A 245,238-nucleotide genomic window follows, 5' to 3' on the forward strand; every position below is an offset into this window, starting at 1 on the left:
TGTAAAAGGCAAACTCTGTAACTCACCTTTCTCATTTGTAAAATGGAGTAACACAGCTTACCTCACAAGTTATAATAAGGCCAGATAATTTGTAAAAATGACTGGTCCATAGTAAGCAATTAAAACATATCACTTCCTTCCTTTCCACCCCCTACTTACTTTTTTTTTATATTTATGTTCGCATTTACCTTAGTCCCAATGCCAGAACTCTTAAGTTTGCTTTGTTTCTGTGTAGGTTTTGCAAATGTGTAGAAGCAGGATGGCTATCTCGACAAGTTCCAATGAATTATTAGTTTTATCAAATGGCAGACTTTCTGGTCTCTTGCCCGGGAACAGTTATGGCACTTCCCCAGTACATTTTGTCATATTCTGAGTACCGAGTTAATCCATCTTGCTGTGCTCACTTGTTGCCTAATGGCTGGTCCTGCTGACATTACCTTATCAACCTTATCTGCATCCAGAGCAGCCAAGTAGCTCCTTCACCAGTTATACATTTAATTGTTTTCCTAGTTGCATGCATTTCTCTGTTACATTGCGATTTGTATCATTCTTAGTGGAATTTTGGGCAGAAAAGCTACCATCTTTTCTTCTCTTTGCTTGTCATTATTGGTTTGTATGAGTCAGTACAAAGCACTCTGGAGAAAACACAGGTTGGGTCTCAGGAACTCTGTGTTCTGGTAGCAGAAGGTCTGACATGAGTTGTATGCCATTAGGCAAGTCACCTGATTCCTGGGTGGTTATCTCTTTTGTAAATCAGCTTTTGCCCTGCTTATCTCTCTGAGTTGTCATGAGATAATAGACATGAGGACTTTCATTATACAAATGTAATGTGATTGAAAAATAGAGTTATCATTTTAGACTTTGAAGGAATAGAGCAGAGGTTCTCAAACTTTGCTGTACATTATAATCACCTGGGGAGCCTTAAAAACTCCCCATACTCAAACACAGCTGTTAAGTAGTCATTAAATCAGACCCTCGGGATGGCACCAGGTATTGATATATTTTTTAAACTCCCCAGGTAATCCAGTGTGCAGCTAAATTTGAGAATTAGTGCTTTAGCATCTTGTTCTTAGAGTGTGGTCCCTGCACCAACAGTTACCAACAGCACTGAGCCTGCGCATCCGGAGCCTGTGCTCCACGATGAGAGAGGCCACGGCAGTGGGAGGCCCACGTACAGCAAAAGAAAAGAAAAAACGGAACTTCTTTCATATATCAGAATATTTAATAAAAATATATAGAAAAACAGGATATTAGTACAGTAATTGACAAATTAATGTAATAGAATGGATAGTCATTAAATATTTTCTGATGAGGAGGAAAACTTACTATATGTTAAAGAAAGCATTCCAAACCAACCAGATACCATTTAGAAACATTTCTAATACTATCTGGCAGGCAGTATTAGAAAATTGGCCCAGCTCACAGAAGTTATGCCAAATCCTCACCTTTCCCTGGTGACAAAAATAAGAGTGAGAAGGGACTTTCTGGGTTGTCTAATATTTAACTATAACATTAAATCTCTTTTCCCCAGTAGCCAATAAAATGAACAACAGAAACAAGAAAAAAAATTGAAAATATCTAAAACTCTTCAAGGGCAACCCAACAAAGACAAGGGTCATTGAATGTAATAAATTTCAAAAACTTTTGAAAGGAAAGAAACAGATTCTGGATCAGAGAAGGATTAGTATGACTTGGTTTCTAACCCACCCCAACATCCCCAGAATTTATGCTGTCAATAAAATGCTGAGACTTTTCAGCAATCCTCCGATTATGAAGAAAAGCAAAATAAAATTATGTATAATGACCATATAAATTATAAGTCGATGACTTTTCCTTGAAAATATAAAAGGAAGATTGAAAAAAATTAAACATTAATAGTAGATAATTGGAGGTGTTAAGAATACATATAATTATGTTTTTTGTACATTTTTAGTTTCCAAACAACAATATCCAATAACATCCAAGAATAATATATTCCAAAAAATAATAAATATTTAAGTGTGGAAAGAATACAAACATGTATTCCACAGAAGAATAGAGGCAACTAATCAATAAACAAATGTTCTAATAAATGTTCAACTTTGCAGCAAAGCAAAATGATGATGTATAACTCAAATCTATCAAAGAAGGAAATTTTAGTTTTTTTAAATTTCATTGTATATATTTTTTTATATAGCAGGTTCTTATTAGTTATCTGTTTTATACATATTAGTGTATATATGTCAATCCCAATCTCCCAGTTCATCCCACCACCCCCACCCCCACCCCACCACCCCCGCTTTCTCCCCTTGGTGTCCATATGTTTGTTTTCTATATCTGTGTCTCTATTTCTGCTCTGCAAACTGGTTCATCTGTACCATTTTTCTAGATTCCACATGTATGTGTTAATATACGATATTTGTTTTTCTCTTTCTGGCTTATTTCACTCTGTATGACAGACTCTAGGTCCATCCACGTCTCTACAAATGACCCAATTAAAGAAGCAAATATTTTTATTTAAAGTTATAATAGTGCTCAAAGCTAGCAAAATGAGGTTAGATTACATTTTCATATTCTGTTGGGATGCATATTGTTACCTCTCTATAGAAAGCTATTTTGCAGTATTTATGTCCCTGCCCTTTGATCCAATAATTCCACCTCTAAGATTCTATCCTAAAATTTTCATCATATTACACATAATAGCAAACATTTAGTAATTATACAAATATCTGTTAGTGAAATTGCACATTCGTTTTAGGGAACCATTAAAAATTACTTTCACTACTATGAGGTACCACCTCACACCAATCAGAATGGCCATCATTAAAAAGTCTACAAATAACAAATGTTCGAGAGTGTGTGGAGAAAAGGGAACCATCTTTACTGTTAGTGGGAATGTAAACTGATACAGCCACTATGAAAAACAGTATGGAAGTTCCTCAAAAAACTAAAAATAGAGTTGCCCTATGATCCAGCAATCCCACTCCTGGGCATATATCCAGGCAAAACTACAATTTGAAAAGATACATGCACCCCTATGTTCATAGCAGCACTAGCTATGAACACAATAGCCAAGACATGGAAACAACCTAAATGTCCATCGACAGATGTATAGATAAAGAAGATGTGATATATATTATACAGTGGAATATTACTCAGCAATAAAAAAGACTGAAATAATGTCATTTGCAGCAACATGGATGGACCTAGAGATTATCATACTAAGCAAAGTAAGTCAGAAAGAGAAAGACAAATACCGTATGATACCACTTATATGTGAATTCTAAAATACAACAAAAATGAACATACCTATGAAACAGAAACAGACACACAGACATAGAGAACAGACCTGTGGGTGCCAAGGCGGGTGGGGAGAAAAGGATTGGGAGTTTGGGATTAGCAGACGCAAGTTAGTATATACATGATGGATAAACAACAAGGTCCTACTGTATAGCACAGGAGACTGTATTCAATATCTTGTGATAAACCATAATGGAAAAGAATATGAAAAAGAATGTATATATATGTATATATACATATATATGTATATGTATATATATATGTATAACTGAGTCACTTTGCTATACAGAATTTATACAGAAGTTAACACAACATTGTAAATCAATTATAATTCAATAAAATTGTTTGAAAAAAGAAAGTATCATCAAGGAAGACTTACCTTAAAAAAAAAAATGAGGGCTTCCCTGGTGGCGTAGTGGTTGAGAATCTGCCTGCCGATGGAGGGGACACTGGTTCGAGCCCTGGTCTGGGAAGATCCCACATGCCGTGGAGCAACTAAGCCTGTGTGCCACATCTACTGAGCCTGCGCTCTAGAGCCCGCGAGCCACAACTACTGAAGCCTGCGTGCCTAGAGCCCGTGCTCTGCAACAGGAGAAGCCACTGCAATGAGAAGCCTGTGCACCACAACGAAGAGTAGCCCCCGCTCTCCGCAACTAGAGAAAAGCCCACACGCAGCAGCAAGGACCCAACACAGCCAAAAATAAATAAATATTTTTTTTAAAAAAAAGTGATGTTTTCAAAAGATATTTAATGGATTGAGAATACTCTGTGTACTTAATGAAAATAAATGCCACAAAACTATCCTTGTGATTATGGTTTTGTTTTAAAAAACTTTTTTCCACACATAGAATAAAGACTGAAAGGAAATATATAAGAGTACACAGTGCTTATCACTTGGTAGTAAAATTAAGGACAATTTTAATTTTCTTTGATTCTATATGTCCTAAATTTTTTTAAAAATCCTTATTTTTTAAAAAATAAGCATGGTACTTAAAAATCCTTATGGATTTAAGAGTCAATTTTCAACAAATAGATAACAAGTAAAATAAAATATGGATATAATAATCTGAGATCTAGACAGAAAAGAACTGTGCTCTCTTAAAGAAAATGAATGAAATTTCTTTGCTCCAAAAACCACTATGCCTTCAACAGGACTTGAACAGAAAATCTACAATTGAAGAAATGCAAATGGCAAACATATTTAAAGATAAAACCAAATAACCAAAGACAAGAATAATAAAGCAATCTTGCAAAAGAAAAAACTTCTTTTCCCTGTCAAATAAATGTTCACTTTGTCCCTGTGCCTCAACTCCCCACCTCACCTCAAAGAACAGGGGCTGGCAAGGGTATGATGAAGAGACATTCCCTTCCACTGTTGATGGAGTACACATTAGTCCAATCCTTAAGAACATTTGGAAATGTAAATCAAGATTTAAAGTGTTTTTTTTTCATGTAGTTAGACCCAGAAATCCCACTTTGGAGAATCTAGCCTAAATAGTCATTAAAGGGGAGATGGAAATCTCCGTGTAAAAAGATGTATCATTGGGGCAGCATTTGCTTCAAAATATTAGAAACATCCTAACTGTTCAAAGCTTATGCTAACGGCAAGTTTTTAATAAAGCAGGAAAATATTTGCTAAAATTTTAAAGAGAAAAAAAGGTACAACTATTCAAAAAATTAACCTATGCATTAGAAACAATTAGAAGCAAATATATCCAGATAGTAAAACTTTTAAAAAAGAAGAAAAAATACACTGGAAATTTTCTGAACCACAGCATTGGTATTAATATTCCAAAGTGAATGAAGGTGAAGTTTGAAACTGTGGCAACAGGGACCATTTTGGAATTCCCTGCCAAGACTTCATTTCTCATTTTATCTTTCCATTTAATGTTGACTTATGTCAAAATCGTTCAAGGGCTAGGATCCAAAAGACTTGAGATAATGCAGAGAAACCACAACCTGTTGCCAACTTATATAAGAAATGTTGGCCTCCTTAATTTACCTGTATACTTTGCCAATCAGAATTGGATTTGATGAGGTTTTTATTGGCCAGCTCCAGCCTTTCGTTATCATAGGGGCCACACTACTTGTTTTTTTTTTTTTTTTTTTTTTTTTTTGCGGTACGTGGGCCTCTCACCACTGTGGTCTCTCTCATTGCGGAGCACAGGCTCCGGATGCGCAGGCTCAGTGGCCACGGCTCACGGGCCCAGCCGCTCCGCGGCATGTGGGATCTTCCCAGACCGGGGCACGAACCCGCGTCCCGGCATCGGCAGGCGGATTCTAAACCACTGCGCCACCAGGGAAGCCCCTTGGTGTGTTTTTCTACCAAATAAGTTATTACACAATTCACAGGCTGTTGACGTTGGGAGGATTCATGGTGTTTCCCCGAATTATTTCCTGCATTGTGCCAGATCCTGAAGGTGTAAAAAGTATTCTTTCTTTAAAAGCTGGTTAAGGAGACAAGGTTATCATTACAGAAATATTAGGGAACAGTATGTGCCACAGGCATTCAGAGAGGGGGACAATCAATGTAGGCTGGAATAAAATAATTAAAGTAGCATTTATTGAGCACATACTAAATACTAGTCACTAAGGGTCTTATATACATTATCTTTTAAAATTTTCACAACAGCTCTCCACGATAATCATTATGACACACATTTTATAAATAACTTGGGCTCAGAAAATATATAACTTTCCCAAATTCACATAACTAATAAACAGGCCTATATGAGTCCCACCTTTTCCCCCCTACTACTCAAAAAAGGCTTCAAAAAGAAGTAAGAATTTGAGGGGGGAAATGAGTACTATATCAATAGGTAAAAGGACAGGTAATCTGTAAACAAATTATAATGTATCCAATACTTCCTCCTCATAACAAGTTGGCCAATTACTTTCATCAGTTTAGTAGAATATTTTTTCTGCTTATAAAGTAGAACGTCTAAGGCATCCAAATAACCAGAGGATCAAGCAAATATCTAGAGTCTCTCAGTTACTCTTTCCATAAACATAAACTGATTTTTATGCTTCATGATTTATAAAATAATAAGGAAAAGAGTTGATCAAAGTGAGGATGTTTCAAACAGATTCTTGAGAATACATCAGACTTCCAGTTCGCATTGGGGTCATCATACACCATATTTTTAACACATCATCACATCCAATGTACTATTCAATTAGACTTTCCCAGGCTGATGGCGTTGGGAAATTTTATTTTTAAAAAAACAAAAAGTTGAAGAGAAGGCAGTAGCCTTTCTCCAGAGTGAGTGACCAAGAGAAAAATTCTGTTTGTCCAGGGGTTGTTTATGCACAGAGCCTACACCTTGGTTTTCACACTGGGTAAAACTCACCAGACTCCTTTGGAACAAAGGAGAAGCAGACTCAAGTAAGACGCAGACTTAAATTAGAGGAATAAAAATCTGCCACACAGCGAATCATTTCACCTCACAAATATGGAAGAAGCCCACACTGCTGTTCATGAAACTTCTTTCTAGATGGTTTCTATAGTTGTAGGAGCAGCAGCAGCTGCCCTGAGAGACCAGACATGGATCTTTGATGCCACCTTATTTGAGGATTCCACATGCTCTCGCTTGATGAGCCTTCAGGTTACAGAAGTCAAACCTCATCAGGCCCTTAGGAATCCTGTAAGTCTGGAGTACCTTCCTGCAGGTGCCATCTGCTACTGGTCATCTTACTGTAGTGGGTGGAATTTCTCCCCTGAATTGTGAGAGAATGACAGTTACTGAAAATACAGCTATTTGACGATCTTTCCAGAACAATGGGGGGAAAGCATGGCATCAACTCTTTCAGCCCAAGACAGTGGAAATCAAATCACGATGGGAAAGTCTCTAGTTTTTTGTGATTAGCTTTGAAGTTCTGACCAAGAGGAGAGAGGGAAAATGTTTTCAAGATGTTTCCTTGAGTTGTGCTATAACACAAAGAACACTATGCTTGAGACTGGAAGGTCTAGCTTCTATAACGTACTTTGTCACTTAGCAGGTCACTTAATGTCTCTGGGCCTCAGTTTACTCAACTGACAAATATGGATAATGCCTACCTCAATGAATGCTTGATGAAAACACCAAATAATTAAATACAAATACAACAACAGAATGTACTCTGTAAGCTAATAGGTGATATATAAATGTTAAGGTACATGTAAATGAGAAATTTATCGTTACTTACCTGCTCCCAGGCTTTTCAACTAAAGCTTTAATGGCTTTGTCTGTCATATGGCATACATTAATGGAGAGTCCTTGAAGGCTGAAAGTCTACTAAAAAAAGAAATATCTCAATAACATCTTTATTTAAAAACAAGGATTTAATACCAAAAGCTCACAGTTTATTCGTTATTCAAATAACCACAAAATTATCTAAAGAGGATTTTGTTTTGGTAAACAATGCACTTTAATTACATCAACTTTGGAGGGCTCAATAAGTCAGGCACAGATATATATATCTTTGTTTCTTCGATTTCTTTTCTGTTGCTTTGATTTTGTCTTTGTAGAAAACATATTTTTATTTCAAATTATTTTATCAAGGCTTTGATTGTGAGCAAAGAATATGGTTGTGTAAGGGATATGGAATGCTCCTTAAGTGGCGTGGTCACTTAAAGTATAGTTTCCATCATCACCACCATGTTATTCGGCCAAGAATAGTTTTCTAGGGAGATAAATTAAGGAAAACATACAGTGACATCATGATCATTATACGGACTCACTTTGCTTACCACCAGGCCAAGCTTCAGTCAGAAATTGACAAAGAAATGAAATATAGTGAGTCCTACATAGCATTTGCTTTTAGATGTATCACCAAATATGATGGGACGTAAAAGTGACAGTGCTTTTATATGATATACTTCTTCCCACTCTATGCACAAAATCAGAAAAGCTGAAAGAGAATCTTACCTGACACTCACAAATTTACACCACCAGTATGTATTCTTTGTGAACACGAGGCTCAACTCTAAAAAGTTGGCACTTTACTAAAACATGGAGTTGATTTAACATAAAGTCTTTATCTTAAAACATCCTACAAGGAAGCTTTTTACATTGAGAAGAATGATCAGAGGACCCTTGATAAAGTTTTACATCATAGAAATGGTTATCCTACATTAAGGCTTGGAGCAAAGGAAGGAAACTGAAGCTATAGCCCTGGAGATGAAGACTTCCCCTCCCCATCAGGCATGCCATCTGCCATTTTGAAGCAGGCCGTGGAGAGCCAGCAGTTTCACCATTCTCATTACACAGGTAGTTGGAGAAAATTATTGCTATCACTCAGTGCAGCCATTTCCTGGTTTTCATCTCTTATTTACATGTCAACACCCTCAACAATGAACTTCTGTTTTGCTTTCACCTTTTAGGAAACTGGTAAAGACACTGATATCTTTAAAATGATACTGTATTTTCCAAACAGTTCTTATGGACCCTGTGTGCAGAAAGTATATTTGTGATGCTTGACAGCACATCTGATTTTGCTGCTCTGGATGCAAAGCCATAATGACTCATTGCCTTCTGCATCTGATATATATTGACATCAAAGTTTCTGTTAAAATATCTGAAGAAGGCCTTGCTTCCTTCCAGAATAGTTATCATCAAATTCATCAGAACTACAGATTAGTTGATTAGAGAGGCAGGTGGAAAACTAAAACTACCTTGGCCACAACTCTACTCTAAGCGATTGTGATATCAGGATGGCTGTTCACAAATGTCTGGTTTTCTCTTTCCTTCCAGGAATGTGGTAGGATTCCAATTCCCCATTCCACGGAGCTCGCTGCTCTGACTATGAAATGTAATCAGTTGCTTTAGGATGCAGTGCATGTTTCACCACGTCCTCTTTCCCTTCTTCCATGACAGTTGCCAGTACTCCAGCCAGTGCCTACTCTCCGAGCCCAGGCCCTGGACCGAGCACGACGAAGCTGTGGAGTAGAGCCTCCATCCCATCCAAGACGGGCAGGAGCAAAACCTTTATTGTTTTAAGCTACTGAGATCTGAAGGTTGTTTGTTACCACAACATAATCTAGCTTTTCCGCACTGATACAAGGCCTACGCCGGCATTCTATCACTAAAGGGAATGCTTCTGCAAGTAGAACCCTGCAGATCATCAAAAAAACTGCAGAACTCTTTTACTAGGTTCTTCAACTTAGGTGACCCTTAAAATTGAAATGTAGGGCTTCCCTGGTGGCACAGTGGTTGAGAGTCCGCCTGCCGATGCAGGGGACACGGGTTTGTGCCCCGGTCCGGGAAGATCCCACATGCCGCAGAGCGGCTGGGTCCTTGAGCCATGGCCCCTGAGCTTGCACGTCCGGAGCCTGTGCTCTGCAATGGAAGAAGCCACAACAGTGAGAGGCCCGCGTACCGAAAAAAAAAAACATTGAAATGTAGATCTGTAATCCTTGTCTTGCTGACATAATCACCACCAGTGATGCAAATCTGATGAAATATCTAACCTTGGCTACTTCATTAGGATAAATTTCTGCATGGGGGATGATGCGCCCTTATTACAAATTATCGTATTACCTCCAAAAGATAAACAATTTATAGAGCCACTACAAGGAATGTGTACCAATTCTACTACAACACTGCTGATACTGTATAATTTTTTAAACTATTTTAGCTGGCATATTTTAGTTGTCCAGAGTTGTTTATTTCACATGGTTATTCTTGCAGTAATAAGGTTTTAGAAGTTGGCTTTTATTTCATTTATTATCATTTATTTATTCAATATTTATTACATACCTATTATGTGTGAAGTACAAGGAAATGTCCCTGTCCTCTCAGAGCTTACAGTCTAGTGAAATGCACTGATATCCTCTTTTTCATTTATCCTTCCAAGTTTGAATGTCTTCTTTATAAACATGAATTTTTTAAAACATTGTATATATCAGCCCCTTTGGGGTTTTTTAATGGTATAGAAATTTTATATACATATATTCTTGAAGCTATCAATCATCCATTTACAATTTTTTAAATTTCTTCAAAAATGAAGACGTTATCCTCCTTCTATATATTGAATAAAGATTTAATCTTTGTCAATTTTTATTATAATTTGATTCAATGTTTATATTTTTATTCCATATAGATTGACTTTGAAACATGATAAAGCAGGGATTCACCTTAAATTACTGAAATGCTATCCTGTTTCTGTAATACATAACAATGATTTGGAGGATGTTGTGTTAGTCAGCTCTTGCTGTGATAATGCTTTGGAACAAATCACACCAAACTCAGTTACATAAACAAGAATTTATTTTCTTGGACCTATGGGCTAGCTGCAGTGGCTCTCTTTTAGACCTCTAGATGGCTAGTTTTGCTCCGTGTTTTGGGTCAGTTTGAGGTCTGTCACACACCTCTTCGTCTGGAGCCCAACTGTGAGGCCGCAGCTCCCAGGCCCTGTCTTCTCTAAAAGTTCACTGAAACGTAAGAGGTGAGCCCAACCGCACAAGCCCATTTAGGGCCTCTTCTCCTCATTTAAGACCATCATGTCTGCTCATACTTCAGTGGCCAAAACATGTCACAGATCTAAGCTGTATTTAGAATATGTGTATTTGTTTAAAGTTGGGTGCTCTCACAGAAGAATATTGCATTTTGGACAGTGTTAGCTTCGCATTTCCATTGGCATTTGCAAATGTGAGAAACGTCGTGTGCACTTTTTCACCTTTGAGAACTTTTTGAAATTGTGGGACAATTTCTATGGGAAAAGAGGAAGGTACATTTTAGAACTCAACTCTAGTTATGGCAGTGTGGGGAGAAGAATTAATGAGATAAGGTCAATACAAATGAAAGATTTGGGATTCACATATTCATAATTAACATTAGCATTCTACAGAACATTCCTGGAGAATTGTGATGCTTGCTTTACGTGATTTCTATCATAAATCATTATAATCTGACCAAGCCACTTCAGTAAAACATACATCCTACAGTACATCACATTTTAGTTTTTCCTACCACTGCACAACTTATCATCAGGCACAAAAGGCTACATATGGTATGGTTCCATTTATACGAAATGTCCAGCAGTGGCACATCCATACACACGGCAAATATTATACATTAGTGGTTGCCAGGGGTTTGGAACAGAGGGAAATAGGGAATGACTCCTTAAAATGGGTGTAGGTTTCCTCTTGGGGGGATGAAAATGTTTTGCAGCTGGACGGTGGTGATAGTTGCACGACATTGTGACAGTACTAAATTCCACTGAATTGTAAAATGATCAAAATGGTGAATTTTGTGTTCTGTTCATTTTACTACACTAAAAAGGAGACAGAATTAGGGAAAGACTTAGAGTTTGGGAAAGTAAGGTGAACTGGTCAAGAAAAAGACAGCTCTACTGTTCAGTTTTCTCTCAGCTCTCCCAGTGCATTAATCCTCAGCAAAAAGTAGGCTGAACTTGTAGATGATAGTCATTCAACACAGTCCAGGGAAAAGCAAATAAAATAGAAGCCAACTCTTCTTCTTTAGCACATCTATGAAAGGTTAACTTCCTGCTCAGCCACATGGACATTCATGAAGACGTTTCACTTTAGGTGTCCTCTACTTCAGTACTTTACTCACAGCTCATTCACACATGTAGGCAACAGCATTCCTTAATTCGATGGACTCTGCAGTGCTGGTTGTGATCAGTCTCATGAAAAGAAAAGGGAAGGAGGAAAAAGCCTCCACATTGACTTGGTGGTCTTGACGAAATGGATGCAGAAGACAGCTTGAGTGTCAAACTGGAAACTTTTATTTTCCTTTTCCTTTTCTTTTTATCTTTCCTATCAGGTCTTCTGCCTACTTCCCACCCCCTTCTTTCAAACAGGAGAGACACTCATTAGCTGCTTTTTTTGGTTTGTGCTAAAACAACTATTGTTTTGGGTTTCTTGTTGTTCGGTGAACATTATTGTTTTTACTGCCAAATGAGCTTTGGTGGTTGATGTAGGGGGTCTCTTGGGAACATAACTTTTTCCAGTTTAAGTGGAAAAGCTTTTTTGTTTGAATGGGCTTTTACTGGATGCTTCAAGGTTTGCTCTTGGCTCTTTGATGGGGGACTGGATAGCACTGTGTTTCCTTTGAGGTTCCAATAAATAAAGGATCCTATGTCCTCCTGGGCACTTTTTGTTGATTTTGCTGTGTGTCCTCTCTAATAGCCAGATGCAGATTCCAGGAAAATGACATATAAATGAATATAAGTAATCTAATATTTTTAGAATTTGCTTTGGCCATACTCCTGGTCTTATTCTACTTGTAGCAGATGGCTTTAAAGAGTATTAGCTATGTATATATTAAATATAATATAAATATACCAATATTAAATATTATATTGATATATAAATGTAATATACTAATATTTATATTAATGTATAACAATTATGTATTATATTAATATATATTTTTGCCTAGCATATATTATATACAAAATGTATGAGTAATGAAATGTATTTATATGGTTAATATGTTCATAATATTAATATGATAAATCCTGTAATATTGATTATAAAACAATTATAATATATAAATTATATATATATATATTTATATATATATATATATTATAAATATATAATTATTATTATCTGATATAATACACTATAGTTAACATATTCTATATAACACAATATATCATGTATTAGTATAAGACAATTATATTATGTAATATAAATATAATACATCTATACAACTATATATATTTTAATTATACATTATACATACAAGTATGTATAGCTATTTATAATTTTATTTACATAGGAATCTGTTCATCATAACAATTGATGTAAAAATATGCAATATTTTCAATCAAATGGGCCTTAACCTCACTACCTACACATAACTACTTTTACAGTCGTGAACCCTGTCTAACTCATGCTTGCATATCTCTCAACCTGCTTTTCTACACATGCACATAGACACACATTTATACACGATATATATGTATACTACCAGTTTTCAGTTCAATGTATATAACTATATAATATATATAATTATATTCCTGTGCATGTATACAAATATAAATCAAAGGTATGTGTTTAGGTATGTATTTCATATGCTTATAGAACTATATCATACAAATAATGTATGTGTATATAAATACATGACTATATACATACATACACAGAAATATACTTATTTAAACAAAAGGGACCTAAATAAACATAGTTCTCTAAGAATAAAACTAGTTATGTCTCACTGTTTCAATAACAGTTTAGAGTTTTCTACTGTATGTGCTTCTATAATTGTTATGAACAATTCCCATTTGTTGAATGTTAAGTTGTTTTAATGTTTTGCCATTATTAATGAAGCTCTAAAGAATACGGTGGGCAAGATTACTTGAAAAACTCTCCTAAAGGAAAAGGGTTAGGTATGCTAGGTTAAATGTACAGAACTTATTTTTAAGTGCGTGGTTGATTTTTGAAGTATGCAGTAGAAATTTCCCGGACCTGTGAAAGAAGGGTGGTACATGTGTGAGAGTTATAGCTATGTTAGGAGTGGATTGAAGATATTGATAGCTTAGAACAGAAGCTGGAAATCCTGTTTTTATGGAGCTAAGTGACAAATATTTTAGGCTTTGTAGACCAAAGAGGCAAAATTGAGGTTAATATTTATGTACTTAGGTAACCATTTAAAATGTTACCAGTTAAAACGTGAAAATTATTCATAGCTCATAGGCCATAAAAATAGGCATCTGTCTGGATTTGGAACACAGGCCATAGTTTAATGACACACCTGACATAGAGACTTGTTTTTAAGTGGCCATGACCACATGAGAGGCAGGAGGTAAGACTCCATCCCTACTAGATGGGAAGTTAGAACTAAACCTATCTATCCCTAGCTTCACCTTCAATGAAAGGGTGTGCCAGGAGAAAAAATATCTGCTGGCAAAGGGAGACTAAGACCCAATTCTCTTGGCCTCTGCTCTGGGTAGGAAACAGGTAGGAAATCTCGAGAATTCTGAACCCCAGATCCGTGTTCACAGTGTTTGGGTTGCAAGTTTATGTGCGGTCTTGCAAACAGAAGCTAAGAAATTAACTTAAAATGCTCCCAAATCGGTGGTATTCCAAACACAAAACTAAACCCTTTCTGGAGAGGTAGATCTTCAACACAGGCCTATAGCCTTCCCACAGATAAAGTTTAGCTAAACATGAGCTCATGATCTAAATTTACACAATAATGAAGAAATCAGCTAGAAGTGGAGAGAATCAGCAAAAAACAATCAATACCAGAATTAGATTCCCAAGGCCATCCATCAGATGTTGGACTAATCAGGTGCAAGGCAGAAAATATACATAAAACTAGAACTGAAACAAGGAACAAGGATGTTTTAAAAGACTGGGTAGGATCTTTAAAACATTTTTCAAGTACGTCATTGATAAAGCTAAAAACTCAAAGGTCATGTAATACAGCAGATTAATCATGGAGAAGAGTAAATTTATGCTGTTTTTAAAAATATGGCAGATCAGATTTTCTGCCTAATTATATAAGTAGATTTATCTTTAAAAAATACACATTATTTTAAAGACTTATTGGCTGTAAAATAAGTTAAGGGTGTTTCAAAGGGCTTCTCTCCAAAGAAAAGTGAGAAGTAGCAAAACACAGAAAGTCGAGGGGAAAAAATGTCAATATATACATTGCGATAGGGTGAACTTAGCCTTAGGCTAGCAACAATGTGGACGAGCTGACCCTTAGATACTTACAACTAAGCTGGAATCTTCAAAAAGTTCAAGTATTTATAACTAAAAAGATTTCTTAAAATTAATAACCAAGTGTTTTAATTGACATCAGAAGAGTAAAACAATAAACCCTGAGAACATAGAAAAATAGATAATAAATACATGAGCCGAACTTAATAAAACAGAAAAAAGTATAAAATTGAGGAGATTTAGTAAGTCCAAAGAATATTCTTTGAAAAGATTTAAAAAACACACTTTGATTAAGCAAAACAAAAACATAAGTGAATAATATACAGAAAGAATCAGGACAATGTTCTAGCAGAGAATATATGAAATGCCAGTAAATTTGAACATTTCTGTAAAGTGGACAATTTCCTAGCTCCTAAAGTTTACCAAAACTGACACAAGAGGAAATTTATAGCTGGAGTTCTTTCAGCAGTAAAGGAATTATGTCAATAGTTTACAGTCTTTCACCAAGAAAATACCAGACCCAGCCAGATCATTTGGGAGGTGAATTCTATCAAACTTCTATTAAACAGATAACATCAATATTAACTAAGAAAAACTTCTAGAGATAGCGAAGGAAGAATTCTCCTTTATTCATCTTATGAAGTCTATATAATCCTAATACTTAAAATAGATTAGGACTGTAAAGAAAAAGAAATTTACAGGTCAAATTTACTTGTAAATATAAAAGCAAAAATTTTAAACTATGATATTAGCTACCCAAGTTCACTAGAGTAAGAAAAATCATGAGCAAGTTAGGTCATCCAATGAATGAAAAGGTAGTTTAAAGTCAAGAATATATATCAATAGATTGAAATCACCACATTTTATTTCTTTCATCTGTCTCTTTAAAAAATTGATAAGTACTTATAATGATCTCTGTTGTACTAGGCACTGTGCTAAGTCACTTACATATTTACTCCTTTAAACCTTCTATCATCCCTGGGGGAAAGTTCTATTTTGCTTCCATTTCTTAGCTAAGACTCTAACCCCCAGGAAAGTGAAGCAACATTTGTAAGTTTTTGTGGATGGTCAGTGATGGGACCAGTACAGGAACATCCACAGTCTGTGCTTGGAAACAGTGCCGCATGTTGACACTCACATTACAGATGAAAGGAAAGGAACCATGCACTTACCATATAGATTAAATCTCACATTCCAGGTTAAAGGAAAGGAACCATGCACTTACATTATAGATTAATACCCACATAACAGGTTAAAGGAAAAAGAAACATGTGCTTCTCTCAAAAGTTGTAAAGAAATCATATCCATTTCTTGATATATTTCCCAATTTCTTTTGCTTGTTTTCTGACCTTTGTAGTGCATTTTGCCATGAGGCAAATTTTAATTCTTATATAATTAAATGTATCCTTTTTTCTTTGTATCTTAGAAAGGTATTCCTCATGAATACTTTATTTCATGTCTCCCAGGTTTCTGATACTTTTACAGTTTCATTATTTTTTTAACTTTTAACTAGTTGCTGTATCTAGAATTTAGTAATGATAGCCATATTTTCCCACTTTTGTTGAATAATTTTTGCTAGTGATCCAAAATGTGAATTTTATTTTAATCTCAATTCCCCTATGCTCTTGCATCTAATTTTAAGATGCTTCCTATTCCACTGGTTGTTTTGTCTATCTAAAATAAATGCTACCTTAATTATAATGTAATTATAATATAATAAATGCAATTAGTAAACATAATATGACATATAATAAATAGCATATATAAAATAACAAAATATAATTTACCATATAACAAGGTCCAAGGAGAGCAAAACTATACAATCACTTGAAATATCCCCCAAAAGATAGTTTATAAAATTCAATATTCATTTGTAATTTGAAAGAAAGAGTAAAATAGGGATTGATGAATCCTTCCAAAATAAGAAGAAATTATATGTCTACAAGAGAAAGAGGTAAATGATAAACTTTAGTAACACTGGCAATAAATGCAGGACAAGATGAGGATGCCTGATATAATGTTAAAGAAAAAGTATTATGTAACATTGTTTTTGCAGCACTGTTGAGTTCAGTGAAAAGAGAATCTCATAGAAATGAGTATCTCCTTCTTCTTAATGTCTGTACACTTGTCCATTGCATGAACATAATAGCTTATTTAGCCAATATGTTACTGATCTGCATCTGGATTTCTAGGTTTTCATGGAATTTTATTATGCACAATTGTTTCAAACACTAGGACTTCCTCTTATGTTTATATCTTTTGAAAGAAACAATATCTCCACAGATGATTTATCTGTGCTGGCTGCTAGCTGACTTTGGGTACTTCTCAGTTCTTCCCTTTACCTTCCTTGTCATTATGAAAATGGAAGGCAAGAAGGTCTCCTGTTTAGAGACTGTAAAGATAGATCTTGGTGATAAAGTCTTGGTGGTAAAGGCTAAAAGTGTCAACCCAGAACAAACGTTTTTCCAGCTGTAACTATGTGTGAATCCCTTGGCTTGATTCCGTAGAGGATGTAAGACAAGACTGTAGAATCTGCCATCAAAGTGCTTCCAGTAGGATGAGCTAAGTGAAGTATGATGGCATATGAAATTCAAGACAAAATATAATGTCTCCTTTTCTCTCCTAGCAAAACTTGGTGGAGTGAATGTAGAAGTCACTGTATGCTTTGAATTAAAGGAACACAATAAATCTTGTTTTGGAAGGTAAGTATTCTGGTCTCTTTGTCTAGAAGAAGGAAAATGAGGTTAACCAAAGTTAAACTCATAAATAATTGAGCATTAATTAAATATCTGCGGTCTATGTTTGTCTTTGATCATAATTTCTCCCAATTTATAGACCTCTTTGATACTTGATGAATCCTTGTCAAAGATGCACTTAACAATGATTATTACTTGTGTATTAGGTTTTGCCTGGGCCCTGAAGAAACTATCCTAAATTACCAGCTATGATTGTCACTTGATTTCCTCACAGAGAAAAATCAGAACCCCTTGTCTTAAGTGGCTTGGAATGTGAAAGTAGTTAGTCTCTTAGATATTGTTAGAGGACCCTAGAGAGCCCATTGGTGAAAGTTTGGAAAACATTGGGCTTCTTAAAATTGATTCTTGTAGTGCTTTAGGAAAGATCACTGAACCAAAAGGATAACGGTGTTTCTGGTTCTGTTGTTAGCGTTCTCCATGGAAACATTGCTGAAGCTTCTGGACTCAATTTCCTTCCCCATGTGTGAATGTCACTGAAAATATCCAACTCCATTCTATCCCCATATAACTTCAGAAACTAAGCAAAATGAAGACTCAAAATTCATTTCAAATAATGAAATGAATATATAAGGTAGAATGGAACTGGAAAAATACCTGGTTTAAATTCTGGAAGGTACCAACTATACAATTCTGGATAAGTTGCTTACTCTTGCTTAGTCTAATTTAATGCCCATCTCACAGGAGGTTATGATGATTAATTTAATATCTTTGTATAACACACAGTGTTATGTAATTTCTTCTTGTTTTTCTTGAGTAAATTCGTATCCTTAAAGCAACTCACTGTAAACAATAGTTACTTACTTGCTTAAATTACTCTTATCTTCTATTATCACCTGAACTGTGTCCTGCTCAAGTTAGTATGTGGAAGTCTTAACCCCCAATACCTCGTAATATGACTGTATTTGGAGATAAGGCCCTGAAATAGGTAACTGAAGTCAAATGAGGTCAAATGGGTGGGCTCTAATTCAATATGACTGGTGTCCTTATAAAAAGAAAATATTAGGACACAGACATGAACAGAGAGAAGACCATGTGAAGACAAAAGGAAAACATGGCATCTACAAACCAAGAAGAGATACCTCAGAAGAAATCAATCCTGTTGACACCTTATCTCAGATTTCTAGCCTCTACAACTGTGAATGAGTAAATTTCTGTTGTTTAACCTCCCCAGTCTCCGGTACTTTGTCATGGCACCTCTAGGAAACGAATACAACTTTTTATGGCCTCCTTGTCTCAAGTTGAAAGTTCAATATTTGGCATCATAGCTAAGAAACAAAAATATCATCTACATTCGTTGTTGTAGCCTTTCTTCCCCATTCTCATTGCCAGTAATTTCGATATTTGGGTCTGTTTTCTGTATCTTGTAAACAGAGCGTTACACTCATTTCTAGTCTTACTGTTAATATACAATAAATGTGCAGATACCGAATAGATTTTGGAGAAGTGCAACATATAGTTGGTACATGTGTGATATGTGTGTATTCATATAATTTATACTTTTTCTCTATTTTCTTCCTTTGGTGTGAGCTAAGTTTCTCTGCTTTTGTGACTAGCACTCCTGAATACTAATCCCTGAATTTAATTCACCAAAAATTATCAAAAATAATAATAATCTGGGGAAAGAGAGAGTGATAGAGGGAGATGAACAATCAGGCAAGGGCAGTACTATGAATTATTAGGGTCTTATTAATAAGATTATGTTAGTCTAGAGGAAATGACCGTAAGTATCATCAGTGAGCCCAGTTGGTCTTTACTGACTGCTAGACACATCCCTGAGTTCTGTTCTTAGTCTCCAACTGTATGATTACTACTGTCTGGAAGTATTATTTGAACAACTAAAGTCACTTAATGGAAAAGGAATATGTCTTTAGAGAAGCAACAGTCATTTTTCTATCTGATTAAAAAGCAATGTTGACTGTCTGGAAACCTCAGTCATATTTGTAAGCAGGAAAGCATTGGCTATTAAAAGTGGATGATGTAAAGAGATGAGCAGAAACTTTGGTGATAGGTATACCTGGATTTAATTCTCACTTCTACCACTTGGCAGCTGAATAGCCTTAGGCAAATTTCATACCTCCCAGAAATTCACTTAATTCAGTCTGTAAAATGGCATAATAACTTATTATAGCATCCTTTTAGGAATTTTAAATCACTTATTGAAATAAAAGTACACACTATATAGACAAGTATGGATTCCTCAGTAGGTGTTTGACCTTTCATTTCTCCAGTATCCCACCCCCATCAAATAAAGAAACATACTTTTTAAAATTTATGAATATTTAATTGTTCTAAAGTTAAAGCCATAAAAATAAAAATAACCAAATGACCTACTATCATACCATTAGAAGAACAAAATAATAGGTCTTCATGAGAGTTTCAAATTAGAATACAAGTTTTCATTAGGCACCTGTTTATGTATGCTATTCTGCTCTTTACAATAAATAATTAAATTTAAAAGACTTATTTCCTCACTTTTAAGACTTTATTAGTTTACAAATTACATATTGACCTATGCTAAATTTTATACCGACCCATGCTAATGAATTCAGTACAGAAAACAAAAAACACTGCACTCAAGCAAACTACACACACACACATATATATATATATATACACGTATATATATAATATATATATTATATATATATATTATATATATATATATATATATAATATATATATATATAATATATATATATACATTACTTGAATGCATTTATATCCTACCGTGTCTCATAAATCATTGTGGTAACTCATCGGAATACAGACAATCAAATATAATGGTAAAAGCACTTAATATAAACAGGGTCAAGGACACATAGACAGAAGATGAAGAAAAGATGAGGGAAATGTGAACAGGAGGAAGTGTAGTTAATCGAGTTGTATGTTTTGCCCTTAATATTCTCTGTGTGGGGACTTCCCTGGTGGCACAGTGGTTGGGAATCCGCCTGCCAGTGCAGGGGACATGGGTTCGAGCCCTTGTCTGGGAAGATCCCACATGCCGCAGAGCAACTAAGCCAGTGCGCCACAACTACTGAGCCTGTGCTCTAGGGCTCATGAGCCACAACTACTGAAGCCCACGTGCCACAACTACTGAAGCCCCAGCACCTAGAGCCCGTGCTCCACAACAAGAGAAGCCACAGCAATGAGGAGCCCGCACACCACAACGAAGAGTAGTCCCCGCTCGCCCCAACTAGAGACAGCCTGTGTGCAGCAACAAAGACCCAACACAGCCAAAAATAAATAATAAATAACTTTATTTTTCAAAAAAGATTCTCTGTGGATAAAACAACATGTAAATAATTGGTTACAAAGCCACATTATTTTAAGGTGCCAGACTGCACATTAACAGTCTGACACAAAGGGACAGCACAGGAAAACTATTCAAAGATAAAGATTTTTAAATCTTTGCAGTTTGAAACCTTTTAGAGCAAGTATAATGAGCTCGACACACATTTCAACACTCAACATGTTAATCACATGTTCAAAGTATGTCTCAAACTCATTGGAAATAGCTGTTGTCTCTGTCCCTGATATCCAAAACTGATCTGTGATGTGTAAAACTCAGGAGGTATTGATATCCACTTTTTGGCATCTGAACAGGAAACAAAGTTGTTTTGCAGTGATAATAAAGAATGAAGTAAATGCAAAAGGATACAAAAGACAAAGTACTGAGGGAATGTATTAACAAAACGAGTCAAACTAAATTCTGGTGAACTGGGGCCTACGATTGTACACACTCCATGGAAATACCCCAGCCTAAATACTGGCATACGAGGAAGGGTACTGCGAAGCCCATCACAGTATAATCCTTTAAAATGTCCCTTTCAAGGTTGGCTCCACTCAACACTGAGTATAGGTAATCTTCCCATGTGGCAGAAACACTGGCTGCCCAATGATTGACCAAGAAATTAACACACTAATGAATAAATGATGCTAATTTATTTCTATCCCTGACAACGGGAAACAACACACACTCTGTGTCAATGGTATGTCCTCTTTCCCACTTTTCTAAATGGTAAATTATGGTTTTCCCTTCATTGCTTTATATCATGTGTGGCAGGCATGTTGGGAAATGGCTATCAATGGTTCTGTTATTGATTTCTACCTTCATTTCACTGTGGTTAAACAAGATACTTTGTATGATTTCAGTTTCTTAAAAATGTATTGGTACTTGTATTGTGGCCTAACATATGGTCTCTCCTGGAGAATGTTCCATGTGTACTTGAGAAAAATGTGTATTCTGCTGTTGTTGAGTGGAGTGATCTATATATGGCTGTTAGGTTTAGTTGGTTAAATGTGTTATTCAGTCCCCCTACCTCTCTACTGATCTTCTGTCTAGATGTGTTATCCATTATTGAAAGCAAGGTATTGATCTCCAACTATTATTTTAGAACTATCTATTTCTTCCTTCAATTCTGTCAATGTTTGCTTTCCATATTTGGGGGTTGTTTGGTACATATATGTTTATAGTTGTTATATCTTCTTGATAGATTGAACTTGCTATCAACTTATAGTGGCCTCCTTTTCCTCTTGTGATAGTTTTTGATTTAAAGTTTTTTTTGTGTGATATTAACATAGCCATCCCAGATCTATCTTCCTTCCTTCCTTCCTTCCTTCCTTCCTTCCTTCCTTCCTTCCTTCCTTTCTTTTTCTCTCTCTCTTTCTTTTTTGTTACTATTTGCTTGGGATATTTTATGCTATGCTTTAGCTTTCAAGCAACTTGTGTCTTTTGCAATCAAGTGAGTTTTTTGCGGACAGCATATACTTGGATTATGGTTGTTTTTAAAGTCCATTCTGCCAATGCTTATCTTTTTATTGGAGAGCTTAATCCACTTACTTTTTCAAAAATTACTGATGAGGAAGAACTTAATTCTGTCTGTTTCCTGCTTGTTTTCTGTATGTCTTATGCATTTTTTGCCCCTCATTTACTCCATTACTGACTTCTGTGCTTAGCCGATTTTCTTGTGGTGAACCCTTGATTCCCTTTTCATTTCTTTTTGCATATAGTCTATTGATATTTTCTTTGTGGTTCTCAAGAAGATTACATTTACCATTCTAAAGTTAAAACAATATAATTTCAATTGAAACCAACTTCAGTAGCACACAGAAACTCTGTTCCTCTACAGTTCCATTCCTCCTCTTTACATTATTGTTGTCACAAATTACACCTTTATACTTTGTGAGCCCAATAACATGAATTTATGATTATTTTATGCATTTGTTTTTTCAATCATGTAAGAAATAAAAAGTAGAGTTACAAGCCAATAACACAATACTGACTTTAGTATTTGCCCATGTATTTATCTTTACTGGAGATTTCTGTTTCTTTCTACACCTTCGAGTTGCTGTCTAGTGTCCTTTCATTTCAACCTGAAGGTTCAATTTAGCATTTCTCCTAGGGCAGTGGTAGGAAGTTGTAAAACAAACGCCCTCAACCTTTGTTCATCTGGGAATGCGTTAATTTCTCCCTAAGTTTTGAAACCAGTTTGGCCAAATATAGAATTCTTGGTGGACAATGTTTTTCTTTCAGCACTTTAAATATGTCTGGCCTCTTGCTTCCGTGGTTTCATATAGGAAATTAGCTCTAATCTTTTTGAGGATCCCTGCTTTGTAACAAATTTCTTTTTTCTTTCTCCTTTGGGAGAAAAGATTCTTTCTGTCTTTTGGCTTCTGAGAGTTTGATTGTACTGTTTCTTACTGTGGGTTTCTTTTGGTTTCTCTTAGTCCTGAAATCAGCCAAAGATTTATAGCAACCAAACACATACTGAACCAGGGAAGAGGCAATTTGAAAATGGCAGGAAAGCTTTGTGGCATTTTTACTTGCCCTTGCCCCATCCACTGTTAGTGTAGTGATGTTCTTAAAGTGGTGGAGTCTTAATGCAGTGATAGTCTTAAAGTAGCAGCAGACCATTCCTAGTATGGGACCCTCAATCCTGCTTCAGGAGGGAGCAGAAGAGACCGTACTGTCAGATTATTATGTGTATCTGTTCTAACCTGTCTGGGAGCTACCTGAAGGACTGACACAAGATGCTTATCTCTGCCTTAGCTAACTTGGAACACAGTCTGGAAAAGCAGCGGTCATTGCTCAAAAAAAGTGCAAGGTGAGCTAACAAAGCACAGATGGCTGGGGCAGAAGACTGTGCATTGAAATACAGTAGACCACAGAAGATGCAGGAGCCAAAGTTGGGGGAGATTCTTTGGGAAATTAGAACCTACAGAAAGTACACATGTGTCTGGAGAAACTAAGAAAGCCACATGCATACTCAAGATAAGATGCATGTTCTGAAAACACCAGAGGAGTCTCTAAGCTTTGACCATGGGCTGAGCCCTGAACTCAATGCAGGTCAGCTAAATGTTGAAGGAGTGATCCAGCAATCTGCACAATGGGCAGAGGTGTGTGGTTTTGTGTGTGCATGTGGATGTGCTTGTGTATATTTATTTTTGTTTGTTTTAGGTGCAGGAATTCAAGGAAATCTCTGTCAAAACATTAGCTAAACATGAACTAAAGGAACAGAGACTTCAGTGCGTACATACGATAAGGAAAACAGTCATTACAAAGATAGTTTGGAAAGGTCCCTAAACAGACTACTACAGCCTTCAACAATCAAAAGCCCAGGAAACCCTGGGAAAGTGGGAGAATCTGATTTCCATAGATACCACATTATAATATTTGAAAGACAAATTTTCAACCAAAAGAATCACAAGGTATACAAAGACATGGAAAAGTATGGTCCATTTAAGAAAACAAATTAATTGATGAAACCATCCCTAAGGAAGCCCAGACATTTCTCCATTGAATATTCTTGCCTCCTTTGTCATAGATTCATTGACCATAAGTGCATGGGTTTCTTTCTGGGCTCTCTATTCTGTTCCAGTGATCGATGTTTTTGTGCCAGTACCATACTCTTTTGATTACTGTAGGTTTGTAGCACAGTCTGAATCCAGGGAGCATGATTCCTCCAGTTGTGTTCTTCTTTCTCAAGACTGTTTTAACTATTCAGGATCTTTTGTGTTTCCATACAAAGTTTAAAATTATTTGTTCTAGGTCTGTGGAAAATGCCCTTGATATGTTGATACAGACTGCATTGAATCCGTAGATTTCCTTGGGTATGATGGTCATTTTAACAATATTAATTCTTCCAATCCGTGACCATGGTATATCTTTCCAGCTGTTTGTGTCATCTTTAATTTCTTGTATCAGTGTCGTATAGTTCCCTGGGTACAGGTCTTTTACCTCCTTAGGCAGATTTATTCTTCTGTATTTTATTCTTTTTTACGTGATTGTAAATGGGATTGTTTCCTTAATTTCCCTTTCTGATAGTTCACTGTTAGTGTATAGAAATACAATAGATTTCTATATATAAATTTTGTATGCTGCAAATTTACCAAGTTCATTTTTGAGCTCTAATAATTTTTTGATAGTGTCTTTCAGATTTTCTATGTATCCTGCCATCTGCAAACAGTGACAGTTTTATTTTTTCCTTTCCATTTTGGAGTCCTTTTATTTTTTTACTTTTCTTGTCTGATTGCTGTGGCTAGGACTTCCAAAACTACCTTCAATAAAAGTGGTGAGAGTGGGCATCCTTGTCTTGTTCCTGATCTTAGGGGAAATGCTTTCAGCTTTTCACCATTGAGTATGTTAGCTATGAGCTTGTCATATATGGCCTTTATTATGTTGAGGTATGTTCCCTCTATGCCCACTTTCTGGAGAGTTTTTACCATGAATGGATATTGAACTTTTTTCAAAAGCTTTTTCTTCATCTATTGAGATGATCATATGGTCTTTAGTCTTCAATTTGTTACTGTGATGATAAGAGACCTAAGACAGCTACAGAGGCTAAGTGACCTTTCCCTCCCTGAATTGGTAGGTATCCTTGTTCTGCCTTCTAATTGAGTTAGTATCTGAGTAAAGAACTGCCAGGTGTCATTTAGTTCACAATACACTGCTGTGGCAATATAGAAATGAATTTGCCTAAATCATTTGGCTTTTCTAAATTATAGTAAATGAACATACTGAATGAATACTTCAACTTAAGGAAATGTTCTTAAAAATATATTAGTGTAGGCACTTCAGCGGATAATTGTAAACAAAATAAATAATTCAGGTAAAATTAAAGTACACTCAGTTGTATCCAGTTTCCTCTTGTAAATCTCTCTTTTTCATGTGGGTGGACAGTCACTGGAGAATATCTGTCTTGGGGCTAAGGAAATCTAAGCCTTCTTGGCCACACTGTATTCTCTTATGTCGTTTAATAAAGACACCAGTTGGGTTGCTGAAAAAATAGTGGGAAAAATCAATCCCTCACATCCAAAGGGCAGCTCTTGAAAATATGTGGATTGTTGTAGTCATTTTGCTCTTCTGGCCTCAGAAGTTCTAATCTTAACCTTAGCCCCTCATGCAGAGAGACTTTTTAAACCAATTCGCACATTACTCATTATGTGACTGTTGAATAAGAGAAACCCAGCTCTTTTCCTGTGCTTTCAACCAGTTATCTTCTTCAAAAATTTGTTTGGATTGTTATACCTTATTCTTGCCTGGCAAGGGACTTATGGGAAGGTTCTTATTGTTTGAAAGTTTGGTGTCAGTATCTGCAAAGAAAGAAGAAAGTAAAGAAGGAAAGGTGTGTTTATCAAACATCCCAATAGTGAAGGTGTGTGAAAGCAACTTTTGAAAAAGTGAATCTGTCCGAGTTTAGCCGTATTATTACATCTTATTTTATTCATTGAACATAAATAATTATCAGTGAATCCTTTCTAGATTTTCTAGTTTCCCAAAGTTCCCTGTATTCACATTCTAAGCTGAAAAATGGTATTTTAAGTCACTGCTCTCCACCTTATATTATTTATAATCACCCTCATGACCTCTTCCTTCAAAGAAACGTGATCCTGAGAAGTGTCCTTTGTTTGTCTTTGTGGAATAAGTGATGTGGATGCATCCTGGAGACCTGTGAGATGTTTAAATTGTGGCCTAATGAAACTAGGATGGAGAGTTCTGGAAAGATCTGGAAAGATGGCTGGTAGAGTGTGGCCAGATGTGGGAGAAGAGAGACGTACAGAGAGAGGGAGAGGAAATTTTCAGAGGGAGAAAATTAAACAAATAATTCAATAAGTTTTATTGTGTGGTGTGGGATGCAAGCCTTTCTCTCTCCCTTTCCTTCACAATCTCTTTGTTAAAGACTGTGTTTTTCATTAGTTTTACTAAGATAGGATTTGCCGTTTTCTTTGGATACTGAGAATGGGCCCATGGAAACAGTTACATTTGGGTTATCTTTAATGAAGAACAGAAATATTGGCCACTCTATCTATGCACATGCTATCACCATGCCTTTTTTGTTCTCTGTTCATATATCTAAGTCCTCTTCTTTGAGGTCAATCTCAAATCTCATCTGAAATGTACATTTATTGATAGATTCAACCCATAATGAACTGTCCCTTCTTTGTCCTCCTTAGGCTCTGATTATTTATAAAAACTCATTTTTGAACTTAGAAACTGTCCAATATGATATATTAGTTATTTCATCAACATCTTTTATATCCTCAACACAGTTATAAGCTTTTGTGGGGCTGGGATCATACATTCTGTAATTTTTCTCAGTACTTACACTTACTTTGATAGAAAGCGCATTCATTCATCTAAACATCATTTATTGAGTGTTAATTAAATGTCTCAACTCAGTAAATATTGTTGGAATGAATGCATGCATGAATGAGGGAGTATGCAATAGGTAGCCTAATGTACCGCCCGATGTGAAAAAACCAAAAACATAAACACAAAAGCAAGCCAAAAAGTGGCCCAGGACTTTCTGTAAAATATCCTGCTTTTGTTGGATGAGGCCATGAAAATCAAGATGCTCCTGAAAGGTCTTAAGAGCTGACCAAGAATAGTAAACAACTGAAATTCTCTCAGGCTTATTCAACCCTATCACTGGACACATTTATACCTCTCAGGAATGTTATTAAAAGAAGAGATTAATAAAGCTTTTATAGATGAGTTGATAAATCTCTAAATATTTAAATCTTCATTTCCTCCTAGGTGTCTCTATTTTGGGTTTCAAAAGATTTCAAGAAACCACAGGATAATTAAAAAATTAGACATTAGCTTTCTTACCTTCATGTTTTTTGATGGTAAACACATTTTATTTTCTCCATAGTGCTGCCCAATTTCCACCAGTACAGTTCTTAAGTGAATTTTGCTCTGGATGGTGGGATATATAAGATGTAAATGAATTGTTTGTATAGGTTTTAGAATTCTTCAAAAGGGCCTGGCCATGGAAATGCATTGAATATTACTTAAATAAGTAAAGTAACTTCCTCAGAATTATTATTCTATTCTGGTTAGGATACTCTCTGCCCTGGTTTGTTAAAATTTCCCTCTAGAGTGGTTTTAATTTTGTTTCTGATAGGGTCCTAGGATTTATTGCCACACCCATCCTGCATCTGTTTTTCTTTGAATTACTCTCCTTGCATTTTCTGATTCCTACAGGGCCTTACAGGTTAGTGACAACCTGGCCATCACAACTCTGGGAAGGCCTACTTTTCAGAGGTGTTGATGTTTTCTGTACCTGAAGGTTTTCAAGAGATACCAATCTTCCTCACCACCTCCCTTGGCCCTCTTAATGGACTAAGCAGTTCCTCATGAAATTTCTGTAGGATATCTGTACTAACTTCTCAATATTGTTCCATCCTGGGTCTAAATTCCTGGCCTCAAGGTAATGTTAGATTTCTAGCTCCAGCCCCTATTTACATAAGGCCTATACTAAGGAACGGAACCCATAGACATCAGTCTGCTCTTATTTCTCTGGATTTAATTTCTCTGTTACTTTCTGAAACATGCAGGTGTTCCTTTCTTTCTTTTAATCTCAGCTATGTGCTTTTAACTTTTTCAAAATTGACCCAGAATTTACATGTGTCTCCAGTAAGAGTACATTAAATTGAGCTTAGTCTGCTCTTCTACTGGCATATTTGAGATCCAAATAATTTGCTACTTAACTGGATTCAGTTACCTGTATATTTCAGGCACCTAAAACTCACCATGTTCCAAATTTCCCCCTTTATTGTTAGTAATTTTCTTGGGAATCTGGATAACATTAGATGGAATAAAGTTAGTGAGTGGCCCAGGATTGCCTGAAATTTTGTTTGTCAGAGTGACCAGGGAAAGTTAAGCAAAGAAGACAACCAAATGAAAAACAGAATCACATTATTATGGCTGAGACAAGATTCCATGCAGAGCTCTCTGTAGAACTGGGTTGGGTCATAACTTATGCCAGAGCTCTAGGTGGGGTTGACACCATCTCATGCCAAGCTCTCAGTTCTGGGCTAACATCATCTCTGGTCCACTCTATGGAGTGGAGACTTTGGAGGAATGGCCAATGTGTTCTGCGGTGTAGGAAGAGGGAAATTGTGAACGTTACTTTCTAAATTGTGGAGGAACTAACCACTGTAAATGTGCCTTGAACTATGGTTTTTAATTTGACCAGTCAGATCAATGACTTTCCCCTTGAATGAAATGCTGCTACGTATATGAGCAGAAAAACAAAACTGGTATAAGGAATAGATAGCTAGTGGGAAGCAGCCGCAGAGCACAGGGAGATCAGCTGGGTGCTTTGTGACCACCTAGAGGGGTGAGATAGGGAGGGTGGAAGGGAGGGAGATGCAAGAGGGAAGAGATATGGGGACATATGTATATGTATAACTGATTTACTTTGTTATAAAGCAGAAACTAACACACCATTGTAAAGCAATTATACTCCAATAAAGATGTTAAAAAAAAAACTAGTATAAGGAGATGGAGAGACTGGGAGTCTTATTTTCCCAGCAATTCACTTTTCCTCGACCACAACCTTCCCTTGAGTCTCCTAGACCTTGGGGATGATCGCAACCCCTTGGGTTGGGTGATGGCAACCCCATCTTCGCTAGAACCTCTATAGTTAACTTTGATTTTTCCCACTCCATCTATCCATCCCATGTATGCAGTCAGACATTTGATCTTGGACTTTTACTGACAAAATATCCTTGAATATAACCATTTATTTTCACTCCCACTGCTACTGCTTTTGTCACTGCCTTAACTAGGGCTTTATCTTTAAGTCCTTTATATAAATATATAAATAAAATATACAAATAAATAAAAAATAATATTAATTCTGATGATTTTAAAGTCTTTTCTTGATAAAGACTTTTCCTGATAAAGATACACAATATCTTATATAAATATTGTTGTATTATCTGTTCCTTTCTTAGAATTTTAGTCATATGATTCTATCTCTTGGTATGTCTAGAACTTTTTGATTGAATGCTGACTATTTTATTTGGCTTTTTTAATTTTTCTCAGTGGAAATGTTGTTTTGCTTCAAAATATTTTACTCTACCTGGAAATAGCAAATCTTCAAATTACAATTTTTTAAATGCTTTCAAATATCAATACTATAGGTGTCACAAAATCTAGAAAAATGACATTTGAAAATTAACTACTGCCAGATGTGTCTCTATAAGACTTTTTCCCAACTCTTGTAGCTATATATTCTTTAACTGCCTCCTCATATGACAGTTTATGTGTTTTAGAAATAAAATTTTAAGAAATAAACTTTGTAGTTTATAGACATAGATTTAACATGGTTGATTAGAGTTTGCTTTTAGTTATTAATAGTTTAGAAAAGTTTATTTCAGCGTCACAATTTATTATTGATAATGTCACATCAATTTTCATTGTTAACTTTGAGAAAACCTCTATGGATTACTTCCTCATAAATATTTACTATTATAAATGCATTACTGATTTCAGTACTGCTATAGGATTTTGCATTACAGGAATTCTGATAAAATACTCATTCACACCATTCCATTACACACATTATTGATGGGGTATATTCTTTTATTTATTTATTTATTTATTTATTTTTGACTGTGTTGTGTCTTCGTTGCTGTGCGCAGGCTTTCTCTAGTTGCAGCGACTGGGGGATACTCTTTGTTGTGGTGTGCAGGCTTCTTATTGCGGTGGCTTCTCTTGTTGCAGAGCACGGGCTCTAGGCACGCAAGCTTCAGTAGTTGTGGCTCACAGTCTTAGTAGTTGTGGCTCGGGCTCTAGAGAGCAGGCTCCATAGTTGTGGCACACGGTCTTAGTTGCTCCGTGGCACGTGGGATCTTCCCGGACCAGGGCTCAAACCCGTGTCCCCTGCATTGGCAGGTGGCTTCCTAACCACTGTGCCATCCGGGAAGCCCCTGGAGTATATTGGTGTTGTGTTTTTTTTTTTTGCAGTATGCTGGCCTCTCACTGTTGTGGCCTCTCCCCGTTGCGGGGCACAGGCTCCGGACATGCAGGATCAGTGGCCATGGCTCACGGGCCTAGCCACTATGCAGCATTTGGGATCTTCCTGGACCAGGGCACGAACCCGTGTCCCCTGCATTGACAGGCAGACTCTCAACCACTGCACCACCAGGGAAGCCCTGGAGTATATTCTTGACAGAAGGAAATTTCCGTTTTGACTAAGCATTGAAGAAACCTGAATCTTTGACTTATCTTTCACATGCCTGATGATTGAAATAATTTTCCGCAGAATAACTTCTGGTTTTATACTTTTCAGTTCTTTTTTTCTTCTTCAAATGCACATGCTTTGAGAGCTGTGAAGTGCAAGACATGGCTATATTGTAAGGTGGTTTTTGTCCTTACGCTTCTGTGTCTTGTGCTAGTTAAGTCAGTAGTCAGTAAGAGTACTGGAAGTTATTCCTGTAATGGGATATTATATAGTCAATTACATATGGTGGTGTCTGAAAATCACATAATAGCCTCACTTAAAACATCTCCTTAGCCAGATTTCAAAAAAGCCTGTGACCAATCCAATATGATCCAACATAGCGGACTATGATAGAAGAAAAATTGGCAAAGAAATAGACGCTGGCCTTACCTGATGGAAGTTAAAATATCTCACTTTTGGCAATTTTGCAAAAACATATAATTACATGAACTAATTTCTAGGGTTCTTTGTAGGACCTAAAAAGGAACCCATAGAGTTGTGGAACAACAATAGAAGCTACTGTGATGAGAAGCCCCGGCACCACAACAAAGAGTAGCCCCCGCTCGCCGCAACTAGAGAAAGCCTGCACGCAGCACTGAAGACCCAATGCAGCCAAAATAAAAATAAATAAATAAAAATAAATAAATTTATCTTTTAAAAAGTAATACTCAGGTTTGAGTCATGAGAAATTTGATGAGGAGAAATTAGCTAATGTTTTCAGAACTTTTAAAATATCAAACTCAGTCTCTAAGATTTTAGCATTATATACAACATCGGTTACTTATTAGTGGTTTGGGAAGGCCAATTTAAAATTTTCTCATCTTACTGTATTGAAATTCATGGCCCTAATGTTTTCCACGTTGACTATATGAATGATGAAGAAAAGTCAATCATGTACTTCATTTCCAACTGGACAGAAAACAATATTTTAAAAAGTGTTTGGACTACTGACTTTTGATTTCTTCTAAGGCAAATGGATAGGTAATTTTTATTCCCTGATTAGGAGAAAAATGGTGGAAGAGGGCAGGGTTAAGAATTAACATTTCGAGTCGGAGCGCAGGGAGAGGACTGGGGCTGGCGGCAGGAAGAGAGCCTGAAGGGGTTAGTGCACCACGGCTAGCCCGGAGGGAGTCTGGGGAAAGGGTCTGGAGCTGCTCAAGAGGCAAGAGAATTTTTTCCGTTTTGTTTCCTGGTGCGCGAGGAGAGGGCATTAAGAGGGCTGCTTGGGGAAGCGCCGGAGTCAGGGGCGAGCCGCGGGTAAGGCGCGGACCTCGGACACAGGCGTCGGCCGCCGCCGCCGCCGCCGCCGCCCGCCGCCGCCCGCCGCCGCCGCCGCGGGGCCTGTGTGCGAGCGCGGGTCACTGTCCGCCCCACCTTCCAGGGGGCCTGTGCACCCCGCCACTGCCGGGGTCCCGAGACCCGGGGACGGCTTTCCCGGGAAAGCGCAGGGAGCGCCACGGGCTGCTGCAACGTCACGCCGGCCTGTGCCGCCGCAGGCCCGCCCCACACTGCGCGCCCCTCCCTCACCTCTGCCTGAGTGAGCCAGAGCCCCCGAATCAGCGGCTCCTTTAAACCCGTCCTGTCTGAGCGAAGAACGGACGCCCTCCGGCGACCTACGCGCAGAGGCGGGGCCAGGTCCAAGGCTGAGACCCGGGAGCTGTGAGAGCAGAGACAGGGAAATCTCTCTGTGCAGCCTCAGAGGCAGCGGATTAAAGCTCCACGGTCCATTTGATGGGCCCTGCGTCTGTGGAGTGCATGAATGGACAGCGAATCATCCCAAATTGAGGAAGTGGACTTTGAGGACAAGATTTAAGACTTTCCCCCCTTTTCCTCTTTTTACAACGAATTATTCCAAATTAAGGAGGTGGACTTAGAGAGCAAGATTTCAGACTTCTCGCCCTTTTCCTCTTTTTACAACGAATTATCCCAAATTGAGGAGGTGGACTTGGAGAGCAAGATTTTTGATTTTTCCCCCTGCTCTCTTTTTGTGAATGTGTATGTGTATTCTTCTGTGTAAGATTCTCTCTGTATAGCTTTGCTTCCACCATATGTCCCAGGGTTCTATCGGTCCGTTTTTTTGTTTTTTTTCAATAATTACTTTCTAATTTTAATAACGCTACTATATTTCATACTTTATTCTATTTTACTTTACCTGCTCTTTCTTTTTTTCCTACCTTCCCTTCCTCCCTCCCTCCTTCCGCTCCTCCTTTCCTTCTTTCTTTTTCTTTCCTCCCTCCCTCCCTCCCACCCTTCTTCTTTCCACTTTCTTTTTCTTTCCTTCCTCCCTCCCTCCCTCCTGTCTTTCTTCCTTTCCTTCCTCCCTCCCTCCCTCCTTTCTTTCCTTCTTTCTTTCCATCCTTCCTCCCTCCCTCCCTCCTTTCTTTCTTTCTTCCTTCCTTCCTTCCTTTCTTCCCTTCTTCCTTTCTTTCCCTCTCTCTTTCTTTCTTCTACTAATTCTTTCTTTCTACTTTTTCTCCCTGTTATTCTGAGCCGGGTGGATGAAAGGCTCTTGGTGCTGCAGCCAGGAGCCAGCGCTGTGCCTCTGAAGTGGGAGAGCCAACTTCAGGACACGGGTCCACAAGATACCTCCCGGCTCCACATAATATCAAGCAGCGAAAATCTCCCAGAGATCTCCATCCCAACACCAGCACCCAGCTTTAGTCAACGACCAGCAAACTACAGTGCGGGTCACCCTATGCCAAGCAACTAGCAAGGCAGGAACACAACCCCACCCATTAGCAGAGAGGCTACCTAAAAACATAATAAGGCCATAGGCACCCCAAAACACACCACCAGATGTGGACCTGTCCACCAGAAAGACAAGATCAAGCCTCAACCACCAGAGCACAGGCATTAGTCCCCCCCACCAGGAAGCCTACACAACCTACTGAAACAACCTTAGCCACTGGGGTCAGACACCAAAAACAACGGGAACTACGAATCTGCAGCCTGCAAAAAGGAGACCCCAAACACAGTAACATAAGCAAAATGAGAAGACAGAAAAACAGCAGGTGAAGGAGCAAGATAAACACCTACCAGACCTAACAAATGAAGAGGTACTAGGCAGTCTACCTGAAAAAGAATTCAGAATAATGATAGTAAAGCTGATCCAAGATTCTATTTCCAAGATCCATAATCTTGGAAATAGAATAGACAAAATGCAAGAAACAGTTAACAAGGACCTAGAAGAACTAAAGATGAATCAAGCATCGATTAAAAACACAATAAATGAAATGAAAAATACTCTAGATGGGATCAATAGCAGAATAACTGAGGCAGAAGAACGGATAAGTGAGGTGGAAGATAAAATAGTGGAAATAACTGCTGCAGAGCAAAATAAAGAAAAAAGAATGAAAAGAACAGAGGACAGTCTCAGAGACCTCTGGGAAAACATTAAACACACCAACATTCAAATTATAGGGGTTCCAGCAGAAGAAGAGAAAAAGAAAGGGACTGAGAAAATATTTGAAGAGATTATAGTTGAAAACTTCCCCAATATGGGAAAAGAAATAGTTAATCAAGTCCAGGAGGCACAGAGAGTCCCATACAGAATAAATCCAAGGAGAAATACACCAAGACACATATTAATCAAACTGTCAAAAATTAAACACAAAGAAATCATATTAAAAGCAGCAAGGCAAAAACAACAAATAACACACAAGGGAATCCCCATCAGGTTAACAGCTGATCTCTCAGCAGAAACTCTACAAGCCAGAAGGGAGTGGCAGGACATAATTAAAGTGATGAAGGAGAGGAACCTGCAACCAAGATTACTCTACCCAGCAAGGATCTCATTCAGATTTGATGGAGAAATTAAAACGTTTACGGACAAGCAAAAGCTGAGAGAGTTCAGCACCACCAAACCAGCTTTACAACAAATGCTAAAGGAACTTCTCTAGGCAAGAAACACAACAGAAGGAATATACCTACAATAACGAACCCAAAGCAATTAAGGAAATGGGAATAGGAACATACATATCAATAATTACCTTAAATGTAAATGGACTAAATGCTCCCACCAAAAGACACAGAGTGGCTGAATGGATACAAAAACAAGACCCATATATATGCTGTCTACAAGAGACCCACTTCAGACCTAGAGACACATACAGATTGAAAGTAAGGGGATGGAAAAAAGATATTCCATGCAAATGGAAATCAAAAGAAAGCTGGAGTAGCAATTCTTATATCAGACAAAATAGACTTTAAAATAAAGACTATTAGAAGAGACAAAGGACACTACATAACGATAAAGGGATCAATCCAAGAAGAAGATATAACAATTGTAAATATTTATGCACCCAACATAGGAGCACCTCAATACATAAGGCAAATACTAACAGCCATAAAAGGGGAAATCGACAGTAACACAATCATAGTAGAGGACTTTAACACCCCACTTTCACCAATGGACAGATCATCCAAAATGAAAATAAATAAGGAAACACAAGCTTTAAATGATACATTAAACGAGATGGACTTAATTGATATTTATAGGACATTCCATCCAAAAACAACAGAATACACATTTTTCTCAAGTGCTCATGGAACATTCTCCAGGATAGATCATATCTTGGGTCACAAATCAAGCCTTGGTAAATTTAAGAAAATTGAAATTGTATCAAGTATCTTTTCCGACCACAATGCTATGAGACTAGACATCAATTACAGGAAAAGATGTGTAAAAAATACAAACACATGGAGGCTAAACAATACACTACTCAATAACGAAGTGATCACTGAAGAAATCAAAGAGGAAATTAAAAAATACCTAGAAACAAATGACAATGGAGACACGACGACCTAAAACGTATGGGACGCAGCAAAAGCAGTTCTAAGAGGGAAGTTTATAGCAATACAATCCCACCTTAAGAAACAGGAAGCATTTCGAGTAAACAACCTGACCCTGCACCTAAAGCAATTAGAGAAAGAAGAACAAAAAACCCCCAAAGCTAGCAGAAGGAAAGAAATCATAAAGATCAGATCAGAAATAAATGAAAAAGAAATGAAGGAAACGATAGCAAAGATCAACCAAACTAAAAGCTGGTTCTTTGAGAAGATAAACAAAATTGACAAACCATTAGCCAGACTCATCAAGAAAAGAAGGGAGAAGACTCAAATCAATAGAATTAGAAATGAAAAAGGAGAAGTAACAAATGACACTGCAGAAATACAAAAGATCATGAGAGATGACTACAAGCAACTCTATGCCAATAAAATGGACAACCTGGAAGAAATGGACAAATTCTTAGAAATGCACAACCTGCCAAGACTGACTCAGGAAGAAATAGAAAATATGAATAGACCAATCACAAGCACTGAAATTGAAACTGTGATTAAAAATCTTCCAACAAACAAAAGCCCAGGACCAGATGGCTTCACAGGTGAATTCTATCAAACATTTAGAGAAGAACTAACACCTATCCTTCTCAAACTCTTCCAAAATATAGCAGAGGGAGGAACACTCCCAAACTCATTCTACGAGGCCGACATCACCTTGATACCAAAACCAGGCAAGGATGTCACAAAGAAAGAAAACTACAGGCCAATATCACTGATGAACATAGATGCAAAAATCCTCAACAAAATACTAGCAAACAGAATCCAACAGCACATTCAAAGGATCATACACCATGATCAAGTGGGGTTTATTCCAGGAATGCAAGGATTCTTCAATAAACGCAAATCAATCAATGTGATACACCATATTAACAAGTTGAAGGAGAAAAACCATATGATCATCTCAATAGATGCAGAGAAAGCTTTCGACAAAATTCAATATCCATTTATGATAAAAACCCTGCAGAAAGTAGGCATAGAGGGAACTTTCCTCAACATAATAAAGGCCATATATGACAAACCCACAGCCAACATTGTCCTCAATGGTGAAAAACTGAAACCATTTCCACTAAGATCAGGAACAAGACAAGGCTGCCCACTCTCACCACTCTTATTCAACCTAGTTTTGGAAGTTTTAGCCACAGCAATCAGAGAAGAAAAGGAAATAAAAGGAATCCAAATTGGAAAAGAAGAAGTAAAGCTGTCACTGTTTGCAGATGACATGATACTATACATAGAGAATCCTAAAGATGCTACCAAAAAACTACTAGAGCTAATCAATGTATTTGGTAAAGTAGCAGGATACGAAATTAATGTACAGAAATCTCTGGCATTCCTGTACACTAATGATGAAAAATCTGAAAATGAAATCAAGAAAACACTCCCATTTACCATTGCAACAAAAAGAATAAAATATCTAGGAATAAACCTACCTAAGGAGACAAAAGACCTGTATGCAGAAAATTATAAGACACTGATGAAAGAAATTAAAGATGATACAAATAGATGGAGAGATATACCATGCTCCTGGATTGGAAGAATCAATATTGTGAAAATGACTCTACTACCCAAAGCAATCTACAGATTCAATGCAATCCCTATCAAACTACCACTGGCATTTTTCACAGAACTAGAACAAAAAATTTCAAAATTTGTTTGGAAAAACAAAAGGCCCCGAATAGCCAAAGCAATCTTGAGAACGAAAAACGGAGCTGGAGGAATCAGGCTCCCTGACTTCAGACTATACTACAAAGCTACAGTAATTAAGACAGTCTGGTACTGGCATAAAAACAGAAAGACAGATCAGTGGATCAGGATAGAAAGCCCAGAGATAAACCCATGCATATATGGCCAACTTATCTTTGATAAAGGAGGCAGGAATGTACAGTGGAGAAAGGACAGCCTCTTCAATAAGTAGTGCTGGGAAAACTGGACAGGGACATGTAAAAGTATGAGATTAGTTCATTCCCTAGCACCATACACAAAAATAAGCTCAAAATGGATTAAAGACTTAAATGTAAGGCCAGAAACTATCAAACTCTTAGAGGAAAACATAGGTAGAACACTCTATGACATAAATCACAGCAAGATCCTTTTGGACCCACCTCCTAGAGAAATGGAAATAAAAACAAATATAAACAAATGGGACCTAATGAAACTTCAAAGCTTTTGCACAGCAAAGGAAACCATAAACAAGACCAAAAGACAACCCTCAGAATGGGAGAAATTATTTGCAAATGAAGCAACTGACAAAGGATTAATCTCCAAAATTTATAAACAGCTCATGCAGCTCAACATCAAAAAAACAAACAACCCAATCCAAAAATGGGCAGAAGACTTAAATAGGCATTTCTCCAAAGTAGATATACAGACTGCCAACAAACACATGAAAGAATGCTCAACATCATTAATCATTAGAGAAATGCAAATCAAAACTACAATGAGATATCATCTCACACCAGTCAGAATGGCCATCATCAAGAAATCTAGAAACAATAAATGCTGGAGAGGGTGTGGAGAAAAGGAACACTCTTGCACTGCTGATGGGAATGTGAATTGGTACAGCCACTATGGAGAACAGTATGGAGATTCCTTAAAAAACTACAAATAGAACTACCATATGACCCAGCAATCCCACTACTAGGCATATACCCTGAGAAAACCATAATTCCAAAAGAGACCTGTACCAAAATGTTCATTGCAGCTCTATTCACAGTAGCCCGGAGCTGGAAACAACCTAAGTGTCCATCATCGGATGAATGGATAAAGAAGATGTGGCACGTATATACAATGGAATATTACTCAGCCATAAAAAGAAACGAAACTGAGCTATTTGTAATGAGGTGGATAGACCTAGAGTCTGTCATACAGAGTGAAGTAAGTCAGAAAGAGAAAGACAAATACCGTATGCTAACACATATATACGGAATTAAAAAAAAATGTCATGAAGAACCTAGGGGCAAAACGGGAATAAAGACACAGACCTACTTGAGAATGGACTTGAGGATATGGGGAGGGGGAAGGGTAAGCTGTGACAAAGCGAAAGAGAGGCATGGACATATATACACTACCAAACGGAAGGTAGATAGATAGTGGGAAGCAGCCGCAGAGCACAGGGAGATCAGCTCGGTGCTTTGTGACCGCCTGGAGGGGTGGGATGGGGAGGGTGGGAGGGAGGGAGATGCATGAGGGAAGGGATGTGGGAACAGATGTATATGTATGACTGATTAACTTTGTTATAAAGCAGAAACTAATAAAAAAAAAGAATTAAGATTTCAAGAGCATGAGAGGTAGATGGCCAACCAGAGTTCCTAAGGTTCGGTGCCTGTAACTGTTGCCGCTGCTTAATCCTGCCAAAGCAGTGGTACGGCTGCTGCGCTCGTGTTTGCTACCTCTAGAAACATTCTTGCCAGTAGTGGCGGCAGCGGGACTCAATTACCCCCTTTTTTTCACTCTCTCCAGAAGCTTCAGATGGCGTCTTACGTGGGCAATGTGGCCGACAGCACAGAACCGACGAAACGTATGCTTTCCTTCCAAGGGTTAGCTGAGTTGGCACATCGAGAATATCAGGCAGGAGATTTTGAGACAGCTGAGACACTGCATGCAGCTCTGGAGACAAGAGCCAGGCAATACTGGTGTACTTTTATTACTTTCATCTATACACTTCCAGTGTCGAAGGCTGAACAGATCTGCCCACTTTAGTACTCTGGCAATTAAACAGAACCCTCTTCTGGCAGAAGCCTATTCGAATTTGGGGAATGTGTACAAGGAAAGAGGGCAGTTTCAGGAAGCAACTGAGCATTACCAGCATGCATTGCGTCACAAACCAGATTTCATCGATGGTTATATTAACCTGGCAGCCGCATTGATAGCAGCAGGCGACATGGAAGGGGCAGTACAAGCTTATGTCTCTGCTCTTCAGTAAAATCCTGATTTGTACTGTGTTCGCAGTGACCTTGGGAACCTGCTCGAAGCCCTGGGTGGCTTGGAAGAAGCCAAGGCATGTTATTTGAAAACAATTGAGACACAACCGAACTTTGCAGTAGCTTGGAGTAATCTTGGCTGTGTTTTCAATGCGCAAGGGGAGATTTGGCTTGCAATTCATCACTTTGAAAAGGCTGTCACCCTTGACCCCAATTTTCTGGATTCTTATATCAATTTAGGAAATGTCTTCAAAGAGGCACGGATTTTGGACAGAGCTGTGGCAGCTTACCTTCGTGCCCTAAGCTTGAGTCCAAATCATGCAGTGGTACATGGCAACCTGGCTTGTGTATACTATGAGCAAGGCCTGATGGATCTGGCAATAGACACCTACAGGCGAGCTATTGAATTGCAACCACATTTCCCTGATGCTTACTGCAACCTAGGAAACGCTCTCAAAGAGAAGGGCAGTGTTGCTGAAGCAGAAGATTGTTATCATACAGCTCTCCGGCTGTGTCCCACCCATGCAGACTCTCTGAATAACCTAGCCAATATCAAAGGAGAACAGGGAAACAGTGAAGAGGCAGTTCGCTTGTATCGTAAAGCATTAGAACTCTGCCCAGACTTTGCTGATGCCCATTCAAATTTAGCAAGTGTATTGAAGCAGCAGGGAAAACTTCAGGAAACTCTGATGCATTATAAGGAGGCTATTCGAATCAGTCCTACCTTTGCTGATGCCTACTGTGATATGGGAAACACCCTACGGGAGATGCAGGATGTTCAGGGAGCCTTGCAGTGTTATACTCGTGCCGTTCAGATCAGCCCTGCATTTGCGGATGCCCACAGCAATCTGGCTTCCATTCACCACGATTCAGGGAATATTCCAGAAGCAATTGCTTCTTATCGCACTGTTCTGAAGCTTCAACCTGATTTTTCTGACGCTTATTGTAATTTGGCTCATTGCCTGCAGGTTGTCTGTGATTGGACAGACTATGATGAGCGAATGAAGAAGTTGGTCAGCATTGTGGCTGACCAGTTGTAGAAGAATAGGTTGCCTTCTGTGCAGCCTCATCATAGTATGCTCTATCCTCTTTCTCATGGCTTCAGGAAGGCTACTGCTGAGAGGCATGGGAACCTCTGCTTGGCTAATATAAGTGTCCTTCATAAACCACCGTATGAACATCCAAAAGACGTGAAGCTCAGTGATGGTCGACTGCGTGTAGGATACGTGAGTTCTGACTTTGGGAATCATCCTACTTCTCATCTTATGCAGTCTATTCCAGGCATGCACAATCCTGATAAATTTGAGATACTCTGTTATGCCCTGAGCCCACATGATGGCACAAACTTCCGAGCGAAGGTGATGGCAGAAGCCAATCATTTCATTGATCTTTCTCAGATTCCATGCAATGGGAAAGCAGCTGATTGCATCCATCAAGATGGTATACACATCCTTGTAAATATGAATGGTTATACCAGGGGTGCTTGAAATGAACTCTTTGCTCTCAGGCCAGCTCCTATTCAGGCAATGTGGCTGGGGTACCCTGGGACTAGTGGCGTGCTTTTCATGGATTATATCATCACTGATCAGGAAACTTCACCTGCTGAAGTTGCTGAGCAGTATTCTGAGAAACTGGCTTATATGCCCCATACTTTCTTTATTGGTGATCATGCTAATATGTTCCCTCAGCTGAAGAAAAAAGCCGTCATCGATTTTAAGTCCAATGGGCACATTTATGACAATCGGATTGTGCTGAATGGCATCGACCTCCAAGCATTTCTTGATAGTCTATCAGATGTGCAAATAGTCAAGATGAAATGTCCTGATGGAGAAGACAACGCAGACAGCAGTAATACAACTCTTAATATGCCTGTCATTCCTATGAATACTGTTGCAGAAGCGGTTATTGAAATGATTAACAGAGGACAAATTCAGATTACAATTAATGGATTCAGTATAAGCAATGGACTGGCAACTACCCTGATCAACAATAAGGCTGCCACTGGAGAGGAGGTTCCCCATACCATTATTGTAACCACACGTTCTCAGTACGGGTTACCGGAAGATGCCATTGTGTACTGTAACTTTAATCAGTTATACAAAATTGACCCATCTACTTTGCAGATGTGGGCAAATATTCTGAAGCGTGTTCCCAATAGTGTACTGTGGCTGTTGCGTTTTCCAGCAGCAGGAGAAGCTAATATTCAACAGTACGCACAAAATATGGGCCTTCCCCCGAACCGTATCATTTTTTCCCCTGTTGCTCCTAAAGAGGAACATGTTCGGAGAGGCCAGCTGGCTGATGTGTGCTTGGACACTCCACTCTGTAATGGACACACCACAGGGATGGACGTCCTTTGGGCAGGGACCCCCATGGTGACTATGCCAGGAGAGACTCTTGCTTCCCGAGTTGCAGCTTCCCAGCTCACTTGTTTAGGCTGTCTTGAGCTGATTGTTAAAAATAGACGAGAATATGAAGAGATAGCTGTGAAACTGGGAACTGATGTAGAATACCTGAAGAAAATTCGTGGCAAAGTCTGGAAGCAGAGAACATCTAGCCCTCTGTTCAACACCAAACAATACACAATGGAACTAGAGCGGCTCTATCTACAGATGTGGGAGCATTATGCAGCTGGCAACAAACCTGATCACATGATTAAGCCTGTTGAAGTCACTGAGTCGGCCTAAATAATGACTGTGTGCCCAGGAGAATTACCCCTGTAGCTGAGCCTCAACCTTCTGGGGGAAAGGGAACTACTTTTTCAATATCATGTTGCAGATGGGTGACACACAATGATAAGAAATAGCACAGCCAGACTTGCTTCCTGCACGATCATGACAGGGAGAGACACAAGAGATGGGAAACTGCTGTTCCACAAGGAGATTCCATCGAATTTTGCCGCAGCCAGGTGTCTGGAAGGTCTGGAAGGTAAGTCTGGAAGGTCTGATCTCCCTTGGTCTTCCAGGGGATGGATGGTTAGTGTGGAAGGGAGATGGAGATTGCCCAGCCGTTTTGTGATTATCATGGATTGATTGAGTCTTCTGAATTAATTTTTTTCTTTCTATTTTGGGTATTGGAGCTTTTAAAAATGTTTGGTTTCAGGTATTTTTATTCATGTGAAGTGTATATGATTCTCTTGAGATAAGATATTAAGCTGAACTATTCCTTGTTTTAGTTTCTGAACTCTACAGATAAATGGGGACTTTGCTGGTGTAGTCTTTTTATAGGTTTTATAAACTGCTTGAGCCTATATCAGTCATTTTAGTGTCTGACATAACGTTTGGAACTCTCAGTGCTTTTTTGGTTTGTAGATGATGGCTTCAATTCTTTTTCTGGTCCGTTTCCTTCTTCCCTTCCCCCCACTGTAAAAATTCTCCTGTAACTTGGCTAACAAAAAACCAAGTCTGATTCAAAACCTCCCAGAGTGTTTCTCTTAAACACATCATCGGGTGCCAAATGAAGATTCTTAGGAGTGCTTATTAATTATGAAGGGCACAGTTGTGGTACTGTCACTGATGATAAAAATAATGGATTTTTGGCCTAGAGTTTTGTCCTATTTCACCAGTGTTTTACTGTTGACTGCCCCTCTATGTTGCTTCCAAAAGTGATAGTGTGTGATAAGATGTTTACTTTCATTTCTAAAGTTTGTTTTTTTTTAGGTGAGTCCTGTTCTTCCTTTTTCTTTCAGCAGAAATGAAATTCCAGGTAAGTATAAGTATTCAAATATTTGATCAGTAATTCACAGTTATCTCCAGTACATTAAATAACTTTCATCAAAAAACATGTTATAGGTAAAAAGCTCTGAAGGACCAGCTATGTATATGATAATTATGTTTCAGGCCTTCTAGGGTATTATATATAATAACTTGTCTTCTGGTCGTGGTCTTGAAGTCTTTATGGATTCAGCCTCAGTAGTAGCGAACTGCACTGCTACTTGGTTTGGAGTACAAATTAGACTTTAACCCTCCTGGAGGTTGAGTTTTTGGTATTGAAAACCATAGGAATGAAATTATTGTATTTCAACAAAGGATCGAGGGCTTGAGGCTTAAAGAAGCCAACATATGTGTGGGAAGCAGTCAGCCTTGAGAGCACCTTCGGACATGCCAGGCATGCCGCTGCTGCTCGAAGGGACTGTCCCTACTTGTTCCCCTCCTTGTTCCATTCCATGGGAGATAAATCACCAGGGCCCAGAAATCAGAAAGAAAGTAAAATGAGACAAGCAAAGCTGTCTCCCCCCTGCACATGCAGGTTATTTTGGATGATTCTGGGTTTATGGGTTTTCTCCCAGGGAAGTTAACCTTGAGCCGAGACAGTCATTAGATAATGTAAACCACCGTCTGGCAACCTTCCCTTTTCTAGTCTATATAATCTGCACCTGTAGCATAATGAAACTTACCTTGCAACCATCAGTTGTCTTGGTCCTTCTGACCCCATTCGTCGGTGCTACTTCAGTTCCTTACCCCGTCCCTTCTGACCCTGGGCAGTGAAATCCTCTTTCTCCGGCTGGTCCATGGCAAGTGGCGCCCGAACAGGGACCTGAAGCGTGAAGTCAATTAAAAGGAAAAGAAAGTGCAGGTAAGAGAACCCTTATGCAAAATATGTGTGGCCACGAGTAAAAGTGAAACTAATAGAGGCATAAGGCAACAGTCAGAAGTAAAATAAGATGGGGCAAAAGGGCTCAAAGGAGCGTGAATTATTTGCTCAGGTTTTACTTTCGATGCTTATAGCTCGGGGTAATAAAGTTTCTACCTCAGAGTTGACTGAATTTTTGCAGCATATCCATGATGTATCTCCCTGGTTTCCTGATGGCGGCTCTGTGACATAGAAATCTGGCCGAAAGTTGGAGAAGATTTAAAAAATTATTATGAGTCTCGAGGGCCTACTCATACTGCTGTTGTTACATTTAGTTTGTGGAATCTGATAAAAATATGTTTAGGTTCTTCTCATGATAGTGTTGATTTGAATGTAAAGTCAGAAAAACATAAGCCTCTGACAGAAGACAAGACTGTATTATCAGCTACTGTGTCGCCACTTCCTAAACCAAAAGAGCTAATTAATTTAAATATTTCAGATGAAGAGGAACATTTTGACTTAACCGATGAGGCTTTTAAACATAAAAGAGAGAGGAAAAGAAAACATAAAAGAGAGAATCATCCTGAGGATGATCTTCTAATGGCTATGATAGATAAGTCAGTGAAAAAGCTGCACATTAGTAAGGGCTGTCTTCCTCAAAAATCTACATCTGTAAAAATGCTCCGTCTCTTGCAACGTGCTGTATAAGCAGCAATAAAATGAGGAGAAGATCCTATTTTCTGTTGTCCTGTCATAGAAAGACCTGATCCTAATAATCCTCAACAGGCTATTAGGGAGCATCAGGCTCTTCCTTTTAAAGTTTTGAAAGATTTGAAATCTGCTTGTGCTCAATATGGGCCCACTGCTCCTTTTACTACTGCTATGGTTGACACTATTGCAGGAGAAGCTCTTTCCCCCGCTGATTGGAAGTCTATTGCACGAGCTTGTTTAAATGGTGGAGATTATTTAATATGGAAGTTTGATTTTTATGAACGGGCTGCTGAAGAAGCAGAAAAGAATGCTACCCATGATATTCCAGTGGATTATCATATGCTGATTGGGGAAGGACCATATATTTCTTTACAAGATCAATTAACTTATACCTTTGTTGCTTATCCTCAAATAAATCATTTGGCATTACAAGGCTGGAGGAAATTACCTTCTACACACAAAACTGAGGATCTTTCAAAAATGAGACAGGGACCTGATGAACCATATGCTGATTTTGTAGATAGATTGTTACAGGCAGTGGGGAGACTCATTGTGGATGGACTCACTGGTACAATTGTAGTGAAGCAACTTGCTTTTGAAAACACTAATAATGCATGTCAGGCTGCGATTCGACCTTGGAGAAAACGGGGAACACTGGAGGATTATATTCGCCTTTGTGCAGACATTGGGCCTGCTTATATACAGGGTGCTGCTATGGCTGCAGCATTAACTAAAGTGAGGTTTAAAAACAATCAAAAGAGAACAAAGACTAGTTTTCAATGCGGAAAGGCAGGTCATTTTGCCGGAGAATGTGGATCTTTTCATTGTAACCCTGCTCCTTCCTTCCCTACTCAAAAACCTCCAGATGGTCAGAAAATCCCTGGTTTATGCCCTAAATGCAATAGGGGAAAATGTTGGGCACGAGATTGTCACTCAGTGGCCCACAGGGATGGGACACCACTGTCGGGAAACACCTCCCGGGGCCTTCCCCGGCCCCAACAAATAATAGGGGCAACGTCTGTGTATCCTCCTCAAACTATCAATCAGACATTAACCAAAAACAAAAACATACAATATCTTCGCTCTCCAGAGCAACAGCAGGAAGCACAGGACTGGACCTCAGTACCTCCGCCAGATATGTATTAGCTCCTGAAATGGGTCCTCAGGCCCTCTCTATGGGCATCTATGGACCTTTACCCAAGGGTTTGATTGGACTATTATTGGGAAGAAGTAGTGTCGCCATGAAGGGTTTAACTATTATGCCAGGACTCATAGACTCTGACTACGAAGGAGAAATAAAAATCATGGCACAAACTATTAAAAATATAATAACGATTTCTCCTGGTGATAAAATTGCACAATTGCTACTTTTGCCCTTTGTACCTCGTGGACAAATTTTACAACATCAAAAGAGAGAAACAAAGGCTTTTGGATCATCTAGTGCTGCCTACTGGATTCAGAAGATAGGGAAAGAACGTCCAGAAATGAAATGAACCATGAATGGAAAGGTTTTTTCAGGTTTGTTAGACACTGGAGCTGATGTCTCTGTTATGACGCAGATGTACTGGCCTAAACATTGGCCCGTTAGTCCTATTATTACAGAACTTCAAGGAATAGGACAGCGTTCTTCTCCTATGCAAAGTAGTCAGTTATTATTATGGCAAGATAGTGAGGGCCACTCAGGATACTTCCAGCCTTATGTTTTGCCTGGGCTGCCTTTAAACCTCTTGGGCCAAGATATATTAAAAGAAATGGGAGTATTACTTTATAGTCCAAATTCTCAAGTCTCTAATATGGTGTTGGATCAAGGATTTCTTCCCACAAAAAGGGCTGGGAACAAATCAAAAAGGAACTGTCTATCCTATTGATGTGAAAATAAAAAGTGATAGACAAGGTTTGGGTTTTTCTTAGGGGCCTTGGATTCTCCTCCACTCACTGCTGATCCAATTACTTGGCTGAGTGATGACCCTGTATGGGTGGACCAATGGCCCCTCACAAAGGAGAAATTAGAAGCTGCAGAACAATTAGTACTGGAACAATTAGGGCATTTAGAAATTTCCAGTAGTCCTTGGAATACTCCTATTTTTATTATCAAGAAAAAGTCTGGAAAATATAGGTTATTACAGGGTCTAAGAGCTGTTAATAAAACTATGCTAATAATGGGAGCTCTTCAACTAGGCCTACCCTCTCCAACAGCCATACCACACAATTATCATCTTTTAGTTATAGATTTAAAGATTGTTTTTTCACTATTCCTTTGTTTCCTGAAGATAGAAAACATTTTGCTTTTAGCTTGCCTTCCTTAAATTTTAAGGAACCCATGAGGAGATTTCAATGGAAAGTATTGCCTCAGGGCATGGCAAATAGTCCTACATATGCCAAATATATGTGGCTCAGGCCTTAACTCCTGTGAGAAAAAGGTTTCCAACGTTATATTCATACATTATATGGATGATATACTTTGAGCCACTGATAATATTTCTTGATTAGAGACTGCTTCTCAATTTTTACAACAATCCTTACAATCATTTGGCTTGGTCATTGCCTCAGAAAAAATTCAAAGACAATCTCCATTTTTCTATTTGGGAAAATATATTGATAACTCTACCATTAGGCCTCAAAAACTGCAAATTCGAGTTGATAATTTAAAAACATTAAATGATTTTCAAAAATTACTTGGAGATATTAATTGGCTAAGGCCTTCCTTAGAACTTACTGCTGCTCAGTTAGAGCCTTTATTTGATATTCTTAAAGGTGACTCAGATCCTTCTACTTCACGCTCTATGACTCCAGAGGATTTCAAGCTTTCCAAATAGTTAATAGAGCTATCAGCTCTGCACAATTAACTCGAATACATACTCACCTGCCCATGTCTTTAGTTGTTTGTCCAACACCTCATGTGCCTACTGCCATCTTATGGCAAACTGTTGGAATTATTGAATGGATTCATATGAAAACTACATCCTCTAAAGTTATTAACCCTTATTATGAACTTATTATTAAGTTAATAATGCAAGGTAGAACTAGATGCTTACAACTTATAGGTATAGAACCTTCTCAACTTATTATCCCTTATTCAGTTAGTCAACAAAATTGGCTTTTTCAACATAGTAATGAATGGGGTCTTGTTCTTGCAGGATTTTCAGGTACCTTGGAATGCCATTAGCCTGCTGATAAATTGATCCAATTCAGCAAACTTAACTCTTATATCTTTCCTTCTATAATTAGGCAACAGCCTATTCCTCATGTACCTTTGGTTTTTACAGATGGTTCTTCTTCAGGAGTGGCTACTGTAATCATTGACGACGGAACAAAACTCATTAAACAAACTTCCTTGACTTCAGCTCAACGTGTTGAACTGTATGCTGTCATTATGGCTTCTAAACATTTGCCTTCTATATCTTTTAATTTGTTTTCTGATAGTAAATATCTTATTAGCTTATTATTTCTTCTGGAGACTGCGACCAGAGGATATACTAATGACCCTGAATTATCATCCTCTTTTCGTTTGCTTCAACAGCTTATTCGTTCCCACGATGGTCCTGTTGCAGCTCTGCATATCCGTGCTCATTCTAACTTGTCTGGTCCATTGTCTAAAATGAATGCGACTGCAGATGTTTTAACTCGATCTAAACGTGATCTTTATCCTGTGCATTTTCCTCCCCCAAATAAAGTTAAAGTTACTCTTCCTCCTCAATCTCTTTTCCCTAAAGCAGGACATATCCCAATTTACTGTCCTCCTCCTTTCCCGTTTGTCATGCTGTCAAGAATGGCTAAGGTATTGCATTCATTATCTTCATACTGTTGATACTCATGGTCCATGTCCTGGACACCCTCATATTATGGTAAGTTATGATCAAACTGCTTCACAAGCAGCACAACAATTGCATGCTTTACACCATCAGTCGGCGGCTACATTACGCAAACAATTTTCCCTTACTCATGAAGCCACCCGACAAATTGTTAAGCAATGCCCACAATGCTTACCTCACCTTCCTGTTCCACATTATGGTGTTAATCCTCGTGGATTATTACCTAGTCATTTATGGCAAATGGATGTTACTCATATCCCGTCTTTTGGGAAATTACAGTTTGTTCATGTCACTATTGATACTTATTCTGGTTTCCACTGTGCTACAGCACAGACCTGAGAAGCTACTAAACATGTTATCACTCATTTATTACACTGTTTTGCTTTCATGAACCTTCCCCAAATTATTAAAACAGATAATGGGCCCACTTACACTAGTGTTGCTTTTGCAACATTTTGTAATTCATTACAAATTACCAGTATTACAGGCATTCCATATAACCCTCAAGGACAAGGTATTATACAACGTGCAAATAGATTTTTAAAGCTAACTATTGAAAAAATAAAAATGGGGGAATTATATAGAACAACACTACATAACCTTATAAATCGTGCTCTGTTTATTTTAAATTTTCTCACCGTTGACAGGGGAAAGGTTGGTGGCTGAGCCAAGATTGGCCTTTCAATCTCTGGCGGTCCTCGGGAAAGATCCGCTAACCAGCACTTGGCGTGGTCCTGATCCTGTGTTGATTTGGGGACGTGGTCACGTGTGTATATTTCCCAGATCAGCTCCTGGACCTCTCTGGCTTCCTGAGCGCTTGCTTAGTCAAGCAAATAGATGGCTCGCCACAGCTCACAACTAGTTCAGAAGATGAAGAAGCTCTGCATCTCTCCCGAAAATTTGACAGTGTTGATTCAGAAAAAGAAGAAGAGGAGACCACTTGCCAGGACGACTCAAAGGAGTGATGTTCCAACTTGGGGACAAATTAAACAATTGGTTTCACGAGCTCAAGGGTTAGTGAAACAACAGAATAATCCTGTTACACCTGTGACTTTATTTTTGGCTATGTTGGCAACCATTTCGTGTGTTCCCTCTGTTAATGCAGCAACTTACTGGGCCTATGTACCTGATCCTCCACTATTACAACCCATATCTTGGTCTGAAGCAGAGTTTCCTGTATTTTACAATGATACTGTTTATGGGCCTCTTATTGGGAATATAAAACAAACCAATATGTCTGTAAATTATACTAACTGGTTTAGTACCTATCCTGTCTGTCTTAGCCCATTGAATCTGGAAACTGGATGTGTAAAGGCTATTAGTTATGAGCATACAGATGTTTATGAGGGAACGGATCAGTGAATTAGTTTGTCAGGCTCTCCAGGCATCCTTCGTTTTACAGGAACCAACATTACTCTTACATGCCCGGCTACCAGCCGACGAGAGGATCTTAAGGATACCATCATTTGCTATAAAAATGGGCAACCTATTAATATTAGAGGTTGACTCTCATATGCCTCACCACTTAGGGATTCCGCTATTACTATAGCCAAGGTTACAGGTGAAGATTCAGGAAATTATTTGTGTATGAAGCGTTTACTTGGAGGACAAGGGATACTTATGGCTGGACATATGGTTACTGTTCTTAAGAGAAAATCAAAAAATCAATTTCCTCCTTTTATGACCATTAACTTTCCTGGATCCAATTTTGAATGTTGCAATGCATCTTGGAATAATAACCAAATATGGTGTACTATAGATTATACCAAGGGGTAAATTCTTATCTCTTCTATTCCCGTCATAGATAGGTTTATCGCATTTCAAAAGAACTGGGATATATGGAAACTAGCTCTAACTTATTCCAATACACCTGTTATAACTTGTGTTGCTCCTCCATATACACTTTTGATTGGTTCTATTAACATTGGTAATTCTTCCAAAGGAGGATATAATACTAGCTGTGCTCATTGTATTTTTACAGTTGTATGTTCCCTTCTGCAGGAACACAATCTGTGCTTATACTAAAGCAACCCATATATGTTATGGTGCCTGTATATCTGAGAGAACCTTGGTATGAAGATACTGGAGTACAGGCATGGGTGGAACTCTCTAAAGCCTTGCAGAGGAGACGCTTTATTGGGTGGCTAATAGTAAGTTTACTTGCCTTGGCTGCTCTGTCTGCTACCGCGGCTACTGCCCGTCTTGCTCTTTCACAGAGTATTAATCACGCTCACTTTGCTAATCAATTATCTCAAAATACCAGTCTTGCTTTATCTTTACAAAGTCACATAGATTTACAGATGAATAACAAGTTAGATGAATTTAAAAACGCCATTTGGGGGATTGGAGATCAGATGGCAGCATTAAAATTGAGGATGCGTTTAGCTTGTCATGAAAAGTATACATGGATTTGTGTTACTCCTTACAAGTACAATGACTGTATTTGGAAATGGGAAAAAGTAAAAATGCATCTGCTGAGTGTTTGGTCAGATAATAATATTAGTCTTGATCTTAAGAAATTAAATGCTGAAATTCAGGATATACAAAATGCACATCTTGATGATATTTCACAAGAAGATGTAATTAAAACTTTACTGGACCATTTAAAGTGGTTAAACCCTCAGTCGTGGATTACTGGAGGGTTGTCAGGATTTATTACCCTGGCCATAATTTGCCTATTATTGATAATAATCTTCTCATGTCAGTTTCGTATCCTCATGCAACAATATACTACTCTCGGCACTACGCTTCATGGAATTATTTTGCAGCAAAAATTAAGAAACAAACAAGGGGGAACTGAGGGAAACAGTCAGCCTTGAGATCAGGCTAAGGACATGCCAGGCATGCCGCCGCTGCTCGAAGGGACTGTCCCTACTTGTTCCCCTCCTTGTTCCATTCCATGGGAGATAAATCACCAGGGCCCAGAAATCAGAAAGAATGTAAAATGAGACAAGCAAAGCTGTCTCCCCCCTGCACATGCAGGTTATTTTGGATGATTCTGGGTTTATGGGTTTTCTCCCAGGGAAGTTAACCTTGATCGGAGACAGTCTATAGATAATGTAAACCACCATCTGGCAACCTTCCATTTCTAGTCTATATAATCTGCAACCGTAGCATAATAAAACTTGCCTTGCAACCATCAGTTGTCTTGGTCCTTCTGACCCCATTCGTCGGTGCTACTTCAGTTCCTTACCCCGTCCCTTCTGACCCTGGGCGGTGAAATCCTCTTTCTCCGGCTGGTCCGCGGCACATATGAATAGATGTTTTTGTCTTGCTGTACTGCACTTATGCTGTCTAGTAACAGATATTTTGTCTGCTAGTTGTGTTGTAGATTATGTCTTTCCAAAGCGCTGAGGCAGTGCACCTATTCTGTAGTTGCAGCTGATGCCTGAATGTATCCTAGCTGACAAATTATTGATTAATAAGGACTTGAATTTCTAAAGATTTGTACTGTTAACCAAAATCTGAGCAAGGAGTCTCAAATGTAATTCTTAGCCAGAATTACATGTTAATGAACCATTTAACAGTGTAAATCAAGGAACATCAGTGTAGGGATTTCTTTTCATTTATTTTTTACCTGTTTGAAATATCAGTTAAAGGTTGGCAGCTTGGTTGCAGATGAACGGTCGTTTGAAGTTCACCAAACTACTTAATGTGGAAGTTTGTGGATAACAGACTTCCAACGCCCTCAAGGCTGTGACCTTGCAGCCATTTTACACAGCACATCATCATCCTATAGGGATGAACCTTTCCCTGGCCTGAAAAGTAGCCACTCTGTTGAAGCTTTGCTTATTGTAACAGGCTTTTGTTTCCAGGTTACATGTCTGTGGAAGACAGTTCTGAATAGAGATATAGATATTACTGGAAACTAATTGTTTTTCTATTATACTCTGCTTTATCAAAAAAGTAAAACATTAAATTGTGCTACAAAAATTCAGATGTTGTCTTGAAATCTTTAAACAATAAATGAATGATTTGCCCTTAAAAAAATGAATTAAGCAGTTAAGCTGTTGGTCCCACATCAGACAAATCATCCTTATACCTCCTGTCAATATTGTTAACAGAGACTGTTATTTTATGAATCCTTATGGTCCCGTGATTCTTTCTTTCATGTTTCAGGGCACAGCAGGTGAGAGAGTGGATTTGTTAAACTGGGTGGGTTTATCCTTCTTCTATGCGTTCATTCAATTTTATGTTCATTTACTTACTATACACATATGGCAATAGAAGCTGCTAAAGCAATCATTGCTATTCTGCAAAACAACAAGGCACAGAAGCAGATGTCTTATTTCCGAGATTTCTCCCCCCAGGATTATTGTGATTAAAGAAACTTTCCCGCAATTTCCTGGAGAGGACAAGGGGCTACTCGCTGGAGGTTTTTTAATGACTTGGAGAAAGGCTCAAATATGCCCCCATTATGGTAATCCACCCCAGGGGCAAACCACACAAGAATATTATGAATTTATTTTATTTTTCTATCCTTGCAAAGGTAATACTCAGCTCATTAGAATATGAAAACTTTACTGTCAAATTTCAGAATTACATGGATGAAGAAAATCACCAAAGTGGCATCATATCATGTGTGTTATAGTTGTATTGACTATATTGACTATATTAACGATGTTGTGTTAACAATGTATTGTATAACTCTATATTGAAAAGGCAAAATGCCGTACCTTATTTCAGAGAAAATAATTATGTTGGCAAACCCCAAATTGTACATTGTAGACAGGTCCTAGGAAAAGAAGATTTAATTCATAGTGGACAAGAGGTTAGCTTCTGTTTTCAGCCATGTGCTATTTCAAGAATTAAACATCATGAATAATACAGGATATAAGAGGAATAGTCTAAAGACGGAAAAGCACATTTTGATTAGGAAAGAGAATTTAAGGCTTAAGTCTTTATTTTTTTTTAAGGAAAACTGCCTTATTACTATGAGATAAGAAAATTGTTTCCTTCTCTTCTTCCCTGCTTTCTTCTTCTTCTTCTTCTTTTCTTTAACCTTTTTTACTTTGGATATTTGAATATTTGGATATTTGACCTCTAAGCTGAGATGACTGGAAATGCCTCCTCTGGGCACTAAATGCTGACATCTCCTGATAAGAGGGAAGCTGCAAAGTAGAAGAATTGAAGGTCAGTATGTTGATATTGGTCTCAAGCGCATTGATGTACATTTGTGTATTGGGGAACGGGAGTGAAGCTTGAGAGTGGGCCAGTGGGGAGGGGTAAATATTTTGTGATGCTGTCTACCTATGGGCTTATAAAGTTTACAGCTGCATTAGGAGGACCAGCATTACCATTCGCATGAAAAGTAGGGCAGACGTGAGTTGCAAAAGCTTCTAGCCATACACATAGGGAAATACATAAATGATACACCTTATTGCATTCACCCATTCACCCTCCCCTGTTCATGCTAATTGGAAATTTCTATCCATTTCAGAGAAGTAACACAACTATCAATCATTTTCCCTGGCACGAATCTTCCAGGAGGAAGAAAATGGAACACACCTAGTAGCAGAGCTCACGCACTAGCCCATGTGTCTTAGATTTAATATCTGATCACTAGCTGGATTGAAGCCAAGAGGTGGTTCACAAAGTTGCTGCATGTTAGAATCACCTGGGGAACTCTGAGACCTTCCCGTGCCCAGGCTCCTTCCTAGACCTACTGAATCAAAATCTCTGGGGCTGGGACCCAGACACCAAAGTTTCTCTTAAAAGCTCTTTAGGGGAAGGGATATGGGAACAGATGTATATGTATAACTGATTCAGTTTGTTGTAAAGCAGAAACCAATTTAAAAAAATATTTAATACTAAAAAAAAAAAAAAAACTCTTTAGGTAATTCATACGAGCAGCAAATCTTGAGAACCAGCCCAATAACGAGAACAAACGTATTTCACACAGATAAAGTGGGGCAATTCATATGTTAAAAGAACATGAATATATATATATATTTCTTTTTTTCTCTTTATTCTGTTTGTGTTTCAAATAGGCTTTTATTTTCCTTCTGCAGAAAGCGTTATTGTTTCCATTTGGTCCAAGGCTTGGGAGAGGGCTCCAGGGCGGTTACAAAGCTGCCTAGTGTCTGCAGAGCTGGGCTTCAGGCAGAAGCTCTGACACCAGAGGGGCTCCTCAGAGGCCGCTGGACTTCAGAGACTCCTGTTTGTGCTTGAGCGTGAGCCTTTCGAAAAGATACTCGCCCAGCACAGCCTGCGGACCAGCCAGCCTGCGGAGGTTGGTCAGGTGGTCGCCCATCTTCTTGATGAGTTTCAGCTGCTCCTCCAGGAAGCGGCTCTCCAGGAAGTCACAGAGGTGGGAGTCTGCGCGGGCAGGACGCAGGGCGCGCAGATCCGATAGTGCCTGGTTCAGGTTCTTCTCCCGAAGAATGGCGGCTTGCACAGTGTCCTGGGTTTTACCCCACTCATCTTGAGAAGGCTTCCGCGCATCCTGGAAGAGGGCGCGGCCGCAGCACTTGTTTTGCATTTTCAAGAGTCGCTGGGCGCCCTCACACTTCTCTTGAGCCAGTTGGCGAAAAATGTGGCCCCCATTGTCCAGAGTCCCACTGTTGCTGTGGAAATAGAAGCTTAGAGAGAGGTAAGTGTCCACAGATGCATGTTGAACAGGCGGTGGATGGCGGCCTCCACCTCGATGGAATAATTCTGACGAACCTGGGAACTCGTGGTTGATCAGTGATAAGGAGCTAAGCTCCCAAAACGGTGTTGGCCTGTCCTGGAGGCTGAGGATAGCTGAGTGGCTGATTCCAAAGGTTGCGACAGGAAGCAATGTTGGAGGGTGGTCGGGGGATGGAGCAAGGAGCGTCCCTGGGTCTGTTCATTCCAAACACTGTTGAAGCCAAAGACAGATCTGCAGGACTGCCGAGTGCACTGCCTCAAATAGGCTTTGATATAAATGAACAAGAAGTCCAAGCAAGGACAAAACTTACCCTTCCCCCCACCAAAATAGCTGGTGATACTAGGATCTAGATCTGGGAAGGGATTCTTCCATTACTTTAACATTCCAAGCCACTAGAGCAGTGGTTCTCAAAGTATGGTCACCTTGTAACCAAGCAGTACCCTATGGGGCCTTCCTAGGACAGACCCATCCCCCATAGCCTCTACTGTAGTTCCTCTCTGAAGTACTCAGATAATAGTATCTCAGGCATATTTCTTGAGTTTTCAGATGCTAAAAACCACCACCCAATGGAAGAAATTAACTCTTTGATGATCATGAGCACACAGCCCCCAGACCTTATGGCACCTAAGGATGGATAATGTTACCTGCCCTGTGGCCTCAACATCAGCCAGTCAGATGATTGTGCACGAGCTGATCACATTCCCTGGGACGTCCCTCCCTCACGTGGCCTTTAAAAATGCTTTGCTGAAGTCCTTTGGAGATTTCAGGGTTTTTGGAACACGGGTCACCCCTCTCCTTGCTCGATCCTGCAATAAACCTTTCTCTGCTCCAGACTGCAACCTTTCGGTTTGTTTGGCCTCACTGTGCTTCAGACACACGAACGTGCATTCGGTAACAACCTGACCAGCTTTACCAGCGTCCCCTGATAATGTGTCAGATATTCAAGTTTTAGGGCCCTGTCCCAGCCCTATGGAATCAGCAACTCTAGTGGGGCTCAGTGATCTCTGTTATAACTGGCCCTCCAGATGATTTTTATTCACCTTAAAGTTTGAAAATATCTGCATTGTCAGCTGCCAAAGCGTCCACCAGCAGGTGAAGGGGAGAGACGCCTGGAAAAGATAGGGAGTAGCCAAGGCAAGTACAGCAGCATTTGCCGTGGTAGTAATGGAGAATGCCTTTTCTCCACTGGTTGGCACAGACTAGTATCTGGGGGCAGTGGCAGGGTTATTTAGGATGCTTTACATTTCAATGTAGAGTGACCTCTGTCCTGGTTTGCCAGGGACTCCCCCTGTGTGAGCACTTAAAATCTCATCCTGGCAAACCCCTTAGCCCTGGATTTGAAAAACATGAAATTTGAAATAACATGAAATTTAGGGGAAACATGATCTAGGTTTTGGGCAAGTCACAAGTGCTAATTAAAGCTAAGCAAGTATGGACAACATCTAGCCTTCTTTACCCCTTTGCAGGAAGGTAAATCTGATTGGGTGAAAGAACTTATTGTTAAGAAATCTTTGTAGAAACATCCCCTTCTGCTTAGTCCGCTGGTTCTCACTTCTGGCTAGACAATGGCGTCGTCTGAGGAGATTTAAAATGATTTTATTGGTTTAGGATGACCAACTGTTGGTGTGAGGGTTTTTAAAAAGTGCTTCAGATGATTCTAATGTGCAGCCAAATTTAGGTGCCACTGCTTAAGCTTTTGAACCGCTGCTACCTATTTTCACCTCATCTTCCTAATGAGAATATCCAACTGTAGTTGGTTTGGTTTTTTTTTCTTTTTCTTTTTTTTAACTGTCTTCTTATAAGATTTACTGTCTTAAATAAGATTGAATGTACAGAAAATCCTGCTAGTCCATCTGGTATAGCTGGATCCTTAGAGTAATATCGTTAAGATATATACCATTTAAGTATTGTGATTGGCCTTTTTAAAATTAACATATGCATTGAATTAGTACCATCTGTTTTGAAGTTGTCACGTTGGGTAGCTCTACCTCTAATCTGCTGCCATTGCTAAATATCTGGACACCTCTTATTAGGAATTGCTTTTAAACATCTTTCGGGGTTAAAACCAAGATTGCTGTATTATTTGTACTGGGACCACAAAAACCTCACAAAGATCCCCCGCTGTACTTTCTACCCCCATCTCTAACCCTTGGCAACTTCTAATCTGTTCTCCATCTCCACAGTTTTGTTATTTTAAGAATAATATGTAAATATCATCATGAATTACTTAATCTTCGGAGATTGGCTTTTTAAAATTTTTCCCTCGGCATCATTCCCTTAAAGTTCATTTCAATTTTTGCATATATTAATAATTTGTTCCTTTTTGTAGCTCGGTAGTATTCTATCATAAGATTTTATCACAATTTGTTTCAACATTCATCCATTGAAAGACATTTGGGTAGTGGCCAGTTTTTGGCTGTTATAAATAAAACTGCTATGAACATTTATGTGTAAGTTTCTGTGGGAACTTAATTAAGTTTTTGTTTCTTTTGGATAAATGCTCAAGAGTACAATTACTGTGTTGTAGGGTGAATCTACTTTTAGGATTAAAAGAGACTGTCAAGCTGTTTCTCAGAGTGGCTAAACCATTTTATTTTCCCACCAGTGGTGTGATATCATTTTTCTATGTACTCACCAGCATTTGATGTTGTCACTATACTTTAATTTTAGTTATTCTCTGATATCTCATTATGGTCTTAATTTGCATTTCCCTAATGGCTAATGATGTTGAGCATCTTTTCATGTGCTTCTTTGCCATGTGTATATCCTCTTCCATGAAATGTCTGTTCCTGTCTTTTGCCTATTTTCTAGTTGGGTTTTTTTAAGTTGTTTGGAGAGTTCTTTGTATATTATAGATACAAGTCATTTGTCTCATGTGGGATTTTCAAATATGTTTTCCCACTGTGTAATTTGAGTTTTCATCCACTTATAATGATCTTCTATGAAGCATTTTTAACTCATTTTGATGAGATCCAATTTATCAATTTTTGCTTTTATTGATCATACTTTCGGTGTCAAGTCTAAGAATTATTCACATAGTTCTAGATGCCAAAGATTTTCTCCTATTTTTTTTCTAAAAATGTCCTGCTTTTACATTTAAGAATATGATCCACTTTGATTTAATTTTTGTGTAAGGTGTGGAGGTTTAGGTTAAGGTTCATTTTTTTTTTTTTAAAGACTTTTTTTTTGACAGTTTTGCTTTATTTATTTATTTATTTATGGCTGTGTTGGGTCTTCGTTTCTGTGCGAGGGCTTTCTCTAGTTGTGGCAAGCGGGGACCACTCTTCATCGCGGTGCGCGGGCCTCTCACTGTCGCGGCCTGTCTTGTTGCAGAGCACAGGCTCCAGACGCGCAGGCTCAGTAGCCGTGGCTCACGGGCCCAGTTGCTCTGCGGCATGTGGGATCTTCCCGGACCAGGGCTCAAACCCGTGTCCCCTGCATTGGCAGGCAGACTCTCAACCACTGCGCCACCAGGGAAGCCCCAAGGTTCATTTTTTGTTTGTTTGTTTTTGTCGAGGGATGTCCAACTGTTTCAGTACCATTTTTTGAAAAGTCTATTGTTCCTTGATAGCTTTCACACTGCTGTCAAAAACAAGTTAAATGTATTTATGTCAGACTATTTCTGGGTTCTCTATTCCATTCCATTGATCTGTGTATCTAACCTCCATCATTACTGCAAAATCTTGAAATGGGGTAGATTAATTCCTCCCATTTTAATCTTCCTTTACAAATTGTTTTAGCTATTCTTCAGCCTCTTCTTACCATATAAATCTTAGAATAAGCTTGTCTATATCCACAAAAACCTTGAGGGCATTTTAAGAGTAACTCTGTTAAGCCTCTTAACTTGGGGAGAATTGACATCTTTATTATGTTGTGTTTTCTAATCCATGAACAAGGTATGTCTCACTATTTGTTTGGGACTTTTAAATTTTTCTTCATCAGCATTTTGTAATTTTCAGTATAGAGGACCTATAAATGTCTTATTGGGCTTATATTTAAGTATTTATTTAGGTCAGTTGTAAATGGCATCACATATTTTTATTTAAGCTTCTACACATTTGTTGTTAATATATAATTTGATAAAACTGTGTTGATTTGTACTCTAAAACATTTACAAACTAATATTATTTCTCAAGCTTTTTGTGGATTCCTTGGTATTTTCTCCATTTAGATTATCATCTCCTCTTCAGATACCGTTTTACTTTTCCTTATTTAATATAATAGTATATATTACTATTCAACATTCAGTAGGATATATTCCTTCCTATTCAACATAGTAGGAATAGTCCTTTTATCTTTTAAATAACTGTTTTAAAAATTTAACTTTTAAATTTATGTATTTATTTATTTTTGCTTTATTTTCTTACTAGAACCTCCATTAATATACTTAATAAAAGTGGTGAGGGCAGATATCAGTGCCTTGTTTCTGATCTTGCAGAGAAAGCATTCAGTCTTTCACAGTTAAATATAATGTCGGTATAGGTTGTTTGTAGATCCTCTTTATGAGTTTCAGTATGTTCCTTTTCTATTCCTAGTTTGCTTGGGGGTTTTTTTCTTCTTTTTTTTAATTTTTTAATTTTATTATTATTATTTTACAACTTTATTGGAGTATAATTGCTTCACAATGGTGTGTTAGTTTCTGTTTTATAACAAAGTGAATCAGTTATACATATACATATATTCCTATATCTCTTCCCTCTTGCATCTCCCTCCCTCCCACCCTCCCTATCCCACCCCTCCAGGCAGTCACAAAGCACCGAGCTGATCTCCCTGTGCTATGCGGCTGCTTCCCACTAGCTATCTACCTTACGTTTGGTAGTATATATATGTCCATGCCTCTCTCTCGCTTTGTCACAGCTTACCCTTTCCCCTCCCCATATTCTCAAGTCCATTCTCAAGTAGGTCTGTGTCTTTATTCCTGTTTTACCCCTAGGTTCTTCATGACATATTTTTTCTTAGATTCCATATATATGTGTTAGCATATGGTATTTGGCTTTCTCTTTCTGACTTACTTCACTCTGTATGACAGACTCTAGGTCTATCCACCTCATTACAAATAGCTCAATTTTGTTTCTTTTTATGGCTGAGTAATATGTCATTGTATATATGTGCCAAATCATGAATGGGATTGGATTTTGTCAAATGCTTTCTCTGCATTAATGGATAGGATCACATGACTTTTCCCCCTTAATCTATTGGATATGGTGGATTACATTGTTTGATTTTCAAATATTTAACCAACTTTGCATAACTGGAATAAATACCACTTGGTCATGATATATTATTCTTTTTATATATTTCTAGATTTAATTTGCTAATATCTGGCTGAAGATTTTTACAGGCAATTTCATAAAACATATTGGTCTATAGTCTTCTTCTTTTTATACTACTCCTGTCTGGTTTTGGTATCAAGGTAATACTGGCTTCATAAAATTAATTAGGAACTGTTCCCTCTACTTCTATTTCTTATCAAATCATGTACAATTGGTTTTAATTCTTTAAGTCTTGGGTAAAAGTGAAACACCTAAGCCTGAATATTTCTTTGGGGAGTTTTTATGTGAAAAATCAGTGTTTCTAATGGTTACAGGAAAATTGAGATTATCTATTTCATCTTGGCTGAGTTTTGGTAGTTTTGGGTGTAGAAGCATTGGCCCATTTCATCTACATTTTTGAATTTACAGTGTAGACTTGTTCATAATAACTTGTCCCTTATTAACCTGCAGGATATGTCATGGTATCCCTGGTTGCATATCTCATATCTGTGATTTGTGCCATCTCTGTTTTTACCTTTATCAGTCTTGATAGATCTTTATTGATTAAATTGTTTATTTCCAAGAACCAGCCTTTTGTTTCATTGATTTTCCCCCCGATTTTCCTGTTTTCAGTTTCATGGATTTCTGTTTCATCTTTATTATTTCCTTCTTTCTGCTTGTTTAGTGTTTTTTCCTCTTCCTTTATTACTATTGTAATATAGAACATGAGATTATTGCTTTGAAATATTTTATTTCCCAGTTTAGTTCTATAAACTTCCCTTTTAGCATTACTTTCACTTCATTCCACAAACGTGGATCTGTTATATCTCCATTTTCTTTTATTCTATGCATTAAAAATTTTTTCCTTGACGCTGTCTTTTTCACCCATGAGTTATTTGGAATTGTGATGTTTAGTTTTCATGTGATTGAAGATTCTCCTGTTGTCTTTCTGTTATTGATTTCTAGTCTGATTGCATTATGGCTAGAGAACATACTCTCTATGATTTTAATTCTTTTAAATCTGCTAATGTTTTTTTATCACCCAGTATATGGTATATGAGTGAATGTTCCACGGACACTTGAATATGTATTCTGCTCTTATTGAGTGTGTTCTTTAAATGTCAGTTATGTCCTGTTGATTGATGATGTTTTCAGTTCTTCCATATCCTTGCTGATTTTTCTGTCTGGTAGTTCTATAAATTGCTGTGTTGAAGTCTCAGATAATAATTGTGGATTTAAAATTTTCTCCTTTTACTACCTTTTTCAGTGTTTGCTTCATGTATTTTGAAGTTCTGTTGTTTGGTGCACACACATTTAGTATCCCTAGGTCATCTAGGTGGATTATTCCTGTTATCTTTATGTAATGACCCTGTTTGCCCCTAATAATTTCCTTTGCTCTGAAATCTACTTTATCTGATATTAATTTATCCATTCCTGCTTTTTCTGATTAATGTTCACATGATATATCATTTTCATCCTTTTACTCTGAACTACCTATATCATGATGTTTAAAGTAAGCTTCTTATAGACAGTATATACTTGGATCATGCTTGTGATTTTTTAATCTACTCTTCCAATCTCTGTCTTTGACTTGGTTACTTAGATCATTTACAGTTAATGTAATTATCGCTATGTTAAAGATTAGGTCTACCATTTTATTTTTTGTTTTGTCTTTTACCTTAGTTTCTCAATCTTGTGTTTCTCTTATTTTGCCTTCTTGTGGGTTACTTAAACATTTTTAATAAGCCCATTTTAATTTATTTATTTATAATCATTTGTGTATACTGTGTGTATAGTTTTCTTAGTGGTTGCTTTTGGCATTACAGTATACGTATGTAACTTATCATAGTCTACTGGAATCAGTGTTTTATTACTTCAAGTGAAGTTTCAAAATTTTACTTCCATTTAGGTCTCTTAATATTCCCCAGTTTTAAAGTATGATTTTCTGTAGTATTTCCTTTCTCTACATTGAGTACCACATCAGATGGTGTCCTAATTTTTGCTTGGACCATCATATAGTATTTAAGAAACTCATGAGACTAATGATAGTCTCTTCTATTTACCCCATTTGTTTTCACCCATTCCATTGTTCCCCTTTTCTTTCTGAAGTTCCCAGTGTTCTGTTTTTGTTTTTTTATGTTTTCATAAGTGTAGGTGATATCTGGTCTTTCCAGTGCCATTGGATATGAGTTTCAGGAAACCCTGAGCCTGGCTCACTTAATGCTGCTGAGTTGGAGGGTTTGTATATGTGGGGCCTGTTGGCTCAGCAGATGCTAGCCGATTACACTAATGTTGATGGGACTAGTGCCACAGGAGGATGGGTTCCCATTCAGGCTATGCTGCTGCTACAGTAGAACAAGGGCCCCTCTACTCCAAGTGTGGGGCAGTGACCTGCTGCTGTCACCACTTTGTATTAGGCTGCTTTTCCTCCGGTGTGTGATGGGATCCCATGGAAGCTGCTGCTGTTGCTGTCAATCACAATGTCAAATTCATTTCAGAAATACTTAAGTATAAATATATAGCCTGGCTCTTGTAGAACCTCTGTATTTGTTTTTTATTGCTTTCATACAAATTACCAAAAACTTAGTGACTCAAAACAAGGTAAATTTATTATCTTACAAGTCTGACATTGGTCTCAATTGAGTAAAGTAAAAGTGTCGGCAGGATCGACAGACGAATGGATAAAGATGTGGCACAGGGATTCCCTGGTGGCGCAGTGGTTGGGAGTCCGCCTGCTGATGCAGGGGACACGGGTCATGCCCCGCTCCAGGAAGATACCACATGCTGCAGGGTGGCTGAGCCCATAATCCACGGCTGCTGAGCCGGTGCGTCCGGAGCCTGTGCTCCGCAACGGGAGAGGCCGCAACAGTGAGAAGCCCACTTACCATAAAAAAAAAAAATGTGGCCCATATATACAATGGAATATTACTCAGCCATAAAAATAAATGAAATTGAGTTTTTTGTAGTGAGGTGGATTGACCTAGAGACTGTCATACAGAGTGAAGTAAGTCAGAAAGGGAAAAACAAATACCATATGCTAACACATATATATGGAATATAAAAAAAAAGAAAAAATGGTTATGAAGAACCTAGGGGCAGGGCAGGAATAAAGATGCAGCCATAGAGAGTGGACTTGAGGACACAGGGAGGGGGAAGGTTTATCTGGGATGAAGTGAGAGAGTGGCATGGACATATATACACTACCAAATGTAAAATAGATAGCTAGTGGGAAGCAGCCACAAAGCACAGGGAGATCAGCTCTATGCTTTGTGTCCACCTAGAGGGGTGGGATAGGGAAGGGAGGGTGGTAGGGAGATGCAAGAGGGAGAGGATGTGGAGATATATGTATATGTATAGCTGATTGACTTTGTTATGAAGCAGAAACTAACACACCATTGTAAAGCAATTATACTCCAATATAGATGGTTAAAAAAGAAAACAAAAGTGTTGGCAGAGCTACATTCTTTTCTGGAGGCTCTTAGGGGTGTTTCTGTTCCCTGGACTTTATCTGCTGCCAGCAGTCACTTATAGTCTTTGATTCAGAGTCCCCTTTCTCCACCTATAAAACCCAAAATGTTGCATCGCTGTGATTCTGCTTCTATTAAGTCATCTCTATCTTTCTCTTTCTACAGTTGGGAATGGTTTTCTGCTTTTAAGGACTCATGCAATTAGATTTGTTCCATGAGGTACTCCAGGATAATCTTTCTATCTCAAGGTCTATAACTTCCGTCATATCTGCAAAGTCCTCTTCACCATGTAAGGTAACATATTAATAGGTTCCAGGGATTAGGGTGAGGGCATTTTTAGGAGCCATTATGCTGCCTACCACACCCTTAACAAGTGACCTTGAGAAAATGACTGAGATTTTTAAAGCCTTGCTTTCCTCAAACATAAAATGGAAAGAAAGATAACTAGTTAATATCATGAAAGTGAAACAGTATATATGAAATCAACTAATTCAGAAAGTAAGATTTCTTCTTTTTCTTTATGATTTACATGATTCTCAGAGTTCAGTTACTTGAAGAGTTACTTTTTTTAAAACAGAACTAAGGAATTTCAGGGTTCAGATGCTGTAAGATTGTCTGAATTATCTGAGTAACAATTAGCTAAGCACAGGTGTAAAGCATTTGATTTACTCCCTAGTGTTCTTTATCTTCTCCTCCCACTAAATGCATATCCCTTGTCTAGCTCCAGCCAGTAGAGTCAGAGCTTGTTTTACTGTTTAACTAAAGTTCAATTTAAATTCTCTCTACATCTCCAGATTCTCAGCCCTGGTTGCATATTCTATTCACTGGGGAGATTTCAAGAACTACTGATGTCAAATTTCTACCTATCATGGATATTTGAGGAGGGACCTGGAATGAAATGCTCTAGCTTATGGCTTTGGGCGCCAAATCATGTTACCTGTAGAAGGTATCTTCTAGGTATGAAAATAGCTCAGATAAGTCAAATTTCTCAGTAAGAGATGACAAAACTATGGCTTAGGTGGTAAATTTTCCATGTCAATTTGTCTGGGCCACCATGCGCAGTTATTTGGTCAAATATTATTCTGGATATTTCTGTGATGGCGTTTTTGTGTTTTTTTAATTATTTATTTATTTGTTTGTTTATTTATTTATTTATATTTTTGGCTGCATTGGGTCTTCGTTGCTGCCCGTGGGCTTTCTCTATTTGCAGCAAGTGAGGGCTACTCTTCGTTGTGGTGCACGGTTTTCTCATTGCGGTGCCTTCTCTTGTTGCAGAGCATGGGCTCTAGGTGCACGGGCTCAGTAGCTGTGGTGCATGGGCTTAGTTGGTCCACGGCATGTGGGATCTTCCCAGACCAGGGCTCAAACCCGTGTCCCCTGCATTTGCAGGCAGATCCTTAACCACTGTGCCACCAGGGTAGTCCCTGTGATGGTGTTTTTGGATGAAATTCATATTTAAATTGGTGGTGGACTTTGAGTAAAGCAGATTATCCTCCATAATATGGGTGGGCCTCATCCAATCAGTTAAAGTTCTAATAAAACAAAGACTGACTTCCCTGTGGCAAAAAGGAATTCTGCCAGAAGACTTACAGAAATTGAACTGCAACTCTTCCTAGAGTCTCTAGACAGCCTAACCTGCAGATTATGAATTTACCAAGCCTCTATTATTGTGTGAACCAATTGTTTAAAATCTCTCTCTCTCTTTCTCTATCTTTATATAGATATGGATATAGATCTAGGTATCAATATTGATATCTAGATCTATATCTATCAATATATATGGGCACATTGTATACACCTGCTGTTGGTTCTGTTTTTCTGGAGAAACTTGACTAACATAGTGGCCCATATAAATAAAAGGATGAACCCAAGTTCACCCAGGTAGAAAGTAGTACAATGAGAACTGGAACTTAAGGCCTCATGACTCATTCAGCTGTGAACACTGACCCAGAACTGGGGTCCGCAAACTCTGGCCCACTGATCAGATCTCGCTTGACTCCTGGTTTTGTGCATAACGTTTTGCTTGAACACAGCCACACCCATTCATTAAGGTATTGTGCATGGCTGTTTCTGTGCTACAGCAGCAGATAGGCAATTGCAATGGATACGTATGGTACACAAAATCCAAAATATTTACTATCTGACCCTTTACAGAAAAGATCTGCTGACCCTTGCTCTAGGATGCCATCTGATTTCTGATAGCCCCGAGGAGAATAATTCATGCACATTGGGATAGATTGTTAATCTCATGTCCTCCTTATGTCAAAGATCTCTTAAGTGCTCACCCTTGCAATAGCCAGCTTGGGGAGCACTGTCTGAGGATGCAGAAATATTTCTTGTCAGGTCTTTCCAATCCACACTGCTCCCTGACTATGGTTCTTAAAACCTATTTTTGAAAAAAAAATTATTGGAGTATAGTTGATTTACAGTGTTGTGTTAGTTTCAGGTGTGCAGAAAAGTGAAACAGTTATACATATACATATACCCACTTTTTTTTTTTTTTTTTTTTTTTGCGGCACGCGGGCCTCTCACTGTTGTGGCCTCTCCTGTTGTGGAGCACAGGCTCCGGACGCGCAGGCTCGGTGGCCATGGCTCACGGGCCCAGCCGCTCCGTGGCATGTGAGATCTTCCCGGACTGGGGCACAAACCCGTGTCCCCTGCATCGGCAGGCGGACTCTCAACCACTGCGCCACCAGGGAAGCCCCACTTGTATTTTTTTTTAGAGTCGTTTCCAAATAGCCCATTACAGAGTATTGAGTGGAGTTCCCTGTGCTAATAAGAAGAGCAGGTTCTTATTAGTTATCTATTTTATGTAGAGTAGTGTGTATATTTCAGTCCCAATCTCCCATTTTAACCTCCCCTCCACAATCCCCTGGTAACCCTAAGTTTGTTTTCTACATCCGTGCCTCTACTTCTAAAACCTGTCTATTTTAACCAACTACCACTCATTGCTTACTGTCTCTGGCTTCATGTACTTGATAATAAATCTACTTCTTGTTCTATCCTGGATGACATGTCCCAAGGACTGAGATAATATCTTATTCTACATAACTTGTCCTTGATATTGTCTATCTTGGGGTCTTCATCTATGTCCCAAAGAAGACAGTCACACTCTGTCTTCTAGTACTACTAATAATACCACATTTTAGGGCATGAATTTGACCCAGTGCACTGAACTATCCCTTTAGAAGCTGTATGCAACCTGTCACTGGGTTTTAGCACAGGGGTAGAACTCAGATTAGTGTTCATATTTAAACAAATCTACTTGACCAGAAACCTTTTGTCTCACCATTTATTTTATTACACAAGTAACTTCTCTCTTTGCATCTGTGATGTAAATATTTTTAATTTCCTAAATTATCTGAAAAATTATTTAGAGCTTCCATTTCAGTAGGCATTGGAATTGCTGTGTTATGACTATTGCATTATTTGATTTCCAAATGTGAATTAGGCTTCAAGCTTTGGCCAAGAGTAGACAGGAAAGGGTTTAAAAAGAAATGAAGAGTGGGAAAGACTTCTGATGCAAGGGAGACTTAATAAAGATTTGATTTTGAATCAATAATTTAAAATAAAGGTTTGATTTTGAATCAATAATTTATGTCATTGCAAAATAGCTCCCTGGTAAAATTCAATTCTTTGGTAATCATTAACTACAGAAATTAACAATCAAAATATGCAGTGATCTTTTTCATTTTCTAAAAACAAACCTATATCTAGATGAGAGGAGAATTCATTTCATAACCCAGGCTCTGGACTTACGACTGCAAGTCCAGTCATCTTTCAACCGTACCTGCTAAGTTTCTGTCTAACTTCTTGAGCATGAGATAATGGCTTCAGCTTTCATCCCCTTCCTCAGTATATAGCTTGATGACTATGAGTAAGGGATCTAAAACTTGAGAACTTGGGTTCAAATCTTGACTCTAAAATTTACTGGTTGAGTACTCTTGAACATGTTATCTGTTTTTGCCTCAGTTTTCTCATCTATAAAATAGAGATAACATTATTTCTCTCAGCGAGTTTCTATGAGGGTTAAAAGAGAAAATTCAGGTCTTCCCTGGTGGCGCAGTGGTTGAGAGTCCGCCTGCCGATGCAGGGGACACGGGTTCGTGCCACGGTCCGGGAAGATCCCACATGCTGTGGAGCGGCTAGGCCCGTGAGCCATGGCTGCTGAGCCTGCGCGTCCGGAGCTTGTGCTCCGCAACGGGAGAGGCCACAACAGTGAGAGGCCCGCATACTGCAAAAAAAAAAAAAAAAAAAAAAAAAGAGAAAATTCATACAATGCAAGAATTTATCAGTTCTTGGAACACAATAAACACTGAAAAGAAATGTTAGCCGTTATCAAGGGCCCCTCATTTTATGGATAATAGAGATTAGTTTATATAGGTCTAATATTTACATATACATAAACATTTTGTACTTATATGTGTGTATACATTCTTCTTAGAAATTGAGCGTCAACATTCACACCTAAAAGTATGTGCTCTGTGAAATGTAGATCTCCTGTGTACAGACACAGTGCTATAGTTATCTATTGCTACATAATAAAGAAGTCCAAACTTAGTGGTGAAACAAACAAAAATTTTAATATGCGCCCAGATTCTGTGGGTCAGCAATTCAAACAGTACACAGAGGAGATGGCTTGTCTCTACTCCATGACTGATGTCTGAAACCTCAGCTCATGAGGATTCAAATGGCTGGGCTGGAATCATCTAGATAATTTAATTCACATGTCTGGCCCTTGAGATGGGATGACTTGAAGACTGGGCCCAACAAGGACTGTTGCCTGGAGTGCCTATAGATGGCTGCCCATGTGGCTTGGACTTCTCATAACGTGGTAGTTAGGATTCAAGATAGAGTATCCCAAGAATGAGTGTCCAGGGTTCAAGCATTCCACGAGACTCATGCAAAAGCTGCATGACCTTTTATGACCTAGTCTTAAATGTTACATAGCATCACTTTCATTACATACTAATGCAGGCGTTGGAGACCTTTTTCCATAAAGTGTCAGACACTCAATATTTTAGGCTTTACAAGCCGTACAGTCTCTTTTGCAACTACTTAGCTCTGCTGCTGTGATGTGAAAACAGAGACAAACAATACATATACTGAGGAACATGGCTGTGTTCCAATAAAGCTTCATTTATAAAAGCCGGTAGAGGCCTAGATTTGGCCCACCAGCCATAATTTACTGACCATAATTTACTCTATTGTTTGAAGCCATGGAAAGCCTGCCTAAATTCAAGGGAAAATGCACACATCTGGATGTGAAGAATGGCGACGAATCTAAGACCCTGTATTAAAACCACTACATAAGAGGATCTGTCTGCATACCTTGTTTCTCCCATGTATGGTGGATATGAGGTATTGGGACATCTTACATCTCTGTAAGCCTGGGTCAATGTCAAAGTTGGAATCTGAACTCAATGACCTTGATTTCTGGAATAATTGGTCACTCTAATGATGATTTCCTTACCCTCCTTACCCCAATAAATGTACCACAAAAGATAGATTTCAAGTAAACAGTTGCTTTATGGCAGATTTTTATTGTCTCCATTGACTGAATTATTCCATTTTGGTTGGAAAGCATGAGTTTTGTTTCTTTCCTAAAGAGATCTGCAACTTTTCAGATGTGGCATTTCACTCTACTGAGGGGATGATGTAGGGTTTTATAAACGGCAAAAGCAGGGCAGGCTGAGTTCACTCAGATCATACTAATGCTTACAGGAATAACCGAAACTGGAACACAGGCTTCCAGGTTTTCCTGTCCTGTGCTCTTTCCGGGAGGTGCCATTGTCTGCTGGGCCTGGCAGTAATAAGTTTTGACCTTTACCTCTCTATGCTATTGTGAAGTGGTTTTGGGCTTTGTTAGTTTTCTTATGAGTTAGTACTAAATTGTGTCCATAAAGTAGGCTGAATTCCTCAGAGAAGGATGCTAGCTGTTACTGTGTTATTACTGCAAATGTTGTGTTGGTGACCTTTTTTTCTTTTATTTTGTCCAGTTGTATCCTGAACTTAAAAGTTATATTATCCAAAATGAAAGATGTGCATCTGGTGGAAAACACTAATTTAAGGGATGAAAATTCCTGATGATTGCTTCAGTCAACCCTTAATACACACTGAGCTTCATTAGTAAATAGACAACTCTCAGACCTTTCCCTTGGAAGAGGTCACATAATCAGGCTTCGTGCTGATTTCGCATTCTGTTCGTTAGAGATGGAGGAAATTAGAGTAATTGGCTGGTACAGGGAAAGCACAAAGAACTTTCTTCTGTTTTTGTGATGCATCCCATAATAAGGGTTGAAAATGAGACTGGAGGTAAGAACGTGAAACTCAGAAGAGCAAAGGAGAGAGGATATTGTTTCTTTGAAAATATTCTTTCAGTGTTGGCCCAGAAGAAATATGAAGCTGAGGAAATTTTTTTTTAAATGATGATTTTTGTGTTAACGATGTGAGTGTGGAATTAGTAGGAATCAGGAAGCAAGCATCCTTTTCCACCAAGGACTTGGGAGCAAATGAAACCATAAATGCTCCCCGCTCTTGGAAACCCTTTTGGAGCAGTAATCAGAGAAGGGTAAAGGCAAAGCCTCAGGGCAGAGGTGTTCAGAGCAAAGGGATAGGAGGAGAACAAAAGGAGAGTGGATATTTTTAGAGCTGTCATTTTGAAATTTACCTGCTTCTGATTCAGTGCTGCTTTGCTACTGTGTTGGTCCAGTGGAAATCCTCAAAGCAGGAGCAGCCCTATTTTAAAATAATCAGGTTAGAGCAAGTGACTTGAATCCAGGTCTCTTTAGCTCAAGAGCACAGAGGAGAGTGTGAGGAAAGAGTGAGGCCACAAGGAATTGTTCACTGGGTACATTTTCCCCAAACCTCACTAACTGGGAGAAACTGACCACTGGATTATGTGCCTTGAAGGAAAGCAAAAATGTTGAAAGCAAAGAGTGTGGAGCTTGTTTAGAAAGCAAGCTCTATCATTTGGTCACCTGCTGATGATAATAGCATTGGCTGAGACCTGACCATTTAGAATGAAGGCACTTCTGTAGGTAATAAGTTGCAGGAGGGCCAGAACTGAGTATGTCTGTTTCAGCATTTAGCATGGTTTAGCATCTTCGAGCCCGGTACATTATTGGCATATAGTAGACTTAAAAATGAATATTTGTGGATTGTCTGAATGAGTGGATGGATGTGTGTGATTCATATCCTATTTGCAGGTCCTATGCCCTACAGTGGATTTTCAGTGTCAGATTGTGAAAGTATTTATGACGGGGATTGGTATTGTTCCCTATCTAATGGATAAAGATAACACATCAAAGGACTTTACATTGACATCCCAAAAGCCTCATAGGAATTACTTAACAAAAAAATAAAATTGGATTCTGTATAATTTCTAATTTATAAGCTGGCCAGAACACTGGTATTTCAGCCAGTCCTCTGGTAGTTCCGATGATGTCCCCATGATGACCCAGGCATAACCAGAATGGCTTTAGGATTTGAGAGCCAAAATGTTCCTCAGTATTTACTGCTTTGCTAGTCCATTTAAGAAAATGGACTATTGAAAAAATAGCTTCAGACACAATATGGCATTTTATGATTTAGCATAAAATCCGAGAAATATAGAGGTTATCTGAAGCCTGCAATGGTAAAGTTCCCTCTGCTATTATTGATGTTTTTGTCTTTGAACAAAGATTCTACATCAGTAATGCTATGTATATATATATATATATATATATATATATATATATATATATATATATATATATCTAAGGAAGTAATTGGTTGGTTGGCATGAGAGATGGTGTGGCTTCCAAAGGTGAAAAGTATTATTTTGTTGTAATTTCCAGCTACCTAAGGATGGGAGAGGCCCAGGACACTGCAGTCAGTATATTATGTGGAACAGGTTATATTGTGGTTTATTTATGAACTTTTACATGTTTATTTTCTATTCAAGTTTGTGTGCTCCTTTTTGAGTTTTGGTAGATAAGTGTTTTGTAACTTTGGAATATTTCGAGTTATATATATATAACTTTTATATATATATATTTTAACATAGTAGTTAAAGCCATGGAGAGTGTACTAGTCTACCTAGGTTCAAATTCTGGCTTTACCCTATGACTTTCCTGTGGCTTCCTCTGCTCACCTATTAAGAGGGAGTATAATAAGTCTGCTGTGGTGAGTTATATACTAAGTGCTATTTAAGCATTTGCTATAATGATTATGTATACTCGAAGGCAAGGAACTTGCCCCTTGATCGTCTCTGTATTCCTAGTGCTTCAGAATTCCTAGTGCTTTTCTAGTGCATTGTCTTAGGATAGAGATAGCTCAGTATAGTTCTTCTCACTATAAAGTACTGTTATGTTGAAAGTCTTTGCTTCTGTACTAATAATCTATGACATATCTGCTGAGGACAAGGAATAGTTTTAAAACTGCAATGGATAACAAAAGATTCTATGATGTAATGCCTTTATTATGTAATTATAAAACTAACAAATGATCATGGTAGGAAATTTGAAAACTCCTAGACAAAATAGAGATCAAGAAAATTTGGAACTTTCAGAGTGTAGTATTGTCCATGAATATTAGTGCTTTCATATTTTCCAGGACTTTAAGTAGACTCTGCTTCTTAAGAGTTTATTCATGATATTTTATTTTAATGATGTTTTCATCATAGGGACACACACACAAAGCAATCTGTTAAAAAAAAAAGAAGGATGTGTAAATCAGTGATGTTTCAGATAGCCACATGAAATAAAGTGAGAAAGGTCAACAAGCTGAAAGAATGTGGAGTAGCATCTCCTTAATTGCTTACATAATTCTGATAATGACCTCTTTGTGGATAAAGTAATTAATGGGGAATCTAATTCAAGAAAAATGTATGAACTTCAAGTCTTCTCGAAGCCAAGTATTTCTTTCCACAAAAGGTTACTTTCCACGGCCGTGCTTCCTCATTACTTACAGGGAAAGAGTATTGTATGGCAAAGGGTCTTCCCGAAGGAGGGTGCTTCCCACACTGATTGTCATAAATGACTTCGGAATTACTGTTGCTGTATTACCAAAATCTTAAACTAGGCTATTTTAGACAAATGTGGTCCTTAGTTAATTTTTAGAGCTACAAACTGTCAGAAGGCTCCGAAATAACAATTGCCTGGCTATTCTTCAGGGTGATCACAATATGGTAATGACCTTGAGGTATCACTAAAAAGCAGGAAGGTGTGACTCTTCCTTTGGTTCCAGGGTGAAATGCGAGTTGGAGTTGGAGTTGGAAAAGAGGCCGACAACCCAGTGATAGAGAAGGAAATGTGAGGTCATTAGTGAAAAACCAGGTTTACGTTAAGGTGAAGAGGCATGAGGAAACGGTCAACTGTTACAGTATTACAAAGATCATCAAGAAGCATATCCATGAATGTGGTTTGTATTGCAATCTGCTGAGAAAGAGACAAATATCCTGGCCTGGACTTCATGGAGATTATATTTTATTGATTCTGATAATAGATTATTGTTGAAAAGGGCCTCCTATAAATTATAACCATGCAAAGGCAGCAAGATAATTTGTTTTTTCTTTATGTACGTGTTTCTCTTTCCTACTCACTTCTCTCTTAGGGGAAGATTAAATCACAAAAGACAAAAATGTCAAATCTCAGCTATTCATTTTCAGAATGATGTTTTTTCCAAATTCAAATGGAGGCAATAGGTTAACTGTTAAGATTTGTAAGACTCAAAAAGCTAGATTTTTACAAATTGTAGCCAAATTTTGTTCCATAAATAATAGCTTTGGAAAGAATATGTGATGATGCAAAGTTGGAAAAAGCTGGTTTTTCTTCCGTAAATGACTTCACCGTGTTGGCAGAAGAGGCAGAGAAGAAATCAAAGGAATTAAACATGGGGTGAGTTTTTCTGATAGGGGACTCTAGTGCTTTAAAATAGACTAGATAATCCTCGGGATAATCTGAGGGTAGAATAGACCAGTGCCTCATTTCCAATCTGGTAACCTGGAAGAAAAGAGTGTATTTCCTTTGAGGTCTTGAGAGGTTTTTCTTCTGCTTTGTTTTGTTTTTGGTTCATTTTGTAATCAACCTTATTAAGGTATCATTTACATACAATAAAATGCAGACATTTTTAGTCAACGGTCCAGTGACTTTTAATTAATGTGTACATTTGTATAACTACCACCCCCATAAAGATCGGTAACAATTCTAAAACCCTAGAGAGTTTCCTCCTAGGCTTTTGCAAAAGTATCCCCATCTCCCACCCCAAGGCAAGGACGGATCTGGTTTTTATCTTTAGAGATGAATTTTGCCCAGTTTAGAATTTCATGTAAGTTGAATAATACAGTAGGTGCCCTTTTGATCTGGCTTCACTTGCTCAGCATATGTTTTTTGAGATTCATTCATGTAGGGATGTTTTAAACCAGGATGTTAGCCTGGGTGGCTCATGTTGTCTGAAGGCACCTATAGGTACATCTGAGTCTCTGGCATTGTCACTGTCTGTTCTTGGCTCAGTATTTTCAACTTTACTGAGAAGCACAAGGTTGAAGTAAGGAATATCATTGTCAGTATAATGGAGGTGAAGTGGGTTCTGTTATATAATATCCTCAGCATAAATTGACCTGCTTGGAATCATTGTGTTGATAATCAACAAGGATACTCTTCCTCCAAAAACCTTGATACTATAAAACTTCTAAAGGGCACTGTCCTAGGACTCTTTTAGTTTTCATTTTTTGGGAAACATTTCTGGAAAATTCAAATGCTTACAACCTGAAAGAAGCAATTATTCACCTGAAGGCTAACTCTGCTAAAGTTGAGTTGTCCGACCTTTACATGCCGATAGAACCCAAATAGCCTTGCAAAACAATGCTCTCTTATTGGATATGAGCATGTAGATTGTTTAAGATGGACGTGTATATGCAGTAAAGTGAAAAAACAAAGAATCTTTGAGTTTCCCTTGCTGGGTTTGTTTTTTGTTTTTGTTTTTTTTTCATTTAAGTTTCTATAGCATATGCTAATAGTTTAGGGTAACCTCAGGTTAGTTTTAGGTCCACTCTTTACATAAATGTTGAAGTACTCCATACCCACCTTTTTTCTACCTTCCTTCTTTTCTTCCATCTTTCCCTTCTAACTTCTTATAATCCATTATACTTAATCCTGCATTTGTTGAGGTGGCAATTAGTGTAGGAAAATTGAAAGCAGTGTGAAATTTTGCTGTTCAGAATGCATGTTGACCAAATTCTATACTGAGAAAAGGTCTGAATTTACCCACAGTAACCCATTCTCAGCGTCTCTGAATAAAGGCCATAGAAACTGGGCTATATATAATATCCTGACAGGTATGTAGAATTCATAGCAATTGCCCTCAAAGAGCTTACCTAGCGTAGATGCATATGAATGCATTTAATGATTGCTTTATTGGCAGCAGTGCCAACCTACACAGTGTCTATTTTGTTTTATATCATTATCATTACCTGCTGTTTACCACTGTATACATTCCTAATGGTGTGGTTTCTATGGCTTGTGTATTTCACGGACCAATAATATGTAATTTATTGCACACTTTAGTGTAGAAGATGGAGACTCCATAAATTTTTGTGTGCTCTTTGCACCCTTTGGAATGTATTACATTGGGATCAGGCAAAGTAATAAATTTATTTCAAATGTGCGTGATAGCTAAATATCAATTAGGACTGATGGGCAATATTTCACCTTCCAGCAACATAACAGTTTTTAAAGACTAAGCCATTGAATGTGGAGTTCCTGAACATGGGACTCAGTTCACTGGGATCCCTTCTTAGAAAAATAAAGGAAAACTTGAATTGGATATGTGTGGCTTATTCAAGTAGTAACTAATCAGTTACATTTTGGTTAACTTAATTTGTCACAATCGTTTGGTATTTTATTAACTCTCTTCCCCTTCATTCCCTGACTCTCACGTGAATGGATCATGCGTATCTTAAAACACACTAAGTCGTCTTCCATCCCTGTTAATCTAACTACAAAAGCACACTTTCCTTATCCAATGTAACTTACTGTCTCTTAGAGTAGCTGTGCTTTTAATTCTCTACAAAATTAAAACCAGCAAAGAGAAACATTTTCAAGGAGCCAGCACATTGTAGAGCTTTAGAAAGAAGACTTTAGAATTAAGGGCAACTATATCATTTTATAGCTAAAGCACCTGAGGCCTAAAGTAGGAAGGTAACCATGGAGGTCAGGGAAAGGGGTTGAAGATCAGGTTTCAAGCTGAGAAAGAGTCTACAGGGACTCAATCTGAGCAGGTCAAAAACTGAAATGAGACCACGAATGTTCTGGGAAGGCTGGCATCTGGCCTCAAGTGTGGGATTCAGACAGGGAGTGGGCCCGGGGGGAACTGAGCTTCTGCAGTAGGCAGAGAAGTCCACCTCATCTCCGGAAAGTGCCACTGACATCAGGGAGTTGAGGGGAAAGAGCAGTGAATTCCAGTCCACCTGAGAAAGCAGGCCAATCTGATTAACTCTGAATTTAGGCTTATTTCACATACTTGTTGAGAAAGAACTTGGACAAGAGCAAGTCCTGCACGGCCTTTTTAAATCCATGCCCAGTATTTTCTGGTGGAGCTGCTTAAACCCTCCAAGTGACTCCAGTATTTTAATTTCACTCTATATTTAATTCTGACAGTTCTATGATTGATTATTTAATTGGCAAATAAGTAGAGTCACAAAAGAGTGCGAATGTATTTTACAGGATGAGGATGGGCGGAGTGGAGCAGTCTGGAATAGGACACCAATAAAAAGGGATCTTGGTAAATAAATGCGTCTATTAGAAATGGAGAGGAATTCACAAGGAAATTAGTGCCTGACACCACGCCCTTCTCTCTGCATGTTTAGAAGCTAGTTTCTAATTTTATTTTCATAGGAGATGTCCCTGTGATGAATTGTCTTTTACCTCCACACTATTTATCACATGGACATATTGTGAAGTTTATGGGAGAGAAAGTATTAGAATTTGTCTTGGAAACAGCTATAAACATTTCCTGGAACAATCTAGGGTAGAAGGAAAAGGAAAGGAAGGTGGAAACAAAGGAGAAAGACAGCTAATGATGCTGGAGTCTCTCGCTGGGATTTGTGGTATCTCTTATTGAAACTAAGTACAGAAAGTCAGAACTTGACTGATTCTTTCTTGATCACGGTTTGTTTTCATTTTTGTTTTTTTCTTGCTCTCTCATCAGTTATTCCAGCCAGTGCTATGTCATTTTCAGTTTCAGTAAGCATTTTCCATTTGCATTATTCATGCAAACGTTGATTGAACTGATGACCCCGAGTTATTACGGAAACATTAGATACACCAGTGGATACATTTCTTAATTTTAGAAAAAAATTACCAAGTGAAGGTTAAAATAACTCCTCTTAAATTTGTCATTAAAAAAAAACTTCTCCTAACATACAATACCTCGTTGCCTAATAATGCCAGATAAATGAAGAATTCCTATGTATTCATGAATGCAGGCTAGTCTGTATATTTTTTGGCAGGTATGACCGTTACCGTGGGTAACGGCCTGGTTTGCTGGCCATGTCCTGTCTCCTAGAAAGTTGTAGTTTCTGTTGTCTTTAAGTTGGTCCATTGGATATCAGAGGTGAATTTATAAAACTATACTTCCCTTTACACTTACTTTGTTTTGTTTTGTTTTGTTTTACTTGAAGTATAGTTGATTGACAATGTTGTGTTTCAGGTGTACAGCCAAGTGATTCAGATATATATATTTCTTTTTCAGATCCTTTTCCATTATAACTTATTACAAGGTATTGAACATAGTTGCCTGTGCTATACAGTAGGACATCATAGTTTATCTACTTTATATATAGTATACACTTACTTTGTGTGATCCAGGCTGGTCAGACCACATGATTATTTTCACTTCTGATATAATTTTTTCAGGTCCAACCTCAAATCTTTGATAAGAAGATATTTTAAAATAAGTTTAGCATGTGTGTGCTCTAAATCCAACAGTAGTTATTACAGATATGGTTTTGCACTAGGTATTCCTCTCTTTTTTGTTCTTGGCCAACCAATTGAAAATTAGCTTTTATTTTCTGGTTGGTTTGCTAGATGTTTATGACTATAATAAAAGTCTTAAATTTTGTCTCATATCTTAAAACACAATCTGAATTAGCAATGGATATTGTGCTATACATAGGGGCTGTGATATAAATATAGTTTCTAACTTCAAAAACATATAACCTAGAAAGGAACACAGGCACATATGCAGCAATTATGGCAACTGCATTTGTTTACTACGTGAAATAGTACTAAGATGGATAAAGTGCTAGCAAGCCTTGAACAGCCAAATCAGCTTCAAAAATAGTTGTGCAGTTCTTTAAAAATATTTTTAACATTTTTCCAGCTACATATAGAATATAACAGCATAAAAACGGTATGGGTTTTATTTTAAGTAGTTAAGCATTTTGACATCCTCATAATGAAATTAAATCCAGAAGGAGGTTTCTCTCCATGATCTCTTGAAATGGTCCTTGATCATCCACAATATTTCCCATCATCACAAAGGTGATACCAAGGGCAGGGAACTCCAACATTATTAAAGTATCATAAAGCAAAGTCAATTTTAAGAATATAATGTCCCCAAACTGATAAAGGTCTTGACAGATAATTTCAAGGGAAGCATAAATTATTTTCTGTTTGTCAGAGGGCAAAAATATTTAGATTGAGTAAATGAATGGTAGAGTTTTTGAGTGGAGTGTCCTTAAAATATTATGTAGATCTGTACTGTCAACAGATGCTAGCTACGTGGCATTATTTATATGTAAACAAATTTTAAAATAAGATTAAAAATTCAATTCCTCAGTTGCATTTGCCATATTTCAAAGATGTTTATTGGCTCCATGTAGCTATTGCATACTGCTTTGCATAGTCCAGGTATAGAATATTTTCATTATCACTAAAAATTCTATTGAGCAATACTAAAATTATACCCAGATATTCACAGAGAAGGCAACCAAGTCTCAAGGAAATAATATAACTTCCCCAAAGTCACACAGCTATGTTTTTAAAGAAAAACAAAATGACACAAAGGAAATAGTAACAGAGGCATTAAAGAAACCCAGTAAGTTTCTGGAGCAGTCAAAGTAGGGCTTAAAAGTGCATACTTAGCTGTTAGCAGGGTTGAAGCTCTTGATGGTTGGTAAGATCTACTTGCCTGAATTTGGACATTAGCATTTTATGCAATGAATTAAAAGCAAAAAATCATTTCAACGTGTGGCTGCCAGCTCCATATTTTTAGCCACTGCTGTGCTTCCAGATTATGTCTATCACTTTCATATACAGGGCACCAGTGTGAAATGTGATGGTTTATCTGACCCCAGAAAAATCAAGAAATCTTGTGGGGGCTATGTCTATATTTGAAAAGGTTGATTTTTAAATGCATCATGCAGACTGGCCCTGTTTTTAAAGGGATTCCTGCCATCAAATAATCAAAATGTAAACTCTCTTCTCACCTTGCAAAAGTCAAAGATAGTCCCTGCATCTTTATTATTTCCTTGAAATCCAAATAGTATTTTTCCATTCCCTAACTTGTTTTCCTCACAGTGTGATCAACTATTGCCAAGGAAAGAAAGGTTAGATTTATCAGTCAAAGTTTGCTAAAGGCCCCCTAGGTAATTGAACGCTCAGGAGAAACAATCCTCATGTATTCTTTTTCTGTTGTTTCAATAGCTTTGTAAAGAGTCATTTCAGTATGTTTGGTTCTGTAGCAGAGGTTCGGTGAAGCGCTTATCTTCCTCAGAGGTCCAGAAAGCCTGCGAGTCTGCGGGTAAAGATGGGTAAAGAGAGAGAGGGAAGGAGGATAGAGAGTGGCTCAGGGCTGAGATAAGGACAGTGTTCTACAGCCTCCTGGGGTGAGGCTGGGGTGCACAGACACCCACAACTAATCTAGACAGAAACTGAATAATCAAGGGGACGACCACTGTGAAGTCGTGTGGTCACCTCTCCCTCTAGAAATAAACATTGCCCTCAGTAAGTCTCCTCCCACCCCAGAAGAGCATTAGGAAGGTCTGGAGAGGGGGATTATTGGCAGAAATGGAAAAAGCAGATTGAAGGGATTAGCCTGGAGCACAGAGACCAAGAAACCCAAGCCAGTAGGTGGAAGGCAGACTTTTCATGGAAGTCTCCAGGCCCAAGTCAAGTTCTGGGACCACCAAGTACAAGTCAAAGAGTGCTCATTTAACCCCAAAGGGCCCCCATGGGAGTGGAGGAAGACTGGACAGAGAGGGAGAAGGGGCCAATGAAGGTACAGTATTTACTATGGGATTTAACTCCTGAAAGGCCTCCCAGTAGCTTCAGATCTGCTCAAGAATCCTTCATGTCCTGCTGGTTTGCAGTGAGTGGCTCACAGCTTCAAGGCCTCCTCTGCCAGCTAGAGAACTATTTCAACCATCCTGCCTCTATTTTGGACTGTAGCAATGCAGACAGGAAACCTGACCCCATTTTCAGGTTCTAAAGAGAAATTCTAAGTACCTGAAAGACTAAGGAACATGGTGGCTTTTATTTAAGATGGCGAGCTAGAGAGCACATACCTGGACTTGGGCCTGCAGCAGCACCAAATTGCACCAAGAGTTCCCTTTAGTTTCTCTCGCATCTCTGTTTCTCCTTTTCTCTCTGCTGGATTAGCCACGGGGACTCCAAGTTCTTCACTGTGTGGTCCCGGTACCAAGAATCTCCTGGGAATTATAAAGCTATTCACCTTCTACACCGAGCACTTCTTATTTTTTCCCCAGCAACGTTAAGTCATCCTTAAGAGGAGTCAGGTGCTAACTCTTAAATATATTTTAGTCATTCCTTTGTACATTAAGTGCTCTTTCTTGGAGACTGCTCCTGACGTGGTGTTCACCGTGCTCTCAGCTGGCCTCCTGAAGTTCTGCCCTGCCTTCCCCACCAGATACAGTTCAGGAGCTGCCTACCTCAGGGTGATAGGTTACCTTCTAGTTGCTTTATTCCTGTCCCTTTTACATTTAGAGAATATAATTTGAATACATAAACTTCTCTGTGACCACAGCTTTATTTGCAACCCACAGGTTTTGTTATGGCATATTTTCATTATCATTCAATTAATAAAATTCTAACTCCCATTGTGACTTTATCTTTGACGTACATAATGATCAGAAGTATGTTTTTAATATCCAACTATTTGGTAAAATATTGGTTATATATTTTAAAATTTCTTGCTTATTCGGAGTCTTGTTTTATAACTGGAATATAGTCAATTTTATAAATGTGCCATGTGCACCTAAAAATTTCTGCGTAATATATATATTCCATCATTGTTGGTGCAGTGTTTTATGTAAATGTAGGCCAAAGTTTTTAATGATGGTATTCAGATCTTCTCTAATCTGCTGATTTGTTCTTGTGGTTCTACGTTACTGATCTAGGTAATTTAGATTTTTCTATTTCTACTTAGATTTTTGGAATTTCCCTTCATCTATTGCATTGAAGTTTTGATTTATAATATATTCCTTGTAAAGTAACAGTGGGTTTTATTATCCTGCCTTATCACCAGTGATACTTTTTGCTTTCAAATCTATGTTAACATTAAAAAATCTTCTTCAATTTTACTTATTGTTGTTAGGACATAAGTTTTGAATCCTTTAATTTTCAATCTGACTCTTGTCTCTTGTAGGTGGCATAGAGTTAGGTTTTTTGTTTGTTTCAATAATCCTTGTCCTTTAATTTGAGTATTTACAGTTAATGTATTTTCTTATAGACCGTTTACTCCTCGTTTACTATTTGTCCCACCTTGTTATGTTCTTTTTGCTCTTCTTTCTTCCTTTTAGATTTCTTCAAATTCCATTTTCCTTTGTATTAGCTTGTTATTTTTACCTACGTAGCAGTTACACATGTACCATGACTTATTAGCTCTTTTACTGCTTCTCAAGCAATGCTGAGATCTTAAATTTCTTTTACTACTTTTCCTCTTCCATTTGTTTTAATGCATTCTAATTTTTGATATATTTTATTATTACTCTTTTGTGCTGTTAGATTTTAGTTAGGTTTATCCACTTATTTATCCTTTCTGTTATACATAATTCTTTATAAATTCCTTATTTTCGTCTGTGATAATCTTCCTTCTACCTGCAGGTCTCCCTTTATAATTTAATTCAGTCAGTTCTGATGAGAACATATTTTCTAAATTTTGTTTGTCTGCAAATTTCTTATTTCATCTTTCCTTCCAAACAACATTTTCTCTGCCTCTAGAATTCCCAATGGGCAGTTCTTTTCTTTAGCACTTAAAAGTGTTATTCCATTATTTTCTAGTATCCAGTTTCATTGAGAAGAAAGCTGTAATCTTAATCCTATTGTTCCTTTGAAAGTAATCTCTCTCTTTTTCCTCGGGCTGCTTTTAAGATGTCATGATTTTCTTTACTATTCATGAATTGTACTGTGGTGATCTTAGGTGTGCTTTTCTTTGTATTTGTTCTTGTTGCATTCTTTAGTGCTTATTGAATTTATGGCTCCACATATTCTTTTTAGTTTTAGAGAACTCTCAGCTGTTAATATTTCTGAAATATTGTTTTCATCCCAATCTCTCTCTCCTTTTTCTTTGGACTCCAGTTTACACATATGATAAAAATGTTTACTGTGGCCCATATGTCTCAAATGCACTTTTGTGTACTTTTTATTCTTTTCGTTTCCCATGTTTTAGTCTTAATATTGTTACTACGCTATCTTCCAGTTCACTTACCTCTCTTTACCTGTGTCCAATCCACTACCGAGTTTGAAATTTCGTATAATTTTTAATTCTATCAGTTCAACTTCAATCAGTTTATAGTTTCTAGTTGTCAAGTTAAGTTCTCCACCTTGTCATCTATTTTCTTGAACTTGATAATATTTACCAAAATATGTATGAACTTTAATGTTTAGGTCATCTATGATTCTGATTCTGTTTTGTTTTTTATTCTAATTCTCCTTTTCTTGGTAGTCTTGGTGGTTCTTCAGTGAATACCAGACTTGGGATATGACAAGTTGTAGGGAACCTGAATGACGTTACAGTTGCCCTTTGAACAACCTGGGTTTGAACTGCACAGATCCACTTACACATGGATTTTTTTTCAATAAGTAATACAGTACTACATGATCTGTGGTTGGTTGAATCCTCAGATTCAGAACCACAGATAAGAAGGGCCGACCATAAAGTTATATGTGGATTTTTGACTGTACAGGGAGTCAGTGTCTCTAACCCTTACCTTGTTCACGGGTCAACTATATTTTCTTGAGGAGAGAATTTCCTATTCTTAGGTAGGGAGCAGAGGGGAAGATCACCTCAGTCACTGGACCAACTTCATACTCATTTTCCTTCTTTATAAGGTTCAGTGTAGATGTTGCATCAACCTTCCTAACACACAAACACACACACACACACACAGAGACAAACAGAGACACACACACACACACACACACACATATGTAGAGACTTTCAATGTCCTAATTCATATCATTCGTTTTCCATTGGGCCACAAATCTTTCATAGGTTCTGAACCCCAATTTTGTCTCTTCAGCATTATGAGCCAACTAAGTCTTTGCTTTGACTTCAGTTAGCTTTTGTTTGACTTCTTAGCATCTTGCCTTATCTACCTATTATACATGGAAAATACTGCAAGGGAACACTGTTGCTGAATCCAGCTGTGTTCTCTGAATCTTTACTCTCTCTGTGATTTTGGTCCTTAAAATTCTAGCTGCCTTGTTATTTCTCAATTCCAACTCTGGTTTCCTTAGTCCTATGACATTGTCCTAAGATCTACTGGCTTTTCTACCTCTTAGGAGCCACATTTGGTTTCTCAGACTTTTGCTCTTCATCAGTAGTTTCTAAATGACTGGGCTAGAAAAGCATGTGCAGAATATTGTTCTCACTTCAGTGAGTTTCTTTCTCTATTTTACTTTTCTAGGTCATGGCTACCTCAGTAGCTTTCTAATGCTCACAGTCCAATGTTGCTTATGATTTATTTGGCCTTTCTAGTACGTTTTCCTAAGGTAAACTGATATAGTTGGAAACAGAAGTTTGTACCCACCATTTTAAAAATTCTGTTTTGTCTTTCTGTGAATTCTCTTTTTGTCCCATCTTCTGTCACTTTTTCCTACCCAAACTTCCCATTCTCACCGATAGATTATTTTAAGATTAAAAATTAAGATTTTTAATTTTTAATTATTTTAATTTTTAATCTTATTTTAAGATTAAAAATTAAGGTAATATGATAATTTTGAAAGGAATTCATTTTGCTTTGAACAAGAACACAGATTGGTGAATGGAATACGGAAGGTTCCTTAAGAGCTTTCTCATCTCTAAGAGTAGTATCCAAGCATCGGTACCATTATAAGTTTGTCAACTATGGAATAAAGCAGTCTTTATAAAAGCAGCATTATTCAATAATCTCAAAAACTGCTTCACTTTCCTGCTCACGCCACGAATGTCCAAATGTTCAATAGGAGCAGAGAATCATGGGATGGGACGTGGAGAAATGGCCTGTCATAGTAACTATAAATATTGGAAGAATGAAATTACAAATAAAGAGGGTTTTCTATGAATATATTTGAAGTGTTTGTTCCTAAAGAACTTCTAGAATAAGACTCAGAAGTTTAACATAGAAACACCTCTTGATAAGTATGAAACTCAGTAAAATTTATCTCATCATAGTTTTTTCTTTTGTGTTATGTGACTGTCAGAGTCACACAAAACTGTGTTTTTCTGGACTTCACAGATCTTCTTATTTTTACTATGGGATCAGTGACCCTACATTTTTGAAACGTGGTAAAATCATTAAAATTGGAACATTTCCCCAGAATCCAGGGCATGTGACTTACATTTCTGTAGAAGGCAATATTATATTTCTGTCTAGTTCTGGGGTAAACATTTCCATACCTGCCAATCCAATTTGACTAATGTATCGTTTTTACAGTGCATTAGTGTAAATTAAATGGTAAATTCAGTCAAACTGTCATTTCATACATCAAAAAGGAAAATCAGTCAACACAACTGTCTGACTGAAATGAACGAAGAAACCAATTCAAGGCAAACAACTGTCCCAGTAGACTTGTATAAATACAGTAGTGGTGTCATGTGCAGAATTAATCTTCCCTCACCCTTAACTGGAGAACACTCTGCCAGCCAATTCAGTCACTCAAATGATACTGAATTATAATATTCCAGTTTCATTTACTCTCAGTTACTGGTGACTGCCCTTCCTTCTCCTTCATCTGTCCATCAGTGGAGAATGTCAGAGCAGGAGAATAGTAATATTGGCCTATTGTAATGTACTGTCTTGAATTCTACAGCTTCAAAATTCTTAGGCTAACTCAATGATCTTAAAGAGTCTGGTGCAGAAAGGATATGTGAGTTAAATCGCAGACAACTGGCTGACCCTTCCAGCACTAACACCCCTTATTCCTGATTCTAATATATCACAGAATACTCAAGAGGAAGGTTCTGAGTGGTCAGCATAAATATGGCTCCAAAGCAGGCACATGGAAAGAAATGTTGTCAGCCCTGATCCACTTTAAAGTTGACTTGTCTTTTACTCATAAACCAGATTCAGTGTGAATTCTGTTCTGCTAAAGGTTAGAGAATCTGTTGGAGGAGTGTGGCCAATTCTTTTGAATTTTTTTACTCTCTAACTTATTGTTTTTTTAACATCTTTATTGGAGTATAATTGCTTTACAATGCTGTGTTAGTTTCTGCTTTGTAACAAAGTGAATCAGCTATACATATACATATATCCCCATATCTCCTCCCTCTTGTGTCTCCCTCCCACCCTCCGTACCCCACCCCTCTAGGTGGTCACCGAGTTGATCCCCCTGTGCTATGCAGCTGCTTCCCACTGGTATCTATTTTACATTTACATATATGTCCAAGCCACTCTGTTACTTCACCCCAGCTTACCCTTTCCCCTCCCCATGTCCTTAAGTCCATTGTCTACGTCTGCGTCTTTATTCCGGTCCTGCCCCTAGGTTCTTCAGAACAATTATTTTTTCTTAGATTCTATATATCTGTGTTAGCATATGATATTTGTTTTTCTCTTTCTGACTTACTTCATTCTGTATGACAGTCTCTAGGTCCAACCACCTCACTGCAAATAACTCAATTTCATTTCTTTTTATGGCTGAGTAATATTCCATTGTATATATGTGCCACATCTTTAGCATTCATCTGTCGATGGACACTTAGGTTGTTTCCATGTTCTGGCGATTGTAAATACTGCCGCAATGAACATGGTGGTACATGTCTCTTCTAATTACGTTTTTTTAAGGGTATATGCCCAGTAGTGGGATTGCTGGGTCGTACAGTAGTTCTATTTTTAGTTTTTTAGGGAACCTCCATACTGTACTCCATAGTGGCTGTATCAATGTACATTCCCACCAACAGTGCAAGAGGGTTCCCTTTTCTCCACAGCCTCTCCAGCATTTATTGTTTGTAGATTTTTTGATGATGGCCATTCTGACTGGTCACACAAAGAACTTTGGCATGGTGTTCATCATCTAGCTTATCCTAACATGCAGACATTTATGAGAGTAAAGTCAGGTCTTTGCCAGAGTGGGTTGCTTATTTGGGCAACTGGGTCCAATCAAGAAGGACAAATGTAGGCTGCCAGAGTAAATAAGGAGAGGAAAAACAAAAAGAACGAGACATATCATTCATCAGTGATTTCCCCCCCAATATTCTTAGCCTCCACCTATCTCCATCTTACTGGTAAACAGGAACTAGACTGAACTATCAGGTAAAAGGTCTCTACAGAAACTGAGGTAATATAGAAAATAAAAAAATAAAATATAAAATTGTAAATTTTCTTCCTAAGGATAATTGAGATGATACTTCAATAATAACATAAGATCAGGGGAAGTCTCAAGAAATTTTAGAAAACTTGGATAAAGTAAGAAAACATCTGTTCACCAGCATCCGAATGTTTGAGAGACACCAAGACATGTGGGCCAAGTTCTGGAGAGAAGGGAAACACAGATGCAAGCTTGACATTTGGTGCAGCTTTTCTCCTTGGGGCATTTGCTGATTCAACTCATACAGCCTAGGAGCTGAAAAGCCAAGGAGTTCAAAAGACTGTACCCACAGAAGCCAAACGGCAAGAGCTCAAGCTAAAAGCAACAACTAATGGAATGACAAGCTACACGTATCCTTAGTCTCACGGGGCTGGGGGAACCATTACATTTAAAGCGTAACAAATACAAGGGTAGTTGGGAATAGGGAGAATACAAACTTTCACATGGTAATCCCAAAGAGCAACACCGTAGAGGAAGGACAAGACAGAAATAGAGCACCCTTCACACAGACTGAAAAACAGCTTTGAATGAGCTCAAACTGAGAATGGACTAAGGTTTCCAGTCCCTATAGTAACTGTCTGCCATGGGCAAAAGGAAATCTTTTCAAGAGAACAATAACAACATCCAGAATGTGGAGGTATCTTTATAGTTTCCTAAAATAAGTTAAGCCCAATTTTAATATACAAAATAATTGGACATACCAGGAAAAAGACTAAATGATCAAAAGCTCAAAAAAAAAATAAAAGAAAGAAAGAAAAAAGACAATATAAATAGACAAGGAGGACAAGATTTAGTAGGCTTTGGTTAAAAAACAAAAAACTATGATTAAACAAAGAAAATAGACACACGGCAAATATGCATATGAAAAGATGCTACACATTCCATGTCATCAGTGAATTTTAAATTAGAACAATAATGAGATACCACTACACACCTATTCAAATGGCTAAAATCCAAATACTGAAATACCAAAGTTGTTGACGATGCAGAACAACTGAAATTCTCATTTGCTGCTAGCAGGATACTTGGCAGTTTCTTACAAAACTAAACATACTTTTACCATACAGTGATCTAGTAATCATGCTCTTTGGTATTTACCCATAGGAACTGAAAAGTTACGTCCGCATAAAACCTGCACATGGATATTTATAACAGTTTCTTTCATAATTGCCAAAACTTGAAATCAACCAAATGTTTTTCAATAGGGGAATGGATAAACAAACTATGGTATATCGGTCCAAAGGAATAGCATTGAGCAATAAAGAGAAAAGGCTATGAAGCCATGAAAAGACATGGAAGAAGCTTAAATGCATATTGCTAAGTGAAAAAAAGCCAATCTGCAAAGGCTACATGCATATTATATGATTGCAGCTATATGAACTTTTAGGAAAAGGCCAAAGTGTGGAGACAGTCAAAAGATCAGTGGTTGCCAGAGGTTGTGGGGAGGGAGAAAAGGATGGGTGAAGCATGGAATTTTAAAGGCAAAGAAACTCCTGTGTATGGTTCTACAATGGTGGATACAGGTTATTGCACATTTGTCAAAAAATCATATAATGTACAAAACAAAGAATGAAGTTTAAAGTAAACCATGGACATTAGTTAGTAATAATGTATCAATATGGGTTCATTAACTATAACAAATGTCTTACGCTAGTGTAAGATGTTAATAATAGGAGAAACTGGGTAGAGAGGTAAGGAGGTATGAGAACTCTGTCCTTTCTGTTTAATTTTTCTGTAAACCAGAAACTGCTCTGAAATAGTCTGTTAACTGAAAAAACAAATCTAGACCTGCATACAAAACTTGCACGTAAATCCAACCACAGCAGCATTATTCATAAGAGCCCCAAAGTGGAAATAACCCAAATGGCCATTTACTGTGAATGGGTAAATGAAACATAGTAATATCCACACCATGGAATATTATTCAGCCATAAAAAGACATCAAGTACTGATGCATGCTACAACATGGATGAACCTTGAAAACATGCTAAGTAATTGTATGATTCCATTTGTATGCAATGTCCAGTCTAGACAAATCTGTAGAGACAAAGTATATTAGTGGCTGCCTAGGGTTTGGAGAAATGGGGGAGTGAGTGACCTATAATAGATTCTTTTTCTTTTGGGGGGTGGATGAAAGTTCTAAAATTGATTGTGGTGGTGGATGCATAACACATTAAATTGTACACTTTAAATAATATGGAAAGTAAATTATATCTCAATGAAACTATTATTTAAAATTATGATTAATGTATTAAGAAAAGGACAACATGTACAATTTAAGCAAAAATTATCTGTGAAATGCAACCAAAAGAAACTTCTAGAATTAAAAAAGCTGAAATTAAACACTCAGAAGATCGGTTGAACAGTACCTTAGTCAAACAAAAGAAAGGATTACAAATGTCAATTAAAAAATAACTACACAAAAATTTGGAGGGAAAATGATGGAAAACAGAGAAATAAGTACTTAAGACATATAGAGTATATGTAAAACACTGTGTCTAGCCAGCCCCAAGTCACACAGCCTAGGAAGGAGACACACAGCCTACCTGAATCACAAGAACTTCTCCAAAGTAAAAATGAGGTTCTGATGCCAGAAGTGGAAGGAATGAATTACAAAGAAATATAACAATGGTAAACTATAATGTAGATATACATCGGTAAATACATAGGTTCCCTGGGGTTGTGATCTGGTACAACAATAAAAAAAAAAGATAAGACTCATAGTAGAGGCTGCTAGATTCTGCTGAGGAAAATGTCCAGGGAGGGAAGAGTTGATTTATTTCATTATTTTTTTAGAGTCCACATATAAGTGACATCATGCACTATTTGTCTTTGTCTTATTTCACTTAGCATAGTGTCCTCCAGTTTTATCCATGTTGACTTAAATGATAGGATTTTCTTCTTTTCTAAGGTTGAATAATATTCTATTGTATATATATACCATATTTCCTTTATCCATTAATCTACTATGGACACTTAGGTTGTTTCCATACCTTGGCTCTTGTGCATAATGCTACAATGAACATGGGAGTACAGATATCTCTTCAAATCATGATGATGTTTCCTTTGGATATATACTCAGAAGTGGGAGTGAGGAAGAACTTATGACACAAATCGACCATGTGTAAAAGATGTTGTAGGAATGAAAAAGTCTGAACACCTAGGAAGAGTGTGGAGTATTTGGAAAGGTCATTGTTCCAGGTCATATAAAGTTTAAAATTAGGACATTTCAGGGAGCCTGTGTGCATGAAGGCTTGCTTATATTTTGGGATTTGAATACAGTGCAAAGAAGTGTTGCTAAATTTTCGATCAACATCAAAAAAAGGGTGGAAATGTTTTTTCTTTGATTATGAAACTACAGGAGAGGCAAGCCTAGAATTCTAGGCCCACTAGAATTTTCCCTGATGATAGTGCTAATTTAGGAGAAGAAGAAGGATCCAAGGCTATAGAACAATTTTGAAAGCAAAATAAGACTGCCGAGTCTTCACCCAGTGTATGAGATTAAGTTTTAATGGCATATGATGAAGTGGCCATGACACAGCCAGCAGAACTCGTTGAGTTGTTGAAAATGGCTCTTGAAGCTATAGGAAATGGACAGTAGACATAGAAAAAGAACAAGGTAAATCCCAAAGAGTGGAAGGACAAAATTAATCAAGAGAAAAGTCAAAAATAGAGAAGAAAAGCAGTAAACTTGACAAATAAAACCAAAAGCTTGTTCTTTAGAAAGACCAATAAAATAAGCAATATTTGGCAAATATGATAGAGATGGGACTAGCTATAAAACAGAGTAATTTTTTTTTAATTACAAAAGAATACTATGGTAGCTTTATACCAACACATTTGAAAATCTGGACAAAATGGCTGATTATTGATTAGTTACATGCAGCCATTATTTACAACTGTTTTGAGTAGAGAATACAAGAAGCTTTATGAAAATAGAAAATATAATCAAAGATATACACCTTAGAAAGACATGAGTTATTTTCCAATGTATATAAAAAATTAGAAGAGTCCTAATACAAAAATCAGATATGGGGCTTCCCTGGCGGCGCAGTGGTTGAGAGTCCGCCTTCTGATGTAGGGGACACAGGTTCGTGCCCCGGTCCGGGAAGATCCCACATGCCGTGGAGTGGCTAGACCCATGAGCCATGGCCGCTGAGCCTGCGCATCCAGAGCCTGTGATCCGCAACGGGAGAGGCCACAACATGGAGAGGCCCGCGTACCACAAAAAAAAAAAAAAAAAAGTGAGTGACAACTTAAATGATATATGGAATATTTTGCTGACTTACAAGAGCATGCAGAATTAACTATGACCCAGTTGAAATGTTAATTTTATTTTAATGTGTATGTTGGGGTGGAGTCTTCAAGGTGCCAGAAAACAAGCATTCACCCATCCTGTTTGGAACTGCAGCACACAGACACCTTCAGTTACCAGTTCCATTCATTCCACAGAATCATCTTGAGAAAACATACTGTTTTTTATGGACCTGGTATATATCTTAATTAGTTTGAAGAATTTCCCAAATACCTGTTAATATGTAGTTCTCCAATTCCAATCTTGCCACATCCTGTACCAGTGACACAGCACATACGAGTTTTATTTCTCTTTCTTTCTCTGGGTTGTTCAGAACCCAACGAAAGAACAATGGAATGTCATCAAAGAGATCAGGATTCTTGACTCAGATTTACCATAAAATAATAGTGTCCTCTTGGGAAAATTATAGTTATTCTAGGCCCTTTTCCTTTTCTTTCCTTTGACAGAGCTGCACTAGATGACCCCAAGTAACATTGCACTCTTTGCAGTAGTAGCTTAGATGTTATTGGTTTTCTGAAACAAATGAAGACAATGACACATGATACTGTGCAACATCTGTGTAACTATGTGTTCTTAGAGTTGCTTCCATTTTACAGATGATAAGATGGCTGAGCACAGAAGTAAATGTTTTGACCAGAGGTTCCAGAGTAGATGGAACTGAACCACAAGTTTCCTTCTTTCCTGAAGCTCACTTAGCCAAAACATAGGCTTCTGAATATTAAGCTGTAAAGCATATTATCAGTATGCTTTAAAAGAAGTGGTTCTTCTGGGATTTCCAAGGAGGTTTTGAAATTCTTCAAAGATCATCTAATTTTGTGAGATTTACAGCTCTATTTTCCTGTCAAGCAAGTTGTATTAGTGCCAATCATCTGAGCTTCTGGATGCTTCTCTGAACCTCTTGAAGTTTTCTTCTTGTTATCTGAAATTCATGCCAGATAAGCCTTTTTCTAGAGCGTATATACAGACTTGTGTATTTTTATACAGAAAAGCGATGCAGTGAGTCAGGACGGGGGTTAAGCCCTCATTCTCAGAGTGGTATTGAGCTCCTGGTGAAATATAATCATCATTTCCTCAGAATCGAAAAGCAGTTATCTCTAGTTTTCAATCCCATTAACTATTTATACATTTATGTATGATACATGTATTTATTGAACCTACTAGGTGTGTTCTCTTTGGGAAGTACAAAGCTCTTTGAGACATAGGTTGTTCATTTTTTTGTTTTCCCACAAATACTGTGACCTTTTGAGCAGGAAGGTCTATATTTTACTAACATCTAGAACCAGCAGTTAACAAGGTGTCTAAGATGTAGTCAATAAATATGAAATACATAAATGAACACATTTTTAAGGAAGGGCCAGGGCATGAACCAATAGAAAATTTTCATTTTCAGTCACAAAGAAACCAGAGACATAAAAATGATACAGACAACAAGTGCTATGGTCATTCAAAGAAGGCATAGAATAGATACAACAAGGATCTCCTCTATGGCTCAGGGAACTCTACTCAATATTTTGTAATAACTTATAAGGGAAAAGAATGTGAAAAAGGAATCACTGTGCTGTACACCTGAAAGTAACACAACATTGTAAATCAACTATACTTAAATTAAAAAACAAACAGACAACAACAACAAAAAAAAACCAAAGAGGTCTTAGAAGTTTTTATGAGATTCCATAAGAGAAGCCATATGAGGATGGGAGAGACGGCTTTTGAATCAATTCAGAGGAGAAGTCACAGAGAAACTTGTCTTTGACCTGAACTTGAGTTTCCATTAAGATTGGAACGCAGGGATATTACAGATGAAGGTAATCACATAAACTTACTATACTGAAACTTGCAGAGGCTATGAGCATTGTTCAAGATCCCAAAGCAAGGGCATTGTGGAATCAGAATTTTAAGTGAGGCCTAATGAACTAAAAACAAACAAACAAAAGAACAAGCCCTTTCTGTGATACCATGTTGCCTTTGAAGTCATTCTATTGGTGGGTTGGTAGAAACTGGTTCCAGTGTTTCTGGTAGGAATGACTAGCTCTGTCCCCCCACTGTCCCCCGCCCCCGAGTTGATCCTCAAAGTTTCCTTTAGAATGGACTTGCTAAAATGCAGACCTGCAAGTCTTCATGACGCCTGTGTCCAATCATTTCTCCTGCCATTGCCTACTTCACTTCTGGATTATATGAACAATTCACTGTCTTCTTTTATGCTTTTCCCTCCTCCAAGAATTCCTTTCTCCCTATGGGGCACCTGGGAAACCCACTTCGGTTTTCAAACCTCAGTTTACATATTATGTCTTTTGTGCAGTCTTCTTTTTAGTGTTGTGATCACACGCTCCTTTTTGCTACCCTTGCACTTCTGTGTGCCTGACTGCTGCACTCGCTACACTGTATTATAATTGTATTTTTTACAGATCTCTGTCTTCTCCTGGGCAACATTCCTTGGGGCCAGGGACTACCTTTTTTCATCTATTGATGTTGCCTTAGCATGTTACTTGTTGTGAAGTAGTTAGTTATAAAAATGAGATTTGATTAAATTGAAAATTGTTATGTACATATTAGTTATTATCATTTACATATATAACAGGAAAAAATATTAATGTTGGTGCTGAAAGTTCACTGCTAGTAAATGGTGGTGGTACTTGACTTCACATATTATTTTCCCCACTATTTTATATCTTTCTACCTGATATGTCTTCTTTATTTCCATCTATGTTTCTTTATTACTACACCAAGAAAAACAGGGATAAGGGTAGGGCTAGGCCATACTTGGCTGGAATAGTAAACAAATTGTGTGGGGGTTTTGGTGAGAAAATCCTGAAGCATACAGGTCTGCATCTTCCCTTTGCTGCATGTGGAGGGGTCTGCTTCTAAAGACTTTTATTAGCAACTAATCAAGATGGGTTTTTTGGTTTTTTTTTTTTTTTTTTTTTTTGTGGTACGTGGACCTCTCACTGTTGTGGCCTCTCCCATTGCGGAGCACAGGCTCCGGACGTGCAGGCTTAGCAACCATGGCTCACGGGCCCAGCCGCTCCGAGGCATGTAGGATCTTCCCGGACCACTGCGCCACCAAAGAAGCCCAATCAAGATGCTTTTGCACAAGGCTCCTGATAAGCTTTTGGTATACTAAGAGTAAATCAGAGTTAACGTAGCTTCTGATTTCTTTTACCTTGTCAATGTGGATGATCATTTTTTACTGCTGGGGGTGGTGGTGGTGGGGAGTGAGGGAATGTTCCTTTCCTGCTCCTGATGTTTTAGTCCTGTCAAGAGAGCTCGTAGGGTCCTATTAGCGCTGCTTCTTTACTGACTCTGCCCCAGGATGATCAAGTGACTTATATTGAAAGCTTGAAAAGAATTAAGCGTGCATGCTTGCCTTGACTAATTCTGTTCTCTCCCTTGAGAGTGTGAGTAAGTGTCTTCTGTTTCTCTCATTCTGTGTATTACTAGTTAGTAAATCTGCCCCATTCTGGGGTTCAGTTATGTGATCATTTCATTCAAACTGGATTCTCAAGCCAGGGTTATCAACAGTAACAGGAATATTCGGCCCTCCATCTTTTCTCTTATTTTCTAAGTTATGCCAAACCAAATGGAATTAAGGCATTGTAGCTGATGAAAGGTAATTAAAAGACCCTAACATTTGGTGCATTAGCTGGGAACACTGAGAAATAAAAAGGAGCAGACATTTTGGAGGGGAAAATGTCCATGTGGAAAATATTTTGGTACTGCCAAGGAAGGTATTCCAGTGCCTTGGTCTTTAATGTATGGTGGGATGTTGGGACCTTTGACTGTTTGAAAATATTTAAGTTTGTGCAGTAAACTGCTGAAGCCTAGAAAAGGTTTAAGACATGCTGTATTATTCTCCCGTGCTTATTGTAACAGACTACCACAAACTTGGACGCTTAACACAATAGAAATTCACTATCTCACAGTTGTAGAGGTCAGAAGTCTGATATCAAGGTGTCAGCAAGGCTGCTCTCCCTACAGATGCTTTAGGGGAGATTCTATCCCTTGCCTCTTTCAGCTTCTGGTGGTTGCCAGCTTCCTTGGCTTGAGGCCACATCACTCAGTTTTTGTCTCTGTCTTCACATCACCCCCTTTTGGTGTCTGTATCTTCTCTTTGGTGTGTCTCAAATGTCCCTCTGCCCTTCTTATATAATAAGGACAATTGTCATTGTATTTAGGACCCATCCAGATAATATAGGATGGAAATCCCATCTCAAGATCCTTAATGACATTTGCAAAAACATTTCTTTTCAAATGAGGTAACCGTCAAGGATGAGGACATGGATATATCCTTTTGGGGGCCACCATCCAACCCACTATACCAGCCGTAAGATACTTTGATTTTGGCTGATGGCTGCAGTTTATGGTGTGGGAAAGTGGCTGTTTCTTTAGAGCCACTTAAGTAAAGGTCTGACATAAAGAAAAGGGGCATTAGGGAGTTGCAGGTGACTGAGCAATACCTGGAGTGGAATGAATAAGGCACCTGGAGGGTTTTTAGTATACCTGGCACTTGGCTTGAGAGTGTGCAGGAGTTTACAGGGCAGAAAAGTCTCAGGCAGCTGTCCATCAGCCAGCTGCTGCAATAGCAGCCACAGCCAACTGTACCCTTCAGGTACAGTTTTTCCCAAGCAGGCTTGACTGAGACAAAGACTCAATTGTAAGGAAAACATGTTTTATAGAACTTGTCGGCATTGACACATATGGTCTACCGTAGGCTCAAGTGACTCCCCTTACATGTGGACCCAAGCTGACACTGGATTTGTCAATTATGTTGGAGAAAGAAATGTTCTCTTAAAGGCAGCTGCCTTTGGTCTAGGCAGTTCCATAGCAGAAGGCAGTGAACATGGCCATGGCGGCATAGGACTGTCAAATCTATGCCTCAGAACTGGAGGTGTAATGTCACTAGACAGAACCCATAATTAGTTCAGTACTGCAGTATGAACCACAAGGTCATCAAACAGGAAGGATAGCTCAAGAGTCCACGTGTGATAGATGCTCAGGGCTGTGCACTGCACATGGCGAATTCATAGTGACAAATCAACGTCAGGCTAAAAGATTCCTCCTGGTTCAAAGTTCGCAGGTCAGAAATTTCAAAGAAATGGCATAGACTAATGGACATCCTAGTGAGGCTAAAACCAAAGAGACTTTCTCTTTCTCTCAAATGCCATTGAGTTTCTGCTATGTTCTTTGGTCAAATTCTGTACTGGATTCTGGGAACAAAAATGTGCCTAGTTTCACTCTTCTAGGAGTGGGGGATTGGCTTGCTTTTGAGATTGTTTTTAAATTTTGGGGATAGTGCTGTAAAATCAAATTGTATCGTAGTAACTCTTCAGACCCAGCATGGTTCATGAGAGGCTTGATAAACTGATAAAACAGCCAAGGCCCTGAGAGACCCAAACCCGTATCAGTCTGTTCTCTGTGTCTGTGAGTCTTTTTGTTTCATAGACAAGTTCATTTGTGCCGTATTTTAGATTTCACATATAAGTGAGATCATATATTTGTCTTTCTCTTCTGACTTACTTCACTTAGTGTGATAATCTCTAGGTCCATCCACGACGTTGCTGCAAATAGCATTATTTCATTCTTTTTATGGCTGAATAATATTCCATTGTATATATGTACCACATCTTCTTTATCCATTCATCCATCAGTGGACATTTAGGTAGTTTCCACGTCTTGGCTATTGTAAATAGTGCTGCAATGAACATTGGGGTGCATGCATCTTTTCTTTCTTTCTTTTTCTTTCTTTCTTTCTCTCTTTCTTTCTTTTTTTTTTTTTTGTCACACGGCATGTGGGATCTTAGTTCCCTGGCCAGAGATGGAACCCACGCTCCCTGCACTGGAAGCACGGAGTCTTAACTACTGGACCACTAGGGAAATCCCAGGGTTGTATGTATATTTTTGAATTAGAGTTTTCTCCGGGTCTATGCCCAGGAGTGGAATTGCGGGACCCTATGGCAGCTGTATCTGTTCTCTACACGTCTCACATCAACCAACTGCACTACAATCCTTGCTCTCAATGTCATCTTCGGGGAACCCAACCTGTGACAGGGACCTTGACAAGAAGAAATGGCTCAGGGAAAAGCTACCTGCACAGGGAGGAGATAGAGGCCATCGACCCTGGGGTGTGGCGGGGAGAGTGGGCACAGAGATTCGTCATTTCACCCCTGATACTCAGCCCTCCTGGCTGCTCCACTCTAGGTCACCTCGGGATACAGAGGTGACCCGGTTAGAGTCCCTGCCTGTGCAGGAATCTAGGGGCACCAGCGGGTCTGAATAATATTAGTGCAGGGTCTCCCCCACGGCACTGGGGTTATTTGGGGCAGGTCATCCTCTGCTGGGGGCCCCTCCTGGGCACTGTGTGGGGTTCAGCAGCATCCCTGGCCCCACTCATTTGATTCCAGGTGCCTCTCCACCCCAGTTGTGACCACCACAGATTTTCCCAGACATCACCAAAAAACTGGGGGAGGCGGGGGCAGGATGGCCCTGGGTGAGGACAGCTGTGTTGAAGCAACCAGCCTGGCCCAGGGCAAGGTCTGCCCCAATCCCGTCAGAGCCTGCATTTAGAACTGCCCCTTCCCTCTCCCACCTCCCCTGCCCTGCAGTGGTCTCCGAGACATCATCCCCATGTAATCAATCACACCTTCTCAGTTTACTGTCCCCAGCACCTAGAGGAGTGTCTGATGTGTAGTAGATGCTTCATAAATACTTGCTGAATAAAGGAGTTGAATAAGGGATGAGTGGATGAATGAATGATGGTTACCATGGAAGGAGGGGGGAGATTCCCTTTCTGGCTCTCGGGGGTTGGGAGATCAAGTGAAAGATCCGTCCAAAATAGGCTGACCAGCCTTCTGGGGTTCCCCAGGAATGAGGGTTTCCCCACAGTTCCAGCGCTCAAACCTGAGCGGTCCTGGGCAAACTGGGGGCGGGTGTTGGTCACCCTATGTAAACAGTAACAATTCCAACTGCAATAACAATGGCCAAGGACCTCTAGGGTCTTACTGACCAGGCAGAGTTCTTTACCTGGCAGGGAAAGTGACACAGGAGGGAGGGAGGAGTCTAAGGCAGAACATCCCACACGACAATGTGTGCCAATGGCCCTGGGCCCAAGGTCACACCTGACCAGGGCTTGCTTTTTTTTTTTTTTCCTAGTTTACTTTTACCCACATGGGTATGCAATTGTCCAAATGCCATTTATTGAAAACTCCTTAATTTCCCCACTTTCTGTCATATCAAGTTCTCATATATCTCTTTCCGGACCTTTATTCTATACCATAGAGCTTTACGTCCCATTCTTGCACCACTAGGGCTGTTTCATCACTCTAACTTTATTTTTTATTTATTTATTTTTATGGCCGTGCCGTGCGGCATGTGGGATTTTATTTCCCTGACCAGGGATCGAACCCGCGCCCCCTGCAGTGGAAATTCGGAGTCTTAATCGCTGGACCTCCAAGGAAGTCCCCAGGGCTTGCTTTGACATCCATCGAATGGTGGCGGGTGGACACAGGGAGCAGCTGTCTGTGAGCCATCCTGTGTAGAAATGAAGGGTGGAGAGCAGGACAGCTGGAGCGGGAGGGGAAGAGGCAGAGGAGGGAGGGAGGGAGGGCGGGCGAGAGACAGACAGAGAGTTTCCGGAGACAATAGCTCTGGCCATGTCCTAGGGCATGAAAACTGAAAATAGCTCCTAGTGCCCGGAGCCTTGGAGCCGCAGCCTGTGAGCCAGGGTGACTGGCTCTCCTCCCTGGTGTGTGTGTGTGTGGGTAGCTCTGGGTTTCTCAGGCTGGGAATGGGGTGCACGGAGCAGGGACGGAGTAGGGACCCTTCTCTCTGGGACCTCGCGGGCCATCCTTAGCTCACAAAGCTGAGCCACTCCTGGCCCTACGAGTGGGGGGCTTATCCTCCCTGTCCACTGGATCACACCCCCTCACACACAACTTCCCCGTGTGTGCTCCCAGCAGCCAAGAGAGTCTGTTTTTAAAAGATTTGGGGGTGGGGGGGTAAACATACAAACAAGAGCAGAATGCATACTTTTTCGGAATGGGAATGGCTCTGTGTAACCCCACCCCCAGGGTAACCACAGTCCTGACCTCTAACACCCTTGACGAGTCAGCCTTGGTCTGGGCTTGCGGACCCACGGAAGCTTCCTCATCCCCTCCTTCAGACCCCGTCTCTCCCTCGGCGTCTTTGTGAGAAGCACCTGGGGAAGTGGCACTGCTAGGCTGTACTGCTGCTAGAACTCCACCTGGGCTCCACCAGGCTCCAGCCCCCCGCCCTGTGCGCCTCTCTGACCCTGAGGCACCTCAACTGGTAGGAGCGGCATCACCTTCCCTCCCGGGACTTGTGACACTTAAGGGAGACACCGAAAAGACAAGCGTTTGGCTCCCTGGCTGGCAAAGAGCAGGTGCTCAATTGTCATAAGTGTCCGTATCAGTGAGGCTTCTCCAGACAAACAGAATCCATAGGGTGTGTGTGTGTATACACACACACACACATACATATGTACACGCATACAAAAATATACAGCTGTGTATATATGCAGTATGCATACAGACATATACACATATAGTATATGCAATACACACATACATATATACACACGTATATAAAATGCATCGTTTGTATATATACAGTATGTATACACACATACAATACACGTATACATATACACTATACATACACACATATCAAATGCATAGTTTGTATATATACAGTATGTACACATACATATAACATATGCAATAGACACACCTAGGTACATATATATCATACATATATACACACATACAAAGATATTTAGATGTGTATATATACAGTATACATACATATATAATATATGCAATACACGTACATACATATAGACATATATACACCTACATCTAAAAGCATGTAGCATAAAAATATATATGTACTGCACATATAAATTCATCGCATATATACATATATATCATATATATAAGATATATACACATACATATACACAATGTATACACACACATACACACCTATATGTAAATATGCGCATGTACATACACATCTAAATACATATGCAAGTGTGTCTATATATAGTATATACATATATACATATAATACCTATGCAACATATACACATACAGGTATACAACATATATACACACCTATATATAAATATACACTGTATACATACATATGTACAGTGTACATATACTGTATATATACACACACCCATATATCAATATATGGGTGTGTGTATATATACAGCATGTTCACATTTATAATATGTATACTATATATATACACATACATACATGTATACAATATATACACACAAATATATAGGCTTGTATGTATACTGTATATAGTACTTACACATATAATACAAACGCACGCACATATAAACGTGTATACATATATATAATATGTATACACACATATACAAATTAATAGGCTTGTATATATTCAGTATTTTTACATATATAGTTTTGTTTTAAGGAGTTGACTCATGTGACTGTGAGGCAAGCAAGTCCGGGCAGGACTCTGGGCTGGAGACACAGGGAAGAGCTGATGTCCCAAGGCCATTGGAGGAACAGTTCCCTCTTTCTAGGGAACCTCATTTTTCTCTCCAGTCCTTCAACTGATGGACGAGGCCCACCCACGCCGCGGCCTTGACAGTCTCCTTTACGCAAAGTGGACCAATTTCAGTGTTAATCTCTTCTGAAAAATACCTTCCTGGCCACATCTGGAATAATGTTTGTGGTTGCCGGGGCCCCACGCAGTGCGCACATGAGATTAACCATCCCCGTGGCGATGATGACACTTTATTTTCTCCCTTGAACATTGTCCCTACTATTCCAATTAAAATGGCAGTGCCATGAGGGCAGGGCATTTCCTTTTTTGCCAGTACTGAGCGTCCGCGGTCTGGTGCCTAGCATAGGCTAAATACACGGCATTTTTGTGAACAGAAGCCGAGATTCCAGCTGTCATATTTAATGAGGAATTATAGTCTTCTTATTGGGGGGGAGGGGGAGCGTGTCACGGTACGTCAAGGGCGGGAGTCGAACCCGCCACCCCAGGCCCCGAGGGGTCTCCTCGGGTCCCCACTTCGGGCAGGTGGGTGTGGCTGGGGGCAGCCGAAGACATGCGTGCGTGCGTGCGTGCGTGCGTGCGTGAGAGCGGGCGTGTCCACAGGGTGGGCCGCGCGCGCCGCGAGCGGTTCGGCCCGGTCCCCGGCTCATTGTGCTCGCCTCACGCAGGCCTGAGTTCGCAGCAGCGCTGGAGGCCCGGGGCCTGTGACCACAAAGAGGGAGCCGGGGGCCGGACGGGAGCGTGGCGGCGGCGGCTGAGGCCCAGGCCAGGCCCCCTCCCCTCACCGCCCGCCTGCCTGTTTGCCCCGCCCCCGCCGGCGGCGCCGCGCCCTTCCCCCAACCGCTAGACTAGCACGGTGCAGGGGCGGCGCGCGAAGACCTGGGGGAGAAGCTGGAGCTGAGGCTGGAATCGCTCGTGGGGGCCGAGCCCGCCGTCTGCCCGTGGCCGCTGCCGGTCTACGTAAGTGCCACACGTCCCCTCCTCCCGGACCCCCGCCTCTCTTCCCCCACGGCGCGCGCTGAACCCACCGAGAAACGGAGCGACTCGAGTCGCCAGACCTCCTTTGGAGCCCCCCTTCCGGCCCCGCCGTGGTTCTCCGCGGCCGTTTCCAGCCCCCGCGCGCAGGGTGGGCAGAGGGGAGCCGGCGCCGGCCGGGGGCGCAGACTCGGCCGCGGGGACCCCGCGCTTCTGAGGGGCGCCCGAGCCAGTCTGCGGTTGGCTCTGCAGGGCTGGGGACCCCGGTCTCCCCGGGCCTGGACTGCCGGCGGGCTTGCCCTTCTGTACTTTAGGATTTGACATGTAGGGTTTCTTTTGCCTGGTAGTTTATTCTTAGCGCTGTCAACGTGCTTAGGTTTTTTTTTTTTTTTTTTTTTTTTTTTTTTTGAGGGCACCCTTTCCTCCCTCTCTCCAGTTTTTTGTGTTTCTGTTTTGTTTTGTTTTAGTTAGGCATTTTGTCCCTCTGATCTTGAGTGGGTGGGCTGGCAGGACACTTGGAGAGGAGGCGTGCTGTCCCCTGATCTTGAGTGGCCTTTGGAAAATGACACGCCAAAGGGAAATTTACACACAAGTCCGGTGATTCCAGAAATGCAGGGTGTCCGGCCAGGTGGGCGTCCGGCCTCTCGTCCCCTGTGGCGGCGTGGTGCGCGTGTACCTTGTCTCAGGGTTTACGCTTGGGCCCCGCAGCCCACCTTCCGGAGGGAAAGCGCAGGGGGCGCCCTTTCGTGCGCTCAGCTTGCGGGGGACCGGCCTCCAGGCGACCCGGCGGGGAAGCCCGCGCGACCCGCGCGTGTGTGTCAGTTTTGTGGAAAGTGTGTCGCGGCCGGGGTCGGGACGCTGGGACCGCCTGGAGCCGATGTTGACTCCGAGCCCAGGTTCTCCGCAGTTATCTGAGGTCCGAGGGTTTCCAGCCCTCCACTGCGCACTGGCGCTTTCTATTTTTGCCCTTCCTGTGCCTGGAGGCGCGGCTGAGCCTGGGCTCTGGCTTTTCCGGTTGGGTAACTCCAGGCGGCCCGGGTGGGCGGCCTGAGCAGCAGTGGGCCGGGCGGGGAGACATGCCAGGGGAGGGAAACTGAAAGTGGGGAGAACCTTCAGAACTCCAGCTGATCCACTTGCCTCGCCTCCCCGCCCCTCTTACTGCATTTGTCATGCAGGGGATGGCTGGCCGGCACATTTTTCAAACTGTAATAATTTGTGTCTCCTTAGTAGCCGTGAAGCATAGTTCACTTGTAGTGCACAGTTGTAGGAGTTTTGATCGCCATCAGGCGGCAGAGCAATCCTGTCATGCCATTTGCTGCCCTTTGGCGCCAGGGTGCCTCTAGCCTCTTGGCCACTAATCTCCTCTCCGTCCCTAAGGTTTTGGCTTTTCCAGAAAGTCAGATAAACGGAACAACAGCATGTAGCTTTTTGATTCTGGCTGCTTTGGCTCAGCAAAAGCTATGCGAGATTCCTCCCGGGTTTGTTTTTTGTTGTTGTTGTTGTTTTAACTATTTATTTAGTTAGTTATTTACTTGGCTGTGCTGGGTCTTAGTTGCGGCACATGGGATCTTCATTGCCGTGTGCAGTATGTTTTAGTTGCGGCGTGGGGGATCTAGTTCCCTGAGCAGGGATGGACCCCGGGCCCCCTGAATTGGGAGTGTGGAGTCTTAGCCACTGGACCACCAGGGAAGTCCGTCATCCCTGTTGTTGCGGGTATGAGAAGCCACTCCTTTTTCTGGCTGTGTTGTATTCCATTTTCCGTTTGTCCATTCGCCTGCGGGTGGCAGGACTTGTGGGATGTTTCCAGTTTTGAGGGGATCAGGAATAAAGCTGCTGTAAACATCCCAGGGCAGGTTTCCATGTGAACTTGGGTTTTTACCTCACTTGAGAAAATACTCAGGAGTGGGACTGGGGTCTGTGCTAAGTGTATGTTTAACAACTCTTTTGCATCTTAGGAATTGGTATTTTTGAATATTGGAAGAGTTTAGAAATCCACTGTGACCCAGCACCCAGGCACTTGAAACGAAGTTGAACGTTCATCTGGAGATGGTCACGTTGTCCCCGTCACTGTCTTTTATTCGAGGCAGAGCGAGGCCACAGATGTGTAACCCTTGTAAGGAAGGCCTCGTGTGTCCAGGTCCTGGCAGGACCTGGCTTTCTGGTGGTGGGCGGTTCTGAAGTGGAGAGCGTCTTTCCCTTGCTGGCCAGACCTCGCTTGGCAGGGTGCGGGGTGTGCTGCCTGCCTGGCCGGGCGCTCTTTCTGCCGGTCAGCAGCCGTTCCTGGTGTGTCTGTCCTACTACCAGGCAGGCGGTCAGGGGCCCTAGTGACGTGCTCAGCGAGCCGCAGCCTTCCTAAAGCTTTGCGGGTAATGTCTGCTACCCTCCCATTTCCCTGCTGAGGAATTTTGCTTTCTCAGGGGAAGTGAGGGGCCAGTACTTTATAAGAGTTCCTATTTTGTGATGACTCGATGCTGAATACATTAAGAAAATGGGCTCCTTCCAGAAGCTTAACTTCTCAGAAGGTCAGATTTCGCATGTGACTGCACGTTTGAAACGAGTGAGCTTGTTTGTTCATGGATTCATTCATTCTGCAGGCACCTCCTGGATATGTACAGTGAGTGTTCCAGGGGGCGCGGAGGACAGTAGACAGTATTCTTTTTTTTTTTTGATTTTTGAATTTTATTTTATTTTTTTATACAGCATGTTCTTATTAGTCATCAATTTTATACACATCAGTGTATACACGTCAATCCGAGTCGCCCAGTTCAGCACACCACCATCCCCACCCCCCTGCGGCTTTCCTCCCTTGGTGTCCATACGTTTGTTCTCTACATCTGTGTCTCAGCTTCTGCCCTGCAAACTGGTTCATCTGTTTGAGACAGCTGAGACAGCTTTGTACTTCCCGCTTCCAGGGGCTCTCGTGTGGGCGCTGCGAAGCGGGGTTTTAGATGGTGCAAGGTGGAGGGTGGGCACTAGAACCGGTGCCCAGTGCCCGGGTGTGCGTGCGCTAGATGGGGCGTGCGGCCTCGGACTCCTGCCGGCTCGGTGACCCCGGCCGAGTGCTCTAAGGCTTCTAGGTCTCAGTGTTCTCATCTGTAGCATGGGCTGAACAGGACTCACTCTCTCTGGAGGTTACAAGGTCGCACTGTGTTAATGCTTGTAGACCCTACAATGTAGGACACTTAGGACAGTTTGGAGCATCGTTAATTGTTCCACAGATATTACCTGGTCTGTTGAACGACTTTGCCTGGTACACGCCAAAGCGATTAGGAAACTGGTATATCCCAGCTTCATTTCCTTTCCATTAAAAGAGGGCTCAGGAAAAAAAATTCTGTTTTTCAGTAGTCGTATCATATAGTGGAAAGGGCAGGGGTGTGAAGGCAGCTTAGGATTTGAATTCCAGGGCTTATGCTGTCTGTGGCCTGGGCAGGTTACTTTTGAACTGCAATCCCCACGCTTGTAAAATGACATTAAAAACCACTCTTTCTGTGGGTTCTTAGAATTAATTAAGCAGGTTATGTGTGTCAAGTATCCTGGCACTTGAATGAGTTGTCAGAACCAAGGGCTGCTGGAGACGATGCTTCCGCCCTAGGTAATCTCCCCTCCTACTGGGCGGCAGGTAGACACAAGCACAGTAGTCAGTGCTCTGGAAGAAGTGAGTTCTGGTGCTACAGAGCACAGAATCTTTTTTTAAATTTAATTATTATTTTATATTGGAGGTTAGTTGATGTACAATGTTGTGTTAGTTTCAGGTGTACAGCAAAGTGGTTTAGTTATTCATATATCCATTCCTTTTCAGATTCTTATCCCGTACAGTTTGTTCCAGGCTATGGAGTAGACTTCCCTGTGCTATGCGGTAGGTCCTTGTTGATTATCTGTTTTATACAGAGTCGTGTGTCTATGTTAATCCCAAACTCCTAATGCATCCCTCCCCACCCCACCCCCCCACCTTTCCCCTTTGCAGAGCACAGAATCTTGGAAGGGAAAGTTCAGGGTAGGCTTCTTGGAGGAGGTGCCATCCTTTCTAAGGATATGTAGAAGCTCCTGGGGTGGCAGGAGGGAGCAGTGTGTGTCAAAGTTTGAGAAATATAAGAAAATATGGCAAAACTAAGGTATAGGACTAGAACTCAGGGTTTGGGAAAGAAATGAGAGTTGATACTGGAAACCTAGTGGGGCCCAACAGAACGGGGCCTTGTTTGTCCTGTCAGAAGTTTAGATGTTTATCCTGAAGGCTGTGGGAAACCCTAAAGAACGGTGAGATGGACTTCTGGTTTAGAGACTCACTTGGACCTCCATGTGCAAGGCACTTGATTGGGTGCAGGGTGAATTGTAATCTAAGGTTTCCACTTAAGTTATAAAAGGTTGGACTGGATTTTGCAGATCTGAGAGAGAATGGGTGGGGCCTGGTGACCAGTTAGAAAAGGGAGGGCAGCAAGCGTGGGTGACAGTTTACAGCTGCATCTTTTTGAGAGATATAGAGCACAGTAGGAAGGTATTGGGGGTTGGGAGAGGATCTTACTTCATCTTCAGTGCTTTAGAGGGGCCTGGTGGACAGGTCTGGGCCCAAGGTTCAGATCTGGGCTTTTGGGGAGGAGAGGTGTTTGAAGGCATGGGAGAGACTTAGGTTACCCACAAGAAGATCCAAAGAATCATAGGTCTGAGGGCTTTTTAAGTGGGTATACTGAGGAAGTTTATAAGCTGAAAGAAAGCAGCCAGCAGAGAAAGGGTGTGAAGATCTAGGAGAGGAAATGATTGTTCATTTGTTTTCAAAAAGCTGAATACTTATCGTGTGCCTGGGCCTTTTCTAGGATCTGGGGTTCTCACCATGTGTTACCTCTTCTGCAAGGACAGTTCAACTCATTCCCTGGTGAAGAGAAGTCAGATTATTCTTTGCATCCCATTCAGGTGTAGGAACTGTTCTGTACCTCTGAAGGGACTTTACTTAACGAGAGTAATAAGTTAGAAATCAAAAGAAATTAGAGCTGGAAGGGACCTTAAAAGCCATTGTACTTAATTTTGCCTAATATTTTACATTGATTGTAAGAAAAATGCAGAGCCCATTCTCTTCAGAATTCCTTCACTGAACTTTCTTTATGACTTTCATCCAGTGGGTCTAGCTTGTAAATTTTGGCCTCCTCCTAAATTTGCTTCTTCATCCACATTACATTTTGCCCCGACTATGGTAGAAACTCCTGGGTGGTTTTGCGGCCCCTGGTCTCAGTTCCTCTAAGTTCATCTGCCTACCCGGGTTGAGTGATCTTCTAACATGACAAGATATGCCTAAAATAATGCTGCTAATGGCTTGCCCACACAGAGTCAGTGCATACTAGCCGCCCAGCGTGTGCTCTGCACAGAGGCCTGTAGTCTGAACTGTGCTTTGCCAAGCCTCCTGGGGCTCTTTGCCCTGAGGAAGGGGAGCTTTTTGTGATCACTCTCTTTATCTAATTGGTTCTTCAGCTGCGGGGTGCCTTTTTCTCATCAGCGGAGGCACCCTTACTCAGCCAGTGGTAGCCCCAGGCCTCATCACTTGTGGGATACAAGCCATGCTCTCTCCCAGGCTTGCTTGGGCCAACATCTCTATTTTTATTTCTGTCTCTTCTCACACTTGGACCGCTGGTCTTTAGTCATCCCCACCTGCAGTATTTACAGTGCCCAGCAGGTGTCAGGCTTGAGTGTATTTGCACAGGTGCTCCCTGTGCAGTTAATGCACCTCCTACTCCAACTCTGCATAGCCTCATCTTTCTAGACTGTACTCCAGGGTTATCATGAAGCCGTCACTTAGATATAACTTTTGGCCTCCATAGGCACTTCTGTGCTTTATGTCATGTGATTGAAATTTTGACTTTATAGATCTTCCTCCTTAATGAGGCTTTAAGGACAGGAGTCATTTCTAATCCTTAGCACAGAGCAGATGCTTTTTAAAGGTGATAAAATGTATGGTTTAAATGACTCATTTTACAGTAATTTTGCTTTAGCTTCTGTTAGAAATAAAGTTTCCAGATGTTGTGTTCCTGCAATAAGAAATAAAGATGTGACCTTCCAGTTGTGTAAAGCTCATCAATGCTGTGTAAGTGCGTCAGGTGCGCTAAGGAACGTGGAGCCAAGTGTTCTAGTTGTGAGAGAGACTTAACTATGTTAACAAAGGTAAGCCTCCATTGTGTCCTGCCAACATTTGACAGTTGCTTTTGGGCAAACTAAATTTATAAAATTTTAAACTGTTCCTCCCCTTTAAAGGGATTGAATATTTGGCCACTTTGGTGCACCTGTGTCTTGTGAATTGTCCAATTGGAGATGGAGGTTTAGAAAGTGAATTTTAGTCTTGTTTAAGTCTCTTCCCATCAGACTGGTCTCGTGATTTCCTACACACCATGTTACTTCCTGTCTACCTTTCCTTGGTGTTGTTCATGCCTGGATTGTCTCCTGTACCTGCTCAAACCTTGGTCCATTCTCATTTGTACCATGGAAGTTTGTCATGCCGGATACTGTCAGAACTAATTTTACTTAAGTTTGTGTTAAGGTGCAAAGCACACGTTTTGTATATTATCTGTTTTTTGTGTTTGTTTATATTTTTATGGTTTCTCTTCAAGAAATATTATGAGTAGGGAAATAACAAGATGTAAAGAGAAAAAAGTCATCATTCTCTTTTAAGTTGTTAGAACATCTACCTGCAATCATAATGCACTGTGGTATGTGTTAAAATAGGAAATCTGTGTCATGTCCCGTAGGAGCAGGAAAGTCAGTGGTGTTAGTGGGGGTGTGTCATGGAAGTAATCACAAAGCAGGTGACTGCTGGTTGGGGTCCTGAAACATTAGTGTGTGTTCCCTGTGTCCAGTAGTGGTCTGGAGGGGTCAGGAAGCGTGCCTTTCAATTTGAGGGAACAGAGGGTTTGAGGTCCTCTCTGTTCTATTGCTCTAGTATAGTGTACTGCATAGCAGCTCATAAAATACTGGGTTTATAGTTGATATTTAAATCACTGATTGATCATCAAGATTGGGATGTATCATTGGAAATGAAAATAGGAAGAGTCTTATGCTTTTTAGGTTTTTCCTTTTTTTCTGATGTCTCAGAAGGCTCTTTGACGGGGGACTTTTTATTCTCCCATACAATTCCATGAATACTTATACCCTGGCACTTATTTTAATGGCATTTTCAATTTATAAATGTCTCTGAAACACATACTGTAAACTATTTGAGGGTAATGACCATGGCCATTGATGGCACATCTTAAATGTGCATCGTGTTAATGTTTGAGTGTCAAGTGGTCTACCATCAGTGCTTCCTTCTTTCACCCAGTTTTCTTCCTCATTTCTTTCTCCAAATTTGTCTCATTTTTCTACTCTCCCTTTTGCTTCTCTATTCTTGCTTTCTCTTTCCCATTGCATGTGTCATTCTTCTTCTTCTTCTTCTCCTCCTTCTGACTTCATTATTACGGCCAACCAAAACCTTTTCTAGGATTGTCTCTATCTTCCTTTCCTCTTCTTTGCCATCCACAAACTCTTACAGAATATTCTTGCTTGACTCCGTTACTTCCTAGCAAACCCATGTACTTCCTGGTCACTTTAGAACATTGAAAAGTGTTGGAATTTTTAAAAATAGGTAATTATAATCAGTCTTCTTTCACCTCTGGCATAAGACTCTTCTTCCTCAATCTGACCATTCTTAAATCTAGAAGTACTCCAGCTCATTGGTCTCCCTTACCCCCATGTTTAGGCCAAAGAACTTGTGAAACCTTAGCCCTGTTTAATACTTGAATTTATCAAAACATAAGAGGGCTAATTCTGCCTAAGGGCACCAAAGAAGAATAAAGACGCCACAAATAAACGTTTAGTCCAGATTTATAGTGGACTCTTAAGTGCCTAGTTGAGTGCTAACCGTTAACTCACTTGAACAACAGGGAGGTCATGACACAAACTAACATGTTAATTGTATAGACACTTCACTTCACCATTCCTCAATGTAGCTGATAAACTGCATCCAGTTAGCTTAAATGACATGAATGATGAATTTCCCTGTGTATATAAATGGGGAGTTTCTAAAGTTTTCGTTTTCCCTTTGTACAACTACTGACTGCCACCTCGCTTGGTCAGTGCAATAGAAAATGATGACTAAGAAACACATTGTCTCAGTATCAGTGGACATTATGTCCTAGTAGTGTATAAAAATCTCAAAATTCTTAATCTAAAAGGTAGTTCTGCCAATCTTATATCCTTTTCCTTTGTTAATATAAATACCCAATCTATGAAGGTCTCAGTTTCCTTACTTAGAATATGAGGTGGATAGATTTGCTGATATCTAGAGACCTTTCCAATTTTAATATTCCCTAGTTATAAGGGCTGAGCCAAATACAATGGCTCCCTTAATCATTAACCTTGCTCATGATGAAAGTTATCAGCAAGTTCTACTTGTAAGAGATCAAACATTCATATAGATGTATATTGTAGCACATTGACTTTTACAGAACTCAAAGTAACACAATATAGTTACATTCATAGACTTCAGGTCACTGTGGTATACTTTACAATTTTTCTTTTCCCTAGTAAGGAAATGTAGATCCCTAGGAAGGGATTTCTTTCTCTGCCTTTCAGTAATGTAAGCCTTTTATTATCTCTTGGATCCTAAAACTGGGTAGGGTTTTGGCAGATGGAGCTTAGGACAGACATTCCAGGTGACAGGGACAACACGAGAAAGGGCAGAAGGAAGAATGGATTTTCAGAAAGACTTGATATCTTACATGATGAGAGCAGCGTTTCACAATCTCTGTCCTGCAGAACACTGGTTTTAGATGATGTTAATGTAGTTACAAGACAGAAGCATTTGAGAAGAGCTGTACTCTACATCCCGACATGAAATTCAAGTTTCACTTTGTTACATTACATACTCTGAAAAGTTTTGGAGGAAGGAATTGATTTATTTTTGTTTAATTCAGTCTTACTCACAGTTACTTGACAAACCTATATTCAGCTGATGGGACTGTATTTTGTGAAAGGCCAATCGGAGAAATGGTGAGATGGAGCTTAGGATATTTCTCTGTTGGGACAGGCATGTGATTATTTTTCTTATAATTCTTTACTGTTTGTCGTAACAATTGTTACTTTGCAGGACTCAGGTTTTGTTTTTTTTTTTACATCTTTATTGGAGTTTAATTGCTTTACAGTGTTGTGTTAGTTTTTGCTGTATAACAAAGTGAATCAGCTATATGCATACATATATCCCCAGGATTCAGTTTTAAGCCCTCTGTTTTTACCTGAGTTATTGGGACTCTTAGAAAGCTCAACAGTCCTGGAGTCTTCATCTCTGATGTAGTTTCCAGAGGCTCCTGGCACTTACCACTATTTTCTCTTGATTCTTTTCCTCCGGCTTCAGACTTCTTACGATTATGAGCTGATGGTTTTCTCAGCCTCTAGTGTCAAAACCAGCTACCTCACTCATCTTCATTGTCTCAGTTACAAGGTGTAATATTTCCCATGTTTATATGTGTCAAAATATACGTCAGGGATTGATACATAGCATATGCATAATAAAAATTGTATTTCTTTTTTTTCTTTGTTCAGAGGTATCCAAACACTGGCCAAGTTCTTAAATTGAAAGTAGAGTGATCTAACTTATTCAGCTCATCCAACCATCAATGTTGAATATTTGTCTTTTTTCTTACACATGTTTCTTGTATTCCAATTGTGACATTCTAGAGCACAGTGAGTACATTTATAACTTATTACTGCATTACTACCTTGGCTATTCCTTGACCAAAATTTACTTCACACAACTGACAGCCTAATTAACCTACTAGATTTTTTTTTAATGTACGCATACATTAAAAAAAAATCTAGTAGGTTAACTTTATTGCTAATAACTGAATTTTTACATCTCTGTGCACCCATGTATGCAACACCAGATCAAGATATTATAAAATATTTCTAACACCCTACACGGTTCTCTGTTACTTCTTTGTGTTCCATACTCTCCCAGGGCAACACCTAAGCTGACCTCTATCACCATATATGACATACATGGAAAGACACAGTGTGTATTCTTTGGTATCTGGCCTCTGGGTACATATCATTCTATCAGTAGTTTATTGTTTTATTGTGTTTTCCTGATTTTTTAAACCTAGACATTCATACAGTGTCAAAGTACCACTGAGTTCTTCATATTATTATGCTGACCTCCATCTTCAGGGGCTTTCCACAGTCTTCCATGTGTCTTTCCACCTCCTTTCTCTTCCGTCTAATTATGTTTCATTTAACCAACCTCAGCCAGCCTTCCCCCATATTCCCCAACACGTAGCACTCCTGTGTTCAGCCAGTTTTGTCCCCTATTCCATAAGCCCTTTGTGCCATTCCTGACACTGTGCCTGTTCCCTGCCCGGAAGGCCTGTTCCCTACCCTCTATATACTTGTTCAAGACTCAGTTTAAATGCTACCTGTTCTGAGAAGTCTTCTCAGAAGAAGCCAGTACTTTTTGGAATCCTTCTTTAATGAAATCCCATAGCAAGTGTCATCTGTCCTCCCTGATCTGGTATTTAATTATCCCTTGTTCCTATCATATAGTGTTTGTTTTCCTTGTGTGCTGTTACTATTTATTGAAGCAGATTACAGTGACTTGAACCAGGAACTGGGTCATTTTCCTCTTCATTTTAGCGCAAGTTTCTGTGATATGAAGTTAAACTCTTTTTCCCTCACTTCCCATTCACCCTCAGCAGTTGTTAAACATGAAGTACAAGTGAAACTTATTGGTTAACAGGTTTTTGTGGTCCTTGTTTCTGGTCCCTAGGTCTAAGCTGCACTTCTGTAGTGCTAATTTGACTGATTTCTTATTGTCACATAACTCAGGAATTAACTAAATCATTACAAATTTAGCTCCATATAAGATAGTATAAGAAAAAGCCAGTGGATATCAAAAGTTTTGGCCTGGAGGAGAGTGTTGTATGAGTCCTAGTTTGGTGGGACTCACACTTAATGATCGAGCCTTCCAATATTCCACTGTAAGTAAGAAAGAGGTATGCAAATATATGGTTAATATTTACCAGTGTTGATAGAAAAGAGAAGAGAGAAAGGGACGGCAGATACTTTGAGGGCCTTTTGGAATTCATGAACAATTATGATTGGATGGGGAAAAAGAAGAACCGTGGGCTAACCTCCCACAAGTGAGGTCAGGAAAGAGAGAAGGGCTCATCTGGTACGCAGGTAGAGAGGTTTGACCTACAGAATCTTAGAAAACCTCAACAATCTGAGCAGCGTTGGCAAGAGGCAAACTAAAGGGCTCACAAAAGTCTGCAAAAGTCTCACACAAAGAACTCTGGCATGGTGTTCATCATCTAGCTAATCCTAACATGCAGACATTTATGAGAGTAAAGTCAGGTCTTTACCAGAGTGGGTTTCTTATTTGGGCAACTGGGTCAAATGAAGAAAGGCAGGTGTAGGCTGCCAGAGTAATAAGTAAGGAGAGGAAAAACAAACAGAACGAGACATATCATTCATCAGTGATTTCCCCCCAGTATTCTTAGCCTCCACCTTATCTCCATCTTACTGCGAACACAGGAACTAGACCGAGCAGTGAGGTAAAAGGTCTCTACAGAACCTGAGGTAATATAGAAAATAAAACGTAAAATTGTACATTTTCTTCCTGGGGGTAGTTGAGACGACAGTTCAGTAATCGCATAAGGTCAGGCGACGTCTACAGGAATTGTAGCGAAGCTGGACAAAGCAAGGAAACATCTGTTCGCTGGCATCTGAACGTCAGGGAGACACCAAGACGTGTGGGCCAAGTTGTGGAGAGAAGGGAAACACAGACGCAAGCTTGACATTTGGTGCAGCTTTTCTCCTCTGGGCATTTGCTGATTCAGATCTTACAGCCTAGGAACTGAAAAGCCAAGGAGTTCAAAAGACTCTAACCACAGAAGCCAAAGGGCAACAGCTCAAGCTAAAGGCAACAACTAATGGAATGACAAGCTAAGTGTATCTTTAGTCTCACAGGGCTGTGGGAACCATCACATTTAAAGCGTAACAAATACAAGGGTAGTTGGGAATAGGGAGAATCCAAACTTTCACATGGTAATCCCAAAGGGCAACACCCGTAGGGAAGGACAAGACAGAAATAGACCAACCTTCACACAGCCTGAAAAATGGCTTTGAATGAGCTCAAACTGAGAATGGACTAAGGTTACCAGTCCCTATAGTAACTGTCTGCCATGGGCCAAAGTAAATCTTTTCAAGAGAAAGATAACAACATCCAGAATGTGGAGGTATCTTTATAGTTTCCTAAAATAAGTTAAGCCCAATTTTAGTATAAAAAATAATTGGACATAACCAGGAAAAAGACTAAATGATCAAAAGTTCAAAAAAAAGAAGAAAGAGAGAAAAAAGACAACATAAATAGACACAGGAGGACAAGAGTTAGCAGGCCTTGGTTAAAAAAAAAACAACAAAACTACTATGGTTAAACAAAGAAAATAGACACATGGCAAATAAGCATATGAAAAGATGCTACACATTCCATGTCATCAGTGAATTTTGAATTAGAACAATAATGAGATACCACTACACACCTATTTAAATGGCTGAAATCCCAAAACCGAAATACTGAAGTTGGTGATGATGCAGAACAATTGGAATTCTCATTTGTGGCTAGTGGGATACTTAGCAGTTTCTTACAAAATAAACGTACTTTTACCATACAGTGACCGAGTAATCCTGCTCTTTGGTATTTACCCATAGGAACGGAAAAGTTCTGAAAAGTTATGAAAGTAAGAGCCTTTACAGTGAGAAAATTCTATGATTCTATGGTTTTTCAACTCATTAATTTGTGTAGTTCATCCATTTTACTCATTGAATACACTTAAGTATATTGTTCCTTGAAATGGCCATTCAAAGTTGTTTCCTGTGCCACACACTATTATGGTTAGGGTTGGTCCTGTGTAAATCTTACCCCCACTGAATTAGTATTAACCCTAAACAAGCAACTTTCTTCCATAAGGAAACAAAAAAGAGGTTCAGAAATGTCCAAACAAAGGTTTTATAAAACTGTTATCAAATCTTATTTATCAAAAAACTTCAAACATAGCAGTATGAGTTCCCATATACCCTTTACTCAGCTTCCCCAAATGTTAACATTTTATATTACTAGAGTATGATTATTGAAAGCAGAAAGTTTACATTGTCACAATGCTACTAACGATTTATAGACTCGTATTCAAATATTGCCTATTGTCTTGTGGTCCAGATTCAAATCTAGGATCCCTTATTGCATTTGCTTGTCATATCTCCCCATTCTTCTCTAATCTAGGATAGTTCCTCAGTCTTTTTTTGTCTGTTATGACCTTGAACTAATGGAACATCCTAGCCAGTCATTTTGTAGAATTTTTCTCAAATAGGATTTGTTTGATATTTTCTCATGGTTAGACTGAGGATATGTATTTCTTGACAAGAACACTTCAGGAGAGATATGCCATTTTCAGTACATATTAGAGGTGCAAACAAATCTGTATGTCTCACTACTGGGGATGCTAACGTTGATGACTTAGTTATAATGATAGCTGCAAAATCACTATTTTTCCCTTTGTAATTATTTGAGATTGTTCAAATATTCTGCTTCTTGTTTAATTTTCCCATACTAATCTTAGCATCCATCAATAATTTTTGACTCCATCCTTTACTGTGGTGTTTGATGATTGTTCATTTTCTATTCCCATCATTCCCTCTACATTTATTAACTATAATTTGAGTATAAGAAAGAGCTGTTCTTCTTCTTCATTTATGTATTTATCTGGTTATTTGTTTATATATATACATACATCAGTGTGAACTTGTGGATATTTATTTTATTCTACGGGTTAAAATTTATTACTATCATTAATAGTTTTGTTTCTCAAAGTGTTCCATATTTGGTCACTGGTACTCCTTCCAGCTGTCTCCTATATTTTTCCTACATGGCCATACAATTTTTGGAGTAATATCTTACTTTCTGACACCACAAAATGCTCCAGACCCATCTTGTACTTTCCTCTGTCTCAGCCTTGAATCAGTCATTTCTCCATGGAGTTCTTGTTTCTTGCATTAATAATGGTATTCAGAAACCAGAATCTTGGTATGAGGTGGATTTATCGCTATCCAAGCTACCTCATTGTGTTTTCAGCAGAGAGAGCTAAAAATATATATACGAATACATAAAAATATACAAGTATCTCTATTTTCATATTATCTATCTGGGTGTGTGTGTATACACACACATTATCTATCATCTGTCTATCTACATATATATATAACTTCAAATTGATATATGAATTCAAATTGATACCTTGATTCCAATCCAACACCACAGGGTTTATTCTAGCCTCCCTTACCCTTTCCTTATTTGTAGCTCTTTTCTTTAACAATTAGAAACCTGATTCTCATTATTTGCAGTCTATTTATTCATTTGCTCAATTCTGGAATACACATAAAATATTTAAAAATCATTAACCTGTACACGTGTGAAAAATAAATTTACTAACAAGTTCAATATTTGTGTACATTTCTTTTTGTCTTTATGTTTTCAGTATATATTGTGCATGGTTAATTACAGTATATTAAAATACTATTTTCCAAAGTTACTTAGGTTAGCTCTTTCCCACCTCCTTCAGTGTATTTTTTTTTCTTCTGCAGTGTGAGAAAATCCAGTACTTTGTGTTCAACTCAGACTACCAAACCAGAAGTTCTAGCAGAAAAGGTGATAATCCATATGTGCACTAAGATCCCCAGGTGATTCTTTTCATTGGAGAAATATGAGGAACACTGCTTGACGTCTCTACAGCTAAGATGTCTAAAATGAAACTTCAATTATTCCTTCTTCCAAACTGTCCCATCCTGCAAATCTTTTCTTGCTCAGTGAATGGTGCCATGATTCACACAAAAAGTAACTCAATGCAAAAACCTGGGAATGGTCCTCAATTCCTTCCTTTTCTTCACTTTCTGCATCGACTGCATCATTAGGTCCTCTGGAATCTCATCTCTCTCTCTCTCATCACATTTATAATGTTTCTCTTCATCTTCATTGCCACCATCTTAGCCACTACCATTTCTCCTTTGCTCTACTTGAACAGCCTAGTATCTACACAACTATCTTTTCATTTAATTGCTTTCTCTTGCATCTAAGATAAAGTCAAAATCCTTAGCCTTATAGATTCTGGCCTTGCCTTTTCTTGTAAGTTGTATTTTCATACTTACAAGTACAGGCACACTCACACACACACGTATAGTTGGTATTGTTAGTTTAGGTTTTGTTTGCCCTCCCATCCTAGCATGAGAAAATTAAGAAACAAAGTGAAACCAAAAAAAAAACTTTAAAAATAAATTTGAATAATATCCTTTCCCTCCAGAACAATTCTCTAAAGCAGTATTACCATTAATGGCAGTACAGACCAGAATTTTTTCCCTTAGACATAAAGGCATGGTGAAGAAGTCTCATTAAAAACTGGAATCTAAGCTTTCAATGTCAAGTTCTGTCTCTAATCTTCTGCAGTAAGCCATAATGATTAAAGTATAGGAATCTGAATCAGAGGTCTGGTTTAGTATAATCTTTTTTTTTTTTTTTTTTTTTTTTCTTTTTGCGGTATGCGGGCCTCTCACTGTTGTGGCCTCTCCCGTTGCGGAGCACAGGCTCCGGATGCGCAGGCCCAGCGGCCATGGCTCACGGGCCCAGCCGCTCCGCGGCATATGGGATCCTCCCAGATCGGGGCACGAACCCGTATCCCCTGCATCGGCAGGCGGACTCTCAACCACTGCGCCACCAGGGAGGCCCAGTATAATCTTTTTTGTAATAAGCTTTGTACCTTAGACAAGTCATTTATCTCTCCATCCCTTAATTTCTTCATTTATAAATGGAGATGTTAAGAGTATTGATATTCAAGGCTAATGAAAAAAGAATGCATCTAAGTACTGTATCAAACACTTTAAAAAGTAACCAGTTCAGGTTCTCTGCCCATTTTTAAATTGGAATATCTGGGGGTTTTTGATATTAAATTGTATGATTTCTTTAGATAATTTGGATATTAACTCTTTATCAGATATATCATTTGAAAAAATCTTCCATTCAGTAAGTTACCTTTTCATTTTGTGATGGTTTTCTCCTCTCTGCAAAAGCTTTTCAGTTTGATATAATGACACTTGTTTAATTTTACTTCTGTTGGCCATGCCTGAGGAGATAGACCCCCCAAAAATATTGCTAAGATCGATGTCAATGTATTTTTCCTAGGGGTTTTATGGTTTCAGGTCTTAAATGTGAGTCTTTAATCCATTTTAAATTTATTTTTATGTATGGTATAAGGAAATAATTCAGTTTCACTCTTTTACAAGTAGTTGTCCAATTTTCCTAACACCATTTATTGTCTTTATTTCATTGTATGTTCTTGCCTCCTTTGTTGTAGATTAATTGATCACATAACTGTGGGTTCATTTCTGGGCTCCCTATTCTATTCCACTGACCTATGTGTCTGTTGTTATGCTAATACCATAACGTTTTGATTACTATAGCTTTGTAGTATAGTCTGAGATCAGTGCATGTCATACCACCAGCTTTGTTTTCCTTTCTCAATATAGCTTTGGTTATTGGAGGTTGTTTGTTTGTTTGTTTGGATGATTCTATACAAATTTTAGGATTATTTGTTCTAATTCTGTGAAAAATGCCATTGGTATTTTGATAGGGGTTACATTGCTTTGGGAATACATACAAATGACCAAAAGACACATGAAAAGATGCTCAATATCACTAATCATCTGGGAAATGCAACTCAAAACCACAGTGAGATATCACCTTACCCCTGTCAGAATGGCCTTGATCAAAAAGGGAACCCTTGTGCACTGTTAGTGGGAATGTAAATTGGTGCAGCCACTATGGAAAACAGTACAGAGGTTCCCCCAAATGTTAAAAATAGAATTACCATATGATCCAACAATTCAACTTCTGAGTATCTATCCAAAGAAAACAAAAACACTAATAAGAAAGGATGTATGCATCCCTCTGTTCATTTGAGCGTTACTTATAATAGCCAAGATATGGAAGAAACTAGTGTCCATAAATAGATGAATGGATAAAGAAGATGTGGTGTATATATACACATATATATAATGAAATATTACTTAGTCCTAAAAAAGAATGAAATATCTTCACTTGCAACAACATGGATTGACCTAGAGTACTAGGTGTGCTAAGTGAAATAAGTCAGACAGATAAGAACAAATACTGTATGATTTCACTTATATGTGAAACCTAAAAAATAAAACAAAGAAAACAAAAGAGAAACAAACTTGTAGATACAGAGAACAAACTGGTGATTACTAGAGGGGAAGGGGGATAGGGGACTGAGAGAAATAGGTGAAGGGGATTAAGGGGTACAAATTTCCAGTTATAAAATAAATGTCTTGGGGATGCAATCTACCGCATAAGGAATCTAGTCAATAATACTGAAATAATTTTGTATGGTGATATATGGTTACTAGACTTATCATGGTGACCAATTCAAATGTATTTAGATGTTGGATCACTATGTTGAACACTTGAAACTAACATAATATTGTATGTCAACTCTACTTCAATAAAAAAGTGACCAGTTAACATTAATTGGTATTATAATTACATTTTCTCTGCATAAAGGCACATTTTATTGATTTTTTCATTATAAAGTATAAAAGTACCTTTTACTTTCAAGATGAGTTCTAAGATTACTTGCTAATGTTAATGTGGTAATTTAAAATACGTCTAGATATAATTTAATGTTAATTGCCTAAGACAAATATGTCTGATATTCACCATTATGAATTCAAACCTATGAGTAAAGATGTCAAATGAGTCACCAAAACATTTTTGTGTATTGCCTCTCATTGAACCCTAAATGCTAACAAGACTTTTTGTTGGAATGAGGGATCAAAGTTTTATACTCTTTAAGAACTAATGCCATAGCTGTTTTATTTTTATAAATAAAGCTCTTTCCGTTTACTTTTTAGTGTACAATTTTTGAATGGCCTGGAAAGAGAAAAATTATTCTTTAGGCTGACAAAAATGATAAAGAGGCTCATTGCTGATGAAGGGAAGAAGACAAAGAAGAATAGAGAAAGAAGGATTTGTTCCTCTTCCAAAAGGGGGGCAAGATACTAGAGCTTTCTGCAGGGAAACTGAAGCACACCTTTCTTTCTGAGATTTGAAAGGAAGAGATCCCCTACATTTAAATATCTAGAGTATATCTTCCATTTAAAAATGAACCTAGCTAATCATCCAGTGAGGAAGAAAAGAGTAAAATAGCCTTTGACCAAGTCCTTTCTGTGGTGTTAAATACAACTAATTACAATGAATATCACATATCTAATGAGTTCAAGAATTCCCCTTGGAAGAATTGGTCTGTCCTTTACAAAAAAGAGAGTTCAAGTGAGTTATTTGCATTTGGTAGGGAAGCTCTACTGTCTAAATCATACTCATTTAAAGGTGAAGTTCAGGGCTTCCCTGGTGGTGCAGTGGCTGAGAGTCCGCCTGCCGATGCAGAGGACACAGGTTTGTGCCCCGGTTTGGGAAGATCCCACATGCCGCGGAGCGGCTAGGCCCATGAGCCATGGCCGCTGAGCCTGCGCGTCCGGAGCCTGTGCCCCGCAACAGGAGAGGCCACAACAGTGAGAGGCCCGCGTACCAAAAAAAAAAAAAGGTCCAGTTCAAAGTCTGCCATAATTTGTTATTATATATGTAATTTTTGAATGTAATATACAGTTGCATATGTATATAACATCAACAAGAAAGTGACCCACTTCAGAGTCAAGAAAATATATAGGTGAAGTGTAAAAGGGTTGGAATAGATATACCATAACAGTAACAACAAAACAAACCAAGACAACAACAACAAAACTGGAGTGGCTAAGAAAATATCAGAAAAAAATATATTTTAAGACGAAAATTTTTACTAGAGACAAAGATATTTTAAACTCATAAAATGATTATACCATCTAGAATGTATAATAATTATAAACTTATATGCACCTAACAACAGAACTTCAAAATACAATGAAGCAAAATCGACACAATGGAAAAGAGAAACAGACAGTTCTACAATAATAGTTGGATACTTTAATACCTTTCTTTCAATAGCAGAACAGACAGAAAATCAACAAGAAAATAAAAAAACTTGCACATTATCAATCAACTAGACCTAACAGCCATCTATAAAACATTCCACCCAACAGCATCAGAATATACATTCTTTTCAAATGCACATGGATATACTATATGCTAGGCCATAAAACAAATTTCAATACATTTTAAAGGATATAAACAATACAAAGAGTGCTTTCAGATGACAACAGAATGCAATAAGGAATCGTTAACAGAAAGAAATTTGTTGAAAATCACAAATGGAAATTAAACAATATATTCCTAAATAATTCATGGGTCAAGTAAGAACTCATAAGGGGAATTAGAAATAATTTGAGATGAATTAAAATGAAAGTATAACATATTAATACTTGATTGGTCACACATAGTCTTTTGAAAAGCAGAGGGGTTAGACAGATCTAAATTAATTAAAAAATCATTTATTATTCTGGGAATAAAAAGAACTGGGCTTAGTCTCAGTTTTGCCTTTCTTTATCTTTGTGTCTGTTGATCATCTTGGAATAGTCATTACATAGTCAGAATACAGTTGCCATCTCAGGAATCAAATACTGTTATCTCTAGGGCTACCATAACAAGATACCACAAACTTGTTAGCTTAAAAGAACAGAAATGTATTTTATCACAGCTCTAGAAGCCAGAAGATCAAACTCAGAGTGTTGAGAGGGCCATGTTCTTTCTGCCTCAAGGGGAGGATCCTTCTTTGTCTTAACCAGATTCTGGTGGTGGCCATCAATCACTGGTGTTGGCATTTTTTGACTTGCAGCTGCATCACTCTGGTCTCTTCCACTGTTGTCACATGGAATTGTCTCTGTGTGTTCCTGTCTCTGGAAACAATTTAAATAGAAATTTCTATTTTTAAAAAACAAACTGTTGATTACTATGCTCTATTTAGATAGTTCCTCTAACCCACACCCACCTCCATTTCCCCATATGTATTTGAGAAGGAAAGAGGAACTCCTGTGAGCTATCCTATTGGAAAAAATCAATGATACATTGTTTTACTAGAGATGCCTCTTACCTAAAATATTTGAATTAAATATAAAATCTGGGGAAATTATCACCCAGTTTCCCTCTTCTAGAGGCATGATCTAAAAGATAGGCAGCAGAATATTTTATACCCATGAGGTTTGCTGACATTATTGATTTGATCCAGAATCTGTATTTTCTCTCTAAAGAAAACAGTATTCTCTCTTTCCTTTCTTTAATTTATAATGTTGATGTCTTAAGATTATTGTCAGAGAGGATGCTTGTAGTTCAAATGATTTGGCTGTATTTCACCAGTATTATTACAAGATAGTCAAACAATGGCTGGGCTCCAGTATAGACCTCAGTCCCTTTGTTCCACTGGGATACGGATGTGAAAGCCAGTGTTTCCTTATATTCCAAAGACCAAATAAATAAAACAAATAAATAAACACACAAAAAAACCAAGTAAATGAAACTATCTTAAAACCAGCTCTCTTTTCTTCCTCATCCATGTTAATTCTCTTCTACCTAAAATTACTTCCTGGAAGTGATTTTTATGTTTCTTAGAGCCTCTTTATGTATATATCCACACTAATGCATATAAAACTGTTCCTTGTAGATCTTTTACTTTTTCCATTTGAAGAATTATTTTCACATGTCATAGAGAGTTTATCCATTGTCCTAGATATGCATTTTTCCTGTGTATTTGAGCATCATAGGAAGATAAATTCTACTCTTGAAAATGTTAACTGGTGACTGAGACACAGAAAGCTATTCTTCTTACCATTTTTCAATAGTGAGTAGTAGATTCTGTAGGGGTGGAATTTTAAGATGTAAGTATACTGTTTTTCTACACTCCAATTACGTTCCCCTTTTCATAGAAATTGACCAGTGAAGTGTCAGAATCCATGTACATACAATCCATTAAGTTATTAGATACAACGTTGGTCAGAAAAGCATACTGTGAAATGTTGCTTTTATTTAAACTCCCACTATTTTCACTCCATGGTTTCAAGATTTGACTTCTTTATTGCCCTCTGGTGGTGGGCTCTGTGAACTGCATATTTACGGGTCTGGAGCACATATCTTCCTGGAGGTATTCAACTCCTCAGGTACAAGCTAAAGAGTAGATGATAAGAAGCATTCAGATTTATTAAAACTAACTAAGAATATCAGTAGCCTGACTGTTGTTTCTAAAAATATAAAATATTTATCCTTCTGTTGTCAAACAACCATATTTCATGAAAAGAAGTATAAATCCTTTTTTGCTTGCAATAAAAGAACAATAATTGAAGGTATTCTTCATTTGGACCAAATACCTTCTCTGAAAATATAAGTTCAAATAGGAGTTGAACTTTGCAAAATATTCTTTAGTAAATAAAACTCCACATATAATTTCAAATTATCATTTAATTTTACCTTAAATTTAAATATCTATATTGACTTAAATGGTGTACTCTGTAATTTTGGATGATTCCCTCCTTTATATCTTCTTCCTCTCTTCAACAAGTAAAATACATATGAATGCCTAACGTGAGGTAGGGTATTCTCTGTGAAATAATGATGTTGGTATACTTGATTTTGACTTAGCAGAGGGATTGAGCCTCTGTGTTGGTGAATTCTCCCCAGGTGGTGCGTGGGGAGAGGGTCAGGCATGTCTCTGTGCTCCTGAAGTTTTCTCTGTGAAACTGTCAACCTCCAATATCAGAAATAACTTCCTTCGTCAGAAGGGATTTTCAGACATTAAAAGTTTTCTATTAAAGTGCAAGTATTTTTAAAATCTATAAAATATAGGGCATTATAAATTTTCTTTAGTTACTACAAGCTGAATTTTAACTGAGAAGACTGGGGACTCCATGTATGTGTACATGCATGCATGCGTGCATGTTTGTGTGCTACACACGTGTCTGTGTGTGTGTGTGTGTGTGTGTGTGTGTAGGTCTACTGAGGATACAGAACATATTCTGGACATGAACGAGCAGTGGTGTATCAGAAGGGAAAAGAATATAAAGGACCAGCTTCACCTGCTTAATTTGTCCCCTGACCTGGTGTCATCTTATTTTCCACCATCCTTTGCTGATCTGTATACTAAATACCCAGGGTTCCTGGGTACCCCCAGGTACCTCTGTAAGTTTTACAAGCCTATCAATATCCCATGTACAGTGGATGGAACCTGGACTTTTTGCCCATCTAGTTTTCCTTTCCCTCAGAGTTTTCATTTGAGTTATGTCATGGGGTAGGTACTGTTGTGAAAATTTGTGCTCACTTGTTAAATAGAAACTACTTATTTAACTGTTTAAACAAATAAACAGTATCTTAAGTCAGTTGCACGGCACCTCCAGTCTCCGCAAAGCAGAGTTACTTTGGGACAGGAAGTTCTTTTAGTTTCCCCTTAAATCAAAATACAAAGTTATTGAGCAATTCTAGGACCAACCCTATAGTTGCAAACTTGGGAAGAGATCACAGGATTCTGTAATCATCTGCTTATCCCCTTACTGGGACAGCAAATAGCTCAATAGTTCTTATACTGAAGTTAAAAGGAAGAAGAATACCGGAACAAAGTCTGCATTTAAAGTCTGTGTCTTATTTTTATTTTCTCTTGGCACATAGTAGCTAACTGTTAAATGTTCTCTTGATAAATATTAAAAACACACAAGATACTTCATATACTAGGGGTCATAAAATTTCAACTTTTCTTTTGGTGTAGGGGTTGATGAAGAAAAGTTTGGAAACTTCTGATCCATGTTAATGTTCCTGCTTTGAGAACTGCAGGGCGCAGCTTTTAGGTGGAAAAAGTTGCCAAGAGGACCAGAAGTAGAATAAAGGCATTTATGTAATTGTTCCTTATAATTTCATTTATTGGTTTTCAGCATCTAACTTTGAAAAGTTGCCTGAGGCTGCCTAGGGTCTGCAATAAGGATCACAGCTGTGCTGTCCTACCCCCTCCCCACACGTGGGAACAGAGCCTCCCCAGCAGTGCTAATAGAGCCCCATGGCTTTCCGCCCACCTCGGTACTGCTCAAGGCAGTGGCTTTTTTCTACCAGCCTCACCCTTCTCCATTTGAATCTTTTTCTTCTTTCCAGTTTTATTGAGATGTAATTGACATATAACACTGTATAAGTTTAAGGTGTACAGCATCATAATTTGATACATGTATATATTGCAAAATGATTACCACAATAAGGTTAGTTAACACATCCATGACCTTACACAATTAATTACATTTTGTGTGTGTGTGTGTGTGTGTGTGTGTGATGAGAACATGTAAGATCTACTATCTCAGAAACTTTTGAGTATGCAATAGAGTGTTGTTAACTATAGTCACCGTGCTGTACATCAGACTCCCAGGATTTATTCATCTTATAACTGGAAGGTTATACCCTTTGACCAACAACTCCCCATTTCCTCCACTCCCCAGCCCTTGATGGCCACCATTCTACTCGGTTTCTGTGAGAGCAGCTTTTTTAGATTACACCACGTAAAAGTGAGATTATGCAGTGTTTGTCTTTCTCTTTCTGACGTATTTCACTTAGCATAATGCCCTCAAGGTTCATCCAAGTTGTTGCAAATGGCAAGATTCCCTTATTTTTTAAGGCTGAATAATATTCCATTCTACATATGTGCCATATTTTCTTTATTCATTTGTCTGTCAATAGACACTATAGAAACAGAAACCCACTCAGTTCCTACAAGTGTCCAAGGTAACAATAGACAAAATATGGATGTTGGTGGGTGTAGATCCAGGCAGTAGGTTAGACTACATCCCACAGACAGGAAGGCCACTATTTTAGGAGGAGCTGCTTTGAATATGAATCAAATAATAATTGATTTATATGTCACCAGTTCAGAACTAACTCATCTGTTTTAGACACCTCACCATAGATATGAAATGAGAATGAGTGGAAAAGGAGGCTTCTGAAGGCAAACAGTCATAAAACCCATTATTATTCTGTAAAAAGGAGACTATACAGTCTTACCTTTAGAACCTCAAATCAAACAAAGACATGTAGCAGCCTCAGTAAGATATAATCACAACAGAAAAAATACAAGCAGAAGGCAGAGGAAAAAGAAGTGCCATTTGGTATGGGAATAAATAGCTCTGTATGTCTCAAAAGCCTCCTATAAACATGTCTGGGTGTCAATATAGTGTAATAATTAATATCCATAAACCCTGAGTCTTAAGAAAAAAGAACTGTATCTTTTGCTTTCTTTTAGAAAGGGACAGAAAGGTAACTATATTTGCTTTAAGAAATACAGAGACTTAGTGCACTTAAATATTTGATCAAATAATTTTAAAAATGTTTCTTACAGTATACATCATTTTCTGATGAAACAGGGGTAAAATAAGGTTCTAGGGTGTGAGGCAGGCATGAGGCATTATACACATTTTCTTTTCTGTCCTTTTGTAGCTGAATATCCTTTTCCAGGCCTAAAGAAGTAGTAAAATTATGCATCTAAGATTGCATAAAAGGTTTCATAGACATATTTTACATATATGCCATTAGATTTCCACAGAGTTATTTCAGGCTGCTGACAGGCTGCTTGCTTGAGCTGAGACCCCTCTAAACAAAGCCCAGGAAGAAACTAACAACTGTGAAAGCCAACTTGTTTATTCTGTGAGTAACTTGGCTGCAGAGCAGACTAATTACCCCTTTAACCACACTGTTTGAACTCATTGTACTTATCTGGGAATCACTATTCTGAAAGTAGAGAAGGGGACTAGGGAAGTTAAAAGAGACAAAAGATGTAAATATGGTCTCTTTGCAGAATGTCAAAGGTCAGGCAACAGGCTTATTTCTGATGGTTTTAAAAAGAGAAGATGAGCTGTGGTTTAAAGGTCCACTTTGGAATTCAAGTTCTACCTCAGGTGTATCCTGAATGCTAGTCTCCACCTTGAGTGAATCACTGAAGGATCATTTCTCAGCACATAGTCAGTGTTTTTAAAATTTTCATATGATTTTATCCCAGTGAATAATATTGATGAGGGATTTTGAAACTATTAAATTCCGCCAAAGGACTTAATTTTGTAATGATACCAAACCTTGGAAAATAAAGGAAGTAGAGATTGGTGAATCCTTGACAAATGATTAGAGTTATAACTGATTGTTTCATAAGGAAAGATAGGGAATGGATCATTTAGGAACCTGAATGAATACTTGGAATCTCATCTATTTCTGTTAAAACTACAGGTTTAGGAACCTGAATGAATACTTGGAATCTCATCTATTTCTGTTAAAACTACAGGTTAGTTGAGCTCAAAAATTGTAGGTATAAAAATTGTGTTTTTTGGTAATAAAATTTGTTTTAACCCTTCTCTCAATTATGCATTTAAATGTTGACCAATTCACAAGTAACTGTTTACAGTCAATGGATTGGCAAGTGGCTTTGGGATCATTCATTTTATAGTCTGGGATTTCCAGTGTTATCTTTATTTTCCCATTTATACTCTATTTCATACATTTTATTAGCAGCAGTAGTAGAAATAGTAGTAGTAGTATCATTATTATTTAGTTAGAGTAGAATTGTCTCTATAACTTCTTACGGTCAGACATATACTAAGCAACACACATTTTGAAAGCACTGGTGTTGGAGTAAATTCGATGTTGATGAGACTAGTCACTGCCCTTAAAGGAGCTTGTCTTCTAGTTGGAAAGATGTGACATATACAATAATCTGAGGCATTAAGTAAATACATGGGTCTGAGGGCAGAAGATCCTGAAGGAAGCAAGCTGCAAAGAACTCATTTTGAATCCTGGCATTAATATTGGCAGATCTCCTCACACCTTTTTAGGACAGTTATAGACAAAGCAAGTAGGACTGGAGAATACACTACAATGGCCAAAATAAGATTTAATGTCATTTCAGCCTAGGGGATTCTTTCTAGGCTTTGAGTATATGATAATTTAAATGCCCCCTAAATAGTAAATTTACTTTAATGCTGACAATGTAGAAAAGATATTTTGCTGCAAAAGTATACACAGTAGTAACAAGTGGATTTTGGAAGAAACTAATATTTTGTCTTATACTGATACTACACTATTGCCCTAGACCTAGCAGCAGCCTTTACTCTTTGTTGTTTTCTTCTAAGACTAAAGAGCCTCTTTATTTTTTTCCACCAACAGATCTCAGAGCAATCTGAGTGCACTGGCCAGTTGGGACACAATTATCATTAGAATTCTTGGCTAGAGAAGAAAGCTCCTAATTTAAGAATGGCTTTTTGCCTTCTGAGAGTTCAGAAGAGCAAATTGCAAGCCATCTACATTTATAAAACATGTTTTAGTATGGAACATTTCAAACATCTACAGGAGTAAAAAGAAAGAAGTAGAAACTTTCCTCAATTGTTCTCATCAAATGTCCATTTCAGGCCAATAGATTTTCTCTGTCCCCTCTCTTACTACTACCACCATCATCCCCAGCAAGTTTAAAGCAAATCCCAGGTTTCTTTTTCTCAGTGAAAACGTCAGTATACATATTTCTAAAATGCAAGAACTGCCCTTTTTAAGCTCAACTATGTCATTATCACACATCCGCAAATAATAATAATTCCTTAATATCAACAAATAGCCAGTCAGTTCATGTTTCCTTTATTGTCCTATAAATGTATTTTTATTTTAATAACCATTATTTATTTGATTGCTGATCCAAACACAATTTCTTTTAAAGTATAGGTTTAAAAGAACTCAATTTGCTCATTTTTCTTGCAAGTATTTGTCATTGAATTCAAAGCATTCATCCAGTAGGGTTCCCAACTGTCTGGATTATGCTGATTGCATCCCCTTTATGCTTATATATTTATCATGCTCCTTTGGCCCATGTATTTACTGTCAGTTGGTAGATAGATCTAGAGCACTGACATAATTCAGGTGTGATTTTTTGTCAAGTTTACTTCATAGATAATATTGATGAATTCCAAAAGGAACTATAAAGTGTCTGTCTTACTGTGACATTGCGGCCATTAATGATCAATGTCTAGATCCATTAATTTCTTAAGGGTACCAAATGGTGATATTCTACTAATTAGATTATTATTCATTTACTAGCTAGAAGATGATTTCATCAACTACTTGGTTGCCCTGAGTTACAGTTTAATTAGGAAAGGAAGAATAAATGTTTCTTTTATTTTATTTACCAGTTTTACAAAAAAAGAAAAAACAGGAGAGAGAAAGGTTGACTCCAAAGTAGCTTCCGAAGATGACTAATGAGGTATTTTCTTTCTTTGTTGTTGTTTTCAGTGAGGTTATTATAAATATCGATGCGGAGATTGTCCCCTCTTAGGTTCACGGATCCTGTTCAAGTTGGCTCCTGAGTCCTTTCCACACAACCACAGTAGTCTTTGAAGTCTTCCCAGCTCTCTTGTATGACAAGGTGTAACAGGAACATCTTGTTCGTTTCTTATGCTGGATTTGAAATCAGCTATTTCTCCAAGGAGGCATTATCCACTGTGTTTATTCAAACTTGTGTTGCTTCTAGTTTAACCTTCTCTCGGGACATGATTTTTTTTAAACAAATTACTTACTGAATTTTTTCACCTTTTCAAATCTTGCTATTCTCCAATCACTTCATTTCTGAATTTTTCTAATTTCTTTTATGTTTTTCTTAAAACCAGTTTCTATTCCTTTTAAAATTTCTTTTACTTTTTCCGCAATATCAGGCAATAAATTTCATTTGTTCTGTGGACGTGTCTTTCTGTCACGTTTTCAGGATTTGCTGGAACTTTCTTTTCACCCTTCTTTTTTTTTCTCACTGATTTTCTACAGGATGTGAGTGGAATACTCTTCTGTCACTCATTTTTAAGTGAAATAAGTTTCCACTTTAGGAGGGAATCATAGATCAGAATATAATTTCTAGCTTCAGAACTCCAGGGCTCACTATCTTCTATTATTTTCACAACATAATTTTAAAAAATGACCTTAAAATTTCTAAAATCTTCCTCCTTGGCCCTCCTCTGCCCATTTACCCAGGGCTCCTCTTTCTTGTCCTTGTTGAGTATGGGGATTTGTTCTGGAATGGTGCTTTGGTTTGATAGGTGTCAAGGTTTCACAGACCCCAGAACACTTGGCATCCTCAGAACATTTCAAAGTTCTTGCACTCAGCTGCAAAGTGGAGCCTGCAACGTTCACTCCCGGTTTCTGCCGCTGTTCTCAGTGAGTTTTTCAATCTCAGTGAGTTCGTGAACCATAGTAACCTTTGGCTCTCCTGAAAGAGAGAGAGAGTCCTTCCCTCGTCTTCCTCCCACACACCTTGGGATACACATATGTAGGTCTTTTTCCTGTTGTTGATTTGTTCCTACCTGGCTGTATGTTGCAGTTAATGTGGACACCTTGTTGTAGATGTTGTCTGTGGGTTTTTGATCTTGCTATCCTAGATGCTTTTCTTTCTTCTTTGTGGGGGTGGGGGCTTGTGTATTTAGGGGAGGGGTGGCATATTCAGGGATAAAAATCTTCTCTGTAGCCACCATCATTTCCCCAGAATCCTCTGCCATTAATATTTAAAACAAAATCATAGGAATCATTATCCGGATCCTTAGGATAATCATTACATTGTATCTGTCTTTTTTCCAGGCTTCAAGCTGCCTGTGGCTCCCCACGTTAGTATACTGACATGACTGGGCAATGCCTAATTTGACAGGTTCTTTCTGTACTACCTTCCTCCTAATCATGACAGTCTTGTATGCTATACGTAGTCTTCTTTACTGATAGGGAATTTAGAAAATACAGGAAGCCATGGGTTTAATAGCTGAAAGTGGAATTAATATATTATTTTTCTCAGGTAAAATATCATAAGACTCCTTAGGCCAAAGTTGTAAAATGAAATCGCAAATTTCCTGGAATCACTTTGCAAACGTGAATGCCCACATAAAGTACACTAGGACTTGAATCCAAGGAATAACACATTTTTAGAGCCTCCAGATTTATAAACTTAGTACAATTCTGCATTACTTCTTAAGGCAACTGAAGAAAATAATTTTGTGATCAAATAAATATTGATTTTATTAACATAGTTATTTTAAAAGTTTATAAAGCTTTTAAAAAATGTTAAGGCTCTATCCGCCTCATCAGTTGTTATTTCTTTCCTAGAATCTTGGATAAAGGAACAGTCGTTTGAGGGGAAACATGGTATAAAATGGGAAGAGAATCTAACAGTGAAGATAGTTATATCTCTTCCTGTGTGATGAACTACTCCTATGCTTGGTGGTTTAAAACAGCAGGCACTTTATCTCCTCACAATTTGTGAATCAGCAGAATGGGCTGGGATCCCCTGGGTGGATCTATCTTGCTTTCACCTGAGGTGACTACTGAGGCTGCCATCATCTGGTTGCTGGACTGGGGCTGGTTGCTTTCACATGTCTGGCCATTGGTGCTGGCTGTGGCCTGGACCTATTCTCCACTAGGTTAGCCAGGCTTCCTAACATGTCAGGTTTCCATGAGGACAAGCCCTAAAGCACGAGTACTCTCCAAGCTTCAGCTCTTGATATGCCATTGGGCCAAAGCAAGTCATGTGACCAAACCCAGGTCAAGGTGGAACAAAACTACACAGGGTGAGAAACCGGGGGGGAGGGGCATTTGCACTGGGGGTCAGTAGTCTAACAAACTGCTGCAATAACTATATAAAGAAAAGCACCCCGGAGGACAACTGGTAAAAAATAAATGTGTGCGGGGTGGGGTGGGGGTTTGGCATGGGGGGGCAAAGGGAGTAAACAGGGGCTACCAAAATCTGAAGATTCTGGAATTTTTGGAAAATCCACTGGGATTAAAGGAGTTAGACAACCATGTTCTGACACCAGAAGAAAGGTCCCAGTTGAGCATCAGGGAAGTCTAGCGCTCTTCTTCCATCGCACCAATTTCCACATTTCTTTGACTCAGCATATTTGTAGAATGAATCATGACTTTCTATAAACTTTTAGTTCAGTTTTTCAAAGAAATAGTGACCTCGCTTCTATCTGCTGTGCCACAAAAATGCCGTAGAAAAAAATTCCTTCTGTTAAATTGCTCACTAGGTGAAATTGTATGTGTAACCTAGTAACAAAGAGGTATTAAGAATCGCCACAGCCAAGCCGGCCCTCCGCACCACGCACCCTATAGCAGCCAGTGGGTGAGCCGGGAGTCGAGGAGGTCACCGTGGGAAGGAGGGGCGCGGGCAACGTGTCAGCCTCCTTCCGTCTCCGTGGAGCCATCTCCGGCCTCTGGTACAGGGAGTCGTCTGCAGCAGCCGTCGGCGGCCAGCCTTGCAGCGCTGTGTTCTAGGTCAGTAGCTTCCAAGACTCCAGTTGGATTCACTGGAGTAGGCAACGTGGGGAATCCAATGGCAAAAGAGCTCTTGAAACATGGCTAGCCACTCACTATTGCTGATGTGTTCCCTGATGCATGCAAAGAGCTTCTAGATGCAAGTGAACCCGGTAGTGTCTTCTGCAGCGGATGTAGCCGAAAAAGGTGACAGAATTATTACAGTGCATCAATGCGCTAGAAGCTTATACTCTAGCAAATGGAATTCAAAAAAAAGTGAAGAAAGACTATTAATAGATTCCAGTACTGTTGATCCTATGGTTTTGAGAGAATTGGCCAAAGAAGTTGAGACAATGGGAGCAGTTTTCTCGGATGCCCCTGTTTCTGGTGGTGTGGGAACGGCTCGGTCTGGCAACCTCACATTTAGGATGGGAGGGGTTGAGCTGCTGTGGTGCATGGGCTCCCATGTGGTGCATCGTGGAGCTGTTGGGACTGGCCAGGCTTCGCAGATCTGCAAACACTTGCTGTTGGGTGTTCGTAGGATTGGAGCTGCTGAAGCTGTGAATCTGGGACTCAGGTTAGGGCTTGACCCAAAACTCTTGGCTAAAATCCTAAATACGAGCTTAGGACGATGTTGGTCAAGTGACACTTACAATCCTGCACCTGGGGTGATGGATGGAGTTCACCTGGCTGGTTACTATCAGGGCGGATTTGGAGCAACACTCATGGCTAAGGATCTGGGATTAGCATGAGGCTCTGCTACCAGCACGAAGAGCCCAATCCTTCTGGGCAGTCAAGCCCATCAGATCTGCAGGGATGTCGTGCGTGAAGGGCTACTCTAAAAAAGACTTCTCATTCGCGGTCCAGTTTTTGCAAGAGGAGGAGACATTCTGAGTTTGCCCTCTGGCTGTGAACACTGAACCATTGAAAGCAAACTGTGTCTTGGAGCCCCTTATGGCTCACTCCACAGGAAAATGGGCTTAATCAAAGGTCAACTGTCTGCTTTTGAGTGTCTAGGTCAGGGGTCCCCAACCCCTTGGCCTCGGATGGGTACCAGTCCGCAGCCTCTTAGGAACTGGGCTGCACAGCAGGAGGTGAGTCGCAAGCAAGCCAGCTATAAGCTTCATCTGCCGCTCCCTATGGCTCACATTACCGCCTGAACCCCACACACCCCGCCCCACCTCCCCGGAAAAATTTGCTTCCAGGAGACCGGTCCCTAGTTCCAAAAAGGTTAGGGACCTCTGGTCTAGGTCACAGTAGATCCTGGGATTTTTCACCCATTTTAAACTGCTTATTCTTTTTATCTATTTAACAAACATATCATCTGTAATTTTTTTTTTCTGCAAGCCACTGATGGTAACTGCTAGCTAGCTAGCTGATTGGCCTTTTTCAAAAGTTTGATTCCTGAGCATCTTCAGCTAAAACGCTGCCTACTTCACTCAGGATATTATTTACTCCACTTTACAAATAAAACTAAAATTGTTTTCAACAGGATAAAATCTATCCTCGAGGAAAGAAAAGAAATTGGTGTGAGAAAAGGTATTAGAGAAAGGGGAAGTATAGTGAATTACTACCTGTGTGCCTCAGAAAATGTGTCCTGTTATCCCAGTGGTGGTATTCTTGCATTGAGATTACTGGTTTATTTTCTAGGAGTTGTTAAAGCAAGAGAACTCCTTGCTGCATGTTATGTAATTTGGACTCTGTTACAATTATCTTGGTGTGCCCATCTTGTAACAACTTCCCATACTCAGCAAACTGTTTTTTTCATATTTTTGCTTCCTTGTACATTTTTACTGCGTATTTTTTACTTCAAAAGAATGACATCTTTAGAACTGTTTCAGAGCCAGCGATGATATGTGCTTTAGATAATTATTACACTATGCTAAATATAACCATATTATTTTGAATTCAAATAAATTTCTATGCTGATAAAAAAAGAGAGGCACATTTCATCAATGTTTAAATAGTATCCTTCCTCCTCTAAAACTTAAAATAGGATTCAGTCTGAGTCCTAAAGGGTTATTTTCTTCAACAACAAGAGCTGACTTAGGCCATTTCTTGGCAGTGGAATCTGAGCATAGAGGTCTCTGACTGCCCTTTGATTCTCACTCACAGTATCCTGGGTGAATGTAATGGATGGGCGTGCCCTTATGACTTAGCCCACTGCTACTGCTCCTGATGAGGGTTAATGGTGTGGGCCACTTTAAATCTTGCCCAGCAAAGTGCTGACATCTGGGGTTTCCTATCAAGTTTACCAGATATTCCACAGTAATTTCATAATTTACACGACATAAAAACACTGATCTTGAGCTTAGGAAAGCATTTCATTTAAACAGATACAGAACACTACTCTACAAAATGGTTTAAAATTTGTGAGCAATTACATTAAATAAACTCTAATATAAATTAATCTAATACAAGTAAACTAATAGTTGCAAAGCTACTGGTCGCTTCAGAAGCGGTGGCTACGGATAACTTCAAAGTTGTTTCCTCAATGCATTAAGAGGCAAAACTATTTGCTGTCAACTTCTTCTTGGGGAAGCTTTTTCCCTTAGTTTGATGCTGATTCGCGTTATGAATGTATAGGAACCATTACTGGTTCTTCCTTTCCATATTCAGTGCACCATTATACTTCTATCCTCTTAAGATCTGGATATCTGTTACTGCTACTGTTGGCTGGAGCCTGGCAGGAGGAAAGCTATCAAGAAAAAAGGTCAACAGGTGTTAAAGAGTTTTAGCATACTACTGAGACTTTTTATCTACCATAATCATAAGAAATAATAATTAAAATTACAGGGCCTCCCTGGTGGCGCAGTGGTTGAGAGTCCGCCTGCCGATGCAGGGGATACGGGTTCGTGCCCCGGTCTGGGAGGATCCCATATGCCGCGGAGCGGCTGGGCCCGTGAGCCATGGCCGCTGGGCCTGCGCGTCCGGAGCCTGTGCTCCGCAACGGGAGAGGCCACAACAGTGAGAGGCCCGCATACCGCAAAAAGAAAAAAAAAAAAAAAAAAAAAAAAAAAATTACAGCCTGGTCAGTGAGACCTTGAGTAAATTGTGGAAGCATCCATGTTTCATACAGTTTCAGGGGATGGATATTTCCTGTTATTAACTCTATATCCTCTTCAACTGGAACAGAGAGACCTTTCTCTGTTGAAGCAGTTTTGTCTTTTTCCTGGGCATTTTTAGTTTTCTCTTATGAGAGACTTGTAAAGCTTACATATACAAACTTACACATACACGTATAAAGCAAAGAAGGGATAGAGTAGTCTTGAGAGGACACTGTTTTGTAGCAGGCACACAAGACAGAGATAATACTCCCTGATTGCATTTGCCTGCCTAGCCCCATCTCCTTTGTGGAAAGCATCAGCATTCTGACTGGTCTCTGCACCCCACTAGCTGGACGGAACACTGCATTGGCATTCTTAGGGAGCACTGATGGTCGCTCCGGAAACTGTGGTTAGAGCTTGTGCAGCCAAAGTGCACAGGAAAGAAACAAATATACTTCATATAACATGCTTACTCTGTTTTGCTTAATTAGCACTTATTCCCTGTAAAAGGCTGATTTCTGCTTTGACAGGGAGTAATCGAACTCTGTATTCACCCAAACCATAAAATTAAAGTTAACATACCTCAGCTTTTCATCCTACTGGAAGAAATGTATGAAATCTAAAGTTATTTTTTAATTGCTGCTGTTTAGAATGCCTGAGGCCCATTTGATGAACTTGTTAAAGAGCAGTGTTAATGAGGGTATTTTTCGTTTCTTTCTTTTCCGACCACAGCGTGAATTCTCAGCCCAAAGTGTGCCCTGTTACCCACAATAGAGACGGGGAAAAGTGAGAGTCTGTCACCACAAAGCATGAGACAACTACAAATACTTCTCTCCCAGAGTTAACATTGATGACAGTCTTTGTGGAAAAGGACTTCCTCTTTTTGCAGGAATACAGTAGAAATGCAAGTCGTATTCTCCATAATTTCACTACTGGAAAAATAATTTCATAGTACATATATATATGTATATGTATATACATATATATACATATATATATATATATATTTTTTTTTTTTTTTTGCGGTACGCGTGCCTGTCACTGCTGTAGCACTTCCCGTTGCAGAGCACAGGCTCTGCACGCGCAGGCTCAGCGGCCCTGGCTCACGGGCCCAGCCGCTCCGTGGCATGTGGGATCTTCCTGGACCGGGGCACGAACCCGTGTCCCCTGCATCGGCAGGCAGACTCTCAACCACTGCGCCACCAGGGAAGCCCCATAGTCCATATTTTTTATTGGTCTTCTTAAAAACATATACAGTGTTTACAGTAAGGAGTAAAAGAGAAGATTTTCAATGTGATATTTCAAGGAGCATTTTGTAAAGACGGGATCCAGTCCCAACTTTGGAAAATTAACACACACCTATGAGATCAGAGAGTCACCTGCAAAAAATTTTATTATGTTTTTCTTTCATACTAGTTTCCTAAAGGTGCATTGTTACTTCTTGGTAATGTAATAGAAATGACTATATGGTGGCCATTTGAGGAAGAAGTAGCTCTTACATAAGTGTCTAGTGACCTTATCTCTTTTGATACGATACCTCTTGGTTTCAGAGGCTTGCACAGATTTCCTCTAAATGAATAAACTTAGTAAGATTTTCCTAACTATCAATTAATCTAAAAGTAGATTTAGAAATCTACTTCTGAAGCAGTTTTGTTAAGTAATTATTGGTCAGTTCTCTTTCTGATTGGTACTTTTTTCTGCAAAACAAATCCCTGTACTTAGAACAATTAATATCAGCATCCCTGGCTCCTTGATTATTACACAGTGATGTTTCTTGAGAAGAAAGCTTACCCTTTTGGGGGGGAAACTTCAGTCCATGAAGTAAAACTTCATTAAAAGTAGATCTGCTTCTAATGCCAGTGTGATGCAGATCAGTATCCCCTTTCTTTTGACTTTCCAGGCTGTGTGAAGAGAATGGTATGGTTTGGTTTAGGAAGGGTTGTAGCTTAAGAGGATTGCATTATGTTTCTGTGTCACTTTGGGGGGTTTTATTTCAATATTATATCCTGTTCTGTAAAAACACCATAGTCATTCTCTTACTTATTATTAAATAATTAAACGCTGCCCTTTGTTTACTTTCCCCTTCTGATCAGAAGACTCCTCTCCACTCTAGGCCTTGATCTGAGTTCCAATTCATCAGCTTGTAGTAGCTACACTTCTGGTTTCTGAAGTCAGACAGATATGGGTCCCATTTCTGTCTTCATCAGTTATAATTTATTCTCTGATATATGCATACCAGAGCTGGCAGTGACAAACATTTTGCTTCTCCTTATTTTCCCAGGGTTCTGTGCATTTTAATAGAGGGTCACAATATTTTAAGTAGAGCTGGGATGGGGTGGAAAGAAAGAGCAGGAAAACATGCTTTTAGGAAGGTCTGAAATACAAATCACATGGAGTTAACTGCTTGAGAGAAAACCACCCCTACCTGAGTATTGTCAATAAAGTAGCACAGGGAGGCAAACGAATGAATTGTTCACTAAAAATATTTTTCTTTAGAAGAATAAAATTCACAAGAAAGCCTCATTGCAAATAAAATATATTTGTTTTCCTAAAGGAAGATATTTGAAAAGTCGTAGTAAATACCTGCTTTGACCTTCTGTGTCCCTAGTGTTCTATCTCCACTAAGTTTTATGCACACTACATAGAGGAGGAGCCTGAGTCTCAAAGACCATAAGTAAGAGGTGGATTCCAGAGCCTTTGCAAGGTCCATTATGCCCCATGACTTCCTATTGCTTGTGCTGTTCATCCAGATAGGTGCTTAGGATACCAGCATGAATACATCTCTTTCGAGAGGTTTTTAACAGACGTTAGATACTAAACAAGTACAACACCTAACAAATAAAACAGAATGCTTTATTTAAAGCAGAAACAGAATAAATGCTCACCTAGTATCGTTTAAATCCCCTTTAAATTATTTTTTGAATCAACATGTTTATATTTGAGGGTATTTTCTTATTTTTTCCTAGTTCCTTTTACTTGCACCTCCTTTCTTTTTCTCTTTTCCCAACTGAAATGTTTATGGTTTCAAAAGTAATTACTTCTTGAAGAAAGTTTTCGTGTATACTAAGTGCTACCTAATGGAAGCCATAAGCATAGAGTCTGCCAGCATTTAGAGTGGTATAATACACAGCCAGGTTGAATCAAGTGGGAGAGAAGGTTAATCGTTCTTTTAAACTGGCAGTGTTGCCAGAGGTGGATTAATATGCTTTTTGAATCTCTTACGTGCTGCAAGTCTCCTTGATCACAATCACTATGTTAATGGTTGAGGTTTTGAATTAGAGGTGTCTCCTGGGCTCAGCTGGGCCAAGTCCCTTCATCTCTCTGGCCATATTAGGTGATAGTTTTCTCATTTCAATACACGACCTATGTTAGAGGGAGTGTTGACTATACCAGGCTTTTAACGTGGGCACCCAGAAAGTGGAAGAATCTCTCTATTGGTGATTAATCATAACTCTTTTCACTGTGAATACAGTCCTTCCCTTAGGTAAGGCAGGAACACCATGAAAAATAGAAAGTTCTCGGGTGTCTGTGGAAGCTGGAGTGCTCTCGACCTGTCAGCTCACTGGCAGAGCAGGCTTCGTCCGGACACTAGAGAACAAAATGTGAAATTGGCACCAGCCAGCCTCTCCATTGCACAGGATATCCCTATTTAAATTTGACAACCAGGATATTTTACAATTTGAAATGCTTGTCATCTGGTTTTCTTTAGTTTTTTCTTTGGGTTGAAAAGACTGAGAAGCTTGTTAAAAAATCTGGAATTCTGATGGTGAGGCTTAACCAGATCTATTGAGTCATCAATCAGCAAACATTGACCAACGCTTACCATTCCCCCAGTTACTATACTAAGGACCCAGACATGTCTCAGATAGTGGCCTTGCTCATTCACTGTATTTACAGTACTTTTTTCTAAATGTAACCAGAGCTCAGGTAAGGACAAGACATTGATTTGAGTCTGAAGTAAACAAAGCTGACTGGTCTGATCCCTTCAGTTTCCAGAATTATTTTGTTTCAGGTAGTAATTTTCCCAGACGAATAGAACAAAGTTCTATCGTCTATTTATTTAATATTTTATCACAATAGTCCTTGCCCCTTTGACCTCTAGTGAGGAAACTTGCATAAGAAACTGAAATATGCTTAGGTTCTATGGGTAAGTGCAGATAATGATATGAATGAAATTGAAAATGAAAGCCAAAGGTAGAAAAGGCAGTTCTGAATAGATTAAGTAAGACAGAGGTATTTGAAAAATCAAGTAGAAAAGATACCATAAGGAATGGAGAGCTTCTGGAAGTTTTCTAATAGGTGAGGGGTTGGTACATCTTTTTTTGTTTTTTTTTCTTAATAACATGTCTGGCAGTTGTATGCCAGAGAAAGTTATAAGGGGGTTGACTATATGCATGCAGTCCAGTGAGAACACTGTTCCTGTAGGCCACTGACCGTGTTCTGAGTGTACATTCTATAGTACTAGAAATTAAGTTAGGAAACAAAGGGTGATCTGCTGTCATTTTAAATGAAATTTCACAAATGATTAGAGCTAAAAGGTGTCTTTTTTCACTCAGCCAACACGTTGAGCACGTACTATGGAGCAAGCACTGTGCTTATGGGTAAGAGATAAAAGAAAAAATAAAGGCCAGAGGAACTCAAAGAGAGTGTGAGAGATGCATGAACAACTCATTACAATCGAATAGAGATAGGCTATTAAATAAATCATAAAAATATAAATTTGTAAAATAGAACTCGGAGTCAGTAACCCTTCTAGGGGATATTAAAGAGAATGCCAACAATGAGGGGGTCTTGGAATTAGGTTTTGAATGTCAGTAGGTATGTTCCACGTGGAGAGAAGGTCAGGGGCATACCAGGCAGAAGGAACATCCTGGACTTGAGAACCAACACAGTATATTTCAGTGATTGTAAAGGAGATTTTTGTTTGACTAGAGCGTAGGGTATAAGTTGCCAAATGGTAGAAAATAGAGTATAAAAGTTAGGCTGGAATGAAAGTATAAAGTGTCATAATTCTTATGATGAAAGATAGGTGTTTTCTACAAAATGGGTTACTTATAAATATTTTAAAAATAGAGACCCCGAGAGAGGAGCGCGCCCGAGGAGCAGCCCCCGGACTGGAGCCTCGGGAGCCCGGGGCCGGTGAGCGAGTGCCCACGGGGTAGGTGTTGCGTCTGCAGGCCTGCAGGCGGTTGTGGAGCCTGCGGCCCTTGGAGAGCAGGGCTTGGGAGAGCGGGGCTTGGAGAGCGGGGCTTGGCCCGCCCCGGGGCTTGGCTTTGCCCGCCCCAGGGCCCGCAGTAGAGCCACCGGGAGGGTTTAACCGCTTCCCGGAGGTGGAGGGGCCGGGCTGGAGGACAGGGCTGGCTGCTCCGGATGGGGCTCCCCTGGGACTTGTGAGCTCCGGGTGTCCTGGGGGAGCAGGGTCCACAGGCTCGGCCGGGACGTGCCGCGTCCTCCCCTCCGTCCAACCCCGATCCACCTCCTCCCCCTCCTGTCGCCGTCTCGGCATCTCGCGCGTGTGTCTCAAGGCGCGTCAGCACCTTGGCTGTCTAATGTAAGCGTCCGCCGCCCCCCTGGGTTGTGCCCTGTGGAGTCGCCCAGTGTAATCGGTGCAGGATGAGTCTGCAGGGCTGCTGTCCTGCTGCCTCGGGTGAGGAAGGAAGCAATGGGGCCTGAGGAGGGAGATGACTTGTCCTAGATCCTCACCGGGTGTGCACGTGGGGTCGCTCACAGGACTCCAGACTCCTAGGGCAGGTGTTCTGTCCACTTAAAGTCAGTTTTAATAAAAGATGTTTTTGAGCGTCGCACGTAAGTTTGTAAAGTTTGTACAAATCATTGCAAGACTGAAAGGCACCTGAGTGTGTCCCTTTATTCTGGGTATCCTGTGGATGTTCTGATCTAAGTTGTTAACAGACTTGGAAGAGATAAACTATAAGCGTTTTTAAATTTCATATTTAATGACGGAGGTTTATTTTAATAGGATTCAATGTACACTCGCTACAGAAAAATAAAGTATCCCCTCAGGTACTACAGTCACGTGGGAGTTACAGACCTGAGGGTGGTTGCTCCCTCCTTATTCTCACAGGCCCTTCTGAAGGTGAAAGGACGGGTCTCCCACAGGTGTCTCCTGTGGAGCGCGGGGCGGGTGCTCGTGCACCCCGAGCCGCTTCAGTCGTAGCTTCACTGCCTGCGTTTTCCTTCTCCAGGTCCGCCTCCACTGTCACAGTCCTGCACGTTGTTCCAAGAGCAGCGGAAAATGAATCAGCCTCTGGTGAGTTTTGCTGTTTTCGTATTTATCTGCTGCTGTTCCTTTGTGATAACACCTTGGGAGGCGAATAGTTCAAAAGTTAAAATGGGAAAGTAGGAGTAGGTAAAAGATGTGGTTAGACAAAGCGTAGAGGAGCAGGTCAGCACCAAGTGTTTCTGGCAAGTCCTACGTGTAGATCCCACGATCCTCTTAGAGCCACAGTACAAGCCTCGTGTTCTTGACATTGGTGGCAAAACACCATCCCTTGCTCGACTTACATGGTCCTGCCGAAGCACTTTTGTTCTCGGGCGTTAAAAGGTTTCCCTGAGGATCCCGCTGTAGGCCGTGAGCCTTCCTGAGCGACAGCCCCTAACGTGTTGACATTGGTGCCTTCCTTGTGCTTCCTGTAAGCCGAGAGCGTGCTGTCCAGGGAGCACTCAGTGCATATAACTTGTCGGTTCAGTAGAACACCGTTGTCACATAGGTACATTGTTTTCAGTGCTCAGTCGAGGGATGCAATGAGGATCATCTGGAAGAACAGCCTTGTCACCCTTCCAGTAAATTTCGCTCTTTGTCTCTTACAATCTCAGAGGTTCGCGTTACACACCATGCAGTGAGGTCTCTGGCAAAGATTCCTTGTTTCCCAGCTGAATTGTATCGTGCAGCCTGCGGTCTTGGTTCTGCCCCTCCACGGAACCTGATCCGGTTGAGGTGACCTGGCATCCAGCATACAAAGCAGTGGAGATTTGCCAGTCGTCACCTCAGACCACTGTCGCCTTGCCATCTGCAGAGTCTGCTCTGTGGGTTTCTGTGACAGATCTCTCCTTGCTGTCTTCCTGACTGATTCTTTCCTCCGCCCTCTGTGTGTGTTGTCGTTTCACCCTTGGTCCATGACTCTCCACCCCGTCTGATCTCACCCTCTGGCGCTTTTCACCTCCAACTCTGTCAGTTCTCCCACCTGGACCAGACAGATGCCTCTGTCCAGCCACTTGCCAGCATCTCTATGGAGTTTGTCCAAAGGGCACCTCGGATGACTAGATCCAGTAGATCCAGAAATGATTATTTACAGCCCCCCTGCCCCTTGCCTTGAGCTGTTGTCCCTGGCGGCTCATCGTTGCATCATCCAGCCTGTCACCTACCCAGAAAAATGAGTTCCTTCTAAAGTCCTTCTCCATCCTCTGTTACCACGTTGTAGTGTGAGGCTTGTTAATGTCGTCTTCTAAATGGTTTTTATTCGTTCTCCTTCATCCCATACTTGTTACCATTAAAACAGCTTATCTGTTCATTCCTGTAGTTACAGAAACTTTTTTTCTGTGCCGCTACCTCTTTCCTCCAGCAGCTCAAGTGTATTCTCCACGCTGAGTATTTCTCCTAAAATATTAATCACAGCGTTTTGTCTGCATGTGGGAAGCACTTTAGAGGTTCCCTGGGTGACTGGACAAACGAGGTTGCCGTTCCGCGGAGCCATTAACCATCGAGCCCAGCACTGGGGGGAGGTCGTACCTCGCCAATGATGCGTTTGGATGGATCTGTGAGGTGAAATCCTGATCGGAGAGGCTTAGGAGAGAGGAGTGGGAGAACTGGGTTTGTTCTGGTCCCAACTTTTTCAAGACATTTTGCTGTGACGGGGAAAATAGAAACTGGACAGTAGCTGGGGTAGGAGCTGAGGTCCGGGGAGGATGTTGTGTTGTGTTGTGTTGTGTTGTGATGGGAGAAATAACAGTGGGAATTGATCCAGTAGATGCGTGTGGGGGAGGGGAGAGCTGCTGGCCAGCGTCCTGGAGTGGGGAGGGGATGGCAGAGCTGGGTTGCAGGTGGGGAAGCCCTCCGATGGCTTCTCTGTTCTCAGGGAAGCAGCTCCTCAGCTGAGGGTGAGGGTGAGGTTGGGGGTTTGAGGGGAGAGCAGAGCTCTGGGGCCCAGCTCCATCGTGACCATCAGCACACACAGTCCAGCCAGCTGGGAAGACTGTACTTGCCTTCCCTGCCTGAAAAGCCATCTCCTTTCATAAATGTGGGAGTAATTACTCTTTGGGGAGCCTATGTAATTACATGGGTGCTTCTCAGCTCAAAGCGAATTGAGTGCCAGTTCTGGCCACGGACATTTTCTGCTCTGCTGATGGAAGGATCCCCAGAGGAAGTGTCCTGCTTGCCTGGCTCTTGGCCTCGAGGACCCTTCACACCATCTAGTGTTCTGTCTTTTATCTTTGACATAAACATCAAATGTCTTCAGGTTGTGCATGTGATCTTAAGAAGCAATTCCCTGCTTCCAGGAGCTTCTGTTCTCCTCGGGAAAGGCACTTCACAGACGTAATTACAGGAGAGGACGGGAATCCTGCCCGTCGATACGTAGGGAAATCCAGAGTGCTGACAAAGCAGAGCCTGCTTTTATTTATTTATTTATTTATTTATTCATTTATTTTTTTTATTTGTTTACTATTTAACTTATTCAGTTTTGGCTGTGTTGGGTCTCTGTTGCTGCGCGCGGGCTTTGTTCTCTAGTTGCAGCGAGCGGGCGCTACTCTTCGTGGCGGTGAGCGGGCTTCTCATTGCGGTGGCTTCTCTTATTGCGGAGCATGGCTTCTAGGCATGCGGGCTTCAGTAGTTGCGGGTCCCGGGCTCAGTAGTTGTGGCGCGCGGGCTCTAGAGCGCAGGCTCAGTAGTTGTGGCGCACGAGCTTAGTTGCTCTGCAGCACGTGGGATGTTCCCGGACCAGGGTTCCAACCCGTGTGCCCACCATTGGCAGGCGGATTCTTAACCAGTGTGCCACCAGGGAAGTCCGAGAGCCTGGTTTTAAATGCATTGTCAGAGCACGTGGCTCAGTGACTCGGGGAAGGGGGACGGCCCTGAAGTGACCAGGACTTGGGTAGCTGCAGAGGTTGGCGAGGCTCTCAGAGCAGCGTGAGGTGGACTGGATGAGGCTCCTGAGGTGCTGGTAAGGACCTCCCTCCTTAGGATGTGGGCCTCCCGTCAGGAAGAGCGGGACGTGAAGGCAGGCAGACCCTGAGGTTGACTGAAGAGCCTCCCCTCTGTGCTGGTTTTGGTTTCTTCCTGTGCAGAAACTGAAACCTTGTAATTGGGACAGTGAGTCATCTGATCAAAAGATGTCATGTGTAGAGACTGTGGACGGCATGAAACGTGGGGTGGGGTGCGGTGGGTCAAGTCAGGGGGACTCTGGGCTCCAGCGCGATGCCCGACAGGAAGGGGCGAGGCCGCGGCGTGTTCCCGCTCATCCTAGGCCCCGGTAAGCAGTATGGACGTTCCCTTGGGGTTTTCTGACTCGTGAATGAGGTTGAGAGTATTTTCACGTGCTTAGAAGCTGTTTCTTCTTTTTAATTGGTAGACAGTGTTTAGAGCAGTTTTAGGGTTCCAGGAGAGTCGAGCAGACAGCAGTTCCCTACGCCCGTCCCTCTGGGTTCCCTCCCTCGGTAACATGTCTCGCCTGTGTGGCGCGTCATCTCAGTGATGGATCCGCACTGACACCTAATTCTCCCCTGGAGTCTGTAGTTTATATTAAGGCTCACTCTCTGTGTCCTACTGTTCAGGTTTGGACAGGCGTGATGACCTGCAGCCACCACTGCAGTGCCACCCAGGACCATTTCACTGCCCGAAACATCCCTGGGGGCCACCTGTTCACCCGCCGAGTGCCCCCAAGCCCCCGACAGCTGCTGGTCTTGTTACTGTCTGTGTATTTTTGCCCTTTCCAGAATGTCACGTAGTTGGGAGTCCTTCATTCTGTGGTCTTTTCAGACTGGTGTCTTTCTGTTTTTATATGAAGGGCCTGTTCATGTCCACTGCCTGTCTTACTGCCCCAATACTTTCTTGTTTTTGTTTTTCTTTTTGTTTTTGTTTTCTGCTGTACGCGGGCCTCTCACTGTTGTGGCCTCTCCCGCCGCGGAGCACAGGCTCCAGACGTGCAGGCTCAGCAGCCATGGCTCAAGGGCCCAGCCGATCCACGGCATGTGGGATCCTCCTGGACCAGAGCACAAACCCGTCTCCCCTGCATCCTTTGGCACTGGAAGGCTTCCAGAAGCCTCCCCCTTCCATTGCAACTGAGGAAGCAGGTCCTCAGCTGACGGTGAGGGTGAGGTTAGGGGTTTGAGAATAGGCAGTTGGAAGAACTCCTCAGTCTGGAAGACACGATGTGGGAGGGAATCTGAGTAGCTCATGTAACGTGTGTATAGATTATTCACTAAATCTTGAGTTAGCTCTTAAGATTGAGAAGAAGCAGCATTAGGGAATAATAAAGCAAGCTGTCCTCCACATCCTAAGACACGGTACCAACTGAGACTATAAATCTGCAGGTCCAGATTCATTCACAGATGGTAAGCTGATGGGAAGCTGTTACCAGAGTTAGGGGGGTAGGAAGCAAATTCCCAACTTCAGATGCTGTAGAGGGTAACGACCTGCCTCTCTCATGCAGGGGGAGATAGAATTCTCAGCTCAATGGCTCAGGACTCTGGTCCATTATCATGGCTGTTCTAATCTGTTTCTGAAGTGTTCTTTTCTACAGCATTTAAAAAAGTGACTGTATTATCCTGAACATTTTTATCAAGTAACAAATCAGCTGATATAAATGCATAAAGTTGGCTGAAAGCAGGCCAGGATTTCAAAGCCCCTTCGGCATGTCTAGGTTGGGCACACGTCATGGAGCCTAAGAGTTTATTTAGATGGGGAGTCTTAAAAAGCCGCAACTAAAAGTGACCATAAAATCATCAAACTTTAAAGTTGGAAAAAGGCTCATTCTTTTTCAAATGTAAAAAAGCATTAACTGAGTCATTAAATGAGCTTTTAAAAAAGCCTCCTGGCAAGAGAGTGACAGATATAGAACTTTAAACCCATGCCTCTGAGGCCAATGCTCTTTCTATCATAAAATGTTTCTCCCTAACATTTGTTGAATCAAAACACACACACACACACACACACACACAGACACACACACACACACACACACACACACTGTTAAGACCCAGGGTTCACTCTTCAACTTGCTTTCAACCATATGGAAACTTTATGGATTGAGTCTTTCAGATATTATTTCAGAGCAGATAAGCCAAATGCTATTTCTCTCACCTGGCTCGAAGCACTGTTTAGTCTTCTCCAACTGGGTATAATTATTCACTAGGGATCTCACTTATTGTTCAACACTCAAACTTGTGATGGCTATGCTGTGGACTCCATTGTCTTGAGAGGAAAGCTTACACACCAAAACATTTGGGTGGGTGAAAGGAACACAGGAGAGGGGACTAGAGGAAAGTTATCAGTGAATATGTAGTGAGTTGTTGCTTTTCTACCTTGATTATGCCTGACTGGCTATTTTTATTAACATGAGCTTGCGCTACATGCTTGATGCATGACACACGCAGACTCCCTTAACTTAGAACATAATTGTGGCACATGTATCTCCAGCTACAAATATAGATACCAAAGAGCCTAAGGAGCTCTGAGAGTCATATACCTTCATTTATTTTTTGAGTTTTTCTTTTTGTGTGAGAATTGAATAGAAATAAAAGCTAAAAAATATCCCTTATTCACCTGGCAATTTCTTTTCATCTTCCTTTTCTCAGGTAACATCTCCTCTAGGAATCCTCCCATACCCAGGAAAAGATAGTTTCTCCTGCTCTTTACAATCACAACCTCCTGGGCAACCCTTTCTCATACCTTTTATAACAGAGTGTTGAATTGTGGATTTACTTGTCTGAATCTTCTTTAACCTGTGAGAAAATTGAGTGCAGGGGCTGAATCTTCCAACAGTGTATCTTCCAGTGCCAAGCACAAAAGAGTCAACTAACATGTAGCTTTAAAAAAAAGTATCTTGTACATATTGTAAGTGTTCAGTACATTTGTACATCAAATACATGAAATAATCAATGCTAAGAAATACAATAGGAAAAAAATAATGTTAAGGAGGATTTATAAATGAGTAGAAAGGGGATTTTAGGGAAGAAATCATGATTTAAGATTATTAGGTTTTTTAACCTGGTATAGGTTGAGGATTGCTACAGAAGAAAAGGCAGTTCAGTACTTTGAAAATGTGTGAAGTCTATATTCATTAGTTCATCAGCTAAAATAAGGTGGTATGCCCATAGCTGCTCATCTTTCAATTTTTTTCATAAATTTCAACTTGTTGAAAATATTTTTGAAACTAATTTTCTTTACCTTTTAAATTCTCTTGGAATTAAACATGGTGATTTACCACTAAGACCTTCAAGATGTATTAATTTATTTAGGCCACCGTAATAAATTTCAGAGAGAGTCTTTGTACAGAGATGCATTTTAAAAAACACAGTTAATCACCCAAAAGTAATTTATAAAGGAATTCAAATTTTAACCATTACTCATTAAAAAAAAGGAGAAAGGAATTAAATTCATAAAAAGTTGAACATTCTTAAATCTTCATACCCTACTCAATTTTCTTGTACTTCAGTGCTGCAGAATCTCTAATGCAGAAATCCTCAATTATATCCAGCACTTTCTGGCTTTTCCCTTTTCTTTACAAACCCTCCATTCTTTTCTTTTTCTTTTTTTTAAACATCTTTATTGGAGTATAATTGCTTTACAATGGTGTGTTAGTTTCTGCTGTATAACAAAGTGAATCAGCTATATGTATACATATATCCCCATATCCCCTCCCTCTTGCGTCTCCCTCCCACCCTCCCTATTCCACGCCTCTAGGTGGTCACAAAGCACTGAGCTGATCTCCCTGTGCTATGCGGCTGCTTCCCACTAGCTCTCTATTTGACATTTGATAGTGTATATATGTCCATGCCACACTCTCACTTCACCCAGCTTACCCTTCTCCCTCCCTGTGTCCTCAAGTCCATTCTCTACGTCTGTGTCTTTATTTCTGTCCTGCTCCTAGGTTCTTCAGAACCTTTTTTTTTTTTTAGATTCCATATATATGTGTTAGCATACGGTATTTGTTTTTCTCTTTCTGACTTACTTCACTCTGTATGACAGACTCTAGGTCCATCCACCTCACTACAAATAACTCAATTTCATTTCTTTTTATGGCTGAGTAATATTCCATTGTATATATGTGCCACATCTTCTTTATCCATTTCATCTGTTGATGGACATTTAGGTTGCTTCCATGTCCTGGCTATTGTAAATACACCTGCAATGAACATTGTGGTCCGTGATTCTTTTTGAATTATGGCTTTCTCAGTGTATATGTCCAGTAGTGGGATTGCTGGGTCGTATGGTAGTTCTCTTTTTTAGTTTTTTAAGGAACCTCCATACTGTTCTCCATAGTGGCTATACCAATTTACAGTCCCACCAACAGTGTAGGAGGTTCCCTTTTCTCCACACCCTCTCCAGCATTTATTGTCTGTAGATTTTTTGATGATGGCCATTCTGACCAGTGTGAGGTGATACCTCACTGTGGTTTTGATTTGCATTTCTCTAATGATTAGTGATGCTGAACATCCTTTCATGTGTTTGTTGGCAATCTGTATGTCTTCTTTGGAGAAACGTCTATTTAGGTCTTCTGCCCATTTTTGGATTGGGTTCTTTGTTTCTTTGATATTGAGCTGCGTGAGCTACTTGCAAATTTTGGAGATGAATCCTTTGTCAGTTGCTTCATTTGCAAATATTTTCTCCCATTCTGAGGGTTGTCTTTTCGTCTTGTTTATGGTTTCCATTGCTGTGCAAAAGCCCCATAGCAGTACTGTGAGTGTCACTGAAGCAAACTTGGGTCCACTTATCCACATGCAGTAAACCCAATCTACTGACACTGGGTTGTGGTGAAAGAAAGTGCAGTGTTTTATTGTAAGGCGCCATACAAAGAGTCCGGGACAGCTAGTACTCAAAAAGCCTCATTTTCCTGATGGGTTTCAGCAAAGTGTTTTTAAAGGCAAGGTGAGGGAGGGGAGTCCCAAGGTATGTGATCAGTTTGTGCACAGTTCTCTGGTTGATGGTGAGGTTACAGGACAGTGTCCCAAGGGTTAAGGTCATCAATTCTTTGGCTCCAGTAGGCCTGGGGGCTATGTGCTCATGGTCAGTAAGTAGTTAACCTTCCATTTGGTGGGGGTTTTAGCATCTGTAAAGCAGGAAATGTGCATCAAATACTGTGATCTATGTACTTCAGAGAGGAGCTAAAGTAGAGGATATGGGGGAGGGGTCTATCCTAGGAAGGCCCCATAGGGTTCTCCTCTGTTACATGAGCCCTGATGTTTTTTCCAAAATCCTCTTAAAGTTGAGGACAGACAGATTTGGTTTCCATTTTTTGCTACCAAAAGCATCCTAACTTACACACTTGGCATAAAAATACTCTACTAATTTGGTACCTGCTCAGAGGTCTTGCTCAGGGCTGTACACAACTCCAGCATGTGTCATTCACATTGACATTATTATGAATGGTACCCCCTGGAATTGTGCAGCCCCCAACCTTCATAGTTGTAAAAGGCTGTGCTGCTTTGTATCTGCTCATCTTTCCAGCTCCCCTTCAGTTGTCTTACATATGTGAGCTGCAGTTGAGTCAGTTCCAACTACTTTTGCTCTCCAGAGGAACCATGGTATTACTTGGGCTTTTTGTGATCACTTTGTTCCCAATGCCAAATACAGATTCTTCACAGTTTGTTCGTCTGACAAAGTCGTGTTTATTCTTTGATGCTCTTCTCAGATACCACCTTTACTATAAAACTTTTCTGGTCACATCATTTTCCTGCCATAGGCCCTAGGCACTCATAGTAAATGACTTTATCAAATGTAAACATAGCACTTTGTGTACATTTCTATCAGTGCATCTCATGATGGTTTTATGTTAGTCTTCTGTACCGACCTATGTGCTTTTTGAGCAAACAGATTTTTCTAATTGTGGCCTAGTAGAGGAAACCCTAGCACACAGCAGATGCTTAAAGGACTCTCTCTTTGTGGACTGTTTAATGTATTCATTAACACTCACAATTCACTGAATGAACCAAATCATTTAATATTTACAGTTTTCCACAGCAAGATCTTTTTCGACCCACCACCTAGAGTAATGAAAATAAAAACAAAAATAAATAAATGGGACCTAATGAAACTTAAAAGCTTTTGCACAGCAAAGGAAACCATAAACAAAATGAAAAGACAACCCTCGGAATGGGAGAAAATATTTGCAAACAAAGCAACTGACAAGGGATTAATCTCCAAAATATACAAACAGCTCATTCAGCTCAATATCAAAAAGTCAAACAACCCAATCAAAAAATGGGTGGAAGACCTAAATAGACATTTCTCCAAAGAAGACATACAGGTGGCCAACAAACACATGAAAAGATGCTCAACATCACTAAGCATTAGAGAAATGCAAATCAAAATGACAGTGAGGTATCACCTCATACCAGTCAGAATGGCCATCATCAAAAAATCTACAGACAATAAATGCTGGAGAGGGTGTGGAGAAAAGGGAACCCTCCTACACTGCTGGTGGAACTGTAAATTGGTATAGCCACTATGGAGAACAGTATGGAGGTTCCTTAAAAAACTAAAGATAGAGCTACCATATGACCTAGCAATCCCACTCCTAGGCATATATCCGGAGAAAACCATAATTCTAAAGGATGGATGCACCCCCAGTGTTCACTGCAGCACTATTTATAATAGCCAGCACGTGGAAGGAACCTAAATGTCCATCAACAGAAGAATGGATAAAGAAGATGCGGTACATATATACAATGGAATATTACTCAGCCATAAAAAGGAATGAAATAGTGCCATTTGCAGAGATGTGGTTGGAGCTAGAGATTGTCATACAGAGTGAAGTAAGTCAGACAGAGAAAAACAAATATTGTATATAGTACCATTTATGTGTGGAATCTAGAAAAATGGTAGAGATTAACTTATTTGCAAAGCAGAAATAGAGTCACACATGTAGAGAACAACCTTACGGTTACCAAGGGGGGAAGGGGTGGGTGGGATGAATTGGGAGATTGGGACTGACATATATAACTACTATGTATAAAATAGGTAACTAATGAGAACCTACTGTATATCACAGGGAACTCTACTCAGTGCTCTGTGGTGACCTAAATGGGAAGGAAATCTAAAAAAGAGCAGATATATGTATATGTATGACTGATTCACTTTGCTGTACAGCAAGAAACTAACACAACATTGTAAAAGAACTATACTCCAATAAAAATCAATTAAAAATTTTAGAGTTTTCAATCCCCCATTATCACATATATCCAGATGCAGCAATATTTACTTCTTCTCTCAGTTGCCAATGTCAACTAAAAAAAAACCCGAACAATACCAGCATAGTAAGGAGAAACTTTACTCTAAAGGGTAAGTGTGAGGAGGGGTGTATTGCAATTGGGGGAGGAGAACTATTGCATTAGGGAGAATGCTGTGACCCTACGATCTGCAAGCCTCTCAGTGGTTAATCAAAAGGGGTTTTTCTTCTCTTGAGAGGAAGTAACAGGGGTATTAAGGGTAGGGTGAGGGAAAATGGGATAAAAGAGTAGCTTGAGTGGATGGTAGATCAGAGAATATTTTACCCTGAGGTCAGCCTGTTCTTAGGAGAGATTATATGTTGACTCAGTCTGACAGTGAGTCAGAGTTCTGGAGCCTGGAGGAAGGAGTGAAACTTTACAGTTTGATTAATAAGCAGTTTGTTCCAATTGATTAGTAGGAATAAACACTTCAGATGATAATTTATGAGACAAAAAAAATGGCAATTTGGAATATCTTTGTCTAGCATTGCCATAGGTAAACAAGAGGAGGCATCTGTGGTGGTTCTTAGGAATAAGCTGTTTTCCACAAACAAAGGGCAGAGAGATATCTTAACTTTTGCTGTTTTCCAGGATTCGAGGGCTCAGGTAAAATTCAACATTGTCACTAATAATAGTTTTCAGTATCGAAGGACACAATTAGACTATATAAAACTTTGTTTTCGGGGCTTCCCTGGAGGCGCAGTGGTTGAGAGTCCGCCTGCTGATGCAGAGGACGCGGGTTCGTGCCCCGGTCCGGGAGGATCCCACATGCCGCGGAGTGGCTGGGCCTGTGAGCCACGGCCGCTGAGCCTGCGCGTCCGGAGCCTGTGCCCCGCAACGGGAGAGGCCACAACAGTGAGAGGCCCGTGTACCGCAAAATAAATAAATAAATAAATAAATAATGTTACTGTAAGCTAAGGCAAGGAAGTCAAAGATAGAAGATTAAGAGAAAACTGCTGGGGAAATGAGCAAGCATTATTAAAAACAAGTGACAGGTTTGTATTACTCTATTGGAAGTAGCATATAGTAGTGGAAAGACTAAGGAATTAGTTGGGCTCTCCGTAAGCTATTTGAAGCACAGCTTTTCCAAAGCTAAGTAAAGTTTTCTCTAATCATCAGCTAATTTGTGGTTTCAAAATCCTGTAGTGTTCTTGATGCAGTTACCACCAAAATGAAGCATGCCCTTCTTCCTAATGGTCTACTCCTCCCCTTCCTTGTACTATATGTGCAAAACAAATGACATATACGAACTCTTTATGTTCTCTTTTCACCCTGCTTTCATTCCACATTGCACCTAGATTTTATTTTCCACATCAGTAGTGGCTTTATAATTTCCAAATTCAAAGGTTTTTCTTGTCTCATTTACTTTAAAATCTCAATTGCTTTTGATTTTTTGCTCCTCACAGATGACTCTTATCTTTTTGCTGTAATTGTGTTGACTATGTACTACCTGTTACTCTTTTTACATATTTAGCAAATCAGTTTGTTACTTTGAGTGCTTCTTTTTGATTTTTCCCATTCCATTATTTTGGGAATTCACCATACTTCTGTATTTTGTGTGCTGGTTCTCCTCTATCAGACTATTGATTCAATTTTATGTTTCCAGCTAAAACCTACCATTGGATTGGCTATTACCTCAGTGGGAAATGGCTATGGTATTCATGTAATGTACTCTCACTAAAGCCCCAACTTTGTATTGCTAATTGCCTTCTAAATATTCATAAATGGATGTCTTGCTATTCCTTGAAAGATAGCTATTCAAAATCATTTTTCTCTCCAAACCTAGTCCCGCTTTCTGATTTTCTCATTCTTCTATCTCTGCCATAGCCTTTAGATACAAAAAAATTTGAATGTTTTTTCAACTAACACTCTGTAGGCTCCTTGCTATCCTCCTAGGCCAGGTCTTTGGGCCAAGGTAACTAGTCTCTGGATCCATTAGAAAGTCCAAGGGGGCAGAATTTTCTTTATGCTTTGTTCATTAATGTAGCCTAATCACAAAGGATGATAACTAGCTCAATTAATATTCATTAATAAATGAATGATCCCAAATACCCAAAGTTATCTCCTGTTATTTATTTTACTTTAATTACCAGATGAATATTTTTAATACCACTTTTGTATTGCTGCTTTTCTGATCAGAAACTTCATTTAGTCTATTTTGTCTCTTTTTTTCTGACTTTTAAGATTGTCCATTTTTCTATTCTAAGGAGGTCCTAAGAAAGTGAATTAGTGTTGTGGGTAAGAGTGAACGTACTGGAGTTAAACAGCCTGAGTTTGATTATTGTTCTTTCATTTACTAACTGGGACAGATATTTAATTTTTCTGTGCCTTGATTTCTACGTCTGTAAAATTGAGATAATGATCATTGGATTGATGTTAGGATGAAATAACTTAGTTCCTCTTAAGCACTCAAACAGTGCCTGGTATTTAATGAATGCTCAATGTGCATTATTATTGTTATTATTATTATTAACCTCTACATTTGAAAAGCGTCTGTATAGTCAGTGACATCCAAATGTTTAATACAACATATCCCATCTTTCAAACAAAATTTTACATGTAATCCCAATAACTTTATGAAATACAAAATAAGTGTGGCTTTGATTATTTGTATCCTCCGCTCTTTCATAAACTCATAAGTGTCCTTGACAAAATCCCCAAACTCCAAGAACTACAATTTAAAAACCACTGGTCTCAGTAACTTTTTTGTTAATATTTATTTATTTGGCTGCACTGGGTCTTAGTTGTGGCATGCAGACTACTTAGTTGTGGCATGCGGAATCTTAGTTGCAGCATGTGGACTCTTAGTTGCAGCATGCATGCAGGATCTAGTTCCCTGACCAGGTATTGAACCCGGGCCCCCTGCATGGGGAGCACAGAGTGTTACCCACTGGACCAGCAGGGAAGTCCCTGGTCTCAGTAACTTTTGATATAAGTATTTACTGATTGACTAAGTCATTTTGAAAACCAGTAGATTGTAGAAAGAGCAGGCATTTTAATAATGCATCTATTATATTCCTGTCTCCAATGAGGTTATTGTAAGACAAGAAAGTTACATTTGAAAATATTATCTAGCACAGAGAATTTATATCTATTTTAGTAAATTAATTTAGATAAAAGGAATAAACATTTTTAATAATAAATGAGGGGTAAGTTTGAATTAGAAATCATATTTAAGGAATCAAAGTATTGTGTTATGATGGTTGTCATATATAGAATAGATTATTTGCCCTTTGAGCATTTGGAGATGACTTAAAACATTATTTGTTTCTGAAGTAAGCCTATAAGATGTAAAAACCATTTTCTAAATGATAATATTGATATTAACAATACTTATCCTTTTACTTTCAACTCTGTAAGCTTAGTAAAACTTCAGACTTTATTGATATCCCCATATCTAAAAGATATTTATCTCTACTGCTTAACTGGAAATTTTTGAGAAAAAAATTAATTGATGTTATTAAAAGAAAGGTGTCATCTAAAATTATACTGTCTTATTCTTACAAAGAATTTCCGGAGTAATCCAATGAACATGTGACTAAGAGTCATGTACCCTTAAAGGGGTTGAGGACACGTTGTTCATGAGATATTTTAGTCCCTTCATTTTACAAATGAGAAAACTATGAGCCTGCTTAGCTAAGCAATTTACCAAAGATAGATGATTGCATATTAAATATTAAGAAGTATTAAAATCTCTGTTCTCAATCCAATACTCTTTCCACCATTTGGAAAATTAATCATACAGTCTCAAACATCAAAATATTTTTCCTGTATCCAAAAGAGAACAGAATGTCATGTTTTAGAACCCAGATGTCATATCAACTTAAAAAGCAACATAAAAAACAATTTTAAAATAAAACTTTGGATTAAGCAGATGATGACTGCTTGATTGGTAGTGGCTTATAGTGGAATATAAAGTAAATCAATAAGCAGAAATACTGCAGTTATCTGTTTTTCTGAATGTCAATAAACAGAGCTGTTCTAAGAAGGATTGAGAAATAGCAAAAGGCTGGTCTTTCTCCAATCTGTGGTTGTCTTTATTGAACTCCTTTTCTTTTTTCTTTGCCCTTTTAGGTGCCTCTTATCTCTGTTCTCTCCTCCTCCTACCAAAACTTCTTCTAGGAAACTTATATCAAACTTGTACTGAAATGTAAATGGCTTACAAGCCTTAAGGTGCTGCCTCTCCCAGGGAAGTGTGAGGAGTGAGATTTAAGAGGGGCAAAGAAAGGTAAAGTTATAGAATATATATCTAAATATGAAATTTTAAGCATCAATGAGGAAGAGAGTAGCAGTATTAAATTGTAGGAGAACACACTTCCCAGTGATTTTAAAACCATTGTTAATCTCCACAAAGAAACAAAAGCCAAACAAACAAATATGCAACAAATATAACAGCCAAACACAAAAACAAAAATAAAAAACCCCAAATTAATGGGACTTGACTATGTTGAAACTGAGATTAATATGTGAAGTATTGATTTCTCTAATAAGTTGATTCCCTCAGTCCATGAACATGCTACATCCCTTTATTTAGGTATTCTTTAATTTTTCTCAGTAGTGTTTCATAATTTTGCATATAGAAATCTCCATATCTCTCATTAGATTTATTTTTATGTGTTTCGCTTTTTAGATATTACCATCAAGAGCATCGTTTTCTGAATATCCTATTTGTTGTTGGTCTGTACAAATACAATTGATTTTTAAAAATACTGACCTTGGATTCAGCAACCTTGTTAAATTATCTTATTCAAATGGCTTACCTGTAGAATTTGTTTCAAATACCATAATGATTAAAAGATCAATTCTCTAAAACAATGTAATAAATCGAAGATCTCATACAAACAATAATGTTTTTAAAAATTCATACAGCAAAAATTGACAGGAAAAGAAGAATAAATATGTAAATCCACAATCATCGTGGGAGATTTTAACACAACTCTCTCAGTAGTAGGTAGAACAACCAGCCAAAAGTCCATGGAAGCTTTTTAACACAAATACCAAACTTGATCAATTTGAAATATATAAAACGCTCTACGCAACAATAATGGAAACCACACTTTTAACAAGTATATATAGACTATATTACAAAATTAATTATATGGTTGTACATAAAGCAAGTCTCAACATATTTCAAAGACTGAAATACAATAAAATATGCTTTCTGACCATTGAGATGTTGAGTTAGAAATCAGTAACCAAAATTATTTAAAAATAGATCCAAATGTTCAGGAATTAAGCATTTTACTTAAATAATCCACAAAGTAGAAATCACAATTAGCATAAGAAAAGCAAAATTTTAGGTATACTCCCATGGTTTATTATATATGTGTGTACTCTAACACCATCACAGTTTCCCCCACAAGCATATGCACTAACAGAGTTTGTATCCTATTTATCTAGTTTCCTTTAGGGTCTGATAAGGCCAGTTGAAGATGCTTACTAAATGCTAATTGGTGTATCAGCAGAACTCTTGGTTTTAAGCAACATGATATAACTTAGATAACTTTAAGAAAATGAATTTATTACAATGATATAGAGAAGCTCACAGAATGGTTTGGAGAGTCAGAGAACCGTGGGTGTAAACTATCAGCCAGGAGAAATGTCTAAACTTATTTCATGGTCTGATGTGGTGAAGATGAGATTGCCACTACTGCTGGATTACTTGATTACCCTGCAGATTGTAATGCTGAGCTCACAAACACAGAACGTTAGATGCTGCTGGAAAGAGGATATTGCTTCCACTAGGGTTCTTTTGTGTGACCAGTATAGACTCTACAATTGCTGTTTTCCACTCACTCACTGGCAGCTTTTAATTGCAAATCTGGGGCATATGCATCCAACTGATAGAATTCCGTTTTTGTGCTAATGCCCTAGTTTCAAAGGAGGCTGAGAAAACAAGTACTTGAGATGTTTAGCTTCTATGGTGAAAGGTGGATTTGCCTCATAAAGAGGGAGATTCCTAAAACATAGGGAATGGACAAGGTTCATGCAATTTATCTCTGACTTTCAGGCAGACATGGGTCTTGCCAAGACACTTTGGATAGTCTATTTACTGATCTGTAGGTTCTCTGAGCATGATGTCAATAAAATAGAGGATAAGTGTGATGCCAGAAGGTCAAGGTCCCTATGAGCTAAGCTGTGATATAGAATGAAAAAGTTGAGACAATACAGTGAAATTAATACTGCTGCCTTGTGATTTGCAAGCAAATTGTTCTGATGTTCTCAGCTTTTTAGAGTAAAGGAATAAAAGCATGTGCCTAATCAATAGCTATCGATTACTTAGAAAGCAAAGCAGGTTCCTTAGAACCTTATTGATTTGTTCTAGTGAAGAGACCACATATAGAATAACGGCCTCAATTTGCTGTCTCTAGCTGATCAAATTTATAACAGTCTTCTGTTTTACTCCTGAATACTCTGACTTCTACACTAGACAAATTGAAATTTTAAAAGGGAATATGATAGAAATCACCAACCCTGAATTTGTAAAATCTTTAGTAGTGAAACTAATCACTGTGATTCTCTTAGGGATTTAATCATGCTTTTGATACATTATTATAATAAATAGAGGAAGCTCTTGGGGCTTTTATTGGGCTTCCTAATAAAAATATTATTCCCTGAGACATGCAGCCAAGATGGTGATTCTGCTTGTGGCTGAGTGTACTACTTTAATGATATACTAAGAAACTAATGAAATATTTATGGACATTTGGGGCATCCTACTAGTCCTACTAGGAGGCAGACTTAAGTCTAACTTGCATTTATCATTTCATCTTCATGTCTCCACCCTGACTAGTGGAGAATAGTGGTATTGCAAGTACCAAGAATCAATACAGTGAAGGCTAAAGAGGTTGGGATGGGAAAAATTGACTTCCATTTTCTAGGTAACTCTTCTTGGCTAAGTCATTACATGTCTCCAATCATGGCGAAAAAAATGTTACTATATATTGTAAAATTGACTTCTCCTTAGAACTATGGCAAGTGAGGGTTGGAGAGTCCTTTCTTTATTGGAATCTACCATTATATCCTCATCCCACTACAAAGAAGTCCAGTTCTTTTTCAGTCAATGCCCCATTCCAAGATGCCAATTAAACTCTCATAATAAAGCAGTCATCAGAATTAAATTTTTACTGTTATTCTATCTCAACCTGTGGATGCAAGAAGTAAGACTTTTATCACATTCACAGAAAGCTAATGATATTTTGGCATTACCTTGAGCTGGGAATTTAAGACTGGAACATTACATTCTTATAACATTGGTGTATCCTGTTGTCTTTATTTTTAAGTTATTTTATTAATTTATGAAAAACTTTATTGTGGTAAGAAAACAATATGCGATCTACTCTCAAATTTTTAAGTGTATAATACAGCCTCTGGCAACTATCATTCTATTCTTTGTTTCTATAAGTTTGACTATTTTAGATATCTCATGTAAGTGGAATCATGCAGTATTTGTTCTTCTGTGACTGGCATATTTCACTTAGCGTAACGTCTTCAGATATATCTACATTACTGCACATGGCAGATTTTCCTTCTTTTTTAAGGCTGGACAATATTCTATTGTATGTATATATTACATTTTTAAAATGTATTCATCCATCAATGGAAATTTAGGTTTTGTCCATATCTTGGCTATCATGAATAATGCTGCAGTGAGCATGGTAGGGCAGAAATATCTTCTAGATCTTGGTTTCAAATCTTTAGACTATCTACACAGAAGTGGCATTGCTGGGTCATGTGATAATTCTATTTTTAAGGTTTTGAAGACCCTCCATACTATTTTCTGTAGCAACTGTACCATGTTACGTTCTTACCAACAGTATACTGTAGTTCCAATTTCTCCACATCCTTACCAATACTTTATTTATTTTTATTTTTATAATATCCATCCTAACAGGTTCAGGATGATATCTCACTGTGTGGGGTTTTTTTTTTTGTTTGTTTTTTGGGGGATTTTTTGGTCTGCACTGTGCGGTATGTGGGATCTTAGTTCCCTGACCAGAGCTTGAACCTGCACCCTCAGCAGTGAAAGCACAGAGTCTTAACCACTGGACCACCAGGGAATTCCCTCATTGTGTTTTTGATTTACATTTTTCTGATGATTAGTGATGTCGAGCACAGGGTTTGCAAATGTTTTCTTCTATTCCATAGGCTGCCTTTTCATTTTGTTGATTGTTTCCTTTGCTGTTCAGAAGGTTTTTAGTTTGATGTAGTTCTACTTGCCCATTTTTGCTTTGTTGCCTGTGCTTCTGGTGTCATATAGATAGGACATCATTGCCAAAATTAGTGTCAAGGATCTTTTCCCCTATGTTTTCTTCTAGGAGTTTTACAGTTTCAGATCTTATGTTTAAGTCTTTAATCCATTTAGAGTTGATTTTTGTGTATGATACAAGAGTCCAGTTTCATTCTTTTGCATGTGGATATCCAATTTCACCAACACCATTTGTCAGTTCTGAGAAAGTGCAAATTTGGAGGCATAACAGTTTGTGATTTCAAAAAATAAATTACAAACCTACAGTACTCAAAAGAGCATGGTACTGGCAAAAAGACAGACTAATGGAACAGAATAAAGAGACTAGAAATAAACATATGCATATACAGCCAACTGATCATTGACAAGGGAGCTAAGAATACACAATTGGGAAAGGATGCTCTCCCAGTGCCCTTAGAAGTAACCATGACACCCTACAGATTTGGAATACTCAGGGCCTTCATACTTTTTGAAAAGATAAATTTATGTATTTATTTTTGGCTCCATTGGGTCTTCATTGCTGTGCACAGGGTTTCTCTAGTTGTGGCGAGTGAGGGCTACTCTTCATTGCAGTGTGTGGGCTTCTCATTGCCGTGGCTTCTCTTGTTGCAGAGCACAGGCTCTAGGCTCATAGGCTTCAGTAGTTGTGGCACACGGGCTCAGTAGTTGTGGCTCGTGGGCTTAGTTGCTTCCCAGACCAGGGCTCGAACCCATGTCCCTTGCACTGTCAGGTGGATTCCTAACCACTGCACCACCAGGGAAGTCCCAGGACCTTCATACTTTTACATGTGAGTTACTACTTGATTTTCCCTAGTTAGGTCACTAGTAGGCTTTAAGTTGCAGGAGACTCGAAGGATAATTTTTTCTCAACTTGTTTCTTATTGCCAACTAGAGATTTACTTTCTTCAGTACCGACCAGGCTAGATAAGTGATGACTATTTCCCCTATATCCTCAATGATCTGTTGTCTGTGATCTCTCCTGGTATCAATTTTTATGTTAGAGCAATCGGTGACTTACTCTGGGTTAATTACGTAGAAAATAAACTATTAAAAAGATATTGGACAGTTTATGGAATCTCTAAATAAAAGATTCAACAACCAGGTTTGGTGTTTGGAAGTTTAAACTTATGCCTAGGAATCATGCTGTAGAATTGGTCCAGGGAACAACCTAGTGCAAGAGTCACTGGGCAGAGACACTTCAGCTAGAACTACAAATATCAATGATAGGGGATGCTAAATACAGTAATATGAATCACTGATACATTTGTTCTGGATACTGAAAACAGTGTGTGCTTTCCACTTCCAGAATATATTCTAAGCAGTCTTTTCTTCTTGTCAGTAGCTTCTAGTCCAGTCTCCAGAATGGATATAACTGATTGTCAGAGCTAAGGTCATATGCTAGCCTATGGCTTTAAAGGATACTCAGAGATTAAGTAGGTGGCATTTTCAGTCTGTATAACGAGAGACAGATTCTTCCTCATAAGATGGGGATTTCCATAACTTATATATGGGTTCACACACTGGACAAAAACGAGGAGTAGAACTCTCCATTAGAGTTTATTCATGAATAAATACCACAGAAGTCATAATTTTCTTTACAATAATATTTTGGAAACAAGAATAAGGAAGTTTTATACACACACACACACACACATCCATATATGTATATATGGGTGTGTGTGTCTTTATAAATTCTGACTTTATATAAAGTAGGCCTTGGTTTTTTACTGTTACTGTTCTGAATGCAGAATGGGGATCCTTTTAGTTACAGAGAGGAAAATGAAAACTTTTTTCTGAACTAAACTACATGAAATGTGAACATGAAGATTAACATCATCTCTGAGGCAGGAACCTCAAAATTATACTCCTTCTCAATCAATGCTATTGTCAGTTCTTAGTTTTATTACTTATTAAAGGAAAATATATATCCAAGACATTACTGCAAATAAATATTTTAGAATATGTCTGGCTTTTCCTGTACAGTGAAAACATTTTTATAATATGAAATGTAAGAATAGATATTTTTCCAACGTAAGTTCTCATTGCATATTCTCACATATTATAACCATATATAATTACTGTTAATTGAAAAACCTGAATTAGATGAGTAAATTGTTAGAGCCAGTGGTAAGAAAATAATTATATATTGTTTTTAGCACAGTATGTAAATTTGATATTTAAGAAACTTTTGAGGGACTTTTCATCTAGCTAATAAGTGAGTTAATTAAAAACAGAGGAACGTTGTGAAGAGTGGCACCATGGTGTTTTTAGAATCCGAGGGATATGAATTCAAATTATTCAGTGATAATTTTTGAGATCCTACCACAGCCAGGTACATGGCTTTTACATTTTCTCTAGGAATTTCATTTTCATCATCTAAACAATAGATCTAAAACATTGAACTAATGAAGTTTTTGAGAGCAGAACAAATCTTAAAGGCAAGACACAAAAAGGTGAAAACCTTTCCAAGTAACTTGACTATGTTCCAGAGCAAAACTCAATAATATTTATAGAAATACAAAAATATTCATCACTACTACAAGGCAAAATTAATAAGTATGGCATCCAACCAAAGATTACCAGGCATACAAAGGGACAGGAAAAGATGAACTATAATAAGAATAATCACTTGAAAGTGACCCAAAACTGGCACAGATGTTAGAATGAGAAGATAAGAAAGTCAAAATAGCTTTTATAATTGTACCACACATGTTAAAAAAAATTATGTCGAAATATAGAAGATATCTAAAAGAACCAAATTTAACATCTAGAGATGAAAGGTGCAGTTATTGAGATTAAAACAAAGCAACAAACAAATCATTTGATAGGTTTTGTGAGTTTGAAACTTTGTTGTTTGAAAATTTGTTTCATTTGTTCTACCAGTCAGACCTGGTAGAAGAAACAGTGTTTCTGGGTAAGAGATGGTGAGAATACCAGTCCTCCAGTTAGTTCACTGTCACTCTCAGAGAGCTTAAAAGAGAACTCAGTGTGGTCAAACAGTAGCCCAGAGAATAAGTTGGAGGGGGTTATTGCTGGAAGTGACAAAAATAAGACATGGCTTCCACTTTGGGGTGTCTTCCGTTGTAAAAGAGGCAAGAATGAGGATGAACCATAAACTCTTCCCATGCTGAAGCCACAGAGTGAACCCATCCCATGTTATTAGAGGCCACTGATATCAGAGGCAGAAGACCAGGATCGTAATTGCTAATGGGCAGCTAATTGTGCTTGTAGTCAGAGGAGGGTCTCCCTCTTTTCCCCTTTTTCTTTTTAATTCTAAACTCAGGGTTATAATTAAACAAAACAGGAATTTAGAGAAGAGCATGTGGGAAGCTTTTTGGCTATTTGGAGTTGTTGCTTTGAACAAATATCCCCCCAATAAAAATAATAACATAATAATAGTAGTACATGAAATGTCCATATATTTACTTAAATGAATTCTTTAAAATTAGATGTAATTTTTGGTCTAGACTGCAAAAGCATTAAATTTCCCTTGTAGTAGTTACTGAAAAAAAATTAAACATTTAAATTTTTTTTACTTCATCAAGATTGAATTTCTCAATCAAACCACATATGATTAACCTGGTTTTCCAATGTATCTTTTATAACAGACACATAATCTGATAATAAACATGGCATTGTTTTCTAAATTTTTTTTAAATTAATTTATTTATTTTTGGCTGCGTTGGGTCTTCGTTGCTGCACGCGGGCTTTCTCTGGTTGCGGCGAGCGGGGGCTACTCTTAATTGCAGTGCACGGGTTTATCATTGTGGTGGCTTCTCTTGCTGCAGAGCACGGGCTCTAGGAGCGCGGGCTTCAGTAGTTGTGGCTTTCGGGATCTAGAGCGCAGGATCAGTAGTTGTGGCACACAGGCCTAGTTGCTCCATGGCATATGGGATCTTCCCGGACCAGGGCTCGAACCCGTGTTCACTGCATTGGCAGGCGGATTCTTAACCACTGCACCACCAGGGAAGCCCTTCTAAATTATTTTTAATGACATACATGATAGAACACGAGAGGACCTTGGCCCATTTAGCAACCCCCATACTTTTATTTTAATGGAACATATAGTTTAGGTAGAAAATATAGCCTAGTGGATTTAAAAAAAATGATCTTTGGAAATGAAAAATAATGGAACTGAAAGATTATGTATAAATTAGAGACTATAAGGATTTGATTTATTTGAAGTACAGAGTCCTTAAATTGTGCTTCTGGTTAATAAACTGGCTTTAGACATTGGACAAAGGTCTGTAATTTCTTCTACTACAGTCTGGTATTTCAAGAGCTACCAAGAAAACACTGCTGAATGGCTTTAGGTCTCAGAAGTTAAGACACAAGAGAAGTCAGATATCACCACTATGGTGGTAAATTCCCTCTATGCAAAACAATTTTAAAAATTTCCACTTCTCTCATTAGAATACCACAGTGCAGAACTTCCGTGGTGGCGCAGTGGTTAAGAATCCGCCTGCCAAGGCAGGGGACATGGGTTCGAGCCCTGGTCCAGGAAGATCCCACATGCCCAGAGCAACTAAGCCCGTGTGCCATAACTACTGAGCCTGCATGGCACAACTACTGAAGCCCACGTGCCTAGAGCCCGTGCTCCGCAGCAAGCGAAGACACCGCAGTGAGAAACCCACACACCGCAATGAAGAGTAACCCCGACTCGCCGCAACTGGAGAAAGCCCACGTGCAGCAATGAAGATCCAACGCAGCCAAAAATAAATAAAAATTAATTAATTAAAGAAGAAAAAAAGAATACCACAGTGCAATGTCATCATCTCCTCAAGAAAAAGTGCCATATAATTCTGTTCTCTGTCTTCAGTGTTACGCAGTAAGACAAGATCTGTTTTCTCCAAGTCCCCCCTCCCTTTTTTTGGTCATTTCCCCCTACTAGAAGAGAGCCTTAGCTTAGATGAGAAAAGAAAGTTTCTATTATCATAACACCAAATAAAGGCTATCAACATTTGCAAGAGAAATTTTGATTGTAGATGTTTAACTGAAAGATTAGAACATATTTCCGTAGGACCTTCAAGGTACCTGACCTCTCCCACAGCCTATCTTGCTGAGAAGATGAAAGGAGCCTATTGACTGCTAATCAAGCCTTGCAGAGTAAGAAGAAAGCTAAAAAAAACCAAGGTCATGGTGAAGAGGAGAAAAGTTAGGGAGAACCTACAGAGATGCAGCTTTAAGCTGAAACCTGTATAGACTTTAAATGGAAAAGAGGAAAACACTATCCATGCTCTCCACTGTTCTCTATGTGTTTTGTATTGTAAAGTAGGCTTTTCTTCTAGTAACAGACCCACTTTCATGCTCTTCCAGATATTCAAGTCTACATAAATAAGGATTTATATACTTGTGGTCTTGTCTGAGATTACTGTACTGTGACATAACATATGGCTGTGCCTCCATCTAAGACTACCATAGAAATTAGCCAAGAAATACTCCACCGTTTATCTAAACTACCAGATTGTTGCTGAGGAAGGGGAGTGCTCACAGCTTTTGTATATTGATGTAATGAATGCTCTTTCAGCAGGGGAGTAACTTGAGAAAAGTAGTAATCTTGGCCTGGAAGCACTGGCTGAGTGTCAAGTTTGAGAATGCATGGTTTAACATGAATGCCTAGGTTAATACTTTCTAGTGAGTTTATTAGTTTCCCATAGGAAAAATTCACAAGCTGTTATCAGGCTCTGAAGAGAGGGAAGAAGTCTGGGGAAGGTCATTTGTGTATCTGCATCATCCAAAATGGATGATAGAAGGGAAATTAGATCGTTTCTGAAGACAGAGGAAAAGTCCCTGAATGATATGGCAATATTGATGGGGGCAATGCAGTTGATACAGTATTTGGCTCCAGCTACATTTGAAACAGGGCTTGAAACTAGTGAAAAGACAGCCAGTAGGTAGGTACGTGAGAAGAAGAATGCATTATTTAGGAATTCATGATTCTCTGCCATAATCAAATAATTCATTGAATAGTTAATTGAGAGGATGGGTAAGGGAAATTGATTAAATAAGCTTTAGAGGAACTGATATAAATTATTTAGTGGTCAGTGTATATTATGATGGACTTAAGAGATTTTCAAGGGTAATTTTGACTTTACTCCCTTAAACAATATTTTCCACTGATTTTAGCACCTAATCAAATATCAGAGTAATATTTGACTCCAATTTATGGACAGATTTGAATATACAAAATCTTAAGTAACCTAAGAATGGAAGGCAAGTTTAAAGAGAAGTTATAAGGTATGAATACAAATTTTTCCTCTCAATAAGCAGTGCAAAAGGAGAACTACAGCTGTAGAACCCTAGAGTTTGTAGAGCTTTTCAGTGTGATTGAGCCATCAGAGATCAATGTTTTATGGTACCATAGTAGGAAATCCTATATTATGATATCTTAGTATCGAAGTTAGTAATCTTATTCAATTGTGATGGTATTGTAAAAGACTAAGAAAGTTAGGATGTGTGTGTGTTTGTACTAAAGGAAGTTGAAGAAGAAACTATTAATCATTAATTTACTCTATCCCAAATTCAGAATTCAGAAGTTGGCATGGTATAGATTCAGGAATTTTTTTGTCTGTGTTAGATTTAAGGAAGGAGTGAATATTATTTGATACCCATAGGAAGACTAAACCTAAAGAGAATATAAATACTTTTTTCTAGGGAGATTTTTTTTTCCTTTGAAAAAATGCTTCAGGGCAACACTAGAGTCTAAACTCTTTGGGGACAGTGGCTACTGGTGAGAGTATTTGGAAGTGTAGGTATAGTTAAATAATAAACTTGATTCTTGGAGTTAAGGACTCTGAGAAAGCAAGAAAAGTTACTTCTCTAAGGGCAAGATCACCTTAAGGAAGTTAATTTGAAAATGTCATTTAACAGGTGTGAGTTTTGACACACTTCAGTGAATATGTGCACCATGTTGTATATTGACAAGGGGAAAAAGAATTACTTATGTCATTAACAAGACCACTTCTTACCAATCTGAAAGAACTAAAGATATTTGGAGAGTTCAGATGGTATTATAATTGGTTCATCCAAGATTACTCCTAGAGTGAAATAAGTGGATTGGCATTCAGCATCTATTTGATCTATAGTCATTTCCCTTTATTCGAGGTTTCATTTTCTGCTGTTTCAGTTACCCACGGTCAACCGAAGTCCAAAAATATTAAATGGAAACTCCCAGAAATAAACAATTCATAAATTTCTGAGTAGTGTGATGAAATCTTGTATCTTCCATCCACCCACCGGGGTATGGACCATCCCTTTGTCTGGTGTATCTCACCCCTTAGTCACCTAGTAGCCATCTTGGTTATAGAACTGACTGTCTCCGTATCACAGTGCTTGTGTCCAAGTCACCCTTATTTTATTTAATAATGGCCCCAAAGCAAAAGAGGAGTGATGCTGGCAATTTGGATATGCCAAAGAGAAGCTGTAAAGTACTTTCTTTAGGTGAAAAGATGAAAGTTCTTGGTTTAATAAGGAAAGAAAAAATCACATGCTGAGGTTGCTAAGATCTATGGTAAGAATGAATCTTCTGTATGTGAAATTGTGAAGAAGGAAAAATAAATTCATGCTAGGTTTGCGGTCACACCTCAAATTGCAAAAGTTATGGCCACAGTGCATGATAAGTGCTTACTTAAGATGGAAGAGGCATTGAATTTGTACAATAAGATATTTTGAGAGAGGAAGGGACCACATTCACATAACTTTTATTATAGTATATTGCTATAATTTTTACATTTTATTATTAGTTGTTGTTAACCTCTTACTGTGCCTATCTTATAAATTTTATCATAGGTATGTAAGTATAGGAAAAAAACACAGTACATATAGGATTCGATGCTTTCTGCTGTTTCATGCAACCACTGGGGTCTTGGAACGTATACCCTGAGGATAAGGGGGCTACTGCATTTTCTAGTGTACCTTCCTAAGGCAGAGGTTAGAAGTTAAGAAAAAAATATCCGAGACCCTCTTTCAGCTTGGGATCTTTATGTAAAAGAAATTCCACAAACTCAGTGCATTTATGTGAGACTTGGAATTTGAAAATAAGGAAAGGCAGTTATCCTGGTGCTTTAACTTTTGTGGCCAGCAAGCATCTCTATGGAGACATAAGTATTCATCTGTAGCATCATTCCTGTGTACTTAACTCCGTAGGTGGTAAGCACAATAGCTGCTTTTCTTTGTGAGTTTAGATGGAAAATGTATAGACTCTATGTACATTTAATGACAATTATGAAGCAATAACAATTGTTACAATCACACAGGTCAAGAAATGGAACATTGGCAACAACCAAGAATCCCCTCTATGCCTTGCATCATCACAAAACCCTCCTCCCATAGCACAAACAATAACCACTTACCTAACTTTTATGTTAACCCATTCATTGTTTTTCTTTGTAGATTTATTACTTATGTGCACATTCCTATAATACTGTTGATAGATATTTGTGTTGTTTTCTATTTATGGCTGTCATGAACAGTGCTGAACAAGATACATGTTTATATATGTATCCTAGTACACAGGAGAACACATTTCTCTAGGGAGTGAAATACTGGGTTACAGGGAAGTTTCAGGAATGAGATGCTGAGTCACAGAGAAAATATGTCCTTAAACCACAAGATAATGACAAGTGGTCAAATCAACTTACACTTCCAGCAGTGGTGGTGATTCATATTTAAATTCCTTGACATTAGTTGTTATCATTTATTTTAATATTTCCTATCTAATCTGTGTGTAGTGGTACCTCATTATGGTGTGAATTTTAGTTTTTATGATTACTAGTGAAAATATAAATATTTTACAATTTTAAATATAGTTATTGGCTTTTGGGATTTGCTGTTTTTTGAAGGGTCTATTGAATTTTTGGCCTATTTTTCTATTGGGTTATTTTCCTTTGTATTCTTGCTTTTAAGAGTTTATTTCCTTTTTGTAATTGAAGTATAGTTGATTTACAATATTATATTATGTTCAGGTGTAGAACATAGTGATTCAATATTTGTATAGATTATACTCTATTTAAAGTTATTATAAAATATTGGCCATATTTCCTGAACTGTAAATATATCTTTGTAGCTGATTTATTTTACACATTTTATACCTCTTTATCCCCTACCCCTATCGTGCCCCTTCCTCCTTCTCTTTCCCCACTGGTAAGCACGAGTCTGTTCTCTATAACTGTGAGTCTATTTCAGTTTTGTTATATTCATTCATTTTATTTTTTAGATTCCACATATAAATGATAACATACAGTATTTGTCTTTCTCTGTCTGACTTATTTCACTAATCATAATACCCTCCATGTCCATCCATATTGTTGCAAATGGCAGGATTTCTTTCTTTTTCATGGCTGAGTAATATTTGTGTGTGTGTGTGTGTGTGTGTGTGTGTGTATCATACCACATGTTATTTATTCATTTGGCTGGTAGCAGGCACTTAGGTTTCTTCCATATCTTGGCTATTGTAAGTAATGTACATAATGCTGCTGTGAACATTGGGTGCATTCATCTTTTTGGATTAGTATTTTCGTTTTCTTTGTATATATACCCGGGAGTGGAATTGCTGGATCTTATGGTAGTTCTAATTTTAGTTTTTGAGAAACCTTCATACTGTTTTCCATAGTGGCTGCACCAATTCATATTCCTACCAGCAGTGTACTAGGGTTCCCTCTTCTCCACATCCTTGCCAACATTTGTTATTTGTAGTCTTTTTGATGATAGCCATTCTGACAGGTATGAAGTGATGTCTCATTGTGGTTTTGATTTGCATTTCTTTGTTGATTAGTGATGTGCATCTTTTCATGTGCCTATTGGCCACCTGTATGTATTCTTTGGAAACATGTCTATTCAGGTCTTCTGCCCATTTTTAATTGTTTTTTTTTAATATTGAGTTTTATGAGCTGTTTATATATTTTAGATATTAACCCCTTATAGGTCATATCATTTGCAAATATTTTCTGCCATTTAGTAGGTTGTCTTTTCATTTTGTCAATGGTTTCCTTTTCAGTGCGAAAGCTTTTAAGTTTATTTAGGTCCCATTTGTTTACTTTTGTTTTGGTTTCCTTTGTCTTAGGAGACAGATCCAAAATAATATTGCTATTATTTATGTCAGAGTGTTTTGCCTATGTTTTCTTCAAGGAGTTTTATGGTTTCTGATCTTGTATTTAGGTCTTTAATCCACTTTGAATTTATTTTTGTATATGATGTGAGAAAGTGTTCTAATTTAATTGTTTCACAAGTAGCTGTCCAGTTTTCCCATCACCACTTATTGAAGAGACCTTTTTCCTATTGAACATTCTTGCCTCCTTTGTCTTAGATTAATGGACCATAAGTGTATAGGTTTATTTCTGGTCTCTCTGTTCTGTTCCATATGTCTGTTTTGGTGTCAGTACCATACTGTTTTGATTACTGTAGGTTTGTACTATAGTCTGAAGTCAGGGTGTGAGATACCTCCAGCTTTATTCTTTTTAAGTTCTTTTCACGTTTGGAATAGTAGTCTCTCTATTGGTTTTATATGTTGCAGTGATCTTTTCAAACTCTGTGGCATAACCTTTCTTTTAACTATCTTTGTGTTTTCTTTTGTTGGAAAATATTTCTTAATTTAATGTGGGTAAATACATCAATCTTTTCCTTTAAAGCTTATACTTTTTTCCATCTTTCTACTTTGTGGCTTAAAGATAGCCTCCTATATTGTCTTTTAAAATATATTTGGTACCGTTTCACATTTAGGTCATTAATCCATCTGGAAATAATTTTGTTTACAATATGAAACAATTTTAATTATTTTTTCTTCATGGATACCCTAGTGCTCAGCATTTTTTAATCGAAAAGTTTGTTATGTCTTTGTTGAGGTGCTGTGATACCTCTGTTATGCAGAGTTGCCATGTGTGTGTGTGTGTGTGTGTGTGTGTGTACATATACATATATATATGATTTTGTTTTAATAATACATGTTTTGGTTTGTTTTTCTGTGTCTCTATTAAGTCTTCTTTTGGTTCATTTGTTTGTCTCTATATCAAAACTGCACTCTCTTTGTTACTATAGCTTTATAAGAACACTAAATATTCAGTAGAACAAGTTTTCCCACATTTATATTATTCTTCAAGTGTGTGGTGGGCTTTTGTAATCCGTATAAATTTTTAAAGAAGTTTTTCAGGTCCAAAACAAAATCTTTGGCATTTTCACTTAGATTTTGCTTACTCTATAACTTAATCTTTAGAGACTTAACATCTTTTCACTATTAAGATATCCAACTTATAAACACAAAATGTATCTCTATTCATTTCTGATTTCTTCAAGGTCTTTGAAAAAGTATTATAATGTTGTCTGTAAAGGTTTTGTATATCTTATTGGATTTATTGCTACTTCAGCTTTTTGGTGCTATCTAAAAGGATTTTTTAATATCACTTTCTGTTTGATGCTATTATATAAAAATACAATTTATTTTTATTGATTTTTATCTAGAAATCTTATGAAACTCTCTTACAAATCCTAGCAATTTCCTGTACATTATTTTGTGTTTTCTCTGTACACAACAATATCATATATAAATAGAACAAGTTGTGTGTTTTCTTTTCTAATCCTTAGACATCTTAGTTCTTTTTCTTGACTTTCTCCACTGGCTAAACTCTCAAGTACAATACTGAATAGAGTGGTGACAGGGGGCATTCTTGTCTTGTTCCTGATCTTTAAATCTTTCATCATCTCACCTGTATCTATAATGTTACTCTATGGTAGATAGCTAATTTTCATTTAAGAAAGTTTCTGTTTCTACTTTGATAAGATTAGCTGCGGGTTTTTGTAAAATCACACACGACTGCTGAAATTATAAGAAACTTTTGATTTAATTTTTTTGTATGTTTAATTTTATTATTAATTTTGTTGTCTCAAATAATTTTGGTTGTCTGTCATGAAATTAGCCTTTTATGTAGGACTCAGTTTGCTTATATTATATTTATCATCTGTTTTCCTGGGTAAGGTTACCTCTAATTATCCTTTCTTATCCTGTCCTTTCCTGTCTTGAAATGAAGAAAATATTAAAAAGTAGTTGAATAGTGTTCCCTCTTTCTATTCTCAAAGAGCTTGTGTACTACTGGAATTCTTCCTTTCTTTAGAACACACTAGTGAAAAATCTTGGATTTCAGCTCTCTTCATGGTGAGAGTAGTGAGTGCTGATTCAATGTCTGTAATGTATAAACATATGTATAAATTTCTATTTGTGTTTGAATCTATTTTGATGTTATATTTTTCTAGAGGACTGTGATTTTTATAAAATTTAAAATTTATTTGAAAACTCTTTGTTCACTTTTTCCTTTGTAAAGTCTGTAACATGTATGTGATATATGACCCTTTTACCTTTCTGATATTGGTTTCTTGTGCTTTCTATCTTTTTTTTTTTTCTTTTTTGGTCTTGAGAAGTCCCTCAAGTAGATAGCCATTTTCATTAGTATTTTCAACAGCCAAATGTTAGCTTTTGAATTTGTATTGTTTATTTTCTATGTCATTAATTTCTGCTCTTGCATTTATTATTTACTTCTTCCACTTTCTTTGGGTATGTCTCTTGAAGATAGCACATAGTTACATGTAATTTTATACAATCTGACACTTATTTTCTTTTCATTTGGAGCAGCCAATCCATTTGCATTAAATGTAGTTACTAATTTGGTTTAAATCTTCCTTTTTTTCCTACTTGTCTAAATTCTTTCATATTTTTCTTTTTCTTCTGGAATCATGAAATATTTATAGCAGTCTACTTTTACTCTATTAAGTTTGAAACTGTAAGCTCTATTTTATTATTTAATGACAATTTCTGTCAGAATTTACTAAATATTTAGAACTGAAAAAAAAAAACCCTTGCTGGGAACCTGTAAATCAATACTTGTAATCTGTGTCACACACACACACACACACACATATTTGAAAGGAAACTTATTAGAAATTAATTAGCTAAGTTTGCAACATAAGAATTAAATAGATTGTGCCATAATAGAAGAAGAGATAATTAATAAAACAAGTAGGACAAACAGAAAACAAACTATAGAGGGTATCAATAATCACCAACTTGTAGGAGGACTCACACTTCACACTATTTAAAAAAATAGTGGTAGGACAGCAAAATGGCATCACTCAATTGAAAACCATCTAAGCAGTTCCTCCAACAATTAAACATGAACTTACCATATGACCCAGCAATTCTACTCCTAGATGTATACCCAAGAGAAATGAAAACATATGTTCACACCAATTGAAGAAGAATGTTTATAGCAACATTTTTCATAGTAGCAAACAAGTGGAAACAGTCAAAATGTCCATCCACTGAGGAATGGATGAACAGAATTGGTATGTCCATACAATGAAATATTACTTGGCTATAAAAAGGAATGAAATACTGATGCATGCTATCACCTAGATGAACCTTCAAAATATTATGCTAAGTAAAAAAGTCAGTCACAAAAGACCTTATATTGTATGATTCTCTTTCTATGCAATGTCCAGAATAGTGAAATCTACAGAGACAGAAAATAGATTAGTGGTTGCTTAGAGCTTGTGGGAAGTAGGGTGGGAATATAGGGAGGTGATGCCTAAAGAATATTAGATTTGTTTTTTGAAGTGATAAAAATGTTCAAAATTGACTGTAATGATGGTTGCACTTATATGAGAATATACTCAAAATCACTGAAATCTATAAATAGGTGAATTCTATGGTATGTGAATTATATGTCAGTAAAAAATGGGATCTAAATAGACAGTAGAGAGGATCAGTAAACTTCAATTTTGTTTCTTTGAAAATATAAAGAATGGTATTTTTTTATGTTCATAGAAGAGGAAGGCACAAACAAAACTCTGAAAGAAAAGGGGTTTTATTTACATATATTTGGAGTTTTACTAATTATAGGAATAAAGTAAAGAGTATTATGCCATTAATATGAAAATTTATAAAAAATTGAATTAAAAAATAAAATTAGCACAATTGTCTTAAGAGGAAATAGAGAAACATAGTATACTAACAACTTTTACATGAATAGGATAGTCTGGTCAAATGTCTACAAATCAGCAAACAAAAACACCAGGACCAGACATTTTAAAAGTGACTTTGCAAATCCTTCAGGAGTCAAATTAACCTTTATCTTATATAAAATTTTTCAGAGAGTGAAACAAGAGGGTATACTCACTTTTTCAGTATACAATAGCCAAACCAAAATAAATAAATTAAATATACAACACATCCGTTTATAGAGATCAATAAAACTATTCTAAATAAAATATTAACACAAGATTAATTTATATGTACAGAAGCAAAAGCCAGTGGAAAATACATTTGAAAACAAAAAAAGAAGTGGAAAATGTCTGCGTACAAAATACAAGAATATCTGTAATCTCTGAACTTGCTGGATACAAGACTGATGTACAAAAACCAATAAGAATTTAAAATATTAGCAACAACCAGTAAGAAAATGTACTACTATTACTAAATACTATTCCATTAATACGTTTACTATTAAGTAAAAATATCATTCACAATAAAATAATAAATATCAGGTATTTGAGAATAAATATAATAATGTGAGTCAAATATTCATGGAGAAAATGATGCTTTCTTAAAGGATGTAAAAAATTAAATGGAACACTTTATAATATTCTTTGAAAAAATGAATCAATATCTTATAATTGACCATGCCACTAACTTGTGTATGCATTGCTATTACAATGAAAATTGCAGTAGATATTTTCATAAGCCATGACAAGCTAAATCTAAAGTTTATATGGGAGAGAAGTGTATTAGGCAGAGTTCTCCAGAGAAACGGAAGCAGAGCCAATAGGACATGTGTATGTGCAAAAACTCTGCAGGGCAGGGCAACAGGCTGGAGACCCAGAGAAGAGCTGATATTGCAGTGTGAGTCCAAAGGCAGTCTGCTGGCAGAATTCCCTCTTTTTGAGGGGACGTCAGTCTTCTTTCTATTAAGACTTTCAACTGATTGGGTTAAATGTTAATCTCATCTAAAAAAAATTCTTCACACAAATATCATGAATACTGTTCGACCAAATGTCTGGTTACCGTGTCTTAGCCAAGGTGACCATTACGTATAAGTAGAGAGTTGAAAGTAGCCAAAAATTTTTGAAGAAGTTATGAAAACATTAAGAAACATGAAGAAAGGGCAACCTATGCTACCTGATATAAACACTTAAAGTCATATTAATTAAAACAGTGTGGTACTGGCACAGCAAAGGTATAGACAAACAAAATTGAACAGAATATAGGGCCCAGGAACATAGATAGATTAAAAAAAAGACTAATGTGGTAACATTACAGATTTGTGGAGAAAGGATGAACCTTTTAATAAATGGTGTTGAGATTATTGGAAATTCATATGGACAAAGGGTTAGACCCCTATCTTAAAGAAATGAGAAAATAAATTCCAGTTCAAATCAAACATTAAATATGAAAGAAAAAACATTAATACTTTAAAAGCAAAATATGGATATAGCTTTATGAAATCAGGTTAGGGAAAGGTGTCTTAAACACAACATTTAAACAATCACAAAGTATGAAGAAAAGCTGAACAGATTATTTGACATTAATATTGAAACATTTCCACAGCAGTATAGACAAATGGACAAATAAAAACACAAAAGAATAAATCTGGGTGGCCACGAAACTTAGAAAAGAAAGGTCAGCCTCTCTATCATTAAGGAAATTCTTATTTATCTACATTAGAAGCTATGTGCATTGGAATCTTAATGTAGTGCTGTTTATAATAAGGTGGATGTTACCTAAATTCCCTTCTTAAAGGTAATTGATAAATTATGGTTTGTTCTCAAAAGTAATATTATACAGTAGGTAAATTGAATGAAATGTTTTTGTGTGTATTAACATGGGTGGATCATAATAACATAATGTGGATTTAAAAAATAAATTGCAGTTACAAAAAGAGTATGTAGGTTTACAAATATATGAACTGAAGGGATGGGTGTGTGCGTGTTTGTGTATGTATGTGAGAGAGAGAGTGAGAGACAGTGTGTGCATGAGTTTTTGTGTGTGTTAAATAAGAATATATATATGTAGTCAGATATGGCAACATGAACATAGAAGATTCACATAGCTTTTGGATAGAGATCTCTCTAATGATTGGGGATAATCTGAAGTGAAATGCAGGAATCAGATCTTTGGAAATACGGTCAGGCTCCATGTGAAGTTTTGAAAAATTTACCACTTTAAATAAACATTTTCTTCTCTGAGTCTGTTAAGATTTATTGCAAGTTCTATCTAATGAGCTGTATAGTAGAATGAACTTTTCAAAGTATGCTTGGTAAGGGATAGATTTCAGATCATTGATTGTTCCCCTAAGGACTAAGGTGAGGAGGCTCCAAAGCAAGGATTTTGTCGATATATAAATCTGCTTTCTTGAAGAGCTAATTATTTGTAGTTATGGCAGTATAATTTATTGAAACTTTAATTTGTGTTTGTTTTCCCCAACAACTCTATTACCACCACTTCAAGATGGTAGTCAACATTTGCTGTTAATTACTTCAGGGGAGATTTGTGTTAGGGTGGAAAGCTGGTGATTCCTGGAATTGACAGATTTTCCTTTGTTCTTTGAAAAGCACAAATACTTTGAAAGAATAATGTTAGGTGAGAGAGAGAGAGAGAGGAAAAAGAGGAGAGCCATTGAGACTCCAAAGGAAGAGGGATAGATGTCCCTGAGGCTGGAGAGAGGGACATATCTTCATGTAGCAGGAGACTTAAACATTCACTATGGCAGTGTGAAAATAGGGCATGTCTCCAGAGATAGAGAAAGATTTCAGAAACAGTGGTTATGCACTTCATGCAAGTAATATGGGTTCAGGCACCAACTTTCCTGTTATTCCAGTTTATCAGTGAAGCAGTAGAGTCAGCAGATTTAAAGCCACCATGAAAGTTCAACAAGATATATCTTTTGTTTAAGGCCCAAATACAGAGCCTCTACCACACTTTCTAGGGATATTTTAAGCCTCTAGAATGTTCATGTGATCTAACGAAAGAAATGGATTCTTGAATGATGACAAACTGGTAGAATTTCTTCTTTGCCTGATGGGATGAGGGCTTACATTATTATTAAATTTGAAATAAAAGAAGTAAATGAGCCTCTTCTTGACCAAACACTTGAAATTCACTTTAAGGAGAATACCAATATGGTGTTGTAGAATAACAAAATCTCATGCAAGAAGGGAGCCTAGTGATCACTCGATCCAGCCAACCATTTTGTAAATAAGGAACCTGAAATTGATCAAATGTGGACAACTTGCCCGAACTTAATATTCTGGTAATTAATCAAGCTGCGATTCAAACTCAGGTCTTGTGATTCCAGGTCTAGTTTATTTTTCCCATTATATTAGGCTTTGTTTAAATAGATATAATTTTAAAAGTACATGATACCTTTACTCACTGTGGGACAGTATTCCAACATGAAGGTTTTATTTCTATTTGCCTTTCCTTGAACCTAGGACAGTTGAGGACGACACACACACACACACACACACACACACACACTCAGTAAATCTTCATTGCTTGGACTATCAATCCATTGGTATTTTAGCATTTCCTTCAGAGATATGATGCATCCTAAGAAGGTATATTTTCAAATAGCGTATTTCAGATGAATTATCTAAATGTGTGGGGGTTAGTTCCTGAAAATCTATTTCTCAGTTAATTGCTAGTTAATGTTTTTCTATTTTTACCACCTTAATCTGCTATCCTTTACCTGGACTCTTAAAAAGGGCCTTCTAAAGTTTCTTCTTGAATCCTTGTTTATTTGTCTATAGGAAACTCCCCATAGATAATCTTTTTTTTTTTTTTTTTTTTTTTTTTTTTTTTGTGGTACGCGGGCCTCTCACTGCTGTGGCCTCTCCCATTGCTGAGCACAGGCTCCAGACCCGCAGGCTCAGCAGCCATGGCTCGCGGGCCCAGCCGCTGCGCAGCATGTGGGATCTTCCCGGACCGGGGCACGAACCTGTGAACCCTGCATCGGCAGGCAGACTCTCAACCACTGTGCCACCAGGGAAGCCCCCCCCCCCAATAGATAATCTTAAAAAAATAAATTAGGTCATTTTTCTCCCATGTTTAAGCCTCCAAACCCAACTCTGCATTGCACTATCCTATTGTAATTGAATAAAATCAATATTTCTCACCATTGACTAAAAAGCTTACATGATATGGCATCTCCCAAATACTCCTTTGTTTGGTCTGCTATGACAAAAATACCATAGACTGTCTTTTTCTGTCTTATATCACTTATATATGGAATCTAAAAAAGCCAAAGTCATAAAAGCAAAGAGTAGAATGGTGGTTTCCAGGACTGGGGGTGGGGAAATTGGAAAAATGTTGGTCAAATGATATAAACTTGCAACTGGTATTGATAGGTAAGTAAGCCCTGGAGATTTAATGCACAGCATGGTGATTACAGTCAACAGTACTGTACTATAAACTTCAAAGTTGCTAAGAGACTAGATCATAATTATTCTCACCACAAAAAAATGATAATTACGGGACATGATAGAGGTGTTAGCTAATGCTACTGGTGGTAATCATACTGCAATATACAAATGTACCAAACCAACAAGTGTACACCTTGCACTTACATAATGTTATATTTCAACTATATCTCAAGAAAAAATACTATAGGCTGGGTGGCTTAAACACAAATATTTGTTTCTTATAATTCTGAAGTCGTATTTCCCCCAAATACTACTTCACTATTGAGTTGTAAGATCATCTTACATATCCTGGTTGCCAGTCTATGTTATGTATATATCTATATCTATATCTATATCTATATCTATATCTATATCTCATGAATATTTTCTCCAATCTTTGGCTTTCCCTTTCATTTTCTAATGGTGTCTTTAAAAGTGCAGAAATTTACAATTTTGATGTAGTTATAATTTTTTCTTTTATAATGATCAAAATGCTATTTTTAAAATTCTGCAGTAACATGGTTTTAATTATAAATTGGAAAGCAGATAGTATGGGTATGTGATTTTGTATCTCACGCAGAATTTGGCAGTCTGGTAGCTTGTGAATATTTTCTATTTGTGCTATTATTGCATGTATGAATTTATTTACGATAAATATACTTCTGTGATACATAGAGAATATTTAAATTGTCAGGATTTGCTATTTCCCCATAACTTTTTCCTCTCAATACTCTGAGGACTTGAAATGTTTCCTTTCTTAGTTGGTACAAGGCCTTTGTTGAGGTGGGGGGTGGACGGGAGAGAGATATAAAGAATGTAAAGAATACAAATAATAGCCCAGGTTATTCTCTATGAGGAAGAATGAAAGAGGGCAGAGGGGCAGAAGGATAGGGAACAATAAAGGAAGGGTGAGGACAGGAGAGAAGGGGTAAAAGGAAAGAGCAGTCACTATCAGGAATGGGATTTAGGAAAGGGAGTGTGTAACAAATCGTTCGGAATCCTAGCTGTGTGCTGCCTCCATCTTTAAAACAAATCAACACGATGTTCAGTGCTTTCTGGAGGTTGGTTTCCGTTTGTGTGCATTATCATACCTAGGCTGTGATATATTTGACATCCTAAATTTTCATGGAGTTTATTTCCCACTCTTTGACATCTGTGTATCTTACTGACACAACTTGAGTACTTCCTACTTTTTCTCATGTCCAATCACCATAAACTCATCAATACAAGGGACTATCATAATGCTTTTGTGATATCCAGATGACTAATCTCCCTATGGGCTATAATATTATAGACATCGGGAGACTTGGCATAGCACTCAAGTAAGACAGAGTTTGAGTGTACTTCTGTCTCTGTCAGATAGAAGTAAACTGCTCCATTATCTTTGCTGTTTGATGTGGAGACAACTATTCGCCAGATCAATAGCTGTATATCAGGAGTTAGAGATGTTTTGATTTGTTCCAGGAAAAAAAGGCCCATTGGGGGCTTCCCTGGTGGCGCAGTGGTTGAGAGTCCACCTGCCGATGCAGGGGACACGGGTTCATGCCCCAGTCCGGGAAGATCCCACATGCCGCAGAGCGGCTGGGCCCGTGAGCCATGGCCGCTGAGCCTGCACGTCCAGAGCCTGTGCTCCGCAATGGGAGAGGTCACAACAGTGAGAGGCCCGCGTACTGCAAAAAAAAAAAAAAAAGGCCCATAAAATCCAGCAGCTTTGATTAGAATTAGTACCTCATTATCTTATGATAATCAACAATCATTGTCCATGACTTATTTGCCTTTTTTCCAGGCCAAACAGATTATTTAAATGGGGCAGGTGATGGAGATTACCATCTGCATGGTTATTTTAGTCTCTGCAAATTCCCCAGATATGTGCTGTTGCTATTTTTTTGGTATTGTTTGCATGTAGGGACAGTTCCAGGAGCTTCCACTTGGCCCTTCCGATGTATTTTTTTCCAGTTGTGGCAAAATATGCATGACATAAAAGTTACCATCTTAACCATGTTTAGGTGTACCATTTAGTGGCATCAAGTACATTCACGTTGTTGTGCAACCATCATTACCATTCATCTCCAGGACTTTGTTCATCTTCCCAAACTGAAACTCTCTACCCATTAAACAACACCTCTCCATTCATCACTGCACCCAGACCCTGGCAATCACCATTCTATTATCTGTCTATATAAATTTGACTACTCTAGTACCTCATAGGACTGGAATCACAGTATTTGTGTTTTCTGTTCTGGCTTATTTCATTTAGCATAATGTCTTCAAAGTTCATCCGTATCGTAGTGTGTGTCAGAATTTTTACCTTTTAAAGGTCATTTAATATTCCATTGTATGTATATACTACATTTTGTTTATCAATTCCTCTGTTGATGGACATTTAGGTTGTTTCCATCTTTTGGCTATTGTGAATAATGCTGCTAAGAACATGAAATTACAAACATCTGTTCAAGTCCCTGCTTTTAATTCCTTTGGATATATACTCTGAAGTAGAATAGCTAGATCGTATGGTAATTCTGTTTAATTTTTTGAGGAACTGCAATGGAGAAGGGTTCAGATTTCTACACATCCATGCCAATACTTGTTATTTATTATTGTTTTTAATAATAGCTATCCTAATGGATGTCAGGCAGTAGCCGTTCTTAATAGCACTTACGTTGTTTGAGAGTTCTGTCATTTTCCAAGTATGTGTACTCCAAAAATATATTCAGATATGGGGAAATATAGTGTAGGTCACTGCACAGGATTTCTAGTGAGGTGAACTTGTGTCAAAATTCCAATTATCACATGGCTTCCATAAGCCCTATTATGACCTGAAGACCACAGTGATGTTTTGGAAGCTCAGGTGTGTAAATTTATTTTAATAATCTCTGAAAAATTCTGAGTTTTCCACTTTTCTTTCTAAACATTCCCCCTGGAAAATTGTAAACCCCTTTGAGGTAGACCTGGAGAAAAAAAAATCACACTCTATACTTTTGACAGTGTTGCAGCAAAGTTTCTGAAGCTATTGTAGCCACCTGATCTCTGGTTTAGGTCTGGGCGAGGCTGTAATTTTCACTCCTGGAAAATCAATGCAGGTTTCTGCTCATTGTGCTTGAATTTTATTTTCATTTATACCGTTCAAGCCTGCTCATCAATGTACTTCCCAGTGTAAATGTGATTAATCTGTTACTGCTGGAAGTCACTTTGGGTCAAAATACTGCCACTCTGCCCTGCTGACCTTTATGATAATTGCACTCACCTTGTTTCTCATATTAAATGCTACCACTTAACCTCTGCTACTCTGTAACCCCATATTCCTGTTAAAAGCACAGGGGCCATTTCATTGGTGCTATCCCGCATTGTCATCTTTAGCCCACAGAAGACAGATGCCACAGAGGTTTTCAAGGATGCTTGTATTTCTCTCATCAATGAATGTCTTAATGTCTTGAAGAAGAATGTTATCGATGACCTCTGTGGGGGCATAACTGTGGGATAGTTGAGTGGGTTTCACATACTTAATCCAATCCAACATTCCCATTTTAAGTACATGGATTCTGTCAGATAAATTATGGCATCTTGCCCTCTTTGAATGTTGCTGACTATTGAATCTATGTTTCAGTCAGCCAAACAAGCCAACGATTAGAGCCAATTCCATCAGCTAGAGCTAATACTTTGAATCTCAGGTAAGTTCTTTATAATAAATTCAACCCCTTCCAACTTTATATTCCATCTTTCTCAGTCTAGCACTTATAAAACATAAGCCAGGGCTTCCCTGGTGGCACAGTGGTTGAGAGTCCACCTGCCGATGCAGGGGACACGGGTTCGTGCCCCGGTCCAGGAGGATCCCACATGCCACGGAGTGGCTGGGCCCATGAGCCATGGCCACTGAGCCTGCGTGTCCGGAGCCTGTGCTCCGCAATGGGAGAGGCCACAACAGTGAGAGCCCCGCGTACTGCAAAACAACAAACAAAAAAACCCAAAAAACCATATGCCACACACACATTCTACAGGTTTCTGCTGATACACATTAGCAGGATATAGCATTTCTTTTGATGTATATGCTAACTCCTACCAGGGTGGACATTATACTTGCCTCCTGGGGCCTGGTGGAATCTGACTGTAGTTATTAGGATGCAGTAAGTGCTGATGTGGGTGGGTCTTGAGAAAAGTAGAAATTTCCTTGAAAACTAACCTATTTAGATGAGGTCTTTAGAGATATGTTAAGTAAGGGAAGGTTAGTTTCCTCAAATGGGGAGGAAGAAGGGTGGCTTCCTTTGGCGAGGAAACCACAGGAAGATTTGGGTTAAAAATTTTCATATTAATCTGAGTCTGCCTACCTGCACTTATCCTAAATACTCAATATATCCTTATCTTAATACCCAGCTCTTCCTGATCAATGTCCTGATATTAATCTGTGAGACTTAGCACAGATGTACGTTGAACTTGGATTTTAATTCTGCAACTCACACTTTTAGATTTGAAACTTGATCCTCAGCCATGTCTGCTGTGTGGCTATAAGACATGAGAAAATTTTAAGGCCCTCAGTGTGGCTCTCTGTGTCTTCCCATGCCTGGATCTGAGAGTTTAAACACCTAACACCTTTTAACATTAAGTGTAAACATTTTCATTTTGTAAGCTCTCTGGTGCTATAAGAAGCAGCTAATGGTCCCCGTGGAGCTTGTAGTTACTACTGCTGTAATAGACAAAATCAGCTGCCGCTTGACATGTAAAAGTATTGTCTTCAACTGGCAATATGTTCAAAGCAAATATTGCTGGTAATTTATTTATTGCTTCCACTACTCGGAAGAAACACTTGTCTTTGCATTGGCAGTGGAGTCACTACTACATTCAAGCTCAAAACCTTATTCCAGAGTCCCATCTTGAGCATCTTTTTCCTGGGATTACTCATGCAGGACAGGAAATCTGCTTCAGGAAGTTTAGAAAGTAGATTTTAATAAAAGGAGCTTGTTTCAAAAGTTATAAAAGCTGGAGTCAAATGAAATAGGAAGGCAACCTAGAGTTTGGAAAGACTGAATCCCCTAAGCAGAACGGTAATGAATGTAGAGACTGCTGGTGGGTGCTGGGAACATGGAGGGAGAAGCCCTTGAGCAGGAATTGGACGCATGAGGGAGACGAAGCCTCAGTTGTATGTACAACTCAAAGAAAGAGGGCCTTCTGGGTTCTCCCCTATCCCCTTCTTCCAAACTCTCACCAGTCCTTCCTTTACTCAAAATTAATTGGAAGCTAGTTGCCAGTGAATCCTGGGAAACCGAGTTTTCAGGAGTCAGTCCTCTAAAATAAAAATCAGAGCTGGAAAAAGAGAAATAGTCTTTAAAAATTATTCACACAAATATGCCATCCCTTTACAATAACTTCTCACATTCCAGTTCACTTGTTCAAATACCCCACCACTATGATAGTACTTTGACGCAAAGTCTGTTTACTCCCTTGCTTTCTCCTGATACTGCCTTTGTATCTCTCCTTACTCTCTTACATTCCAGTGTCCATTATCTAATAGTGTGTTTGTCCCTAGCCCTGTTCCAGTGTCTTTTAGTTATGCTGGATCAACCCAAACCATTGCTTTCTCTTTTCTTGATCTCCAGCTTTCAAAGTCTTCCCAAGTAAAGTGTATAATAGTTTAGATGGTTTCCTTTATAAATTCATGATCACTAACCTAAAAGGTCCTTTAATATTGCCCTTTAATTCTGCTACATTAATCTGGACCCATCATTTCCCACTCTTTACAGTTTGTTCTCTCTTTCTGCACTGTTCTTTGTTTTTTTAAAAAAATCTTTATTGGAGTATAATTGCTTTACAATGTTGTGTTAGTTTCTGCTGTATAACAAAGTGATTCAGCTAGTGCACTCTTCTTAAATGGCATGTCCCCACCATTTGCTATAATATCAGGAGATAATCTCTTTTAATTCACAGAAAAGAAAAGAAAAAACATTAGGAGAACTTTCCTGTTCATTAACATAATAGAGTTACTACATCTGCTGCCATCTTTATCTCCTTTGGTAATTTAACAGAACAGAAGCTCTATTCCTACTAAACCCAATTCCCTTACTCCTGATTTGGATTGCATCACCTTGCACTCTCTAAGGATCCTTATTTTGTTCAATACCTTCTCTAATCTGGATCTTTTCCACTATCTTTTTTAAACATTCTAAAATCTTCCAAATTGGGAAAAATAATAAAGAAGAGTAAAGCAAAAAAGAAAAGCAAAACCAAACTCACCTTTCTCCACCTGACTTCTATTACTAATTACCACACTATCTCTTCTTCAAAGGCACAGTTTTTAAAATAATTCTTGAAAATGTTTTTCTATATCTTGGCAATTGTGAATAATGCTTCAATGAACATGAGAGTGCAATCTTTTTGAGATCCTGATTTCAGTTCTCTTATACATATACACACACACACACACACACATATATATATACATATATATATATACATATATCCATTCAGAAGTGGGATTGCTAAATCATATGATAGTTCTATTTTTAATTTTTCGAGAAGCCTCCATACTGTTTTCCATAGTGACTATATACCATTTTGTATTCCCACCAACAGTGTACAAGAGATCCAATTTCTCCATATTCTCTCTGGTGCTTGTTACCTTTGTATTTTTGAAACTAAGCATCCTAACAGGTGTGAGGTGATATCTCTTTGTGATTTTGATTTGCATTGCCCTGATGATTAGCGATGCTGAGTACCTTTTCATATACATTTTGGCCATTCATATGTGTTCTTTGGAAAATGTATATTCAAGTTCTTGGCCCATTTCTTAATTGAGTTATTTGGTTTATTTGCTACTTAGTTGTGGGAATTCCTTATAAATTTTGGATATTTACCTCTTACCAGATATATGATTTTCAAATATTTTCTCCCATTCCATTGGTTACCTTTCCATTCTGTTGGTTGTTTCCTTTGCTGTGCAGGAGCTTTTTATTTTGATGTAGTTCTACTTGTCTATTTTTGCTTCTGTGGTCTGTGCTTTTAGTGTCATAGCCAATAAATCATTGCCAAGATCAATGTCAAGAAGCTTTTCCCAAACTGTCCATCGACAGATGAATGGTTCAAAACATGTAGTATATATTTACAATGGAATATTTTCAACTTTAAAAGAAGAAGGAGGTTCTACCATTGTGGCAACAGGGATGAACCTGGAGGACAATAAGCTAAGTAAACAAGCCAGTCACAGAAGGACACATACTGCCTAATTCCATTTATATGAGGTACCTAAAATAATCAGACTTCATGGAAGCAGAGAATAGAATGTTGGTTGCCAGGGGCTGGGGAAAGGGAGAAATGGGGAGCTGTTGTTCAGCAGGTATGAATTTTCAGTTATACAAGATGAATAAATTCGAGAAATCTGCTGTACAAGTAGTGTCTGTAGTTAACAATAGTGTTAAGCACTTAAAATTAGTTAAGAGGGTCAATTTCATGTTAAGTGTTCTTACCACACACAGAAAAAATGGGACACAAGCTTTTGGAGGGGACAGATACGTCTATTACCTTGATTGTGTTAATTGTCTCATGGGTTTATGCATATGTCCAAACTCATCAAATAGTATACATTAAACATGTGCCATTTTTTGTGCATCAGTTGTGCCTCCATAAAGCTGTTTAAAAATGTTTATCTATATTTGATACCTTCACTTTATTACTTCCTTCTCATGCTTCAACCCACTCCCAATAGAATCCATCTTTTATTACTCCAATAAAAAGGTACTTCATAAGTTATTTCCAAATCCATGGATGTGATGTGAAAATTTTATCTCCTACTTACTTGATCTGTAAGTAGGATTTGCTTCTGTCTTTGAGACTTGATTTTCCTTGACCCAAAAACTCCTCTGGTTTTCCTCTAATCTCTGCGGCAGTTCATTCTCTATCTTCTTTGCAGGTGCGTATCCTTCTCCTCAGACATGAAATGTTGAAATTCTTCAAAATTCAGTTCTAGGCCATTATGTCCCCTCACTCTAGAACTCATAATATGATTTCACAGAAACACACAGCTTCAGTTGCCAACTCCATAAAGTTTGGACATTTGTGTACCTGAGACCTCTAATCTGAATTCTGTAAATCCAGTTGCCTATTTAACATCTAAATCTGTTCATTTAAAATATACATAAAGCTAAATACTCATGGTCTCCCTAAACTACCGAATCTCTCCTCCTTCATTTTCATTTGTCTTAGTGTGTAGTGACACCATTCACCCAGTTGTATAAACCAGGCACCTAACAATAATCCTTGAGTTCAACCTCTCACATCAGCCACTATATCCTATCCATTATCAATCTTATCCATTTTACCTCCTAGATACTTCCTTAATCTACCTAATGTTCTCTATCTACTCATCGTTGTAAGTGGTCAATTAATGCATGAATATAAATTTCCCTGATTGCTTTGCTTGGTACCTATAGTTTTTATGGCAGAAAAATTTATATAAAAAAAATCCGTTCATCTTCCCTATATCTTCCCTTCTGTTCCTCCATCCTCCTGTCCCCATTTCAAGCAAGTATCCAGGACTCCGTAGAAACCTCTTCCTCAGGAAATATGCCATTTCTAAGCATCAAGGTGTGAAGGAGGAGATTACAAGGCAGTTGGAGGATTAAAAGCCAGTGAGTACAACAAGCACTGCCTGACACTACCTTGTTACTGGATAGAGCCTTGGAGCTGCACCAACTCATTAGAGGGATGTAGTTGAGAGAGATATAGGGAAGGCATGTAATAGGCATGGCGTATCTATCTCATCGAATATTTCAGCATCGCAAACATTATACAGGAACATTTATAAATGGGACATAAAGGTACAGGTGTCCCGGTCTCAGAAGACCAGAAGGACCTCCACAACACTTTCATGTTACAGGGTTTTTATACCACTTTGGTTGTATAAGGTACCTCTAATAATGGCTGAGTCTAAATTCTCTACCTGCTCAGTTATTTAAAGAATTAAATTCATTTAAATCAAGTAAAGAAACAGTAGGTTTATAGAAGCTCATAACTGCTTACTTTTTAAAAATTTTTTATTTATTTATTATTTTTGGCTCTGTGTTGGGTCTTCGTTGCTGCGCGCGAGCTTTTTCTAGTTGCGGAGAGTGGGGGCTACTCTTTGTTGCAGTGTGCGGGCTTCTCATCGCGGTGGCTTCTCGTTGCGGAGCATGGGCTCTAGGTGCGCGGCCTTCAGTAGTTGTGGCGCACAGGCTCTAGAGCGCAGGCTCAGTAGTTGCGGCACACGGGCTTAGTTGCTCCGTGGTATGTGGGATCTTCCGGAACCAATAGAACGTTATATTCCTTCCTTTTATCAATTTTAAAGGTTTAAAATGCTTTCGATTTTTTTCTTCTTTGACAAACTCAAAGAAGGACTTTTATCTATGAGGTCCACACTTGATATTCTCAGTCAGAAGTCATCTGCCCAAGGAGGGCCTAGCATCTGAGGCCAACAGTCACATCCATGTCCCTCAGATAGGACCGTGTATCCTGGAGCTCAGGCTCCAGGCTCTGCTCAGAGGCTCTCAGAGGCTCAGCATTGCTGCTCTGATCAGCCCAGCATAAAGGAAGGCTCTGTTGAGTGAGGCCTGACGTGAGAACGTGAGGCATGATCAAGCAATGGAGAACTCTCTTCTCCTGCAGAGATCCCAAACTCTCTAAATAACCCAACCCAGGGCCGCAAAGTTATGCTTGGGATTTTATCCTGCAATCTCCAAACGCTCAGATGGGCCATGGGCTTCAACTGGAAGCCTTAGTCCCCCCAGAACTACTGGCCTTGCCTGGCCTATGATGTTCTATCCTCTCCTTGAACTTCCTAACTTAGGTGTCTCTCTGACCCAACCAATCTCACTGAGAAATGTGAGCAGGGGAACAAGAAAATAAAGAATCATTCTTTGAGAGGCAACTTTTGGTTCCAGCCCCAACACTTAAAGAGCTTGAGAGTCATTACTCCAGTCTTTAGAAGAAGCAAAATCTGAACCAATTGAAAGTCAGTGACTTTTCTTGTAGCATTAGAGAATTAAGGTCACAGGGCAAATCACTCCAAAATCTTCATAGAGGGTGAATGTAGAGAATCATAGTTGAGGTCAGCTTACCTCAAGCAGAGGCCACTGGAGCTATAAATTGATAGGAACACTTAAAAGGACCCTTTGACAAATTGCTAGAGGATGCACATGGGCTAACATGAGAGCGAGAAACTCCTAGGGTCATTATCTTAGGGGGGCCTCCACCTATTCATGGGTTTCGCCTATGGGAACCCCACCAGGTTCTCACAGTGAAGAGCCATGAAAAATTCTGATGTTTCTGGTGGAGGAGTGTGGGAATGGGAAGAAAAGTAACAATTTTGAAAACATTCTGAAATATCCCCTGAATGTTCTCCATAACAGAAGCTTACTCCGCAGAGGAAAAGACTACCAGAGACTTATCCCACATGGGAGAAGGGAAGTTATCCAACTCCAGTTCCCTCTAGCTTTCTTATCTCTTCTAAAAAGTGAAAAGAAAGAAAGAGAGAAAAGAGTTAGAAACACCTGTGAAGAACGCAGGGACACAGGACCACTAAACGACAGATTTAATCATATCGCCTCCCCCCCAGCTCCTTACTACCACCTCAACAGGGCTCCAGTATGGTAACAGAGGATCATAGCCGAAAGAGCTGCAAGGCATAGGCTCTATATAAGGAGGAGACTTAGGGAAATCTGAAGACACCAAGGGAGATTAAAACAAGGACACTATAGGAAATTGAAGTCTCTGACATATACAGCTACAGTAAATATTAAACACAACCAACACCTACCTGGGTTAACATAAAACTTCACACTAAGGTCTGTTTACTTCAGTTCCTATTACCCAATACATTATGTCTGGCTTTTCAACAAGAAATTACAAGGTATGATAAAAAGGCAAGAAAAAACAGTCTGAATAGATAAAGCAAGCATCAGATCCACATTCAGATATGACAGAGATTTTTGAATTGTCATACATGGAATCCAAAATAACCATCGTTTCATGTTAAGGGCTCTAATGGAAAAAGCAGAAACATGCAAGAACAGATGAGCAATAAGCAGAGAGAGGGAAACTCTAAGAAAGAATCAAAAGGAAATGTTGGAAACCAAAAACACTATAACAGAAATGAAGAATGCTTTTAATTGGCTCATCTGTATATTGCCTATGGCCAGGGAAAGAGTAAGTGAGTTTGAAAATATGTCTGTCAGTAGAAACTTTGCAAACTGAAATGCAAAGAGAAAAAGAATTTTTAAAAAAACCTTTAACTCAGAATATCCAAGAACTGTGAGACAGTTTCAAAATGTGTAATATACATGTAATTGAAATACCAAAAGGAGAAGAAAGAGAGAAGAGAGAATAAGAAATATTTGAAGAAATAACAGCCCAGGATTTTCCAAAATTAATGACGGATTAACCATAGATTGTGGGAGCTCAGAGAACACCAAGCATATAAATACGAAGAACGTCTATACCTGGACATATTTTATTAAAACTGTAGGAAGCTGAAAGATAAAATCTTGAAAGAATACAGAAGAAAGTAATATCCTGCCTCTAAAGGAACAAGGATAAGAATTATGGGCTTATCATAAACCATGCAAGCAAGAAGAGAATTGAGTGAAATATTTAAAGTGTTGCAAGAAAAAAAATCACCCTAGAACTTTGTGTCTAGTGAAATTATCCTTCAAAAGTGAAGGAGAAATAAAAACTTTCTCAAACAAAAACTGAGATACTCATCAGCAGCAGATTTGCCCTGGAATAAATGTTTAAAAAGTTCTTCAAGGAGAAGGAAAAGGACAACTCAGCTCTACATAAAGGAAGGGAAAAGAAGGAATAAATGAAGGTAAAACAAAACTTTTATTTTTCTTATTCTCAGTTGACCTAATAATACTAATGATAGTGTATTGGGTGATTATAGTATATGGATAAGTGAAATAAATGACATCAGTGTTACAAGGGACAGGAGGGAGGAATTGGGAACTCTGTTATAATGGAACCTGCACTACCTATGAAGTGGTATAATGTTCTATATAAAAGTGGCCTTAGATTAGTTGTAAATGTATATTACAAATTCATGGGCAACCATGAAAATATTTTTTAAAGAAGAATACTTGACATGCTAAGAGAAGAGAGAAATGGAATCTTATAAACTGCTTGTTTAAAATCAGAAAAGGCAAAAAAAGAGAAGAAGAAAAAAAGAATACACATAATAAATACTAAACAGTTACAGATATGGCAGATATTAATCCAACTATATAAAAAAATCACTAAATGTAAGTGTTCTAAATTCACCAATTAAAAGACAGACTGTCAGTGGATAAACCAAGATCCAATTATTTGTTGTCTACAAAACACCCACTTTAAATATAAAGACACAGATGATTAAAAGTAAAGGGAAAGAGAAAACTGTTCCATGGTAACACAGATGAAAGAAAGCAGGAGGAACTATATTAATTTCAGACAAAGCAGGCTTCAGAACAAGGAAAGTTATGAGGGATAAAGCGGGGCAGTACATAACAACAAAGGGGTCAACTCTCCAAGAAGACACAACAATCCTTAACGTGTACAGTCTAACAACAGACTGTCAAAATATGTGAGGCAAAAACTGGTCCAACTGCAAGGAGAATTAGGTGAATCCACTGTTATTTTTGGAGACTTCAACACCCCTCTATGAGAAATGGACAGGTTCAGCAGGCGGAAAATCAGTAAGGATATAGTTGACCTAAACAGCACCATCAATCAACTTGATCTAATTGACATTTGTAGAATACTTCATCCAACAACAGAATATGCATTCTTCTCAAGCACACATGGAGCACTGACCAAAATAAACCACATCTTGGGCCACAAAACACACCTTAACAAATATAAAATAGAAATCATACAAAGTATATTTTCAGACCATAATGGACTTCAACTAGAAATCAATTACAGAAAAATAGCTGGAAATGCCAAAATGTTTGGAGAGTAAACAACATGCTACTAAAACATGGGTCAAGGAAGAAATATCAAGAGAAAAAATATTTTAAACTAAATGAAAATTAAAATACAACTTGTCAAAATTTGTGAGCTGCAGAAAAAGCAGTACTTAGAGGGAAACTGATACCATTGAATGCATCTATTTGAAAAGATTTAATATCTTTGAGGGACTCTGGTTTGCTGACCTGATCGATTTCTCCCTGTTTCCAAAATATTGGGAAACATGAATTCCTCCTTAGGTAGCACAGTGCCAGAAGAAGGAGCCCCACCCAATACACAAAGGCAAGGATGGGAAAACCTAGGAAGTTGAGCTGGAGCTCAGCCATGGTGCAGTAAGGCTCCTCAGACAAAGAAGAGGGTCCAGATCATCAGAAGTGCGTTGCTGCCTCAAGCATCTGGGCATTGAAAGTGCACATTCTAGACTAGAGTTCTAGGCCCACATTACAGAGGTTAAGCGTAAACACCAAAGGTTCTTGAGGGTGAGGGAGGGGACAACACAAGAGAGAGAAACCCACAATCCTTCCCCCACCATCCAACCCAGCAGATCTATCCATCCCTCCAGGGCCCTTTAGATACCTCTAACCCACCTTCCAACCCACACATTTACATACCATATATTTACCTTAGTGAAAATTTCTATTTATTCCACACGTTACCCAGATATTACCTGAGACCCTTTTACTGCTTGGTGATCTACCTTTGGACCCCACATAATATTTAAAACTCTTCTATGCCAAGGGATTTTTACCTCCAAGCCTTCAACTACAGCTTCCCCTCATACATAATGTGTTCTCACCTGTATGAAGCCAGAAACGTAGTCAGAAGAAATATACGCCCCCATATCTCCTCAAAAGAATTCACATTCACCAAAAAGTGTAAGAGTGCAGAGTAGCCTGTACCAGTGAACAGGAAGCATGACAAAAAGGGAAACAAGGGCATGGCACACCCATGAACCTATGGCAAACAACTTAAAAAGCTTTAGTAGTTCTTTTTTTCCTAAAATCCCTCTTCGGCTATTTAGCCCCCTAAGGTTCTCAAATCTAGCCTCCTCCAGCCATACAGTGTCTCATCCTGCTGCTTGCTCCCTCTTCTGAAAAATCCCTCTCAAAACATTTAAAATTTTTTTTTTTATTTTACAGAACACAACCCGAAGGCCCAAACACACCCTGATTTAAGGAGTGGGCTTCTCTTTAACATAACTTCTAATGAGCACAATATTTAGCAATACGTTTTAGCTTTTTGGAATCACACTCATGGTTACTTCTTCTATGAAAAGTTTTATGATTTTTTTCCCCATCTACTTTCTTACTTGCCACCAAAATTCCTGTTGGCATCTCCATACCTTTTTAAACAATGATGTCATTTTTGTTGATGTGTATATGTATTTATTTCATCTCCCCATGCTAGTCATTTAATAGTTGTAGCCCTTGTGCCTTCATTATTTAGATTATAAACTGCTGAAATTAAGCTGTGTCATTTCCTTACTTTGCTTGCCTGTATTCCCTCGTTGAGTCTGATGAATCAGTCTTGACCCCAGATACCTAATTCTCTCCCTCCCCTATGAGGAGGATACTAGTAAGGACAGCTCCTTTCTTTACCTGTCTTCTCCTGCAGCCACAGCTCCACTCTTGTCTGTACCCAAAAGGAGGGTCCATTTCAAGCCCACTCCATCTCACATACCTTCCTCCCTTGACTGCAGGAGGTGTATCTGTTCAGAAAAACCCCTCCACATATCTTTGTATCTCTGGTATTGTTTTTTTTTTTTATAGAAAGTTTGGTCCTGACTGTCCCTGAGGTCCCTAGGATTCACAACTGTAAAAACATCCTCTAAAGTCTGAGCAATATAAGCTCCACCAAAAGAATTTCCAGGATAGAAGGGGTCATAAAAATGACACATCAAATATATTCTTCAAAAAGTGGCCTTGTCATAAAAAAAGAAAGACTGAGAAACACTGATCCAGATTAAAGGAGACTAAAAACACATGGCAACTAAATGCAGTCTGTGATTCTGAATCCTGTAATGGAGGTTTTGAAAAAAAGCCACAAAGGACATTACTCAATAAATTGACAAAAATGGAATATGAATGGGAGATTAGTTAAAAGTTTTATGTCATTGTTAAATTTACTGAAGGGGAAAACTAACTGTACTGTATGTAAGAGAATCTTCTTTTTCTTAAATACACAATGAAATATTCAAGGAGAAGGTGCATGGTGCATGAAATGTATTTTCAAATATTCAGAAATGTATGCATATTTTTCATATATGTGTGTGTGTGTGTGTGTATTCATATATAGAGAGAGTGGAGGCAGGAAGGGAAGGAGACAGAAACAGAGACAGAGAGAGGAGAGAGATCTCAAATAGGTCAAAATGTTAGTAGGTAAGTCTGGATAAAGGGTACATAGTTTTTACCATCCATGCATCTTTTCCACAAGTTTAGTTATTTTCAAATAAATACATTTAAAAAATGGACCATTGCCTGCTGTCCTGGATTTTAGCTAAACTTTGGGATTTCTGCCTTTGATTCTTGCAGCTACCACCATCACCATACCCAAACCCCAGAAATGTGTAATGCCAGCTTCAAAAGTTTTCTCACATTCTGTCCCAGGCAAGAAACCTGGGACCCTCTGCACATTTCAACAGGATTTTACAAAATGCTGAAGAAGAGCACCACACCCTCCCCACCAACAAATGTTTTTAAATTAAACACAATACAAAAAAAAAAGAAGGAAAAAAATCAGCGTGTTTACAGCATGGAACCCCTAGCTTTTCTGATCTGGTGCCACCAGGTCATCCGTCTTCTGGCGTTTTGTGGTGTGAATTGGTTTGCCAGCACTTCGTCTGCTCTGCTCACCAGTTACCATTTCTCCACCAGATTTCCATCTTCCAAAAATGTGTTGACATCTTTTGTTGTATCCTCTCTCCTTCTAGTCATCCTTAAGCACTTATTCTTTTTAAATCCTTTGTTTGAATAGTTTTATTGAGATATAGTTCACATACCATGCAATTTACTCATTTAAAGTGTGTAATTCCAGGATTTTTAGTATACTCACAGATACGTGCATCACAATTTTAAAAACATTTTCATGACTTCAGAAAGAACCCCGTAACCTTTAGCTATTACCCGCCACCCTTCATCTCCCAGCTCTAAGCAACCATTAATCTACTTTCTGTCCTCTCTTGGCTTCCCTATTCTGAATATTTCACATGAATGGAATCATACGTGGTTATTTGTGACTGGCTTCTTTCACTTAGCGTGTTTTCAAGGTTCAGCCATGTTGTAGCATGTATCAGTGCTTTTTAACGCCAAAAGTATTACACTGCATGGATATACCATATTTTATTTACCCATTCATCAGTTGATGGACATTTGGGTTGTTTCTGCCTTTTAACTCTTATGAATAATACTGCTTTGAACATTTGTTTACAAGTTTTTGTGTGGACATATGTTTTCATTTCTCTTGAGTACATACCTAGAAGTGGAGTTGCTGGGTCACATAGTAATTCTATATTTAACACTTTGAAGCGCTGCCAGACTGTTTTCCAAAACAGCTGCACCATTTTTCATTCCCACAAGCAGTGTATCAGGGTTCCAGTTTCTCCGCATTCTCACCAACACTTGTTTTAAACTGACTTTGTTTTTCTCGTCATTCTTGTGTGTGTGAAGTGTTATATCATAGTGGCTTTGGTTTTCATTTCCCTGATGGCTAGAGATGTTGAACCTCTTTTCACCTACTCTTACTTTTTTTTTTCATCTACTCTTGCTTTTAATGGCATTTGGGGAAAGAGAGAAGATAAACAAGTGTGTTTTATCTACTGTGTTTAACTCGGAACACAATAGCTCATTTTAACTATGTGACAGGAAAAATATTTTCTTGTAAATATTTGAAAACACATATAGTAATGTCAAGTCTTTATCAACATGCCCAGTTTACTACTTCTATGCTCTCTGCATGTTATAGTTACTGTGTGATTAAGGGAAAGCAATATTGTGCACTGAATTTGACCTGTAAGATTACTTCTTATATGGGGTTGAGGGAGGAATTCATTCAAATGACTCCTTAGGGTTGACTAAAAGGCAGAGCAGAACTGATTGCCAGAGCCTCTAAAGCACAATGCTTTTTTGTCACCAATGCTGTGTACATCTGTTGTGAATAACTGTGTACCACAGGTGATAAGTATCAAAGAAATGTGAGAGCTCTGACATGGGCACATAGCATATGTCTTAAGAGATAGATGACAAGGTGTTTAAATGGGCTTTTGCACTTTAATCATAGTGTAAAAGATGGGATGTAGCACACATGCCAAATGATAACTGTGAAAGCTGGGTGAGGGGTGTATGGGAGGTTACATTGTTCTGTCTGCTTTCGTGCATGTTTAAACATTTTTTACTAAAAAGCTTTAAAAATAATAAAAGATGTAGAGTGACTCATAAGGAGAGGGAGGGAGCAAAAGGATACCTGGCCAGGGTGATCAGTCCATCAAGACTAGAGTTTAGCTATCTCTCAATAAGGAAATTTCAGGAAGTGTAATTCCTTTGACGTTGGGAAAGAAACTTCTTTCCATATAACAGGAAGGAAGAAGGAAAGGAGGAATGGGAAATTTTTTTTTTTAAGGATTTTGATGAAAATTTCCCATCTCATGACTTCTAGTTCCTCTGTGAATGGTGGTTTGGCACATCTGCTGAGCAAGTGGAGATGGCCTAAATTTGAGAAAAGTGAAGGAGATTTGAAATAGATTTGAGTAGCACTGGAGAGAAAATGGACTAAGGAAACAGTGACCTAAGTTCCATTTGTTTTGTTCACATGTTAGTAAGCATGGAATAAGAATTTGTGGAATGGCTGCATTATTTCCAGGTAGCATGAGGGCTGAATTTATCATGGCATCAGTAGACTTGATTGTGAGATTTAATCCAATAGTCATCAGCTACTTATGGGAAGGTATTTCTGGAAAAGGCAGAGATAGGGGATTTTGCCAGACGGGAAGGATTAAAGGTGATTGGATGGGACCTATTTGTAGTGGAGCTTTTTAAATGTTGCTTACCTGATAGACCACCAAGCCTACCTTGGAGAGAGAGAAAAAGAAAACAAGAGCTTGGTGGATAGAGGAAGAGTAAGTGGAAAAACGACCTAAAGTTGAAAAATTAACAAGTAGTATATAAGCTGGGAGGATGGAGGATGAGGCCAAAGGGTGGAATGTCAGACTGTATTATTCCAGATGGCAGAAGTGTTCCTGGTAATAAGCTCTACAGTGTGGCAGTGACTGCACTGGAATGGAAGTAAAAATGAGATGATGTAGGAACAGGGAAGCTGGGTTACTGATAGGTCTATCCACATGGAGGTTAGAGCCCTCCACCACTCCTCACCTCTTCATGTTCCCCACCCTGGGCCCCCTCCCACCTTTTGTCCCTCTCCCGGGGGCTCCACGGAATCTGCCTTCTCTGTGTGACCATAAGCTTCAGATATTGTAGGATCAATGTCATAACTCTGGATAAGAAAATAAAAGTAGTGAGAGAAGGCTGTAGTGGACATCTATTTTTGTTTTTTTGTTTTAACACCCAGTATCCATAAGTCTTTCTGGAAAAACTACCTCAGGTGCTCTATAGGATACTCACCCTATTTTTGAGTCCCAGTCTGTACAAGTAGAGTTGCCTTCCCTCTAGACCTCACTGTAAGGGTGGGTATGTGTGCAGCCTTGGCCAAAAACAGGAGGTCCATGGTAAGCCCCCAAATGTCTGATAACCCCAGTGCATAGTCTAGGACTCACCTCTGGTTCCTGAGCTGCAGGTATCCTGGGGAGGTGTACCACGGCTCCACCAAGGCTATTAATATCAGTGGTGGCACCTTCATCTTGATTGGTGAACTGTACACACTAAGGGCAATATCTTGTATATTCCCATCAAGCATAGATGGAAGGAAAGCACCATGATCACCTTCCCCAAAGAGGGGGATGCCATCTTGATGACATCCTTGGAGATACTGTTTTAGTGCTCAAAGACACCCCCATGCCTTTTTGATATAAGGCATCAGTGTGCCGTGCAGTTCTCTGGTCAGCCTCAAGGACATGGTGCTTGGATCAGATTGAGGAATGGGGGAGCAGGACAGGGTCAGAATATGGGAATGATGAGGCATGAACTTTGTTCCACCAGTAAGGACATTCTTTCCCTTCACTTTTTCTTTCTTTCCCACTCACTTTAAGACATCTTTTGCTTACTCTCAGCTGTATTTTACCCTGGGAGGTAGGTGGCTGCCTGGTCAACATTCCTACCACTGACAGCTGAGTGGTGTTTTCCTCTGCAAAAAAAAAAAACCAGTCATCAACTGAGCAGCCTGAAAAAATACCCCGGGAGGGGAACCACTTCCCCAGGGTGCCTTTCTAGTAAGGAAACCTCCATGTCAAGTTTAAAGTATGCTCTCCCGATACATTAACATGACCCACATAACAGATTCTTAAGCAGCTGCTGTGCTGTTCCTGGACCCTACGGCAAGTAGCCCAGGGTCCAGTGGAGCAGCACCTCCGCCCAAATAGTGCCATTCAGGGTTCAGCCCCCTGTAGGAGCCTCTGGTAACTGAGTTCTAAATAATGATCAAGCTGTTGTTTCTTCTTCAGCATTATTTTCAGAAAGTATACCTGTACTTAACGCTCCTCAGGTATAAAAGACCTATCTCCCCTACTTCTCTAAAGGATATAAAACATTCAGTGAGGGGGGATATGTGGGCTGCTATACATTTTCATTAAGGCTAAGCTAAGCGGCAGAAGACAAAGCCCACCTCCTCAAATTTCATCAGGGAGGAAATGGGCTTTGGGGCGGGGCGGGGGTAGTGGCGGGGGTGGAAGGGGCACAATATCTATTTCTCAGCAAGAACTCCAGAGGACTGGTCACCTGTTAGCCAAAGCCAAAGGAAGCAATCAGTAAGAGCTGAACTATCTCCTTCCTTTCCCTTACACATAAGCCCTGAGTTACCCAAATCCCATGCCCCCAACACAGTACACAGTACACAGAAAAGATACACTATTATTAGATAAATATTTATTGGGGAGAATCAATAATCTCTACAAGGAAGGAGTTATTTCTGGATGGGAAGTCTTCATCCCTGGAAATTCTGGGGCAGTGTTTTCTGTCTAGACAGTAGAGACAGATGTCTGAACACAGGGCCTTCAGCAGTGCTGAGCGCAGTGGTGGGTGCCTGGCCAGCCTGACGCCTGCGGGTGGGGCTTGGATGGGGCACAGGCTCCCTGTGGGACACTGGTGGGGGATGTTTGTGACACAGTCGCTGGTCCTTGAATGCCACAACTTTCTGGGGGTGTCTCTTCTTATCTCTGATCTGTCTTGTACTACTTGGAAGATAACTCTGGCCAGCAAAGATAGCTTCTTGATGGCAGGACTTGATATTTGTCAGTTTACAGGAGGGAGCCCTGTGGTTGAAAGGATGCCCCTGGACAGGCTCTGTCCAGACCTGCACTTGCGCCTTTTGCTGAGTTTTCCTAAAGTGCACTGGGGAAGGAAGGGGCTCTTGAGGGTAGGTGACATCCATTGCATACTGACACCCCGGTTTCTCATCTAGGAACTTCCTGATGCCTGTCGCGATTTTCTGAGCTTCAGTTGTCCCAGTCAAGACAGCTCTACTTTTAACTAGGCCTCTGTTCTGCACAGTTGATATGGGGCTGTCCTTTTCCTGGGCATCTTCTTGCCTTTTGTATTTTATCCCAGAAAAAAGCCATTGCAAGAAGTGCTTCATTCTTTTTCTGATATGGCCTTCAGGAAGAGGCTGTCCCTTCTGTGATAGGATCTGGGAAGACTTGCTCGCAAGTGTCTTCTCTAGTACCATCTCCTGAGTAGGGAAACGCTTCCTCCTAAGTTGGGATGTCCCGAACCCTTTATCCCCTCGATCAAGCTCTTCTGCCTTGGGCTCCAGAGGGCTCACTCTCTTTGCAGTTGGTGGGAAATTCTTATCCTGGCACCTCCTTAAGGCATGTTTAGGGACCCAAGGTTCCTGCTGCTGCTCCATCCTGATTCCTCTGTCCTCCAAATGGACATTCAGCACCTGGGAAGCTCCCATGTCCCCACCTGAGACACCCTGGGCATGAGTCAGTGAGGCCTCGTAAGTCAAGTTATCTGAAGTAAGGGATGTGTCAGTGGGTTGGCCTTGAGCCTGGCTACGCTCGCTGTTCTCCAGTTTAAAGTTCAACTCACTGAACAGTTGTTCTTTAAGGTCTAATGATTTAGGATCTTGGGGAACTGGTAATTTGGGTGGGGGGCTTCCAGTGGTCACGGTAGTTTCTACTTTATTCTCATTCACATTTATCATTTGGGAGCTCCCTGGCTTGCTAGTTGCCAACATGTCACTAGTTTTCAATTGAAGAGTATCAAGCTCCTCAGCCGTGAATACCTCCCTAGACCATCTGGGCATTGAAACAGGTTCTGACTTCTCCACCTTTTTGCCCCGTAGCATTTCTCCTTTATCACTGGAACGCACACTCTTATGCTTCGGCTCATATCTGGCCCCAGCTTGCTTTGCAAGCAGCTTTTGGGGATATCTGTTGGCTAGTTGAGTCTGTCTATGACCTGCTTTCCCTGTGATGCAGAGGGAGACAGGCAGACGAGTCTGTCTGGCATCCTTAATTCTCTGAACACCCTCTGCCAGCCCACGGTTGACATCAGAGCGTGGTTGTCTCAGGACCCTCTGTCCTCCTTTGCCCACAGGTGAGGTGGCAGGGAGAGAACGATCCAGGTCAGGGGCTGAATTTGTTGTTCCCACTTTGTCTCCATGGAGAGATGCAGAGCTTCCTCTCAAGGACTTGAAGCTCCCAGATTTGGAGTCTGCCTCAGAAATCACATTGGTTGAGGAGGGCAAGTTGGCATGAGACAAGGACTGGCATGAGGCATCTTTCAATTTAAAGATCTGGATGGATTCAAGGACCTTGCGGGGAAGGGCCCACAACATCCTCATATGAAACCTTTTAATATGGGCTTCCAGCATCTGTTGTTGACTGGAATCAACAAAAGTCAGGTCCTGGAAGGTATTCAGGGGGTAGGCCTCACCCACTGATGATGGCAAACTTCTCTGTTTTGTTCGGGTGTGGGATTTCACAGAAAGAAGCAATGTTTGCTTGATAGCATGCCATGAATTACGCACAGTCTCAGGGAGCCGACCCTCATGTATGTCCTCCAACTTCTTGCTCAAATGTCCTTTTAGGACATTTTCAAGTTGTCTCCGACTTAGACTCTTTGCTGACACCCTTGAATTTTTCTCTGAGAGACTCACCATCTGACTGTTTAGGTCTTTCTCAGAGTCATACCCCAGATCCTTACCTGAAGAGCTCTTTGGGTCATTCAACAGGTGATCTTTTGGGCCATTCTCTAGGCTGTGTCCCAGATCTTTCCCCACATCTTCCTCTAGCTGGAACATTACACCAGGGCTTTCTGGAAGTGAGTTCTCAGGAACAGGCTTCAGTAAGATGGCAATTGATTTAGATTGAGTGACAGATAAAGTGCAGTCTGGCTGTGGTGAAACAGACAGAGCTGGTGGTGCATGATGACAATCAAAAGAATCGGGGTGATTCATTGCCTGGGACAAATCTGATAAGGGGTTGATATCTTGGGAAAGGGTGGGGTCAAGAGAGAAAATGGTATCCGGAGACAAAGTGGCCTCTCGTGGGAGAACAGGACCTGCTGTCTGAGTGTCACGTGGTAGGAGACGGGGAAAGGCAAGGGGTTGGGGTGGGGAGTAGTACACAGGGAATTTGGAATCCAAGGAAGGAAAAGGCTCTGGTGCCAGAGAATGACCCAATGGGGAGGGTGAAAAAGAGTCAGCTAAGGGGGTCATTGGGTTAGGGGAGAGAACGGAGGTGGGCAGTGTGGTAGGCTCAAGCAGAGAGGCTGGTGTTAGGTCCCTTGGAGGGACTGTTGAGAAGGCAGGGGACAGAGTAAACGATGACTCAGTCACAGAAGCTGTGGAAGCCAACCGGGACACAGAGGAAGTAGAATCTTCCAGGGCCTCTGGGAGTAGCAGCCGACTGACCTCAGCAGTTGCATTATTACACACCTCACAGAAGGGGTCTGGACATAAGAGTTGACGCAAGCGGGTGGTGTCATCGTGCCGGCCCAGGGTGCTGCAGAAGACAGGAAGTACAAAGGTGCAACCAGGACCAGAACAAGGAAAGGGGGACCTGCTGGCCTGGCAGGGGTGGGGTCACTGGAAGCCTGCTGCCCCTTCACATTGCTCCACATCCATGAGTTCACAACATGCTCAGTAGCCCTCACCTCAAGGCCTTCATCACATACTCATTCCTATGCTACCCCCTGCCATGACTACAGCAGGTTGCACTGAATCCCTGGAATTGCATAGAACATGCTAAGGGGGGATCAGGAAAGAAGGGGAAAGAGTCACCTTTTCAGAATAGAAATCAGCTGCGTTTTCTCCTCTGTTTCTGTCTGGTGACATCTCCAACCTGAGAAACCAGGAGAGTGGGTTATATGTAATGAAGGTAGAAGCATAGGGATAATAAAGGAGTCCCCTTATGGGAAACCCTTGGGATATTAGACTCTGAAAGACCCAAGAATTAGTAGATGAGGTCAAATGGTCAATGATATTAACATGTGTATGTTGCTTCTTGTAAAGTACTTTCACATGCATTTTATCTCATGTGATGCTCAAAACCACCATGTGAAGCCCAGAGATCAGTGTTGCCTTAGAGAGGGATCTGATCATCCAGGAAGTCAAAGGACTTTTACAAAGTCAGGACACAGAAGTTCTGACTCTTGACATCTCACCTGGCCACCTGTTGGGAAACACCCATTGCCCAGGTCCATCACTGCTTCATGCCCAGCGATGAGCAGAGCAGGGAATCTGAGAAGTGTCTCAGGCTCTGACTGCCTTCCCACAAGCCTCTCCTCTGAGAACTCTGGTCTCTGAGAGAAACTGTACCTAGCAGTTGACATCCTCAGAGATCAGGGACCTTGGATCTCCTGGAAAAGGCAGGAAGGGTCACCCTTGGAGAGTTCAGGTGGGATAGGCAGAACCTTACCTTTTGGTGTTCCACCTTTCCTTCTCCTCTTGGCTCTGCCCTGATGCTGAGAACAAAAGAAAAGAATGAAGGGCTGGGGCTCATTTCTCTCACTCTTCTCTAGGAAACTCAGATATTCATTATCCGTGAATAATATGACTCTCTTTTAATTAACAGAACTTTATGTTCCTTCTTTTTATCAATTTTAAAGGTTTAAAATGCTTTCCATTTTTTTCTTCTTTGACAAACTCAAAGAAGGACTTTCGACTATGAGGTCCACACTTGATATTCTCAGTCAGAAGTCATCTGCCCAAGGAGGGCCTAGCATCTGAGGCCAACAGTTACGTCCATGTCCCTCAGATAGGACCCTGTATCCTGGAGCTCAGGCTCCAGCCTATGGTCAGAGGCTCAGCATTGCTGCTCTGATCAGCCCAGCACAAAGGAAGGCTTTGTCGAGTGATGCCTGACATGAGAATGTGAGGCATGATCAAGCAATGGGGAACTCTGTTCTCCTGCAGAGATCCCAAACTCTCTAAATAACCCAACCCAGGGCCACAGAATTACTGTTTGGGATTTTATCCTGGAGTCCTCCAAACACTCAGATGGGACATGGGCTTCCACTGGAAGCAGCCACAGAGCACAGGGAGACCAGGTCGGTGCTTTGTGACCGCCTGGAGGGGTGGGATGGAGAGGGTGGGAGGGAGGGAGATGCTTGAGGGAAGGGATGTGGGAACAGATGTATATGTATGACTGATTCACTTTGTTATAAAGCAGAAACTAATAAAAACAATGCACACACACACACACAAAATGTGGGAATAGAAATGGAAACAACAATAAAGAATCTCCGTTGGGGGCTCACCCAGGGCTGCTTACCTTTCGGATGTCTTTGGTTTTACTAAAGATAGATGAAAATGGCAAGCGCACCAGGTACCACAGGAACAGAAGAAGCAACCCCAACCCGCACAGGACGACGAGGTTTTGGTCAGTATCCAAGGATGTTGAGTCACAGCTCGGACATGGGTCAGTAAGCTGTTCAAAAATGAGAGAGCGTTCCATTTTCTGAATTCCGTTTTCTGAATCACAAGGCTGCTTGAAGTTACTGAATTTATTGAGCAGTCCCAGGCCTGCATCACAGAGCACTGGAGAGTCACAAAGGGTTTCTGAGTGTGGGGGAGGGGACAACATGGAGAGGGTGTGTCCACGGCCCCTCCCCCACCCACCAGTCCAGCAACCCCTTCCGCCCCTGCTGGGCCTTCCAGGTCCCTCTGCCCTACCCTGCCGTCCTATTTTCCAACTCCATCCTTTCATGGTTTCATATATTTACAGTAATGAAATTTTCTGCTTGTCCCATTGGTAACCCAGATACTACCTGGGTCCCCTCTACTGTTTGATAGAAACTTGACTTGGGTCTCACCAATTCCACTGCCTTAAGTGTCTGAAATACTGTCTGGAATTTTTGCTTGTACCCACACATTTATACTCAGGATCATATATGTCCTTAAATCCATCTTTCCTATAGAATCTTTTCACTATGCAAACCCAGTTCTAAAGAACTTAAAAGTTCTTTTATCCAGTTTTGTGAATGTTGAATAGGGAATTTTGCTTTTTGTTGCAGTCAGCCGTTACCATCTTCAGTCAGAGGGGCTGACTCAAATAATTAAAATGAAGAATTCATTGTTCAACATTCACAAAACTAAAGTTACTATAAAATAAATGTAAATAATTAAACTTTCACGAGATCTTGAGGATAAGTCTGTAGCACTTATTTTTCTGAAGTTAGTGAAGCTTAAACTGCATAAAGACTTTTAGGACATGCTACACACACACACACACACGCACCCTTTGACAAACCCATCTGGTATTTTCAAATCTAAGAATAAAGTGTTTTCTCATTTTATTCCAATCTTCCATCTTTTGTTTTGACCCTACTTCTTCCTACTCTACCTAAAACACAGACAGTCCCTGACTAGGGGACATCAATTTTCTAACATGTGCACAAATCCCTGTCCTAGTCAGTTTGGGCTGCCGTAACAAAACACCATAGACTGGGTGCTTAAACAACAAACACGTATTTCTCATAGTCCTGGAGGCTGGGAAGTCCGAAATGAAGGCAACAGCAGATTCTGTGTCTGGTGAGACCTACTTCCTGGTTCGTCAACAGCTGTCTTCTCCCAGCAACCCTGCAGAAAAAGTGGGTGAGAGAGCTCTGTGAGGTCTCTTCTATAAGAGCATTAATTCCATTCATGAAGGCTCCACTGTTGTGACCTAATCACCTCCCAAAGGCCCCATCTCCTAATACTATGATATCATATTGTTGGCCTTAGGGTTTCAACATATGAGTTTGGTAGGACACAAATATTCTGTCCATAACACTACCCAAAGGCTGTGCTAAGTCCTCTGGTGGCACGGTGGGACCCAGGAATGTCAGAGCCTTAGAGAAGAATCGAGTCTTGAGCAGCCTTACCTGATTATCCTTGTGGGCCCTGTAAATATCATCTTTTCTTAAGTGTGCCTTGCCACAAAGGTTGAGAAGCTCTGCTCTATATAATCATCCCCATAAATGTTTGAAAATCAACTACCTGCCATGCTTTTTTTCAGGCTCCTCTTGTCAGGTTTAAATAATCCCAGTATTTCCCTCCCCTCTTCCTACATCTTCCTTTCTAAACTCTTTATCTTCATGATAGCTGTTCTCTAAACTGTCTCCTAATTTCTCATGTCTTTCTTAAACTGTGATGCCCTTTATTTGACACCCATGGCCTAGCACAGTTACTTGATCTCCTGTGAAAGGGTTAGACAGCCTTCAAACCCACAGAGTCTTCTTTCAATTATGCAGGAACAGGTAACCTACCCTGAGGATAAAATCTGCCAAGAGGCACCACTTCCTCCTGACCTTGATATGCAGCCTCAGCCAAGTTTTCATTTAATAAATATTTCCTGCTGGAAACTAGGAGACACCAGTACCTGTAAGTCGCAGGCTCTGTCCTTAAGGACCTCATGGTGCAGTTTTAGGGGCAAGCCCTACACAGGTCAAGAGTTACATAACCGCACAGGAGAGGTCCCCCATGGCATTTGTGAATTGGCAAGTGATCTCTGGAATAGATCAGAGAAGGGACAGATGCTATGGGTGATAACTGCTCAGACATTTTATGCTCCTTAGGAAGGTATCCCTGCATGCCTCTCCAATTTTCTGATACAAATTAACGATCCTTGGAGAAGATGGTTATAGAAGAGCTTTTCTCTTTTAAAAGGGCACATGTTGGCTAGATATCCTTACATACATGTGTGTGCCTTGCGTGTAAAACTTACAAGAAGTTTCAATAAAAAGGCTTTTCCCCAAATGTTAATAAGATTCCTTTTCAGAACCTGGTAGAGCTCCTTCAAAATTGAAAGAAACAAAGGACTAAATGTACAGCACTTTTTTTTTCTTTCTTTTTTTTTTGTACCAACCACAAATAAACTCCATTGGTATTTAGTAGGAGAAGTTCACAGCACTTATCCTTCCTAGACTAACATCAATGATAAATTATAAATTTATTTGTCTAATTTATAGAACATTTTGCTTTCAGCAATCTCAGTGGATTTTCACAAACATCCTGTGATGTAAACAGTACAGGTATTATTGTGCCCATTTTATCAGTAAATAAAAATGAAGCTCAGAGACGGGAAGAAACTTCCTTAGATCGTTCAGCAAGTAAGTAGTAGAGCCCTGCCTACTAAATTCCTCACATTCTCAATGTTACTATTTTAAACAATATAAATAAGTGACTTCTTTAAAAGTATGCCCTGGTACTAAAATTAAAGTGGTTATGTGATTGAGAATATTCACTTTATCCATTAAATGAGGCCAAATTTGGGAAGTAAAGAAAAGCTATTTTTGGCATCCTATCACCTCTTAGGTACCTTTTCCTTTTCATTCTCAGCACCAGTATCTTGATAAGTTTTCTCTATTGCCCTCTTAAAACCTACTTTCAAGAACTCTATTACATATGATTCTCAGTAAGGTATAAATGAATAATAAAAGCTTAAAATGTCATCCCTCCCAGGAACACATGTCACACATTTTACATATATCTAACCCCAAAGCCTTGTAATAAAGCTCTCACCAGAGCATTTCAGGCAGCCATCCTGAGGTGGCAGTGGTGGCTTTCAGTAGAGTGAGATCTTCTCCTCTCCGCCCAATGACATCTTCCCAGTTGACCTTCGTCACTACACAGAAGTCTGGTCCCAGATTTCAGGCTGCACATGGTTAGATTATCCCCAAGAAAGAGTATTTCCGAAAAGCTCTACTAGAATAGTACACTGCCTATTGGAGGAGACTCAGTAGGGATAAGTCGTTCGTCTAGGATTGTCACATATCCTCAGTGCTCTCGCTCACACACTGGCCACGGTCCCAGGGATGAGCCACGTAGAGGGAGCTTTTTTTAGGTTACCAAAAAGCCTGAAGAACAACAGATTCTATTTAAAACTGAACTTAACACTGCCGCTTTAAGATGTTCTTCGTTCATACACACACCACACTTCCATTGAACTCTACCATGTAGTATTTCTAATAGAAATATCAAGAAAATAAGGCATTGCCTCTGCCCTCAGGCAGGTCATAGTTCAGTAAGTAAGGCCTGCAAACAAGTATAATAAAGTGATATGAACTATAAAAGAAGTAGGAATAAGAACACAATGAAAACACAGATGAAAGAGCAATTAATTCTTCCGCCAGGAGGGGAACGAGAGAGAGGCAGGGAAAATTTCAGACGTGGTGCCAACTGAGACGGGCCTTGTGAGGTCACCTCCTCCTCCTCTCCGTCCCTGCCCTGGCCATCTTCCTGTTCCTCACCACCTTCCTCCTCACCCTCCTTTGCTTCTTTCTTTAGACTTTAATTTTTAGAGCAGTTTAAGGTTCACAACAAAACTGAGCAGAAAACACAGAGCTCCCATATGCCATCTGACCCCCCCAACACCCCTCCACACACACATATAACCTCTCCCACTATCAACATCCAGCACCAGGGCTTCCCTGGTGGTGCAGTGGTTACGCCTGCCAATGCAGGGGACATGGGTTCGATCCCTGGTCCAGGAAGACCCTACATGCCACGGAGCAGCTAAGCCTGTGCACCACAACTACTGAGGCAGTGCTCTAGAGCCTGTGAGCCACAACTACTGAGCCCGCAAGCCATAACTACTGGAGCCCACACACCTAGAGCCCGTGCTCTGCAACAAGAGAAGCCACTGCAATGAGAAGCCCATGCACCGCAACCAAGGGTAGCCCCCGCTCACTGCAACTAGAGAAAGCCTGCGGGCAGCAAAGAAGACCCAACACAGCAGAAAGGAAGGAAAGGAAAGGAAAGGAAAGGAAAGGAAAGAAGGGAGGGAGGGAGGGAAGGAGGGAGGGAGGGAGGAAGGAAATTAAAAAAAAATGCAGCACCAGAGTGGGACATTTGTTACAATCATACCTACATGGACACATCATTATCACCCAGAGCCCATAGTTTACGTGAGTCAGACAAGTGTATAGTGACATGTCTCCACCATTGTAGTATCACACAGAGTAGTTTCGCTGCCCTGGAAATCCTCTGTGCTCTGCCTCTTCACTGCACGCTCCACCCTAACCCCTGGCAACCACCAATCTTTTTACTGTCTCCAGTGTTTTGCCTTTTCCAGAATGTCATATAGTTGAAATGATACAGTGTGTAGGTCGCCTTTTCAGATTGGCTTCTTTCACTTAATGATATGCATTTAAGGTTCCTGCATGTATTTTCATGGCTTAATAGCTCATTTTTTCAGTGCTGAATAAATACTATTCAGTTGTCTGGATGTACCACAGTTGATTTATCCATTCACCTTAGACATCTTGTTGCTTCCCAGTTTTGGCACCTATGAATAAAGCTCCTATAAACTCTTTTTCTTAACAAAGCACGTTGTTGAGGCATAATTTACATACCATATAATTCACCCATTAAAAGTGTACAGTTCAATGACTTTTAGTATATTCACAATGTTGTGCATCCATCACTACAATCAATTTGGGAACATTTTCATCACTCTAGAAAAGAAACTCTGTTCCCCCTAGCCTTCACCCTTCAATCTCATCACTCTCCCCAGCCCTAGGTTACGACGAATCGACTTTCTCTATAGATTTGTCAATTCCAGACATTCATATAAATGGAATTATACAATATGTGGCCTTTTATATCTGGCTTCTTTCACTTAGCATAATGTTTTCAAGGTTAGTCCATGTTGTTACATGTATCAGCACTTCTTTTCATGGCAAGTAATATTTCATTTTATGGATATACCACATTTTGTTTATACACTGATCAGCTGATGAACATTTGGTTTGTTTCCACTTTCAGCTATTATGAATAAAGCTGCTATGAACATCTGTGTACACATTTTGGTGCACACATATGTTTTCATTTCTTGCTTATTCGTTTTTGCAATAACTTAAAGTCACACTTTGTCTAAGTTTGTTGTTTTCTGAGATTTTGGTAATATAACCATATCAGACTCCCTATGAAATGAAAGCTTTGGAGTCTAAATGCAGTTTTTGTCAAATGTCTGGGTGCATCAATTTGCCCTCCTGCCAACACTCTCAAAATTAGCCCTTGAGTCAGCAGGAATGATGGTGATGCATAATGCTTAACATTTAAAAGTAATGAACACCTTATGTTCTCAAGTTCCTATTCTTAGAAAATCAGAGGAGGGTGTGCGAAGAGAAAGTGCAATCCAGCCAAAGTGAACATGAGCAAACCTATAACATATATAAAAGTGCATGTGTGGTCACACTAAAGCATTGGGCATGTGTCTGAGGATGAGAGTAGCCAAAAAAATGAGGCTGAGAAAGAAGGGGACTCAACTGTGAATGACTTTGAATGACAGTTTAAGAAGCCTGAACTCTGGACCAAGGGAGTGGGAAGCTAAGGTTTTCATAACCAGAAGAATGGCCTTCCCAGATCTCTGTTTTGGAAAGATGACTGGCAAGGTGACTGAGAGTTAGGGGGAAACATGCAAATTATATCACATAGGACTCTTTCTCTTGCAGATGATAGAAAACCTAATGAATTCTAGCTTGAGCAAAATTTTTAATTTATTGGCTTCTATTTCTCTATAACACAGGAGCAGATTCAGTTTCTGACTTGCTACCTCTTGGTTCTGCTTTCTTGGTGTTGACTCATTCTCAAGCCACTTCTCTTATAGTCCCAAGGTGGCATCCAGCCAGGAAAAACAGAATTGTTGTCCCAGTTTCTCAACCAAAGTTCCAACATTCAAGTGACTGGGACCAGCTCAGGTCATAAGAACACCCATGAAATAATTACTGGGAACCAGAGAATACTACTGGCCTAGTCTAGGTCAGTGCTACTCAAAGTGTGGTCCGTGGACCAATGCCTGTTTCCACATGTTTGTTACCATCTACAACAAGATAAGTTTAGACAATGGAATATTACTCAGCCATAAAAATAAACGAAATTGAGTTCTTTGTAGTGAGGTGGGTGGACCTAGAGTCTGTTATACGGACTGAAGTAAGCCAGAAAGAGAAAAACAAATACCATATGCTAACACATAGATATGGAATCTAAACAAACAAAAATGGTTCTGAAGAACCTAGGGGCAGGACAGGAATAAAGACACAGAGAATGGACTTGAGGACACGGGGAGGGGGAAGGGTAAGCTGGAATGAAGTGAGAGAGTGGCATGGACATATATACACCACCAAATGTAAAACAGATAGCTAGTGGGAAACAGCCGCATAGCACAGGGAGATCGGCTCGGTGCTTTGCGGCCACCTAGAGGGTTGGGATAGGGAGGGTGGGAGGGAGATGCCAGAGGGAGGAGATATGGGGATATATGTATATGTATAGCTGATTCACTTTGTTATACAGCAGAAACTAACACACCATTGTAAAGCAATTATACTCCAATAAAGATGTTAAAAAAAAGGTAAGTATAGAAACTGAGGATGGTTAGAAACTTGTACTGCAATTTGAGAGAGTCATTAAATTTAATAATAAAAACAGGCTTATCTTTTGTATGTCATAGTTTGTGTGTCATTTTTCCAGTGATTCATTTTTACTATATTATATACAAGTACCAGTCCACAGTGGATGGGGGTGTGGGAGATGAAGCAAACTGGTCCTTCACCACAGATAGTCTGAGAAACCGTGGTCTCATATACATGGTCCACTGTGAAGCCTGTGGGTGAATCAACATTCTGGAAGCACACAGGGAGACTTTGGGGAGCTCTTTCCCCTCACCATGAAAGAAGGCAAAAATAAATGTCCACTATAATCGGGATCTTAGTTGGAGAGAGGAAGGACATTCGCAGACTTACTTTAGCTCTCTTATTTTCTCAAGCTTTTGTCCACGTTGATCTGCCCTTATTCAGAGTCCCTAGTAAGAATTTACTCTGCATAAGCTTTGGATATGGCCAGTTTAATAGGCTAAACATTACATGGGCATTCACCTGCCTTGCCCATTAAAACTTGTATTACTAGAATCAAAGCATTTGAATGGCTCTCTTAAGCCATTAAGAGAAAAACAACTTTGAGCTAGAGTAACACAAGGTAATTACTAAGCTGAGCGAAATTCCTCTGCCATGCTCTTGGCACTGAGGTATGGAAACTCTACAGCCCTATAAGAAGTCTGAAGGAAAAAAAATGTTTTATTCAAATTTCAAGGGTCTAAGTTTCTCATTAAAAGTACATTTTAGAAAGTTGTTTTAAGTTAACTTGCTAGGGCAGTTGTACGGCAAGCAGACGGATGTAGCAATTTGTCAAACTGCAGCTTTCATCTCTCTTTTAAAATAATATGGAAACAATAAAAACACAATTAAAACTAAAATTAAAAAAGCATAATCTGAAAGAGTATTTTGATTTTTTCTAATTAAAGCTCTGCAATTAAAGTTTTGCTGGAGAACAACCTGTGTTTTTAATCTCACAAAGCGCTAATAAATGCACAGAATTTGAGATGTCTGCTAAAACTCAGAGCTGGAAGTGACCTTGGAGAACCTTCTAGTCTGGCTTTCTCATTTAACAAATTGGAAACTGAGGCCAGAGCAGGTTTATTTCTTTTTTCCTTAATCCTTTCTTTCGCGTGTGTGCATGTGTGTGTTTTCTCTTGGTGTCTGCACATAATTTAGTCACTCAATATAGGACTTTCTTCTTTCCAGTATGAAGACAAGGACTCAACAAACACCAAAGTTTATGCAGTACTACCTCGAAATCTGCAATTTTTGCCTAAGTGAACTTCACAAACCATTGAGATAGTAATGCATTTTTGTGAAAACCAAATGGAAATACAGCATGTGCCTTCATGCCTTCTGCAATAAAATAAGCTGAATGTAACTTCAGTATTCTTTGGTGACCCCAGCTTAGTCTAATAAACAGCTGTGATACTGCAGAGGAGCAGGTGTAGGCCGTCTGGGACATGGACACATGTGCATTGTCTCCAGCAGTGCCCCACAAACCTGCTATCATTTTAAAAGTCCATCACCTGTATTTTAGGAGTTTACCTCTTTTTCATATAAACACAACAATTGTTTGCCAAATGTACATATGCAGTGCAAAACTGACCTATGACAGAACTGCCTTTAGCAGGTCACAGGGCTACCCTAAAAAGTTAATGTAGTTTGGATCACTTTTATCCCCTCAGGGGGTGAGGGAACGACAGGAAGGAAATGGAATATAACAAATAATATAAGATTTGGTGGGTACTTAATTTGTGCCCCAAACTTTCACTCATTTCATTTCTTAACTATCTTGTGAGAGAAGAAATAGTTCTCTCACTCACAGATAACAAGACTGAGCCCCAGAAAGATTAAATAACTTGCCCAAGGCCATAAGCGCTAAAAAGTGAAAAAGTAAGGATTTGAACCAAGCTTGCTTTGGTCCCAGACGTGCATCTTCAGTCCACACAATACTGTCTCAGAGAGTAGAGTCACTGCGTCTTGATCACTGACTTCATTTTAACATGCCAGGAGCTATATTTTGCTGTATAACAAACCACCCCAAAAATTAGTGGCTTAAAACAATGAACATTTTATTTGCTCATAATTCTGCAATCTGGGTGGGGCTTGGCTGGGTGACCCTTCTGTTGATCTTACTGATGGCTACTCACGTGGACTCATCCAGCTGGCAGGTCAGCAGGGGCCTGGGCTTGACTGAGACACTGGGATGGCCAGGCTTGTCTCTCAGGGCCTCTCCCTCTTATGTGGCTTTTCTGACAGCCTCTCCACATAGCTGTAGCAGGCTAACAGCATTCTTATAAAGCAGATCATGGCTCTGAAGAGAACAAAAGCAGAACTTCTTAAGGCTTGGAACAAGAACTGATAGAGCATGACTCTGCCACTTCCAGTTAATTAAAATAAGTCATACTCCCAACTCAGGTTCTAAGAAAGAGGACTACACAGAGGCAAATACTGGGAGATCACGGGGGGCCAACAATGTAACAGTGGTCGCTATACTCTTCTTGAACTGTGGCACAATCAACTGTGAAAGTTGCTGTTTCTTCTATACCTTCCATTTTTCTTATGTGCAGTTTTTCACTCTTTTCCTGTTTGTTTCTCCACTTTCTCCTACCATTTCTTAGCTTTTCTGCGTTGTAACTGGCCTTCCCTAGGCAGCCACAAATAAAGGATGCCTCTCCTTCAGAGCAGTGAACTGACCAATCGCATCTTGTCAACCCTATTCTTCAGGTCATCAGTCTTTGTTAAAGTGTTCTACTGACAGAGGTTGCTTTGTCTAGGTTTTTGTTTCATCTTGTTTTGCTTTATAAACTGGGTTCAAAGCTGGAAGTCTAATTTAAAGGAAATAGGACATTACTGCCTCAAGAAGCAACTTAAGTGAGTACATTTAAAAGCTTCACCCTTATAAATAAAAGTTAGAATCTATCATACTCCTCTTCAGTTTTACCTGCAAGAAGGCAAGATGTCCAGTTCAATGGCCAAGGCAAGAAATCAATGTTTATCATGTTTTACATGCTTTAACTTCCTATAGCAGTCATTCACCAGGGCAGAGAAGGAAGAGAGGCCTGTAGGAATCAGATAACTTCCAGCATTACAATTCTAGTTCATAGCAGGTTGCTTCTTACACGTAGCTAAAATGAGATCCGATTAAATTTCCATTGAATCATTCAACCTATCTGATCACTGCTTTCTGCTGTCAGGAGAGTTTCAAGAGTACTAAGAATTAGGGCCAGGAGAACTTGCTGTACAGATACCACAAGCATGAAGAGGGCAAAGGAAATAAGAGAAAAGAATTGTAAACACCCAAGGTGAAAATTCTTGCAGAAGGGGATCATGGGTTTCCATTTGAAATACTGACGAATTCAAATGAAAGTTAAAAGTTGAAACGTGAATTACCCTTCAAGTGTTTCCAAATCCATTCACTGACAATGTTGATCATTGTGTCTTTTATTCTGCACCCTGAGGCCAGTCACTGGATCCTTGATTGTTGCATTACATCTCCACCAGACATTTAGGTGCAAAAATGAAAGGGGATTAAATTTAATTTGGCTATGAATTGCTCAAGTGAAGGAGGCAACTGAGATAAAATGTCTTTGTTACTATTTTAGACTAATTCATTGACTCTAATCTGTGTTCTGTCATCACTAACATCAAAAGTTGATTGAAAATGGGTGTAAATTCATACATAAATAATACACAAGCTCATGACAACCCTCATAATGATTTACAAAGTCCAATAAATATTCTAAGAAAATTTGGAGAATCTGACTAGATTCTGATGTTCTCAGGAAGAAAAAATTGATAAGTTTATCAAAGAAATTTTTGAATGAAGAATATGAACGGCAGCCACACTAGATATTTAAGTACAGCATAAAGCTGAGCTGGAGGGAGTGGTGCCCACCAGCACCAGTGTCCACATGGTGGGGAGAGCGCCAACGGTGGCTGCCGCCAGTTGACTCTGTCCCCAGGGTGAACAGCAGTCGTCACCATCCCTCACCCCATGCCTCTCTGGGAAACTCTCCAAGACCAGTACGCATTTTTTGTGAGAAGTCTCTTTTAAAACTGCTTTTGCTATATCCCATAAATTTTGGCATCAACATGTCTCATGGTCTGCCTGAAGGACAGGGCCTGGATCTGACCCCATCTCTTCATCCCAACCTCCAATTCTCCCCCTGGACCAGCCTTCACCACCCTCAGCCTCAAGTCACCAGTCATGGTCTCCCACACGAGCTCCACGCTTTTTACCCTTTTGCTCACATGTTAGCTTCTGCCCTTTTATATGGAAAATAAACACTCTATGGTGAAAAAAAATAAGGCTATGATAATTAAAATAAGACACTACAGAAAGAAGGAAAAATATAAAGATATAGAACACACACTAGACAGTCCAGAATTGATTTTTTTTCCATACAAGAATTGGCTAGGAAACAAAAGTGACATCACCAGAAAGGAAGAACTATTCATTAACTTGTGCAGGAATAACTGGGTAGGAATTTAAGGGAAATAAAATTAATTTAGACCCATCTTTCCTAGTGTATAACAAAAAAAATCCCAGATATATTAAAAAGTTAAATATTTTTAAAACATCCTTTTCCAAATGCCTGCTCCAACAAGGTATTAGATCTGTGAATTTAAAACCAAGGATGACTTCCTAAGCTTAAAATCCTTTTAAGAAATCATAAAACAAAAGACCAACTGTTCAGACTACATAAAATTTGAAACTTCTATTTGTAAAAAAAAAAAAAAGGAGTAGCAAAACCAACTTTTTAAAAAGAACAACAGCAGATTGAGAAAATGCATTATTTTACTATTAGAGCAAAAGAAAACATTTTCACATTTATTTTTGATTTTTAAAAAAATGTTTGTTTATCTTTGGCTGCGTTGGGTCTCCATTGCTGCGTGCGGGCTTTTCTTTAGTTGCGGCGAGTGGGGGCTACTCTTCATTGTGGTACACGGGCTTCTCATTGTGGTGGCTTCTCTTGTTGCAGAGCACAGGCTCTAGGCGTGCGGGCTTCATTAGTTGCAGCACGCAGGCTCAGTAGTTGTGGCTCGCGGGCTCTAGAGTACAAGCTCAGCAGTTATGACACACGGGCTTAGTTGCTCCGTGGCATGTGGGATCTTCCTGGACCAGGGCTCGAGCCCATGTACCCTGCATTGGCAGGTGGATTCTTAAACACTGTGCCACCAGGGAAGTCCCAGAAGTTCATCTTCTTTAGCAATTTATTTTCATACATGGAAAGGAAAAGAAAAATGGTTAAAAAAACCTCTAGGTCCTTACTGCATAGTTAATTCATGAAACCCTGCTGCGCCTTACTGTACTCCTTGCTCCACAGTATTCCAGTCATTTTATTTTCACATTGTCTGAAGACAAGTGTATTTATGGAGCAGACTACTTGAAATAGGAACTGTCCACTAAACCTTGAAAACGTAGTCGCTGCGTCTATAGCGGACTTACCATTCTGGTGCTCTCTCTCAACCCTGAAGGTCTTAGAAGAGACCTTTTATCCACTTTATAAGTATCAGGCCCAACATGACATATAAGCATTTCATAAAATAGTTTGAATTTTGGAATAATTTTGATTCAAATACTTGGATGCAGAGATGGAGAAATGAAGGAGGCAAGAAGGTATTATTCCTCTGTTCAGCCCCTTGCACTAGGTTTGTGTCCCAAGGAAAGAGGAGCATCTCTGTGTTTCTACATGGAGCACGGCCCTAAGGAGAGTGAAAGGCACACAGGGCTGTCCTGCCATCTTCAGGGTGTGAACCACTCTTCCAGGTTTCCTGGCAGACTAGAAAATATGGCTCTTTCATGGAGGGCACACAGCAGTGTCAGTGTGACAGAGCCATCCTCGGATACCTTAGCTGACACCTGACATTCCAGTGGCTGCCAAAGTGGAAGAACAAATGGAACATGTTTTTGAAACCCATGCAAACACCTCTGAGGATGCTCAGTGTGTGTGTACTTAGGGACCAAAATGCTACAACAAGACAGAACTATAAACCAGGAAATTTTTGCTTGATACCATTTCTCGAACTCTATTTATGCCCACAAATAGGTGAAACCCAAGGCAATTCAGGTCACACTGACAGATGCATTTGGCCAAGTTGGTACGTTGAATACCAACTGTTGAGTTTCTTGACCTCATCTGAACAGTTCTCTGATGTGTGTGGTCAAAGGAAGGTCACGGATCTCAGGAAAGCATCTCCCTACCACACCTGCTCTGTCTCTGTGTTCTTTGTTCCTGTAAGTCCCCAGTTTACTGCCATCTCCTGCCCCCGCTCTCCTTGCTGGCACAGGCTTTTTTGAATATGATGTGTCTCTTTCCTGGCTCATTCTTTGTCATTTCACTGAAACACCTGCTATCAGACCTCAGGAATAGGGAGAGTTATTTTTTGCCTGGTCAGGAATGAGCATTTGGTGGGAGTCATTTCTTTAGTGTGCAGTGCTCTGAACCCAGTGCTTTGGGTGTGGAGGTCCAAGGCATTTCCTTGGGGAATCTGGTCAGCTTCCTGGTATAGAAGACTTAAGTTAGCCACAATCCTTAAAGCAGTCCTATGAGAACATATAAAATACACTTCTATGTTAGAAATGTCCTAGCATTTTTGGAATTAGGTACTTTTGAGTGTTTTTATTCCATAGACATCACGGATGCCATATCTCAACTGCATTTCAATTACTGACTTATACTTCCACAGTATAAACTTTGTAACTTCTTGACCACGAACTAGGCTGAGCACTGAGCTTGCTTCCTTTCTTTCCCTCCCTCCCTCCCTCCCCCTTTCCCCTTCCTTCTTCACTCCCTCCCTCCTCTCCTTCCTCCTTCCTTCTTTCCTCCCTCCCTCCATCTCCCTCCTTCTCCTTCCTTCTCTCTCTCTCTCTCTCTCTCTCTTTCCCTCTCTGGCTTGGGTGATTGTTGATGCCATTCAGAAACAGAGAAGATGATCTGTTCAGTTTCTAATATGTCAAATTTGAATTATCTAAACAGGTAGAGATATCCTCTTCCCAGTTATGTCATACATAGTAGAAACTTTGTAAACACCTGTGATTAAATATATTTGGGGTCCAGTTCTGGAGCTCAGCAGAGAGGGCAGCCTGAAGATGTAAGTAGGGGTCTTCAACATACAGGGTGGACGACATGGGCATCTTGGGTTTAGAAGATGTCCCTTGGGGAATCTGCACAATGGGAGAGTGAAGGACAAAGCTCTGGGGAAACAGACCAGGGGCCGGCAGAGGACCTGAGAAAGAGCAGTTAGAGAAAAGTGAAGATAACCAGGAAAGAGAGAGGTAATGGAAACTGAGGGAAGAGAAGATGCAAGAGAGGCTGTGTGACAAAGAAGAAAAGGCCTGCAGTGCCCTGAATCCTGCAGCCCCCAACCCTGGCACCTGGGGGCAGGGAGCAATCACTATATAGTCACAAAGTTTGTTGCTTTTTATAGGGAGGAAGGACTCATTCAGAACCAGAATGAGCAACATTGCCCCCTTTAAACATTATTTTTTATTAATAAACCTCCACAGAATTAACAGTATTTTATTTTTAAAAAATGTGTCTCTTCTTTTTTTTTTTAACCATTATTCATCATCTCTTTGATTACTTGCTCAAACCCAGTACACGTGTATAGGGGTATCAGAATTGAGAAGTGAGGGAAACCACTTTATTAACAAGAGAAGAGTGCTTATTCATATAGTTCCTTTAGTCCTCAGTCTTATAATGTCTACTCATTTTCAGATAAATTTTCCCCCTTTCCTTTAATGAAGTTATGTCATAGACCTGTAACACAGATTCTTTGCTTAAATGTAAAAACATTTAAAAGTAAATGTGTACTCCCTTCACTCATTTCTCCTACCACCCCACCCCCTGCCTCTGGCAATCACTAATCTGTTTCCTGTATCTGAGCTTGTTTTGTGTTTTGTTTGTTTGTTTTAGGGTCCACATATAAGAGAGGTCAAATGGTATTTGTCATTTTCTTTCTGACTTATTTCACTTAGCATCATGCTGCCCACCCATGTTGTTGCAAATGGCAAGATTTTTTTTTTTTTTTTTTGTGGTACGGGGGCCTCTCACCGTTGTGGCCTCTCCCGTTGCAGACCACAGGCTCCGGATGCACAGGCCCAGCAGCCGTGGCCCACGGGCCCAGCCGCTCTGCGGCATGTGGGATCTTCCCGGACCGGGGCACGAACCCATGTCCCCTGCATCGGCAGGCAGACTCTCAACCACTTCACCACCAGGGAAGCCCAAGATTTCATTCTTTTTATGGCTGAGTAATATTCCATCGTGTGTGTATGTGTGTGTGTGTATATATAATGTATATAAAATTCTTCATTCATTCATCCATTGATAGACACTTCTGTTGTTTCCATATCTTGGCTATTGTAAAATAATGCTGTAGTGAATATGGGGGTGCATATGTATTTTTGAGTTAGTGTTTTTGTTTTCTTTGGATAAATACCCAGAAGTAGAATTACTGGGTCATATGGTAGTTATAGTTTTCATTTCTTGCAGAACCTCCATAATGTTTTCCACAGTGGCTGCACCAGTCTATATTCTTACCAACAGTGCACAAGGGTTCCCTTTTCTCCACATCCTCACCAATACTTGTTATTTCTTGGCTTGTTGATAATAGCCATCCTAACAGGTGTGAAGTGATATCACATTGTGGTTTTGATTTGCGTTTCCCTGATGACTCATGATGTTGACCTCCTTTTAGATTACTGATTCAGTCTTCTTACTAGTAATTGGTCTGTTCCTATTTTCTACTTAATCATGATTCTCTCTCCATAGTTGTATATTTCTGGGAATTTTTATTTCTTCTAGGTTGTCCAATTTCTTGGTGTATAATTTTTCATAGTAGTCTCTTATGATCCTTTGTATTTATGTTGTACCATTTGTGATATTTCCTCTTCTACTTCTGTTTTATTTGTTTGAGTCCTCCCTTTTTTTCTTGGTAACTCTAGCTAAAGACTTGTCAATTTTGTTTATCGTTTCAAAGAACCAGCTCTAAGTTTCACTGAACTTCTGTATTGTCTTTTTGGTCTCTGTTTCTGCTGTAATCTTTGTGATTTCCTTACTTCTACTAACTTTGAGCTTCATTTGTTCTTCTTTTTCTACTTCCTTGAAGTGTAAAGTTTCTTGAGGTAGGTATTTATTGTTATGAACTTCTCTCTTACAACTGCTTTTACTGCATCCCCCAAATTTTGGCCTACTTCCATTTTTGTTTGTCTCAAGATATTTTTAAATTTCTCTCTTGATTTCCTCTTTGACCCATTGGTTGTTTTGTTCTTTTTTTCCCATGTTCACTCTTGTTTTAATTATATACAGCAGAGACCCTGACATTCAGAGTACCAAAAAAATCCCGTAACTACTGTTCCTACCAAATAGATATTTAACATATGATGCTTCTTGAGAACCTACTGTGTACATGGGGCTCTGCTAAGTACGGGAGGGGGTGGTTACAAAGAAGTATAAGGCTTGCTCTCTGCCCTCAAAGAACTTACAACAAAAGGCTGATGAACTAAGGGACACGTGGGCAGGCAATATACAAGGTGTGATACATGTACAGGAAGGTGAGGCCGCTGTGAGGTGATGGAGTTTGAAATCCAGACTTTGCTGCTTATTAGCTGTGTCAGCTTGAAAAGTTACTGAACCCCTCTGAGCTTCACTTTCCTCATTTGTAAAACGGACTACGAAGCCTACCTCGAAAGCTTATCATGATGTAAGGAGCTAAGGCACATGGAAATCTTAAGGTGTCGTTATTATGGTTTCTCTGTGCTAGATACTCAAGAACGGCTCCTGGATCTGTGGGATTTGGGTTTGGCTTTGAAGAATGGATAGGACTGAGAAAGCAGAGAGTTAGGGAAGGAAGCCATTCAACCAGAGCTCTCCGTAGGCAACAGCGTGACCTAAGTAGTGTTTGTCTTCCCGCTCTAGTATTTCATTACCACATCCTTACCCGAAAACCCCCTTTTCAGGATCCTGTTTTGCAGAGACACGTTGCTGCCACGACCGGAAACTTTCCTATGCGCCCCCCTCAGAGTCAGTCCCTCTGTGCCTTCCAAGGAAGCTGCTGTCTCGTCCAATAAGCCAGACAAAGTGGCAGTAGGTCTCAATTTACTGATCTGTACAGTGGGGGTAACATTACCTCCCTTCCCTTCCTTAAGGTTTACTGTGAGAAGCAAACGATATCACTGATGTGGAAGCACTTTGTAATTGTGAGCTTCTAACTCCACAGGATGTCGTTAGGATGACAAACTCGGCTGCTGATTGAATCCAATTCGACGCTACGTGGAAAGATAGGCCTGACACAATATCTGGTCTGTAGGCTCTTTCTTGAGAAATGTCAAAAGGTATATATGATTAAATCAAAAGAGTGAAAAGAGATCATCTTTAAGGTCTGTTGTTCTCTCTTAGGGGAAAGTTTTTAACGTTTAAAAATCTAGAATCCATGACGTGTGCTTTGTAATCAACCCCCCAAAATGACCGTTGAGAGAAACGGGGTTCAGTCAGGCCAAGCAGGAGGGAGGAGAAGCACCTTGCCTGCTGCGGGTGTTGGGGGAGAGACCTGTGGACTGATGGAGTCTGGTAGCACTTGCCCGACATCTCAGCTGGTGGCCTCCTCTCTCACTAGCACTAGGCTAGTTTTCGCAACTCTAAAAAGAGCCGATTTTTACAAGCGTTTCCCAGTAGGCGGATTTTTTAGTTGTCCTTCTCTTTTCTGTCTGTAATGCTGTCTCCTTTGGGCAGTTTCCCCAGCACCTCCACTGGGTTTTATGACTGGATGGACATTGAGACTTTTATTCCTGTGGGTGTTGGGTTTCATTTTTATTCCTAAACCTTTATGGTCTTCTGGTCCCTTGCAGGCTGAAGCTTAAGGAGGGGCTGATTTTCCTAAAGCAGAGGCCGGTGGAGGCTCTTTGGGCTGAGCAGGAGCTGGAGCTGAAGCGGGAGGCGGAGCCGGAGCCCCGACCCATTGGTGTTTTAGTAGCATGTTGTTTAATCGCCACATAGTTTTGAATTTTCCAGCTTCCTTCATGTAATTAATTTTGGTTTCATACCATTGTACCTGGAAAAAAGGTACTTGATATGATTCCAGTCCTCTTACATTTATTAAGACTTGTTTTATGGGGGGCTTCCCTGGTGGCACAGTGGTTGAGAATCTGCCTGCCAATGCAGGGGACACGGGTTCGAGCCCTGCTCTGGGAAGATCCCACATGCCGCGGAGCATCTAGGCCTGTGAGCCACAACTACTGAGCCTGCGTGTCTGGAGCCTGTGCTCCGCAACAAGAGGGGCCGCGACAGTGAGAGGCCTGTGCACCGCGATGAAGAGTGGGCCCTGCTCACCGCAACTAGAGAAAGCCCTCGCACAGAAACGAAGACCCAACACAGCCAAAAATAAATAAATAAATAAAATAAAATAAAATAAATAAATTAAAAAAGACTTGTTTTTTGGCCTAACATATTCTCTATCCTGGAAAATGTTTCATGTGTACTTGAGAAGAGTGTGTATTTGTGTTGCTTTTGTATGGAATTTTCTATATATACCTGTTAAGTTCATTTGGTCTAATGTGTCATTTAAGGCTGATGTTCCCTTATCGATTTTCTGTGTGAATGATCTATCCATTGATGTAAGTGGGGTTTTAAAATTCCCTACTATGGTATTGCTGTCTGTTTCTCTCTTTAGGTCTGTTAATGTTTGCTTTATATATTTAAGTGCTTCTGTGTTGGGTGCATATATATTTACATATGTTATATCCTCTTGTTGGAGTGACTCCTTTATCGTTATAAAACTCCCCTCCACTCCGCCTTATGACACACCTGGCTCTCCTTTGTGGAATCCAGAGAGCCCCCAGGAAAGCAGACCAGATGATACCTCAAGCTGGTCTCAAAGAAGTAGAAGTTTGATCGGGGTTTTTCATTGTCCCAGGATCCTCCCTTATAATCCTGTCCCAGGTCCAGTTCTCTCCCAGGACATTGACTACCCACATTCCAGATGGGGATAAAGAGGAAATTGTCAGGAAGGATGGTTCTTATCAGCTGGCCACTGTCACTTTCACCCCTTATTTGGAGATGCTTATCCTGTTGTTCTTCTCCTATTACCTCCATTTCATTAAGGCTTTTTTTTTTCCTGAGGTTTTATCTTGTTCTTTCATTTGGAACATACGCCTCTGTTTCTTCATTTTCTTGACCCTCTGTTTTGGTTTCTGTACAGTAGATGAAACAATCGCCTCTCTCAGCCTTGAAGGAGTGGCCTTGTGTAGGAGATGAAGCTTGTTGTTCAACCCTGCCCCAATGCTTTTTTGTCTCTCAAACCTTTGTGCTTATGCAAGCAGCCCATTACATTTTTAATAACTCCCAGTAATTGAGAATGTGCCAAGACCTGTCAGCATCCCTAATGGGAGGATCTCAGCCCCTAGATTCAGGCTGTTTAGAAGCCAGACCCTCAGGCAGTGGCTTTTTAAAGTATGAAAACGTACACAGATACATGTTTTGTAGGACCATAAGTGTAAGCTCTGCTGGCCAGGTGACCTGGCAGTCACACAAATCAGGGCTCCAAACAAGTATATAAGCTCTTTCTGGGAGATACTGGTGAACTGGAACGAGGCAGAGGGAGAGTGCCAAGATGGCATCCACAGCCTGCATTCCTCATTCCGTAATTACGGAGAGCAGCTCCGTAATCCACTACATGTGTGCTGAACCTGAAGCCTGCCCCTCAGGCTGGAGCTCCAGGATAAGCCAAGCAGCCTCCTTCACAGATGACTGGGGTATGTGCATCAGTCTGCCTCCGGCTCAGTCCCTGGGCTGGCAGCCTGCCAAGAACCATCTCTCTGATTTGCTACAATCCCGTAGGATCCACAAAGGCAAGTCCCCCTGTCCACCAGAGCCAGGCAATCAAGGGGCATCCCCTAGGCAGCAACTGCAAAAACTGGGGCGCCAGATACAAAAACCAAGGCAGTAGCCAAGTGTAAAGCTTCCTTCCAGGAGACACCGGCTCTCTGGAGGGCAGCAGAGGGAGAGCATGAAGACAGTGCCTGCCCTCCAAGGCCTCTGAAAAGGATTACAGTCAACCCCTAGATGTGTGTTTAATTAGAAGCTTGCCCCTCAGGCCACAGCCATGATGATAAGCTAATAGGTCTTCTTCACAGAAAGATAGGCTTCTGGGTCTGTTGCCTCTTGCTGTGCCCCGGGGGTGGTAGCTGCTGAAGAATTCTTTCTCCTTTGGTTGTGTGAGACCCACAAGTGTAAGCGCCACTGCCTGCCAGAGCCAGGTGATGGAGATGTGTACTCTGGCATCAGCTGCAAAAATTGGGGTATGAGCTCCTTTCTGGGTGACACTGATTTTTACAGCCCCAGGGGACCAGGAATGCAAGCTCCACTTGCCTCCAGAGCCAGGTGGTCAAGAGGTATCCCCCGCCCCAGGTGGCAGCCACAGAGATCTGGGCACCAGGCACATGGAAAGAGCTCCTGATGGGAGAAGATACTGGTGCTCTGGAGCACAGCAAAGGGAGAGTGCGAAGATGGCCCCACCAGTCTCCATCCCTGGAGACTGTTCCAGCAGGCTTCTAGAGGTGTGTGTTAAATTAAGATGCCTGCCCCTCAGGTCAACACTAATATAAGCAGGTGAGCCTCCTTCACGTTAAATCAGGGCTTGATTGGCTGCCTCTGAGCTGGGCCCGGGGGCGGGTACATCTGAGCACAGGGCCGCTTTAAGAGCTGGCTCTCAGATAGCTACAGCTCTGCGTCTGAAGATGTGAGCCCTGTTGGTTTTCCAAGTTAGGGCTTTTGGGGGCTCGTGTCTCAGGTGCAGGTCCTAAAAGGTGAGGTGTCCAATGTGGGGTTCAAACTCTTTCCTTCTTGGGGAGAAGCTCCGGGTTTTGAGTTTTCTCCTGGTTGTGGCTCACTGGGGTGAGCTGGGGGTGGCGTTTATATCGAGATTGTATGCCCGTTTCCATGTGGTTTCCTTCTTGTTTGCCAGATGTGTAGTGGTCATTCAGCCGGACTTGGACTTTAGGTTTTCTTTCTTTCTTTTTTTTTTTTTTTTGCGGTACACGGGCCTCTCACTGTTGTGGCCTCTCCCGTTGCGGAGCACAGGCTCCGGACGCGCAGGCTCAGCGGCCATGGCTCACGGGCCCAGCCGCTCCGCGGCATGTGGGATCCTCCCCGACCGGGGCACAAACCCGCGTCCCCCGCATCGGCACGCGGACTCTCAACTGCGCCACCAGGGAAGCCCTAGGTTTTCTTAAGAGAAAAATTTTCCGTATGTAGCTGTGGACCCAGTGTGTCTGTGGGAGGAGGTGAGTTCAGGATTTTCTTATGTTGCCATCTTGAAACGGAACTTTTCTAGACTGAATTTTAAACACTCTTCAAATCATGCGACAGCTTGCTGCCTACAGGTTTTTAGAGAAAGTCATAGGAAACGAACTTTTTTTTTTTTTTTTTTTTTTTTTTTTTTGCGGTACGCGGGCCTCTCACTGCCGCGGCTTCTCCGCCGCGGAGCACAGTCTCCGGACGCGCAGGCTCAGCGGCCATGGCTCACAGGCCCAGCCGCTCCGCGGCATGTGGGATCCTCCCGGACCGGGGCACAAACCCACGTCCTCTGCATCGGCAGGCGAACTCCCAACCACTGCGCCACCAGGGAAGCCCATGAAAGGAACTTTTTAAGTAGTATCAATGCTAAAAGAATTATCCTGGCGGCGTAAAACATTGTGAAGGTTTTCCAAAGTGCTCCTTGACACAGTAGGGCCTCCATGATTGAGATTTGAACTCCTGTGATCTGCTTAATACTGACAAGGTTATTCTAAGGGCTTTGTGCTCTCAAACATGAGCAGCATGTTATTACCCTCGATTTCAACGGAACTTCTGAAATGCCAAGAGTTTGCCTGCTGTTCCTAAGCTCGGAGAAATATAATCTGGTCCAGCAGGTCGGAGGACCTTACGTTTGGATGTGGCCCACCGTGAATGTGAAATGCTAAGTCTTCATAGCCAGATCATTTGAAATGGCCTTTCAGTTCTTAATTAGTAGATGCTTTCTCTACCACTGACTACCTGGGAGTGACGTGAAGGAGAATTTGCCTAGTTTGCAGGGGGGCGCCTGGGAGAGCCATTATCACTCACAGTGTGTTAGAAATGAAAGATTGAAGAAAAGCTGATTAAAGCCCCAGCAGCTGCCTTCACAAATGAACTTCAGGAGAAAAAGCAGTTTAGTGTAAACGTGGCAAGTCTTCATATTGGAGCTTGATGAAATTAAAGGCAATGCCAGGTAATATAAACCACTGTTGAATCTTTCTTTTATTAAAACTGGGTTAAAACAAGGAGTAGAAATTTGTCAGGTGCAGTAATTACTTTGGTACTTTACTGATGAAAGCTCTCTTGGGCAAAGCCCTCCTCATCTCTTTTCCATTTCCTCCTAAGTTAGACTTTCAGCTGCTAGAAGAGAATAAATATGAGCTAAGAAGAGGGTAACTTCAAAGCCTATCCATTTATGCATTAAGTATTTCTAAGGGTAATACTGGTGATGTTTTCCCTCACTCAGTTGCCCTGAATTACTACCTTGAGAAAATTTCTAGATTATTTGGTCAATTATATTCTTAGGGGAACAGAGAAACATACATGTTGGTGACCATAGAAACAGGAAAAAAAAAACTCTGATGAGACAACATCTGTTGCATGTGAAAATACTATAACCCAGCTGTTGCGGCTAAAGCAGGAGATGGAAGAAGGATACTGGGGCAGTAATAGTGGGATAAAAGAAACTGATAAAGAAGAGAAAAGTCTGTGAGGTCCTTGCTTGTAGTGTGGTCTTTGAAGCAGCATAAATGTCACCTGGAAGAAATCACCTGTTAGAAATGCAGAATCTCAGGCCTTACCCCAGAATACTGAGTCAGAGTCTGCCTTTTAATGTGATCTGCAGGTGATTCATATGAACTTTCCAGTTTAAAAAACTCTTGATCTATGGGCAGCCCTATAGATGCCCATCTAAGTGCTATCAAAGCCAGGGAGACCTATACAATTCAGAGGATATCCACAGCTTCTCAGAAGGCATTTGCAGAGGGCATGCCAGTGGAAGGAATTACACATTCAGTGCTGGTGAAGATAGCAACAAATAGCTAGAGAAATAGAAATTCACAGGAAATCTTTAATTTTTAAAATTTTATTTAAGTGTAGTTGACTTACAATGTTGTGTTAATTTCTGCTGTACAGCAGTGACTCAGTTATACATATATCTATTCTTTTCCATTATGGTTTATCACAGGATTTTTTTAAATAAATTTTATTTTATTTAGTTTTTTTTTAATTTTTGGCTGCATTGAGTCTTCGTTGCTGTGTGCGGGCTTTCTCTAGTTGTGGTGAGCAGGGGCTACTCTTTGTTGCGGTGCATGGGCTTCTCATTGTGGTGGCTTGTTGCGGAGCACAGGCTCTAGGCACACAGGCTCAGTAGTTCTGGCTCGCGGGCTCTAGAGCACAGGCTCAGAAGTTGTGGTGCACGGGCTTAGTTGCCCCGCGGCATGTGGGATCTTCCTGGACCAGGGCTCGAACCCATGTCCCCTGCATTGAATCCCCCAGGCGGATTCTTAACCACTGTGCCACCGGGGAAGTCCCTATCACAGGATATAGAATATAGTTCCCTGTGCTATACAGTAGGACCTTGTTGTTTATCCATTCTGTATATACTAGTTTGTACCTGCTAATCCTAAACTCTCAATACTTCCCTCCCCTACCTCCACTCCCCTTTGGCAACCACAAGTCTGTTCTCTGTCTGTGAGTCTCTGTTTCGTAGATATGTTCATTTGTGTCATGGACAAGAAATTTTTAGAGTTAAGGCAAGAAAGCTCTCTGATTTAAGGACTGAAATGGTGCAGTAGTAGAAAGGAGTTAAAACTCTTTGCAGTATATTTACTTGCTATGAAAAAAGGCACCGAATGATCCAAACAAGGGCAGCAAGGCTGAGTGTGAGACGTGGAGCTACTGGAAGCAGAAGGGACACTCAGTACCAGGCAGCAAGACAGGGGTGTGGTCCAGGATAAAGATCTGCTTCTAATCAATTTTTGCTCATAGCTTTTGTAGTGAGGTGGAGTTAACAATAAACCCAGACCATGGTCATCCACGTTAATTCTTAGTAATTTACTGCATATCCTTATCTATTCCCATGTGCACTTAAATTAACTCTTGAATAAACTCTACATAATTTGTTCGTAAATAGGTTTTGTTTCTTCACAAGCGTGGGTTCATTTCCCAGCTTTTATATGCCGTGTGACTTTGACCACCTGTATCTTAGCCTCACTTGCCTGTTTCTTCAGCTTTAAAATGGGGATAACAGTAGTACTCACCTCAGAGGTTTGTTTGAGAGTTAAATGAATTAGTACATGTTATTTGCTTAAAAGAGCACCTGACATCTAGTTAGGGCTTAATAATTATTAGTTGTGATTATTATAAAGTCTTGAAATAAAAGTATCCATTCAGATACTTAAGGAGAGGCAGCTGAACCAGGAGGATTTAACCAGCACTGGCAATCACTCTGCTAGGACAGATCACCTCAGTTAGACATACTATTTTTAGATGCTCCAGACCTTAAATATGGATAATAACATAAAAATCAGATAGGATTTTGAGTAGTCATAACTTAAATGTATTCTTATATACCCAAGGAATGAACTCCCTGGAAATGGAAAATCCATTAATTACCTTTGCTTCCAGAAATCTCTTTCATTTTCTTGGGTCCTTTCTATCCATACTCATAGAAAGTACATGGAAGGCCAAGTCCATACCAGTAGTTCTTGGATAAATAGTGATAGCTGAAGTATTGTGGCTGAATTTCACTCCTTTAAAAATTGACTGAGGAATTGAACTTAATTTGTAGCTGTATTATGCATCTTGATCCATGTGACAGGAATGCTGGAAAATGATGTAGTGAAATTGTAAAATGTTTAGGATCAGCTGGATCTCATTAAGAATGAGCTATTTGTGCTTAAAACCTACTTGAGTGAAAAAATGTTTTTCTCAACTACTTTGCAGTAGTTTTTCACGTGCATTTGGAAGATTTTCCTCTTCCTGCTCCTTCTGCTTTCTTGAGGGGCATTTCTGCAAGGAAATGTCATTATAAACACCAGTTGTCATAGGTGATGGCAAGAATCTCCAAAAGCAATGCATGTGAATAGCTCTCCTTGAAGAGGCAGGACAGTGATGGAAAGTAAATAAGTTTGACCCATGTTATAGACCGGATATCTGACAACTTTTCCTTCTGGTCGTGGTTCTGCTCTGACGTTGCTGTCAGCCCCCTTCTCGAAGCCTCTGTGTCCCATCTATGAAATCTGAACTAAAATATAAAATCACATATTCAACCAACTTAAAATTCTAGGCCTCTGTGATTAGGACCCTACACAAAGGAATTATGAAAAGCATTTCTAACCGATTAGTTAAATTTCCCCTGGTTTAGGAGAATTGGGGTCAGGGACCAACACGAGACTACCCTGGGGAGACATGCAGGTCTTTTCCTGAATATACTTTACTTGGGTAAATGTAATTTCTGAGAATAATTTCTTTTCTTGATTTTTTTCCTTCGGTCTGGGGCCATGTTGGTCAGCCTTTTTTTTTTTTTTTTTTTTTTTTGCGGTATGCGGGCCTCTCACTCTTGTGGCCTCTCCCGTTGCAGAGCACAGGCTCCGGACGCACAGGCTCAGCGACCATGGCTCACGGGCCTAGCCGCTCCGTGGCATGTGGGATCTTCCCGGACCGGGGCACGAACCAGTGTCCCCTGCATCGGCAGGCAGACTGTGCCACTAGGGAAGCCCGGTCAGCCTTTTCGTAATATGAATTTTTATTTTCAAAATGGACTTTCTCACATCTCTCTCTGTACTACTGAAGATGTTGACAATCTATACAAAACCAGGAGAAAGAGGTCTTTGGGACGCTAATGCATTACACTCAGTCTCTTGGCCCAGGTGGCCCAGGTTTGGTGAGGAGGACATGGCAAAGATGCAAGGAAGTCCTGAGCCAGCAGGGATTACTGTAATTGAATTCCTGGGCAGCCCCTTGCTGCCTTCCAGCCCAGGCACACGTGTTTGCCTTTTTTCTATCTTCTGGCTTCCATAAATAATCCGCAAAGTGGACAGTTGGCGGCCAGAAAATCAATTGGCCCTTATATCTTCTCTAATTAATTTCTCATTGCCAAGCATTCGCAAGGCATTTGTAGGGAATAAACTAACTCTTCTACCTGTTACGGTGCTTTTGATAGATGACAAGACATAGATAGATTCAGGGTGGAACAAACAGGTAAAGTTCTATAGCTGAGTACACTCTATCTGGACTTCCTTTTATCTTGTGTAACTGTAGAGGACGATGTTTTCCCAAATACCATATTATTAATATAAATAATAATTAATTTAAATATGTTATCTTTTTTAACTCTACTTTTTTGAAACTACATTTGTGTTGTGTGACAGAAACTGTGGGTATTATAAGTAAATAGAAAATAGGGATGACAAAATGAAAAGTAAACTCATAAAGTACATGAACATTCCTAAGGCTTTGAAACATGCCTGTGAGGAGACCAGCAGACACATATATTGGGTGCTCAAGAAATATTTAATGGATGAATGGAATTTTCCAAAACAGTTATTTGTATTTCTTCCCACCGTCAGCTTAGGAGATAACCTATTTGTTTTATACTTGCCAATGTTGTTCAGTTCTTTTCCTTTTTTTTTAACAATTTAAGTGATATATTCTTACTACACACCTATGAGAATGGCTAAAATTAAAATATTAAAAATACCAAATGCTGGTGAGAATGTAGAGCAACAGGAACTGTCATCCATTGCTGGTGAGAATGCAAAATTGTACAGCAACACTAGAAAACGGCTTGACAGTTTCATATAAAGGTAAACAGATACTTATCATAAGACTCTGCAAGCACACTCCTAGGTATTTGCCCAAGAGGGATGAAGATTCGTGTTGATATAAAAACTCTACACAAATGCTTAGAGTAGCTCTATTCATAGTCACCCTAAACTAGAAACAGCCTAAATGTGGGCTTCAGTGGGCAAGTGAATAAACAGACTGCTGCATTCATGTGATGGAATTCTACTCAGCAGTATAAAGAACAAATTTTTGATGCACATAACAACTTGGATAATCTCAAAGGCACTATGCTGAGTGAAAGAAGCTAACCTCAAAAGACTACATAGAGCATGATTTTCTCAAGGAATCAGAACTACAGTTGACCCTTGAATAATATGGGAATTAGGAATGCCAACCCCCCACAAGTCAAAAATCAGAATATGACTTTAGAGTTAGCCTTCCTCATCCACGGTTTTGCATTGGCAGATTCAACCAACCTTGGATCGTGTAGTACTGTAGAATTTACCATTGAAACAAAAGTCCTATATAAGTGGACCTGCGCCATTCAAACCCATGTTGTTCAAGGGTCATCCGTATAGTGATGGGGAGTAGGTCAGTGGTTGCTAGGGGTTTGAGGCCAGGAGAGTGTGTGACTATAAAGTGAGAGCAATGGGGAGTTTTTTTGGGTGTAATGAAACTGCTCTGTATCCTGACTGTGCTGATGGTTACATGAACCCATACATGTGCTATAATTTATAAAAGTGTACCTCAAAAATGAGCCAATTTTATGGTATCATAATTTTTTTAACAAAATTTTAAATTAATTAATTGATTTATTTTTGCTGTGTTGGGTCTTCGTTTCTGTGCGAGGGCTTTCTCTAGTTGTGGCAAGCGGGGGCTACTCTTCATCACGGTGCACGGGCCTCTCACTATCACGGCCTCTCCTGTTGGGGAGCACAGGCTCCAGACGCGCAGGCTCAGTAGTTGTGGCTCACGGGCCTAGTTGCTCCGCGGCATGTGGGATCCTCCCAGACCAGGTCTCGAACCCATGTCCCCTGCATTAGCAGGCAGATTCTCAACCACTGCGCCACCAGGGAAGCCCCGGTATGATAAGTTTTAAAACAAAGTGAAAAAAATATACATTCTTATTGAAGACTATTAAACAATAGGAAGCGTAAAAGTAAAATGGAGTCTTCACTCCTCACCTCCCTAACTCATACCAGGATGTGTATCCTTTCAGAGCTATCTATGCTGTTCTGACAGGCTGAGAGTTGCTGGGAAAGACATCAACTCAGGAGCCACATGGCCTTGATTTGTCCCAGCCCCTCCACTTAATTGTAGCTTTGTGACTTTGGGCAAGTTACTTAACCTCTCTGTTTCTCATGTTTCTCTTTCTTATGTACAAAATGGTGCTTATAGCTTGTTTACATAACAAGCACTGTAAGCATTTGCCATTTTTACTATAGGAACATACGACATGCACACGTAAAATCGGATTGTATTTGTATCGTTTTGACATTTTCGTTCATTTGACATTACATAATTAATATCTTTCCATGTCAGTATATAAAGATCTTCCCTACTTCTGTGAATTCCAAAGGCTGCATAGTAGTAGTCTATTATATATATATGAATTAAAATATATTTAATATTACATATTATTTATAAATATATATTTAATACATTCATATTAAATTTAATATTATATATCCTATTTATAATATAATATATTTAATAATGTTCTTATTGATGAAGGCACCCTTTTTAACTTAAACTGGTTTTTTATTTTTGAAAAATTTTCTCTACCAATCGGATCCCAATGTGCTCGCAATCTTCCAGGATTTGTTCACAGTTCATAGTTCACTGCTGGTACCCTTTTCTCCCTTCTCATCCTCTTCTTCCCCTTTCTCCTTCTTTTAAAAATCTTTTCCATAAGTTCCGTGGGCTTTTCGGGAGGCATTGGACGTGATGTGTGTCTTCAGTCCGTCATCTTGAATCAGAAGCTCTTACCCGCCTAACATCCTTTCTTAAACCCATCCTATGAGTCAGGGGAAGTATTGAGGCAGAAGATTGCAGTGCTTAGGGAAGAAAACTGAACTTAAGCTGGGAAATTTGAGTGTGAATTCTGCTTAGCCATCCATTAGCTGGCTGAAGGTGGGCATTCACTTCAGATTCTCTGGTTCTCAGTTTCAATTGTAAAATGATATGCTTAGACTAGATGAACTCTAAAATTCTGTTACCTCCACTTACAAAATGGTGACACTAAGGCTCACAGAAATGATTTGCCAGTGGTCATCCAGGAAGTGAGATGTAGACTTGAGTCTTGAACACGTGTCTTAGGATTTCAAATCACAGGTGCACCAAGCCAACCTGAGCAATGCCACCTCAAGAACTGAGAGTGAAGGGGACACATCTCTCTGAGAGCCATTTCCTACCATGTGTGGACGTGGACACGTGTGCCCCCACACAGAGGCTGTCCCAGGAGATCGCCTCGTGGCTCTCATACGCCTGCCCTCCAGTGGACAGAGCTGTGTTCTAGAACGTTGCCTGCTCCTCCTCTCGTGGGGCGGGGGCGGGGGTGTAGCTCGGCTTTGGCCCAGCACTGAGAAGCAGCCCTGCACAGATGGTGGTGCGGCTGCGTGCACAGTGGTCGGGCCTCCCAGCACTGGAGAGCATGGCTGAGCTGGTTCCGAACTCGCTCTGACAACATTCCTCTCCTGGCAGCCATGTAATCTCTCCTCCAGCCTTGTGCAAGCAAATGGCTTTGCAGCGGCTCCCCTCAGTCCTGGTGTAAGCAAGGTACAAGCATCAGGGCTGTGCCTTTGTATACATTTCCCTTATTTGGATCTTTCCACAAGGCCTTCCCTAGATGTCAATTTCCTCCTTCCTTTCCATGGATTTCCCTTTGGGTTGTATGAACACGGTTTTTCTTTTTAGTCAATATTAGGATGACTTTTAAAAATTTGCAGCAAAACCCCTAACTCCTCTAAACACACAAACAAACAAGCCAACAGAAAATCAAACCAGCAAACAGACGCATCCTACAAATCCATTAAAAGTGCTTCTTCAACACAATCTCATCAGCCTCTAGTTAGGGGACGGTGTACTTGTTTCTTACACGGTTTAAGAATTGAGGGTTCGTCTGTCGCCCCACACCTTTAGCTTCTTTGGAACATGAGCTTCTGGAGTGCTGATCTGTCACTTCATTCTTTCTGGCCGCCTCCTTCCTTCTCCTTTACCTGGTTCTGTCCATTCCCTGAGTCTCATGCAATTATACCATCTGGCCGACCTTTTGGTTACTCCAGACCAGCTGTTCTCAACTCTGGCTGCACGTTAGAATCACTTGGGGATTGAATTTGTCTTTGTTGGATTCTAGGTGTGCATATATTTAAACATACCTTAAGTGACCTGTACATAGAGGGGGTAAGAAACGGATAACATCTGTTAAATGGGATCAACTCCTTCCTTTTTCTACCTACCTAATATAGCTTCTTTCCTCTTTTGGTGATTCTCAGAGAGAAAATAGGGGGTTCCCTTGGGCGGTTGTTGGCTTTCAAGCCTTTGATCTGACAATGCATTCATAACTCTCTGGGAGTGTGGTACCCACCCTACAGGCTTATAGTCACTCTTAGAGGTCACAGGATGAACACAAGGTACAGCGTGATTTTTCGCTTGCTTTATAATTTTCTCTATATCACTCTTTCATTCATAGTTTAGAAACAGTAGATGAATTATGTAGGCTTTTTAGACTCCTCAATAAAAGGAGAAGGGGAAAGGGAGCTCTAGGTTGAAGAAATTTGCATAGAAAGAAAGTATGCCCCAGTCACTGCACATTTCAAGATATGTGATATCAGTATTTGAAATGTTTTTGAGTCTGGTTCTTTTTAAAATACTTAGGGGCATCCTGGCTGTAAAGACACAAGGCATTTTGCACAGGTTGTATGTTTAAGCTCATGGGAAGAGAGTCATAAAGCACATCTTCCATATGCACCTTCTGTTGGGTATTGAGAAAACTCTTTTCTCTTCGTCTAAGCACCTGTGTTGAATTTGGTAGCTGTGGTGTTTGGACTGATTCAGCAGTAATTAATCTCCAGGCTAATTATGAGCTCTGTTGTCATTTTGCTAGATGTAATTAAACTGCATAGCTGGAGAAAGTTGGGGAACTCTGGTTTCCAAGAAAACTCTTCCCTGTAACTTGGCAAGGAGCTCAAGAGTGTCAACATAATCAGCCAATTAAATATAAGCTGGAAGCCCGATGTCCTTCAGGATGAGTTTCCATGAAGAAGACAAGTGTATGTTCACAAGAGGCACCTGCTGTTTTACTGCTGCCTTTTTGGAAAGAGCTTGGAGTATTCTAGAGGTTTTCTCTCATTAATCCTCTTGATAGCTTTATTAAACAGGAAGCAGAGCAAACATTTTAGTCCCTTTCAAACAGATGAGATGATTAACATCGTGAAGGTCAACTGTCTTGTCAAAGAGCATAGTGACCACGGGTCAGAAGAAATTTCAGTAATGTATTTCCTTTAAAAATGTGATGATTGTCTACATAGATTTCTATAGCAACCATCAAATACATGATTATACTAGCATAAAGATATGAATTGGTGAATAAATTCTTTAAGTCTTTTGGGGCCAAGGTTCTGTTCCATTTTTTAGTCTAGGGTAAGGAGATACCCTAACAAACGTGGGTGTTGCTGAATCACACTGGCCTTGGCCTTGCTCAGAAGGGCCACTTTGAAGAGATGAGGAAGAAGGTGCATCTGGTCCGTCTTTCCATAAAAATCAGCCCTGGTAACCTGTTTGGCAAATAAGTTGCAGGCTTCCAATGCCTGACATAGGTAGAAAGACATATCGTACTTTGTTATTTTAAACAGGTTTTAATGCTTTATCTCTGAGCAGACTCTTTGCCTTGGTGTGCACAGACTACATGGTCAAGGAGAAAGCATTTAAAGCATGGGACAGCTACTCTCGTTGCTGTGTTTCCAAAAGCATGTGTGGGTGTGTACATGGGCTCCACCAGTGATACTCAAGAACTCAGGATGATTTGGGGAGGTACATTGACTCATATAGGTAGAGTTTTATACTGTTGGATATTTTTCATAGTTTTATTTATGGCAAGGGATTTCCATTTGAAAGAGTAAGGAATAAGAATGTCCTGTTGAAAATAAATTTATCTAAGTAAAACTGTGACCCATATAATTGTTAAATAAATAATGATATGGGTAACGTGTGGGTAGAGGCACAATTATGAAGGTGGCACTCGAATGACTAAGGTTTAGGTCACAGGGGCCTCTATCCGTTCTCTCCTACTCCTGGTAAGAGATTTACCTTCTTGATTCCTTTGCCGCTACAGTAATTCCTTTTTTTTTTTTTTTTTTTTTTTTTTTTTTTGCGGTACGTGGGCCTCTCACTGTTGTGGCCTCTCCCGTTGCGGAGCACAGGCTCCGGACGTGCAGGCTCAGCGGCCATTGCTCACGGGCCCAGCCGCTCCGCGGCATGTGGGATCTTCCCGGACCGGGGCACAAACCCGTGTCTCCTGCATCAGCAGGCGGACTCTCAACCACTGTGCCACCAGGGAAGCCCAACAGTAATTCCATTTTGTTAAAGGTGGGTCAGATAAGAAAACTAATGTGTTGTACCATTAAGTCACAAATATGTATTCCGTTGCTATTGCAATAATGAAAAGATAAGGAAAACCACACTTAAACTCTGCCTTGAGTCTCCGAATTAATTTTAGTGCCCAGTCATTTGACTAACAAAAGTTTGGGTCTTACAAACATATGACTTAGTGCCTATAATAACCACAGATTATGATTATTCCCTGAGAGTGTTTCTTCTTTCCCTGCTCTGCTGAAAACAAACAGCCATAGTAAAAACTCGGTTTCTTCCTAACCATGGACAAACTAAATGGCAAGAGATCCAGGTTTTGCATATTGACTTTGGCTTTGGAAAAATAAGGGAAACTCTAAAGGACAATATGCCAGTCCACATTTCCTGACACACACAACACGGATAATCTCACTTACCTTGTGCTAAGTGAAAGAAGCCAAACTCAAAATGTTACATACTTGTTGATTACATTTATATGACTTTCTGGACAAAGTAAAACTATGGGGACAGAAAACTTATTAGTGATTGTCAGGGGGCTACAGGTTGACTTCCAAGGGGCAGGGAAAAATTTTCAGGATGCTGGAACTATTCTCTATCTTCATTATGGTGGAGGTTGTAAGACTATATCCATTTGTCAAAACTCTTAGAACTGTACGCTAGAAAGGGTGAATTTTACTGGCTGTAAATTATACCTCAATAAACCTGACCGAAGAACAAATAAATGTTCTTAGTGTTCCATAAGAAGAATTACAAGTAAAATATGAAATAATAGTCAAACCAAAACGAAAAGCCACAAATACCTGCAAATCATTTCTTGAGGGTGGAGAAAATCAGTCTCAAATTGCAAATTGATTTACCTTGATAGACAGCCTCTTAATCTGTATGTCTAGAGTGCAAATATCAAGTGTATCCTTTTATACAAACTGTTTCCATTCAATCTTTTTTTTTGTTCACAACTAGATTCATTTCAGCCCTACTGCTCCTCATAGTTTGAACAATTTATCATGGCAAAGCGTGCTTTCTCTGGTCGGGTATTATATTAGTACATCGCTGTCAATGATTGCCCTGTAGCAGTTATTTTTCATATAAAACACACTCTACCTTTGGTACAATTAGGGAATGCCTAAGAGTGGAAATGATGGAGAAATTAGGAACATATAAACTTTTGGAGATAACGTACTCCGAATTAGTTCGGAATGGCCAACTTTTAAAATAGTGTGATCAGGTAGAGATAAGGTTTGTAGCCCCTCTTACCTTGCATGTCCCCCTGTCCCCATGCTCATGAGATTGTATGGAAAATTTTGGCTCCCCCGGGTGTCTTCAGTCTGTGAGTTCCTTAGGAGCAAGAGACATATTCATTTTTGTATCCTATTTCCTAGCACAGTGCTTGTAGGAACTAAAAATTGCTTCTGAATGAATAAGTGAAAACTTATGGCTTTCTAATGATCTTAAATGAATCATTACCATGTAAAAACGGACTTTTGCAAGGAGTTGGGCAAGTGACATGAATTCTGACATGCCAAGATGGACACATGAGGCCATATGTCTGTGATACTATAGGTGTAGCTTTTCTTGGAGGCATGTGGCTGGACTTGAAGTCTTCTTGAAACTTGTTCTAGTTGCTGGTTGGTTAAAGTAAGAACTACTCAAAGCTTTTAATGCATTCATTAAAATTTGTTTAAAGTAGTATAATAATGAAAATTAAGTCATTTAGGAAAAAAATGATGCATTTTTAAAGGTTCCTCTGCCTTGCAAATATAATGAATTATCAAAGGTTACACATATTTTATAGACACTGTTTTCTTTCTTTTTCTTTTTTTTTTTTTTGCAGTATGCGGGCCTCTCACTGTTGTGGCCTCTCCCGTTGCGGAGCACAGGCTCCGGACGCGCAAGCTCAGCGGCCATGGCTCACGGGCCCAGCCGCTCCGCGGCATGTGGGATCTTCCCGGACCGGGACACGAACCCGTGTCCCCTGCACCGGCAGGCGGACTCCCAACCACTGCGCCACCAGGGAAGCCCTAGACACTGTTTTTATAGGACTAATTGACTTTCTTTTGAAGCACTGGTATATTGTTGCCAATTCAGATCATTCCATAGTTCAAATAAGAGGTCCCTTTTCCTCATGGCTTTTTAGGGAAGTCTTTTAAAGTAATACATGAAAATCTGATTAATATATAGTCTGGTTTTCATAATTGTATCTGTTGTGATTCAAGGACTGATTTAAGATTTCTATTTCATTTTATTTTTCTTGTTTTGTGGCAATCACAGACAGTTAGCCATGTTCACCTTCTGATACCTATGACACAATTTTCATATCACAGAAGGCAGAACTCACCTTACCAAGCCCTCAGGATTGTTTACTGATTATAGACTCAGTTAATTCTTCTCAAACAGTGCAAACAGTCAAGGTCAGCTCCTTTTTGTTGATTTGTTTCCAAGAGGCCTCGTAGGATACTGCCCACCTCTGTAGCTCCATTTCACAATTGATCTTGGCTGTGTTTCCCTTCACACATTGTATTTGTCATCATTTCACTTATCCCAGACTTACTAATCAATACATCAATTAACAAATATTTGCTGAGTTCTTTTTGTGGTGGCACATGATATTTATCTTGCCCAGGAGACATTGCCTTTCCTATGGTAACTACATTTAGGTTTCCCTTTGGGGCGTCTCTCCCTACATCTCTCAGTCATGTGCTTTGGAAGCAGCAGAGCTCCAGCAGTGGGCACATGACTCAGACTGGCCAATCAGTGTAGTCCATTTCTCTGGCCCCAGTGAATTGTGTGGTGATGGGCACACGACATGAAACAGTCCATTAGGAATGAATTCCATGACTTTGGACTAAAACTGTTGGGAAGAGAAGCTGTCTTTCTCCCAGGGTTACTAACCAGGTGCAGTATTTCTGGGGCTATCTTTAATCCCACTATTAGAGGATCTTTGAAGAAGGAAGCCAATATAGAGAAAACCAGACCCAAGGAATGGAGAAAGAAATTCTTATGTCCCTTTAAAAAGCCTGATCCGGGCTTCCCTGGTGGCGCAGTGGTTGAGAGTCTGCCTGCCGATGCAGGGGACATGGGTTCGTGCCCCGGTCTGGGAGGATTCCACATGCCGCGGAGCGGCTGGGCCCGTGAGCCATGGCCGCTGAGCCCGTGCGTCCGGAGCCTGTGCTCCGCAACGGGAGAGGCCACAACAGTGAGAGGCCCGCGTAGCAAAGAAACAAAAAAGCCTGATCCAACTGTGTCTGAAGCTGATATCAGGCTACACGTGTACCTTAGAACATACACAATTTCTGTCCTTCACTAAAAAGGACTACTGATTAAAATGCTCACATGTGCAAAGATTCTGAAAAATACAAATTTCTGGTTTCCAAGGGTTTACAATAGATCAGAAAGAATAAAATAGAATCATCTCAACTTAGCATTACTCTTCAAAAGTATGCTATTTTTTCTCTCTATCCCTGAAATTATTCAGGATTGTTTGCATATATTCCTTTCTTCCAAGATAGATTGCAGAGAAGAGAGCCTGGTCTTCTATTCACCTCCTTTTTCTTAATATCTAGCAAAGCGCTTGTACATGGAAAATAGTCAATAAATTTTTATTGAATTTATCTGAAAAGACAACTAATGGTACTCAGGGATTTATGGTAAATGCCAAATGAGTAGTTTAGATCATGACATCCTATTTTATGTTAAATCACATTTTTTGTCCTCTGGGCCAGGTCTTCATTCAGATTGCTACCACTAGATAATTTGTGTTTTGTTTTGCTTTCTTGAGCAAAGCCATGGCTCAATACTAGACAGAGGCAGCTTTGTGGGGATAGAAGAAGGGGAATTGAGAAAGCCTCCAGGGATTTATGTTTTACAAGTAATATGCTCCATTATCAAAATAATGTTAAATTATCTTGTTCACTTAACTTTAAATTGATAAACCATAAAATTTTAATGAGGAAAAGAGAGGAAGATTCACTCCCAATAATCAAAAGTATATGCAATAATAACATCTTGATCATAATCATTGTTTTTGACCTTTCCTAGCTCAAATAACTCAGCCACTTTTACATAGTTGCAGTGTAGAACCATTTTGTCACTAGTTAATTAGAACCAAATGCCCTGACAAGGTCTGATTCTTTCTTTATTCTCAGAGCTGTGAGTCTTTTTTCTTCCTGGACCAAACTAAAGTGAACTTCGTTCCTGTCTGATATTTATCCAGCTTCAAAAGTGGAAGCACCTGAAGCTACTTTGTTCAAGGTAAGTGAACTAGATATCTGCAGTTAATATTTGTTTCTTTTAAATTTTAATCGATACAGGCATGTGTGGTCTTATATGAGGATGCATATAAAACAATGCTCAAAACAATGCTTTTATTACAGTAGCTAAGATTCACACAAGGAACTGAAAATGCATGAGTGATATTCAACACCTCTATCTTTTTCTCTTGGGTTATGTCATTCTATAGGATGAAATAATGATGGTTAAAGTTTAATTCGTTTCTATGATTTTTTTAACAACTTTATTGGAGTATAATTGCTTCACAGTGGTGTGCTAGTTTCTGCTCTATAACAAAGTGAATCAGCTATACGTACACATATATCCCCATATCTCCTCCCTCTTGCGTCTCCCTCCCACCCTCCCTTCCCCACCCCTCTAGGTGGTCACAAAGCACTGAGCTGATCTCCCTGTGCTATGCGGCTGCTTCCCACCAGCTCTCTATTTGACATTTGATAGTGTATATATGTCCATGCCACGCTCTCACTTCACCCAGCTTACCCTTCTCCCTCCCTGGGTCCTCAAGTCCATTCTCTACGTCTGTGTCTTTATTCCTGTCCTGCTCCTAGGTTCTTCAGAACCTTTTTTTTTTTTTTTTAGACTCCATATATATGTGTTAGCATATGGTATTTGTTTTTCTCTTTCTGACTTACTTCACTCTGTATGACAGACTCTAGGTCCATCCACCTCACTACAAATAACTCAATTTCGTTTCTTTTTATGGCTGAGTAATATTCCATTGTATATATGTGCCACATCTTCTTTATCCACTCATCTGTCGATGGACACTTAGGTCACTTCCATGTCCTGGCTATTGTAAATAGAGCTGCAATGAACATTGTGGTACATGACTCTTTTTGAATTATGGTTTTCTCAGGGTATATGCCCAGTAGTGGGATTGCTGGGCCATATGGTAGTTCTACTTTTAGTTTTTTAAGGAATCTCCATACTGTTCTCCATAGTGGCTGTACCAATTTACATTCCCACCAACAGTGCAAGAAGATTCCCTTTTCTCCACACCCTCTCCAGCATTTCTTGGTTCTAGATTTTTTGATGATGGCCCCTCTGACTGGTGTGAGGTGATACGTCATTGTAGTTTTGATATGCATTTCTCTAATGATTAGTGATGTTGAGCATCCTTTCATGTGTTTGTTGGCAATCTGTATATCTTCTTTGGAGAAATGTCTATTTAGGTCTTCTCATTTTTGGATGGGGTTGTTTTTTTGATATTGAGCTGCATGAGCTGCTTGTAAACTTTGGAGATTAATCCTTTGTCAGTTGCTTCAAATATTTGCAAATATTTTCTCCCATTCTGAGGGTTGTCTTTTCATCTTGTTTATGGTTTCCTTTGCTGTGCAAAAGCTTTTAAGTTTCATTAGGTCTCATTTGTTTATTTTTGTTTTTATTTCCATTTGTCTAGGAGGTGGGTCAGAAAGGTTCTTGCTGTGATTTATGTCATAGAGTGTTCTGCCTAGGTTTTCCTCCCTTTCTATGGTTTTATTAGATAACTAACATCATAGGTTTTTCATGAGACGGACCCCTGAAATAAGTTTGAATTTCAGCACCGCCATTTGTCAGAGCTGTTAATTGTAGACAAGTCACTTACCTTTGCCAGCCTGTTTTCTCATCTGTTCCTCATGGAGTTGCTGTGAGGACCAAGTATTCTAATGTACGTGAGGTCAAAGGACAATGGTAGTAGTAGCAAGAGCTACAGATTAGCTGGAGTAGTAATTCTGTACAAGCTTTCCCTATATCCTCCCTAGGAAACTTGATGTAAGGGCAATTCCATTTTTCCCCAATGTTGAATGGGCCATTTGGCTGGCTAGGCCCCCTCTTTCTTCACATTCCGCCTGTGTCCCTCAGGGATGTGTATGCGGTTGAACTGGTATCCTTCCAGGATGGAGGGAAACTGTTCTTCAGTTCAGGGTACCCCTCTAGGAAACATGAGAATGACAAATAATAAAAAAGAACCAGCCCCAAATGCTGTCAAATTGTGAGTACAAAACTAATGTTGGTTTTCATGTCGCTGAATTTTTTGTTAAAGGAATTAAATTCTAACAAAACTAGCTTTGGTCAAAGAAGTTGACCCAATTTCATACAAGAAATAAGGATGTTACTGGGAATTGAACAGTTTATTGCTAGAATAATAAAGACGACAAGAGGAAGAATTATGGTCTCTTTTGTTCTCTCTTGAATCCCAGCTAGTAAAGTTGTGCCTGGACTATAAGAGGTGCTCAGTATATAATTATTGAATAAATGAGTGAATGCTGCTAAAAAAAAATAACAGGTGGACTTGGGCTGATTTTTAAGCATGATAAGTGTGCCATGTAAAATAAACTAGATAGAAGCAACATAGTTAAGCCAGGAAGCTGAAATTCCTCTTCTCTGAAGATCTCTAAGAGTAGGTTCAACTCCCATTTCTCCAAGATCCTGTCAGTTTACCTTTTGAAAAGAGGATAGGCCAGATATATTCTGAGGTTGAAAGGCTCTAGAACTCTCATGGGAAGTTCCATATATGTGTGAAAGGTCTTTCGTCATCTTGGAACTTGGAGAGCTTTGCCAGGCACCACAAATATTTATCCACAGTTAGTCTTTTACCCCCAATCATGCCTTAAGACAGATTTTCCTGCTACAGATCCATTTTGTTTCTGACACTCTTTTGTTGCAAGCCACCAGTTACCTGTGTGTGCAGGTGATAATGACCCCAGTGATATTTATTCATAGTTCACTTTTCCTTCACAGAAAGCAGGAAACAGTTCCTCATTAGTATCCGGGCCATATGTAAATAGCTGAATGACATTGTTGCTTTCTGTCCGCAAAGGAGAGAAATTTTGCTCAGGGTTTCACAGATAATACTGATTTTTTTGTGTCCCAGATCATGTTCAGGATATCATCATACATTGTGGTTCTACTTTCCTTTTGAAAATAATGTAGTAGATCAAAGTACTTATTTCTTTTATGTGAATAATGCCTTATTCATTTAAACTCCTAATATGAAACAAGAATATTTATTAAAAGATTTCATGGAAATTTGGGGTAGAAAACAGTGCTCGTTTTATAAGCAATTGGAAATCAAATGGTAATTATTTTGAGAAAGAACTTTCTTATTACCATGGTGGGCTACTGACAATTGTTTAGGATAAGCTAACTAATTTAATAATTAAGTGACTATATTTGTTGCCCAAATCTCTGAAAATGGACAGGTTTCATGTTAAATGGTCTAATGTATATGAAGCCAAAGCATAATTTTTGTTGTTTTTCTGGTTTGCTTACTTAATAGATACAGTACCAGAAACAAACCACAGCCTAGAAGCCCCCATCATAGCTAGAATACATCTCAGGAAGACATAATTGGAAGATAAGTTTGAACCAATGAAACCCACAGAGCAGAAAGATACCATTACAGATTTAAAGATCATATATCTTATACACTTTAAGATAAAGTTGATGAATCTGAAGGACCCAGATCAGTAAAACCAATTTAGTCACATTGCATATGTAAAGAAAAGACAATGGGTCTAGTGAAACTAAGATGACTAACATAGCAAAAGACTTCAGTGCTCTCTAGTTTGCTTTGAAGGTATAATTTATGAAGATGCTTTAAGGTCATATGTAATACAAATGACAGTATTTCTAGAGATATATTTGTGCTCTGTAGGATTCATGAGTAATAATGCCTGGAGCACTCCAACAAAGGTAGTTGCATGAATTAATGGAGCAATCTGGGCATCAGTCCAATAAAAATGTTGGCTGAATGCTTCCTTGGGGGGAAAAGATGCTGAGAACAGGAGAGTTATAAGCAATTGATGCTGGTTAAATAGAACATCTTCCTTACTCTTTTCAGCTTGCTTCTGAACTAAGTCAGCTGTGTGTCTTTGAGAGAGGAAGAAGAAGACTTTAAGGGGCAAGTTTACTTTAATGCAAAGAGTCAATTTTCAAGTAACGTACTTCTTTTTGGGTAGACTGACCTGAGTATGAAAACCCAGGCTTACTAGCAAGCCCTTAGTTATAAAGTCTCTGCATTTAATGCTGATATCTCAGCTTTATGCTGCACACTTCCTATAAGATCAAAGTACAATATGTAATTCTCAATTTCAATGCAACTACATATTTGAATAAATTTATTTTGTGTTGGGAACAGTGGGAAGAAATGGAGTCAGTTAACCAGGTCTAATAGGAAGAGTTCCCTTCTCTCTTGGCTTGAGGTCTTCCATGGGGACATAAAGAAATAAAAACTCTAGGCTCATAAGAACTTCTGTGTCCCACTTGCCAATCAAAAATAGAAGGCAACTGGTTGTCTTTAAGTGATTGGTAGTGGGCATGGAAGAAAAGAGCATGCTGTGGAATAGCTGGGCTGGGTGGAGTGTCACATGCTTTTTAGAATTGGTCTGAAGGTCACTCTCTCCATTTATAGCCATGGAATGGATGGAGACCAAATTCAGTGTCAGAATGTTTGAAATCCATCCTTATTCTATAACTTTCTAGCCATGTTACTCAGGGCAGGTGGCTTAACTTCTCTGAGGAGAAGTTTAACTTTTTAAATTTACACAATTGGAAAAATAAAACTCTGCTCTGTGTCTTACAATCATTTCCTGAGACGCTATTGAAATAATGTATGCAGATGTGTTTTGCTGGTTGAGGAGAACTATGCCATTGTGAAGTGTGGACATTATTATTCTCTCTAATGGAAAGCTCCCTGAGGGTTTATACCGTTCATAAACCTCTTCCAGCTGCCTACTTCATTTCCCAAGCCCTCCTCCTTTGGCTCTTGTTGTTCTAATTACATCCAGGAGGACAACTCCATTAGGAATTAATGAGCTTTAGTACCTTCATTTGCCATCTGCTCCCCTCCCCCTTTTAACAAATGAAGGTGTGTCTCAGCCTCAAGACCTTATGTTGACTGTAGCCAGGCAGATGTAGCCAGCGTGATTCAGATGAGAAAGATTCTTTATTCCATGGTACCAAGGTCACATTTGGATTTGGTGCTGCTTTTGGAAGCCAGATGGCGACTGGAAGGTGAGAAGAGCCTCTGTTTAGAGCCCTGCTATGGAACACACTGGCCCCACTGGCATTCATTTATTCAAGCAGGCATTTATTCATTCAATTAACATTTACTGTGT

General features: G+C 39.4%; 1 long non-coding RNA gene and 1 pseudogene across 9 annotated transcripts; one reads left to right on the forward strand and one right to left on the reverse strand.

The window, feature by feature from the left end:
• Positions 1 to 53,944: 53,944 nt before the first annotated feature.
• LOC308611184 (ferritin light chain-like) lies at positions 53,945 to 55,707 on the reverse strand (annotated as a pseudogene). The gene is made up of 2 exons: positions 55,222 to 55,707; positions 53,945 to 54,134 (listed from the first exon to the last, which is right to left on the reverse strand). The product of its transcript is annotated as a ferritin light chain-like (transcript).
• A 45,947-nt stretch (positions 55,708 to 101,654) lies between these two features.
• LOC308611182 lies at positions 101,655 to 240,018 on the forward strand. Of its 8 annotated transcripts, none has more exons than XR_014014783.1 (3): positions 101,655 to 101,990; positions 141,572 to 141,636; positions 239,995 to 240,018. It is a non-coding gene; the product is annotated as an uncharacterized lncRNA (long non-coding RNA). The 8 variants fall into 8 exon arrangements; XR_014014784.1 differs by lacking the exon at positions 239,995 to 240,018 and adding an exon at positions 221,272 to 221,506; XR_014014785.1 differs by lacking the exon at positions 239,995 to 240,018 and adding an exon at positions 218,503 to 218,986.
• The last annotated feature ends 5,220 nt before the right edge of the window (positions 240,019 to 245,238 follow it).

The sequence above is a fragment of the Mesoplodon bidens genome, assembly GCF_964165515.1.
Source record: "Mesoplodon bidens genome assembly, contig: HAP1_SCAFFOLD_429, whole genome shotgun sequence".
NCBI lineage: Eukaryota > Metazoa > Chordata > Mammalia > Artiodactyla > Ziphiidae > Mesoplodon > Mesoplodon bidens.